This window comes from Mytilus trossulus, chromosome 1, assembly GCF_036588685.1.
Source record: "Mytilus trossulus isolate FHL-02 chromosome 1, PNRI_Mtr1.1.1.hap1, whole genome shotgun sequence".
In the NCBI taxonomy this organism is placed as follows: Eukaryota; Metazoa; Mollusca; class Bivalvia; order Mytilida; family Mytilidae; genus Mytilus; species Mytilus trossulus.
Window position 1 is genome coordinate 14,668,116 of NC_086373.1, and position 215,760 is coordinate 14,883,875.

A 215,760-nucleotide genomic window follows, 5' to 3' on the forward strand; every position below is an offset into this window, starting at 1 on the left:
TCGACTTTTGAAATTTGAATGTCTCGTTGACATTTTCCGCATTTTTTAAGAATTTTGCTTAGACTTGTGTGATAAAATTAAGCAAAGAGAAACGCATCAGAAACATATCGCTGACCTTCGTGATTATTTTTTTAAATTCAAGTTATAACATTAATATTTTCATTGACAATGTATTACAATATTTTTGAATATTTTTGAATATTTATGAATATGAATCTTAAACCAACAATTATATAGATTTTTCTGTTATATGATACTTATCGTGTCTATGGATTTGTATAATGATTTTTCTTGTTCCCACGTTTTTCATCTCTTAACATCATGTTTATAAAAATTCAATCGAAGCAAGATCTTACTGAGAGAAAATTATCTGAATACAATATTTTTCTAATTTGCTGATCTTCGTCAGGTAGGTAACCTATTTAATAATTGACTATATCATGACAAAACAATAGGAAATAGCGAATGTGAAATAAAATTGATTGATTAGCTTTAAATTTATTTATTTCCAAAGTTAGAAATACACAATGAAAAAACAAATGACGATAAATCCTCAATCCGATCGACTGAAAATCTGTTTAGTGTGACAAATTTTGTTGATAAAGAAATGAGGACATTATTTAAAGAATACAGAGTAAAGACAAACAGGAATATAGCATCGAACACATGACTACATTGTATAAACAAAGTAATCGCCCATAAATGATTTTAAAGAATAAGAGGTCGCTTTATTTGTATAAAAACTTCATGCTTGTTTTACAGTTTTTTTTAGTGTGCCCACCATTACTCCTGTTGATAAAATAAGCTGTAAGATTATTTGTATATCAATAAAAACAAGAGTGCATACGCTGAAATGTCTCGCCTTCTTTAATAATCATTGATACTTAGTTAATAGTCCTAAATATAAAGCTTTATTACAACTGTCACATAAACTTAATATCAACCAAGAAAACTAAACATTGACCAATGAACCATGAAAATATACACAAATATAGTTGACATATTGCTTATAGTTTAAGAAAAACAGACCAAAACACAAAAACACAAAAACTTAACACTGATCAATGAACCGTGAAAATGAGGCCAAGGTTAAAAAAAAAACTGCGCGACTTACATATAGATCATAAAATATTTCCATACACCAAATATAGTTGACCTATTGCATATAGTATTGAGCAAAACTCAAAAACTTAACTTTCACCACTGAACCATGAAAATGAGGTCAAGGTCAGATGACACCTGCCTGCTAGACATGTACACCTTACAATCATTACATACACCAAATATAGTAGACCTATTGCATACATTATAAGAATAATAGACCAAAACCCAAAATCTTAACTTCAACCACTGAACCATGAAAATGAGGTCAAGGTCAGAAGAAACTTGCCAGTTGGACATGTACACCTTACAATACTCCCATACACCGAATATACAAGACCTATTGCTTATAGTATCTGAGATATGGACTTGACCACCAAAACTTAACCTTGTTCACTGATCCATGAAATGAGGTCGAGGTCAAGTGAAAATTGTCTGACGGGCATGATGACCTTGCAAGGTACGCACATACCTAATATAGTTATCCTATTACTTATAATAAGAGAGAATTGAACATTACAGAAAATCTTTATTTTTTTACAAGTAGTCACTGAACCATGAAAATGAGGTCAAGGACATTGGACATGTGACTGACGTAAACTTCGTAACATGAGGCATCTATATACAAAGTATGAAGCATCCAGGTTTTCCACTTTTTAAAATATATTTAGTTAACGCCGCCGCCGCCGCCGGATCACTATCCATATGTCGAGCTTTATGCGACAAAAGTCGCCGGCTTGACAAAAACCTCAAAAATATCAGGACTATAATTTTGTTCGCAGACGTGTGTTTCGTCTACTAAAGACTCATTGATGACACTCGAATCATAGAGTTAACATGTCAAAAGAAAAGTACCACATCGAAAAGCATTTATGACCCCAAATTCAGAAAGTTGTTTACCAGTTACGACTTAGGTGATATATTCCGGGAGCAGAATTTTTTCAATTACTTCAAAGTTTTGCAAAATACCAAAATTAACCATTGTTAGCCGTCGCATATCCCGACGCATAAGGATGACCTTCGTATTTATTCTATTCGTATGTAAATTATTCAACTAGGTTGCGTTTACAATTAATTGTCAAATTTTCACATATTTATATTGTTTTCAATAGTTTTGTATGACCTTCAGCTTTTTGGTTTTTGAATACTACAATGTTTTTGATTATATTTTTTAATGCTTTTTCTCGTTTTTATGGATTTTTTTCATAATCTTTCATATTCCCACGTCTTCAGTTTCTTGTTACTATGTCTAATAAGAGTAACATCTCACTGAGAAAAAAATATCGGAATACAATTTTTAGCTGATGATATTACATAACGGATTTACTATTTCTGGCAATCCTGAATATTGTTATATTGATATATGCATAGAAATAGAAAGAGAAATAAAAGAAATAGGAAAAATAAAAACAAATTGTATCACTTGAGCTTTTGATTTTGCCATTTGTTTAGGGACGTTTCGTTACAATTTTCCTCTTGAGTTCAATATTTTTGTTATTATACTGTTTATGTAACTAAAAAAGCTTATCTTGTGACATCTGTGAAAAAAGACACGATAACCTGAAAACAAAACATATTTGAGCACAATTAAATGCAGTCTGTGCGTTTTCCTCATATGTAACTAACACTTGGCTCAATTAGTTGACCTGTCTGCAAATAATCTGTGTGCTGTAACATGAAAAAAAGAAACACCGGCAATCCAATCTGTGACATAAACTACAGTGCAAAACCAGGCAATTTTCAAAAGATTACAACATTATCAACGTCTGCATTTGTAATGCATGGGGTATTATTCGTTTTTCGTACTATAGTATCTATATACACATTAAGGTCAACCAACATTTGCACAAAACGGAGTCATGAATGAATGTGTCCGTAAAATGTTCTTTTTGTAATTTAAAGATTAAGGAAATTTTCGGCTAAATTTACAACACAGTAAAATATGTTAGCAATCGAAAAATCTATCCCGGATACTTCTCAAAAGGAAAAAAACATTAAACAAAACAAAAAATATCTTTCTCAAGGAACATTAAATATCTTACCTAATATTCAATGAAGAGTGCAATCAGAGGCATTTCTAGAAAGATTCGATTAACAGAGAGAAGACACTTTCATTTTCACGAAAACATATTTAAGAACGTAAACCTGACATCCGGGACTTTTTTGTGTCTTATGCATAGACGAAAGCCTGCTGTGAAAATCGAAGTAATTGACCAAATTGAAAAGCTGTATCAATATCACCTCAGTACGAAATTAGTCTTTCGATCTTGATTTCTTTGTGTCAGGGAGGGATAATTGACTGACTTACTACAGAGATTCTTCAAGAAATCGAGTTTCAAGGTGATTAAGGTTTATGTACACTTGTGTTGATTCAATGCTAAACATAAAGAAATTTTATAGAATCCACAGCCTTTATCCTTGTACTCTCATATTTGGCAATTAAATGACTGATAAATATAGAATTAGTGCATGCAGTGCTAGTATTGATTTCTATAAAACAAGTTTATCAATGTAGTTATTGGTTAAAACAAATAAAAATATTGACCAAATCAAGTACATATTTTAGGGTGCGCTCGACTTTATAGTGACTTAGAACGAGGTATTTTGGAATTTACAGGTTGGTTAGAACTTTTTGTAAAAAATAAACACAAGCACATCATATAAAAGCAATTGAGTAATCTATGTTTCAAATTTTCTAACAAAAAATTCTGTATTGAAGGCTGTGGATTTTCTATAAAAATCTTGGTTTATTTGCCACAAAGTACTCTTTTTCTATTAGATGCAATGAAACAGTAAATATTAATGCTTTGCATCAAGTTTCCCCTTGGTATATGTACAAAATGGCCTATCTCTATTTATCATCATATCTGTAGTTTTGATACAATTGAAGTTTGAAAAGTTTGTACAAAAATGGCTACAGAAGGGGTCATAAACCTTAAAGTACATTGCTGAGACCTGGAACTTAAAGTATTTAATTTCAACATGCCTTAATAAGTCGCATAAAAGAAGATATTAGAATAGATTGTAATTTTCAACGCATTGAAAAATGATTGAGGAATAAATAACGAAAATAATTCCTTATTATTATGACCATTTGTGCATTAAAGTACCACATATAGATTATTATCTCCCACACCAAACTTTACCAAGTTTGAAAGATCGTTTTCATAAGGGTACTTCTACAGACGAGATTGTGCTTCGCATTTTTATCTTTCCCTGTCATGATCATTTTGGAATGAAAATAATCTCCTAAGAGAAATAGTTCACCATATTTCAAAACTCTCGAATTTGTTTTGAATATACGATCCAATAAAAAAGGAGGATTTCGCTGCAAGAAGTTCAAAAGGAACTAACCTTACTGCGTCAATATAGAATGCGTCTTCTGGTAGGCCTTCATTTCTCACCATGAGAATGCAGACTCCGTTAAGATGTCGCGATATATGGAATAGGACACAATCGATAGATTCACCGCGACCAGACAACTATTATTCCTAATACTACTTTAAAAAATCTAAGACCATGGTATAAAACATCTCGTAATTTAAGATACTAGGGTGTTTTTGATTTATAATCACACCAATGTTTATGAAGTTCGATTTTTTTTTATTTTTAAATAGGCGCGCGTAGGGTAGCAATTAGAATATAAAACGCTATAATTGAGCGTTGACAATATGAAAAATCATTAAAAAACCCATTTATGAAGTCGTCAATCCTTGTTAATAAGGTGTATCACTTATAAGATAAACCAATTTAATGAAAGAGATTTGAATAATATATTTATTTTCCTTAAATAACATATTTTATCATTCGGATCCGCATATCGCTTCCGGCTTATAAACATCACGTGACTTCAGCCTCACATTTGAACTAGCCGCTCTAGATAAGTGAAAGTTTTTATAAAGACAATCGTCAAAAAATCTTCGACATCCGCAACTAATAGATTTCTAACCAGATATGAAACCACCGAAAAGGCCTCGTAATGTTCCCAAAAAGGTTTCACAGCAATTTAGAAAAGGCAAAGTGCCGTCAACACGAAGAGCACTTTCTTAAATCACAAAACACCACAAGAACCGTACAAGTTTCCAGAACAGCGACCGATTCTAATTCGGCAATTGCTAGTGGTCCAGTTTTAACATTGTATCAGACGAACATCCGAAACCCCCAGTTGTGCCTTTCAGGATTCAAGATGAGATGGATATAGAAAGTCCAAATTGCAACTAGGGAGACGCACTGGACAGACCAAGGGGAGCTTTTTTACCACTGACTCCACAACCTGGCCCCAGCGGGGTGAAAAGTCCAGCAAACAACAAACTTGGTATGTTAACTGTCTCAAATCAATTTGTTTCTCACGGGTCGGGTTCTGGGTCTTTAGATACTCGTTTACAAGTAGAACAATCCCCTTCATACATTTCAAGTGTTTTTGATCCCATTTCATCCCATATTCAGGTCAAAGTTAAGGAAAAAATATGGAACGGTGAGTTCATTGACTTGAACATTCTTCTTAAATCCACCCGAGACCTTGTAAACGAGCAATATTTAGAGGGTGAACTGGTAGTAAAAGGGGGTGTTTTATCCATAGTTAACCAAAAGAAAAGTCCCATAAAAAGTATTCATGTCTGGACTTCTGCATTCATGATTTATGGAAGTGTAATGCTTGAAAAATGGCCCAACAAAGGTCTGGAGTTTTTCAAATACATGCAAACAGTCAGAATGGCAGCCTCAATGGTTTACTCTGGAGGCTGGGTTCATTACGATGAGCAATTTAGATTACGTAAAGTTTGTTCCCCATTTTCTTCATGGGGAGTTGTCGATATGGAACTGTGGTTGCTATGTGTATCTACTCCGAACGTTAGTCCTTCTTTTAATACAGGACTGTCAAATGGCAATAACCATCAATTGCATAGTGGGAATTCATCGACAGGTGGGGCGTCGAGTCAAAATGTAGGACAACGACGCGTGTTTACATGCAGATTATTCAATAACAAGGGTACTTGTACATTTGGCAAGAATTGCAAATTTACTCACAAATGCTCGAAATGTAATGGTAGTCATCCCTATTTAGAATGCAGAAATTAATTCCGCTTTGTTTTTGTTTTCCTTTTTTTGTAAATATTATTTTTCCTAGAAATTATATTTAGATATATTTCAGTACAATTGAACTTGTTTCATAGAAATGAGCGAGTGATCTCTCCTTGTACTAGCACAAATGTATTTACTATATTTTCTCATGTTAATTAATTTATGCTTGTTTTTGTTTTTAATTTGCAGGTTACACGCATTTGTATTCTCTAGGTAATTCGCCAATAAACGTCGATGAAGTAAAGAAAGCTCTCAAAAATTACCCACATCAAGAGGTTGCGCTAGACCTGATCCAAGGTCTCGAAGCTGGGTTTAAACTAAAATACTCCGGTTCGAGACTTCCTATGGATATTAATTCTAAAGAAATGAATGGGGAGAAAGCCACCATAGCTAGGGACAAAATCTTTAAAGAAATCAACCTGGGTAGGGTAGCTGGTTCTTTTTCAGAACCTTCGTTCCCCACCTTTCGGGTTTCTCCGATCTCGGTTATCCCTAAAAAATCTAGTTCAGAGTTCAGGTTAATTCATAATTTGTCCTTTCCTAAAAATCACTCCGTTAATGACTTTATTGACAAGCAGTACTGATCTGTAAAATACTCAAGCATAGACGACGCTGTCGATATGATTCACAGATTGAAAAAAGAATACGCTCTTGGCCAAGTGCGACGTAAAATCGGCTTTTCGTTTGCTAAGACTCTCTCCGGGTGATTTTGATCTGATGGGGTTCAAATTTGAGAATCAATATTTCTTTAATAAATGCCGCCCAATTAGGGCCAGTATTAGCTCGGCGCTATTTGAATCTTTTTACACCGCCTTGCATTGGGTTGTACAGCAACAGTCAAAAAACGACAATATATTACATTATTTGGACGATTTTCTGTTTGGAGGCGAAGCACAAACTTCACAATGCCACGGCACTTTAAAAGTGTTAAACTTTAGGGGTTCCGTTAGCAGAGGAAAAAACGGTCGAGCCAACGGAAGTGTTTATATTCCTTGGTATAGAATTTGACACCATCACCATGGTAATGCGTCTACCCGAAGACAAACTTATTGAGTTAAAAGCCAGAATTTCTTTTTGTTTAGGTATATCCAAAATCACCCTTCGGGATTTACAATCTTTGATTGGTATACTAAATTTTGCATGTCAAGTAATTGTCCCGGGTCGAGCCTTTTGTCGTCGCTTGATTGAAAGCCACTTGCAATTTGCGTAGGCCCAATCACAGAACCAGAATAACTAAGGCTATGAAAGAAGACCTTAATATTTGGTTACTATTTCTATCAAACTACAACGGTACTACCGTAATTCTGGATAAATTCTGGTCATCTAACTCAGATCTCGAATTGTTCACTGACAGTGCAGGTGGGGTCGGAAAAGGCTTTGGTATTAATTTTGAAGGGAAATGGGCCCAGGCGAGTTGGCCCCACAATTGGATAATTTCTGGAATTTTAACCGATATTACCTTTCTAGAATTGTTCCCTGTAGTCGTTGCTTTGAACATTTGAGGAGGCATGTTAAAAACAAGAAAATATTATATCACATAGATAACCAGAGCGTAGTTTCTATAATCAATTAAAGTCTTCAAAGTCGACAAGTGTTATGTCCCTAATCAGAAAACTTGTATTGGCCTGCTTGGAATGCAACATATTGATTAAAGCCGAACATATCCCAGGTCATTTGAATTCTCTTGCTGACTCCCTCTCTCGTTATGATTTTCAGAAGTTCCGGAAACTATGCCCCACAGCAGATGCAAACCCATACACAATTCTGGCCTATCTCTGGAACGTTTAAAAGACGAGGAAGACCTATTACTTAAATGTTCAATGGCTCCGAACTCCTGGAAAACTTATAAAACAGCAGTAGAATGTTTAAAAAAGTTTCGCATTATTTATAACTATCGCGATAATTGGCCGGTACCTATCGACAAAATAGCTCAATTCATAGCATACCTGTCGTACAAAGGTCTGCGTCTACTGTTTCTACCTACATCTCCGGATTGGCCCACACACACAAGATTAACAATGTAACAGAAAACACGAAATCATTCATCATCTGCAAAATGATTGAAGGATTGCATAGGAAAAATCATCAAAAACTAGATGTTCGAACGCCGATATCGTTCGACTTGTTTAAAAAACGTTTAATTCACAGTCTACGCAGCGTCTCACTTTTGATAAGAGTAATGGTCAAACCGAATTACATGTAAAAATATGCAGCTCAAAAACCGATCAAAGGCATACTTCCATAACTCTGATCATTCAGAGCCATGCCGATTTGAATATCTGTCCAATTACGCTATTACAATCTTACTTGCAGGTTCGCTTCTTCGGTGTAAATGGATCAAATAAATTATATACACATTTTAATGGTTTGGCCTTAACAAAATATCAATTTTGTTCCCTGCTTCAAAAATGTTTGGGTTTCTGTGAAGTACCGTTTCACATTCGTTTTCATTTTTTTCGGATAGGAAGAGCTACTGATATGGCAAAAAAATGGTGTTAAAGACGATATTATCAAGCAGTGCGGCCAAAGGTCTTCCGTTGCATATTTACGCTATATTCGTATCTGAGTCTTTAACTTTCATTACAGCTCAAACGAAGTGTTTTTAATGTTATAATACACATTACCTCCTTTTAGGTTCAAAAGCTATTTGGTTCGTCGGATCTTCAATTGTATATTGGGCACAGACAAATGCAAAAACGAAAAACGGGGGCCCAAACATTGGTCTTCAAAGCAGAGGGGTGTACATACGCTGGTTTGGAAAAAGGGGTATGTTGTGGAATGATTTTAATGCCAAAGTATCAAATGCAGTTGACAAATTTTCTCCTCCCACCATGATAGTCATTCAGCTTGGTTCCAATGATCTGGTTAAAGTTAAAACCTTGGAACTTATACAAAATATTGTAAGTATATTCTGCGTCTACATTTACTTCTACCTAACACTCGCATCGTATTAAAGAAGCGAAATGCTAATGCGAAGGTATTGGCACGGTGCTACAGATGGAAAAGCTATCGAAAGATCTCGAAAACGAGTAAACTCGGCTATTAACAATTATGTCTTGAATGATGGGCACTGTGTTATTCACCATCCGAATATCCGAGCTCGAGAGATGAACTTGAAATAGATATGACGGAACTCACTTATCCGATATTGGTTATGATATATTATGGAACGCCACAGCTGTCTAATATCTCTGATATTACTTTATGTTGTTTTATTATTACTTAATGATATTTTGTATTTACTTAATATGATTTTGACATTACGTAATGATGTTTTAATATAACTCAGTATGGAATAGTCATTACTTAATGATATTTCGATATTACACGATATGGTTTCGTATTGACTTGATATAGTTTTGTCATTACTCAATATGTTTTTTTGTCATTATTTGATTCTGTGTCACCATTATTTAATATGGTTGTGTCACTAGTCAATGTGGTTTTAACATTACTTGATGTGTATGTGTATTGTTTCATTAAATGATGTGGTTTTGTTATTTTGTAATGATGATTTTTCTATTTTTTAAATGGTTTTAATATTACGTAATGATGTTTCAAAATTTGACGATTTTACACTACTTGATGTGTTTGTTTCATTATTTGATGTGGTCTTGTCATTCTTTGATGTAGTAAAACCACGTGACCAATTCGGAAAAACCTGTTCAGATAGATTTCCATGTTGTATGTGCCTTGAGTGAGTTCGGCCATCCATCTATTTGGTGTTCAAATTAAAGTTCGGGTTACTGTTTGAGTTAGTTTTCGAATTCAAGTCATGCTTAGAATTAACGTTATAGTTAGCATTGAGTTTCGAGTTGGAGTTCGAGTTTGAGTCACATTTAAAGGCAGCTAATGTTCTAGTTACAACTTTGAATTTGAGTCACTTGAAATTCGAGCTATTTTATATGTCTTTTTGAGTTCGAAATTAAATTTCCCATCGCGAAACAAGGGCTTTTGCTCGGGCTTCCGAAAATATAGTTCCGGGTTATGCGTACTAAATAAACAATGTGACGGTATATAAAACGCAACATAAGAGTTGAAATAAAGTTAGATGCGTTGTGATTGCCAATGAGACAACTATCCACAAGAGTTTAAATGCAGTGGATGTTAGAAATCATATATAGACAACCGTACAGCCTTCAACACTCCGTATAGTCAGCTACAAAAGGCCACCATGCACTATGTGAAAAAAGAATCTAACGAAAATACTAACGGTCTCTTTTACAAAAAAAACACAAATATGACAATTGAACTCCATGCTCCTGACTTGAGGCAAGTACATAAAGAAAGTGCACGTGGCGGAGTTTAAAATGTATGTGAGCGAACATCGGACTATAACAGTAGTGTAACAGCACAACACGAGAAAAAAATGTAAAGAAAACAAAGTGATCCCCCCGCACTCCACTCATTTAACCGCTTATACCCCAAAAAGGACAAAGTTCAATTTTTCTCCAAAAAGAGGAAGACTAATAAAAAGAAAAAACCCTGACCACATGCACACCTTCAATACATGTACAAACAGTTAGCAGAGTGATAAATTCCTAGCATTCAAACTGTTGGAGGAGTTTTCTGGAAACGCCCTTCTTATGCAAGTAAATTTCCCAAAAAATGACAAAGTTCAACGTTCTCCCAAAAGAGCAAATATTAATAAAAATTAAACTCTGATCACATGCAGTACACCTTCAATATATGTACAAACAGACAGTAAAGAGAAACTTCCTAGGATTCAAACTGTTGGAGGAGTTATGTGGAATAACTATATACCCATAATGGGACGGAAAGACGGACAGACGGACAAAGTTTAAACACTATGCCCCCAACTTTCAGTTGCGGTGGCTTAAAAAACAGCTTTAATTGGCTGACTCAATAGATCGGTATGACTTGGTAATTTAAATCCATGGGGGTGATCTCGGGTTCCCCAGAAAGGTAAGGAGATTCTGCTCAACGTGTGGCACCCGTCGAGTTATTCGCGAAATTACAAACCGAGTGATTTTGTTTTATTTGGAAGTTCACATTCGAGTAAAAGATGCCGGTATTATGGTTACGACAATTGGAACATGTTCGTCGTCACATGTGAAACAGATATTCCAAAAAGTTTATTTTTCAATTAGTGCGAGGTAGATCGGAGAATTCAATTGATTAAAAGTAAAAGATTGATATTAGTATATATGTTCAAATGATCATTCACGCTAAAAAAAATAATCGGAGAATTGTATTGTACTGATGCTTTGTCGCTTAGTCCGAGCCCCCTCCCCCGATTTTCCTGTAACTTAAGTGTGAGTTGATTTGAAGTGTCTCATTTGTTAACAAAAACGTATTAGTCTTGATTTGTGTCGAGCCTGTTACATCAATGTAGTGAGACACGACAGCGTTGCCGAAAGAGGCATAATTTCGGGATCTATTTTAGCTTACATATGTTTCGCTCATTTTTGAAAACCATACAGTTTTGTTTTAGTTAAATAAAACCAAATTAAACTGTTTTGACATGATAAATTTATTACCTCCATGAAGTGTTTTAAAACTTGTATAGGAGTTGTTCCTCAATATCAATAAACAGCATCTACAGAAAAACACTTTTTTTATTTTTTTTTACCGATGAATGTACAGCCGATCAACATTACGCTTTTACACTGAAAGCAGCAATATCAAGCGAGACACAGGGTTCCGTGGAATATTTTTCAAATTTATTATAATACTGCCTCTATTTGAGAATTTCGGATAAAATAACAGGACCAACTGGTTTGGGGATATCCCAATTATGTCCGAAATACTGTAAAAAAATTAGGAATTCTTTTTTTTATTATTGTCTGCCGTTCCCCTTTTTCATAACAAATAACTCTGAACAACCACTCGAACTTTAACTTTGACGATACCCATCCAAAGCACATTAAACAAACGACATATTGAAATCTGTTAAAAAATAGAACATAGTTTTTTCCGAATTGGTCACGTGGTTGTACCTCATCAAGTAATGGGTTAACCACATCAAGGAATGACAGGACCACATCAAATAATGAAACAAACACATCATGTAGTGTAAAATCGTCAAATTTTGAATCATCATTACGAAATATCAAAACCACATCATGCAATAAAACAACTACATAATGTTAAGTCTAATTCACATCAAGTAATGTTAAAACCACATTGACCAATGACACAACCACATTAAATAAGGTTGAAAACACATCGAGTAGTGACAAAACTATATTGAGTAATGACAAAACTATATCAAGTCAATACGAAACCATATCGTGTAATATCGAAATATCATTAAGTAATGACTATTCCATATTGAGTTATAACAAAACATCATTACGTAATGTCAAACCCATATTAAGTAAAGACAAAATATCTTTTAGTTATAATAAAACAACATAAAGTAATATCAGAGTTCCACATAAGACAGCTGTGGCGTTCCATAATATATAATTGAACAACATACAAGGGGGTATTGAAACTTTCCTATCATCTCAAAATATTCGCCGTTTCTGGAAGTCTAATTTGGAATAGAATTTCTTATGGTTTTCAAGGGTTTTTTTTTTTTTTTTTAAAAGGGGGGGATTTAATGAGTGTGTATAGACTCACTCACGTGGCAAGATTAAGGGGTCATAATCCGTTCCTGTATTGTACGTCGGATCATATTAGTTTTTTTACTTTCGTGCGTCACCGCAGGAAGTTCTGTTGAGACCATCTCATGTCTACCCTGAGTGGCCGGTTCTGAATTGGTACCAGTTCGAGCTTAACTGTTTTATGATCTAGAAATTGTTAAATTGTTAATCTTTACTCCCCTGAAACCAGCTGTCCTATATCAAGTTTAGATTCATGGTCACACTAACTCGAAACTTTGTACACATGTTTATAATGTCAAAACTGCAATCCCGTCCCTTTTCACAAATATGACCTACCGAATTAGACTTATTACAGTGTGTGTACTCACATGGCAACACGATTGGTGCCACACGTGGAGCAGGATCTGTTAGCCTGTTTTTAGTCATTTGTTTTCTATGTTGGGTTTTGTGGACCACTGTTTGTCTGTTTGTCTGTTTGTCTTTTTATTTTTTAGCAATGGCGTTGTAAGTTTATTTTCGTTTTATGAGTTCGAATATCCCTTCTGCATCTTTCTCATCACTTTTGTGGTGTAAATTATTTAATATGTGTACCAAATAAGGGTTTCCAAAAGTGCATATCAGGATAACGGTTTGGTTTATGGTAGTTATGTGTTCACATCAATATCACGTTGACATGATAATCAGTCCACATAAAGGACATTAAACTGTTAGATGTATATGATAAATTAAGACGACGGTAGATTACGAATGTACAAAACTTGTAGATAAGAAAGACGCTAACCAAGACAACAAACAAAAACCGAGGGAATCCCATGAAGTCCAAAGAGGTCGTGAACGGGTGCATCGTTCTGCTTTGCAAAAATCGTCCGCTAATCAAATTCACCCTCAGTCAAACTGTCACAATTCGAAATAGAACACATTTTATATATTGCAAATCAAACTAAACTCGTATCTGAAGATCTATTACCACCAAAACATGTCACCAGTGAGTTGAAACAATGACGCATCGTATTCGTTGATGAATGCAGGGTGTTAAATGTACAACACCAAATGAGAGTTTTAACGACCTTGACTGGCTTTACAGCCTTTGCACGGTCGGTATATGTTGAATGTAAAACTGTAGTAGTGTCGATTTCAGTCATGTTTTTCTGAGCTATGGTTTTGAAAAATGACCACGGTTGAATTAATAAAGAAATATGAGTGGAAGCGGGGTATAGTTTCACTTTGACATCAAATTTTAACATATCTATGACTGATATATATATTTGAAAATGATACTGACATTGTATGCTGCCTGTTGTATTATCCACAGGGACTCGGTTAGCAGATTAAAATTTTGTAAATCAATGTTTTTAATTTATTTTTTATTATTTCCTGTCTATTTGCATTACTATATTGACGTATTTAAAGTTGCCATCACTATTTCTTTGTTTTCTGGCAATGTGCAGTTTACTATCCATATCTTTATACTGAAAAAACCTAAAGGGATCTAAGTCGCCATCTTGGATTGCCTTCCCTACTTTAGATAAAAAATAATTAAAAATATTAATAAATTACTATATACCTTACAACAGCCCTCATTTTCTTCCGAAATTCTTCTTCTATCACATGCATATTTTGATTTGTGGATTAACAGAACCCTTACGCAGCTTCAGTTGCATTCGTGTCAGAATATTCAAATTTCCCGGCGAAAGCAACGTATCATTCGGACACTTCCGGGTTGATGCGTTTACTACAACGATAAATACTTATAAACAGACGAGTGCTGTCCCCTGATTTATTATTACATATCGAGCGCAAATTATTAACCATGTAATTGTTAACGAATAGAACCTTTCTTCAAACGGGGTAACATATAAAATCATTGACCTCTCGTAGTCACATCAATAAAATGAAGAAGTTACTTAAAATATTGACACGTTCAATGGGATTTATATGGGGACGAAGTCTCCAATAACAGTAGAAAATTCAATAAAATAAAAAATTCGGGAAAATTTCCCGAATTTTTCATTGTACTAATGAACTCAAAATCGTTCAATTTTTTTTATGTCATGTTTTGAAATCCCGGACCTGCGCAGAAATCTACAATGTACTTCCTTTTCCCGGTCTCTTTTGTATGAATCTTTGAGTAAAATATATATAAATAGGAAGGAACGCAATACCAATTTCATTTTTAATAATTTCTTGATATGAAAAAACGTTACCTGATGAAAGCTTTTCTTTGTTTACATTGCATATGACGTCATAACTTAAATAACGTCACAACTAAAATCCCTAACAACAGAACCAACATCGGAAACGTTACGGTACTTCCGTTTCTTTTTTTAACAAATATTTTTCAAAGTTACTAAAAAACAATTCATACAGACTTCGTCCCCATTTACAGGTAATGCCTACCTCATATTAAGGTTTACTAACCGTGAGTACCAGGATATAAAAAAAAAGGGGGAGGGTCGGTTGGTAGATCATCTTGGAGTAATACTTTGAAAAAGTAAATTAACTTATCATACATGCATGTATGAAGTTCAATCAGAAGGCCCCTTTTCCATAAACATACATACTCCTCTGATTATATAAGTGTTGTACTGCATGTTTTGAAAAATATCATGACGATGTCAGAAATACAACCCGATAGTTTGGGACAATCATTTTATATTTTCAATGGGCAGAAGGATAGGAGGATAATCTGACATTGAAGCAATACATGCACTAAGTGTTCAAAGACATTTTTGTTTTATATTCAATTTATATGAAGAATATCTTGGTGTGGCGATGGTATGAAGTTAGGGGAAAGCACTCGTCTGTTTGTAAGGATTTATCGTTGTAGTAAACGCATCAACCCGGAAGTGTCCGAATGATACGTTGCTTTCGCCGGGAAGTTTGAATATTCTGACACGAATTCAACTGAAGCTGCGTAAGGGTTCTGTTAATCCACAAATCAAAATATGCATGTGATAGAAGAAGAATTTCGGAAGAAAATGAGGGCTGTTGTAAGGTATATAGTAATTTATTAATATTTTTAATTATTTTTTATCTAAAGTAGGGAAGGCAATCCAAGATGGCGACTTAGATCCCTTTAGGTTTTTTCAGTATAAGGATATGGATAGTAAACTGCACATTGCCAGAAAACAAAGAAATAGTGATGGCAACTTTAAATACGTCAATATAGTAATGCAAATAGACAGGAAATAATAAAAAATAAATTAAAAACATTGATTTACAAAATTTTAATCTGCTAACCGAGTCCCTGTGGTATTATCAGAATTACAAGTGTTTCGTGATGTATTTTTAAGAAGACCTGTTATGTCCAAATTCTGTTTTAGAAATGACACAAAAGGCGTTCACTGTAATTAAGCTGATCAACCAATTGACGATAACTTATCAATTTATATCCAATATGACATAAATTGAATTGATAAAACCGAAAAACAAATATCAAAACTCTTTATGGACTCTTTTAATTAAATATTGAGCACTTGAGAATTGCAAACTTCTAGATAATCTTGTAATCTATTGATTTTTTTAATGTAAAATCAACATGTTGACGTGTAAACAAATACATTTACCGGTATGTAAAAAATAAAACCCATAATTTTAATTATTCAAATTTTGATAACATTAGTCATTATCTTCTGGTATTCTAATTTTATTGTTGCTTCAATTTGTCCTTTAAAGTTTAATAAACGTCAGAATGATTTATGACCAGCTACATATATTTCTTTGTTTGCTGACATTGTAATCTGCTGTGTAAGGTGTATTTTTATTTTTATTTTCTTTTAGGTGTTTCATTGGTAATAGTCCTTTTAATGAGGTTCATTGCAGGTATAATCATTTGGATGTCAATGTTTATACTTGGAGCAGGCAGTGTTGGAGGTGCTGGTCTATGTTGGTAAGATCTATATGATACATACATCCCGTCATTGTGTTAATGTGTTAGGTTAAATTCTTGTATTCTTGTCTTTCATTTTTACGAATGTGCCTTTTTGTGTTTCTATGTTACATATTTTTTTGTTTCGAAAGTGAATAAGATTATAACACAATGTTGACAGCTGTATCCCAATTTTGACATGTTTACCTATTATGTCTGTTTGTTTTGTTCACACATCGTTGTCAATATAATGGAATTTTATGCGACTATCATACAACTGAGAGATTTAGCTAGCTATAAACCAGGTTGAAAGTCGGGAATATAACAGTTATTACCCATTCATTTGAGATGTGTTTGAGCTTTTAATTTTGCCATTTGATTAGGGACTTTCCATTTTAAATTTTCCTCGGCGTTCGGTATTTTTGTGATTTTACATTTTAATACATTGTGTACATGTGAACTTTAACCAATTATAAACTTAGTACCAGCCTGAATTAAAAGGAGTCAGTAAAACATTAAGAGCAATTGTTTTACCTCGTCAAATATTGTGCGCTTTTCTGTCGCCAGTCACCTCGTTAGTGGTTGTGTTTCTTTTTTGGGCGTTTAGTTATTTTCCTCACGCTATGCGCACTGTTCTCATAGAAAAAAAGGTATTACATTCACCAAAAAATGCTCGCATACAAATCGGTGTTTCGGATCTTATAATTTGAATTCTGAAGTATCCGATAGAGGCATAGTAATTGTTATTGGCTCTTTCCAGTCAATTCTGTGTTTTCCATCAAACACTTTCAGTAGAAAAGTAACAACAGTTGGTTCTGGGTCAATACTAAAGTCCATTGTTGATGCAACGGTTTCAATAAATTCTTTCCCTTTCACGGACAATACAAAGGAACAGGAAGGTGATATCACTGCATGCAAAATCCACGGCTTTAATCTAGGATTTTCATATGTCACTGAAGCTTTGCATTTGAAACAACTAATGCATGTATCAAACCCAGAATACTTAAAACCAGCCTCAGAAAGACAATCAACAATAATTTCTCTGTCCTCTTCTATAACTGCCCACGCAGAATACTTAAAATTTGAAAACGAAGCCTTTCTTTCATCAAAATTCATTAGACGATCCTCGATAGGTGGAGGAATAACAATACTTTCAACTGGGAAAGAATCAGGGGAGCATTTAGTTAGTAAATATGTACAAGTTCGTATTGCACGGGAATGAATTGCCAAAGGATTGGTTGCACTATTCCATGTAGAAGTGCTGAGACCACAGAAAAAACACTGCGCTCTATTGGGCTTTGATTCAAAATAAAATCCTGCTTCAGCCATTTTATCTATTGGCGGATATTTTTCTTCGTCCCATACTTCTTCGAACGATTTAATTCTTTCCTCGATAATTTGATACTGAGGAAAGCAAGGCTCTTCAATGCGTCTTGCCACTTCATTATATATAGCATGCTGTATTTCATTGTGTAAATGAGCAGTAAAAAATCTAAGGTTAGGAATATATTTCCCCCGAATGCTGGTTCCACATAACCAATTCACTTTAAAAGAATGTGCATCCATTATATCTTCACAAAGTTTAACGATGTTTCTTCGTATTGCTGACGTTAACATGTCAGATTCAAAACAAAACTGAGGACCAAAAACTAAGCTTACAATTGTGTCGGGGCTTTGCAATGATTTGCATTGACCACACATTTCTTCTACGTTATATTGTTCATGATAATTTAGATGTTTTAAATAAAGCTGCATATCTAATTTAATTACTTTTTTCTCTGTTCTAACTAAAAGTCCATACACATCATATTCGAAATTATCAAAGCAAAGTCCTCGTAAAAAAAGTGTATTTGAAACTTTTCCAGTATACAATATAGCGCAAAATTCTGGATTAAGAAAGGTTATCTCCATTTTTAATCTCCTCCACCATTCAGAATCGTCTAGGTAAATAATGTTTGTTTGTCGGATGAAATAGATATCTTTTGTTATCGTTCCATCAGTTATCAACGTTATGATATTGTCTTTGATATGAAAGTCAAACAAAACCTCCAACAGGAACGCGTTTATTGTATTCTCCGTGAAAGTTTTTGAAATAACGATTAGAACCTTCCTTGATATCTGTACTAGGCTTTTGAAATTTTCAAACGTCGTTTTTCCTGGAACTCCATGATACTCAGAGCAACAATAACGAATGTTTTCGGCTCCGAGCTTAGGTAACAATGTTTTGATTGTAAAATCGTCGTCGTCTTCATAGTAGACATAAATTTCAAAATATCCTTCATCAGTTATTTCATCACCATATATCTGCATTTCTGATGCTGTGAGTTCAATTAATTCATTTGATGAATCTTTCAGTATTTCTTTCGGAAATGTGAGCGAATCATCTTTTTCAACTAATTCAGGCTCACCTGTTTCATTTGTAAATGTTTCTGTTGAAAGTGCATTTATATTTATTGAGTCATTATTAATATCTTCACTAGAACTTGACATTTTTAGTCTCCAAAAATATTCACTTATCTGACCTACAAAAAAATTGATTACATACCGTAAGTCTTTAGTAGATAATAATAAAAGCACTAGATGTTCTGGGAAGCTTATGTTACTATCCTTTTACAATAAAAGGGTATAAACTCTTCATATGAAATGTTAACATTAGAATACATCCCCTTAAAAAAACTTCACAAACTTAATTTTTTTTTATCCAATTAATCCGTAATTTTTATAAACAAAAAAGCTCTATAGACGCTTCAAATTTATGAATTTGTAAGCTAACAAAATATGATCCAGTATACCAGTCTAGTCAGAAGTTTGATATATATTTTTTACTAACATGCTATTGTGTGGACTACTCGCTATCTTCAAACTTAGATATTAGTAGACATCCTTCTTCCGGACGATTTTGCGATTTTTTTTACATTTTGGTAAACAATTCGATGGACACTTTTACAAATGATATCGGATATGTTTCTTACGTCGTAACTACAATCCCCTTCCCTTTCATGAATGTGACCTACCGAATTAGACAATTTACCGGATTTGTTATCACATAAGCAACACAACGGGTGCCACATGTGGAGCAGGATCTGCTTACCCTTCCGGAGCACCTGAGATCACCCCTAGTTGTTTTGGTGGGGTTCGTGTTGTTTATTCTTTGGTTTTCTATGTTGTGTCATGTGTGCTGTTGTTTGTTTGTCTTTTCCATTTTTAGCCATGGCGTTGTCAGTTTGTTTTAGATTTATGAGTTTGACTGTCCCTTTGGTATCTTTCGTCCCTCTTTTTTAATCATCACGAATTATATTTGTATAAAAGGGAAAATACAATGATCAAATGTTCAGAAACACACCAAAATGATATTAGAAACCTAAAACATCACATGCACTGTGGTACTAGGAACGAAAACATTTTTTTTTTAAAAACAACCCTGATGTTAAAGAAGATCAGTTAAATTTGGGATTTTGATAGGTCATAATTGGACAGTTTTCAAACCATGGTATAATATAATTCATGGATCTCTTACTTCCTTCTTTAATTCACCATCACAACAGGTGTTAACTGAAACCTTACTAAGACAATATCAAGCTTTGTAACTTACGTTTACATAATGTTAATGCACTCCTTAAAACAATAAAAACAATATCCACCTATATATATTGTCCAGGTTTCGTTGCATTCTTCTTATACTGTACCGATTATAAATCGTAAAATATTCTACACACAATTATTAAGATAAAAAACGTTATCTGTTGTCCGATAATATGGTTACTATGAAACTTTAAAATTATTTTTAGGCTTGAGGTAACTTTAGTGTATTTATAGAGTAAAAGTTTGAACATACATAATTATTTGTAGGTCATGTGAGTCACGGCTATATAAATAAATATGACTGAATACTCAAACTATTAAACAAGATTAACTCTATAATGTCCAGAACTCTATGGATTCTTCTTTATATAGGAAGAGTATAACTAAAACACATACTTTCACACACCTTTATTGAGACAAAGAATTTTATATGTCGCTCGATAATAAGGTTGCCATAACCTTTTAAATTATGTTTTGCCTGATGATACGAAAAATACTATTATGCAATTTGCATGTTGCATTTGGAAGAAAATGAATTAACTGGATACCGTCTCATATGAATCGACATCTGTAGTTAGAACAATATTATCAAAAAGATAGTAATTTTTCTTATTCGAAATTAATCTGACTTCCAATGAAAAAAAAAATCCTCAACATCTTAAATTTGCAATATAATATCAACACGTTTTTTTGTTGTTTTTTGTTAGTGATTAAGATTATAACACAATGTTGACTGCTGTATATTTGTCATTTTTACCTACTAGTATTATGTCTGTGTGTTTTGTTCAGGCATCGTTGTCAATATATTTGAATTTGTTGCGACTGTCATACAAGTGAGAGGTTTCACTAGCTGTAAAACCAGGTTCAATCTACGTTTTCTACATAAATATAATGTCTGTAACAAGTCAGGAATATGACAGTTGTTATCCATTCGTTTGGTGTGTTTGAGCTTTTGATTTTGCCATTTGATTAGGGACTTTCCGTTTTGAATATTCCTCTGAGTTCATTTTTTTTAATTTTACTTTTTAATATGACAATGATTACGAATTGAATGTATATCACAAAAGCCTACTACAACTACAACCAATATAATTTCAAAAGCAAATTATCGACAATTGATGTATCATTACGCATTATTACGATGAATGAGAGTGTGTAATTGAACAATCGACGCTAAAATTCAAAGAAAAAATAAAGAAACCACATGAATATTCAAAACTCATTATCGAAGAGAAAAAAGCTACCTTTTAAAATATGGATAATCTACCTAGATTATTTAACTCTTGCTTATCATTCTAAAAACATAACTACGTATTTCTAAAATTATATTCTTATGTAAAAGAGTTTGGTGATGTAAATAGGTTGATGAGATGTCAGAAAATGGTGCTTTTCACTATGGTATGCAGTTAAGAATATAAACAGTTTTTTGGGTTACTGCATAATCATTCACTTATAACGAGACAAAGTATAACGGAATCTATTTGTGGAATGTAGTGTTTATAATAAAATGGGTACTGTAATGAATAGATAAGAATGAACAGCTTGAAGAAAGTTTTTCTTGAAGGCCGTGCGGTGACCTATAGTTGTTAATGTCTGTGTCATTTTGGTCCCTTGTGGACAGTTGTCTCATTGGCAATCATATCACATCTTCTTTTTTTATATTTGAGCAGTCTTACCTTACAGTATTCTTTATGGTTTATAGAATAACACCCCATTATTTTTATTCTTTAAAATCTACCACATTATAAAAGTCAATAGAACTGAATACATTTATTTCATAATTATGGTTTTACTTCGAATTATCCTTATATATATAGCAGTTCTTATATACATTTTTTTCAGGTATTACTAGTATTACTACCGTTTCAGAGAAGACACAACATCAACGAAATGGCTAATTGGCTCGATATGTGGAACAACTATCATGGTAAAAAACACCTACACAAAACAAAACTGCAATACGGGGGCAATATGTTAATTGTACTGATAACTTGCACCTTTGGCAAACAAAAAATTATTATGTTGCAAACCGATATGTTGTTAAGAAAAAATGACTTCACCGTCATTTGTTCTCTGTTGGAGAGCTGTCCCTTTGTCAGTTGGACCACATCTTTCAATTTTTATATACAAGAAGTATTGGATGGTTATCTAAAAATAAAACAAATACTAAGAGGATATATATTTACGTTTATCACAAGACGAGTAATTGAACTCCTTAATATGATTTTGTTTGTCGTTGTTTGTTTTGAATTTTTATCTTTTTTCGTTTATTGCCATAGTATCGTACGTTTGTCTTCGATAAAGCGTTTGAATATCACTTCGTATCGATCATCTGTTTTGACTAGTGCGGATTCGCATTGAAAGTGATGCACTTAAAGCAAAAAACTATCCCAATATGTCTTCATGTCTGGTCTCGAAGCGATCCTTTATGCATTCATGCGATTCCCTAAATTTTTGTGTTATCATAAATTAAACTTCGCTTGACCCCTTGTCGCCTTTAGTTCAAGCATTCTTTATATCTGCAAAGATAAAAGATACTACAAATCTGCTAGTTACTTATTCTATTAAAAAAATGATGTCCATGGCTGTCTTACACAAGTAAAAAGTTTAAAGCAATGAGGAAACTTTAATTTGATTTAAAAAAAGAAATTCTCCCATTTGCATATGAACCACTGAATTGATGTTGAATTTTTTTAAAACATAACTTTTCCAATTTTTTTTCAACGATTTACATTTGCAAGTGATATTTTTTATTTTATTTCAGATAATAATTTTGCAGATATTGCTGATAATGAGAAAAAGAATAGGCTTGGTGAGTATCATTAAATGTTGTCTAGTAATATCACGTAACCCCTGCCTTATTATACAAATATGTTCTGTACATAAAGAGTTTTGTGCAAAAAACAGAGTTAACAGCAAGGCAAAACAGCTCGTTTCCTTTGAGTTTCTACCACAAAGATTGTCTTAGATTTACAATGCTTTAGTTAAAAATGATAAACCTGGAAAAGACAAAGAAGTTCACGAAAGATATATCAGAAAATGGAAGACCGAGTTACACGAATCTCTAAAAAAAGTGAAGATGATCGTAGCTGCTCCGAAAGGGTGAGCAGATTCTCCTTCACACATGGCGCTTGTCATGTTCCTCAAGAAGAGCACAGATTCGGTGATTTCACAATCAAAGAAAACATTTCTTTTTTGTAAATTTACTTATGTTATTGAGATAAACTAATGACCATGAAATGTTGTGAAAACACTTTGTTTATGGTTATAGGTAGTAGAACTATTTAAAGAAGCTGGAAAAGCAATAAAAGATATGCCAATGCTAATTTTCCAACCTTTATGGGTATGTTTTTATTTTATCTTTTTATGATGATGCACAAAGCACGAACATGATAGTATCAAATTACGTTTCGTTTTAATACAAAGTATACATGTAAATGTAATTACGCACTTAAAAAGAACAAGAATTTGCAAGACATGATATAACTCTCTATAACAAAACATAACAAGTGATATCCAAAAATCCTGATTTAGGCCGTATGTTGACCTTTGATCGTTTTTATCTTGGTCTTTTGCAATTGGTCACTGGTAAATACTGTATGGATGTTAAAAGATTTGAAATGTAATACTCGGATACTTGGTCATAATACTCGAGTACTCGCGAGTACTCGGATGAATCTTAATCGTCTATTGAAAAGTTAAGATTTTAGGTGGGATGCAGTGTTTTTGTTATCACCTTTCTTGAACATATTAACGAAAGTCAAACGTACTACAAACATAGATTGCTCCTCGGTTTTTTGTGTGTGTCAATGAATTACCGACCGCCGTTTTTACAATAACCTCTATCAAGATAGCAAGTATTGTGTGTGTACGTGTTCATGAACCAAATACATTCAAAAATATTTGCCTGAAATGTCCGACAAAGTAGACAATATATGTATCATCTGTTCCTAAGGAGTTGGTATTTTTTATAATACGAATTGTCCATTTATTTGTCAACAAAAATAGTGGACTTCAAATTACTTGTACTTTTTCTGTGTTTTTTGTTGTTGTTGTCAGTTTATTTTCGACTTTTGGATTTGAATGCCGCTCTCGTACTTTCGCCTATCTTTAAATTATAAATTAAACAATAATACTAAAGTTTCAAAATACAGAGTAATTAAATTAATTTAGATGTAAATCTCATTCCAATCAAGTTAACATAGAAGTCTTGATTAACAAACAAAGGTAAGTTTTTACGGCTTGTGATGAGTTAATTATTAATCCATAAAAATGTTGATTCGTGTACAAACACCCTGTCTCTAATCAGTTGCGTAGAATTCACAGCAGGTCACTTTGACTTTGATTTTGTTCTAATTTAGAAATATGATATGGTCAACAAATTCAGACGAAGACTGTTTAACATTCTATTTTTTATTATAAGTAGAAACATGAAAACATTCCCTCGGAAACAATTAGAAGTCTCAGGCTAAATATGTGTATGTTGATAATTGATTTCATTTAGTATTACGAAGGGGATTATCCGTTATGTTTTTAATTCACAATGTTCAAACGAACATAATATATTTATGTGCTAACTTGCTCTATTTTTCTTGTACAACTCTGCTCCTAATTTCTAGTCTAAACTGACTCATATTGTATATATGTATATAAATAAGACAAAAATAGTTCTGATACTAACAGGCACGGTGACTATTTCTATTTATTCATCATAATTCACAATCAACTAGTAATCAATTTTCTATAAATGTCTTTTCATTTCATTTCATCAAATAATAATGTCCTAAACATCTCTGCGTAAACACTTCATCATATCAAATCTATAAAATAAACATTACAATCAGTATACTATATACAGTCAGGGGCGTAACTTAAACAAGTTAAAAAAAATTAATAACTTATATAAGTAATTCTTTATTTTAAAAATAATAAAATTACTTAATAGAGTTATTTTAATTTTTAATAGAAACATAGATTTCAGAATCGTCGGTATGAAAGATAAGTGCGTCGGAAAGTTAATTAGTGTTTCTGAAGAATTAGTTTTTATATATTAAGGGAAAAATAACCAGATAACTGTGAAAATTATTTAAAGCTAGTAAAATCTGTATTCTTGGACACCTATAAAAATAATATTCAGACAAATAACTTATATAAGTTATATTTAAATTAGCCTCGTTTTCAACATCGTTTGTATAGGTAATTTTAATTGTTACTTGTTTAAGTAATGCCCCTGACTGATATATACACGTTTAACAATACACAAAAAAAATTGTCTGCAAGTCGAGTGGTCACCGCCCAGCCTTCGATAAACTTAAAAACCCGTTTTCCATCTATTATATACCTTACTAATTTGCATAACTAGTTTATTCTATTGTTAAACAATAGACTAAAATAGATCCGAAAATTCATACGCATACCGCACATAAATTTATATATTTCAACAGAACTAAAATGAGTGGAAGTGTGAAGAGAACTATCTGAAGATGTATAACAGGCAAACGAGTATCTGAGTACTAAAACTGTACTCGATTACTCAGCCTTCCGATCGAGTACCCGAGTACTCGAGTACTCGTTGCCATCCCTAGAATAGTTTACGCACTGCCAATTATATACAGTTTCAACTCTATCAGATATCTGAATATCAAATGTTAGAGTCAAATTCTGATAAATTACTTTGCACAGATGTCCAACAATTCATATTGACGGTACATAATACTGCAGTCTCACTAAGGCCACGATCGCACTACGATCTGTGAAAAATATTTTGACGATCGTAGTGTGATCGTGTAGGTTGCAGTTAGGTCGTATCAAGGTCGTGGTGAGGTCTTCAAGATCGCGATGAGCGTGGCCAACTTTGAACATGTTCAAAACAATCGTAGTGTGGTCGTGCTGAAATCAGGTCGTAGTAGAAGCGTAGTGAGAGCGCAATAAGGTCGTGGTAAGATCGCAAAGGTCGCAAAACCATCGTAGCGAGAGCGTAGCAAAAGCGTGCTTATATGCGCTACGATCTCACAGCGACGTTATTACGTACGACCTTACTAAGACCATCACGTTCTCACTGCGACCAAACTACGCTTCAACGATCACTATACCACGTTTACACCACGCTGTTCAAGTCCATAGTACGATTCCAACACGCGACATGTCCTTATCACGCTCTTCTTACGACCTGGCTACGTTCATACTACGACCATCATGCTCATTGTCATTTTCACATAAAAAAATGATAAAATATGTAAAAGCTTTCAAGGTTAAGTTTGTTTGTTTGTTATTTGGATCTTTTTTTTTTTTATAACGGCGCCACAACCATGCTTGACACATCTGTGTAATCCCTGATATCGTTCACTGACACATCGTCATTTGAGCTTGATGGAGGACCAGCAATAGGGTGTGATTCAGGTTTGATTGGTCGGTCCGACATCTCAGCTGGATCAGGATTCGTTTCTATCAGAGCTCCCTCAGCCTCAATATCTACCCCTACCACCACGCCCAAGTGTTCTGGTAGATTTGGTGGCATTACTGTGCTGTTCCGAGAAATCTACGTATTAATCAGAAATAGAAGGATCGGAACCGCATTGATACGGAACATGATGTTTACGTTATTGCTAAGAACGTAAATGAGATCGTGGTATAAACGTTATATAATCGTGGTAAGAACATGCTATAATCGCAGTAGAAGCGTGGTAAGATCGTGCTGCAATCGGATAACTCGTGGTATAGTAGGATCATGAAAATCGTAGAAAGAGCGTGGTGAAAACGTGAGGACGTAGTATCATCGTGAAAACAACGAAAATTAACATGTTCATGTCGCTTATACCGCGACCTCACCACAATCTGAGTAGATTTAAGAACGGGATGAGCGTGGTGCGATCGTGGTCTAGTGGACTGGGACTTAACCAAGATATGGAAAATTACTTACATCAAGTACATAACGATAACCAAGATCTTCTAATAACCTTAATGCAATACAAGAACAACACATCAAACAAGTATAAACTGATGCACAGTTTACACAAAGATTTATTATATGCTTTTACCAGATATTACAGACAACTTACGGTTTTGAGATATAGAAATATATAATGCAATGATATTTCGTGGAAAATTACTATTTTAGTAACATATTACTTCCTATTATTAGTATTTCACAAGTCCTAGACAACTGTTACCATTATACATGATATATAAAATAAGGAAATGTGGTATGATTGGCATCGAGACAAATATCCACAAGACAACAAAAAGGTTACCGTTAAGCATTCAATAAGAAATACACATATTGCATATCATTCTATAATAGACCCCGATATGACAAAATGTAAAACAATGCGTACGAGAAAACAAAATATCTGATTCATATTCAGAACAACAACCGAAAACAACCCTAAATAAAATAGACTGCCACCAACACCCCTAAATATCACAATCTGAACTATTTTATATTTAGTTTTAGTTAACTTACCATGTTTGGAATTACAAGCTATTGAAATTGAATCTCAGCATCATTTGAATCAAAGGAAAAATAAAATTAAACATTTGCATTCTTTAAAGATATTTATATCTGTAGATACATCTAGAATACAGATGAGAGCATTGGTACAAACATTCTTGGAAGTTTGCTAAACTCGACTCGGTTACGGGGAATACATGATTAAAAGGTTGCTTTATTAATTGTTGCTTGCTTTACGTCATGTGGAATTTTATGTATATTCAGAACGTTGATTTTATGTCTCAAATTCTCCCTCACTCTGCATGTCAGAATTTAAAGTTTTCTACCCTAAATACAACAGGCTATAAACAAGATAAACACTTTCATAGGATTAGGTGCTCCCGGTAACTCATTATTTTCTGTTCCGATACAATATTTTATTTTACTTTATTGAACAGATGTTTTCCGATTCAAACAACATATAAATAGCATATAGAAAATACTGTCACATACACTTATTATATCTTAATCATTAAAACGCACGTCCATTGAATTATCATTTTTAAATATGATAATCTTTTGATGCTTACTAATGAATTGAAACATTAAATATTAAATAACAATACAAACATAAGATCAATTGGAAAATTGATAAAAAAATATATGCAGGGGATGATGCGAATAAGACCCGACGTATTTGGGGATCATGGCCCTCGTTCTCTGTAGGATTTAACCTTGAGAAACTTGAGCATTCATTGCTACCAATGGTTCACAGATTTGTCAGTTAAATCAATCATGTCGGCATTCTGTTATCATGTCAGACCTCGTCATTCAAAGTGAACAGTGGCTTAATTCCAAATAAATTGTTTGTTTGTTATGCTTTGCCTTAAACTTGATTCTTTAATTAATATCAAGAAAATGATTCAGAGGTGAAACAAATATAGAATAAGAATGATTTTTATGTTCACTAGATGTATGATATTCAAGCACTCGCCGAAGTATCAGTTAATGAGCGACAAGACATCATGAATATGATTATATCTGAATGTGAAATTGAATAACCATTTTTTTCTTTTGTTGCATTTTTATAAAATGAATCTCCGATTTCTGTTTTGAAGGGAAAAAAACACTAATTAATTTATATTTCAGTATACCTCATCACATTAAATTGTATTGTCATCTTTAACTGTGGCAATAATAGAATAAAATTGAGAATGGAAATGGGGAATGTGTCAAAGAGACAACAACCCGACCACAGAAAAAACAGTAGCAGAAGGTCACCAATAGGTCTTCAATGCAGCGAGAAATTTGCGCACCTGGAGGCGTCCTTCAGCTTGCCCATAAACAAATATATTTACTAGTTCAGTGATTATGAACGCCATACTAAACTCCAAATTATACACAAGAAACTAAAAATACGGCGGGGTTAAACATATTTATGAGATCTCAACCCCTCCCCTATACATCTAGCTAATGTAGAAAAGTAAACACATAACAATACGCACATTAAGTTCAAGAGAAATCCGAGTCTCATGTCAGAAGATGTAACAAAAGAAAATAAATAAAATGTAAATAATACACAAATAACAACAGACTATTAGCAGTTAACTGACATGCCAGCTCCAGCCTTCAATTAAACTGATTGAAAGAGTATGTCTTCATCATATGAATATCAGGCACGATCCCTTCCGTTAGGGGTTTAGTATCATACCATCATAACATATATGAGAAGAACATAACATGTGTCATACCAACAACTGTTTTTTTTCAATAAATCTGTTTAGTTCCGATGCAAAGACCCTATAAGTGAATCAATATTAAAGCCAAAATATGCAATCTTTAATGACCTGACAACAGTATCGTAACTATATCCTTTCTTAACAAGTCTATCTAAAGGTTTTGTTAGCTTCTGAGGTGAATACTGACATTGCTGTGCTTTATAAAGAATATTACCATAAAAGATAGGATGTGAAATACCTGAACGTATGAGAAGTCTGCATGTTGGGCTTTATTTACGAATGATGTCCCTGTACCGATGATAAAATTTAGTAAATGTTTTGACTAGTTTGTGATATCGAAAACCCTGGTGTAATATTTTTTCCAGTAATACATGAATTTCTCTCGTCAAAATCTAAAACGTTATTACATACGTGAGCGAATCGTACAAGTTGAGATATATACCGTAAGAAGGTGACAAGGGAACGTCACCATCTAAAAAAAATGGACAATTAACGATAGGAAATGACAAATCATCTTTTTTATCATAAATTTTAGTATTAAGCTTTCCATTAATTATATAGATATCAAGATCGAGGAAAGGTCAGTAGTCATTGTTAGTATTAGCTTTATTTAAAGTAAGTTCAACAGGATAAATTTCTTTAGTATACATACTGAAGTCGTCATTATTGAGAGCCAATATATCATCCAAATATCTAAATGTATAATTAAATGATTGTATCAGATGTTGTTTTGATGGGTCTTTGCTGATTTTTTTTCATAAATTGTAACTCAAAGCAATACAAAAACAGGTCTGCAATAAGTGGTGCACAGTTAGTCCCCATTGGAATACCGATAACCTGGTGATATACGGAATCTCCAAAGCGAAAAAAAAATGTAATCTAGGAAATATATAGTATCAAAGCATGTCCAATTGACATAGTTCTTTTGTTTATTGTTACTAAAAAATGACCGAAAAGAGTTTGAACATATATATACACATTCTGACTTTTTCACTGCCCATTTAATTAGGTGTGTGAATTTTTTCTAAATGAGAATGTGAGGCAATGTGGTATATAGGGTGGAAAAATCAAAACTATGAACAGATTCAAAATCACCAATATAACCATGCAATTTATCAAGTACTTCAAACGAGTTTTTGACACTCCAAATGTAATTAACTCTACTATTTTCGAAGGCCTTATTTGAACAATTTATTATCGGGTTTTTGATTGTACCAAGTGTACTGGTAAGAAGGATAGACAATTTAGTAATGAAACAATGGCTTGAAGACGAAATAAATCTATATTTGTAAGGTGTTTTGTGTAACTTCGGAAGCCAATACATAGTAGGGACTTTCATTGTATTTGGTTCTGCTTGTAAAGAGGTAGCTAAAAAATTATGTTTATTACAGATGTCGATTTCTGAAAATGGAGTCAGTTGGAATGTTGGTGAATTGATGATTTCTTTTTTTCAGAAACTCAATGTAAAATTTACGTCAAACAATGATAATATTATTAGCTTTTTCGGCCGGGACAAAAAAGAATTCCTATGCTGGTTCTTTTAGTTTATGTTTGATACGAGAAATAGGTGTATTGAGGTTGTTGTTAAGATTAAAATGGACTTTAAAAAGTTGAATACGTATATCAAATATGTTCATTACTGAATTAAAAAAAGAGTCCAAAGATTTTTTGTCAGCTTTTTCCTGTTTCATCCATTTCAAACAGTAAGTAGAGTACGGAGTGAGTCGTGGATGATATTACGACACTCATTCCAATTAATAATTGACGGGGGACGATATTTTGGTCCTTTACTGAGGAATGATTTTAACTCTCGGTCGAGAACGATGTTAAGATCTCCTGTTATAGCATTGGAAATGGGTCCACAAATGTATTTGGAATTACTGCAATGACATGAAGAAGGTATATTTGCACTGATATTAACATCTTTACACAATTGGTTATAATTTAACACATATTTCCGGGTAGGTTTCTTGTAAATATAACAAATAAGAGGGAGCTCAGTATTATCAAAATATCCAGGAATTTGTTCTTTAACAGAATGGTCGTTAAAAATACCGGCAATATTTACAAAATCAAAACCTTTATTAACATACTTTATTTTAATAAAATGTTTTTTTATGATCCTCAGAGCGATCAATTTTGGGAAACAGTTTAGAATAACAATATGCCATTATATTTTGAACGATTTCATACTTAGGACTGCTATATGAAATTGTGTTGCAATCCTCCAAAATCTTATTTAACTTATTAACCGGTAATGAACAGAGCTTTGTTAACAGATAATGTCTGCCGTTGTTTTTTTAAATTGAAATTAGGTCCGAAATATTGGTATGATTGGTTAGAAATTTTCTTTGATTGCGATTTTTTCTACGACCATGAGCACGAATTTTACGAACAGTTTTAGAAACTATAACCAAAATGTTAACAGAATCGGTTCTTGGTATATTACCAATTCCCATGATATCATCATGATTATCATTAAGACCGAGAGGGTAGACAGTCTGTAATTTTTTTATCCAGTTTAATTCAATTATTTTCCGTGATCGTACAAACTTTGAATGAGATTCACCAGGTTGCTTATTTACTACTTCTAATGTGAATAAATAAATAATACTATTTGTTTTTCAAGTTATATCAGTTTAAAAATTTAAAGAAAATGTGCGGCTATTTAAAAATGTCGACCTTACCGTATTGTTGGTGGAAAGACGGGGACATGTAAGTAATTTTTTGGCATGACACTTATCAATAGAAGGGTAACCACGATTTTTCTGGTTAAAAATGTTAGCGATGGTAGTATTTTTAGATAAGCGATTTTGAAGATTGAGACGTGTAGATACCCTTTGAACGAGTTTAGTATTTACTATTTTTCCATTTATTATTTTTCGAAAGTTAAATATCGAGACGAGCCAGCTATATATTATTCTTTATTTATTTTTTGTATTGAGTATTAAGAAGAAAGATTCTCATCGTCCTTTTTACGTATTCCTGTTATGTAATGTCATTTTAGCGGTAAATTTAACATTGCGTTAAAATTGGGGGCTTGGTTAGCCGAAAAAAAAGGTTCAATCCACCTTTTTTTTCTTAAAATGACCTATACAAGTTAAGAAAATGGTAGTTGTTAACTTATAGTTCGTTTATATGTATGTTGCATTGTCGTTTGTTTTTTGTTGCACTTTAGTTTTTCTGTTGTTTCGTTGTGTTCCTCTTATAGTTGATGTGTTTCCCTCTGTTTTAGTTTGTAACCCGGATTTGTTATCTCTTCATCGATTTATGACCTTTGAACAGAGGTATACTACTGTTGCCTTTATGCATGTGGAAGATGATGAACCGAGTTAAATATCATTGGACGATGTTATCAATAATGACGTCATCAATCATTGTGATCATATTGAACTATGTTGGGGTAAAATGGTCAGGAAACATCACAGATTGTTGGTCACTTGATAATGCAAAATATTTCAAGGTGATCTTTATTATACGCATTATATCAAAATCCAATATTCCTCCTTATGAATTTAAAAAATAGCTGATTATACAAGTAGGGTCATGTTAACTCGATAAGATAAACACTCAACTTGGGAGATGAAAATACGCAAAAAAATATAGTACTAAAAACAAGCAAAAATTAATGTGTTTATAGTGACAGTAAAAATAAGGGTGAACTATGTGACTAAATAGATAAAAAGGGACAAAAAGACAAAAAGACAAAAGACAAGCATCATCGAATATAGAAGATACCACATGAATAACCATTGCGTTTGGTTCCAATTGACCAAGCCGTTTCAGAGAAGAAGAGATTTTTTCCTTTTTTCAAAAAGTGAATAGTATTTTACGTTCATTTAGGCCAGGGTTGCTAATTGAGTATGTTCAAACGGTAAAAACGCGTAAAAACTAAGGTAAAGGCTTTAAATCAATCAATGGACTACGATGATTATGCAAATGCTTAGAATCCATGATATCCATACAAAAATTAAAAGGTAGACAAAACATGTCAACTCAGAAACGGTGACGAAATGCCATTAAATATATCTTGAGTCAAATGGTTCAGGAACGAAACCCCTTGGAAGACATATATAACGATATATTTATGTAGAGAGTATGTAGAAGAATTGTCATACACTTCAGTCTTATCAAGATATATTTTTTAAAGTTACATATTGGTTTTCGTTTTCGTTTTAATTGATAATTATATTCTAAATCTGGTGTACTTCAGTACTGGGGTACATACAATTAGACCCTATCATCTTTTGGAATTTATCATCCGATATATTAAGTAGTTGTTACGCACAACAATCTTACCTTACTGTTCCTAATGTCATAACTACAAACCCGTCTACTTTTAACCTTTTTGCGAATGTGACCTACCGAATCAGACTTTTTACAGGGTTATTACTAAAATAAGGAAATGGTGGTGTCACACATTGAGTAGCATCTGCTTGCCATTCCGCAGAACCTTAAGATTTTGGTGCGGTTCGTGTTGCACTGTTTTAGCTTTCTTAGTGTTATGTGTGCTGTTTCTATTTATCATTTTTAGCCATGGTACTGTCAGTCTACTTTCCACTTGTAATTGTTGTGAGATTGAATGTCCCTCTAGTATCTTTTGCCTCTCTTTTAAGTAGCATTAGCACATCATGGATTATCTGTTGTGGTTTCAATTTGTCATATGTTTAAAGTATGCATGAAACAGAGCTGTGCATAAAAATAAGATGTCATAACTGTTTAATAAAAGTAAATATTATAATTACATTTTAAACTTACTTTAAGAGAACTGTCAGAAAGAATAGGCATAAACTTTCAAGTTGAAATTGAAATTTTCCAAAATTAACGTGCTTCAATTGGGGTCACACATTCACGATTTTTACTACCGTCCTTGACACGACCATTCCCGATTATAATTTATTAAAAGTCTGATCAAGATCCTGTGAATCGATCCGATACAGCAGAGTCTGTCACGACATAGCAACGATTGTAATCCGACTTGACAAAATCGGCTGAGTTGCCCCGAATGTTACGGGACGCACCTTACTGTCGGGGTGCTTTGCCGAACTATTCGGACTCTTCCCGACCCGTAGGAATCTGTTACGAACTAAAACGACTGCGTTTAGACAATGATAGGACATTCCAGATAATTGAGGATACTAATCCGACTTTTTCACTTTTCGTGTCGTATTGCTGTCTGATCTCAAACGGGAGCAATAATCGCAATGTGTAAAATTTGTAAAAAAAAAAAATTAATCACGACAACAATCAGATATTTTTCAGGAAGCGTCGATATTCAACCGTCTCCAAGCGAATTTATCCCGATAATCCCGTTCTAAATCCGGTTCTAATCCGATCTGTATATTTCGCCAGTAAAATTCGATCGAGTCTGTCACGAATGCGTCCCGGTTCTACCGAATGTAATCCGACAGATATCAGATAGTGACAAGATATGAACGGACACTGACGGAAGTTATCCGTTCGAAAACTGTCGGCATACTCGGGATGATCAGGTACTGTCAGAACGTAATCCTATCACGGTCCGCTCTATCGCATTGCAAACGGCTTTGTCTGGTCTCAGTCGTATTGTATTCTGTAATTGTCGGTACTCTGACGTGGGTACCTTGACGAATTTAGAATTAATAACGGGACTGTTTCGGAACGGTTTCGGCAAAAACGGTTTGCAATCGACAAGATCTGGATGCAATCTGGACTCAATCGGCAGAAAAACAGCAATGAAAAATTTCTCCGGATCATTCCCGTTCTTCATGACACCGTCCCGAATACACAGAATATTGTTAGGAATTCGATCCGATACAGCAGAATCTGTCACGAAATAGGCACGATTGTATTCCGACTAGACAAAATAGGCTGAGTTTCCCCGAATGTTACGGGACGCACCTAACTGTCGGGGTGCTTTGCCGAACTATTCGGACCCTTCCCGACCAGTAGGAATCTGTTACGAACTTAGACGACTGCGTTCAGACAATAATAGGACATTCCAGATACTAATCCGACTTTTTCACTTTTCGTGTCGTATCGCTGTCTGATCTCAAACGATAGCAATAATTGGCAATGTGCGAACCCCGCATTATACCGCAGTCCCACTAGGCCACGATCGCACTACGATCTATGAAAAAAATGCAAATTTGATGATCGTAGTACGATCGTGTATATCGCAGTAAGGTCGTATCACGGTCGTGGTAAGGTCTTCAAGATCGTGATGAGCGTGGCCAACTTTGAACATGTTCGAAACAATCGTGGTGCGGTCGTGGCGAAATCAGGTCGTAGTAGAAGCATTGTGAGAGCGCACTAAGGTCGTAGTAACATCGCAAATGTCGCTGTACCATCGTAACGAGAGCGTAGCGAAAGCGTGATTCTGTTCGGAGAGACTGCACTACGATCTCACAGCGACGTTATTACGACCTCACTACGACCATCACGTTTTCACCGCGACCCAACTACGCTTCCACTACGACTATACCACGTTTACACCACGCTGTTCAAGACCATAGTACGATTCTAGCACGCCCTTGCCGCCCTTAACACGCTCTTCTTACGACCTCACAACGTTCATACTACGACCATCATTCTCATTGTCATTTTCACATAAAATATATTATATATAATGTATCTCCAGGTTTTGTTTGTCTGTATGTAGTTCTTGTCCATTTTCTCTAACGGCTCAACTACGCTTCTCGTTTATAATTTTTTATAAGTAATTTTTGGGTCCTTTTATGCCTTGCTGTTCGGTGTGAGCCAAGGCTCCGTGTTGAAGGCCGTACCTTGCCTAAATTGGTTTACCTTTATAAATTGTTACTTGGATGGAGATTTGTATCATTGGCACTCATACCACATCTTCCTATATATATTGACACATCTGTGTCATCTCTGCTATCGTTTACTAAAATATCGTCATTTGAGCTTTATGGACCAGCAAAAGGTTGTAATTTAGGTTGGATTGGTCAGTCCGAAATCTCGCTTGATCAGGATTCGTTACTGTCAGACCTCCGTCTGCCTCTACATCAAGCCATATCACAACACCCACGTGTTCTAGAAGATTTTGGTGGCATGACCGAGAAATCTATGTATTTATCAGAAATAGAAGGAATGGAATTGTATTGATATGGAACACGACGTTAACGTTATTACTGATAATTAGTAAGATCGCGGTATGAACGTATTATAATCGTGGTAAGAACGTACTATAATCGCAGTAAAAGCGTGGTTAGATTGTGTTGCAATCGAATTACTCGTGGTATGGTCGTAGTGAGAACGTGATGAGCGTAGAAAGATCTTGATAAGCGTAGTGATGTCGCAGAATAAACGCGGTGAGAACGTGGTATAATCTTAGCGGGACCGCTGTAGAAGCGTAATGAGGACGTAGAAGCATCATGAAAGCAACGGAAATTTACATTTTCATGCCGCTCATAATGCGACCTCTCCACGATCTGAATTTATTTTAGATCGCGGTAAGCGTAGTGTGATCGTGGTCTAGTGGGACTGGGGCTTTATAATCAAAGATTATGTTTTGTAATGTAGGTAGGATCTTCGTTACATTAAGATATTTCTATTCTTTATAACAAAAGTGCAAGTGACATACGTTGTTCGTGTTTAATTTCGTATTCAAGCTGGGGTCACACATTCACGATTTTTACTACCGTCCTTGACAGGACCATTCCCGATTTAAATTTGTCAAAAGTCTGATCAAGATCCTGTGAATCGTGGATGGAAATTCAAACTTTAATTAGAATTTGTAAAACAAATAATTTAATCACGACAACAATCAGATATTGTTCAGGAAGCGTCGATATTCAACCGTTTCCAAGCGAATTTATCCCGATAATCCCGTTCTCTATTCGCTTCTAATCCAATTTGTATCTTTCGCCAGGTATAATTCGACTGAGTCTGTTAAGACTGCGTCCCGATTCTACCGAATGTAATCCGACAGAGATCAGGCAGTGAACTGACGCTGACGGAAGTTACCCGTTCGAAAACTGTCGGCCTAATCGGGATGAGCAAGTACTGTCAGAACAGGTCCGCTCTATCGCATTGCAACCGGCTTTGTCTGGTCTCAGTCGTATTGTATTCTGTAATTGTCGGGACTCTGACGTGGGTATTATTGACGAATTTCGTATTAATCACGGGACAGCTCCGGTACGGTTTCGGCAAAAACGGTTCGCAATCCTCACAAGATCTGGATGCAATCTGGACTCAATCGGCAGAAAAACAGCAATGAAAAATTTCTCCAGATCATTTCCGTTTCACAGGACACCGTCCGGAATACACAGAACATTGTTAGGATTTTGATCCGATACAGCAGAATCTGTCACGACATAGGCACGATTGTAATCCGACTAGACTAAATCGGCTGATTTTCCCCGAATGTTACAGGACGCACCTAACTGTCGGGGTGCTTCGCCGAACTATTCGGACCCTTCACGACCAGTAGGAATCTGTTACGAACTTAAACGACTGCGTTCAGACAATGATAGGACATTCCAGATAATTGAGGATAGAAATCCGAATTTTTCACTTTTCGTTTCGTATCGCTGTCTGATCTCAAACGGGAGCAATAATCGGCAATGTGTGAACCCCGCATTAAGGAATAAGGTTATAATTGAAAACCAACATAGAACAATTTGTCGAAATAGATAAGAATCGTCTTAAGGTAGTATAGGGTCAAATGCCTCGGTTTTAATCTAATCTTTTCTGTTAAACTTGCGTAATAGAAGGATTCCAATATGCACGTTCCGATCTTCATTTTTGTTTTAACAGTTTCATACAGTTCAGGTAAATATAATTGTTGTTAGTTCTTTCTAAGAAAATATAAAAACTCTTTTACAATAGACAAAAATGTGATAGAAGATATAATTTTCTCTGCAGGATTTTGTTTGATTTGTGTAAAACAAGAACGATTGAAATAAAGGTTAACATCTGTTTCTTGAAAAAATATCTTGATAAATATATAAAACATAAAAATACTACAAATACTGGCAGCAATAACGCGATGAATTAGAAACGTATTATCATGTTCATTTCTATCAGAATAAATCATATTTATATATCAGTCCTTATTAACAATGCCTATTAACTTTTTCTCAAGATACACCTGATATTTGACACATAGTTTACTTTTAATTTTCAGGTTTCATTTTGGACCAACTTCCACAAGTTGGAAGTCAAATCGATCATCAAATCAACAGACACATATGTTATGACGATTTAGGTTGTTTCAGTACTGAGGCGCCATTTAGGAGTGCACAACGACCAATAGTACTTCTTCCTGATACTCCTGATAAAATAAGGACAACGTTTGAACTCCATACAAGGTCATACCTTTTATCATTTCTTGTATGAGGCTAATATTACTTTCTAATTTTAAGTGAATAATATTGCATAAGTCAAAATATTTTTAAAACATTAAAGCCCGTTTCGCAAAATCATCTTTATAAAAACTAAAATTATCATAAGGATACTGAATATTTCATGACCCTCACGATCGATCCTCATCTGATATTTCTTACCTCGCCTTTGACGTCTCCGAAAGCGACTTAACACCAAATAGTAACTTGCCATGACCAACACGTAGGGTTGTCTTCTTATAATTAGCCAAGGCGTTGTCAGGTTGTTTTTTTTTATGAGTTTGACTGTCCATCTGGTATCTTTCATCCCTTTTTTTACATAATCCTTACTTTATTGTCCAATGTGTGCGGACTGTCGCTGCCTTTTCAAAGTATCTCCCTAGATCATGGTGATGTCCGTTGCATTGCCCTATTACATTTTTTTTTAATCTTTGAAATGCTGATTGTTGGACATTTTAAAGAGGAAATCCTGGATAATCATAGGTCTGTTCTTTGTTCCTTTGGAATTTCAACCAAAGATGAAAAACTGGATCTTCCATCATTGTATTGGATACCTAAACTACATAAGTGTCCTTACAAACACCAGTATATTGCTGGGTTTTCCAAGTGCTCCACGAAACCTCTTTCGAAATTATTAGCATCTATTTTATCAGCAATTAAAGACGGGCTTCAAAGTTATTGTGAAACTGCCTTTTCTAGAGGTGGCGTGAATCAGATGTGGATCCTGCAAAATTCCAAAGATCTTTTAGAGTACATACAATCTTACTCACTTTCATCGTGTAACAGCATAAAAACATTTGACTTTTCTACTGTTTACACAATTATTCCACATTCCAAACTAAAAGAAAAATTGAAAGAGTTGGTATTGCTTTGCTTCATAAAAAAGAATGGCCAACGTAGATGCAAGTATCTTGTCTTAGGAAGGAATAAATCCTACTTTCTAAAGGATCACTCTGATTCAAACAAAAAATTCTCTGAAACTGATATAATCAAGATGCTTGATTTTTTGATTGACAACATATTTGTTACGTTCGGTGGATGTGTTTTTCGACAGACTGTCGGCATTCCAATGGGAACAAACTGTGCCCCTCTACTTATTTCTTTAACATTATGAGGCTGAATTCATGAAGGAACTTCTTAGGAAGAAAGATAAGAAGTTAGCAATATCCTTTTAACTCTTCTTTCCGCTATATAGATGATGTTCTTTCACTAAATAATTCAACTTTTGGTGACTATGTGGAACGCATCTATCCCATTGAACTAGAGATAAAGGATACTACAGATACAGTTAAGTCGGCTTCATATCTTGACTTACATCTAGAAATTAACAATGAGGGTCGGTTGAAAACAAAACTTTACGACAAAAGAGATGATTTCAGCTTTCCAATTGTGAACTTTCCATTTCTAAGTAGCAACATTCCAGCAGCACCTACATACGGGTATTTATCTCCCAATTGATACGATATTCCCGTGCTTGCACTTCCTATCATGATTTTCTTGATAGAGGGTTGCTGCTCACAAGGAAGCTATTAAACCAAGAGTTTCAAATGGTGAAGTTGAAATCATCCCTTCGTAAATTTTACGGACGCCATCACGAGTTGGTTGACCATTATGGAATAACTGTTTCACAAATGATATAGGATATGTTCCTTACGTCGTAACTACAATCCCCTTCTCTTTCATGAATGTGACCTACCGAATAAGATTATTTACCGGATTCAATATCACATAAGCAACACGACGGGTGCCACATGTGGAGCAGGATCTGCTTACCCTTCCGAAGCACCTGAGATTACCCCTAGTTTTTGGTGTAGATCGTGTTGTTTATTCTTTGGTTTTCTATGTTGTGTCATGTGTACTATTGTTTTTCTGTTTGTCTTTTTCATTTTTAGCCATGGCGTTGTCAGTTTGTTTTAGATTTATGAGTTTGACTGTCCCTTTGATATCTTTCGTCCCTCTTTAAAAGTATTTAATCATTCAAATATTAATATCAGTTCAATCTTACTCTGGTTTTCATATTTTCAAAATAAGGCACCCTATCAGTAAAATTGAGAATGGAAATGGGGAATGTGTCAAAGAGACAACAACCCGACCAAATAAAAAACAACAGCAGAAGGTCACCAACAGGTCTTCAATGTAGCGAGAAATTCCCGCACCCGGAGGCGTCCTTCAGCTGGCCCCTAAACAAATATATACTAGTTCAGTGATAATGAACGCCATACTAATTTCCAAATTGTACACAAGAAACTAAAATTAAAATAATACAAGACTAACAAAGGCAAGAGGCTCCTGACTTGGGACAGGCGCAAAAATGCGGCGGGGTTAAACATGTTTGTGAGATCTCAACCCTCCCCCTATACCTCTAACCAATGTAGAAAAGTAAACGCATAACAATACGCACATTAAAATTCAGTTCAAGAGAAGTCCGAGTCTGATGTCAGAAGATGTAACCAAAGAAAATAAACAAAATGACAATAATACATAAATAACAACAGACTACTAGCAGTTAACTGACATACCAGCTCCAGACTTCAATTTAACTGACTGAAAGATTATGATTTCATCATATGAACATCAGGTACAATCCTTCCCGTTAGGGGTTTAGTATCATACCATCATAACATATATGAGAAGAACATAACCCGTGTCATGCCAACAACTGTTTTTAGAATAAATGTGTTTAGTTCCGACGCGTGTTTTTTCAGATGTGTGTTTTATGCGGAATAACTCAATATCAAGTAGCCGCTTACGGAAATCCTCCTAATAATACTATGATTTAAATACTAAATTCCACAAAGTTATGAATTAACAATTTATTCGTTTTTTCGGAGACATCTGTGGAAAATGTATTTCTCTCTGACTCCAAGAAAAGAAAATTAAAGGTAACAAAATACCCCAAAATATGATATGTGATTGTATTTCAATTTTCACACGAAATTGTCTTTCATTATTCACCAGAATACAATATGATATTGTATTCCAATATACACCAGAAAACAATATAAGAATGTGTTTCTTTATTCGATTGTTTTTCATTTTTTAGGGTTAAACCATCGACAGCAGATGAGCAAATACTTGATTATAAAAATGTATCCTCTATCAGAGCCTCAAGTTTTGATGGATCAAAGAAAACGAAAATAATTATTCATGGATATACTCATAACGGCCATCGACAATGGCTTCAAAACATGGCCAGGGCATTCTTAAAAAAGGTACCAAATTTATATGAGCATGTCAATAAACCCATTATATGACCAAATAAAAGCAATAATGATTACAAAATAAAAACAACTAGTAAAACGAAAATTAAAAAAAAGGCACTCCAAGGAAAATTCAAAACGGAAAGTCCCTACTCAAATGACAAAATCAAAATATCAAACGAATAGACAACAAACAACATGTAAGAACTGATATACTTGATGTAAAGCACAAGACTGTGTTTACCAGCAATAATCATTAAAGTGTACTGTTTGAAAATACTTGAATAATAAGGGTCTATATGTGACTGGAGGGCGGTTTGATTGCCAAATTCGTAAAATATTTTCTTTGCTCTATCATCGTGGTGAGCGACTTCCATAACGATAGGGATATCTTTTGTTTTGCTATGTTTTTGGATGTATGTTTAAGCGTAGTATTGATACTTTTTATTCAAAGGGTTTTTCTGAACTGAGTTTTACCACTCTTCTTTCTCTCTGCTTTAGTTAATCTATTGATCGCAGATATTATATGTGGGGATTCAATAGACAATCGACAAGGTATAAAAGGTGCCTTTTGAAATCACCATTACACAAAAAAGAGTTTACGCGTTAAAATTAAGTAACTCGCATCGCAAGACAGAAAACGTTGAAACTGGTGAATTGAATTTTTATAAGGCCATCACCTCAGAGCAATTTCTGACAACATGCACCGTTAAACAAGATCATAGAGCCTAATTCCTGCTTTTCTTGCAGGAAGACATGAACGTTATCATTGTTGACTGGGGTCATGGAGCGGTACCACCATACACTGAAGCTGCTGCAAATACAAGGGTTGTAGGAGCACAGGTTGCTAAACTTATAAGTGTAATGGTGTCTGCAGATCAGTCTGGAATTGATAAATTCCATTTGATTGGTCATAGTTTAGGTGCACACGTTGCAGGTTATGCTGGCGAAAGGTTGACACACTTGCCCAGAATCTCAGGTAAAATAACATTTATTATCTCTCTATGACCTACACGTAAAGAGTGATATGTTGGAATATGTGCAGTATTTAAGAAATTATTCGATTGGTTAATGTGCGACTGGAATTTGATATTTAAAAAAAAAACATTGATGCATATAAGTTTTGATTTCCTTCTTTTTTTGAATTGATTGTTTTGTCGATTTAAATAAAATTGGTTTGAACCTTTTTAAATAGCTGGCCAAACCTCCCGTTTAATTTTGTATTCGGCTTTGGGTTTTCATTAAACACTCTTTAAAAAATAGTTCAAACTTGGTTTAACCATGTTTTGTATTTCTACAAGATAAATTGAACAAAATATTTTGAAATTGATGAAAAGATCTGACATTTGTTATGTTTATTTTTCAGGTCTTGACCCAGCGGATCCTTACTTTCAAGGAACAGATATCAAAGTCAGACTGGACCCAACTGACGCCGACTTTGTTGATGTTATTCATACAGATGGTTCCAGCATTTTAAGTCTAGGAATGGGAGCAGCTCAAGCAATGGGACATGTAGATTTTTATCCGAATGGCGGTTCTGATCAGCCTGGTTGTCCTGCTGGGCTTCTATCAAAGATCACACAAACAGTGTGGCATTCCGTCTCACAACTGGATCTTTTGGGTAATTCTTAAAAGTTGATTTAAATTGATTAATACAAATACACGTATACCCGTGTAAGCTTATAAGAGGATATTTGAGAGACATCTATTTAGGGAAGTGATAACCTGTCTTTTTAAAATGCATTTTTATTTTTTAAAAGAATTACTATATCTTTGAAATAGCGTAAAAGTAAATTCACAAAATTACTGAACTCTGAGGAAAATTCAAATCTGAAAGTCCGCAATCAAATGGCAAAATCAAAAGCTCAAACACTTCAAACGAATGGACAACAACCGTCACACCCCTAACTCGGCACAGACATTTTTCCGTGGAGAAATTTGTGGATTGAACCTAGTTATTTTACTTTAAAAAATAAGATAACTTAAGGAGGCTCGAGGGTATAAAAATTTCAGAAAAAAATTAAACATTTGTTTTTCATTACAAATTTTATTTGTTACCTTTTGTAGTTGTTACTTTATCATATGGTACAAAAATAATTCAAAACAATCAATTCGTTTTGGCCCAAGATGACTTTTAAAATGTATACATCATTTAAAAAGTTTCAAATTATCTCCCTTTCGTGGAAAAATGCCATTTTTTGGCTTTAAAATTGAAATATCTTTTTCAACTCATCGGTGACCTATATTTTTTAATATAATTTCCATATAAGTTGTACTTAAACTAAATCATTGTAAAATTTGAGCGATTTCTGTAATAAATTTCTTTTTTTATTTCGATATTAACTTTATTTCTCCTATCACTTCAACAGAAAAAACCCACTTTTACAAAAATGTATGCTTCTTTTGAAGGCAGATTGTGAGCGCAAATGAACGGTGACCCCACTTTTTTATTTTATTTTTCTATTTACTATAAGATAAAGTTCATTTATAGAAAAATATAGAGAAATCCTATATAAATGATTTAGACCCGCAAACCCCCTTAATGAAACATAAAACGAATTTAAATAAACGTCGCGACTACATTTATGTTTTATCTTTTACTTAAATTATTAGGAAAGGAGCAAATTTCGAAAATAAATCACTGCGAAAAATGCAAAAACACAAAAAGAATCTGATGAAAATCAGTTGTTTTACAGTAATCTATGAATTATCTGTTCTCATTATTTAAGATAAATGCGCTACGGGAATACATTGCCTTGGACTACGTGTTGCCACCAACCTTATAAGCGTCTGATTTAAAAGTGTAAAAATTACAAGATAATGTATTTTAATCATATGTAACCTCGATCTTAAAAGAGTTGAAACCAATGTTCCATCATGAATCAATCACTTGTACCTAAAAATGCTTTACAAATACCCATTTTGTCATTATTTTTTAATTTAGTAAATTACTTATGCAATATAATATCTTTCAGCCGGTGAAGGTTCTGTGGCTTGCAGTCATGAAAGGTCGTATATCTATTATACTGAATCAATTCTCGCTACCTGTCCATTCATGGGATATCCGTGTACTAGTAAGGACGAATTTTCAAAGGGTCGTTGTTTATATTGTGATGGAGGATGTTCTTACATGGGATATAATGCTGATAAGTCGACTTCTCGAGGAAGTATGTATCTAAGTACACAAGCTGCAGCACCTTATTGCAGTAAGTATTTTATAAACAATATAAGTATATATGTAAACATCCGCTTTAAAGAGGTTGTGGTATACTGATTTACCTCTGTCTGTCAGTCTGTCCAATGAATATTTTTCGTTGCATCCTTCTGAAGAACATCATTAGGATTTCTGACATTTGGTTTCAGGTCTTATATGTATCAGCTAAACCGTGTGATGCGTTTTCAGATTCATCATTAAAAACTTCATGACTGGAACCTTATACTTTTAGTAGGCTAAGGAATAGTTAGAGAGCAGTAGACCACAGAGTCACATGTTGTGACTGGTTAATACTGAAACTATGATATCAAACAAATGGCCGGCGGTAGACTTTTTTTCAAAAAGGTGATGCACATTTCTATTTTACATCCCTCAATTTTAGTTTAACCCGGATTTGTTTTTTCTCTATCGATGTATGAATTGTTAACAGCGGTATACTACTGTTGCCTTCGTTTACAAAAAAATCAATCATGAAAGGGACTCAAGTCTTAATAAAACAAATAAGGAAGCGTGGAATGAATGTCTATGAGACAACTTTCCACAAGAATTCCAATGAAGTAGATGAAATAATTTAAATCAGAACATCAAAGATTAAATAGATAACTATAGTAAGTAAGTAAGTAAGTAATTTGTTTATTATAGTGACTTGTGAACATAAATATAATACAATTACAAAGTTTATAGTCAAAGTTACACCCGGCCCATTGGACCTATAAGTCACCTTTTTAAAATATCAGTAAGGTTAAACATAATCACGTTATACATGTATATATACACAATTTCTCAAATCATTTGAAATTAAAGTTCAAAAAAGTTAGAATAAATATACTCAAAAATTAAATGTTCATAGATTATATAGCACCTGACGTCGGATATGAAATGCACGAACGATATATTTTGCTAATTTTCTTGTGTGAAGAGACATTAAAATGTTCAGTTTTTGTTCATGATTCAGATCTAAGAAGAGTTCTGTAGTTAAAAGTTCACCAAAAATGTTATTTCGACAATTCAAATAAAGCGGACAATTAAAGATAAAGTGTAGTTCAGTTTCGGCTTCTTGAAGATTACAAAAAATACAAAGTCTTTCTTCAGGTTTTTCACTTGAATATCTGCCTGTTTCAACTCTTAATGGTAAAATTCCACATCTTAACTGTGCCAAGTACGACCGTTCAATTTTACTTAAATTTAATTCAATATAGTGTTCAGTTTCGAAAATAGTTTTGAATGTCTTATAGGTACGTAATTTTGAGACGCTTTCGATAGAATTACTCCAAATGTCTGAATAAAAACGAGAAATGTTAAGTTCCACCAATGACATATCAACCTGTAATTTCAGTTCGTAATAATGTCCTAATTCAAGCTTGTAGAAAATATCCTTTAAATCGCTACACCAATTATTTTCACATCGTTCATAATCAAAGTCGAATGCTATTCTTGTAATGCGGTTTCTGTCAAATCGAATTAGTCTATTCCAATATCTAACCATATTTTTCCAGTGTCTATATTGACTCGGGACCCAACCAATATCTCCGTGTATAGCAAGATTTGGTGCGTACCTATGAACTCCCAAATAGTACCGAATAGCTCGATTCTGAATGTTGTATATTTACGAAAAACACATACGACAAATATCATCCATCGACAACCATTGAATTACATGCTCCTTACTTCGGATATGCACGTTTTGGTATATTACTTTGAATGTTTTTTCATAAGAATTTGGATTTGACTTAACCGTCTTTTAGGAAATACAAAAACCGAAATAGAACGGTAAAATAGACAATAGACAACATCATTTCACCAACAAACGTTGTCGCGATAATATCACCATTAACGGACACCTCATTCTACGTTACATCCTTATAATGAGATGAACGGATTCGACACCGTTGACCTTGGTGTATTTAGAATTGGTTCAATGATAATACAAAAACTATATTCCAAAAGCATACTGGTGTTTAATATTTTCAACCATCTTTTGCAAATTAAAGTCTCAAATTTACATAAGGTTATAATTACTTTTTCCTCAGACTTTCATTACCAACTGAATATAACAGCAAATAACAGTATGGACGGCAAATTAACAGTTGTTTTACAAGGATCAAAAGGAAATACAGATGCTATTTCATTGACACCGTAAGTCAGATCCGTTTTTGATTCTTTTTTCTAGTTTTTATTTTTTTAACGTGTTTGAAATGATTATAATTTGATTTCTATATGCGGAAGAAAATATAAAGGAAAACTTCCAAATGACAATAACTTATAGTCACTGATTAAAAAGCATTGTAACATAGAAAGGAGGAAATGGTAACATCGGTTATAAATCAAGTAAATGACGTCATAGAATAAATATTGTGAAGTTCTTAGAAAGGTATGGTCTTTAATTCAATATTTCTATAGTCTTAAAGGATAAAACTCCGGGAAATGTTGTACGTGATCTCATTATTCCGGCGACAATTCAAATTTAAACGGATGCAAATTTTCAAGTCTGGGTAAACAGTTAATATATCAGCAATTAATAACATATAATACCAGAAAATAGGGAATCGATGAAAAAAATAAACGAACGCGGAAGATAGATTGTATTATTTAACCGATTCTTAAAGAAAATAAAGAAAAAAGAAAAGACTTTAACAATGATGAAATAAAATAACGAAAAATATTTGAAAAATAACATAATAAATATCGTGATTTATCAGTTAAATCTGTACACACGCTCATCTCAACATCCCTCGAGTTATTCTAAGTATTTTTTCAAGGTCAAGTTCCGTAAACTTCGGCACCAAAACCTAAAAAGAGGGGCGAAATATACCAGAGAGACAGTCAAAATATCTAGAAATTTTACCGACAACGCCATAACTAATACAGTAAAAGACAAACAAATAAATAATAGTACACAAGACAAATCATACAAAACTAGGCAACACGGACTCCACCAAAATATGGGGCCGATCTCAGATGCGCTGGAAGGGTAATCAGATCCTGATCCACATGGTATATTACAAATGTAGCAGCCACAAGTTTCCAAATCAATCTCAATAATTATGTTTGCCGATTATACGTTATCAATCTAAAATAAACGTACACAGATGCCGTGTAGTTAAGTAAATGTGCATGCTGTACTTAAAATGTTTCGTAATACAGTTTCCTGGAAGCAATTTCTATCGTTTCAGAAACGAAGAAGTACTTTCGAATGGCAATACAATGACGAAATTTTTTACAACTAACAAAGATATTGGAAATGTCACTGCTGTAGCTTTGAGATATGATAAAACAGCAAACCTCCTTCTTGGATGGGCTTATCCAAATGCATGGTCACTTATGGGATTGTCGTTGCTAGAAGCTGAAAAACATCGCATGTAAGTCAAATAAAGCGACTTTCTATTGGTAGTTTTAAGATATTTTTGTATCTCCAGTTGAACTTGATGAACTCATACATTTCTAATTTATTGAGTTTATGTATTAATCTGTTTCATATACATATATATACCCTGACGAAAACATCTTTCAATGATACCATAAGGGAATATTGATTTTTTTTGTTCAAATATCTGGTTTATAATTACTTACTTTGTTGAAAACTGCATTGACTCCAAAAACAAAAACATAGAAGATGATAAAAAAAATGCTGGACTTTTTTTTATCAGCAACATATATATCTATTGCTTAATGGACTTGACTGAAAGTCTATATCCATGTGGGTTCTAACGGCGCGAACCCTCCTGGTCGACTAGTATTCGTATTTATGATCCCATACTAAATCTTACAAAGTTATGTTGAATTAATTTTCATGTGTGTGCTCCTTACAAAAAAACGGCTCAAACAAAGTTATGTGAAATAACGACTAAAATCGAGACTACGCTAGGTTTACGGTCACCATCTCGAATTGATTGACTTATTCGAATAGTCAATGTCTCAAAATCACTAGCGACACATTTCCGCATTCTTAAGATACTCGAAAAGTCATTAAAGATATAAAAAAATATAACCGATTGTGTCCTTTTGCCGTTTTGACATTTTGATTGAGTGTGGATTTGCACAGTGGATGATGCGTTCATATCAGGAGACGCTTACCTGTCCATACAATCGACCGTTTGGAGTTCATGTGATTTCATGTATGTTTTGGTCACAGATGTTTTTCAATATAATGGAACTTTATGCGATTGTTATATAAGTGAGAGATTTAGCTAGCTACAAAACCAGATTTTATCTACCATTTTCTACTTAAAGAAAATACAGGTACCAAGCCAGGATTATGACAGTTGTTATCTATTTGTTTGGTGTGTTTGAGCTTTTAATTCTGCCATTTGACTTTCTATTCTGAATTTTCGTCGGACTGGGATATTTTTATTACTTTAATTTTCCCTCGGTTCGTGTTTGTCACAATGATTTGTCTTCTTTCCTGATTTATGATATTCGAACATCAATAAAATTTTAGCTGGTCAAACTTATTTGAATGAATGATGTTATTTTAACATAAAGTATATGTGTCCCTTACTTCCGTATTTTCTTTTAATCTAGGGACCAGTTTTGTGCCTATGGTAAAAGCGTTCAAAATCATGGAGCAACGTCGTTTGGAATGATGGGAACATGTTAAAATCACTATAAATATAAAGCATGTCTAGTTATTAATGACAATAAACTTGCTTTATAGGTCCAAAAATCTTATTTTATAATCATTCTTTTTTTTCTCTCAGTTTGATATTGTTGTAACAGAAATGCAAAATTCGCGGTCAAAAGAGTCAAGGATAGTTCATATATAATGATGGTACTAATCAGTGGAGTAGAGTCATCATAATGTTCTACATTTTTAAGCTCAACTATTAGCAGGCATTTTTAATGTTAATTTGTCTACTTCTATACCATATAATCAAGTTATATTTACATGAAGTATCATTATTGAACTCCTACATTTTTTCAAACTATAGAGTGAACGAACATGAATTGTAAATTATAACAAAAGGGGTGTTACCATCGAAACTGATTTAAAACATGCATGATTCACATCGTTTTTGTTCTATGAGTTTTGACCTTCAAACTAAAGATTCAGATTATGTTGGCAATGATCTACCAGTTCATTTATACAATGAATCAACTACTAACAAAGTTCACATCTAACAGCAATGTTCTGAGATATATCTTCAATATATGTACAATTGTCTACAAAATAGAAGGTACTGACTTGTAAATTTAAGTACTAGTTTATCAGAAAAATCTAAATCTTGTCTAGCCAATCAAAAACACATTAAATTAAATATTTTCAGCAAATGCAAGAATATTGTGATATACCAAATATCTTATCGCAGTGCTTGTAAGTACAATCGTCATGTCAGAAAATTTCTCCAACATAAGGACTATATTTCTTACATAAATTTCTTAGAAGCCAACATCAAAGAAATCAGGACTATACAATCGAAACTCTATCAGAATGTTATGCAATTATATCAAGGAAAACAGAAAAATGTCACATGTAGAGCAGATCACCTGAAATCATTCCTTTCACCTGTTTTAGTTGGGCTGGTGTTGCTTAGTCTCAATTTATATTAAGTGTTGTAGTCTGTTTGTCTTGTCATCTTTTTTTCGTATTGTCATAAATTTGTCTATCTAACTAAATCTTTTCTTGGTTTCTTTAACTTATGAGCTTTGGTTTTGCTTTAATTACCTTTCTCATTTTACATATAGCAAATCGCAATATCAGTAAACACACACATAGAATGTCATTGCCTTTTTATTTTGGAATGACAGAATGGTGTACAAGTGATAAATATACGCCCTTTCTAATAGACCTAGTAATCAGTAGCAAAACATGTACTTGGAACATTGATTTGTTACCTATAATGAATTTTATTCAGGACAAACTTTAGAGGAATTTGTAAATTGCGTATTTTAAAAATTACAAATAAAATAGGCTGTATACCTAAGGTAGAACAAGCATTACTCGGTTAAAGATTAAAAGAATGTGACAATTCAAAGCAAAACAAACAAAAAGGTAAGCAAATAACAAATGTGTATTATTTAAAAATTATAACAGTTTCAAAATTTGTCGACACATTACAATTTTTTGAGTTTTCTACACAAACAATCCAAGATTAAGATGTAAGATCATTAAAAGTGATTAAGACCACAATGATAAATTTATCTAAATAACAAAAGTATATATATCATGTATAAAGCAGCATGCATAAAAGAGGCAGATACAGGGTAATACTAGCTGGGAACACCAATATAAGTTCGTATCATTTATCTTAGTAAATTGTATAACAGGCTATTATTTCAACTTGGAATTATTTTTAATTATGGAATTTGCATAATTTCTTGGGCTTGAAATTTGTTTAATGAACTCCATGTTTATTCGGTATTATTATGTTTTAAGCGGTGTATAACACTGCCCACACACTGTATTTTGTATTTATAGTATTGTTGTGGCACAGTACATTCTATTATCATGTGCTATCTTCTTAGTAATAGAAAGTATTGTACACTGCAGAGAACATTGAAATGCAGAATAAAAATGGAATTTATTAAAAACAATTCAAGCATACGAAATTATACAAATACCATAATCTAACAGAATTCCAAGTTGAAATAATAGGCTGTGGATCTAGTTTAGAATATTTTCCTTTACCTTGACCACCCTGACCATTATAAAAATTATGTTTGTTTCCCCAAAAGCATCCCACTAAAATAAAATCCTGTAGTCTTTTTTTATGACTACATATCTTCCTATACCCAAAACACAAGGGCCAAATATTTATGAGGCCATAATTGCTCTCTGGATCTGCATATGATATTCATCACAACATCAATTCTGTTCCTTATTTCATTATCTTCAACAAACATTTAAGAATAATAAACAACCCTTTGTACATTTAATACTTTGAAACATAAACAGCTGATAATTAAAATGACTGAATAAAATATCTGAAAATCACAGGCAGTTGCCTCATATAAAAAATGTTATATTAAGGTATATAAGGGGAACCATTTCTGAGACAAGTGCCTGTGCAGAAAATGAATCCGTCTGATAGAATAGTTTTTTTTATATAATCTTGTTCTAAACATAGCAATATTTGACCTTGGTTTGAAATTTGATCCTGTTTAGGGGGAGGGGGATTGTTGTTATTTTACTTTTCCCCAGTTTGTTTTTGTCACAATGATTTGTCTTCTTTGCTGATTTATGATATTCGAACATCGGTAAAATTTTAGCTGTTCAAATTCATGTTTTGAATGATGTTATTTAAAATACTGTATCTATGTCCCTTACTGGCGTATTTTCTTTTATTTTAGGGACCAGTTCTGTGTCTATGGTAAAAGCGTTCAAAATCATGGAGCAACGTCATTTGGAATGAAGGAAACGTTAAAATCACCATAAATATAAAGCATGTCTAGAAATTAATGATAATAAATTTTCTTTATGTCCAAAAATATATAATCTTTTATAGGCATTCGTTCTTCGTCTCTCCATTTTATCCTTAGTGTTATTGTTGTAACACAAATACGCCGTCATTTTGAGTTAAGGATAGTTCACAAGTAATGATGGTAATAAAGTGGACTAGATTCATCATAATGTTCTACATTTCCAAGCTAATTTGCTAGCAGACATTTTTCATGTTAATTTTTTTAATGCTTTACCATATAATCTTGCGACAACTCTAGCTGTATTATTATATTATATATAATTACATGAAGTATCATTATTGAACTCCTACCCAGTAAACAATCCAACGTTGGCATTACGTCGTGACAACGTAATACTATCGTTGTGACAACGTAGTGAAATTACGTCGGTACAACGTAATTTTGTGAACTCCAAGGCACGTGCTGACAACCATCCACACAACGTTGGCACAACGTAATTTGTGACGTAATTTATGACCTTCATAGGACGTTGTGACAACGTTGCAACTCAACTGTAAATGACCCTTGTCCTCATTTGATTGATAAGAGCAATAACATTTCATTGAAGAAGTAAACAGGGTCTATATTTTCTTCTTTTCACCTGTTTTTTTAGTTGTAAAATTTTCAATGTAGGAAAGATGGACACAATAGATATAGGAAGATGTGGTATGAGTGCCAATAAGACAACTCTCCATCCAAATCACAATTTATAAAAGTAAACCATTAACGGTCAAAGTACGGCCTTCAACACGGAGTCTTGACTCACCCCAAACAAAAAGATATAAAGGGCTCCAAAATAACTTGTGTAAAACCATTCAAACAGGAAAACCAACAGCCTAATCTATATATATATATATATAAAAAACAAGAAACACCTATAAATTACATAAACAAACGACAACAATTTTGATAAATTATACATGTTTTCAAATTATAGAGGGAACAAACCTGAATCGTAATTTAGAACAAAAGGGGTGTTAACATCGAAATAATTTTTAAAACGATAATCATCATGCTTATGATTCATATCGTGTTAGTTATATAAGTATTGACTTCAAGCTAAAGAATCAGACTCTGAATGCTGTAATCTTCCAGTTCATTTTTACAAAGTATCGACAACTGACAATGTTCAAATCTAACAGCAGCCAGTTTTGTGAGAAAATAAGGGAAATCAGTTTCTACGATATAGATATATCTTCAATATATGTACAATTTTGTACAAAAGTTCTGGCTTGTCAATTTTTATTTTTGGCAGGAAAGCTCAATCTCAAAGTAGGTTTACAAATGAAAAACAAATTATCAAAGTAAATATTTTCAGTCAGTGCAAGTATATTTGAATATACCAAATATCTGATAATCTTCGAGCATGTATGAACAATCATCATGTCAGGAAATTTCCCCAATAGAAGGGCTGTATTTCTTACATAAATTTCTATAAGCAAACATTAAATATATTAGGAGGATACAATCGAAACTCTATCAGTATGCACGTATTTATATGAGAAACCGGAAAGGTTTCACATATGGAGCAGAGCACCTGAGATCATACCTTTTACCCATGCTCAGTCTCAAAAGAAGGACAGTCAAACTCACAAATTGAATATAAACTGACAATGCCTGGCTAAAAATGATGAAAGAAGACAAATAGACAAACAATAGAACACATGGCACAACATAGAAAACTAAAGAATAAGCAACACGAACCCCACCAAAAACTAGGGATGATCTCAGATGCTCCAGAAGGGTAAGCAGATCCTGCTCCACATGTGGCACCCGTCCTGTTTCTTCTGTTAAAACAAAATCCAGTAAATAGTCTTATTCGGTAGGTTACATTCATGAAAGGGAAGGGGATTGTAGTTACGACGTAAGGAACATATCCGATATCATTTGTGAAACGGTTATTCCATAACGGTCAACCAACTCGTGATGGCGTCCGTAAAATTTACGAAGGGATGATTTCAACTTCACCATTTGGAACTCTTGGTTTAATAGCTGCCTTCTGAGCAGTAACCCTCTTTCAAGGAAGTCATTATAGGAAATGCATGCACGGGAATTCGCATCAATTTGGAGATATATACCTCGTATGCAGGTGCTACTGGAATGTTGCTACTTAGAAATGGAAAGTTCACAATTGGAAAGCTGAAATCATCAAGTTGTGTAGAATTTTGAAGTATGTTTACCTTGTCATCTTTTTTCATGTTTTTTCATGATTTTGTCTGTCTGAGGTATGATTTTTAGTACCTTTTTCTTTTTACATATCATGCAAAATCTCAATATTAATAGCACATCCAGAGAATGTCAAGGCCATTATATTTTGAAATGACAGAATGGTGGACAAGGGTTAAACCATATATGCATGCTAAATTATGTGATCCAGTAATCAGTAGCAAGAACAGTACTTGCACAAGATTCACTAAAGATAACAGATGGACAGTCAAACTCATAGATTGAAAATAAACTGACTATGCCACGGCTAAAAATAAAAAGACAAACAGAAAAATAAAAGTACAGAAGACACAATATAGTAAACTAAAGATTAAGCAACACGAACCTCACTTTAAGCTTTGGTGATCTCATGTGCTCCGGAAGGGTACGCAGATCCTGCTCCACATGTGGCACCCGCCATGTTGATTATGTTATTACAAAGCCGGTAAATAGTCTAATTCGGTGGACTAAATGCAACATTCATTTATCACCATCTTAATTTTATTTAGGACAAACAGTGGAATCTTCAAATTTTATATTTTAGAAATTACAAAAAATTCAGAATGCATATTAGTCCAAATAATTATGAAGTCTTCCTACATCATAATATTTGAATAGCTGTATACCTCTAGGACAACAAATTTTCGTCAGTCAAGGACTAAGGGAAACTGACAATAACATGGCAAAAACAAACAAAAAGACAAACAAATTACAAATGTGTATTATTTAGAAATTATAACAATTTCAAAATTTGTCAACCAGTAACATTTATTTCATTTTTCAACACAAACAGTCTGAGGTTAAGATATAATATCACTTAATTAATTAAAAGACCAAAACGATCAATCTATCTAAAGTTACAAATATATATATATCTTGTATATAGCAGCATGCATAAAAAGAGGCAGATCCAGGTTTATACTAGGGCACACCACAATATAACTATAATTATTAATCTTAGTAAATTGTATCCAGTTAAGAAAATTTTACCATTAGCTTTACCAACCAGGCCATAACAAATATTTTGCCTGATTGCCCCAAAAGCAACAGACCATTTTTTCCTTTAAAAATGACCTGTACCAAGTCATGAATATGGCCATTGTTATATTATAATTCGTTTCTGTGTATGTGTTACATCTTAACATTGCGCCGTTTGTTTTCTCTTTTTTTTGAGTGTACATTCACATTGAGATAAGACTATCACAGTACTTGTCTATCCTAAATTCATGTATTTGGTTTTCATGTTATATTTGTTATTCTCGTTGGATTTTGTCTGATGCTCGGTCCATTTCTTTGTGTGTTACATTTTATTGTTATGTTGTTGTTCTCCTCTTACATTTAATTCGTTTCCCTCGGTTTTAGTTTGTTACTACGATTTTGTAATTTGTCCATGGATTTATGAGTTTTGAACAACGGTATACTACTGTTGCCTTTATTTGTCCTGAAGTCTTTTTTTTATTTGCCTACATACCTTACCATAACAAAAGACAAGGTCTAGGTTGGGAAAAAGTATTTGTAAAGGGGGCATAACTCCTGCCAGATAATCTCTGAAGCTGCCTCAGATAATCATCACAACATCAATTATATTCTTTATTTCATTATCTTCAACAAACACTTCAAAATAATAAACACCTCTTTGTATTCGTTATACTTTGAACAAAAACAGCTGATACTTTAAATGACTGGATAAATAAAATATCTGAAAATGAATCCCTTTGAGAGAATGCTTTTTTATGAAGTGTTGTTTTTAACATAGCAATATTTTAGCTTGGTATAAATTTTATGATTGTTGTTTTTAATCTGTTTAAGATTTGAAAGTTCTGTTTAAAGAATGACAAAATGTTTATGGATCTTCAAAATTGCTATCATTTTAATATGAATGGGATAATAAAGTTTTGTTCTAAGTTTCCATACTTTGTAAAGTATATTAAGGTGGAAATTTTGTATGTAATAAATATTTTCCAATTGTTAAAAAAATCCTAGACATACTATATAAATCATTGACAAATCAGAAGAAAATAAGACTGCATTAATAGGGGGTCTCATTGGGGGGTTCCAATCCCGGATCCCGCTTACTGTTTTGTCAGATTCCCGTATCCCGCTTACACTATGTACGTAAGCAATTCTCAATTTTTTGTCATTTCCAAGGTCCCAGCAATCCCGCGTCACGCTTAGACCCCAATGAGACCCACTTAATAATAATCAGACCATTAATGTACCAAATAGAATCAGTTAATATAAAGAATGACTAAGTATACAAAGGTACACATATGTATTTTACATCCATGTAAATTAACATCAGTATTTTCTGACATGCATTATCTTTGGTTGAAAAAGACTCACGATACATTTTAAGAACTGTATAATTCTTCAGTATAACAATGAGTAAGGTAAGAATGTGTAAACTTTTGAAATATTGAAATCAATGATGATACTTAATGATAAGTAAAAACATGGGAAATCTCTTCCTGTTTTGAAATCTAAAAAATAATATTAAATTTTATTTACAAATGTTTTCATCAACAGAAAGTATTTGTGTATTGAATTTCTATCTAGTATGAGAGATGTTTGATACACAAAGGCAGATAACTCCATTTAATTTAGAATAAAATAGATTTTTAAAAGAAAAAAGCTTAAATAAAAATACTTCTGTTGAATATTTGTTATATTTCATGACAAAAAAAATACATTAAAATTATCAACCTCCATATTGTTACAGACAGTTAATCAATGACAGTATAAAACATATTTTTTTTCAAATTCACACACATGACAATATTTCATTTCAAAGCAACATTGAAGATAAACAAAAAAAGCTTGGGAGTATTTTTAATATTTTATCAGAAAATTTATAAATTGCTTTTACAATTGAAGTACTAAGCATAAAATATGTTCTCTCCTGTATCATTACAAAGTTTTGTAGTACTTTGAGAAGATAGTAATTCTTTAATAGTCTACATTTCATACTATAAAACTTATTAAAATATCTATTAACTCCTTATTCTAATTTTATAGATTAGATCAAAAACAAACAATATGCGCAATAAAGTTTTAAAACAAAAATTTAGGTTGCCTTGATTTACAAATTGCTTCCATGCTAACCAAATAAAAGCAAACAATTATGTTAGAATGGTTCACAGATGGCCTGCAAAAAACAAAGAATCTTCTTATGGAGACTTGCGTGAGTAAGATTTTTTGGACAAAAAATAAACATTTATTTTTCATTTCAAATTTTATTAATTACCTTTAGAAGTTGTTACTTTATCATATGGTACATGTACAAAAATCATTCCAAAAAATTGCCTAAAATAAAAAAAAATGATTTAGACCCGCGAGCCTCCTTAAATACAGTTGTACTAAAGACTGACAATTAAGCAGGCTGCTCACAGTAACTTTCAATGTAATAGAAGCAGTACAATACATGACATTAATTTCATTAATTTCATTAATTAGTAAATACACATGCAATTGTAAATGAACTAGAGCTGTGTGATTGCATGATCCTGCATGCTGTTTAAAACATGATAAAACAAGTGTTGATACTTTCTGATACTTTCTGATTCAAAAACATGGTAATATAATAGTACTAATCTATGCAAAAAAATTGTAATTAATGATTTCTTGTATTTAATTTATAAGTATTTATTGTATGAATGCATATTATGAGTTTGATTAGATTGCAAGACATCGTTATTAGGAGAATAAGCTTGAGTAGGATTTATGAGATTTGGATTTGTCACATGGCTATCATCTGGTATGCCAAGCTGCATTACATACATTTCATTTGGAAGCTGGATATGTTGTCCGTCGGCCGATTCCATAATGAGGCTGGTAACTGGTGTTAGCTGATGCATGAGAAACTGGTGACGACTATCATCAATCACTCGTATGGGACTTCCAGTATGAGGAGCTTGTTGTGACCCTTTATTTATAACAGAGCTTGTATCACTACACACTTCATCTGTGAATGTTGAACTTTCTGTAAATTGGACAGGATAAAGTTGGCCGATATCAGTGTTTTGATTTGGATTTGATGATGGCATTGCATTATCCATTGTCAGAGATTCATTTCTTTGTGGCAACATAAGATTTACATCATAACCTGGTTTGATAGCAATATCAACATAGCGTTGGTCCTTCCTTCTTCTGGTGTTGTCTTTCTGGTCTTTGGAATTAGAAATGTAATTATGTTCATTGTGTTCAAGTCCTTTATGGGTTTTCATGTGCCGAGCTAATTTACCACTTTCTTTGAAAGATTTACCACAACGAAGACAGGGATAGGGTCTTTCATTCGTGTGAGTTCTCATGTGGACTTTGTACTGTGAAGCTGAGGCAAACTTCTTCTCACAAACCTCACATCTATAAAACTTTCCAAAAGCCATTACTTTAAGGTCGTCTAAACCTGCTTTTAAAGCATGTGATCGCTGGTGGGTTCTCCATGTGTCAGGATATTTGAAATCCTTTCCACACTGTTCACACCTATAATTAGCATTGTTGCTGTGTGACAGCATGTGTTTGGCTAGATTACCTCTTTGTGAAAATGACATTCCACATACATCACACATATGAGGCTTCAAATTCACATGTGTTCTCATATGGACTTTAAGTGCACCTTGTGCCGACAGAAATTTTCCACATACTTTACACTCATATTCAGTTCGATTGTTGTCATGTGTTCTCATGTGAACGTTGAGTGTGTCTTGTTGTTTAAAACTTTTTCCACATAAATCACAAACAAAGTCTCGAGACCCTGAATGAACTATCTTCACATGTTTGTTCAAACTGTTTCTTGTTTTATATGATTTGTTACAGATATTGCATACATGACTAGTACAAATAATAGAATGAAGTTTACGATGTGTTAGAAGTCCTCTACGTTTTGTAAAAACTTTTCGACAAATTCCACAAACATGTTTGCCATCTTCTGTCACCCATGAATTATATGTTCTTGTAAAATTTTCAGGATCGTTCGATTGACAGTTATGTAGTTCATAATTTTCTCTATCTGTAAAAACAGCTTGACATGACTGACATTCTAATCTTTTCTTGTGGGTTTTCTTGTGTTTGGACAGATTGGTTTTTAAATAAAATGCTTTATCACAAATCTGACATTTGTGTTTCGGTGCCTCATGAAATTTCATGTGTGATTTGAAAGTATCCTGACGATGAAATACTTTGCCGCATTTTTCACATTTTAAACTAATAAACGTCTTTTTGGTGAACTGCGTGGCAGGATATTTCATATGCTTAGTTCTCATATGCTTTCTTAATTTTAATTTTGTTTTAAATGTTTTTTTACAGCAAGAACAAATTATCTTTGTTGAAGTGTCTGTTTTGTGTTTGACAAGATGCTGCTTTAACAATGAGCCAGAATCAAACATAAGGAAACAAGTTTTACATTCAAACTTGTTATTCTTGTTTTTAACATTCTTTTTATCTTGCTTCTGACTTTTACCAATACATTTTGACTTGCTCGTCTTTTTATTAACTAATGGGGTTTCTGAATTTCCCTCCGTCAGAATTGTTTTTGATGTTTTGCTATCATTTGTTTCATCAACTTCCTGTGCCTTCATTTTTGTGAGTCGCTTTTTGGGATGAGGGTATTCTTTGATGTTTTGAGGTGTGCTTTTAGTCAGTGTATTTTCCTCTTCAATGCTTTTCAATTCATCTAAGTTTTTATCAACAACTTGAACTGCATTTTGCACAATTTTTTCCATGTCATAGTTTTCTGTTACATCTGATTCAAATCCATTTGTTTCACTGTTATTATCTGAGAATTCAATAGTTGTTTTTCTTATGGCTGAATTTTTTAGCTGATCCTTTCTACCTTGAATCTCTTTTACTTCAGAAGAGTTAATTTCTTCAGCTATGTTTGGATTTGTTTCTTGTCCAGATTTTAATGCACTTAACCTGCAAGCTGCATCTGTAATACAGGATGGAATACTAATTAATCATCATTTCGCTTAACAAAGGTTTCAAGCAATTCACTTGAAAAATTGTTTAAATAAATTTTCTTTGATTAATTTGTTTATACATGTATGTATTGCATTTATTGCTTCTCCACCACTGACTTCAATAAAAGGCTGATTATATTGGGGAAACTTTAAATATTTTGATGATTTATTAATCTAGATAAACCCTTTCATATATTTTTGTGTTTGTAAAAAGTCTAGAGCCATATTTGTTTTTTGTTTTCTTTTTTATAGTCTCATTTATATAACTACTTTCAAATCTTGATCAAGTGAAATGACAACGGGTATAGAGAAGTTTCAAGTCACCTGATTTTTTTTTATATTTTTATATTGTCTTTTATTAACATTACAGATTACAAAAGTACATGTACAAGAATAAAACAAGAATGTGTCCATAGTACACAGATGCCCCACTCGCACTATCATTTTCCATGTCCAGTTTAACCAAAACTTCACACTAATATATTTTATGTTCAGTGGATCATGAAATTGGGGTCAAAACTTTAATTTGGCATTTAAATTAGAATGATCATATCATAGGTAACATGTGTATTTAGTTTCAAGTTTATGTGACTTCAACTTCATCAAAAACTACCTTGAACAAAAACTTTAACCAAAACTTTAACCTAAACTTCACACTAATATTTTTTTATGTTCAGTGGACCATGAAATTGGGGTCAAAACTTTAATTTGGAATTAAAATTAGAAAGATCATATCATGGGGAACATGTGTACTTAGTTTCAAGTTGATTGAACTTCCACTTCATCAAAAACTATCTTGACCAAAAAATTTAACCTGAAATGGGACAAAGGGACGAACAGACAGACGAAAGAATAAACAGACAGACGAACGGACCTACAGACCAGAAAACATAATGCCCCACAACTATCGTAGGTGGGGCATAAAAAAGAGTATAACAGTATAAAAAAAGGAAGAGGTTAATGTAAACTAGTTTTGTTTAGGGTTCATCTGTAGTTTACCTCCGGTGCAGGATTTTCTTGTTTTGTGGCCACTGGTGGCCTTAGTCTTTTTTCCTCTTTGGTCGGGTTGTTGATTCTTTGACACATTCCCCCTTTCAATTCTCTATTTTACATTAGTATATTATGCCACTTTCAGCACTATTAAGCTTACATGTATATTGTTATGGTTAATTTTTATTGGAGAAGGAAGCCAGAGTGCACTTAGAGAACCACCGACCTTCTGAAGGCAACCTGACAATTCCTGTCAATTAAGAAACATTTTGTAAGAGGTGCCTCTATTTGGTACAGAACTAAATGTTTCCAATGTTAATTGGCTATCCTTCATTTGACAGTCATTGTATTGACAAAACCATGGTATTATCTGCAAATGTGCGTACTAGGCAAAGCTTTAATACAGGCTCATATGTTGTATTTTATGTATTCATGTTGATATTGTGTATTGTTTTAAACCTAATAACTGATTTTAAAACCTAACAATACAAAACTTATACTGGATTAAGTTAATCAACTCACTATAACAATGTTTTACAAAATTCTGCATTACACTGGTGTTTTCCTTCATGAATTGTCTCCCCTCAGTAGATCCAATATAATTAGATGTCTGTTTGTAAGGGTTAGCCATAATCATCACAAACTCTTCTCCATAATCATTCAATTTCAAGCACTAAAACAAATAAATATTAGAGATACATGTGTTTGTATTAAAAACAAATAGATAAACTTCATTTACAATTGTCAATCTTTTTGAAATGTTTAACAATTCACTGGAACCCTGTGTCTCAAAGGTGAAAGTTGTCAGTGTTAAAATGAAAATATGTTTACTGCTTAAAAACTTAAAATTCATTTACCAGTTAAGAACAGAAACATGGAAATAATTTGTTCAGACAGTGTGCTACATGCATTTCTAAATGATTCTCAAAGTTGGAGGCTTGACAAATATATATTTGTCTCCCTTTATAGCAAAAAAAAACCAACAAAAATATATCTGTTGTTTCTGGTTCCCTCAGTCCATGGAAATTAATTACTTTTACTGTAGAATAATCTGACCTACCATATTTTCAATAATCTGGAATATTGTGGTCAGTTCAAGTACACTCTTTCCTACATTCTGAGGCTCCCTTAGGGATGACTGTCCGTTATTATCTGTACTGCTAGAATCTTCAACAGATAAGCCACCTATAAAGAGAAAAAAACAAACTATGAAGATATATTTTATAAAGGTAGGACCAGGAAGGCCTAAATTTAATCTAAAAATCATAACACGATATATATCAATATTTAAAACCGATTACTGGTACAACAATCTGAAATATGTATGCTGAAGGACACCCCGGGTGCGGGAATTTCTTGTTGCATTGAAGACATGTTGGTGACCTTCTGCTGTTGTCTTTTCTATGGTTGGGTTGTTATCTCTTTGATACATTCCCCATTTCAATTCTCAATTTTAAAGTATAAAACAATCAACTTTAAATAAACTGTTGCTTGTTACTTTTGAACTGTAACACTTCTTTTTGGCTTTACCTTTCATAGATCATATATTTTGAACATTATCATAAGGTGGTCTGTATCTGTTCTCTGTTCCTCAATGGATAGTTGTCTCTATGGCAATTCTATCACATCATATTTATAATTTCTGTTTGTGTAATTTAAACTGTGTCATCTGTTGATACAGTAAACTCTTCAAAGGTATATAACTGTTCTTATTAAGCCAGATTTAATAAACTAAGAGAAAACCCCATACTGTATCATTATGGTCATCTTTATAAGGCTCTGACATGCATCTAACAACTTACTTTCATCACCAATGATCTGTTGTCCTGCTATTTCTAGAATACTTTTCCTCTGCATATCTGGCAGGTTTTCACTTCTCTGGATGTCATTCCTGTTACACATCACTTTTTCATCCATTTTGTTCTAACCTTAATTAATAAAAAAATATAGGAACAAATTTTAAAAAAGTATAAGTGTAATACAACTGCACAATGTCCTTTGAAATCATTACAATTTCAGAAAAACTTGACCTTTGGATGTTTTTTGTTTTTTTGTGATGATAGCTGCTAAAGTGTCTCAGGTACTTAAACTAATGTTTGCCCAAATTTATTGTCATACAATGTATCATACAACTGATGACATGAAAATTTCAAATGGCAGAAAAAGGCACTATTTATTTTGGCCACTGAAATTTTCCTGTTTGTCTAAAACATATTTTTAAACAATAGTCAATACAGCAGGTTTTTTAGGTACACATAGCTAGGCAGGACTGGAGTGACTGAATGTTAGACAATAGATTTTTCTTAATTTTCTGTGAAAGATCCTTGTTTTATAAGGGAAAAATAGTGTACATGTACTCTACTTAAAATTTTCTAAATTCAGAAGTCATTAAACAATAATTTTATTAAAGTTTAATGAGAGAATTGCTTCTCATAAATACATCCTTAATAATATATAAAAAAAAAAGCCTAATTTTCATGAGAGTTTGAAAATCATTACATGTCACATCAAATTCAATATAATTATAATATAATTATCTGCCCTTGTTTTTAACATGTTTCTGTTAATTATGTATACTGAGACTACTATAACACAGTGTAACACAGTGTGTTATAGTAGTCTCAGGTATATACTAGTGCTATATATATTATTGACCCCTATTTAATTAAAAAAAATCTGCAAAAATGACCAGAATGGATGCTTAAAACAAGACACCCAATCTACTTTAACAACCTTATTTTCCGTTTATGTGTCATTTATGTCATTTGACATGACAACTTTAAATAATCACCGGGGTTTTAAGAATATTTATCTAACCATTGAATTTTACCCCTCCGTAGGCCTCTCCAAGGAAATATACTGAAAGGTCAAGGTCATTCCTGTTATGGCCTGGTGTAAATTATAGGATTAAAAAAATACACCGATATAAGCATGATTTAATCAGATGATTTGTCGTTTAAACGCAAATTTTCTTATTATCTTCTTCAAGTACAAACTGTGTGTATGTTTGATTATGTAAATATCAGTCATGCAAGTGAAATTAACTAGTTTTTACCCATGAACCTGTCTTTGTTTTCATTCGTCAATAGATGGCGCTGTTGTCTAATGGAATGGGGCACATGGAGGGATTCCGTTCAAACGATCTGGCTGCTCCGCATCTTTATAGCATTGTTTGACTAGAGACATATATATATATATATCATATGTCTCTGGCAAAGTATATGATATAATTTCATTGGACTGGCTTTGCTTATGACCTAGTTATATAAATGCTGATCTATTAAAAAAAGATATAAATCAATGCGCATTCTATATTAATAGATTATATATATAGAAGCCTGTTTGTAAGATAATTTTGTTCTTGCTAACCATGAACGTAGATGTGCACAAAAAAACTTGCTCTGCCATTTATTAACGTTCATCTATAAAGACGGACGTACGTTAGGCAAAGCGTTGTCCGGCTGTTTGTCCGCTCGTCGTCAACACTTTGGAAAAAAACGCGCCAATGTTTTTATAATACTGCACATCATTGTATATGTTCCAGACCATATGAGTATTTGGACCGTACCGCTACGCGTACGGTCCGGACCGTATACGTATACTCGTACGGTCCGACCACACGCGTACGGTCGGACCGTATTAGTATACGCGTACGGTCCAGCTGATCATACATGTGCATGGATCATATGGGTTAAATTTAAACAAACATTTATCAAAATCTTTATTTTTTTATTTTTAGATATACAAATTGTTATTATTACAAAAAAGATGGATAAAGTGAATAAGAGAAATTAAATATTTGTTTAATTGTATATCCGTGAATTCTATTTTGTTACTCTGGCCGAAGGTGACACTTGCTTATAATAAGAACGTCGCATTTTTTTTTTTACATTTACATGTTTTGTTAATGCATATGTTCTTTTGTGTATGCATTTCTTTTGTAAAGTTGCTAAATATTCAAAAACAAGTGTCCTCCCGCATTATGTTTACTTACGATAACTTTAATTTCAATGTGCATACTGAGCTGCAATTAAGGAATTACTGCCGCCTGCAAAATACAATTAACAGATTAAATGAGCGTGATCTTTTTAAATAGTTAAAAAAATATTAAGTTTTTATGTCAAATGTCAAAAACATTTTATATTAATTGGAGATATAAGTTATGTTGATCAGTTATATACATTTGTATCTATTGAACTTGACCAACTTCTTAATATCAGTCCGACCGTATGCGTATTTTGAAATACGCGTACGGTCCAAATACTCATACGGTCTGGAACATATATACATACATGTATACACATTTATTCATATAGTGACTTGATTTGTTTAATTCATATAAGTATACATATACTGAAGATTTTTTCATTATATATTTTAGATTAAACGTTTCCAACTTATATGGTTATTTTGATTTTTTTTACTCTTATCGGGATTCGGGAACTGAAGAATGTTTTATTTTTTTCTGCTCGATTTTCCGTTGAGCATTTTTCTTTTCGCGGGGATTTGGGACCCAATTCCGGCCTGTGGGCCATTAATGGCTCTTTTCAAAATATAAAATATATTTACTGAACATACTTTTATAATTTGTGTATGCTGCATGACAATTAAAGGCAGTGGCTATATTTTGCCGGAGTCGGCAAAATAGTGATATATATACCGAGTCTCGATCGGCTATTTTGCTGGTCGTATTGCAGATTTTTCATCAGACTTCTAATATATAAATAAAAAATATGTTTATGCAATTATGTATATACAAATCGGATATAGGGCTAAATGTCAATAATTAAGCTTTTAGTCCGTTTACTTTGCCTTTAGGGGCTGGTTTATTAACTTTTGGTGAACTGCACTCATATGCATGCAATATATGTACATTGTCGGAAAATATAAAATTTATTTGTATGAGCGTTAGAAACAGGACGAGAAGCGAGGCTCTGCAGGATAAATTAAATTACATGTACATACGTAAATTTCTGTTGGATATTAACGTTCGAAGATGGAAGACGAAAAACTTAAATTAAATAATAAGTTCGACGCATATGAAACCCTATAGCAGGTTTTGAAGCAGTTTGAAAAAGATAAATATGTTCAACTGTGGAAGCGAGATTCGAGGACAATAAAATTCATGAAAATCAGAGCACTAAACAAAACCTTTAGTAATAGTCTAGTCTATAGTTTAATTAAGTATTGCTGTGTTCATAATAATAATAATAATATAATAATTCTTTATTTAAAGAGGGTTACACAGTTAGCTATAAAGCTAATCTTCCCTGAGGCCCTCATGAAATACAATGAAATATAACAAACAATTACAAAATATCAAACAGACACACATACATGAATAATGAAATAAAAAATTGTCATGAAGTATACAATTTTCACAACAGGTAAACATTACAAATTCACATATGACATATATTTATAGTAATAACATCAACAATAACAAGTTTGAGTAAGTGTGTGAAAATAATTATGCATATAAAAAACACAGCTTCTTAATGTTCTAACCAGTAATTTTTTAAATCTTTTTTGAATGAGCTTGTACTTGATGTTGATTTTTTGCAGGGATATTGGTAAATTATTCCATAAAATAGATCCTGAATATATAAAAGATTTTTTATAAAGCTCTGTTTTGGCTTTTGGAATTTGTAAATTTTTGCAAGAGGCATTTCTCAAACAATATTGCTTTATTTCTGGCATTTCTTTAAATTTTTCGGTGAGATATACAGGGGCTTCATTTTTAAGGCATTTCTGCATCAAAACTGATTTGTGGTATGAGATTCTGTTCTCTACTGTCATCCATCCAAGCTGTTTAAACAGTGGAGCTGATGACTCGAAGTGGATCAGCATCTAAAATAATTCTTGCAGCCCTTTTCTGCAATTTTATTATTCTGACTAGCTCATTTTTAGCACAACCACTCCAAATAATACAACAATAATCTATCAGTGGGAGAATATACCCATTATAAAATAATTTTCTTAGATCAATATTTAGAAATTTCTTGATTTTAGAGAGTAAAAAAAGTCTAGATGAAATTGATGAACATAAGTAATTAATATGGCCTGTCCAGGACAGATTAGAGTCAATTCTAACACCTAAAAGTTTTTCAATTGACGATTTTTTAAGAATATTATTTTCAATAGTTAGTACTGGTTCTGCTTGATTTAATCGCAGCCTTTGTCTTGTACCTACACTGAAAATCTAAATTAGTCAATTTGACCAATTTAATTAGTCATTTTGACTGTCCTCTAGGTGACAATGCACTTTAATCATTTTGACTATGCTCTTAGTCGGTTGACTAGATGATAAGTCACATTTGACTGGGTAGGGTGGTCATTATGACTATGTTAGGAAGTCAAAATGACCATATGTTATACTCATTATGACGAATTGGATTGTTTAATTGACTATGCACATTTGTCAGTTTGACAATTGAATGCAGTCCATATGACTAATTGAAATAGTCGGAAGTGACCATGTTGGTTAGTCAACATGATTACTGTGAATAGTCACGACTGTTAGATTGTTATTCTAATTTGTGTTGTGTTTTTTGTTCTACCATTTATTTTGTGTGCGTTTCATTCCGTTTCGTTCTTGTATGGTTCAATCATTCCTTCTGTTATTCTTCTTTTTGTTGTTTCTCTTCCATGGGATTGACAAATACATATGGAATATAATATCATTAAAAATACCACAGCAGCAATACTAACAATGACAATAGTATAGGACCAGAAAGTGCTCAATGTTCAAAACCGTCCTATATCTTAAGTGTCCATGTGTAACCATTACTTAGTGATACATATTAAAGTCTAAAAATCAAATAAAGAAAATAAATTTATTATATCAAAACTCATTGTTCATTTGAAGTGTTTATTTCAAATATTTTGTCGGTATCAACTCAGCATATGTCAGTGTGGTATTCTCTATGGTCAAAAATCTCTTAGCTGTGTTCATACAAATAGAAATGTCTTCATTTGCTGAAAAATATAAATATATCATTTTAGAAGCTAAAATATAACAATAAACAAGTATATCAGTCATGTTAAAAGTTTAAAGAAAAAAAAAATATTTTAAAATCTTTGATCTAGTGATTTAATCACTCATCTTATACCATAAATTTGTAATGTAAGCACCGGGATCTTGACAGCCACCCATCTTGTACCACAACATTTCAATGTAAGCACCAGGATCTTGACAGCCACCCATCTTATACCACAACATTGTAATGTAAGCACCGGGATCTTGACAGCCACCCATATTATACCACAACATTGTAATGTAAGCACCGGGATCTTGCCAGCCACCCATCTTATACCACAACATTGTGATATAAGCACCAGGATCTTGACAGCCACCCATCTTACAACACACCATTGTAATATAAGCACCAGGATCTTGACAGCCACCCATCTTACAACACAACATTGTAATATAAGTACCAGGATCTTGACAACCACCCATCTTACAACATACCATTGTAATATAAGCACCAGGATCTTGACAGCCACCCTGAGTTTATAATTTATTGTTGCTGATATCGATTGCAGTGTTTGTTTTTAACAGTATTTGATCAGGTCAAAAAAAGATATCGTTAAATACTCTTTTCAATTGACAACGTGTTGTATGTGTATCAAAATTGATATCCCGTATACATATCCCCCCTTTTTTCAACATGTGCCGATATTACTTTCATTTATACTCTTTTTTTCTTAAATTCAATTTTTGTAAGTTAGAATTAAAACAAATATACATCATACTTACTTAAAACAATTGGTTTATTTGACAAAATAACAGTTTCCGTGACTTCTGGTTTGTTTACATCTACACCATCTATGGAACAAAGGGAACGCGAAAGAGTGCGCGTGAAAACCGATACTCTACACCACGTGGTACTGTGACCACTCACCTAGTCAATTGACCATGCAGGTAGTCATAATGACTTGATGGGTAGTCATATATGCTTTTGACTACCTTTCGGCTGATATTTGACTAACTGAATGGTCATCGTGACTAATTTAGATTTTCAGTGTATAACCATACATTTCGTCTTTTCCGAATTTATGAACATGCTATTTTCATGACACCATTTTTCAACACATTGGAGATCATCTTGTACTTTTAATTGCATATCAGCAATAGTCTTTCCTGATGTATGCATAGTTGTGTCATCAGCATACAGGTCTGTATGGCAGTTTTTGATGTGTAATGGAAGGTCATTTATAAACAAAACAAACAAAATTGGACCAAGTATTGAGCCCTGTGGAACACCAAAATTTATAAACTAGTTTCATGGAGGCAAAGTTTCATATGAAAGTCTTGGTGATGCCCTTTCATTCACAGCTGTCTTTGACAAGTTTCATATCAGAGTCTTAGCCTGTGATTCGCAGCTTTCTTTGACAAGTTTCATATGAGGGTCTTGGTGATGACCTTTGATTCACAGCTGTCATTGACAAGTTTCATATGAGAGTCTTGGTGATGCCCTTTGATTCACAGCTTTCTATGACAAGTTTCATATGAGGGTCTTAGCCTTTGATTCGCAGCTTTCTTTGACAAGTTTCATATGAGAGTCTTGGTGATGACCTTTGATTCACAGCTGTCATTGACAAGTTTCATATGAAAGTCTTGGTGATGCCCTTTGATTCACAGCTGTCTTTGACAAGTTTCATATGAGAGTCTTGGTGATGCCCTTTGATTCACAGCTGTCATTGACAAGTTTCATATGAAAGTCTTGGTGATGACCTTTGATTCACAGCTGTCATTGACAAGTTTCATATGAGAGTCTTGGTGATGCCCTTTGATTCACAGCTTTCTATGACAAGTTTCATATGAGGGTCTTGGTGATGACCTTTGATTCACAGCTGTCATTGACAAGTTTCATATGAAAGTCTTGGTGATGCCCTTTGATTCACAGCTGTCTTTGACAAGTTTCATATGAGAGTCTTGGTGATGCCCTTTGATTCACAGCTTTCTATGACAAGTTTCATATGAGGGTCTTAGCCTTTGATTCGCAACTTTCTTTGACAAGTTTCATATGAGAGTCTTGGTGATGACATTTGATTCACAGCTGTCATTGACAAGTTTCATATGAGTCTTGGTGATGACCTTTGATTCTCAGCTGTCTTTGACAAGTTTCATATGAGAGTCTTGGTACTGCCCTTTGATTCTCAGCTTTCTTTGACAAGTTTCATATGAGAGTCTTGGTGATGACCTTTGATTCACACTTTCTATGACGAATTTCATATGAGGGTCTTAGCCTTTTGATTCGCAGCTTTTTGACAAGTTTCATATGAGAGTCTTGGTGACGCCCTTTTAATTCCAGCTTTTTCAAGTTTCATATGAGGGTCTTGCCCTTTGATTCTCAGCTTTCTTAGACAAGTTTCATATAAGATTCTTGGTGATGCCCTTTGATTTACAGCTTTCTGTGACAAGTTTCATGAGGGTCTTGGTGTTACCCTTTGATTCACAGCTTTCTGTGAAAAGTTTTATATAAGGGTCTTGGTGATGCCCTTTGATTCACAGACTTCTTTGACAAGTTTTATATAAGGGTCTTGGTGATGCCCTTTGATTCATAGCTTTCTGTGACAAGTTTCATATGAAGGTCTTGATGATGCCCTTTAATTCACAGCTTTGAGTGACAAGTTTCATATGAAAGTCTTGGTGTTACCCTTTGATTCACAGCTTTCTGTGAAAAGTTTTATATGAGGGTCTTGGTGATGCCCTTTGATTCACAGACTTCTTTGACAAGTTTTATAGATGGTCTTGGTATTGCCCTTTCAGGGGTTTGATTCACAGCTTTTCTGTGACAAGTTCATATGGGGGTCTTGGTATTGCCCTTTGTTTTACAGCTTTCTGTGACAAGTTTTATATAAAAGTCTAGATGATGCCCTTTAATTCACAGCTTTTCTTTGACAAGTTTCATATGAGGGTCTTGACCTTTGATTCACAGTTTTCTTTGACAAGTTTTATATGAGTGTCTTGGTGTGCCCTTTGATTATTTTAAAATAAATGAATAATGTAATTTGTAGAAAGATTTTACCAGTTTACATGCAATTTATTTTTTATACATTTTTAAGTGAACTTTTAAGTGTTCAGACTTTAGGTCTCCAACTTTAAGGGGTAAACTCATTGTTTATAGTTGTGTATCCAGTCTAAATTAGTACTAACTTTCTATCTAAATTATGATGCAAGTATTTTTTTTTACTATTAATTTCTACCAGTACCCATCTATCATAATTTTTCAATGATGATGGGTAAAACTCTAAAATGAGTCAATAATATCTTAGGTGATGATTTTTCTGAAAGTAGAGAATAAAGAAGATTATCTGGAATAGTTAAAGACACTGAATGACACCAGGTGATGACATAAGCATGTATGGCTTTATGAGAAACAAATCAGTAACATATGATGTTCATTCTTTTAATTAAGTTATTGTTTTAAAGATTCATAAATGTGGACAACTTTGAATGTGTGTATAATGGGGTCTGTTAATGCAAAAATAAGTAGTTAATTTTTTATTCATCATTAATGACAGTAAAACAATTTTTTTCTATCATTGTCACAAAATTGGGAAAAGAGGCTACATTAAAAAGAGAAACTCTCCAGTTTTAACTTTTGTATTGCTATAAAACATCTTCATAATAACACACTAACTTAAAATGATTAACATAATTCATATATTTTTATACAAAATTGGTTCCAGCAATAAATATCTACTACCGTACATTTGTATCTTCCAAAAAAAAAAATCTGTTTACAAAATCAAAGGACCAAATTACCAAGCTTTGCTCAGAAAGATAATTACAGACCTGATCTGATAGCTGCCAATGATCCTAATCTTATTAAAATGAATTTCATGAGAAAACTATCTAAAGTACATTTGTAACTCAAATTCAAGACAATTTTCAAAGTCTTCCAGGGTGTTAAACCTTTTAAATAATTTCATACACAGTAATTTTTAAATATGAGCACCATAAAAGTTGTTTTCCATTTTCAAAGATATATTGTCACAGATTCCACATTCACTCTATTCAAAGCAAATGAAAAGTGAAAACAATAGAGCTTCTTCTTTTTCATATTCAAATTTTGTAACAATACTGATATTTTAGTGTTGATATGAACATGATGGATAGAAAACCTCAAAAGACATATGGTCCTAAATCACTTGAAAAACTTGAAGTGCCAGACAACAAAAACCTATCTTCTCAGTATGCATACTTATTCTATATAGTATAAATTCATACACCATTATATAAATAACACATAGCTGAGAGGGTGATAGAGCAGATTGGTACCCCGAGAAAACATTGTCAACCGCGGCGAAGCCAAGGTTGACAATGCCTTTTCAAGGGGTTCCAATCTGCTCTATCACCCTCTCAGCTATGTGTTATTTAATTTATTATACTGAATGTCCTATAATTTTTGGCTTTTACAGATTAATTTTATTCTAAAAGTATTTTCTATGACGTCACGTTCATAACAACGTTACGGGTATTAGAAAAAAACAACTTCATTTGTTCTTTGAATAATCGATTTCTGATTGGTCTAGACGAGAGGGTAACATTAAAAAAAATTGTCACCCGCTCAGCCATGTGATAGAGTAAATTGACACCCTCGTCTTAGCCAATCAAAATATGGCATTTTAACGTGAAGTATAATAAATATAAATATATATTCAGATGGACTAAAAGTTCTCAATCAAAACAGAAAGGTGCATGCAAAAAAATATAAAGGATCAAAACATGCAATTAAATTTATTATAAAAGAAATTAATTACTAAATTCTAGGGTGAAAAAAATATTTTCTAAAAAAAACCATTTACATGTACATCAATCTATAATTTTGTAACCTGTCAGACAAAAATTCCTGATATCTTTGGCAAGTTAGTGTTATGTAATGGGAATTAATTGTCTTCTCACATAGTAGTTCGAAGGCGTATGCATTTTTTGAGCAGGAAACATTATTGTGTTAAATGATAGGTGTATATATGGTCATTTCTAGCCTTGATTAACTTAATTGAATATAAAAAAAATTCTGAGAGCCAGATGGATCCTGACATCAAGAATAGTGTTAAGCGATGAACAGATTACAAAATGAACTTTTGGTGAACGATGACTACAAGTTTCAAAGAAAGTCTTGTGAAGACCAATTCAAATTCCATCCTTAACTTAGCATAACTTTGAAGGAAGCCAATGCTAGTTTTGGTCCAGGGACCCAAGTGGCAGTTTAGCCAAGCAGAAAATAGCAGAAGGTATACAACTTATATGCTATAGACAGAAGTTAGTTAAAATGGCCAATTCGTCCGAGATGAGAAGGAAAGTGGTACAGAAATACAGCAAATCCCCCTGCAGATGATTCCAAGGACTATCATAAGATTGTGAGTGCACAGAGAAAAACAAAAGCAGAAAAATCTAAGAAGAAAAATACCAACGCCATATAGCAGGCCAACTTTATCTTATCTATTAACCAAACCTACATTTTTAGCTCAATAACTTGTTAAAAAAACTATATGTATACACCACATATAATTTCTCCAAATTTTGGGTTCATTCTCGCACTACATCTTCATTTAAGGCAGGTAATCATAGAATACATATATACAATGTAATATACAGTAAAACCATAGAACATGTAATAACTCATTCCAGAAATAAATATATAGAAAAATGTTCCAATTAGTGACCAAACAACATATTTATTCATAAATGTAAATAGCGCATGACTTAACTTTCATAAAAATATGTAACATGATAATGCCTTCTCTATCATGAATATGAGTAACTTGTATGTAATAGCATACATACATATAAAAATCAAAAACAGCACATTGACAAACATGAACATATGTTTGACAATTTTCTCACACAATTGAATCAATTTCATTCTAGAATATTTTTTTTCTTTGAAAAGTAAGAATGACTGCTGACTTTTATTACATACAAACACAATTATTGAACATATTGATTTATTTTACCAATTGAACTCTTACACCCCTTTTTATTGATAATTGTTAAAACAAACTGGTTGAAGGCTTACCATATTTGTCTCATACATTCTCTCTGAATGCACATTATGTAAATGACGTTTCAGTTTTGACCTTTCTTTAAAGTACTTAGAACAAATATCACAACAATATGGCCTTTCATTAGAATGAGACCTCATGTGCTGTTTATACTGAGTAGCTGTAGCCACTTTTTTCTGGCAAAGCTCACATGTGTAAAACTTGCCAAACTTTGCCAAAATAGTCTCATCATTAAGTCCTTCTTTAACTGCATGAGCTCTCATGTGAGTTTTCCAGAGGGCAAGTGATTTTAACTTTTTCGGACATTTGTCACAGTTATAGTTAGCTTCATCAGTATGGACTAACTTGTGACTTCGTAAGTTACTCTGCTGCCTGAACGACTTGCCGCATACTTCACATATGTAGGGCTCTGCATCTTGATGAATTCTCATGTGTACACTCAAAGCTGTTCTAGAAGAAAGAAGCTTACTACAGAGATTACATTCCACTTTAACTGAATCATCCGTACTGTGAGTTTTCAAATGCTGCTTCAATCCATCTGACCTACTGAAACTTTTCCCACATAGATCACACACATAGTCTCGTGTTTCTGAATGAACAGCTTTGATGTGTTTTTGTAAAATTTGTTTTGATTTATAATTTTTCTTGCATATTTCACAAGCATTATCTCTATACAACACTTCTGAATGAAGTTTACGATGTCTGAGAAGGCCTTTACGCTTGTTGAACACCTTGTTACAAATTCCACAAAAATGTTTTCCATCTTCTGTTTGTGCAGACTCGTAAGTCTTTATAAAGTTAGCTGGATCATCAGAATTACATACATGCATTTCATAATTCTCTCGGTTAGAAAACATTATTTTACATTCTTTACATTCTGAGAACGGACTGGATCCACATTTTCTACTATGCTTGTTCAGTGCACTCTGAGTGTGGTATTGTCTGTTGCATTGGGAACAGGAAAACTTTGGATCTCCATGACAATTCAGATGATTTTTATAGGTGTCTGATCGATTAAAAGTTTTACTACAAAATGGACACTCATACAACTGACATTTTGAATGAGTTCGGTAATGTCGTTTTAAATTTTTAATATCAGAAAATGTTTTGTTACATTCAGGACATTGTTTTTCCTCAGTATTCATGTTATCAAAAATCTTATGTTCATCCAGATGATTTTGTAAAAACAACTCAGAAGTAAATCTAAGGTTACACTTTAAACATTGCCATTCACCTGATAATGAAAGCCTAACCCGTTTCTTTTTAACAGATGTTTTGCTGTCTTCTTGTTCTTTAGTATTTTTCGTAGATGATTCATTACAGTTTTCAGCATGTTTTGTTAGTAATTGCTTTGTATTAAAATGACAATTGCATTTTGCACATGTAAATTTTTGGTCTTTGCTGTCTTCTTGCTTTTCAGTATTTTCTGTAGATGATCCATCACAAGTATAACCATGTTTTGTAAGTGATTGCTTTGTATGATAATGACGATTGCACTTTGTGCATTTAAATTCTGGTTCTTTATGAATTCTGAGATGATTCTTGTATGTGTCAGAACGAGAAAACGATTTACTACAGATCTGACATTCATAAAGCTGACAATTAGAATGAGTTCTGTAATGACGCCTAAGACTTGGTTTGTCACAGAATGTTTTCTGACAAATAGAGCATTCTGTATTTTTATCATCCATCTTATCAAAAACGACATGTTCTTCTAAATGGTTTTGAAGAAATTTTTCTGTTGCAAAGTGATGCCCACATTTATCACATTTAAATGGATGAATTGATTTATCAGAGGTCCTTCCTCTCGTTTTCCTTTTGGAAGCTGTAGGTTCACATTCTTTTGATTCATCAGATTCTACGTAATCTTCATCTCCAATATCATCAACTGTATCTTCAAAATCATCTTCATCAGCCATTTCTTCTAAATCATCATCTTCTAAATCATTTTTGACTGCAATACCTCTAGCCTCAATATTTTTAACATTGTCATTATCAGTACAAGGACCATCTCCTAGGTTCTCTCTCTCAGGAGTTATGTCCCTTTCAGCAATAAATTTTGCAGCAGATGCGTTGTCAGTACATCCATCCAAAGAATCATTCAACTTAACCAATTCTTTTAAAACATTATCTATGGACATATTTTGCTTGGTGACAAGCATTTTTACAATTTTCTCGATTGATTTTTCTACATCAATTTCATCATTCACGTCACAAGGTGTGTCTTCTTCTTCATCATGATCATCATCGTCCAATGATATCTTAGAATTACCTTCTGCTTTAATTTCAGTACTGTTTTCTGGTGTATCTTCCTCTACAGAAACAGCACCTAAAATGAAATAATATGAATGTGTTTTATTATTCATAAAAGAATTCTAATTGATTGATATTTGTCAGCATAATATTTAAGAAGTTTCTGAACAAAGTCATTTCCTTTAGAGTGGGGGGGGGGGGGGGGGGGGTCATATTTGCCGGGGACACAATTTCGCCGTTTTGTGATGTTGGGGTGTAAAAACTTCAAAGGATGGCTGAAATGGCAGAAATTAATCTATAATGAAATTTATTTGATAAATATTATATAAAGCTGCAGTTATTTGGTTTTAAATAGATGTGTAAAAGCGGCGAATATGGGTCCCCCATTGACAAATCATCAGGAAATTTCAAACACCTTTTAATCTAACTTTACAGATGATTATTTTCAAACAAACATGTTTTCAAGCTTAGGAATGTTTTACATTTGAAGCTATCTTCATATAGAAATATCAGTATACTTCAAAAACATAAAGACCTGAACATAAACTGTAGAAAACATGGAAAGATATGGCGAAAATGAGCACCCCACTCTAGACATTTTCTTTCAAAGCCCTGTTAAAAAAATTTTTTGCAATGGATGGCTTTTTAATTTTGCTTTTCACATACATCATGTACATAATGTTCGAAACCATTCTGACAAATAATTAATCAATCTCAATCCTTTCTTTATCAATATGTCAAACATCCTAATTTTCATTCAAGGGGAATAACTCTTATTTGCTGTGTGCATTTTCAAAAATCAAATGAAAATGTTCCTAAAACTGTTTAATGATAAAAATAGTAAAAAGGTGCTTCAATTTCAAGTTCTCAAAACTGTTTATATAGAAATTATTATATATTCCATAATTTAAAAGATATAGACGGGGCTTGAGAAATAAGACATCTGTTTAAAGGCTAAAAATATTAGTATTGTTTTAGATTGTTTACCGGTAGGTACATTACACATTGTTACATGTATCTTTTTCTTCTACCAATTAGTGAATGCTTTCAACAAATTGAAGATTATGTCACAGCAAGACATATATTGATATATATATATACAAATTAAAAATAGAGGAAAAATGAATTATGCAAAGTATAATTAGTTTGATTTAATAGTTGAGTTTTGTTTTTAATATTGATGCTTTGAAATAGATAATTTAAAAGAGTCTACAGATGTGCAATTTATGATGTTTTTGGGATAGGCACAAATGTTGTTTACCTTACTAGTGATAATTATGTTGTGGTGTCAAAGAAAACTTACTGTAACAGTGCAGAACGAAATCCTGAGCCATGGTTTTATATTTATCAATAAAACTAATGGCGTTCTTAGATCCACAAAAATCAAAGGTTTTCTTCCCTGTACTGGTGGTCATCAGAATGTAATGATGGTCTTCAGGTAATAAAGTATTACACTGTAAAATACAACATTATTCAATTAAAACTGATCAGACCAATGTCAAACTACAATTACATACAAAAATTTGCATAAAAATTTAAGGTGGTACCTAACACTACAGGGAGATACCAACTTAAAATGAAAAGTCTTTTTTTTTATAGTTCGAACAACATAGCAGCAGCATAGTATTTTTTTTGGTATCTAGTACCGATACATTTAATAAATACATGAATGCTTATTTCTGGTATGCTGTTATTGTTAAATGATTTATCAGTATGCAATGTATAATGTAATAAGAATAAGGAGATGTGGTATGTTTGCCAATGAGATAACTATTGAGGTGGATGTAAGCAATTACAGGCAACTGTACAGCCTTCAAAAATGAGGAAAAAACATACTTTATATGGCTATAAAAGGCCTAGACATGAAAAATATGAAAGTATTCAATTGAAAAAACAAATTTATAATAAAACAATAGTACCCAACAAGAATGTGTCCACAGTACACGGATGCCCCACTCACACTATCATTTTATATGTTTAGTGGACTGTGAAATTGGAATAAATTCTCTAATTTGGCATTAAAATTAGAATGATCTTATCAAAGGGAACATGTATACTAAGTTTCAAGTTGATTTGACTTCTACTTCATCAAAACTACCTTGACCAAAAACTTTAACCTGAACTTCGCACTATCATTTTCTATGTTCAGTGGACCATGAAGTTGGGGTCAAAACTATAATTTGGCATTAAAATTAGAAAGATCATATCATAGGGTACATGTATACCAAGTTTCAAGTTGATTGGACTTCAACTTCATCAAAAACTACCTTGACCAAAAACTTTAACCAGAAGTGGGACAGACGGACAAACGGACGGACGGACGAAAGGACGGACGAACGAACGAACAGACGAACGAACGAATGGACAGACAGACGGACGGATGCACAGACCAGAAAACATAATGCCTCTCTACTATCGTAGGTGGGGCATAAAAACAAGAATGTGTCCAAAGTACACAGATGCCCCACTCGCGCTATTATTTTACATGTTCAATGGACCGTGAAATTGGGTAAAAAATTTAATTTGGCTGTAAAATTAGAAAGATCATATCATAAGAAACATGTGTACTAAGTTTCAAGTTGATTGGAATTTAGCTTCATCAAAAACTACCTTGACCAAAAACTTTAACCTGAAACTTCACACTGTCATTTTCTATGTTCAGTGGACCGTGAAATTTGGGTCAAAAGTTTCATATGGCTGTAAAATTAGAAAGCTCATATCATAGGGTACATGTATACCAAGTTTCAAGTTGATTGAACTTCAGCTTCATCAAAAACTACCTTGACCAAAAACTTAAACCTGAAGTGGGACAGACGGACGCACAGACCAGAAAACATAATGCCCCTCTACTATCGTAGGTGGGGCATAATTAATAAGACTGACAATAAGAAAGTCATGTGATGACTACCAATACTTCATACTGGTAATCATGGAATTATAATATAATTAAGCAGACAAATAATGTTCAACATTTTACCAGATTTTCAATTTTAGCCAGAATGTCTTTGAGACTTTTTTCTTCATTCTGGATGATGTTGTCTGTGGCTAAAGCATTGGTGTGTGTTAACATTATTTCATTCTTTATGTCACAGCCTATAGGAAACAAACAATATAAGACATTCAAATAAATACACATTTTTTTATGTGGTTTTGCATTATGCAAATATTCAAAATTTCATTAAATATGTTAAACGAAATTTGATACAACACAATGCAAAAAAAAATTAAATACAAAAGGATCTCAGTTGTAGATTAAAGTGCTTAAATTTGCATAGAATGTATGTTTCAGTGCTAAATCAAATACTTCATTACAATACAGTCAAATGAACTAATTTGCAAATTAAACATTAAAATATACCTTAAACAATTCTACCGTCTTTTGTTTAATCAAAATTGAAACATAAGTATAGATGGACTGATAAAAAGTTTACTTCATTAATCTTATTACATAAATCACAATGGAAATTGTACAAAGTAAAGGATAAAATTTGAAAATGTCATTAAGTAGTATAGGTTTAGCTTTAGTTTTGGTGTATTTCACATCTTGATTACACCTCTTTTTAGGGCACTATCTTCTGTATAAGGAGTTGTCTGATGGATTTAATGTACTTGAACAATAAGTAGATCAGCTGAACTTTTTTGCTTGACAGACTTTCTCTATTCATCACATTTATAGCATTTTTCAAGTTATCGAAAAAACTTGCATTTTACTGCTATGTTCTAATGTATGCCATGTTAGTTGTGCAGGTTGGTAAGCAATGCTATTGGACACATTTTTTAAAACTGGATATCCTTATAATGATTGTGGCCAAGATTGGTTTAATTTGGCTCAATTGTTTTTTAGAGGTGCAGATTTTTCTAACACTCAACACACAACAAACAGTGATAATTACAAGGTAAACAATGTATCTAGTCAGATTTTTTTTTTATAAAGTAAATAACTTTTCATGTAGTCAGACTTCTTTCGATTAACATAAAAAGATTAAGTAGTACCAGGAAGGCTGTCTGATTCAGTAGGCTCCATGTCACAGGTTTCCATGACCAATTTCTTCTGTTTAAGTCATTCTGGCAGTTATCGTTATTCTACAAAAGAAATTAAAATAAAATTGAGAAATAATAAAAGATACATCATCAAGCATTTCCTGTATAAATCTAAAAAATAAAAGCGAGGTAGAATTTGGAGTCAACCTGGCACTATATATGTGTGTGTTAAATGTAAATCAAAAGTAATTTCACTTGCAGAATAAAATTGTAAATCTATGTACATCATGTACATGATCATGATGATGTATGATGCATGTTAATAAAAACTAATTTTCTCCAATCGAGAAAATTATTCTTCTTCAGTTATCATGGTTATACAACAAAACTACAGGATACTAAAGATTACTTGTCATTGCGCATGCGTGGTAAAATTTAATATTCTTGTAAATGCCAAGGAGAAAATATATTTGACAAAAACAAGAGTGATAAAAAAATTGTATACAAAAATGTATTGTCTTGATAAAATCAGTTGGCAGAGAGCACCTTGTGTAAGGTGTGCTCTGTAACTGTCAACTTGTTTACTGTACTGAGGCCATAGGAAACATGTTCCATTGTATGATGTTGTGTGGGAAAAATAACCATGTATATGTTTCATTTGTGGTTTGTATGTGTAAGGATGGTTTGTCTTGTTCTACTGTCTGTTGGTATTAAAATTTCAGATAGAATGACAATAAGGCAGTGAATTACTTTATGAATAAACATGTTTTTTGGTTATAAAAAGAACCATGGAAATGAATTTGTACCTTTGAAATGCAATCAAATAGATGACATGTATAAAAGAAACATCAAATACAATCAGGGTGGTACTTTAACAAGTGATTTCAAAATCACTTCTTTGAGTGATCTAGGCTGTGAAATATTTAAAATTTTCATACAGACTTTTCAAAATTACTGACATGACTGAAACAATTAAGTAATTTGAGAAGTTAAAATTTAATCACTTCAATAAGTGTTTAATTACATGTTTATAACATTTTTGGGATATTTTTCCCACAAGCTAGATTTTTTTTATTGGTAAAAAGACTAGAATTCCATTGAAAAAACAACTGTGTAAATGCAGAAATTGTCATTTTCATGATAAGTCTGCCAGTTTTTACAGTTATCTAAATATGCCAATCAGATCACCTAATATTGTTGACCTTTGTCTGATAGTAAGGGTAGTTAACGAATATTTGATTACAGAACAATTCCAAAGGGTACTTTTAAAAGCTTTAACCACTATCTTACTGCCCAACCACACTGGTGAAATTGATATCCAAACAATTATTGGACAATTCTCTGTCTATACAGAAAATTATTTAGTACTAGTTTATTTTAATAGCATTTCCCTTTGCATTCGAATATGCAATATAAAATTTGAAGTGTTATTCGGTCATCACAAGTGTTATTTTCGGATAATAAACGTGTTATTTAGTCATTCGAGGTACCGGGAATTTACAACCAAAATTTTGCATAGGACTGACACAATTTTAGTATTTTTCAATAGAATTAAAAATGAGGACCAGCAGAAAGATCTACTGTGACAGTCGACTTTGGTATATGTTTACCCCCTTAGTGATTTCAAACTCCTGTGTGATTTTATTCAAGAACCACTCAGGGGAAAATAAGATTTCGAGAACTAGAGATGCAAATCACTCCCTTTATCTGTTTGTAGCGAATAGCGTCCCCTGTTTGTCAGTTATAAAATACTTATTGGACAAAGGATTAATGTTTAACTACATCATTTACCTGAGAAGTATTATTTGATAGGTCTTGTTTGTATTTTGTCCTGTTAAAAAAGATTTAGATTTTCATGTTTGTGTTATCTTTGTGCTGTTTAGCAGAGCTTCAGTGAGGTTGTTTTCTAATGAACTCACATAAAATATCACTAAAACCCTATTTAGTTTAATAGTACAACGCACCGCTACCATACCTCTACATGCATACCAATGACAGCGGACGTAAATATTTTTGCATGACAAATAACATTTTGTTTACGTTAGACGCCCAATTAATTTTACCATTATTTGCATCTTTGAACAAAAGTTTATAAACTTCATATACCTTATTTTTCTCAAAATATGCAATGACAAGTGCCCAAGTTCACCATATAAAAAATTGGTGATGACAGTACAATTAAAAGTCACATATACAGTTGAAAAAAAATTTTTTTATAAAATTCATGTATTTCTTATTTTATATTTTAAATTTGATATAATTCCTTTGAAAAATAAAAAAAGTTATTAGCATTTTTTATTTGGTCCTGTTATTCGGTCCTGTCATTGGATGGATATAACAAGATACAAGATATAAAAATCGATTTTATGAAGATTGCGTGTACTTTTAATATGAACGCCTTAATTAAACCTTTTTATTGTATGCTGTTACACTAGTTTAAGCAGTACAACACCTATAACACCATTAAAAATCTTTTTCTCGGGATATATCAGTTTGTTTTGGGGATATTACGTTTTTCTCGTATTTCTCGGGAAATCGTGGTACCCAATAAAGTTAGGTTGTGGATACTACAACTTTAAATTGTTAATAGGGGTTCTTGTCATATTACAAATGATTCAGTAATGGAACAAGTCTGCAATAACTTAATCAGTTTTCTACTTCGGAACAAAAAAATATTATTTTAATGGTAAGAAAAAAGAGGTGCCGAAATGTCAGATGTTGTAGAGAAAACTATTGCCGCTTTACCTAAAATATTTGGTGAAAACTTGTTGGGAGGAATTGGTCAGGGTGTTCAAAGTCCAAAATATTTATCAGGGCTTGGTCGGTGTTTTCAGACATTTGTTCGTTTGTTACATAAATCTAAAACGAAAAATGTAAGTTGGCATAAATAAATTTTGTTGTTGTGATAATGATGACTTTTAGTTTTAATTATTAAAGTTATTTTAATTATGTAGTATTTCTTTTAATTGTGATTTACAAACCATTGTTGTTATTTGTTTGAAAATCATGATTGATTTTATAACTAGCTTTGATGTGAAGTAAACTACATGTAATAAGCTTGGTATGAGTAAAACAATGAAGATTTAAATGAAAAACATGAAAGATAATTGTTTTTAACAGCTTGGCCCCTTTGATCTCCCGTTTACTGGACACATATGATATATAAGATGATTGCTTATGACTGTCATGCAATTGATTACTCCTAAGATATGGTGGTGTACATGTGTATTTCGTGTGACAGAGAGGTCCGACCTCGACAGCATGCAATTTTGTGTGATATTTGTAAAAGAAAACAGCACAGACAATGTGGCACTGGTAAGTACTTATAATTATTCCATAAAAATGTGAAATAATATTATAACCTGCATTAAATTACTATTATTTATCATGTTTATTAACAAGATTATTTCTGAACTTTTTACTGCAATCTTTTATATATATCTTTACTATAACTACAACTATATCATAATTACATTTACATCATTATTATTATTAAAGATTTTTAATATTTAAAATTGTATAATTTATAATATAAATTTTATATTGAGTATAAAAATTGAAGATGTGGTATGACATGTATGATCATGATGATTGCCAATGAGATAACTCTCCACATGAGACCAAATGACGGCCCACATTTTATTATTATTTGATGTTAAATATCTTTATTCATAGTTTACAATATATTGCAAAGCTTACTTGGTATAACAATTTCAGGTATAACACTCCAAGCTTACAATAATGCCAAGCAAGGTAATGGATTGCAGTTTATATGCAGATCTTGTAAAAAATGCAAAAGGCCTGCAGAAGAGGCAGCATCACAACCAGCCAAGCCAGTAGATGATACATTTAAATCTGGTCACCAAGATTCTGCTGACACGTAAGAATAATTAGTTTTTAAACAAGTTCAAATGATTGTTTAAACTAAACTTACAACATTGTACAAATAGTTTGCATCATTTTTTTTTAAATGATAGAGATTATGTAACAAGGATATATAAAGATAAATGAATTATCAATTTTCATCGTCAGCTTAGATACAGTCTCTTATTGTAATGAACTACATGAATTACACAAGTTTGCAGTTAAGTTCCAAATATTTTGCTGAAGTGAAATGCGATTTGATATACATGTACCAATAGAGATACATGTCATCACCAGTTATAGAATCATATGTTCCATTTAATATACATACTCTTTTTTTTTTTATTAATGTAGATCCCTAAATGCAGAACTTGTCCTGCCTGACGAGATATTAGAAGACGACAACATTATCCACTACAAAGTTTTGGAGAAGGGCAGCAAACGTGGTGGTCGTCTGTTGACTGCTAGTAATGGATACACCTTCGGGGTAAAGGTATATATTTGTAGATGTAGATGTAGATGGGACCATAGATTATTAAAAAAAAATATAGTTATTTTGATTATAGTAATTCTAGACATATATATCGTTTGTTATTAGAACAATATTTAAACTTGTTATTATTTGAATTTGAAACTCCATTATTTGTTATTAGACGTTACCCTATTATTATTATACTTACATCTGTTTAACTACACTTAATCTACTTGGTAACAACTTTGTTTATTACAACTTATTATATTTTTTTGCATCTTTTTAATTAAAATGTACATTTTCATTGTTTTTTTACACCTTTGTAATTGGCTTTCACTATAAAATTTAGTTGTAACTGCAAACTAGTTACTACTTGATGTAGTAATTAAAGGATATTTCTTTGCTACAAATACTTGATAAAATAACAAAAAAAATCATTATTGTTTTTGTCTTTGTAATAATTTGTGTATGCATAAACATAACTTTGAACTTATTTTTATAGAAAGACTTAAAGAAGTCAACACTGTGGACCTGTAGTGTTCGCTCAGCTAAGATACGTTGCCATGCTACAGTAAGCCAAGTTGGTGATGTCTTTAGAGCTGGTTATAATAATCACATCCACCCAGCTGACTTGGAACTACCAATTTATAAAGAAGTGGCAGCAAAGGTAAATACATTTAGAATTTACAAATCAATACAATTGACTTTTATTAAAAAGAAGATGTGGTATGAATGCCAATGAGACAATTCTCCACAAGAGACCAAAATAACACAGATATTAACAACTATAGGTTATCATATGGCCTTCAACAATGAACAAAGCCCATACCGCATAGTCAGCTATAAAAGGCCCCAAAATAACAATGTAAAACAATCCAAAAGAGAAAACTAATGGCCTTGTTTTTGTAAAAAAAAATGAACGAAAACAAATATGTAACCACTGAATGACATGTACATTTAAATAATATATTGAAATTTGGAGACTAGTTTTTTATCATTCAAGGGATTTTGTCTACTATATATAAGGTGATCGCCAGTGAGGCAATCCAAACATGTCATTAAACACTGAAATGGCTGTAATCTATCAAATGATATAAATATATATGTATATAGCATATTAATTGTAAGATATATTTTAGGTTAAGCAACAGGTTGCAGATAATCCACTAGTAAAAGCTATGGATGTCGTGACAGCTATAATTACAAGGGATATCCCAGAAGACCTACACTTTCTGGCACCTAAACAGGAACTGATGAAGAGAACAGCCAACAAACACAGATTAGCCAATCCGATCAACAGGAACTGATGAAGAGAACAGCCAACAAACACAGATTAGCCAATCCGATCAACAGGAACTGACAAAGAGAACAGCCAACAAACACAGATTAGCCAATCAGATCAAAAGGAACTGACAAAGAGAACAGCCAACAAACACAGACTAGCCAATCCAACCAGTCAAACCAGCTGAGGATGTTCTGTCGCAGTAGATTTGATATTTAATGACAATTGTGATCGTGATTTGATTTTAAGACATTTGTTCCTAAATCAACCATTTATTGAATATAAGATAGCCTGGCTGTGTGTTTGGTGTATGATGTGTTGTTTTAGTATTTTTTAAATGTCAAAGTGCATATGCAATATTGTAGAATAATTTCCCTTAACATTTTAATGCTCTCAAATTTTATAAAGTACTTGCTACTAACATTTTAGTGCTTTCAAATGAACAATTTCATTAGTTGAATAATTGTGTAAGTTTAAGATTATGAAGTAGTTATGCTAAATATTTTAGTGCTCTTTTCTATTTGGAGTATGACATGATTGTGTGAGCTTAAGTGTATTACCATTGATCATGATGTTTATGATTCTTTAGAATAATTGTTGGAATGTATGATATCATATTGAATAAATGTAAATCGTACAGATAACTTTAGTTCTTTGCCTCTATAATGTACCTACAAGTTTCTTTACATGTTGAAATACATATATTAACTGAAAGATGTGATACAACACAAGTAAAGCATATGCATATTAATATATATTTTGGTACCTTCAATATTCTTTTCACATGGGAACAATTGCTCTGTAGGTTATTATAGCTAAAATGCAACACTGTGATAACATAAAAAAAACATGTGCTTTTTGTCCTGGTTTTAATGTTATTTAAGGAATGACTGTAATATTTTTTCTGTCTATGAAGAAATAACATAACAAATTTGGTGCACACTGAATTACGCGGGTTATTTAACAGTGTGTACCACATTTTTTATGTTATTTCGAATGGACAGAAAAAATATTACAGTCATCCTTATAATTTAATTCTAAATTCCATTTTAAACCGTAGAAAACCATGAAAAAACGTTCATGACGTCACGGTCACATGACTAAATTATGTCTATGGGCTCATAACAAAATAACTTCAGCCAATCAGAAGATGCGTTAAATCCAAAATTAAATTATTCATTGTTATCTCTCCAATGACATTGTGAGACATTTGATTCTCCTCTTCCTTTATTAGTTCTTAGATATATGAACTTTGGCTTGATCATCATGACCATATTCATTATCTATTTTGAAACACAATTAATAAAACACCAAATACACGGTTTTGGTTTTTAGAATGTGACTTTATTTTTAAACGGTTAGAACAATGAAAAAACTATTCAACACAAAACCATTAAAGATGGTACCTGAAAGTTAATTTAGACACAATGTGGTTTGTCTCCAATGAAAACATTTTGAAATTAAAGAAATTGTTTATACCTTCTTGCTTTACATGATATAGATGCTAGGATGCATTAAATGTATATTTTTGCCCAAAATAAACCTTTTCCTTGACATGCATCTAGAATTATCTTCATCAAATGTTTGACAAACATCTGCTGTTTGACAAAGCATGTTTTACATATAAGTTAATGCTGAATTTTGTACACCTGTCAGAATCTTGTTTTTCAGAGGTTGTCATTTGTTGGTGTGGTTAATAGGTGTTTGCCATCATTGTTTTATATATAGACATAGAATGGTTTTACACTAGTAATTTTGGGGCCCTTTATAGCTTGTTGTTCGGTGTGAGCCAAGGCTCCGTGTTGAAGGCCGTACTTTAACCTATAATAGTTTACTTTTTAAATTGTAATTTGGATGGAGAGTTGTCTCATTGGCACTCACACCACATCTTCCTATATCTAATGACTTTTGGTTTTCCTGTTTGAAAGGTTTAACACTAATCATTTTGGCACCTTTTATAGCTATTTTGTGTGAATCAGAGGATTGGTATTGAAGGCGGTATTTTGACCTATAATTGTTACTTTTTGTCGAGCCGTCGACTTCAGTATAAAAAGGCGAGACTAAGTGATCCTACATTGCGGTGGGGTCCACAAATATTCACTCTGTGGTTAAAGTTTTTGAAATTTTAATAACTTTCTTAAACTAAACTGGATTTCTACCAAACTTGGACAGAAGCTTGTTTATGATCATAAGATAGTATCCAGAAGTAAATTTTGTAAAAATAAAATTCCATTTTTTCCATATTTTACTTGTAATTGGACTTAGTTTTTCTGTGGGGAAACATTACATTCACTCTGTGATTAAAGTTTTTAAAATTTTAATAACTTTCTTGAACTATCCTGGGTTTGTACCAAACTTGGACAGAAGCTTGTTTATGATCATAAGATAGTATCCAGAAGTAAATTTTGTAAAAAAATAAATCTATTTTTTTCCATATTTTACATTTGAATGGACTTAGTTTTTCTGCGGGGAAACATGTATTACATTCACTCTGTGGTTAAAGTTTTTAAAATTTTAATTACTTTCTTAAACTATCCTGGATTTGTACCAAACTTGGACAGAAGCTTGTTTATGATCATAAGATAGTATCCAGAAGTAAATTTTGTAAAAAAAATAAATCCATTATTCGATATTTTACTATTGAATGGACTTAGTTTTTCTGCGGGGAAACATTACATTCACTCTGTGGTTAAAGTTTTTAAAATTTTAATAACTTTCTTAAACTATCCTGGGTTTGTACCAAACTTGGACAGAAGATTGTTTATGATCATAAGATAGTATCCAGAAGTAAATTTTGTAAAAAGAAAAATCCATTTTCCGATATTTTACTATTGAATGGACTTAATTTTTCTGCGGGGAAACATTACATTCACTCTGTGGTTAAAGTTTTTAAAATTTTAATAACTTTCTTAAACTATCCTGGGTTTGTACCAAAATTGAACAGAAGCTCATTTATGATCATAAGATAATATCCAGAAGTAAATTTTGTAAAATAATAAATCTATTTTTTCCATATTTTACATTTGAATGGACTTAGTTTTTCTTCCAGTTAACATTACATATGTGTAAAGTCTGCAGTTAAAGTTTTTAAAGCATTTATTAGATTCATAAACTATGCTGGATTTTTACCAAACTTGGACAGAAGATTCTTACAATCAAAAGATTGTATCAAGAGGGATATTTTTATTGATTTTTTTCCTCATTTTTGTTGAGCCTGCCATTTACAGCAAAAGTAGGCGAGACACTGGGTGCGCGGAGCCGTTACAATTTTTGTCGAGCCTGAGACTTTAGTTGCAGAAAGCTCGACATAGGGATAGTGATCCGGCGGCTGTGGCTAAAGTGGGGGCAGCGGCATTGGTGTTAGCTCACTTCTTAAAAGCTTTATATTTTAGTAGGTGGAAGACCTGGATGCTTCATACTTTGTATAAAGGTGCCTCATGTTACGAAGTTTCCGTCAGTCACATGGCCAATGTCCTTGACCTCATTTTCATGGTTCAGTGACTACTTGAAAAAAAAATATTTTTGAAATGTTTAATTCTCTCTTATTAGTAGTAATAGGATAACTATATTTGGTATGTATGTACCTTGCAAGGTCCTCATGCCCGTCAGACAGTTTTTACTTGACCTCCGCCTCATTTCATGGATCAGTGAACAAGGTTAAGTTTTGGTGGTCAAGTCCATAACTCAGATACGACAAGCAATAGGTCTTGTATATTTGGTGTATGGAAGGACTGTAAGGTGTACATGTCCAACTGGCAGGTGTCATCTGACCTTGGCCTCATTTTCATGGTTCAGTGGTAATAGTTAAGTTTTTGTGTTTTGGTCTGTTTTTCTTATACTGTATGCAATAGGTCTACTATATTTAGTGTATGGAATGATTGTAAGGTGTACATGTCTAGCTGGCAGGTGTCATCTGACCTTGACCTAATTTTCATGGTTCAATAGTCAAAGTTAAGTTTTTGAGTTTTGGTCTTTTTTTTCTAATTTTATATGCAATAGGTCAACTATATTTGGTGTATGGAAATATTTTATGATCTTATTGTCAGTTGCACACGTTTTATTTGACCATGACCTCCTTTTCACGGTTCATTGCTCATGTTGCTCAGTGTAAAGTTTTTGTGTTTTGGTCTGTTTTTCTTAATCTATAAGCAATAGGTCAACTTTATTTGTTGTATGGAAAAATTGTTAGCTGTAAATGTCTGCCTGGCATTGTCCATCTGACCTTGACCTTATTTTTATATGGTTCATTGGTCAATGTTTAGTTTTCTTGGATAATGTTAAGTTTGTGTGACAGTTGTAATAAAGCTTTATATTTAGGACTATCTACAAAATATCAATGGTTAGTAAAGAAGGTGAGACATTTCAGCGTGTGCACTCTTGTTTTTATACATTATGACATAAATGGAGAATGGCCCCATTGGCAATCATACCACATCTTATAGTACATGTACTTTACACATGGTTAACATGGAAGAATTTATCAGTTGACCACTTATAGGAGTTTATGCCCTTGAAAGACATGCTAGCTATCACAAGCTAAAAAACAATCTTGTATGTTGATTTATATCTTTTTTTGGCATTTTTGTCATATCTATTAGAAACTTTTAGAAGCACAAAAAGATTACCAAAAATATGATCTACAAGTAAGTGAGAATGGCCTCATTCACAGGCACTATATACCTTTATATAACACCTGTTTTATAAAGGTATATAGTATTTTATTTTCTGTGACGAGTGCCTGTGCTTCATTGCTACACTAGTTTTTATTGCCACTTTTTTATGGAAGGTAACAGTTCATGATAAAAAAAATCATAAACTGAAATCAGTAAAAATTATCATCCACACAATACCTAAAGAAATGCCATTAAATCAGATCTTCAAGTACACAAAGTTAACTCATTTTAATAAATGAAAAAAGAATTACAAAATTGCATTTTTACAAGTTGAGGGATTCAGCCTCTTGGTTATTTTGAATGAATGGATAGGCCTTATTTATTTTAAAGTGATCACACTGGAAAAGCGTAGAATTGAAGAAAAAAAATATTTATATCCGACCAAAAATTTGAATACAAATAGTTTACAGTAGCTTTAAATCATGTCAATACGGCATACTTTTGCCAGGCACAAATCTCCAGTTCTTTCATATGGATAAATTTATGAATGTAAATGTACCATTTCAGGAAGAAGACCACTTTATTAAGACTCAAATCACAGAAATCAAAGAGCAATTTAAATATCCATCAACCAGAAAGGTAATTATACACGGGGTCATTTTCTTCATCTATCAAAATTATTTGGAAAGTTTGATTCTCTTGCTGGGATTGCATTTTGATGGGTAAACATTGTAGTTCTCAAACTTTATCAGGGAAAAGGGAGAAAACCAACCAGCTGTTTTGTATATATCTAATTTATTCACAACAAAACTACAAAGGTCTTTGATTCTGATTCTGATTCTTATTCTGATTTTAAGTATTCTAGTGTTTGCTCTTATTTCTTAATACTGCGTGCTTGGGAGACTGCTTATTTGTGGTATGATTAGTACTTATAACTTTACCATAAAAACTTCTTCAAATTTAAAAGATTCAAATGACTTAAATAACAAAAGATAGAGGGATTTGAAAAAAAATATAATCATAAACATTTTGTATATTTTTAGGACCAAGAGAAAGATCTGTTATTTATATGTGTGTATTGCCAAATGATTGGGTATGATGTTAACTTTGCCAAAGTAAAGGCATTTAATATGCTTGCTGGATCTGATGAGGCAATGGATTCAAAAATAGGTATAATTTATATGTGAGAAGACATTAGTTTAATGCTTTGAATGTTATACTGCATATACAATGAGAAGTTATGTATCTGACACCAAGATTTTTTAAACCGTCTATATAAGCCAAAATGTTGCATATATATATATATATGTACTGCTGTTAATGGTTTGGAATTTTTAAACATAAATCAAACAGAGATATACATGTACTGATAACATCTTATCAAAAACAACACAGAAACTATAGGAAAGGAGAAATTTAATAATGAGTATCATAAACCCAACAAGATAACACTACAATACTTGAGCATGGTCTTTTTTCTGCAAAAATGTTTATTTATAAATCAACTAACTATTAGTTCAAAATGCGCTAAAATGAGTCATAGATTGAAATGAATAAAAATTGAATGGCAGAAATGAAAATAATTAATTGTATATTTTCAGGATGGGTAACTGCTAATCTGCTGCTTCCAAGAAATGATGACACTTCAATACTGGCTACATCTTCAATGGTAAAGGTAAATAAAAATGTACATTTAATTATTGTCCTTTTAAAAATGTAGATACATGATCACAGTCATCAGAAATTCATATGATTGAAAGATGTTGGGTAGTCTGAAATAAGACAGCAACCCTATAACATAAAAAACAAAAAAGATGTCTTAAACAATAGACTGGAGTTTTTTAATATTTTAAGTACTTAATTAATCACTCAATTCTAGAAAATTAGTAAATTTGATATTCTAATAAAATGAACCAATATCTACCACCAATAGATATATTTTATTCATATCTAAAAATCTTTTTCTTTTCTTTTTAGAATTTATCAAGTCCAAATTTATTGGAAGTGTGTAATGTCATGGCAACAGTGGCACATTTTACAATGCCACAGATAATAGATTGTGTACTGCCATATTTACAGAAAACACAGAGTCATCCGAGGTAATCATTTTAACTTTCACACACTGTAGACTCTTCCCTTGTAGTTTGGGCCCTTGGTGGCCAAGTGGTATAAGTAGTCACTACTGTAATCACTAGCCAGTCAACATGGAGGTTGTGAGTTTGAAACCTGCTTGTGCGGGTGCACTCCTCTCCAATCTTAAATGACAAGTATTGTCAGTTTTTCTATTGAATGGCATTGGTTTTCTCCACGGACTCTGGCTTACTCCACCAATGAAAAGTGTCTGCCACTTGCACACAATAGCTTAAAAGTGGTGTTAAAAACGCCAAAAATTAAACAAATCAAATTCCTGTAATGTAAAATGTCCTTTCAACAAGATACTTATCATTTGAAATGGTTATAACCCTATAGAAATAAAAATATTTAGGTAAATAACAAAAGTTGTATGTGACATATTTGCATTGGTGAAACATTTACAGCAGTAAAGATGACTAAATATGTCCTTAAAACAATATTTGACCTTGTAATGCCAATGATATAAACATGATTCAAAAGTATAATTTAAAGATTTCATCAAACATATTTGTGTACATTATGTCATAATGTTATCTTAAACATGCTCTTATAAAAAGTCTTCTATAAAAATGGTTTATGTATTTTTAAGATGCATTTGATATCATTTAAGGTACTACCATTGTAAATAATACTGCATTAACTTGACTATCAAAATATGAATAACAACAATGTTAAGAAGTAAAACATAGAAACTGGTATTTGTAAATATTCTGAACTGTTGAAATTGTGCGCAGCAAAATCATTATTATTTATTTTCAATAATTATTTTGCTCTGAAATGATGTATTGGCCAGCTTCAATTTTTACTGCACCCTTAATTCCTTTTCTTTTGTATTTGCAGGTCTCTTGTGAGAGCTAAGGCTGTCATGTGTATCTATATGTACTACCTTCAAGTTCCAGAATTATTTTTGTATGAGGAAGACAGTTTCTATAAGAGTTTGTGTGATCCAGATCCTAGTGTCATGGCTGCAGCATGTCATATATTTCATGAGCTTGTCAAAGTAAGTAGATAAAATAGTAAAATTTTAATAAGAATGTGAAATTACTTTTTACAGACAAATTGTTCATGGATAAACATGCATTCACATGGTGTTCATAACTTCAGGATTACTGCGGATTCATTTATTTTGAAGGGTTCTAATTTTCGTGGATTGAGAAATACCTTGCATTTTAGTGGATATTTGATTTTGTTGTTTCGCCAAATTCTGTATACATTTATGTTTTGTTGAACAATTCCACATCAATTGGTGGATCCTCTGTAACCATAAAAGGAAAAGGTTCACGAAGGATTTAAATTGGCCCTAAATTTAAATGTTTTTTTAAATTGAGCCAAACAAATACTAATTTCCATGTAGAAAAACTTGTGAAAATACTATTAAGACAAAAATAAACTTTTTTTGCCCCTTTTTTTTTTAGCTCAGGGCCAAGTGAGCTTTTCTCATCACTTGTCGTCAGTGGTCGTTAACTTTTACAAAAATCTTCTCCTCTGAAACTACTGGGCCAAATTAAACTACACTTGGCCACAATCATCATTGAAGTATCTAGTTTAAAAAATGTGTGGCGTGACCTGTCAAACCAACCAAGATGGCCGCCATGGCTAAAAATAGAACATAGGGGTAAAATGCAGTTTTTGGCTTATAACTCAAGAACCAAAGCATTTAGAGCAAATCTGACATGGGGATATAATTGTTTATCAGGCCAAGATCTATCTGCCCTGAAATTTTCAGATGAATCAGACAAGCCGTTGTTGGGTTGCTGCCCCTGAATTGGTAATTTTATGGAAATTTTGTCCGTTTTCACTTATTATCTTGAATATTATTATAGATAGAGATAAACTGGAAACAGCAATAATGTTCAGCAAAGTAAGATTTACAAATAAGTCAAAATGACCAAAATGATCAGTTGACCCCTTTAGGAGTTATTGCCCTTTAAAGTCAATTTTTAACCATTTTTAGCTCACCTGGCCCGAAGGGCCAAGTAAGCTTTTCCCATCACTTGGCGTCCGGCGTCCATCGTCGTCGTCCGTCGTCGTCGTCCGTTGTCGTTAACTTTTACAAAAATCTTCTCCTCTGAAACTACTGGGCCAAATGAAACCAAACTTGGCCAGAATCATCATTGGGGTATTTAGTTTAAAAAATGTGTGGCGTGACCCGCCAAACCAAACAAGATGGCCGCCATGGCTAAAAATAGAACATAGGGGTAAAATGCAGTTTTTGGCTTATAACTCAAAAACCAAAGCATTTAGAGCAAATCTGACGTGGGATAAAAATGTTTATCTGGTCAAGATCTATCTGCCCTGAAATTTTCAGATGAATCGGTCAATCGGTTGTTGGGTTGCTGCCCCTGAATTGGTAATTTTGAGGAAATTTTGCTGTTTTTGGTTATTATCTTGAATATTATTATAGATAGAGATAAACTGTAAACAGCAATAATGTTCAGCAAAGTAAGATCTACAAATAAGTCAAATGACCGAAATGGTCAGTTGATCCGTTTAGGAGTTATTGCCCTTTTTAGTCAATTTTTATCCATTTTTCGTAAATTAAAGTTATCTTTTACAAAAATCTTCTCCTCTGAAACTACGGGGCCAAATTAAATCAAACTTGGCCACAATCATCTTTGGGGTATCTTGTTTAAAAAATGTGTGGCGTGACCTGGTCAACCAACCAAGATGGCTGCCACGGCTTAAAATAGAACATAGGGGTAAAATGCTGTTTTTGGCTTATAACTCAAAAAACCAAAGCATTTTGAGCAAATCTGACATGGGATAAAAATGTTTATCAGGTCAAGATCTATCTGCCCTGAAATTTTCAGATGAATCGGTCAATCGGTTGTTGGGTTGCTGCCCCTGAATTGGTAATTTTGAGGAAATTTTGCTGTTTTTGGTTATTATCTTGAATATTATTATAGATAGAGATAAATTGTAAACAGCAATAATGTTCAGCAAAGTAAGATCTACAAATAAGTCAACATGACCAAAATGGTCAGTTGACCCCTTTAGGAGTTATTGCCCTTTATAGTCAATCTTTAACCATTTTTCATAAATCTAAGTAATCTTTTACAAAATCTCCACTGAAACTACTAGGCCACAATCATCTTTGGGGTATCTAGTTTGAAAAATGTGTCCGATGACCTGGCCATTCAACCAAGATGGCCGCCACGGCTAAAAATAGAACATAGGGGTAAAATGCAGTTTTTGGCTTATAACTATGAAACCAAAGCATCTAGAGCAAATCTGACAAGAAGTTAAATTGTTAATCAAGTCAATATCTATCTGCCCTGAATTTTTCAGATGAATTGGACAACTGGTTGTTGGGTTGCTGCCCTCCAATTGGTAATTTTTAAAGAAGTTTTGCCGTTTTTGGTTATCTTGAATACTATTATAGATAGCGATAAACTGTAAACAGCAATAATGTTCAGCAAAGTAAGATCTACAAATAAGTCAACATGACCTAAATGGTCAATTGACCCCTTAAGGAGTTATTGCCCTTTATAGTCAATTTTTAACAATTTTCATTAATTTGGTAAATTTATGTAAATTTTTACCAAATATAGTCTTCTGTTACTAATGGGCAAAGTTCATTATAGATATAATTGTAAGAAGCAAAATCGTTCAGTAAAGTAAGAACTTCAAACACATCACCATCACCAAAATACAATTTTGTCATGAATCCATTTGTGTCCTTTGTTTAATATGCACATAGACCAAGGTGAGCGACACAGGCTCTTTAGAGCCTCTAGTTTTAAATTGAACGCATGCATGACCCCTTATATCTATATTATTTGTATTTTAGGTCATTTTTGGTCATTTTTTTTCCAAAATTTTAATCCTTTTTGGTGTAATTAACCTTGGCCTCCATCCACGATCCAAAAGTTTTTATATTGATGAACGCTATATCAAAATTGGAAAGTTTTTGTTTCAAAATGTTTTGGATCGTAGGATAGGTCTGAAAACTGTACAAAATCATCATATTTTGACAAAATGTCCAAAATGTGCCTAATTTTGAGAATATTGTGTACTTTCATGAAAAGAACTAATTTATTCAGCTTTCTGGTTTTTGAAATGGACCCACTTTCGAACCAAATTGGGAACTTTTTGGTGGTTTATGAGAAAGTTAATATTTTAGGCCATTTCCTTTATATTCAATAAATAATAATAAATTCGCAGTATATAGAATTCATCATTTATACAATTATTTGTTCATGCCAAACCAACTTATAAATAAATGATATTAAAAGTTTATGGTATTGTCCTAATAATGCAAATATAGTTTAGAATATCGATTATTTTAAAAAGTAAATGCAAACCAAATACTACTTGAAATTTTGCAAAAAGTATAATTATTGCTCTTGGTGTAAACATATTTATTTATAGTGGATTGGGAAACAAGTTTTACAACTTATATTAATCCCTTTTCCCTTTGCGGTTGTGCGTGCTGCCTTGTAGCAGAAATAGCCTACTCTTTTTCAAAATCTACAAGGGTGTCTTTAACGTGCAAGAGATATGGCTCTTTCTTAACACGGGTTAGCCATTTATCTTCCCCTTCCAAAAGACTATCATCGTTGTCTCAAGACCATTCATTGCAAATGGTGTCCAGGGAGAGCCGAAAATTCAGTCCCTAAAATTTCATCCTGGAACGGAAATCAAGCCAGGAACCTTTGTGTTAGTAGTCCAATGGCATTATGCACTTACCACTACACCATGGCTCTATCTTGCTGCAAAACATGTGTTATATTCAAAAATTTACCTGAGAAGATTATTCAATTTCAGACCCTGTATGGTGTTTTTTCTCAATTGTAATAAGACATGATAACCAAAAGAGTGTTATGAAGTTAATTATTTAATAAATGTAGGACATATGTAAAATGTTGGCACTTAGTGGAAGTACTGAAATTATTTTGAGAAAAAAATGAACATTTTAATAAAAAAAATATTCAAATTTTTGTAGAAAGACAGAAAAAAGTATTTGAGCTTAGTTCCTGTTCTAGTCGACATTCTACAGCAGATAATAGAAAGAAAACTGCCCTCTCCTTTTGAATATCACAGTATCCCATCACCATGGTTACAAATCAAGATACTTAAAATCCTGGCATTATTAGGAGCTGATAATCAAAGGTAGGAGTTTTAACAATAAGTATAAAATCTAATGATGAACCAATAAAGATGTGAATAAGTTGTGGAAGTCTTCATATTGGAATTTCCTGGGCTTGTTTTAAGATACACAATTTTTAGCGTATTTATTTAAAAAATGAGTTCCAAATTGCATATGAAGAGTGAAGGACTAACTCATAGTTTTTACACACTTTTAAAGCTGTTCAGTGTCCGTTCTAGCCTAAAATGTATAATGTCAACTTTAACAATTTGATCCATATTTAGAACTCATAATGCCATTTCAACTTCTGTAGGTCTTCAGATCCTCTTATATGATTTATTGTATCTTCATATTGTACCTGGTTCAGTACCAATATTGAATAGATTTTCCTTTGGTTTACATGTATTAAAATTTCACCTTCACTTGATCAGCTATTTTTGCCAAAAAAAAGCTTTTGCAAATACCCCTTGTTTCAACATATGAAATGAAACAAATATTCAAAGGGCATGTATGCTGTTTTGTTTTGATTCAAATTATGTTATTATATCTATTTATATGTGCTGCATCCCTTTGTGTTGCCTATTGTTAATGAAAGTACCATTTGATGAAATCCCGGTAGATTTCAAACACATTATTATTATACATTAAAATAAAATACAGGTCTCATTCAATTGGAGTTTTGGTTTTAGCACTTACATTAAAAGATTTTTTTTGGCATCTGGGATATTTTATCATCATTTGATTATGTCTTGTAAGTTTTTTCATCAGTCTAAAATTTTGTAGTAGTTACTGTGGATTCAATTATTTTTGTGGGCATCTATTTTCTTGGATTGAGGAAAACTTCCATTCTCGTTGATATTTGAACTTGTGGTTTTGTCACTCTTTGCATACAATGTACTAAGTCAATAGAAAGTTTGTAATTTCGTTGAACATTTAAATTTATGGTTCACCTGTACCCAAGAAACCAACAATAATTGGTATCCAACAAATAGTAATGAATCCACAGAAGTTACAAGTAATCTGTGAATATGGTAAGTTTTCAACTAGTTCCAACTGTTAGTCCAAGAAGATTTAAACTGCTTTGATATTTGAGTTATTTCCTTCTTAAATCCTGTATCATGTATAGCATTTGACTTCAAATATTAAAAGAGGCAATATTTTTTGTCTATGTTTAAAGTTTGAAAAGTTACAAACCATGATTAAAGTCTTTGAAGAGTTTTTTTCTTCAAAACAATCTGTAAGTCTTACAATTTCAAGCATAATGTCATATGATACAGTTAAAGGGGAGATAACAATGTTGCAAACTTAAAACTATAAAATTGGGATAAGATGCAATTTTTAGAGGTCTTTTTAAATGACATGTGACTTGATGTGTATGACGATTATTTGTCTTGTTTTTTCTCTGTCTAATATCATGAAAGTTTAATGAATAATCATTATGAGATTAAATATGATAATTATATTTATCACTATTTTGTGCATTTTTCTTTCATCTTTTTTTGTGATAATTTTTCATATCATGCTACTCGCTTGAGATGGAAAATTATAGCTAGAAACTAAGGAGGCACATGGCGTTGATAATGAAAATAACATGAAGTAGACAATGTTGTCATAGGTAAAATAGCGATAAACAGATTATCATTGGTCCTTCACAACTCGATTGCTTTTCTCTCTTTCCCTGTACCAGCTCAAGCGAGAAAATCAATCTTGTTGAGATGATCAAAGATAATCTATAAATATATGTGGCAGACAGCAACCTATGACAATCACTTGAATGTCATGATTGTATCTTGGTCTTAATGTCTGCAACTGTTCTATAGTCCACACTTGAGACTATTATGATACACAGTTACAAAGTGTTTAGGACATTTACATAATCCTACAAGTTATTGATTATTGTTGATATGGGGCTGATCTTTACAAACCATTTTAACTGAGACATATTTCATAAATGTCAGAATTGTTAACCTTCTTTTGACCTTTCAACATATAACATTTAAATATAGAAAAAGCTATATTTTGGATTCCTCATTCATTTGTCACAGTTTTTTTAATGGTTTTCAAACAAATATTTTCTCTGCATGAATGGAAATGAGTGGTTGCAAAAAGCACACTAAATTTGTGTAAGTGTTTCTTAGCTTTACAATTGACCCAAAACATGCTCATAAAAAAGTTTGTTCTAGTGAGAACAGTTAAAAACTCCCTTGTCTATCAGTGAATTAGAGATTTGTATGCTCCATTTATGGGCATCATGTTTTCTGGTCTGTGAATTGGTTGGTGCGTCTGTCCGTCTGTCCAGTTTCAGGTTAAGGTCTTGGTCAAGGTAGTTTTTGATGAAGTTGTAGTCCAATCAATTTGAAACTTAGTACAAATGTTCCCTTTACTTCCCTATGATATTATATTTCTAATTTTAGTGTCAAATTAGAGCTTTCACCCTAATTCAACTGTCTGCTTAACATTGACGCATTCTTGTTTATTTCCATTAGGGTATTCAATGATTTCCTGTCTTATGATGTGAATCGAATTGTATTTTAAGTAATAATATGTGGTGCTATTGCCAATGAGACATCTCTTCTCAAGAGACCAAATAACACAGAAATTAACAACTAAAGTTCACTGTACCACCTTCAACAATGGGCAAAGCCAATACCGCATATAGTCAGCAAAAAGGTCCCGATATAACAAATTTAAAACAAATGTCAAACAAATCATATGAGAAAAAAAAACAAATATGTAACACATGACAAAAACTGAATTACAGGCTCCTGACTTGGGACAGGCACATGTGTGTGGTTAATTATGTTAGCAGGTACCTAACCCTACCCTTTACCTGGGACAGAGACTACAACATAAGAACAAACTGTAAAACTCAGTTGCAAAACGTACCACTTAACTTAAACTCATCAGATGGGTACTAAACAGATATATCATATTAAGGAGGGGTATTTGCAAAAAATACCAGTCGAGAGAATGTTAAATTCGCAGGCCTAAAGGTGAGGGAAATTCATTCTCAAGACTGGTATTTCTCGCAAATAACCCTCAAGAACATGCTATAACTTTTTAATTACACCGAATGTTAATGTTGAAAAACGCATTTATGATCGTGACGTCACAAGCGTCCAGTGGGATAGAGAATATTTTTGGCAATACCACGGCACATAGGGTAAAAAAAGGCAAATCCTTTGGCAAATACCCAGGCGGTGTACAAAAATGAACAATATTCCCTTGATAATAGTAAATTGGTGAAAAATACACTGGCTATCAACCAATCAAAATTCAGGATTCTTAAATGAGGATTAATTGAAATAGAAATACATCTAACAAAAACACAGAGGAGAAATGGCTGGATACTAGTTCAATCCAACAACAAAAAGACACTTAAGTACAGGTAACAGATCTGAGAGTAGTACAGATCTGAGGGTACTGACAGTTACTGACAGCTAGTACATGTAGTACACAGCTATTATAACAAATAATTAAAAAAATCATGCATCTGAGACTGCTGTTTAAGGATGGCTGTTTAATGTTCAGCTGCAAACTGATTGCATATTCAGGCTTGAACAGGTTAATGCATTTCAAATATAAACCCTACTTTGTAACTAGACAGAGATGCTGAGCATGCTAATTCAAAAGGTAATAGTCCAAAGTCATCTTACCAAGACACATTATTTGAACTTCAAGCCATCCAGACTTTGCTTTTACTTCATTATGCTGCTTGTAAAGCATAGAGGCAACAAATACCAATATTTAAGACTTTGGTATGACTTGGCTGTGATTCATACTCACAACCTCTTGTACTCAGGGAGAGCACACTACCACTTGACCGCAAAGGCTGTTCCACATATATGACAGTACTAGTCAAGTTCACATCATCTTCATGTTTATTGCACATTTTAAACATTGAATTTACAAAATACTCAAAATTGATTTGGATTCAAATTCTCAAGTTCATTCTCATCTTGTCTTCTTGTCGGACACAGTGTTTTTCTAATATCAGAGATTATTAAATAAAATGTGGACCGCATATCATGGTTCATAATTAAAAACATTGGCAAATATAATGAGTAACTAACTATCATAGCAAAATGTATACATATAGGGAATGAATTCAGAGGAGTAATAAGTAATGAGTCTTGCACTGTAGAATTGGAGAATATATAAATCGTCAATGGCCATTCTACACATAACGTTAATATTAAAAGTCCTATAGATTGACCCTCTTGTAATGTGTATTTCCAGTTCCTTTGTAAATGTTCTGGATTGTTAATGAGGACTTTCTTTTGTTGAAAATACATCTTCATATTAACATAAACAAGAATTATAGTTAGCATGGACATAAGCACACAGGGAACCAGGTGCACCACAATAGCACAAAACCAGACATAAAATTCTTCATACTTCCTACTATTGAATGCATCTCTGTATTGAAAATCACAAGGGTTTGCTGGTTGGTTGACAAAGTCAAACAATTTGTAACAATGAACAAGAAAAGAGCAAACAAATATGAGAATGGTTAACTTGAAAAATCGGTTGATTTTGGCGTACCATGTTAATGCTTTAAATGGATGTTGTAAACACTGAAATCGCTGTATTCCATAAAATATAATCTGCCATAAACTGGTCGTGTGAAATATGGCTGGGAGAACATATCCCATGATTCTGTAGGTATTGCACCAACCAATGGTGGCTGGTCCTAACAGATCATCTGTGGCAAAGAAGTAAATAAAGACTGGATATTGACACAATACCAGTAACGTGTTAGATATTACAATCCCATTTTTCTGAACAGTTGTTGCTGATCGACGGTCTGTCACATAGTTAGATAACACAATATATACAATGGTAAAACAAAATGTAATTGATATAATCACTGGAGCAGGTACACTATACAGGTATCTAATTAGTTCTAAATCATAGTCCGTTGAAAAGGTTCCATTTATAAAAGGGGGTAATCCAAGTACACTTTCTTTCATTTTGATTTTAACATTATATTGCACTAGCTGTTAGTCTATTTCAAATATCACCTCTGAATGAACCTTGAAATAATTAAATATCCCTTACATTATGTAATTAGAATAGAGTGTTCTGATTGAAGCTCTAATTTATATTAGATATCATCACAGTGACTTCATTAATGCTGGATAAATCCAATACTGTTTACTATGCACTATGGATTGTTTTTCTGTTTGAAATCTCATTATCATAAATGCCTCTAGTTCTAAAAATAGCTAACACAATTAATGTGTATTCAATTGATGCTAGATAAATCGTTCTTACTGATATATTGAAGTTAGATTTAATCAATACTTCAGCATGGTGAATAACAAAGCAATAGTTTCCAATTGTATCATCCACACATAATGTCTCCTTCTGATTTAAAGTACAAATAATACTCAGGAATATATTTCTGTTTTGTTTTGTTTTTATCCTCATTGTGATCATTAAACATGAGATATGTCAATGAAACTCGATCAACTGACTATATTGTACTTGTGGCTTTTTTTCTTCTTTAACAAACAATGAAGTTATTGTAATGCGATAATATGGTAATTTCTCTTTCTGACCGTACAATTCCCCCTGAAAGTTTAGTTGCTTATTGTAGAAGAAGTAGTTATAATTGTTGTAGTAGTTATGTAGTTCTGTACGTTTAGATGAAAGATAAAGTCTCTTTAAATTTGAATTATTTAAGCTTAATTCGAGATTTAATATTTGCTGTATATCAATTGGTTTGTTAGTAATTTTCCTGAACAACTCTTATCAAGCTTTGAAGAGATGTGTAGTTAAAAAAAAATATATCAAATTCTTTGAAGCTGCTATAACTCAAAGATGCATAGGCTTAAATAAAAGAAAAATATTATATACCTAGCTATTTTTATTTTAATAAAAGTTGAGGGTCATCTGGTTTTCTGTTAGCTTTATTTGTCTGTCCATTTATTCCTCTCTCCCATATCAGGTTAGGTATAAATCAGAATTCCAATGATTTTTATATTTCTTTTGAATGAAAAGAAAATTTAGTGTATTCAATTTTGTTTGTTTCAGAGAAAGTGAAATGATTTACCCAGTACTGCAAGCAGTGTTTGAGAGAACTGGTATTAAAGACAAAATGTGTTTTGGTTCGTAGTTTTGTACATACTATGTCTTTTCAATTTTTTTCCCTCTGAAGTCTAATTCTGCACATTGTAATACAATGTAGTAAATTTTGAGCCTAAAACAGAAATGGTTAAGCTTTATCCAAAACTATTTTTTCAACATACTGAAGGTGGCACATCATAATTGATTAAACCTTTAACAAAAGAAAGCAATAAATTATTTAACAAACAATTCTGGAGCTGAATCGGGTGTTTTTTCAGTCATCACTGCATGAGCAGATACGTGTAGTAAAAACACAAGACTATATTTTTTATATTTATAGTATTTCAACATGTAATTGAAAATGAATAAATCTGTTAGGGTCCAAAATTTATCAAAATTTCAGAACAAATTCAAAATGCTTTCATGGGATTAAAAACATTTATATTTTAAGAAAATTTACTTTGGGAATAGCACGATACTTTGGAAAAAGTAAAACATCAGTGTTTTTACTTTCAAAGCAATGGGTTAAAAAAAATGGCATTGCACTATGAGAATCTTATGAAAAATATTAAGCATTGTCAATGTATCTTATCTTTGAATAAATAAATAATAACAAATGTGTGAAAAGCCATGCCATAATTTTTTGCAGAATTAAGAAATCAGGCTATTTTTGATTTACATGTATTATATATTTACAGCAATATGTTATGAGTGTATACAGACAAGTACATCTATATACCCTAACCAAGAATTACTTCAGACAGCCACTCAGGCTGTAGGGAATTTCCTTAGAGCAAAAGACTTAACACTAAAATACATTGGTATGTTTATTTTGAGTGGGGCAATTTTTTTAGTCATTTAGAATTCAATTGGGATATGTTAAAAATATTATATCATCAAATGTTTCAATAATAATCTGATAACTACAACTATCAAGCATTAAATTAATAGAGAGGTTTGAAGTAAAGGATAAAGATTTGGTTTAAAGTAGTTAAAACAGAAAATCAAAATCTGCACAAATGTTTATTTTGATAGATATCTGCTAAATTAGGGCTTTCATCCATATTTCATGGTTCATTGAAAATGGATTATACAACAAGGGGCATTGTATCCTAATGAAACATATTCTTGTTAAAATTATGATTGGAAATACTTATATATGAAGAAGAAAAAAAAAGATGTATTATGATTGTCAAAAAGACATTATCAAACAGATTCCAAATTAAATGGATTTTTAAAGTTGCCATATATGCTATAACACCATCAACTTGGTTATTAATTTGAAAGATGATGATAAACTTTAAATGTTTTTGTATTTATAATCTAATTCCTAGGAATAAAGGCTTTAACTGGTTTGGTCAGAGTCAGTCAGGAGTTTTCATTACAATACCAAGTGATAGTTGTAAAACTTTTAGATGATACAGATGAAACTATCCAAAGAAAAGTAAGATTTTACACTAATTGACATGCAATTGTATGGAAGTGTAGCTAATAAAAAAATGTATTAGTTTTATCAAAGTACAATCTCTCATGATAATTTACACCTAGGCCTTGAATTTTTCAAATTATTTCTTCAAAATGATGCATGGTTTCAAATATAGTTTTGAAAAAATACAGGATTGATGAAGTTATTATGGAGAACTTTTTTTTTCTCTTTTTTTTGAAGTATGAAATTGATAATCAGTGCAAAATTTAACCTTCCTGGAGGGTATAGAATAAATTGTTAGCTAAAAGCACAAGACATTTATTACGTAGGCTAATATAACTTTTACCATAAGATAAGGTAACAAAATGACATCAGACTGAAATATACTTGTAAAATATTAACCAGTGAAATGAAAATGTTCGTTTGAATGGTTTTACACTAGTAATTTTGGGGCCCTTTATAGCTTGTTGTTCGGTGTGAGCCAAGGCTCCGTGTTGAAGGCCGTACTTTAACCTATAATGGTTTAATTTTTAAATTGTTATTTGGATGGAGAGTTGTCTCATTGGCACTCACACCACATCTTCCTAATCTTCCTATATCTATATACAGCATTTATCATTTGCCACATTATGATTTATGTAACTGAACTTGTATATACTTTCAGACACTATCCCTACTATACAACATGACAAACTCAGTGAATGTACAACCAGTATGTGATAAACTCTTACAACACATGGTCAACAGTAATGATCCATTCCATAAGGAAGATTTATTACACAAGATCATAGAACTTACTCAAAAGTATCCTTTGTATAAAATTGAAGAATTGCTTCTTTGTGTATTACCAGTGAACTTGTTTTTTATTAATATACGTCCCCTTCATCTTCCTTACTTAATATTGCTAAGCAAAACAAATTAAAGAAAAAAAATAAAAAAAATAATCTTTGAATGCAGAGAGGTTATTTTTACTTTAATTTTAAGTCTAATCAATTCTATTGTATATAAAGATTGAAACTGCCAATTTTTCATATCCCTAGGCAAAGAACCTAAAATTTAGAAACAAACCCTTCTATTCTATTTTACTTGATTTAAAAGGGCTCAACGGTACAAATCAATTTTTTTTTTTTTAAATAGGATTTCGCTATTTTTTTCTATAAAAAAACTTTATTTGATACTTAATGGAAAAATGAAATAGAAATATGGGGTCACCTTTCATTTAAGCTCACAATGTGCATTTAAAAGAAGCATGCATTTTTGTTAAGTTACTTGTTTCTGTTGAACTAATTAGTAATAGGAGAGAAAAAAAGTAATTTCAAAATAAAAAAAGACTTAAATTACAGAAATTGCTTAAAGTTTACAATACAATAGTTGTAAATATAGTATATGTACAGATTATTTAAAAAAAATAATAAAAAATATAGGTCCCCAATAAGTTAAAAAAGTTGTATTAATTTTAATGCAAAAAAAATGGCATTTTTTTTTTCACAAAAGGGAGATAATTTGGAGGTTTTTTTTAAAGATATAAACATTTTAAAAGTTATCATGGGCCAAAACAAATTGATTTTTTTGTTTGTTGATTTTGTACCATATCATAAAGTAACAGTTAATAGTGTAACAAATGAAATTTATGATGAAAAAAGAATGTTTCAATTTTTGCCGATTTTTTTTGGTACCCTCAAGCCTCCTCAAGAAAGTTCAAATGTTCTTTAAATTTAGTGTATATTTTAAATATAGCTTAGTATTATCTTTTGCTCTGAAAAGATTATATATATACGACCCTTAACAACATAAAGATTTTTTAAACCAGAAGTTTGGTTTGTGGATATTCTGTTTAAAGTTTTACAAATCTGTCCTAGTTCCTCATCATCCATGGTAATGAATAAATGTATTGCCACATTAAGGAAAGGTATGTTTACATATGTACTAAGTATGTCAATTCATCACGAATCATCTGTGCAGTTTATGGGTACAAATTACAGCGTTTAAATTCTATTCTTTTAGTCAGGGGTGTCTTTATCTTTCATTTTGACTGGTACTTTGCTCAAATGTAGGTGGTACTTTTCAATTTATTCCATGAATACTTTATATTAAAATTCATACATTGTTGGGTACTTGTCAAAAGCATAGGAGGGTTAAAGTACTGGGTACCTCCTCGTAATTATAATGATTGGCCTATAATTTAAGCATACAAAAATAACCAAGAGTAAAACATAGTTTGTGAAATCTCAACCCTCCCTCTATACCTCTAGCTAATGTAGAATAAACAAGACACATCAATATGCACAGTAAAACTCCATTTAAAAGATGAATATTTGTTCTTTGACCGATGAAATAACACAAACTTGTAGTGTATGTCTTGTTCAGTGAAATACTAGACTGACTTTTACAAAAGATAACAAATTAGTCTCACTGGTAGACTCAGTTAGAGTGTAAAAACAGACAAAGCTTATTCTACCACTTTGTATAAGCATTAAAAAAATAGAGAGTGCTATTTGATATTGAGGTTAGATTCATCAACATGACAGTATATATATAGAATCATAACTGATTTGTTATTTCTACTTATAGGAATAACAAGGAACACTGAATTTTGTCAACATTTAGTAAAGAAATCTATTGAATGTTTATTCAGGGAAGATTTACTCGAAGATATGGTGAAACTTGCATCCTGGGTAATTCTTATTTGTAATTGTCTGATCTTTTGAATAACTTTTTTGAGTCAAATTTATATTCAGCAAATTTAAGGAACAGGACAGCCATCAAGTCCATAGCAAAGTTAACATAAAAAAAAACTTCCATGTCTGTATTGTTAATTCTTACATCAAAAAAGATAATATGACAGAGTATAAAATACAAAACAAAGTATGTAAAAACTAACATATCTATAGTCATTCTCAATAGCCCTTATTTTGGAGTTGACCTAATTTGCTGTTTTCTGGTAAGTCAAAAAATGCATACTTTCCCATTTAAAATAGCTCATTTTGACCATACACAATTTTAATCCTGTCCTCATTCGCTCCAAAGATTATTATTGAAGTCAAACAGAAATAATCAATCCTTATAGTTTAAATAGAAATCCTGTTTTCAATTTAAGAGGGGAAAAAACAGTCAAATGAGTATCTTTGACCATTAGCATATAGGTTAATACAAATAATATTATGTTGTTATTTGAAAATTTATATGAAATACTGTATCAGAATTATTTATTTCACAGATAATTGGACAGGAAGCGGAATTACTTAAAAATATGCCAAAAGATAAACTTATGGCTTTGTTTACAAAGCAGTTGTCAAGACAACATATTACTGTCATGACCAAATTGTGGCTTACAAATGCCTTGATGAATCTGGTTACTTCAAACGTATTGATGACTGATACAATAGCAGAACCTGTAGAACAACTAGTGAACACAATGGATGATCTTATAATTGTAGAGGTATGCTAAAACTACTTATACCTTTGAAACCCTTACAATAATTTCTCATTAGTATTTGAAATTAAATAGCTTAATTATTTTTGAATATTTTGGTGGGAGTTATAATAGAAAATAGTATAGAAAATCAATATTTCAATCACTTACACACCTACATTTCTTTTTGGCTTCAATTCAAAATTATATCAAACATCAACAATATTCTGTTGAATAGTTATAAAATGGAAAGTTTTTTTTCAACGTGGATCTTTGGCTCACTTCGAACAGCAAGCTATGAAGGGCCCCCAAAATGACTAGTGTAAATCTATTCAAACAGGAAAACCAATAGTGTAAAACTATTCAAACAGGAAAACCAATAGTGTAAAACTATTCAAACAGGAAAACCAACATTCCAATCTATATACAAAACATGAAACATTTATGAACACATCAATAAACAAAAACCACTAAACATCAGAATCCTGACTTAGGATAGGTGCAAATAAATGTTTCAATAGTTACCAACCTTCACCTTTACCTAAAACAATAGTGTAACATCACAACATAGAAAGACTTAACTATTTATTAATTATGATTTCTTATTTTTTTAACAGAAGTTGCAAGAGTTAGTTGGAATGAGTAATTTGAAGCCAGAAATATCAAAACCAAAGATTGAAACGGTTTGTATTCTAAAGAGCAGATGTAAATGTAAAAGTAAATACTTTCTAGCAAATTAGGGCTGTTCTAACATAATCTGTTCCATACCAAGTTTCCTGTTCCTTAGATTTTTCTTTGTTCTATTTGTATAAAAAGTAGATAACCCTGAGAGAAAATACATTAATCATTCATTTGTAGCTAGCACCTGAATCTGGGACAAATGAATCTCATAAAAAGAAAAGAACAGGAACTGAATACACCTTTAACACTATTCCCGACTGACCCTTAGAATATATCCCACTTGAACTATTGATGTCATTCAACAATCACTCTTACATTGTGGTGTTAGGTATTTTGTATTGTGACATCAAACATTTGAAGGGAACCTGTGTGATGTCCAGTAATGGGGGACAAATAGCAATAAGGTGTATTGGGCTTAAATTAGAACAGTTTTTAAAAACTCAGCCAAAAAATACAGTTTGTGAGATTGCAAGGAGGTTGTGTGCTTTGTAGTGCTGCTGTTTAAAATACTCATTTTGTTGAAGTACAACAGTCTATATTATAGACTCTATAATCACCTTTAATTGTTTTAGATGGACTTCACTTTGTCTTTTCTGGATAACTATGTGTCAAAGTCCCTAAAGAATGGAGCCCAACCCTATAGACCTAAAAATATGAGATCTAAACAGACACAACAAGAACAAGGTATTTTCAAATTAAAGTAAAAATTGTATTGTATTTGAATACATTTTCTAATGAATGTTAGATATTCTGGAAATGTAATAGACAAAACATGTGATGGCTGAAGACAAAAAAGAAATCACTAGTATATTTTTATGTCTCAAGTTAGGCTTGTAAAAGAAAGACATGATTAAAATTTGTCCAGAGTATTATTTATTATTTAAATTCTTAAGTTACTTCCCTTTTTATATGAGTCTTCTTGAGCAGCTATAACTTAAGCATTGCAACATGATACTGATAATTATTGGGAACTTAATAAAGAATTGTATGATTCAGATTTTTCATTTTCCAAAGAGAAAAAAAATGAGCTAATTTTCTGGCGATGCAATTTCTTCATTTATGTGACAGTTTTTGAAGCAAAGGTTGAATACATCAAAACAAAGTTATGTTCTTCTTTTTCTATTTTTGTTTGTTATCTAAAATAGACATATTTCCCTTTTTGCAAGTACATATTATGTACTTGCATTTAATTTCTGTCTTGCCTACCATCTCTATTAATTAATTTGCTACATTAGTCTTTCATTGACTCAAAACGTATTCCAGTTGTGTTAGATTCAATGAAGTGTACTCATACTTCTTTCTTGAAATATATACATGTATAAAAGAGGGAAGAAAGATACCAGAGGGACAGTCAAACTCATTAATCGAAAATTAACTGACAACGCCATGGCTTAAAATGAAAAAGATAAACAGAAATACAATAATACACATGACACAATATAGAAAACTAAAGAATAAGCAACATGAACTTCACCAAAAACGGGGGTTCTCAGGTGCTCTGGAAGAATAAGCAGATCCTGCTTTAAATTTGGCACCCATCATGTTGCTCGTGTTATAACAAATCCAGTAAATAGTCTTATTCTGTAGGTCACATTCATGAAAGGGAAGGAGGTTGTAGTTATGACGTAAGGAACTTATCCAATATTATCTGTAAAATAGTTATTCCATAACAGTCAACCAACTCATGATGGCATTAGTAAAATTTACGAAGGGTTAAAGTAGTATACTGCCATAGTTCATATTTATATTATGTTATTGATAAGTTAATTATGTAGTTTTTTTGTTAAAAATGTTTTTGTGTACAAAACATAAGATTAATTTGATTGTATATCTTTATAATTATTTTCTATGTTAGGTGTGACAGAACTATTTAAAGGTATTCAGAATCAAGGAAAAATGGACATTTTGAGTAGACTTGGAGAGGATGTCGCAAGCTCTGGTGGTACATCTCTCACTGCAAGGTTTGTTAATTTAATACATTACTTGTAATAGATAAAATTATTGGGTCTAGTTATAATATAAACATATTTTTCTATGACAGACCAGATTGTAGAAGAACATTACTTACCAACAACTAAACTGAAATAAATTAAATAAGATTTCTACTTTAAACTTCATACTAGATTAAACTTGGAAATTTTTAATATTATGTCTGCAAACTACAAATATTTCTGTCAGTGCTCTTGCAAAATTACCAAATAGGTAGTCAACTCATTTTGGGTATAGTGTCAAAAGATTTGTATTCTAATGAAAACAGCTGTGCCCTCTTACTGCTGGTTGTAATAATTCTAATGAAAAAGATTAAACACCACATCATGTGTATTTTCAATTATGCAGACAATGTTTTTGTTACCTCATTTAACTTTTTTTCAAAATCTAACATAAACATGAGTGTTGTCCTTTTAACCTTTGGTATAAAAATTTCTCAAAGTAATCTGAATGCCATTGTCCAAATTTTTTATGACAAAGTTAGGCAATTTTTCTTTTTCTTGAAGATGCTATAAAGTGTACATTTAAGATATGAGTCCAAGTAAATTAATTCTAATCTTGTTGCATGTTCACAAAATTCTGAATTTAAAGTATTTCTCCCTTTTCAGTGATTCAGTGTCAAAATTACCAGCAGTGAAGAAGGTATGGGGAAAGGAAGGAAGGATTGTAGATACCAAAGAGACAGAAAAAGAGGAAGAAGATCATATAACAGAAGTAGATAGAAATAGGCAACAAATGGTCTCTGCTTTGTTTGGTGGCATAATGCCAGGACAGGTAAACAGCTTTCAGATACACATTAAAAAACTGTCTGCTCTAGACATGGATCTAAGAGGAAACTAAATTGATATGTGAACTGACATAACATGACACTTATTGGCTAACTTTTAGTGTTATATCTCAGATTAGTCCTTCTAAACTAAGTGACTTATAGATTAGCAGTGATCATCTAAACGAGATTGGTTTTTTCGCTTGAGTGAGAAAGGCAATCGAGTTGAGATGAACAATGATGATCTTTTTATCGCTATTCAACCTATGACGACGTTGTCAATTTAATTAGCAACGCCATGTGCATGCATAGTTTTTAGCAATGATTTTCCATCTCAAGCAAGTAGCATGATATGAAAATTATCACAAAAAAAGATCAAAGGAAAAATGCACAAACTAGCAAGAAAATGATATAAATTACTAAGTTTTCTAATTATCCTGCTGTACATTTTAGATTCTCTCACTGCCTTGGATTCCTCATTAAATAAAGGCTAGCCATCATGAAATAGCCAAAAGTGGTGAATTGGGCTTACAGGGAATTTTTTTATTAAAGGGATAAATTAGATATTAGCACTTTTTAGCTCACCTTGCCCGAAGGGCCAAGGGAGCATCATCTTCATCTGGCGTTGTTAAATTTTACAAAAATCTTCTCCTCTGATACTACTGGGCCAAATAAAACCCAACTTAGCTACAATCATCATTGGGGTATCTAGTTTAATTAATGTGTCCGGTGACCCAGCCAACCCAGTGGCGGATCCAGAGGGGGGTTCCGGGGGTGCGCACCCCCCCTTTATTTTTGCCGATCAATGCATTTGTATCGGGACATATGTTTTGCACCCCCCCTTTGCCCTGGGTTAGCACCCCCCCTTTCGAAAATTCCTGCATCCGCCCCTGCAACCAACCAAGAAAGCCGCAATGGCTAAAAATAGAACATAGGGGTAAAATGCAGTTTTTGGCTTTAAACTAAAACAAAAAGCAAATCTGACGAAGTAAAATTGTTTATCAGGTAAAAATCTATCTGCCCTGCAATTTTCAAATGAATCGGAAAATCCTTTGTTGGGTTGCTGCCCCTGAATTGGTAATTTTAAGGAAATTTTGCTGTTTTTGGTTATTAACTTTTTATAGAATGAGACAAATTGTAAACAGCAATAATATTCAGCAAAGTAATATTTACAAATAAGTCAACATGACCGAAATTGTCAATTGACACCCTAAGGAGTTATTGTCCTTTATAGTAATTTTTTAACAATTTTCTTAAAATTTGTAAATTTTTACTAACATTTTCCACTGAAAATACTGGGCCAAGTTCATTTTAGATAGAGATAATTGTAAACAGCAAGAATGTTCAGTAGAGTAAGATGTACAAACACATCACCATCACCAAAACACAATTTTGTCATGAATCCATCTGCTCCCTTTGTTTAATATTCACATAGACCAAGGTGAGTGACACAGGCACATTAGAATCTCTAGTTACCGTTTATTGTGAATTACAAAATAATGTCATTTTAATTTTTTGTTGAAGGTTGAAACGAGAGTAGAACAAGAACCTGATCCTTTTTTCACAGAAGAGGACAATTTTGATATCAAAAGTGCACAGCCATTAACAAATATGGATAATGGAGGATGGAGACAACTTCACCAGTCATCAGTTGAAAATTCACCTAATAAAAATATTTCTAGTGACAATGTTAAACTATTGGATGATTTAAGCCTCAGTAAAACTCAGTATTCAGAAAATTATACTGGAGAATCATTTGTGGCAGTGCAGACCTATTCTAAGCATCACATTGACAATGATTCTTTTGATAAACATTTAAGTGATACAGACTTATTACCATCTGGAAGTGGAGGAAGTCTATATGAGGATTTTATAGACGATGTCAAAATCAAAGTTGAAAAGTCAAGATACTCGGATTCCTTACAAACTTTATATGATGATGATAGTGTATCATAATACTTGAAATAAAAGTTGTTTTATTTATTAAAAAAATGCATTTATTATATTTTTGATAGTTTTTGGTGTTGAGTAAAGTAGTGAGTATGAATTTTAGAAAAAAATCTTTCAGTCACTGTATGGCTTTATGAAATAAGTTAAATCACAAATATACTATGCTCTCAGGAAAAACCAAAAAAGAAAGTCCCTAATCAAATAGCAAAATCAAAAGTTGAAACACATCAAATAATTGGACAACAACTGTCATATTCCTGACTTGGTACATGCATTTTCTTACGTAGAACATGGTGGATTGAAATTCAATGACACACCTAATTAGTATTGTTTATTGGTTTCATATCTTTTAAAAGATGCCTAAAAATGTTAGCAGTGACAGTTTTTGAAATGACACAATGATTATTTCATGGAAAGTATATGTTAGTATGCCAAAATTTATATCATAGTCAGACAACTCATATAGAATATTTTTTAAAGCAATTGCTTTTATGCCATCGTGTATGGCCATCTTTGTGACACAGATAAGAGACTCCGCCCAGATCAAGCCATAGTATTTTGTTAAACAGGATCCTGGTCTGTCATTCTTAAACACCTATGTATTTTTTCTAATGCAATACATAATACATAGCTTGAAACTTTTGAAAACATTAGTGGATTTAAGAAGTTTCAGCATATGTTCTTTTTGTATTTAGGGGGACAACCGTTATCAAAGTTCGAGTGAAAAAAGGGCATTTTTATTGCTCTTCATCCTTTCAATAAGCTTTGCATTTTCAAATATTTTGGCCTCAAGCATCACTGTAGAGACGTTGATTGTCGAAATGTGCATATGTTGCAAACAAATTGGTACGGTTCATGTTATCACAGTAATTTATATACTGAATGTTGTCAAAACTTTAAAACAGCATGTTTCTGTCAAACAACATCTGCTGTTGGCTTAGTAATTTTAGTTTCCCTTCAATGATGATCGAGACCAAAACATTTGAAGATTTAGAAGCTATTACAAACATTGCAGGGACTATGATTTAAAACCTTCATAAAGACCTATGAAATATTGCCAAATCTGAACAAGGAATCAGAGCTTTGCATACCCGAGATATATTTCTTAATTTGAGTTTATATGCACAACAGCAAAATTCAATCAAATAAAGGCAACAGTAGTATACCGCTGTTCAAAACTAATAAATCCATGGACAAAAAACAAAATCGGGGTAACAAACTAAAACCGAGGGAAACGCATTAAATATAAGAGGAGAACAACGACACAACACCGAAACGCTACACACACAGAAACGGACCAAGCAACAGACAAAACACCACAAGAATAACAAATATTAACATCAAAACCAAATACATGAATTTGGGATAGATAAGTACTGTGCCACGTCTTATCTCAATATCTCAAAAATAAGAGAAAACACAAACGACTCAACGTTAAAATGCAACACACACAGAAACGAACAATAATATAACAATGGCCATCTTCCTGACTTGGTACAGGACACTTTTAAAGGGGAATAAAAGTGGTGGGTTGAACCTGGTTTTGTAGCATGCCAAACCCCGCACTTTAATGGCAAAGTTAAATATAACATTGAAATGACAACATAATATTACAGGACTACAATACAAATAAATAGGAGAACATATTAGACAAAGAAAAGCATGATATCAACCGATATCCTTATTTATGCCAGAACAGATATACTGACCTGATGATACCTTAGGGATAAATCAAAGTCACCAAACTGAATTATTCAGTGATAGAATAGCATCTTTATAGATGAAATCGAAGTTAAAGGAAAATTGTAGTTTTCTTGACAATATTTTTAGAACACTTTCACTGAAATACAGGCGTCTAAAATGCAACCTCCATCAGGTGCACTCAAGGACGAAAATTTGAAAGCAGGGATGGATTATGAAACTTAACTTTTTGAAGGACCCCAAAATAATAACCTACTTGTTTCGTGAAGTTTCATCACAATACTAAACAAATAAGTTGGCACACAGAAGGCACAGGTGGCTCCAAAATGCATGGCGGTTATTTGACTTCCAATCTCAAGTAATATGTAAATTTAAAAAGCCAACTTTTTGATGATGTCAGTTTCATATATTTTTTTGCTCGAATCAGATATATTTTCACTGTGTTTGATTGTCTCTTCTTTAACAAGATATTCGTATCTAGGTTGGCCGTTCTGTTTTTATTTCCCATTTATGGGCAACTTGGTTTATAGTCTGTATGTTCGTTCGTTCGTCCGTCTGTCTGTCCCGCTTCACGTAAGTGTTCTTGGTCAAGTTAGTTTTTGATGAAGTTGAAGTCTTATCAACTTGAAACTTAGTAAACATGTTCCTTATGTTATTATCTTACTAATTAGAGTTCTGATCCTAATTTCACGATCCACTGAACATAGAGAATGATAGTGCGATCGGGGCATCCGTGTACTATGGACACATTATTTGTTGTTTGAAGTTTTGCTGTTTGAAGCTTTGCTGATTTTTCTATGTCTTCAAGTTTATTAATGTAATATCCAGTAGAAAGAAGGAATACCTCGTTATGTATCAGGGAGGATACGTTGAATTGCAAATTGAAATGTCAAATTATACCTTACCAAACAGTTAATATAACGTGCTCTAAAAAAAACTCATACATAATTGATTTGGGCTGTTCGAAAGTCATTTATTGATTGAGAGAAAACAAATCCGGATTACAAACTAAAACCGAGGGAAACACATCAACTTTAAGAGGGAAACAACGAAACAACAAAAACACTGAAGTGCAACAAAATAGTGCAACACACATAGAAACGAACTATAAGATAACAACTGTTATTTTCTTGACTTTTACAGGACATTTTAAGATTTCAACGGTGGGTTGAACCTGGTTTTGTGGCTGGCCAAAAGGAGACTATGGAAACTCTACCATTAACACCTCTCTGAATGAACAAAATCATTAGAATATAATTAGTACGACGATATTTCATATTCTAAATGCAGTTTACTTTTTTGAAAAAAAAATAATATTCAGATGAAAACTTAACTGAAAATCGCAAATTAACAACATAAGCAAAAAAAGTTTTAATGTTTGAGTGTACTGAATATCAAACTATTCAGTGTATTTCATTTCTGTGGTTAATATTACTACTCGTACACTATATCGTCTTTATTTCAATTGTCAATGTAAACACAATAATTAAATCAAAATGCGCTTGCTCAAGCAATGTGATATTGTTGGCAATCATGCATAAACAATGTTTTAAACAAATTTTATGTTCTAGTTATTGAATTTCTCTTTTCTAACTGAAATCAACCATGAGCAAGAATAACTCAGTTTAATAATTTATAGAGAGAAAAACATTTCGAAAGGAACACTATTATTTCATATTTTATAGATAGTTATGGCAAGCAAACTTCCTTCTTCACGTTCCAAATCTACTTTGTCAATTACCAGTAAAGTAATCACTTTACAAACATCTGACGAAGCATGTGGACCTTGCAAGAGGGATAGTAGTGAAGACTATGCTTTCTGTTGGTGCATTGATTGTGCTGAAGGACTGTGTTCAGACTGTGAGAAACATCATAAGAAGTCAAAGACAAGTATTACACACAGGCTCATACCGTTACTGAAACTAAAGGATATAAGTGACTTTTTAAGAAACTTTACACAAACATGTTGTGACCATACTGGAGGAAGTTTTACATTTTACTGTAAAAGTCATGACAAATTGTGTTGTCCGGGTTGTGTAACAATTCATCAGAAGGAATGCCATGAAATCATTACCCTTGGAGAGGCCTCTGTTGACGCAAAGAAGAACGGAAAGATCGAGGACTTAGGACTGCGAATGAAAGAGGCACTAACAACGTTAAACGAGTTAGAAAATCACAAGAAAGAAAATATTGGAATGATAAATGCACAGAGAAATGGAATCAGAACAACATTAAGTGAAATGAGGCGAAAAGTTAATGATTATTTAGATTCACTGGAAATGAGAATTGAAGAAAAACTATTACAAGCTCATAAAGAGTGTATAGAAAAACTACAAACCCAAACAAAAGACTTGGAAAAGAGAACAGAAACATTGAAAACCTGGCAAAGCGATATCACCATGGTGAAGGATTTTGGATCAGACATACATTCATTTGTAATGTCCAAAAGTCTGGAGAATCTTATGACAGAATTGGAAACTTTCAATAAAAAATCAACTGAGAACTTTGTAGGACTGAATCTGTCGTTTGTTACTTCAACAACATTCGAAAACTTGCAAAATACTGTTCATGCATTGGGTGAAATTTCAGTTAACAAATCCTCGACTGAGTTGATCATCACACCCAGAAAGTCTGCACGAATAAAAAGTAAACTAGTTGTCAAGTAGACCCAGCATGAAGCATTTAAATACCTATACAAGACAATGTTATTTTAAATTTACATAAATTTATATAAAGTGTTCACTATAACGAAACTTAGCTTATATTTGTCTTTTGGTTAAACTTCACGTTCTATGAAATAGACAACCCGTTTACTTTATATATTTCTGAAATGTTCTATGGTTATTTGTGTAGCAATGTCAATAAAATGGTTGGTTAAGTTTAGTTATACAAAGATTGATTGATTGATTGTTGGTTGCTTTACGCTGCATTAGCACAAAAAAGGCTATATCGCGGCGATTTTTATACAAAGTGTCATACCCATAGTAACACACTAATAAAATATAACAGTGGTTTCTTACGAAACTTGGAATGGTGTTATTAAAGGAAAGAATGGATTTTTTTTTTTTTTTTTTTATCTCTATTCAATTCAACTACTAGTATTGATTTTTTCTGTCCTGATTGTTCTTGCGTGATGTGTACTGTATTCCGGTCACGTAATGTTGCCTTATAGCAATATTTGTCATTGTCATATAAGCGGGAGGTTTTACCAGCCACAAAACAAAGTTCAACCCACCAATTACCATATAATGTCCTGTACTAAGTCAAGAATATGGCAGTTGTTATTAAATAGTAATTTTTTTAGTATGTTAGTTAGTTTGCAGATTTGTTTTTCGCTTAATTTTATGACCATTGAACAGCAGTAAACTACTGTTGACTTTATTTACAACTAACTACATTTACATAATGAAAAGTAATAATCATTTAGATAATATTTTCATTGCAAGCACAAAGCCTTATTAGTTATAAAAGGTACCAGTATTATAATTTAGTACGCCAGACGCGCATTTCGTCTATATTAGATCAGTGACACTCATATCAAAATATTTATAAAGCCAAACAAATAGAACGTTGAAGAGCAATGAGGATCCAAAATTCCAACATGTTGTGCCAAATACGGCTAAGTTAAATTATTCCTGGGATAAGAAAATCCTTGGTGTTTCGAAAAATTCAATTTTCAAACAGGAAATTTATGAAAATTACCACATTATTGATATTCATATCAACCTGATATAATTTTAACGTTTTTAAACAGTAACGAAGTCTCAGATTGGTTAAATTTTTTTTGAATGCCCTAAATCAAAGATTGCCCAAAGTAACTGTTGTCCCCTGTCAGTAATTCTCAACTTTTTAATTCTTTATGACTATTGAACAGGGATATACTAACGCTGCCTTTATTTTCTACAACTCTATCCTTATAAACCCTTGATTCGTCAACTCTTAAAAAAGGAATTCATTATTTGACACAAGACGCCGATACTATATAAACTGATAGATTAATATATAAATAATATGTGAGTGGAATGCTGGATAGATGATACACATATATGGAAAGTTGAGAATGAAAAGAAAGAAAACCATCTATTCTGAATCAACCATCACTGTCAATCTCTTTAAGTGTAAAAGAGGGGCGAAATATACTCATCTCAATAGCAGATAGAGATGTAGTTAAAAGATGAAGCTAAAAATGTGACCTTGTATGCATGATTATAGGCAAACAGGCAATAAAGGTTATCTAACCATGACCATTTATGAACATAATTTATAAGCTATCGATACTTTGAGTCATATTTACAATCATGTAGGTCTTGTAGAGCAGGTCATTGATTATTTTCTTATGTTTACATTTCGTGTCTATCTAAAATATTTTTCGAGTTGATAGTAAATTGAAATATAAACAAAACTGATCACCTAATGATAACACTTACAAGTACATCAACAGAGAACCGGAAAATTACAAAGAGATATTCAAACAAGGTGAAAATAAACTGGCAATGCTTTGGCAAAAGAAAGGAGAAAAAAAACCGACCAGTGATTACACGGATCAACCTTAAGGCATGACTTCATCTAAACAGCTGAATGTGTAGCTTTATTTCATACATTCTCAAAAACTCTTTTATAAAGCCAATCTTTAAGAATAAAGGAATAAGTCGGAAAGAAGAGAGGCACAGTTGGTCTGCATGTGGATGTCAATTGTTAGTCATAAAAACAGGTCCTCCAAACAAAACAAATATACATGTATTTCCATTCGAGAAATCAAGCATCTTGATAATACCATATTTAGATAATTTTTGTCTTGAATCAGAGTTTAAACAAAGTACGACTTATCCCTCCCTAAATAAAGATAAATGTTTCTATGTTGAACTTTTTTATGAAGCAGGACTAATTTGTACACTTTTAAAGTTTGGAATGTGAAATATTTTTGTAAAGGGTAGAGAAGAGTCAAATGTTCAAATATTTAGCTGATGAGTAATAGAGATCTTTTTGTAAATATTATTGTTGATAAGAATGTTTTAATAACAGACTATGGATATCAGCTCATCTGACTGATGTTTAATGATATCAATAGTTAATACTAGCCATCCGAGATAATATTCCAATAGCACATCAAAATAAATATAGTATCAAGGACGAGGGAGAACAAATTAACAATTAGTGCAATATATAGGTTCTGACAAGTGGGTCAACTGGAATGAAGAGGGATATTTAAATGACATTGTGAGTTGAGATTATTTTGAATGAGACAATACATTCTTTTTGCAAGAGTCCACATACAAACCCCTAGAAGAGTTCTTAAACGTGCAAAGAGCATTGCACTCTCTTCACAATACAAACAGATTAAATGTCACATACCCGACCAGATGTAGTTGTAGTTTTAACATCCATACAGCAAATGGAATGATCTAGCCAAGATCTCTACTGCTGGATGAGGGAAAATACCAGTGACAATAATAATGCTGGACCTCAACACCCCTTGGGGTCTGTGGAGAAACAAGTATAGCCTGTTTTGAGAGATAATAAAGAGTGAACAACTGTAATGGGCTTCTTTTTGTAGCATAAATTTATCATCTGGAAATTGTTTTGCCTCTAATTAAATTACTACTAGTATATAAAGGCAATAAATGCAAAACCAACGTAGGCCAATGTATTGCAGTTCACGCTTGATAGTATGATTACTAAATTTATTACACCAAACTAATGTCTCCATCTTGAATCAATAATTATGTTTATAATTTTAACCACGCTTTTTTTCTCTCAATTATCATGTTTATCGTTTTATAACAAAAAATATAGAGTTTTCTTGTATGAATTGTTTAACAATTCTCATGTCCTATAATATCTCACTGCACAATATAATTTTTGTTTATGTCACTGCTGGTGGCAGTTTCGTCTCCGAGGGTGTCACCACCCAAGTAGTCAGTTCTTTTGTGTTGACATGAATATCAATTATTTTGTCATTCTTATAAATCTACAGGTTGAAAAAGTATGAAATATTCGAAATACTAAGGATTTTTAACCACAGGCCTAGATTACCATAGTTGTATTTGGCAAAACGTTTTGGAATTTTGGGTTCTCAATACTCTTCTAATTTATACTTGTTTGGCTTTCTCACTATTTTGATCTAAGTTCCAATAATGATTCTTATGTAGAGAAAACATGTGTCTGCTGTATTAAATTTAAGGCTTTGATAACTATTGAAGCTCATACAGTAACCTATAACTGCTTACATTCTCCTCACTTTATCTCCAGTGAATGGTTGTCTCAATGGTAATGATACTACATGTACATCTTATTTTTTATATGAAATAATATGGAATAGAAGTTGTACAATTGTGAAAATTAAAGTTGACTTTAAATTCTTTGTAGTTTGTAAAGTTTCAAAACTTTAATGGTAATCTCAAAATGACCTTTGGCAATGTCTGAAATTGTTTTGAAATAACTCAGTAAATTTGATTTTTTACAACGGTGGCTGTGATTAAACATGCATTATATGCTAGTTGTCATATTACAAAGTTTTGAAAGAATAGGTCATCCTTGAGAAGACTGAACTAAAATGTACATGTATACACATACAGCTGATAAATCTAATATATTCTTTATCAATATTTTATCCAAAACACAATAAAGAAATTCTTTGAGAGGTATATTTGTATAATTTATTCAATGACATAGTCAGATCATAAAACATTGTAAATTTTCACAAACATTACACATACTAAAACAACAAATCAATAATAAAATGGAATGCAATTGTATGAATTATATGTGTATAGATAAGGTTGACACCAGTTCATTTAACTAAATGCTGTCATTACTCGGATTGAGGACAAAAAGATTTATTTGAAGGACACCACATCTTAATCTGCTAATCAGTATATAATTTTAACATTTAAAATCTGGTTTTATTGTGAGATTTTTTTCACTATTTTTACAATCAAGTATAATCCATGAAATGTTCCCCACTCACATAGTTTTTATTAATATAAAAGTGTACAATTACCTTTTGATGTAAGAGTTAATTTGACCACAGTGCATTATTTTTATAGAATGATCTTGTGAGAAAAACAACATAAGAAAATAATATATATTTTAGTATCAACATAAAGTTCAGGTATATTATATATCTATCACTGTACATATGTTGATTCAATTTCTTTTCTGGTTTTGTTAGCTGGTTTGGCCTTTAAAGGGCCAGTTAAAATATTTCTGTGATAATTTTTTGAAATGGACAATGAAGCATTTTTGTAGAGTAAATTTCACAATAAAAATTGTAGTCACAAAAATTTTCTATTTACAGAATTAAATTTGGAAAGTAATCCTATTGTAAATCACTTCAGTAACATGCAATTTAAAATTCTAATGCAACAACGTTTGTAACGTTCATTTTGATTGGATAAAGTCACTTATTTACATGGCATCAATTAATAATTGATGCTATGGGACTTACGCGCAAGCGCAGACGGCATATGACAGATTTTAAATACATGTTTTAACGTTGTTTTCTGACAGTTTCATTAGAATGGAGATACCAATATTGTATTTTAAGCTCCGACGGCACCAATTGGGGATTTGATGGTCGCAAATACCCGTTTACTGTCTCCGCTAACATGTCGCCAGTAAACTTAATTTGCGACCATCAAATCCCCAATTGATTCTTTAAAACGGAAATAGATCGCTTAGAAATGGTCCAGAGAAGAGCAGCAAGATACGTTTCCAACAAACACCATAATCACTCAAGTGTCAGCAAAATGATTGAGCACCTGGAATGGCCATCTCTGGAAAAAAGGCGAAAAGATGCTAGGCTAACTATGCTCTATAAAATAGAACACGACAAAGTGGCTGTTATTAAGGAAGGTCGTCTTATGCAACCAACACGACTGTCGAGGAACATGCACGACAAAAGTTTCCAAATTCCTGCAAGCAGAAGTGATTACAGAAAATACTCATTTTTCCCAAGAACAATCAGGGATTGGAACGCTCTCCCTCCTGGGGTAGCATCAGCACCGTCAGTCGAGGCCTTTAAAGCCTCACTGACAAAGCTGAACTAAATTATTGAAATTGGGGGGTTGGGGTGGGGGGGGGGGGGGTCTGCATGCGCACCTTAGTCATGACATAATAATCAGCTCGTTGATTGTGGTCATTATCAGGCAGAAGCAGAAGAAGCAGAAGCAGAAGATTCTGTCGGAGCTTAATATACAATACAGTTATCTCCTAAATAACATGCATACTGAGAAACATCTTTGTTGTTTAAAAGGTGCAAAAGTACAAAATAATGAATATTCCATTAAAAATATTTTTCGTTAAAAGCTTGAAACAAATACGGGAACCCAGATATGCAATATTCATTCAGAGATACAGGGTAAAATCCTTAATATGACGAAATGAAGATAAATCAGTTTTGGTAAGAGGTCACCGACAGAAGAAAGACATAAGATGATGACTATACAGATCTTATTACATGTACTATTTGAGCTTGAATTACAAAACAAAACCTCTATTACACCACAAAAATAATTTTTATGAATAACTATCATCAAATATTTATAAAATTATTTAATACAACATGTAACTATGTGTAAAATTGGAACATTAGTTATTGAAATACAGTAGTCACTCAAGCACAGGATTAAAACTCAACATGATAATGCTAATAAAGGAAAAAAGAATGAGTTAATTATAAATCTTTAGATTCAATGCATGGAATTTTACCAGACTAATCAAGGAAATGGCAGAACTATCATTTTAAAAAAGCTACTTCACATTTAAAAAACATATGGACTTTTCTAAAATGAACCCATCATATCACAAATTTACCAAAAATATGAAATTTAGGAATACATTTGTGTTTTTGTATTTTTTTCTGTGATGATTTCCAGAAACCAGTCTGATAAAAATGTCAAGCTGTCCAATGAACACATCAACTGACCAGATGGGCTAAGATAACTATTTTTATAGCCTCATTCACTTTAAAAAAATAAATAAATACATTTATAAAATTACAAGAATGTACATACATAAGTTAATACAAAAGATAATCACTAACAAACATATAAAAGAATGTTAAGTCCTAATTAGTTAAAAGACAGTTAGTAAAAACAATACTACTTCAATAAAAGATGCAGCAAGATACAACTGCAACATAAAATGAAAGTCTAAGAAGTGCAAACTGCAAGTTAGTATATTTTGTAATTCCTTCTTTGTGATTTGCTGAGATTGTAATAATATTGTAATATTAAGATTTTTATGGAATCTAAAGAAATACATAAATAAACGATTTTTTTTTTTAACAAACATTCCTATGCAGCGATAAGATAACAAAGAGATTCATAATACACATGCAGTCTGTGATTGTACTGTAAAACCAAACAAAAATTGCAAAAAATGATTTAAATTCAAATTTATGATTGGATGATTAATTATTCTAACTATCCATAAATAATAAAAGATTTAACATGTGTTTTAAGCTGCCTTATGATATGATTTTTATTAAAAACTAAAAATTAAAATTACCTTTAAAATTACTGTTTAAAATTTCAATAAGATAATTTTACATGTAAAATGCCCTTAAAACAAGTAAAATATATGCGCATGATGTGAAACAACAACCATTCCTTCATTTTTTAACCTAAATTACTAATTTTATTTCAATTCAATATATGTACATGTATTCCAATGTACTTGTAAATTTTCCATCTAATAAATTCCATGTATAAAGAAAAGGCAGTTCATGTTTTGTATGGAAAGCCCTAGTTGTAATCTGATAAAAAAATATCAAATATGAAGAGCATTTACTGCATGACTACTACAACTATATAGTGATTTGGTCTTGAATATCTCTTATCATAGACAAACAGATGGACGGACAGGACTAAATAAAATCTCTTGCCAAAATATGCGAGGGAGACATATTGTCATTTTAATATTCCAGGCAAGTTTTAGAGCATTTTTCATATTGATACATACTTGGATAACATTCTATTATTGGTAAAATATAATGATGGATGTGGACTGGTGTTCAATGTATTAATCATGTCGTTACACCAGTACTTGAATTTAACCCCTTCTGACAATAAGAATCTATAGCACTTGTTTCCCCCTGCTCACAATAAGATTCAATATTACTGGAATCTTGTCCTCTTTCGTCTGTGTCTGAAAAACCCTTGTTTTCTCTATCAGATCTATTAGTACTTGAGTAAAAAGATTTTTTTCCTGAATGTTTGGGTGAATTATTGCTTGAGGGAACACATGAAGAGTTATTAGACGAGGATTCCTCATCTGAAGAATGTATTAACTCAACGTCTGTGTAGTCTACACTGTTCATTTCATTTCCACCGGACATTTCACCTGTGGTGAATGAAGTTTCTCCGAAGGATTGATTAGTATTTTCACTAACTCCCAGAGACTCGATTATAGCATCAGTTTGAATAATACTTCCATTCTGATGTATATGATTATTGTGTTTACTGTTGTACCCTCCCGTGCTGCCATTTTGATTGGAATATTTTTTATCCAAACTATTGTTGTGCGATATACTGTTTCCATTTGTACTTGATCCACCTAATCCACTGTCGTTACCATTACTATTCCGTAGTAAAGGCTGAAGAGATTCATGGGTATCAATTCCACTGCCATTGTTTTCTCTTTTATCAAAACCAGATTTCTAAAAAAGACAGAAAGGTTTATTTATTAATAATTCAATGCAAGTAAATTTATTTTTCAAATAATCATTAAATCAACCTTTTATTTGTACCTCTTGCATGTATTCATTCACAAACATTCTTAATCATTGCTATACCTATTTAAATCCATTTCAATACTGTAAAATCAGAAGTTATTGTGAGGGTTTTATTAATGCAACAGGGTGAGTATCACATTAATAACAACTCACAATATAATATTTGATAGATAAATTTGTTTCAGGTTTTGTCTGAAATCTCAATAATTAATCTCACATTTTTGTTAATTCTTCAAAAATCACACACATACATATCCACGTTTATTTAGATTTAACTGTACTCCATATTAAACCCCATATAATTAAAGAGTTAGTTTAGTTGTGTATTTGCAATTTGTATATTTCATTTGTTCATGCTTGAAGCTCATTATTCACTGTGCAAAAAGGTAAACAAGCCCAAAGTATAAGCCATTTAAAAAAAAAAGTTGGTTATTCATGCCAATGACCATTTCTGTTTGTATTAGTCTAGCTGTACATATACCCCCTTTACTACCCTCTTCAAATATGTATTAGGATCAGCTGCTACTACAATGAACATCTCTACATTTTTAGGCTTTACCTTAAACAGATTTGTTTCTTCATTATTTAAACTTTGTTATTAATCATTTTAACCAACTACTGTGGATTCTTTTATTTTCAATACCAATTTTAGTGGATTGAGGAAAACTTGCATTTTTGTGGATATTTAATTTCGTGATTCTGGCAATGTCTGCATACATTTCTAAAGAAAATTTGTAATTTTTTGAATATCTTAATTTGTGGTTTCCCTGTACCCACGAAATCCACAAAAATTAGTATCCAACGAATAGTATACACGTAAGTGAATCCACAGTAAAAGGATTAAACTAATAAAAAACATATTATCCCAAGATGTTGGTACATATGATATATAACAAATGGATCACAAAGCAAATCTTGTCCTTCACTACCAAAAACTATAAAAATGGTTATTTAAAAAAGTCATTAGAGTGGGGCGCCCATATTCGCCGTGGACACAATTTCGCCGTTTTATGATTTTGAGGTGTAAAAACCTCAAAGGATGGCTGAAATGGAAGACATATACAGGTAAATGATATTATATAACAAATATGATTGTTTTTTAAAACTGAGACAAAATTGCAGCACCTACTGAAAAGGACCGAAAAACAGACAACGATTTTCGGCCAATTTCCTGAAGAAAAACACGAATTCAAAGAAGTATTTCTAAGTAATTCTTTGACTGAATGCTCTAAATTTCAGTTCTTAACACCTTTGAAATGTCTGCTATTCATCTATAATGAAATTGATTTGATCAATGTTGTTTAAAGCTGCGGTTATTTGGTTTTAAATAGATGTGTATAAACAGCAAATATGTGTCCCCCATTGACAAAAAAATCAGGAAATCTAAACACCCTTTAATCCAATTTTTAAGATGATTATATTTTTCGAACAAACATGTCTTCAAGCTTGAGAATATTTTGCATTGGAAGTTATCTTCATATAGAAATATCAGTATACTTCAAAAACATTTAGACCTGAACATAAACTGTAGAAAAGATGTGGCGAAAATGAGCACCCCACTCTACATTAAAAGCTCTGTTTAATACTTTAATAAATAAGATAATTTCTTTTATTTCATGAGAAAAGCCTTGTGTACATACATGTTGTTTTCTTAATTGTATTCTTTTAATGTTTTAGTCTAGTTGAAATCTCGTTCTGGAACTATTTCCAAAGCATGTGATTGAAGTGGAAAATACCAATGAATTTAATAAATATCATAATTAAAAACTCAACACGGTGAAAAAATTGTGTATTTACAAAATTTTTAGTAATTTTTTTTTCAAATTCTATTACCAATCACTTAATCAGTCTTTTTAGCCAAAATGGGTAAAAAGGTGATTTTACTAGAAACATGTACATCCCATATCCCTTTTTCCTTTTCCCTTTTTTTTTTTAGATTTGTATATTTATTCAATCATTTATATATAACACAGAAGTTGAAATAATATGCAGTTTGTTCTTAAAACAGATAAAAATCACAAATTTACAGAATTGATAGCATGGTAAATATGACAAGGAAAAGCATCAAAAGATGATAAAACAATAAAATAAGTATCTTATATTAACACCTAGCTTTATTTTTTTAAAGTTAAATCTGTTCAGATTTGTGCCCTTCATCTTTATTGAAAGTTTGAAAAAGTTTAATTGTGGAAGCACAATTTTTTCCCAATAATAATAACCCAAAATATGGGGAAATCATCAAAGCTATTTTTTAAATGTCATGGCAAGTGCACCACCTAATGATTTTTTCTTCACCTATCATTAATTTACAGTCATATAAACCGGAAAATCAGGTTAAGGATTTTTTTTAATTCTTTTGCTCCTCAGAGGTGTATTATAACCTTAAGCTGATTAAATACTGAATTAGCAATAAGTTTATATCATGCCAATGCTTAAAAACACCACTGAACAACAAACTAACATGGAATGATAATCACATTCAATGGAAGCCAAATCTTGTTAATATTTCACTTCTGCAAATTTATTCAGATAGAGGTAGACCTTAGTGCATTATATATGTTCTACATAAACTAATAAAACCATACATACTGTTTTAATAGTAGGCAGATTGATCTCTTTCACTTCTTCTGCTTGTTTTTTTAAAGAACGCCTGAAAAGTACACAAAATATTTACATAAAATAGGCCTTAAGTTTCCACATTTGAATTGTTTTACATTAATATTGTCATTTCGGGGCATTTTTATAGCTAACAATGCGGTATGGGCTTTGCTCATTGTTGAAGGCCGTATGGTGACCTATAATTGTTGATATCTGTGTTATTTTGGTCTCTTGTGGAGAGTTGTCTCATTGGCATTCATACCACATCTTCTTTTTTAATAAAAGTCAATTGTATTAATTTGTATATTTATATTCTTGTAAGTATTCTAAGAACACAAGATAGTGAACTATTTGAGAACATATTTCTAGCTTCAATGCCGTTAGTTTTCTTGTTTGAATTGTTTTACATTGTCATTTCTGGGCCTTAATTGGCTGACTATGCAGTGTGGGCTTTGCTCATTGTTGAAGGCTGTACAGTCCCATATAGATGTTAATTTCTGTGTTATATTGGTCTCTCTTGGAGAGTTGTCTCATTGGCATTCATACCACATCTTCTTTTTTTATAAAAGTCAACTGTATTAATTTGTATATTTATATTTTTGAATGGATTCTATTCTAATTTTTTTGCGATTTTAGAATTTGATTAATGTAGCTTATAAGGAAAGATCTAAGTTTTACATGCTGTCAAAATCTGTGCAAATACTAGTGAAAAAAAGTTTGCTTACAGTATAATTACTTACCTACAATACACTATACCAACTATTACCAATATAACAAATGCTGCAATACCTCCAATAGCAGCTCCTAGTATCAAATTCTCTGTTTCTGATTCTGTAAACACAATGTATTATAGATTATGAGGTTTCACAGAAATCAGCAAGACAATAATATCAAGCATGGTAGCACTGGAAAAAGCATTTGCAGTATCTTACAAATAATTTAAAAATCTAGATTGTTTCTTTTTAACTGTCTGTATACAAAATTCCAGGCATGGTAAACCAGTCCAGTAAAGCTACATATCTTAATACCACATGGTATTAAACATGACTTATTGGTGATCCGCAAACACAGTAAAGTTTACTAATACAATACTCAAATTAAATTCACAAACATATTTTGATATTTTGAAGAAGCAAGAAGCAAGAGAGACACAATTTATTCTTTTATAATAGCAAAATTTAATTTGTAAAATGTACACTTGTTCAAGTGAAATGAAGCAAAATAAATAGTTGATGGGAATTAAGCCATAATTTGCTCTAAAGGTTTATCTTAATCAAACTTTCAAAGAAATACATATCTTTGCCTTGTTTTTCCTAATTCAAACGTTTTTAAAAGTAAAGACATGATTTTAGTGATAAATCTTGCCTTAAAACATTAAGTAAACTTACCAAAAGTCTTTGGGGACTTAAAAAGGACTTTTTTAGATGTAGTCCAAGGTCCATATTGTCCATCTTCCATTTTGGCACTTATGTTGATTATATAAGTTTGACCTTCAATCAAATTCTGCAATGTGTATGATGATTCTGAGGCAGACACGGTTTCATTCTGTTCTTTGCCTGTATATGATACAATATTTTTAAGATAATTGAAATTACAACAATAGGTACTGGAAGCAAATCTCACAAAACAAAACCTTGCTATACAGCAAGTAGTTCAAGGGAAGTATAAGACACAAAAGCCTAGGAAAGAAGGCTGAATGGTTGGACCAGTCCATCACTACATACTATAATTTTGGAGACAATTTAGATGTAGACTGCTTCATTTAAAATCCAATCATCTGTAAACAAATACCATAAATTTAGGTGTTTGCAATAATAATCTTGTATTTGTGTCATGTTTAAAATTCCAATAATAAAGCATTCAACAATTTCTGAATATACAGTAGAAGATCTAGAGAGATTGGCAATACCACAAAAATCAAATATTTACGAATATGCAAGTTTTCAGTAATCCATGAAAATTGATATCCACGAAAAATAAATGAATCCACAGTAGTTCATTCAACTACAAATTATGGACAATGGGAGACAACTCCATTTTTTAAAAAGATAATTTACAATGACATCATTTATATTTTTAGAACAGATATTAAATTCCTGCAAATTGCACAAGTTAAGTAATTTTTTGCCAGATGTTACATTTTTTAGTAACTTGAATATTTGAGCATATATTACATTGATATATTTCTGGAAATTTAATGGACAGAATGTTATAGAATGTTATGATCAATTCACTATATTTTGGGTATCAAAAAGGTAGTGATAAGCCTTTTGAAGATTTAGATATCAAGTCAGTAACATAGGGTTATGATTGCATTTCATTCAATCTTTACCCAAAAATCAAACTTTTGAGACGGAGGTCTTAATATTATGGCCCACACTTGGAACAGTTATTACCTATGTAAAATGTTAGAAACTACCAATCAAAAATTGAATATGAATTAACACAATAAAGGTAGGAGGATCCCAAGTTATGCCCCTTAATAAAACAGAAAATAATCGTAGGCTTCAAGTTAAAAACTTGAAAAGTCTTCAATCAGTTAAGAAAATCAAAAACCCACATGTTGTTGCTGAAGTATGTCCCTTAATGAGGGGAAACTTATGATAACTTCACTCTTTCTAATGGCTGGCACTTTTAATTTTCATTTACCCAACCCATAAGTGCATGGGGAACCTTTGTGTTGCAGTACACATTTTTCAGTTATCAATAAAAGATGAATAAAATCACTAAATTGAAAACATGTATAAATTACTCAAATAATAGTATAGTACATTGTATTCTGAACTTGAAATTTTAAACTTTTTGACATAATGAGCTCAATTCAAGGAGTGAAAACACTGGAAAAACCAAACAAACCTTCACATTGATCTTCTGCACTGCCAGTCGTACAAAACCGAACTTCATAAAAAGCAACTTTTCCTTGACCCTGGGTACAGGTGTATGGTTTCCATATGATAAAAATACCATCTTCTTGGTCAGTATCTGTGGGTACTTCCAACTCTAATGGTTTCTTTGGAACTGTAAAGATCATATAACATATCATAAAGTAAATACTGATTCATTGGGGTTTTTTCAAAATTATTTTTTGGATAATCTTAGCCCTTGATTTTTCCCAAAAATATTCATTCCGTTAAACAAACTGTTTTTTCCTTATATCACAACAATGTTAAATTCAACAATTCATTCAGAAACAGTTTTAACATGATGAATCATTGCAGCTCCTGCTATCTAAATTAGAAATGAAAAGCTGTTTTCTATCATTGTTAATTACTATTTTCTTATTCAACTTCTTGATCACTTTAAAGTAAGAAACTGCCAAAGAAGTAAAGTCTGTATCATGTCATCAAGGTTTTAACTAGTGTTGTGATTGTGAGTTTGTCTTCATGTCCGTAATGTCGCAAAACAGTGTTAACGTTGTTTCCCGTATTTTTTACGTTGTGTGATAGTGACGTGGGAGAGAGAGATGTGTTGCCGGATGGACAAGATGGCTGAATGTTTGTACTATCGGAGTGTATGCCGTGTATTTTGTATTTTATGAAACGTCTGTATAGTACATGTCATACATGTAATGTGAATAAATCATCAGGACTGATATTTTCTACAAATATGGTGTTTACTTATAAATTATGAACGCTCGGAATTTTACGTTTACAACAACTAGGACCATAGTTTGACATTTGACCTGTGACCTGCAAACTATCCTGATTTATCTAAAATAATAAAATAGGTAAGTTCTGCAAGAAAGACATACTTAGATCCAGGGAGGTTATTTAGATGGCCATCAGAAAATCAGAGATTCTCTATAGAGTGTGGGCAGGACCTTTCCAAGGATGTCAGGATGGTGTGTTTTTAAGCTGGGAATTTTGGGATTGATCCTTTTGGGGGTCAGCCATTTCTTTTTTTGAATTTCAGGATGTCAGGATTTATTTTCTTTAAATTCAGGACCTCCTGATTTTATGTTTGTAAGGCAGGAATTTCTAGATCAGGACCGCTCCCACCTCCTTTCTATACTAACCTCCTCCTTTTAGATATACACAATGTTTGTACCATGTAATACCACTGCTGATGAACCAACCATTATGTACTGTTTCTTCAACAGATATTCCAAACCAATAATCAAAATAATTCTCAGTTATATTAATTGAAACTGTTGTTTTGTTAGTAGCATTGTTGTCTAAAATCAGCTCTGATTTAATAGCCTCCTGAAAATCAATAAAACAATGTAAACGTTAACAAATCAGAACCGTTTTCTGTCTTGATTTTTCTTAAATTTTGAAATGGAATGAGGTAAAGGTCAAGCGAAAACTGTCTGACAAGCATAAGGACCTTGCAAAGTATGATTGAAGTACCCAGGTCTTCCTCCTTCTAAATTAAAAATCTTTTAGGAAGATAGCTAACACTGCCGCCTGATCACTATCCCCATCTCAAGATTTCTGCAACAAAAGTCACAGGCTTAACAATAAGACATTTTCTAAATTAGTCTTCAAATGTATTTTATAATAATAAATAGATTCAGTTCAAATTTCATAATATTCTATAAATTCGAAGATTGACAAAATTATTAATTGTATAAAAACTTTATCTTAATGTTCCTTGCAAAAAATAACAACAGGAAATTATTATGAAGCCAACACCAGCTGAAACATTGTTTGTTTACCCAATGTAGAGTGCTTAATTTATTGGTTCACAAGAACGTTGATGATAAGAGTGTATTTTATTTTTACCTGACAATTTCCTGGTTTTCCTGGCTTTGTACTATTCTTTTTGCACCATGACAAATTATAGTTAGAAAAGTCACCAGTACTGTTATTGATAGTTCTTAAATTCCATGTGAATAAAACTTGAATGTGACTGATAGCTTCTACCAATGTTAAACTAGGTAATGAGGGTCCTGAAAAATAATAACAACTCAAAAGTTACCAATAGATTCAGATTTTGTACGCCAGAGGTGCGTTTTGTCTACATAAGACTCATCAGTGACGCTTAAATCAAATTTTATCAAGCCAAGTACAAAGTTGAAGAGCATTGAAGATCCAAAATTCCAAATAGTTGTGCCAAATACTGCTAAGGTTATCTATGCCTTAGATAAGAAAATCCAAAATTCAAAGTTTTGTAAACGGGAAATTTATAAAAATGACCACATAATTGATATTCATGTCAACACCGAAGTGCTGACTTCTGGGCTGGTGATACCCTCGGGGACTGAAAAATCAATAATCAATAAACTAGGTAATGTGGGCCCTAAAAAACATGAATTGTTTCACATCTATTATGTCAGGACTGTTTATAGCTAACTACACTGTATTGGTTTTTCTCATTGTCAAAGGCCATTGTGTAACTTATAGTTGTTTATATCCACAGCATTTGAATTGTGGTGCTTAGTTATCCCATTGGCAATCACACCACAAAATAACTACATCTCCTTATATTTACAGAGTAGTCAATTGACTAGGTAACATGGAAAAAAATTGCACTTACGAATATATTGTGGGTAAACATAAATATGAGCATCATCTACAGTGGGATAGCCAACACTGGTTCTCTGTGTTAGTTTTATTTCATATTTTTTCATTGGTTCCAATTGAATTTCATATGATATAGCTTCAGGTGGGATATCTTTGTATGTTTTAGTAAAATTTTCTTCCTTTTCAACTTTCTCTCCAAAGAGAACTATTTCCTTCAATATGATTCTGTATGATTGGATAATGCCACATCTCTTTACATCATCAATTGGCTGTAAAGGAAATTCAAACATAACATGTGATCAATATAAAGAGTACAGTGTTCGTCCCAAGGCCTTTTAGCATCATTGTAATGTGATGCTATATTGCTAGAATGTGATGCTATCTGAAATCATTTTCTGATATATAGTGTTATGGATTTGATGTTATAGTTTTAGAAACAAGATGGTATTTCATAAATTCATGTTTACCAGAATGATATAAAAAAAATTCTAAGGAAAATGCTAGTATTTATTGCTCCTATAGCTTAAAAATACTCTATGCATTCTTATCCATTTCATTTCTTTAGGACACCAGATTATAATAATATAGGTATAAATGCTGACTGTTGGTTTGTCTATCTTTTAAAGGTGTTTGTGGTTAAAGAATAGAAGTCTTTTGCACTGTCAAATTTGGTAATCATATTCTTTTTATATGTTTTAAAACAAACAAAAATACCATCAACAAAATTGTCACATTAAATATAACAATACTACTTGTTCAAGACTAGGAACCATAGATTTGAGAGGTGAGACAAGGATGACAGAACTTTGGAATAAGGGTCTGAAAGCAGAAGTCAGGGGGTGTGAACCAGAGGGGAGGGAAATGGAAGAAGAAGGATAAATAAATGGGGAATGTGTCCAATAAGACAAAGATAATGCCCCCTCTTGCATATTACTTTAAGGAGGGGCATAACTCTAGAACAGAAAAGTAACACCACCAAAATTCAAACAAGTAACTTCATCTGTATTTTGTGGTAATAAGCATTGTGTATAGGATTCATAGCATTTGGTTTAGACAGACGGACAAGGGTAATTGGGATCATTGCTTGAAAAGTTTCTTTCAGCTGATTTTTGCTGAAAGTAGGGTTAGGGATGTAGGAGAGATAATAATTGGGACGCCACTGTCCCCCCTTCAGCTAAAATGAATTTATATAATCTATTTTCTGTTTACAGAATATATACATCTTTTTGTATTTTGTAAGCATTCAAGATTATGAAGAGCCAAAATGACAAAATCTTATTATAACTCCTATGAATGATTTTTGTCATTATTGTCCTTATTAGATCTTATCTTAGTGGTCATTTAAGTTTCCTTTTTGATTATTATACTTTTCAAGGTATAAATGGCTAAATTGTTGGAAATTAGGGATAAATAGGATTATGTTAATTTTCTAAATACTTAGGTTCACAAAATGTTTATAGAAATATACAAACAAGAAGTACATACCTCCCAATAGATTTTAATTTTCTCTGGATCATTCGATTGTGAAAAGTAGCCTGGCCATAATGTTGGAACTGCACGAGGCACTGAAAAATAGGTTTTGTATTTGAACAAATGTATTTTATACATGTACAATTAAAAAAACAGTAAACAAGTAAGAAGAATGATGCCATTAATACATCAATCTTATGAATAATTATGAATACTATATAACTACATGTATTGGTACATAGTTTAGCAACAGTAATTATATACCAAACTATTTTTATAAACTTCTTTAACAGGTTATTCATCCACTGAAATTAACAAGAATTTGTCCATAGTACATGGATGCCCCACACACAATCCTTTTCTATTTTCATTGGACCATGAAATTGGCATAAACATTAGAAAAATCATATAATAGGATGATAAAAACATATGAACTTATCTGATATTCCAAGTTGATTAGACTTCAAATTCAGCAAAAAAACTAACTTGACCAAAACTTTTCCTGAAGCAGAACAGTATGGACAAAAGAACAAACATGCAGACCAAAAAAAACATAATACCCCTAAGTGGGACATACAAAAGCATGAGTAAATTTGTTTCAAAATGTATCTGCTTCATATAAATCAAAGCGCTGTAAGCATTGTAGGCAGTTAACCAAAAACCAAGGCAAACATAATTATGAAAACTGTGGCAATATGTTGCTTCAACTTTTTTTTAAAGATTTAAAAGAACAAACATTAAAAACATTCATATATAATTGTGCATTTATGTTCATTTAATGAATTAAACATTAAGGCAAATAATTCATATTTTATCAAGGTTTTCAATAGCAACGCACATGACCACGAATGGTCATGAGTCTTTCATGAGTCAGCAGTGGTACAAATTTGCAATGATTGCAGTTCTTCTAGTTGAGCGTAATTGTTCGTATTAGTTGACTGTTAGTTGTTCAAGTTGACTTTAGTACGAGGTTGTAAAAGTATTAATGAACTTGCTTCCCTAGAAAGAAAAATGAGTTTGTGTTTTACAGTACAAAGTTATGAGACACAAATCAGACAAATGTTTACTACTAGTCTACAGGGATCAATGGTGAGGTCTGACTGACCTGTCCATAGTAAATGTAAATGACTCCCACCTTTACCCCAAGTCCATGATGTCTAAATTTGGAATAAAATGACAGGTGTTAGGGTCTAGCAAAGTGATATGCATATGTGTCGCCTATGAGATTGACCTTGTATGTCATTCAATCTTTTTGAAATGAAAAACAGGAATGAATATGGTTAAGGTGTTGGTATCTTAATCTTTTTTCAAGTTCTCAAAACACACACAAGAGGGTGTGGGGTGACCCTAGGGACTACCCCTATTTTTCATTTAATTTTTTATATTGTCCCATACATGAATATATATGTTTAGTTTAGTTTAGTTTAAACATATTTATTTATAGTGGATTGGGAAACAAGTTTTGCAACTTATATTAATCCCTTTCCACTTTGCGGGTGCGAGTGCTGCCTTGTAGCGGCATTAGCCTACTCTTTTTCGAAATCTACAAGGGTGTCTTTAACGTGCAAGAGATGTGGCTCTCTCTTAACACGGGCCAGCCATTTATCGTCCCCGTCCGACGGACTATCATCGTTTCCTCAAGACCATACTCGCAAATGGTGTCAAGGGAGAGCCGAAAATTGAGTTCCTGAAATTTCATTATGAATATATATGGTTTATGGGAGGGGATCTAGACCATTATCAAGTTTTCAAACAGGAGTAGTGGGGACCCCAGTGACTTCCCCTATATTTCATTTGATTTGTTATATTGTCCAATACATGAATATATATGGTTAAGGGGTGGGGATCTCATCTGTTTCTAAGTTATCAAACAGAAGTGGGTAGGGTGACCCTAAGGACTCTCCCTATATTTCATTTGATTAGTTCTCATACATGAATATATATGGTTTAATTTAAAGGTGGAGATCTCGACTGTTTCCAATTTCTCAATCAGGTGACTGCAGGGACTCCCCCTATATTTTAATCTAGATTTGGGGATTCCAACTGTTTCAAAGTTCTTAAACATGAGGGGAAGGGTGACCACGGGGACTTCCCCTATATTTCATTTGATTTGTTATATAGTCTTAAGGGGTGATGATCTCGATTTTTTCCAAGTTCTCGCTCATGAAGGTGTACAGTGACCATATGGACCCCTTATAATTTATTTGATTTGTAATATTGTCCCATACATAAATATATATTGTTTAAGATTGTGGATCTCGACCGTTATAAATTCTAAGACAGAAAGGGGTAGAGTGGCCCCAGGACTCCACCTATAGTTCATATGATTTGTTATATTATCCCATACATGAATATATATTGTTTAAGGGGCGGGGATCTTGACCGTTACCAAGTTTTGGTCATTTTGGTTTCTTGTGGATAGTTGTCTCATTGCCAATCATACCACATCTTTTTTTTTATATAAGAAATATTTTAACTGACCTATCAAAATTGAGAAGAAAAAAATACCCCTTGAAATTGCAGTAATATGTTTAACTTGAAAAGCATTTAACATGCATTAACAACATTCATCACTGATAAAAAATATTATACTGTTACCAGGAACATATATATTGTTAGATAAACTGTTTCCAGCTGTCACTTGTATTGGATTTTGACATTAAAATTGGTGTACAAAATATTTTCTGCTTTTTCCTTCTTTCAAACAATTTTGGTTTTAAATTCTAGAGTTTATATTTATTAACCATGCGTAGCTGTATTTTGTCACCTGTCTGGATTTTTTTATTTGATAGCCCCAAACCCGGGATTACCCTTATCCGCTTCCGGAATCGGATCCGATATTGTAATCTTGCGGCAGCCATTTTGTTTACAATGTTGTCTGTTTTGACAGAAAGTGAGATACGATTTTACTCGGATTTAAACATTATTTATTGGCGATTTTCTGTATAAAGGTAGCGGTTGAACAAATTGAACATCGCTGTCATGAATAGTAATGATGAAAATAAGTTTGAGATTGTTTTTTTAGGAAACTTTGGTAAAAATGTTTGCAAAGTTATGTTTTTATTTTCTTTCAAGGTCCGTCGGGCGTAGCTAGTAATTAAGTAGAAAGTCTGACGGCAAAAGTGGAAGGTCACAGACCCCGGACCACCGCTAATTAATTTGAACCCCTGCTTCCAAATTAAAAAGATACGAAAATTTCGTCTTCTAATTCAAAATTGCCGCCAACAGCGTGATCAGTTGAACTTATATACATAGTTGACTACGTATTGACGACAAACAATATTCCTACAAGTTTTGCAATTTGGGAAATCTTAACTACTTGTCTTTAGATATTTTCGGCGATTAAATATTTCATACATTTGTTCTTTGACATCTTAGCCAAAAGCTCAGGGGATAATAAACTAAATAAGGATTCCTAAAGTGCTCTACTTCCTATGTGTAACCTCAAAACTTTTGGTCATATTTTTTTTAATCCAGAATGAAAAGTATGAAAAAACTGTCCAATAAGTTATAAATAATATAGTAGACAGCTAGATAATAACAATGGCACGTATTTCAGCATTTATTGGGTAGCACACAAATCCAGGGTGCTCGCATAAGGCAGCTTAACTGCCTAAAAATGTTCCTCTGACATACCTGCCAACTTTCACAATTGAGGCATGAACTGCACAATTTTCTAACCTTGTCCAGATTGCATGAACATGACAGTGGTTGATCTAAAAATTTTGATAAATGGAGGCCCACTGACAGCCTAAGAAAGGGCCTGCTCCTGTCATGCTTCAGTGATTCCCTATATGATAAATCATATTTCCCCCAAAAAAGAGGGACCACAGACACTTTCGTAATCTGGCTCTGCATGATTGAAGTTCTTAAAAAAGTTCATGAAAATATGTGTTGATCTATTCTGATAAAAAAATAAAATAAATAAAAGTCTTACCATCTTCTGCAGTTCTTATAGAGGTTGTAACATTGTCACTCCAGAAACTTACCATCTTCTGCAGTTCTGATAGAGGTTGTAACATTGTGACTCCAGAAACTTACCATCTTCTGCAGTTCTTATAGAGGTTGTAACATTGTGACTCCAGAAACTTACCATCTTCTGCAGTTCATATAGAGGTTGTAACATTGTGACTCCAGAAACTTACCATCTTCTGCAGTTCTTATAGAGGTTGTAACATTGTGACTCCAGAAACTTACCATCTTCTGCAGTTCTTATAGAGGTTGTAACATTGTGACTCCAGAAACTTACCATCTTCTGCAGTTCATATAGAGGTTGTAACATTGTGACTCCAGAAACTTACCATCTTCTGCAGTTCTTATAGAGGTTGTAACATTGTGACTCCAGAAACTTACCATCTTCTGCAGTTCATATAGAGGTTGTAACATTGTGACTCCAGAAACTTACCATCTTCTGCAGTTCTTATAGAGGTTGTAACATTGTCACTCCAGAAACTTACCATCTTCTGCAGTTCTTATAGAGGTTGTAACATTGTCACTCCAGAAACTTACCATCTTCTGCAGTTCTTATAGAGGTTGTAACATTGTCACTCCAGAAACTTACCATCTTCTGCAGTTCTTATAGAGGTTGTAACATTGTGACTCCAGAAACTTACCATCTTCTGCAGTTCATATAGAGGTTGTAACATTGTCACTCCAGAAACTTACCATCTTCTGCAGTTCTTATAGAGGTTGTAACATTGTCACTCCAGAAACTTACCATCTTCTGCAGTTCTTATAGAGGTTGTAACATTGTCACTCCAGAAACTTACCATCTTCTGCAGTTCTTATAGAGGTTGTAACATTGTCACTCCAGAAACTTACCATCTTCTGCAGTTCTTATAGAGGTTGTAACATTGTGACTCCAGAAACTTACCATCTTCTGCAGTTCTTATAGAGGTTGTAACATTGTGACTCCAGAAACTTACCATCTTCTGCAGTTCATATAGAGGTTGTAACATTGTGACTCCAGAAACTTACCATCTTCTGCAGTTCTTATAGAGGTTGTAACATTGTCACTCCAGAAACTTACCATCTTCTGCAGTTCTTATAGAGGTTGTAACATTGTCACTCCAGAAACTTACCATCTTCTGCAGTTCTTATAGAGGTTGTAACATTGTCACTCCAGAAACTTACCATCTTCTGCAGTTCTTATAGAGGTTGTAACATTGTGACTCCAGAAACTTACCATCTTCTGCAGTTCATATAGAGGTTGTAACATTGTCACTCCAGAAACTTACCATCTTCTGCAGTTCTTATAGAGGTTGTAACATTGTCACTCCAGGAACCAGTTTCTGTCCTGTTCTCAAAAATTGGTCTAACTTTAATTGTTATATTGTATAACACATATGGCAATAGCTTAGTTAAAGTCAGAGGGTAAATTTTAGAAGCTGCTATCTGAAAAAACAAAAAACAAAAAAAACATATTTCAAAACTGTTACACTATTTTTTAGAGATCTATCTATATATAGGTTTGAACATAGTTTTCAATTTAGACTCGTTTATATATATATATTCATTCGACTTTTAGGCAGACAATATAAATTTTAGCTTGAGTATAGAATTTTCTATTTTCCTTCACCTTTATATAAATATTTATCATTGCATTAGAAGTACCCATATCCCATTTTTACACAATTCATTGACATTAATGATTATAATTGAATTTTTTAAAATTCTTTAAAAGTAACCTGTTAATTAGCATTGATCTCAAAACATCACCAAAGTCAGTTCCTTTATGAATCATTCTGTATTTCATTACATTAGTTTAATAATTAATCATTTTAAAACATGTTAAGCATTCATGTGTTTTAAAGAATAAAACAAGTTTTAAGATGTATAATTAAAATCTGAAGCTGAACCATATCTTCATGCTTTTTTTACAATAATCAATTATGCTAAATTTAGTATAATTAATTAAAAGATAAAATCTATGCATTGTGTAGGAAAGACTTTGAGAAACCAGTAAAATTGAAGGGTAACTTTTACCACCATTATTTAATTTTCAAAATATTGTTGATAGCAGAGAAGTTTTATAGAAGTTTTTTTTTTTAACTCTCCTCAAGGATTTGTACAGTGACACTATCCTTGCTATCCTACCAGTACATAGTTTGCTAACACTAAAAAAGGGATTTAAAATGTGTTTTGACAATGTGACAATATGTATTGTCAAAACACAACAAAACTAACTTACAAAAGGATACAAATGAAAAATTGATGTTACATGATCTTAAATCATAATTAAAGCTTTATGATGTTATTTAATAGCTTTAGTCTCCTTAGAAAGCTTTTTTAATTTTTCTTCAAAAAGTTGAAATGTTCTAAGCCTACATTGATGGTTAACGCTGGTCTCAACTCTTGTTTTATATATTAAAATAGCAAGCTTTAAAAAAATTACAACAAAAGTACTGAATAACAAGTATGTGTCCATAGAACATTGATACCCAACTTGTATTATCATTTTCTATGATCAACGGACCATGAAGTTTAGGTCAAAACTCTTGTTTGGAATTAAAATTAGAAAGATCATATCATAGGGAACAAGCCTTGTTTTATAAATTTGAAAATTAACTGTCTAGAGTGGATAGTTATCATACTCAAAACATTGGTAGAATCTATATGCATATATTTGCACCCTTCAAAAGCAATAAAAAAAGAGATACTATTAATTTGCATAATTGAAATAAAAACACAAACAGACTGCTGATGTTTATACAACAAATCTTTAAAATAGGGTTGACAAATATTTGTAGAAAAAACACACAATTTTCTTATTTTATCAGAGCCTACACTGGACAGTTAAGTAATAACTAATTTGCTTGACAGGTCACTTATAACATGTAAAGTTTATTTCTAATTGGCTTAAGTGTTTCTTGTACAAAATTAAAGCTTAGTGGTAAATCAATATATTAGCACACACGTTACACAGGCAAATTTTGCTGAAATCAATTAAATTTCTTTTCATGTAAATTCAAATTTCACATAACTTTAAGTATTTCTCAAATTTGTTTAAATCTTGCATCAAAGATTAATGCTGTCTAATCTTTATATAAACTAACATAAAATTGCCTGTATAAAAATTCAATTTATATCATGTTGACGACCACAATTGCAATAAGTCACAATTATTCCCGACACCTCCGTGCATTCAAAAAGCCAACATACACTCTATTAAAAATTCTTTTAATAAATTTAATCTTTGTATAAATCAATCAAATGGCAATTAATGGTTTTAGACTGGATATTACAAACAAAGTAACACAATCATTTTGGTCAATGGTGTTATTTTTTTTAACTAAACTGTTCAAATTCCTAACAATAAATCAGTGCAAACATAATAAAATTTCCATTGCATCAAATTGACTTCAAATCAATTTTATTCTAAAAATTTATACTTAAACAATTTAAAACTTATGTTATGGATTCAAATTATTTTAGAAGACATGTTAGGGCAACCAACAATATATAAATATATGATTTAAGGGTTGGGATATAACCAGTTTGATAAAGGATCAGTGAATCTGGATTTGGTGTTTAGATGGTAGGTGATTCAGGACTATAGGTTTGGCTAAGGATCAGTGATTCATGACTAATCATGATTAAGGATCAATGAATCTGGATTTGGTGTTGAGATGGTAGGTGATTCAGGACTGAAGGTATGGTTAATGATAAGTGATTCAGGACTAATCATGGTTATGGATCAGTGAATCTTGATTTGGTGTTTAAATATCGATGGTAGGTGATTCAGGAATATAGGTTTGGCTAAGGATCAGTGATGCAGGACTAAGCATGATTAAGGATCATTGAATCTGGATTTGGTGTTTAGATGGTAGGTGCTTAAGGACTATGTATGGTTAATGATCAGTGATTCAGGACTAAGCATGATTAAGGATCATTGAAACTGGATTTGGTATTTAGATGGAAGTTGATTCAGGACTATGTATGGTTAATGATCAGTGGTTCAGGACTAAGCATGATTAAGGATCATTGAATCTGGATTTGGTGTTGAGATGGTAGTTGATTCAGGACTAGGTATGGTTAATGGTCAATGATTCAGGACTAAGCACGATTAAGGATCAGTATATATGGATTTGGTATTTAGATGGTAGGTGATTCAGGACTAGGTATGGTTAATGGTCAGTGATTTAGGACTTAGCACCATTAAGGATCAGTGAATCTGGATTTGGTATTTAGATGGTAGGTGATTCAGGACTAGGTATGGTTAATGGTCAGTGATTTAGGACTTAGCACCATTAAGGATCAGTGAATCTGGATTTGGTATTTAAATGGTAGGTGATTCAGGACTAGGTATGGTTAATGGTCAGTGATTCAGGAATAAGCATGATTAAGGATCAGTGAATCTGGATTTGGTATTTAGATGGAAGTTGATTCAGGACTAGGTATGGTTAATGATCAGTAATTCAGAACAAAGCATGATTAAGGATCAGTGAATCTGTATTTAGTATTTAAATGTTAGGTGATTCAGGACTAGGTATGGTTAATGATCAGTAATTCAGGACTAAGCCAGGTTAAGGAGCATTGAATCTGGATTTGGTATTTAGATGATAGGTGATTCAGGGATAATTGAATCTGCATTTGGTATTAAATGGTATGTGATTCAGGGTTCATTGAATCTGGATTTGGACTTTAAATGGTAGGTGATTAATGACTAGGTATGGCTAAGGATCAGTGATTCAGGATTTAGTATGTTCTTAATTGTAAATGATTCATTACTAGGTATGGCTAAGGATAAGTGATTCAGGATTTAGTATGTTCTTAATGGTAAATGATTCATGACTAGGTATGGTTATGGATCAGTGATTCAGGATTTAGTATGTTCTTAATGGTAAATGATTCATGACTAGGTATGGCTAAGGATAAGTGATTCTTGATTTAGCATTTTCTTTATGGTAAATGATTCATGACTAGGTATGGTTATGGATCAGTGATTCAGGATTTAGTATGTTCTTAATGGTAAATGATTCATGACTAGGTATGGCTAAGGATCAGTGATTCAGGATTTAGCATTTTCTTCATGGTCAATGATTCATGACTAGGTATGGTTATGGATCAGTGATTCTGGATTTAGCATGTTCTTAATGGTAAATGATTCATGACTAGGTATGGATTAGGATCAGTGAATCAGGATTTTACATGGTTTAGAATTGTTCAGGATATGTTTTTCAGGATATGAAATCAATTAGAGCAGGTTTATCATGGAATAATGTTTTTTCCATATCTATAGAAGTGATTACTATTTGTAACTGTTATGAAATAAATAGATATAGGAAGATGTGGTGTGAGTGCCAATGAGACAACTCTCCATCCAAATAACAATTTAAAAATTAAACCATTATAGGTTAAAGTACGGCCTTCAACACGGAGCCTTGGCTCACACCGAACAACAAGCTATAAAGGGCCCCAAAATTACTAGTGTAAAACCATTCAAACGGGAAAACCAACGGTCTAATCTATATAAACAAAACGAGAATGAGAAACACGTATATATTACATAAACAAACGACAACTACTGTACATCAGATTCCTGACTTAGGACAGGTGCAAACATTTGCAGCGGGATTAAACGTTTTAATGGGCCCAAACCTTCTCCCTTTTTCTGAAACAATAGCATAACATCACAACATAGAAAAACATACGATAAAATATCAATTGGCAGACTTAACTCAATCAAAAAACGTATGATTAAATGTTCCTTTATAATATAAGTTTCAAATGTAAGAAATATTCTGTAGTATCACTTTTGTTGGAAGACATATTACATTGAAACCTGTTTAAACAGAACCCCTTCCTGACTAAAGATTTTGTTCGCTTTTGGCAAATGTTTGGTTTTATAGCTGAGGTTCACAATGCATACAATATGAAATGAAAGTGCTTTAGAAAATGTTTGTTTATACAGGTTTTCTATTTAAGCAGGATTTTATTTAAACAGGTTTCACTGTACTATAATTGTTCCTGACAAATCAAAGACTAGGGCATGGATAATTATTTCAACAAGAACAGATATCAAAAGAGCATCTGTTAGAAGGAACAAATGCATGTTGCCATTGATATAACACTATATTTGTTTATGAACAATGGTGTTTGGGATATTTGAACAGTTTAAGGCAAAATTAAACAGCTTCGTTCTTACTTTATATAATGTATAGTTATATCTATCAATTGCAGATATTCTGTCTAGTAGTTTCTCTGTCTGCCAATATAATAATTACTAAAATCAATAACCAGCTTATTGCCAATCATGACACAATATATATATAATATATATATATAAATTAAATTTCAAAATGCTCTTTAATTTTCTATACTTTTTCTCCAACCAGTTTCACATCTTTGTGATAATCATGGATGATAATGTATATATATATTTTATATATATGTTACACTCAGAAACGTGTCCTTTCCCCCAAATGTGTCCTTTCCCCCAATTGTGTCCACATCGACGTCAATGAACTGCAAAGCATGTCATTTGTAAAAACACCCAAACTTATCCCTTTTTTTAATAAACACCCAAACGTGCCCAACCCCCAAAACGTGTCCATATCAACCAAAATTATTTTCTTTTACATCATTTGCATCCATATCATAAATAAGTATGTTATTTGATTATTGTTTTTTTTATTATTGTATACTCATTTTACGATCTTCCACTATTTCATTAAAAAATAAAAGATAAATTACCTTAGGTCTTTTTCTCAGTGCATTAAAATTTTTGTAGCATTTCACTCTTTATAATGTGCCATCAGTTGTATTAAGAAAGGTAACATTTTTTACAAAACTTCAAGGGATTGAAGTACTTTCTTACTGAAGTCATAAAAAAATTGGTCTTTACTCACATTTTTTTTGGGATTAAAATCCAAACTAGTGTTAATTACAAATAACTGAAAAAATTAAGGCCCAATCTTAAATTCCCGTTATGATAATAGAACCTATCTATAGTATATATTGTTAACATGATGTTGTTTAAATAATGAATGAAATATTTGGCGCTGGACATTATGTCTCTTTGTCTTCATGTGTCTTTTGTGATGCTTATTACTTAAAATTTTTATTAAAAATACCAATGCTGTTAAAAAATTCGACTGAAACCCGCCGTGCAATATTCTGATTAATATAAAAGGCATTATCGGAGTTAATTAGTATAAAATAGTTTACACAACTTTCAACTGTACTAAAATTGTGTATGTTCACTCTACATGAGCATGAAATACTTGCAACTGGACAATAAGCAATTTCAGTCAAAAGTTTATTCATTTGTGAAAGATTAATTTTCTAGTTAAGATAATCATTCACAACTGGCATTGAACAGATTAATACTAATAAATTACCACTTCATCAACTGTGTCCCCTATCAAAGAACTGCCGTGAACGTTATTGATTTCATTTAGGACATACATGTATTAGCCATAAAAGACACGAGACATTCTTGCATTTAAATGTAAACACATTTGGGCAAATAACAATTATTGTTTGGGCTGTTAAATCAGACACGTTTTGGCAATATTGAATATTATGGACACGTTTTGGGGACAATAGACATGTTTGGGGGATTTGGACACGTTTGGTAGTGTTACATATTTCATGTATATATAGCAAAGCTAAGATTTGAAATACATGTTTTACACAATTTTATGCAGAAATAAAATGACATCATCTAGATAAAGCTAGTTTACTATATTTCTATTGTAAAATTTTATAATGAAATATAAAAAAACAAACAACATAAAAAGTTTGAAAGACTAGACCTTGTTTCAAAATTCATCAACATAACAAGAATGTGGCCATAGTACACAGATGCCCCACTCACAGTATCATTTTACATGTTCAGTAGATCGTAAAATTGGGGTCAATACTTTAATTTGGCATTAAAATTAGAGAGATCATATCATCATGATCATAGAGAATATCATATGTTTCAAGTTGATTGGACTTCAACTTCATGAAAAACTACCTTGACCAAAAACTTTAACCAAAACTTTAACCTGAGCTTTGCACTATCTTTTTCTTTGTTCAGTGGACTGTGAAATTGGCGTCAATACTTTAATTTGGCATTAAAATTAGAAAAATCATATCATAGGGAACATTGTGCACTAAGTTTAAAGTTGATTGGACTTCATCTTTATCAAAAACTACCTTGACCAAAAACTTTAACCAAAACTTTAACCTGAACTTCGCACTATCTTATTCTTTGTTCAGAAGACTGTGAAATTGGGGTCAAAACTTTCATTTGGCATTAAAATTAGAAAGATTATATCATGGGGAACATGTGTACTAAGTTTCAAGTTGATTGGACTTTAACTTCATCAAAAACTACCTTGACCAAAAACTTAAACCTGAAGCAGGATGAACGGATGCACAGACCAACGAATGAACGGACAAACGGAGGCACAGACCAGAAAACATAATGCCCCTCTACTATCGTAGGTTTTAAAGACCAAAAAGATCAGTCGTATAAAAACTTTGCAAAACTTTCTGTATTTACCGTATCATTGTGAGGTAAATATAGGAAAAATGAGTAAACGAAACATAAATAAATATAAAACTGTAAAAAATTGCAGATGATACCTGCAAGCAAAAATTACAGCCTTATTTGGTGCAGACAATCTCAAAAAGCTTAATTTTCATTCAAGAAATAAATAAATACCACAGACAAATATACAATGCATACATAAATATAAACAAGTTATATAACAAAGGAATCACAATTTGGTACTGAAAAATCCCTGATCCAAAACAACATAATATAGGGTGTATGGTAACAAAAATAAAGCAACTCAAGAAAACAACCAGCAACAAAACATAGGAATTACAGTGCAACCCTTGTAAATAATATATCATGCTGCCTACCGATCTCGGATATATTTGAACATATTCCTTCTGCTAAAAATATACAAACACAAACTAAATGATTTTTTTTTTTTTTTTTTTAACTTTTGATTTTTTTATTTCCAACAATTACAACATATACATGATATACATATAATATAATACATATAAGATACATACAATATCATTTTTATATATAAATCTTAATTGGAAATATTTTACATTTTCTATTGAAAAGATAAAGAAATAAAAAAGAATAAAAAAAAAGTAAAATAAAATAGAAAATAAATAAATAAATAAAGAAGGAAAACAAAAAAACAAAAAATAAAAACAAAAACTCAAATGGATTATCCAGTTACATCCCTATCTTTATTTTTAATATCACATAATTATGCTGAAAAAAAAATTGAAAATTTACGAGACATATTTCTTTCGTAACAGCCATCAACACGATCAAGTACATAACATGGCAATAATATTTTCTTTAAAAAAGATTATAATTAAGTTGTCATAAGTAATTGTAACAACTAAATGATTTTTTTGTAATGATTAAAATTTGAAATATCCTATGTTTTCTTAGCCATTTTTTATATATGTTATTAATATTATTCAATTTATATGAAACAATTTTGAATAACGTGAATACATATTGGAACATGAAATGACTGTACGACAAAATACGTAAAAATACGTAAACTGAGACATATCAATACAGAACTATATCAAGACTTTATTCCTTACCATCCAGCTCCCCTTTGTATCATATTCAGAGCTGTATTGAATTTGGAATTTCTTCGACATCTGTGAGTTAGAATGTTCCCATTCAAGTTTGATTGCAGTTGAATTTTTCTCAATATATTTCAAGTTTTCAATTGGAGCTGGTTTTACTGTAAAAAAAATAATCGTTATAGTAGTCAAATGAACAATTACAGATATATTTTTCATTTATTAGCAGCTTTATTCATTCTTTCTGGATCATTGTTTAAAAAGAATACAAATTTGAATGTATCCCTGTATCCTGTAACTTTTTTCTTTTGAGTAATTTTCTTTCCCTTTTTATTTTATCTCTAATTTTGTAAATATAAATAAAGATGTGGTATGATTGCACCTGAGACAACCCTCTACAAGAAACCAAAATGTCACAGAAATTAACCACTATAGGTCATCATACTGCCATACGGCCTTCAACAATGAGCAAAGCACATACCGCATAGGCCTCGAAATGCCAAATGTAAAACAATTACAATGAAAAAAATGGAACACTTCAGATCTTAATGTGGACCAATTTAATAATTGGGCCCAAAATCCAAAATTTAAATACAAAGCAGTATGTTTAGTAAGACACCTTTTTGACCTCCAAAAATAGGAGTTTTACAAAATTGTGAAATTGTAATCTTTTCACTAAATTAGCTATTTATTGGAAAGTAGAATGCTTCTGCTACGTAAATATAGGCTGTTTTTGACAATACAATGTACATATATCGGGTACTAGCATCATTATTAGTCATGCTGAATTACTTAAATTTTCACAATTTTAGCATTTTAGTTAAATTTTAGAAGGTTTCCGTCTTAAATGAAGGTGGCCGCATATGTGTTCATTCATAATATTGAAATGTAAGTTTTATTTGATGATAATACATACCATACATAAAGGTTAAGGCATATTTGATAGATATTTCATATTTAAGCTTGAATCTAAGCATTTTTAAAGACTAAATCAGTTAAAATCTTTCACAAAAAACTAATCAAATCAATCGAAATAGACATGTTAGTGTTTAAAAAGTGTCCAAAATCTTTTGTTAGATCAACCTAAAATTTGAGGTCAATATCGGCCCTTACTGGACCTACTCCTTTAGATATAGTATATCAAAGAACCCTGTAGTATTCAATTTAAGTTGAAATCAAACAAACCGTGCCCGGAAATTTAGATATGATCCATGTAAACTTGTTGCTCCTTTAAATAAACTTAATCTAAAAGTCTAAAAGGTTACCTATTCAACACTGTAATAAGATCATTGAATATTGTTTTTATTGGTATAAATATTGATTCTGTTATCAGTAGATTAAAAGCTAACTTAAAATATTACTAGAATGTTATATACATATACATTTTCATGGATCTACAATCTGTCGATACCTGTAACTTGGCATTGCACAAGGTCATGTTTTTCTCTGGCTGTTTATGACGTCTTTACACTAAATCCATTGTATGTTGGATGTGTACGGATTGATTGTTTAGTCTTAGGGGCATGATTTTTTTATTAGTTGTTAGTGGCTTTGAACTAGCTGTCAGATAACTGCGAGTACTCTCAGATCTGTTCATTGTGTTTTTTTGTGTCGGGATGTATAATTACCCGGCCACGTCCACTTATATTTTTTGTCTATCTGATGAGTTAAACCTTTTTCAACTGATTTTTATAGTTCGTTCTTATGTTGTACTGTTATACCACTGTCCCAGGTTAGGGGGAGGGTTGGGATCCCGCTGACATGTTTAACCCGCAACATTATTTTTGTATGTGCCTGTCCCAAGTCAGGAGCCTGTAAATTCAGTGGTTGTCGTTTGTTTATGTGTTACATATTTGTTTTTTGTTCATTTTTTTACATAAATAAGGCCGTTAGTTTTCTCTTTTGAATTGTTTTACATTGTCTTATTGGGGCCTTTCATAGCTTACTATGTGGTATGGGCTTTTCTCATTGTTGAAGGCTGTACAGTGACCTATAGTTGTTAATGTTTGTGTCATTTTGGTCTTTTGTGGATAGTTGTCTCATTGGCAATCATACCACATCTTCTTTTTTATAAAGTTTTATTTTGGATACATTGGACCTTTATGTGGATACATTCCAAAACCAGGGCCAAAATCAAGAACCCTAAGAAGTTAATGCTAGCTAAAATCAAGCAAATTTCAATGTCTGACCCTTTAAATCTGGCCCATTTAGATAAGCTTGAAAACTTACAAAATATAACTACAATGTACATAATAGATTTAACAAATCAATTATAAAAAACTGAGAAAATAGTTTCCAGACAAAATTATCAATCAAATATATCACAAATACAAGGACACAGTCCTAACAAATACATTTTAATTACATCTCTGATTATGTCCAACAATAAATATAATGATTAATTATCAAATACATGTTAAAAAATAGGGATAGATAATAAAGTTTTTTTCAAGTCTGCATATATACTAAGTCATTAGTGATTTTTTTTTGTGTGAATGTTACTGTAAATTAAATATAGTGCCTTTAAGTTTTTACCTACCAACAGTTCTGGTGTTAAACTCAAATCGGCTGATGTTAGAAACATGACGTGCCACATTTGTAATATTAATATCCATTTCCACTTTGAGGAGATAAAAATCTTTGTCTGGAATGCTGACTTTTAAACAAGTGCCATCTCTTTCTATGAACTGCTTTTCTATTTCAGATAGCATTCCTCTGAAACAAAAATCATGAAAACATGAACTAAACTTTTATGATTCAAAAGTTTAAATACAAAAAATTTGCTGTGATACATGTATATAGTTAAAACAAAACTCTTATGACTCAGATAATGAGAAGAAAACTGATAACTAGTTCAGTGGTCCTTGAAAATCCGTATCTATTAATTCATCTGACCAGCAGCAGTTGAGCCTTGGCAACAGAGTGGTCTACTGTATCATTAGACTGTCAAAACTGAGGAACTCACTTGTTCCAGAGGTGGAATCTATAAACTCATATGAAAATCCTGATCTTTCACATGATCATAGTGGATATTTATGTGTTTGTATATATTTTGTAAGTAAGACTGTATTGTCTTCTATCATTGATCACCAATTTACTGTGGAATATATTATGTGGTGTTGTACATGTTGAGGCCAGTGTTTTGCGAAAGGAAATTACTGCTGAAGTTATAAATACAAATTTTTCACATGGATACAAACATTGTAACAGTTTATGAATTTTCAGTACTTTCCATAGGATTTCTTCTTACTTTTCTGGACATTGTATTTCATAAATTTTGTCTCTTTATGATTAGGTATATCTGTGAAAATTCTGTCAAGAGAGGGTCCAAGAGAGGGTCCAAAAGATGTTTTCACCCATTTTTTCATCTGCGATCAACCCCAGTTTTTAGTGGGGTTCGTGTTGCTAATTCTTTATTTTTCTATGTTGTGTCTTGTTCACTATTATTGTTTATCTTTTTTTTTAGCCCCGGTATTGTCAGTTTATTTTTCAATCTAGGAGTTTGCCTGTCCCTCTGGTATCTTAAGCCCCTCCTTTGATAATTATATTTACTTACAAGATGCCAAATTTGACTGCTACATTAACCTTTGTATAACCTGGGAGGTTCCATCCTCGGTACACAACTCCAAGGTCGAACCAGCATGTCAAGTTCAACCAGTTATACGCTAGGCAGCGTAAACTTTTCACCGGAGTAGGTGGAACTACAAAATGACATGATAAAATGTAAATTTACCCTATGCGTAAATACACTTATTACATATATGCTGAAAACTTCACAATTGCAACATATTAAAGTTATATGTTTTTTGCTTCCTATTGCAAGTTGATTTAATTTAATCATTTACAACTGTCCCTATATTTGCTTTTCTTAAGTTTATTTTCTGTTTTATAAGCTCTCCAATGTTGAAATATGTGTTTTTGATTTTACAAAGATTTTCGCCTTGAGCATCACTTTGGGGACTTTAATTGTCAAATGAGTATTTGGTGCAGTTAAACTGGTTCTGTGAATGTTATATCAGTTCTGGTTATATCTTCAGAAAAGTATATGGTTGCTATAAGGGAGCTACCATTTGTTTTTAATGGGGGGCTAGGATGAAAAATTTTGTCCTGCATTTTTTTTTAGTTGTAATCTCTGTCCTGCCTTTTTATTTTTCACTCTATCCGGTCCTGCTTTTTTTTTTTTTAGTTTATCCTGACTTTTTTTACAATAATTGTCATCCTGACTTTTTTTTTTGCAAGTGTCTCATCCTACCTTTTTTTTTACTCAAAACTCCTGTCCTGCCTATTTTTTTCAAATTTCATCCTAGCCCCCCCATAATAATCAAATGGTAGCTCCCTAAAATATTTGAGAAATTCATAAAAAATTATTAATCCTTATTCAGTGGAAATGAAATATTATACAAAAAGTTATTCTCTCGGGAGTTCAGTGCATCAGGCAGTTACTATAGCAGTGATTTATAGCGTTACTTTAAGCATGCTTTGGCAAAACAAACATTTTTATATATATCCAATTCCCTAAGGTAGTAAGGGACTTTTAAAAGAAATGTATTTTATATATTCATGTGCAATTAAAATAGTTATGCCAAACTTGTTTTTTCAAACATTGCTGTATTTAAAGGCTTATATGTGTGAAAAACAAAACAGATATCTAGAAAGGATAACTTTGACTTAATATTCCCCAAAATTCAGTAAATGACGTCACTGTTTTTTTTAAATCTTAAACTTGAGAGAATAACTTTAAGTTTACTAAAAGTTACATAATGAAGGTCATAATAAAAGAAAAATAAATGATCTAAATCAAGCATGATACAAAAATCAATGTCAACAGTTTTTTGAATGCATTGTTTTAAATAATGTTAAAATTACATATAGTATAAATCAATTCAACAGTGTTTCTTAAGTAAGTTACTGAAAAATATGAAGATATGGTATACAACAGAGTGAGAAGTACAGCATGATATGACTTACACCACCAATACAGTCATTTCATTTTAACATTTCTTTTCAGAGAGGAATTTCATCAAACAGAATATTAATGTAAATTTTATGATATGGCCTTACTAATTCGTCACAATTTGGAAAAAAGTACATGTATAAAACTATATATCCAATGATAAAAAAATTGTTACTTCATATATAAACTAGAGGCTCCAAAGAGCCTGTGTCGCTCACCTTGGTCTATGTGAATTATAAACAAAAATGGAGATGGATTCATGACAAAATTGTGTTTTGGTGATGGTGATGTGTTTGTAAATCTTACTTTACTAGTCTTGCTGCTTACATTTATCTCTATCTATAATGAACTTGGCCCAGTAGTTTCAGTGGAAAATGTTGATAAAAAATTTACAAATTTTATGAAAATTGTTAAAAAATGACTATAAAGGACAATAACTCCTTAGGGGGTCAATTGACCATTTCGGTCATGTGACTTATTTGTAAATCTTACTTTGCTGAACATAATTGCTGTTTACAGTTTATCTCTATCTATAATAAAATTTAAGATAATAACCAAAAACAGCAAAATTTCCTTAAAATTACCGATTCAGGGGCAGCAACCCAACAATGGATTGTCAGATTCATCTGAAAATTTGAGGGCAGATAGATCTTGATCTGTTAATAATTTTACCCCGTGTTGGATTTGCTCTAAATGCTTTGGTTTTTGAGTTATAAGCCAAAAACTGCATTTTACCCCTATGTTCTATTTTTAGCTGTGGCTGCCATCTTGATTTGATAGTCGGGTTACCGAACACATTTTTAAAACTAGATACCCCAAAGATGATTATTGCCAAGTCTGGATTAATTTGGCCCAGTAGTTTCAGAGGAGAAGATTTTTGTAAAAGATAACTAAGATTTACGAAAAATGGTTAAAAATTGACTATAAAGGGCAATAACTCCTAAACGGGTCAACTGACCATTTCGGTCATGTTGACTTATTTGTAAATCCTACTTTGCTAAACATTATTGCTGTTTACAGTTTATCTCTATCTATAATAATATTCAAGATAATAACCAAAAACTGCAAAATTGCCACAAAATTACCTATTCAGGGGCAGCAACCCAACAACCGGTTGACCGATTCATCTGAAAATTTCAGGGCAGATAGATCTTGACCTGATAAACATTTTTACCCCATGTCAGATTTCCTCTAAATGCTTTGGTTTTTGAGTTATAAGCCAAAAACTGCATTTTACCCCTATGTTCTATTTTTAGCCGTGGTGGCCATCTTGGTTGGTTGACCGGGTCAGGCCACACATTTTTTAAACTAGATACCCCAATGATGATTGTGGCCAAGTTTGGTTCATTTTGGCCCAGTAGTTTTAGAGGAGAAGATTTTTGTAAAAGTTAACAACGACGACGGACGCCGGACGACGACGGACGCAAAGTGATGGGAAAAGCTCACTTGGCCCTTCGGGCCAGGTGAGCTAAAAATAAGATGTGTATGATTGCCAATGAGACAACTATCCACAAAAGACCAAAATGACACAAACATTAACAACTATAGGTCACCGTACGGCCTTATGTTCATTTAACCCCTAGACAGAAGTTGATTTATTGAAAATAGATCAGCTCCAGAAATATTTAATAAAGTAATTTAGAAAAAATAACAGAAATAATTCCTGCTAAATTCCAAGAACTTTACCATTGTGTTTTCAGAGAATAATCAAATCTAATTAGAACTAGAGATAACATCTGAACACCATTCTTTTTATTTGATAAAAATGGAATGAATTTATACAATGTGTCTTGATCAAATATCATTCTTATCCAGTCTGGTACAGTGGAACATCTATAATGATAATAAAGTTTTGAACATCTTGATAAACTTCAACAAGGAGCAAAAAACTACACTTATAAGGAATTTAGAGCTATAAATTGGTTTAATCTTATGTTCTATGTAACAGTTTATCTATCTATCAGCTGGATACAAGTTTTTGTAGTCTACATAATGTTATCATCAGTAAATCATTTAAAAGACCTACAACGCACCTATTTTTCAAACTGTAATGGATTTTTATAGAGTGTGGGCGTTTACGATAGAGTTACAATGGACTGTTTTGGGATAATCTGATTGTATTATGTTTTGTGTTTTATTGTCCTGAATTGTATCTCTATTGGAGGGGTTTTAATTTATTATTCACTCCCATATAATTCAATTCAAGCATGTGTCTATGTTACTGAGAAGACATGGATTATAAACAAGTCAAATTTGTAGTTTGTGTTTATAAAATGCATTGTGTTGCAGGTTAATACATTATTTCGTTTCATTATACATTTGTATTTTAATGTTAGCAGTTATTAATGGAGTGCATATCTGTTTGTTGGACGTATTTTTTCTTTTTGAAGATTAAAATCAAAATTTTGATAAAAAAAAAAATTAACAATGGACTAATTCTTATATTAGTCCGGGACTTAATACATACACATCTATATCATGTATATATAGTTCTGAATCCATAAAATAAAAAATTAACTTCATTTGCTTGCACATTCTTGACATTTCGCCTCTTAGAGAATATTAGAATTAATATACATACAATAAGTACTGATAAATTGTATCTTGCTTAAAGTCCAGTGGCAAATATTTCATGCCTGTTCAGGAAGATGGAAAATGTTTTGTATTTGGTGATCATCATTGTGTTTTGATTTAGACCCTCAAATAACTTATAATAACACACCTTATTAAATTTTCAAAGATTTATCATAAAAGGTTGAATAAATTGATATATTTTTGAATAGTTGGGCATTTATTATCCTATTAACATGTAATGATGGAATTTCTAAAATCACAGTATACAAAGAAGTTCACATTATATGGCAATAATCCAGAAAAGGTCATTTGAGTTGACTTCACAAACATTTATATGTTTTTATACCTACAAACAAAAATCAATCAGATTTCGTAGTTAAATAACATTTTTCGAAACTTGTACATGTACTTTGTTATAATTGAATACTTATTTTGGGAATGGACATATTGATTTTAGTTCTTGACTTGCTTGTTTCACAACACATTTTTTATCACAGTTTCAAATGTAGTAAAACTGATAAATTATTCAACGTTTGAAGATTAATCTTATCTCTTAAATCGTAACATTCCAGGACAAGAATAACTTCAAATAAGACAATAGTTGTGACTGATAAAATAGTGGTCTCAATTTAACCATAAGAATATAGAATTACAATTGATGAGATCCATTGAAAAAACAAACCACCATTTATTATTAATCTTTCCACATCAATCCACGCATCAATCTCCTAATAAACCAGGCTGTTTGTCAGGAGCCAAAGCAAGGTTAACAATAAAACAAACATGCAAATTTATCTCTTTTTAAGGTTAACAGACAGCAGACAAAAAATTGTTGTTGTTATAAAGCCACTCATAAAATTATGTTTAAACATGTCTTCAGGGCTCTCAAAAACCTGCAAGCACAGTGTAGTAATATTATCTACTTGACAGAAAAGGGAATATATCACAAAATGGAAACCTAAATTCAAATCCTTTTGAGAACCCTGTTCTTTTGGACATGAATGATTAAAGAATCACAGCAAAAAGGATTAATTTTTTGAAGTATTTAAAATTCCTTACAATCGAAATAAATGACTTTTATCTCTCCCACCTCACAACTGGTTTCGTTGTTCACATCATAATAGCATTTATAATTTAACCAATTTTGATCCTCACAAAGTGGCTCTTCGATCTGATCTCTTATAAAAATTTCTATGATGTCAAAATTTGTAATATTACTTCCTGGAAGTAACTTATGTGTTACACCACATTTTTTCACTTTGATATTTAACTTATCAGCTGAGAAATTATGAATTGTCTGTGTATTGATGGAGCAGGTAAAATTCACAGATTCATTAATATAAGAAAAATTACTATCCTCTGATTCACCAATAAGAGTAAACTCTGGAAAAAAAAGGATAACTCATATTTAATTTTGGGAAAGCAAACAAATAGAAACTTAAATACCATCAAATTTTTGTTTAATCGTATTGCAAACAAAAACCCTTTTTTACTGTAACTCACTTGACTGTGAAGTGTTTTATTCAAATCATTTCAATACAATAAAATTCTGAACCAATTTGTTTCATCAAAGAAAACAGTACAACTGGTCAAGAAGTTGACTTAAAAACTCTTCAAAGGTCATTAAAGTCAGCATGCCGATATAAGTACTGGTACATTCCTCTTCAATGGTAATATTTGATTTGATGACACAAATTGCAGAATTTCCATTAAACTTAAATAGTTGAAATGAAACACTAACAGTTATAATGCCGTGAAGCAAAATGAATTGCAATTCTTATGATTGCAGGTATATGGTGCCCATGCATTTATGGCAGACATGTTAACAAAAAACACAACTGCAACAAAAATGCACATTTTCATACAGATTCAGTATTTCTAGCAGGGCTAGAAATAAACTCTATTGAACTTTCGAAAGGAAAAGACAGAAGATGATTATTAGGGTCAGGTTAACCTACAGATGATTTTAGGGTTCAGAAATTTGTTTTACAGGTGATTTTAGGGGTCAAATGTTTGGTTTAAAGATGACTTTTGTGGTAAAATGTTTGCTTTATAGATGATTTAAGGGGCCAAATGTTTGTTTTGTAGGTGATTTTTGTGGTAAAATGTTTGTTTTAGAGATGATTTTAAAGGTCAAATGTTTGTTTTAGAGGTGACTTTAAAGGTCAAATGTTTGGTTTACAGATGATTTTAGGGATCAAATAATTGGTTTATTCAAATGTTTGTTTTAGAGATGATTTTAAAGGTCAAATGTTTGTTTTAGAGATGATTTTAAAGGTCAAATGTTTGTTTTACAGATGATTTTAGTGGTCAAATGTTTGGTTTACAGATGATTTTAGGGGTCAAATGTTTGGTTTACAGATGTTTTTAGGGGTCAAATATTTGATTTATAGATGATTTTAGGGGCCAAATGTATGTTTTATAGATGATTTTAAAGGTCAAATGTTTTCTTTATGTATATGATGACAGACTTAAACAATGATAAATTATGTTATCATAGATTATGTTATCACAGACCACTGCGGTCAAATAAAACAGAGGTATAAATTGGGTTAATATGTGAGAAAAAATTCTTACAATCAAAATAAATAAGGTCTGTTTCTCCTACGGGACAACTGGTACCATTCTTTGTTTCATAAACACATTTATATTCCAACTTTATCTGATTCTGATCTTCACAATGTAGGTCCCTGATTGGGTCCGTAACATACATTTCCATAAGGTCTGATGTCTCAATCAAAGTTTGGGGAAGTGGGTGATTAGTACCACATCGTTTCACTGATACATAGAAATTAGCAGCTGAGAAATTTTGAATGGACTGTTTTTGGATGGAGCAAGTCATATTTGCTGATTCACCAATAAAAAGGAAATGAATGTTCTCTGTAAGAGTAAGTTCTGGAAAGAAAGAAACAAAATTCACAGTTTTGATTTATAAGAACTCTAAAACTATCTAGCATGCTGCTAATCTTATAACAACCTATATAATAAGCAGCATACAATGTATGTATCGTCATTTCAGCACGTAAGAGTGATCACTAGCCACTAATCATCGGAGTAATAATATCTCAAATTATTACTTTTAGTTGCTGATTATTATTTTTTTTCTATAGATGACATAGAAAATGACAAAAGACATATACCATAATATTGCACATGCACAAAATGTACAGTTTGTGAATGTACAGTTCTACATAAAATTTGCATTAGCAAAAAAAAATATCTTACAATCAAAATAAATAAATGTTCTTCCCACAATGCAACTGTCATTTTTCTTCCCGTCATAAAAGCAAACGTAATCTAAATATGGCTGTAGTCTACAAGGCAAATCTTCAATAACATCCCTAACATAAATTTCCTTTGACCCATTTATTTGGCCAATTTGTCTATGCAGCGGCTTTATTTCTTGACATTTATTTACTCTGATATTTAAATTTTCGACAGAGTAATTTTGAATGGTCTGTTTGTTGATCATGGTGCAAGTCATATTTGCTGATTCACCGATAAATAGGAATTTAATATCATCCATTACAGTAAGGTCTGGAAAGAAAAGAGGAAAAACTTTTAAGCACTTTGTAATGGACACCAAAATAATGTCTTGAAAATATTTTTTCTATACTAATCTACTTTTTAAAATCTTTCTGAATTTCTTATTATTTGGTAGCTGTCTTTTTAACATAGATTAACCTATCCTTTCATTATTACCGTAAATTGTTCATTTGGTTTTAATTAAACAAGTAAATTGAGGCCTTTTGATAGATCTTTCTTTACTTTAACTGCTTAGGATCTATTAAATAAATGTTCCTGTGAAGAAGGGCTTAGTAGACACTTATAAACCCTTTAACCTTTGACCTTCTGATCCTAATTATTAATCTCATAAATAGTCAAAAAATATCATAAGACTCTAAGAGCATCATCCGTACATAGTCATAAAATATCATAAGGACCTAAGAGCATCATCTGTACACAGTCATAAAATATCATAAGGACCTAAGAGCACCATCCCTGCAAAGTCAAACTAGAGGATCTCAAGAGCCTGTGTCGCTCACCTGTTACTGTATTTACTGATGTCAGTCATCTTGGTTGGGAGGTGGGGTCATTAGACACTTTTTTAAATAGATACCATAGTGATGATTGTGGCCACGTTTAGTTTAATATGGCCCATAGTTTTAGAAAAGAAGATTTTTGTACAAGTTACAAAAATGACGAAAATTTGTTCAAAATTGACTATAAAGGGCAATAACTCCTTAAGGGGTACTCTTACAATTTTTATCATGTTAATTTATTTGTAGATCCTACTTTGCTGAACAAAATTGCTGTTTACAGTTTATCTCTATCTATAATAGTATTCAAGATAATAACCAAAAACTGCAAAATTTCCTTAAAATTACCAATTTTTGGGCAGCAACCCAATAACGAGTTGTCAGATTCATCTGAAAATTTGCGAGGAGATAGATCTTATTCTGATGGACATTTAAATCTTGAAAGATTTGCCCTAAATATCTTAGTTTTAAAGATATAAATCAAAAACTGCATTTTAGGTCACCTGACACATTTTTTAAACTAGATACCCCAAGGATGATTGTGGCCAAGTTTGGTAAAATTTGGCCCAGTAGTTTCAGAGGAGAAGATTTTTGTAAAAGTTTACGGACGACTGACGCAGGACGACGGACGCCAAGTGATGAGAAAAGCTTACTTGACCTTTCAGGTCAGGTGAGCTAAAAATGTCATAAGGGCCTAAGAGCTACAGTGCAGCAGTTAAACAGGTGCTTGAATAAGGATCCAATCTCATTCAAGAGAACAGATTGTTTTTTTTATTTTATTGAAGAAAAAATCATATCCAGGTATAAACATAAAAATGGATTCAGATAAACAAAATATATATTCTTTTTGGGGTATTAAAGTAAATAGATTAAGTGAACCACAAAATCCAAGAACTAAGTATTGACCTTTTTCTTAGAATCTTGGTTAAAAATATGAAAATGTGGTTAAGTAAATTACCACTGAGATAACCTTAAATATTCAACCACAAGGATATGAAATTACATGACAACATAATTATTCTCCTGCATTACGGTCTCATTTTACTAGTGTGTATAGTATAATTGCTTAATTCAAGTCCTTCACTTTTTTTAAACAAATGTTCATAAATATGTGTACCAATTATATAGACCAGAAAAAAATAGTGTCTTAAGAAAACTATACAAAAGCAAATGTGAAGAAATTAGAAAACTTCTATGAGTGAAAGAGATGCCCCATGAAGGAACTGATTGTAGTGCATGATTAGATATACCATGTATATAACTAACTATTGAAAAGATATTGAATATCAATCGTGCCCACATCAGTCTTAATTGTATAAATGAATTAATGTGAATATGAGAAACAATTAATTATTCAAACCTGGTAAATCTTGTCTAATGAATCAGTTAATCCATTCAAAATGCTTCAATTTCTAAATCTCGTAAATTGCATTCTATGAAATTTGAGAATCTAATTTTCATATGATGTTAACATAATGAGAACAAAATAGAGATAATTAGTCCCTTTTGAATTTCTAACACACTAAGTTATAAAAGATAAGGGTACAACCATAAATTATTCTGAGGCCAGCTAGGAAGATTTATTCCATATTGATTATATATTCTAAACTGTAACAGTTACCAAGGACTTGTATAGTAGTGCTGTTACTGTTATACTGAGACTACTATAATTTATAGTAGTCTCAGTGTTATATAAGCACATTAAGAGTTTTCCAAGGCTTTCTTGCACATTTTTCCCCAATTTTGTACACATTTGTTTACTCAACTGCCCTGCATTTAATGTTGCAAAATATTCATTATGATTCCTTTTTTGTACAAAGTCATTGATTTTATGTTCTAATCCTCGTAAGTCCCTCTTTCAAAAATAATATGATTGTCCCTAAATTGTTAATTTTGCAATATAATATTATCCAAAAATAAAATAACATTTAGCACTGCAAAATGTATTAATAAACTTTAAAAATTCATTATGTGTATTTCTTCTTTTTTTTAAAATGCTTTAAAATTGAAACTTAAAAACTGACTTGTGCAAACATTTGTTCTCCTTAAAGTGAAGCCAGGTTTATCTTTTATCCACACCATAAAGATCTTATTGATGAATAAATTATAGATTTAACATTTGACCTACATGATATTCTTCACACCGTCTTATGTTAACATACAATATTATACAATTATTTATCAATGTTAACATTTTCATTAGAAAAATACTTTTAAGTAGGATTATAATGGTGAGAGAGAAAGAACTTTAAAAAAATAAATATTTATAAGACATATAATAACAATATTAAAACGGTGCATGAGAGAGACAGAAAACAATAAAATAATCAGAAAATTTTAAATTTTAAATCTTTCTCATAGAATGGTAAACAGAAAGGATATAAATAAGTTCCTTATTAAAAAAGGGAGTTTTCATATATAAATCAGAAGATTGGCTATCTCTGAGTTTTATAAGAACCTTGACCGCTCAACAATCCAGGTTTTACCAATTTTTCATACCTGTTATAGTTTTGTGCGATTACTTAACTTTAAGACCTTAACCCTATTTTAGATTTGATATTTTCTTTAGGATAGTATAATAGATATTCTGTAAGGTTTCTTGTTCATTAATAAAGCATTTGTATTTTATTCTCTTCCTTACTATTGTAAAGTTCATATTTTAGTCTCCTTGCTTATAATTTTGTGTGAAGTATGACCTCAACCAACATTAGAAACATTTATTGAAAGGCCAAGGTGCTTGATGTCAACCTAATTAGGGAACACAAAGACAGAAATGCCTTTACCATTATTTCTGTTTTCTGCACATTGTATACCATTAAATGAAGGTTAAATTCAGAGAAAAGTCACAGTAATAATGGTAATGCAATACTATTTAAACCTTTGTTTTCAGTCTTCAATAGATGTCATATAATAAGACGGGAAATAATATTTACTGGTTTTTTTTCTAGTGCAAACAAATTTTTGACAGTGATCTTGCCATGATTGCAGTTCATTCATATCTAATATGATAATTGTTTAGTGTGCCCAAATTTTGCTCTACACACATAAATGACTTGACCATTTGACTATTGTTCTTCTTATGTAGTTTGTTAAAACCGTTAAACCAAATTACAATTTGGTCAAAATTTGGAATAAGTTGCAGTATAGGTGGAGAGTTAAACCCTTTTACTCAAGTCACAGTAAAGTGCAATTTAAAAATAAATGTTGACAGCATGATAAAACTATATTATGCTCAACAGAGAATAATTTGTATTGTATATTAATAGCATGAGTGGACAGTTTGTTTTTGTGTTGTTTTGTAACATCACTTATGTTAGTGGAGGGTTTGATTGCTACACAAGTGCTTTGTAACCTGGCCACATTCTAAGAGTATCTGTTCCAAGTCAGAAGCCAGGTTCGTTGCTGTCTATCATATTGCTTTTTTGATTATTGTTTTGTAAATCAGGCTATTGGTTTTCTTTACCAGAGTGTACCAATTTTTACTCCCCCTTCATCACTCTGACCCCTACTTTGTGATCCCTCATTCCAATGTCCCTTACTCCTATCCGCCACATCATCAAATGAAACTGACACCATCACACCAGAAATCATTTTGCAGTTGAGCTAGAAAGAAGTCATTTTACAAGCTGGAAGTATTCAAGATCTCTTTTCCAAATTCCTATTTTAAGCCTTTTTATATGTAAAACATTCAAATACACAAAAACCTTTGAAAGTACATGTACTAATGTTTGCATTCTTTCTCCTTGTGGTCATACATTTTATATACATGACCAATAAAACAATAATTCTACAGTGAAATTTTAACTTTTTGAAGGTTATGATTTACATAAGTATTAAATAAAAGCATATCATAAACTTACAAATATTCTGGAAATTTGATAAGTGAATGGCATGTTTTATAGTATTTACAGGTACCTATGGTGTTTTTTTTTGCATCTTTGATAATATATATGATACCTAAATCATACCTTGAGGAAATATTTATGTAAATGATATGGATAAGTTGGCTCAGTCTTTTTTTTCTAAATATGACAACATTCTGATAAAGTACCATATGGAGAATAAATCAAATATGAAAGCAATTTCAATCATATAATATCATCTCAGTGGAATCTTGATATATGTTTTGGCATATCAGGCCTCTATATTTATATATCTATATTGTAACAACCAAAACCAAAATGTAAAAAAGAAGATGTGGTATGATTGCATATTTTGGTTTGGTGTGAGTCAATGATCTGTGTTGAAAACCATACTTCATTTGGTTTACTTATACAACTTGTGGCTTGGGTGGAGAGATGTCTCATTGGCACTCATACCATATCTTCTTATATATCTATAAAGCCAAAAATGCTACAGTCAAACTTTGGTAAATTAATCTGAGGTAAATTCACTTGAAAAAAAACTATTTCACCTCATTAATAATGATACCTTTAGTAACTTTTAAATAACCAAAACTGCATAAAGAGGAAAGCGGTGAACAGCTCTTCAAGTTTCAATGTAAAGGTTTTTACTAATCAAAACTCATTCAACATTGTCATGATTGTTTACCTTTATCATTACATACAATAACTTATATATATATATATATGCAGTATATGTTTCAAACAGGAGATTAAAGTGATAATTGTGAAATTGATATTAGTAAATGACCATCATATATTAGTATATGTTAATATTGCTTGCAGTGTATGTGAGAAAGGCAAACAGTATCCATTTCTTGAATCAATATAAAATATAATAATAGCTAGATTTATTTAATATTCACCAACATTATATGTATTCATGGCAAAAATGTGTGGTCTTGTTTTATAGAAATAATATCATTAAACATTTATGTTATAATATTGTTTCTTGATATCATACAGTATACTAACAAGAGTACTTGCTGATATGTTCTGCCCGCTAAATATTCAAAATACAATTTAAGCCAATTTATTTTCTTGAGTTAAGGTCAAACTACAGGTATTACATAAACTTTTCATTATCAATAATCTATAAAAATTAGTTCAAGGTCAGATGAAACCTGCTGCCATGAAATTTACACTTTATAATCATTTAACATACACCAAATATAGTTGACCTATATATTGCTCTCCAGCTAAATTGACCCTACTACAAAAACTCACTTTGACCAATGAACCCTGATAAATAAGGTCAAGGAAAGATGAACCCTGCCAGACAGATATGTACACTTTACAATGAATCATTCCATATTCCAAATATTATTGACAAACTATTCATAGTATCTGACTGTTTGATTGTTGTTAGTGCTTGCACATTTTGTCCTTATTTTATGGCAGCCAGTTTTTGTTTATATTGGTTGAAGACACCAAAGTACTGTAGAGAATTCCACAAATCTTTGAGAATTCATGAACCTCAAAAATGAGGTCTCTTCATCATGCTTATCATCAATATGTGTTACATACTGCATCGTTTGTCATAGGCAAGAAAAATATTTAAAAATATGTTAGCATGGTACATTTTCTTATGGTTTAATAACATCAAGAGTATATATATACATGTATGAATGCAAAATTTTTAAGATAAGTTTCCTTCTCTAATTTTTTTCTATTTCTATTTGTTATTTCTATACATGTACCAATGTTAGTATTTGGATGAAGTTTTCAAAATTTGTAAGATATTCTATTTCAGACACACTGGCATTCATACAACATTTTCTTATATCTATATATATACATTGTGAAGACTTTTTATTCAGCATGTTAAGTAAAATAATATCAATATGGTTAGCAGTACTTTGGTTTGTAGGAATATCAGAGTTGTTATATTTATTTGCCATTCGAATGCAAAAGTAAAATAGTTTTAATAAACTTACTTCCACTGATGTTGGCACAGTCATCTGACTTTACGAATGTGATTCCCACCAGGCTGTGACACAGAATTAACAGGACAGTCACTGTTCCAATCAAAGTATACATAGCTTACTCCTTCTTGTCAAACTATATCTAAAACAAAGTAGAATGGTTACATTATGTTTAACAAAAGTTTTATTTACAGAAACTTCATCCTCTTTAACTTTAACTTTAACATGTGAACAATTGAAACTTAACAAACCTTAAAAGCATATTATTTCGATTGACAATTTCATTATTTAAGTCAGTAATATAATGAATATTGAATTTCTACAAAATATTTTATCAATATCTGTTAAGGTTATATCTTAACATTTAACTAAGTATCTTGCAATTTTTATTACAGTCCATTAAATTTCATCTTTGTGAAAAACTATCAACAAAAGTAACACTCCTAAAACTATATCTTTTTTAAAAAGTGTACTTTAATATATTCATTACTAGTATATGGATTTTACCATATATTTTTTTAGTTGAATAATAAAATATGTGTTACAATTTATGTACCATCCATGTTGATAATCTCATTGACATATATATATACATGTACCCTCCAAAATTGTTAAGTTGATGTTTAGACGAGTTGTATATACATAATGTTCATAGTCATGTATCACCATCATTGATGGTGATCCGATGGATAAATCTGTTGTAGAGTTGTCACTGACTCATACGTACATTTGTACTTTTAAATATAATTATTTTCTGTGACTGTATCTTACATTAATTTGTAGGATCCTTTACTAGAGATAATTGAGCTGATCTGTAACAATAACATCTCCATACCTTATATATCATATACTGTTGTACGATGCTAGATTAAAATTGATGAGGAAAGGTAACACACGGCCACTGAAAGCTTTATTTTTGTGAAGCCCAGGTGGTCGTGTGGTCTAGCGGGACGGCTGCAGTGCAGACAATTTAGTGTCATGATATCTCAGTAGCATTGATTCAATCCCGGTGAGGGAAGACTAAAAAATTTGCGAAAGCAAATTTACAGATTTAACATTGTTAGGTTGATGTTTAGACGAGTTGTATATATACCCTAAGATATATATACTTTATCATTATACTGAAAACAAGCATTCTACATACCCTCTATGTTTTTACTAATAACAGGGTATAAAGGACTAAATCACAGAATATGAATTATCTAATAATATGTGTGTTAGTATACAGTAGCCTTATTCAAACTTTAAAAGCTACAGGTGGAACACACAAAACCTGGAAAACTACAGCTGAGCTCAAATTCATATCCCTTCCCCCTTTTTGTATAGACATGGTATAGTCCATGCTTTGCTACTGGGATTACCTCCAAAATAATTTGGTTAATAATTTACTAGTGATCACAGATATCCCTTAAAGAACATGGTTGTCATAACAATCCCTTAATTTCAATTAATATCAAAAAGGAATCTATATCCCACAGCCACAAAATGTTTAAAAGTGGTTCTCTATTTATCTCATGGAAACCACAAAAAAACATTTCCAACACATTGATTAAAATGTCAATGCTAGCATGTTTCTATTGAGAGCCTAAAATTAAGCATTTGCATAAAAAATAGGTGCACATGAAAGGCCATTAAATGTTTAAATCTATCAGATTTTTTTGTTTTGAATATCTGAGTATATGTACATGACTAACTTGTTATTGTGTAAAATAATTACCAGATTCACACTGAGATAAACTTCCACTTATTCAACAAAAACAGGTCTTTAATAATTGTAATTTGTGTTTTTCCCCCTGTTTATTATTATTAAAGAATCCATGGGAAAGGTCATAAAATGTTTCCAAATATTACTGCTAGATTTATGTTACAGCCGAAGGCCACCAATGGGTCTTCAATGTAGCGAGAAACTCTTGTGTCATTCAGCTGGCCCCTTAAAAATATGTATAATAGTACAGTGATAATGGACCTCATACTAAACTCCAAAATTATACACAAGAAACTAAAATTAAAAATAAAATAAATGGTTTAAAAAATAATTACCTTAACCCATTAATTTCTATTTTTTCATTTGGTATTCCAATCTTCTTTCTTCCAACTCTCTATTCTAATCCAGTCTTATATCAAGGTTTACATTATCTTCCATGCACCTGCATTGATAATTTGTCAAGTTATACAAACATATTTTTTTAACATAAGTATAAATCTATAAAATAGTAAAGGTCACGTCAAATACAAAAAAAAATCAAAAAATCTTTTGAATAGCAGTGAAAAATGAGGTATTCAAACAATGTCTTTTTTCTTATTTTTACCTGAATATCTCATAGTATGGAAGATTGGCCTAAAATTATATTTATCAAAGATATATTAGAAAATTCAATAGCTATTTCAAACAAGACGTCAGTTGGTTATATTTCAAAAGGTAAACCTTTCATTAAATTTGTTAAATTTGAAAGTAGGCAGATCTTCAGCTGTTTAAGATTCAAATACATTTCAAAATTGATAATAATTGAAGAAAAAACATGTCAAAATTGTATATTTCGCAGATGTTAGGACTATTTCTAGCCTCTTATTATACTTTGGTTGTTATATCTTCCCAAATATATTTGTATATTATATTAATAATTTCTTTTTCCGTATAATTTCTTTTCTGTAATCATGGTAATTCTATTTTACATATAATATTTGTCTATTTTAGTGCAACCTGAATATATACATACTTTATACAATTTACAATACAATATTAGTTAGCCTCCCTAGACTTATGAAGCACTGTGTTCCAAAAATGATCAAAAATATTATTTAAAAGATCAATTATTCTAAAAAAATCCTTTCATTAACCATGTTAACTTTGTGAAATTCTAAAGCAGGCAGAATCTTCAGCTGTTTGAGTACATTTCAATTAGTGAAGAAATACGAATATACTAGATATGTTTTATTTGAATTGTAATTCATAGATCAAATGTATTCATTCAGTGTATGTTCACTTGTTTGTGTTTATATGTCTTAATTTTGATTGAAAATTTATAGTGTGTCTTTCTATGTTGTGATGTCACACTATTGTTTGAGGTAAGGGTAAAGGTTGGTAACTATTAAAACTTTTAAACACCCTGCATTTGTTTGCACCTGTCTTTAGTCAGGAACCTGATGTTCAGTGGTTGTCGTTTCTTTTTTTTTATATAGATTAGACTGTTGGTTTACCTGTTTTAATGGTTTACACAAATCATTTTTGAAGCCCTTTATAGCTTGCTGTTAAGTGAAAGCCAAGGCTACGTGTTGAAGACTGTACTTTGACCTGTATAATGGTTTACTTTCACAAAATGTGACTTGGATGGAGAGTTGTTTCATTGGCACTCACACCACATCTTCTATTATCTATTTATAATTGTCTTGAAAAGAAAGAGTATCAAAGACCCAATGGCTGTCTATAATAAATATCAAACTCAAATTGTTTTCCATTACCCTTTTGATGCTACCAACTCACTTTAAAGCTTTGCATATATTAGATATAATTTTGGAATCATTTTCCTTTAAATCATTGATAGCTGAGGATTAGTCTTTGGTTGAAATTAATCATATGTCAGTTAAAAAAGTGTAGAATTTAAAAGTTCCTATAAAAAATGTGGATATACCTTTTAAAGCCTTTTCTTCAATTCTCAGTATTCTAATTTCAAGGAAAAATCTTCTTGTATTATATTACTACTATTTAAACATACCTATAAAAAATAAATAAAATATTATACAAGTAGGTTTTACAAGTCAGTTTTCAAGAAAGAAGTACCAGACAATATTTATTATTTTTAGTCTATCATGCCAAGGAGGCGCAAATCAAACACCAATCAATCACAAAAAAATAATAAAACTATAATCCTAATTATTAGACTGATTACACATTTTCGACAAGTAATTGGTTAAAATGCATCTTTAACCAATAGTCTAATAAACTAAGTTTGAACATCAGACTTATTGCAACAGAAAATGTTTAAGTTCTAATCTATAGCATTTTAAAAAGTCACAAATATACACAGAAAAAAAGTCCCATAAAATCTAACTTGAGGAAAACTCAAGTTTTACTTGTATACATAATTTTAAATATTTACCATATATATATTTATTATGTTTATAATTATAAATGAAAATATTTAAAATTGGTAAATCTAATAAGTCAACTTGTTTACATTGAGCATTATATTTATTATCAATTTAGGAAAAGTATTTTTTATAAACTTTAAACAGATACTTACTTATATACATAAAAAAATACAAAATTACAATACAATTTTCAAAACTCAGCTGTAATGAATAAAAGGCTAAAAGAGTTTATTAATGCCAATCTGGTGAAAAGCCTTCAAGCAAACAGATACCAATATACCCATAATACTGACATGGTTTTCCCTCATATTTCAGATATACATGGTGACATAAAAGGGGACTTTAACTGATGCAAATAAGCAAGACACATAAATAAATGTGGTAGAGTAATAGAAACCTAAAAAATGCAACAATATTCCAATCATAGGGGGTGGGGTCACGTGGTGGGGTATTGTTGTTAGTGTGCTGCCTTAATATTGATACATGCATGTACTTTAACCCTACATTTTTTATTTTATATTTGGAAACCCCTTTTGGAAGATCTGGTAGATGGGCTGGAAGTTTTTGAAAGTGAGCTAGGTCATTAATTTTGCAATGCAAAAGGTTACCTACAGCTAGATTCCATTCAGAGGGCAGAGTTGTTTCTTGGGTTCATGACCTTAATGCCCTTGCAGCTTGGCACTCTCTTATTTTGGTCAATGATACTTAATAATGTCTAATCCAACATTAGCATATTAGACAGTATCATTTTTTTTAATATCTTATAAAAATAAAAACACAGCAAACAAGATGTCGAATAAGAAATCGCTCCCCGGTGAGACAGTGGTATGAAAGAAAATATTTGTGTCCTGATGGTCTGTACATTTGCTAATATTACAATAAATTGTATTAAAATATCCAAGATAATGGGAAAGACTTCATAAGAATGATTTACTTGTGTCTAATTCATTATGATTTAATTCAGCAAATAAAATATGTTTAAACTAAACCCAAGAGAAGCATTAGACCTTACTGTTATTTTGGGATCTGCAACACTTGACCTGAGATTTTGTGACGCTTGAACTACTGATAACAATCTCTTCCTTTGTGGCATCAAATATTTTCTTTTGTGATTTCAAAATTTTACAGGAACTTCTGTTACATGTATGTCCAGTAATGGTGGACAAATAGCAATGAGGTGTATAGCTACTATTGTCTCTAATTTAAATTCTCTGCACATCATGAAATAGAATTGACCTTGTGTATTTATACATGATAAATATCCATTTAATATGTGAGGAAAATCAATGCTTTGGAAGACTAAGTCCTTCTTTATTAATGTATAAAAATGTCAAAATATCTTAAAATTCTTAAACATTTAACAAGAGTAATTCCATCAAGAATTTTAAGGTTAATATTTAGACTATAAACAAAGAAACAAGTTTTAACTGTTACAATAATCTTGAAATGGTTTACAAGTGCACTGACTGCATGACTAAGACTAAAATAATAAATCAATTGGAATGTTGTTAAATTGGCTTTATGATCCCGTTTTATGGACCAACAAAATTCTTGTACATCAATATAAACAAACCCATCAAATAGTACAAACATAACCTGATTTCAATAAACAAATTTTAAATGTATACCTAACTTACCTAACATGGTGACGATTACAAACAAAGTTATGATATTCCAAACACATTTACCTGAGAAAAATTATCCAGAATCAATATTTAAAACATTGTGTGCTAATGTTACAAGCTGCATAATAGTCCACTTATAAGCATGTCCAGTTCAAGGAATGAAATAATTGTTACGAAATTCTGATTTTAAGATTAGGACTAAACACAGAGGACTATAATTATGTAATGAATCAGAAATCCTATTTTAATCAAATAATTGCCATCTATCATGCAAAACTTCTTTGAGCTTATTCATTTAAGTTGTGCTCCAATGAACTTCTTTTTTTATTATACGTGGTTAGGTTATTAAAATATTGTATCTTGATCATTTAAATATCTTCATGTAAATAGAAAACATTTATTCCGTGGGTGTTTACCTTGTGTTTACCTTTTCATAAGTATAACCTTTTTTGTTAAGACTTTCAATTTAGAGAATGGTCTTGATAATTTTCCCATAGTAATTTTATCAAAGCATTAAAATTCGGAAATAATTACATAGTTTTAACCAGTAAACATGGTAAATATGTCCGCTATATTTATTTACCGAAATTCATTGTGGTATTGTAAAAATGTTTGTTACTTGGAAGAAAGAAGATTTAATAGATACATATGATACAAATTGGGTCACTGTAATAACCCAATAGGATAGCTAATACACCAGTCCTGATATTTCAAATGCTTTATTTCTTTAGAAAGGCCTGAATTGATCCCTGAGTACCTGTTTGTATGATTGACATTTGACAATTGAATTCTGACCTTGAATATTTTTAGTTTGATTTATATTTCAAAGAAATTAAATCAAGAACTGAACTGAACTGAACTGAACTGACATGACTGAGCTGAGCTGAGCCAGACTTTGCAATCCCCAAAAGTTAAGCCTCTAAAGTGATGATAAGATGTACATTTTTAAGTGTACTAAATTCATAAAATTTGATAATTGAATTGATTGCCTGTTGATTCAATCAATAATCAAGAGAAGTGATTTAACTAATATGATCCAAGCTTCACTTGCCATTTTTGACTTAATAATGTGTTTCCCCCCCCACCATTCTTTTGTCATAGTATGCATATAAGAAAGGTTTCATACATTGCATATACATATTTTTGCCTATGAGCTTTTTAAAAGATCAATATCAAATGAATATTGAAAGGTTATCAAGATTTGTTGAAGTGTGATCTAATCTTTAGTTTGTATATAATAAGATCATCGAAGTGGGATCAAAATAGAATTTCACTCAAGATTATCAAATTTAAACACTGTTGAATACTATCTTTTAATTTTAGATAAGATTTTTGGGACACAACTTACAGTGATGGCAAACAGAACTGTCTTATTCATAAACTTTGTCATTATTTACAGCCATTTTGAGAATTCAATACAGATGTAACCTGAATAATTCAGTCCCTCCCTGTAATTAATCTCTCCTACTTACGAGTTACTGAAGTTATTGTAGATCAGCCGAACATAACAATTGAATTATTTAGGCTATACAAAATAAAGCAAACAAGGGGAGATAATTCTAACTTATTTCAAATTTAGAAACACTGTTCTTTGATTATAAAGTTGTGCTTAAACATGTATATATATGCCATGTATGCATCCTACAGTATGACATGTATAAACTTTAGGATCATGATTTTTTTTTTCATTACATCATTTTTTCTAAAATTTGGTTCTCCATGTAACTGTGTCTTACTCTAGAATATTGTTATAGGTCATGGGTTCTTGGTAATTAGGGGAGACAATTTATGTTTTCCACAATATACCTATGGGAACAAATTTTCAGACCTACTTTGTTGACTTCCAAGTCCTCTTTGAAGCCAAAAAGCACCAAATGATACAGTGTCTAGAAAGAAAACTTGTTATTTTGAATTGCTGTAAAAATGTCCAAACTAAGCTTTCATATAGTTTTTCTTTCGAAAAGTCTTTTATATTCATAAGAATCAAACATTATGTGAATTATAACATTTCATATTCAGTAAGATATGTGTAAAATTGCAATATGTTTGTAGGACGTTTCCATGGGGAGATAATATTTTTCTCTTTCAAAAAGTCTTTATTTAAAAGAATAATATTTTAGGTTATCTCCCCATGGAAACTTATCAATAGCATATTGTTATTTCACACATATTTTCCTGAATATATGATGTTTTATTTAAAACTGATATCTGTTTCTTATGAATATAGAATACTTTTAGAAAGAAAAATTATACATGTTATATGAAAGCTTAGTTTGGACATTTTTATAGCAATTCAAAATAACAATTTCACCCTAAGCATGGTAATGACTATAATATACCTATAGAAACTGATAAACTAATTTTGTCACAGCATCATTAACGTGGAGTTAAAGTCTTATATGATTGTAAGTATGTTTTATTTTATCACCTTGCACTTTCACTTTTTGAGTGAACAATTTGTTCAATATTCTGACCAGTTGAACAATTTGTTTTAATAAAACAAATTGCAATTTGGTAAAATTTTTGAATGAGTTGCAATTGGTGGATAGCAACACTAACAGTCAAGTCACTGTAAGAAATATACTAAGGGACTATAAAAATGCATCACTAAAGTTTTTTTTTGTATATTTGCAATTACATTGTATTGTAAAATAAATGTATTAACCATTGTTAACATATTCGTTGTCCTAACAAAGTTTGCAATTTGAAAGTTGAATTATGCCATTTTAATAAATTAATCATGTGGTCCAGATAATACTATTTTAAACATTATTGGTGCTACATGTGTAGCAGGATCTTCTTACCCTTCCAAGGCACCTGCACTCACTCTGTTTTTGGGGGATTTGTGTTGCTTAGTTTTCTATTGTGTTTACTGTGTACTGTTGTTTCCTTGTAATAGTCTGTTTTAGTCATGGAGTTGTTGTTTTAATTTCGAGTTATGAGTTTGAATGTCCCTTCAATGTTTTAGCCTCTCCTTAAAGTATTGGTATGGTATAAAAAAAAAAATCATTTATGGTTTTCAATTTGCTTTAAAAACCATGCCACATCGATATTCTAGTGTGTCCAATAACCTCTACTCTAGTAAGTCCGTTTTCTAATTTTTCTTTAAATAACGTATGGCATGAATAGCAGTTACAAGAGGGTCAATCATGATTCAGTAAAAGTAAATCTTCAAAATATGTGTTGTGATTTTTAAGTCTGTCAGTATAAAAGCGATTTTCTGAAAATTTTATGATCAAATTTCATTTCTGTTTTGAGAGTGACACCATTAGTGATTTATTTTCATTTCATAGTATCTAAGTACATGTTACGATGTAATGATTAATTTTCTCTGTGTTTTACAATATATGTAATTCAAAGAATCGTTTATTTGATTTATAACTCCTTATTTAAATTCATGTAGATTATTTCAGTGATATATATTTGAATATATATCACAACAGAGTTGTATTTTGTATAAAAGACCTAATTGTACAATTTAAAGGTTCAAGTTATAGAATTCGAAGGTGAGAGTTAGAAAAGGTTATGAAGGGGCGAGTTCGTCAACATGGGGCGAGTTGTCCTACACCCGATGTCGAGTGTATGTGTGTATGTGGGCCGAATTTGCTATCGAGCGAGATGCTATCCTACATTACGTTCTAAAATGTAACAAATAAACGTAAACTTGTTAGAGGTTAAAGAAAGAAAATGTCGTCCATGGAGTTAGAGTTAGTCACATGTAAAAGACCGTGAAAGAGCTGTCTTGACATGGAACATGTGGAAATGGCATGATGTGACAAGTGTCAGGAATTATAAGAAACTAAGAAACATCTTTACATTGTCTCCATATTTATCCGTTAAGCGAGCTCCCCTATATAATAATATAATATCTACATATTAACGTACCTATCGGTCGTCTGTTTTTGCGTTAGAGTATGTTAGTTTCGAATGAGTCGTTCGTCATGTCCATTGGTCTTTCAGCAGGTAATTCCCACTTGACCTCAATACCTAAAAATAAATAACAGGAAGTCCACAATTTGTTAAAAATAGAACAAGAAGAGATTTTCCGAAAGAAGGGAACATTATTTTTTTTAAGAATTATCTATATCTATAAATCCGTAATCTTGAGTTCGTTTGACTCATCACAAGATTGTGTTGAAATTAATTTGTTTTCCAAACTGTGTTTATTTATATAATATGTTAAGGTAGACTTTGGGATGGGGAGGGGGAGGTCAAAATTAAAAAATCTATAGACAATCATTTTAATAACTTGATAAATTTCAAAATGTAGATTACATTATGATTTTCAAAAATATAAGCAAATTATGGGTCTTAAGGCTTTTTTTCACGCTCAGCAGTTATAAGTTTTGTTTATCTATATTTTAAAAGGTATATTTGAACTCGTAGGGAATATTTTAGGAATTGGTCATATATTAATGTTTATTTTTTTTTTAAATATGAAAAAGTATGTGTCATATTATAAGGCGTATTTACGATTCGATTGTACGAACACCGACACTTCATCATTTACAATGGACTAGATAATCTATAAGGCGAAAACGTAAAATATTTTTTCTTACCGATTTTCGCGATTTCGGTATTTCGCATTTTCGGGTTAGGAATGCTGATATCATCATGTATATTATCGAGTACATGTATTGTTAATATTTATTTCAGACTTTTTTTGTTAATTAAAGAATAAGTTTTAGTATGTTGTAAATCAAAAATGGGAATTTGTGTCAAATTGGCCGAACATGGATGCTGATAATGCCTCTTTAAAACATAGGTACTAATCTCGGGGAAAAATTTAAATCATATGTAAATGCGTAATGTCGTTGAGTGCCTGTGATCATGGTGCCGAGTGAACCCTCATGGAAATTCAATGTTGGTGAACACCTATCCATTAGACTAAGTGATCATAGTGACCTCAGATACACGTTTCCAACTTTCGGCAGAATTGTGAAGTTGAATCTTCTTTTGGTGACGAAGGACAGTCACCAAATATGACTTAGTAGAATATTTGAATGTAACATGAGTCCGATGATGATTGTCTCATTATGTTTAATGTTTTTAAAATTATTATAAAGTCATCATAGATACCAGGACTATATATAGTATATACACCAGACGCGCGTTTCGTCTACAAAAGACTCATCAATGACGCTCAAATCCAAAAAAGACAAAAATACCAAATAAAGTACGAAGTTGATAATGTGACTACTTAAAATGAAATATTATATAGTGGATTAACTTCAGATCAAACACTACGCGAACATTTGGAATAAAAATTGAGAATGGAAATGAGGAATATATTGTAGCGGGTCGAGGGTTGGTAGCGTTTCTTTACTGCCTGTTGCCTGGTTTATCGGATACTGTGACTGCTATGCGGAGGTCAATATATACTGCTAGACTTCTGGTAGATAGTTGTCTCACTTATCAATCAATATTCAGCTCAACTGCCGCCGTAGTCTTGTTTGTATAGGTTACGATAGCAAAAAGGGGGTGGGGTAGGTAGCCTAACTAGCTGTATAAATGGCGGTTTGGCGTTTCAATAAATACAAAGTCGTATCTCGAACTTAATATGTGTAATTTAATAAGTTAGACTGACGAGTTATTCAGCATTACATATTTATACGATTTATATAACAATAGTTTAACAAATAACTGTTATAACAATACTATGTTTTATCTTCAACTTTATACAAGAACGAAATATATAGTCAGTAACAACTGGTTACTTCTCTGGTACCTGTGATAGTTAAAAAGGGGGAGGGGCTGGGGTAGCTCTGGTTCAATACGGGCAAGTGAACTGGACTGGTAATAACTAACAGTACTTAATAAATAATCAAAGCATATACTCCTTACAGATCCTTACACGAATTCAGCATAAATGGAAGATTTAAGTTAATATATTTAAAGAAAATATGTATAGAAGAAATTAACAGTTTATAGTTAAAACTACGGTTTCTGCGGTGTTCCGCAATCGGCGGTACCGTATAAATATTTACAATGAACTTTCCTATTTAGCTAGCGTGATTCTAATAAGCTTTTGTAATAAAAAGATCTAGAATAAATATTAATAATAATCCTCAAAATCCTAAAATATTAGAACCTAACCTTATTAAAATAACTGGATATCTAAATTCTATATTTCTGCTAGTTTGTTTATAAATTAACAATATGGCTGCCCAGGAGGAACAAGACTAAATAAGAGAGAATGTCGCGCATGAATTTATAGTACACGACACACTTTGGACACGATTTTGGACACACTTTTGACGTTTCTAACGTCAAATGACGTAACGACACAAACTGCACTTTAAACATACGGGGACTTTTATAAGAAACTGTAAATAAACAATGGCGGCCCCCAGGGTTGAAGTGACCCGTTAATAAAAAGGGATAAAAGCTACATGTCTGGGAGACTTGTGATCGTTGATACCGGTATAACTACAACAAGGAACCAGAGAATCACGTTAGTTTTACTTGACTGTAAGTTAAATGTACAACTCGTACATTTAAATAGTAAATTCTACACTTGTCACATACATATCATACAATTATAAAAAAAAATATAGTCTTTAGCTTTGTCCCCATGTCCCATATCAATTGCCTTCACATCTTGAACAGTATTTACATTTCATCACAAAATATAAAGAACGTGATCCACAAAAGAAATGATCAAAAATGGATGATTAAGAATCACAAAACCGTAACATTATGTCAAAGAGACAACAACCCGATCAAAGAACATACAACAACCGAAAGCCACTAATGGGTTTCAACTCAGTGAGAAAATCCCGCCCGGAGGTGGTCCTCAGCTGGCCCCTAAATTGTGTACCAGTGCAGTGAAAATGGACGTCACACTAAACTCAAAAGCATATAAATGAACTAAAATTAAAAAACATACAAGAATAACAAAGACCAGAAGGTCATGACTTTGGACAGGCACAAAACATGCGACGGGGTTCAACATGTGTGAGATCTCAGCGCTCCCCTATACCTCTAGCCAATGTAGGAAAACGAAACACATATCAATACGCACAGTAATCTCAGTTTAAAAGAAGTCCGAGACCGTTGTCAGAGTACAGCCATTGCACAGGCGCTTGGATCTATGATACAGATTTTTTTTTTTTTTTTTTTTTTTTTTTTATTAAAATATTCAATTTTCTATATTTATAATACATATCTATCACTTCTATGCATGTCTCACTAAGTTTCCAGTGATTTAAATGACCCAGAGAAAATACCCAATTTTACTATCCATACTAAGAAACTTTGTTTCTTAGTATGGATAGTAAAATTGGGTATTTTCTCTGGGTCGTTTAAATCACTGGAAACTTAGTGAGACATGCATATAAGTGATAGATATGTATTATAAATATAGAAAATTTAATATTTTAATAAAAAAAAAAAAAAAAAAAAAAACATCTGTATCATAGACCCAAGCGCCTGTGAGCCATTGTAGGTAACAAAAGAGACTAAGCAAAATTAATAGACAATGCTACATACATTAACAAAGGATTACTAGCAGTAAATACCATGACAGCTCCAAATCTCAATTACGATTCGATTGTACGAACACCGACACTTCATCATTTACAATGGACTAGATAATCTATAAGGCGAAAACGTAAAATATTTTTTCTTACCGATTTTCGCGATTTCGGTATTTCGCATTTTCGGGTTAGGAATGCTGATATCATCAATTGATTGAAAAATTATGTCTTGATCATATGAAAATAAAGTAAAATCCCTCCCGTTAGTGATTTAGTATCGTACCATCATGATATATATCGGCGTTTTACGTTTCCGCAAATTAGCATTACTTTTCCGCGAAAAAAAGATGACGTTTCCGGAAAAAAAAGTTTACATTTCCGCAAATAATTATCTTACTTTTCCGGAAACAAAGTAACTATTCCGGAAAAAACAAATTATTACTTTTCCGCAAATAATTAAGGAATACCTATTGATCGAAAGCAAAGCTATAATAAAAAATAAATATGCGTTAAGTTAAAGGTCATCATAACATGTAAGTAAAAAACATCATTAAATGTATGAAAACGTATGTTCAAACATATCTTGATATGAGTTCATAAGTCAGTTCTGGCAGAATATTTGTAGCCAACACGTCGTGCAAAGACCATAGGAGCACATTCACCGTTTACAAGTTCTGTATTTTGTTTAGGAAGGAAGTCCATCTTCTCCTTTTCATACTTCCGAACGGGTGCTTTTACAGTTAAGAGTTCTCATCTTTATGTAAGATGTTGTCTTCAGTTTCATTAACACATCGACAAAAACAAATATGGTAGGATGGTTAGCTTAAAACTGCTCGCACAGGTAGGCACTAAAAGACTCGACACCATTCGTTGTTCTCTTTTCCTCGGGGTCAGGGGTGATGTCCAAATGCTTTGTGGAAATCTCAATTGCCAACCATATGAAATTCCAACATATAATCGGTAGACCTCATGCATTTATCGTCAGATGGAGCATCGGCAATTAATTCAACAACGCATTCTTTAATCATGTCAGTTGGCAAGTAGGCCAAACCAAAGATTTCTCAATGAAGTTTAACTCATCCTTACCCGAGTCAACTAGTTATATCAAGTATATAATAGCTATACTGAGATCAGAACTTTTGTTTTATTAAAAATAAAAAAATAAAATAATTTATCACATATGTTCATTCAAATCTTTATAATTTACTAGGTAAATTTGCGGAAAAGTAATAAATGCAAATTGCGGAAACGTATACTTTAAATTTGCGGAAACGTAGTATTGGGACTTTGAATAATTAGCGGAAATGCAATACGCCCATATATATATATGAGAAGAACATAACCGCTATCATGCCAAAACTGTTTTTTGAATAAATGTATTTATTTCCGATTTCGCAGATGTGAACTAAAAAGGCACTAGCAACGAGATATATATGAAAAATCTACAGTATATTTTTTTTCCATTATCATTAACGAGAGTGAAAAGTAAAATAATAGTTCGCTTCTAGCATCCAGTATGGAACAATTAAGTTTGTTAAATTAAAGACAAATCCTTCTATTCAGATCTACCAATAATATCTTCTTTATATTTTATATTTACTTTAGGTTAGGTAAAAGCTTTAAAATTAGCAAATAAAAAAATGGGGTCACCGACCTCGTTATCGATTTAAAACGCCGTCTTTTTCATGAAATTTGGAAATCGGGACTTCTAGTCAATAGCAGTGTAATATTTTTTTTTAAAGTTGGTTTCCCATAAAACTTGTTTTTTCTGTTAACCAAGTTGTTAATACAAACTATTTTAATAATATAACCAATTTCTGAGTGGAAAATAATAGCGATAAGTTGCTATAATAATTTTCCCGCCTTTTTTTATTGTGAAATAACTATAAAAGAATGATGTTTAATAAAAATTGACCAATAATTTCTCGATGAGTTTTCAACAGAATATGCGTTGTTTATATCTTAAAAAAATCATGAAATAATAAGATGGGGTCACCGGAATGGAAAAAGAGATATTTCTACAAAAGGTTTTAATAATTTGAAATGGCGGGAATACATTGCGCCAATTCTAAAACAACGTCGAAAGCCGTTCCGCAGGTTTTGGGCGATAGTCCTATACAAATTACGGACAAGTCAATTCTCGTTATTTGCTGTTATGTTGTTTGTTTGTTTTCAACTACAATAAATGCATATTAATGTCTCGATTAATATACACGTGATAGTACTTAGTTTTCAGTTAGTTTCACAGACACGTAATACAAATGCGGTGGTTGGAAATAATGCGTTGAACCAATGCACACGCGAATGGATCATGCTTCTATGAACAACATTTCTATTCAGGTTATTTATAGTGCTTATGTGTTGAACAGAAATTCTTCTTAGAATATTGAAAACGTTTGTTAAATCTTTTCATAGTTCAGTCAAATTATAAATGGTATTTTCGATCATATGAACGAGTAGCTAGGCTAGCTGCAATTAATATCTATGTAGCAGCTAGGCTAGCTACATGTTCAATAGTCAAACATCTACGTAGCCCTATGTAGCCGCTACCATATTGAACGAAACCCGAATCTTTGTTTAAGTTTAAACACTTAAGATAAATCATGATCGACTTTTCAATCGATCGACCGATCTAAATTAAAGTGTTTTATGTAGATATGAAAATAAATCTGCGCATGGTCAGTTTAAAATATTCATATTAGTAACTGATTTCAGAGTTTCATCAGTATACTCAAATGAGATAAAAAATGAAAGCAAATAACACAACTTTCCACAAGAGACCAATTGACACAGGAACTATTTATAATAGGTCCCCGTACGGCCTTCAACAATGAGCAAATCTCATAATGCATATAAAGCTATAAAAGACGCAGACATGCCAAATGGAAAATAATTCAAACGAAAAAATAACGGCTTAATTCATGAACAAAAAATAAAAAAATGAAAAACAAGTATGTAGCACTTAAACAAACGACAACTACTTAATCACAAGCTACTGACCTTGGACAGGACCCGTTTCAGTGCTCGACTGATACCGTTAATAAAATTATTCTGATATTTCTTTGTTTTTAAAAGACGTATCAGATCATTAATAAATGCAGAAGCACATCTTATGAACCCAACATTTTCTTATTCTATTTATTACGAGTTTTTTTTTTACCAAATTACCGATTATTTTAGGATTGCAATGTATACTAAATTTTACCGCACAATTCTAAAAAAAACGTAAATGCGACTGAGATGCTCCTAAAAGATCGATTCAATTTCGTTGAAGTGTTAACGGGGTCTATTTAACATACTTTCTGTTTGATCATGCATCCATAGGCATCTATGCATATCGAAATATTCCGTCATGTTGCTAGAAACTCAGTCTAAGTTTACTCATACACTGTCAGTTGTCATACCGTGATTATGAATGGAACCTAGTCCGACCTCTTTTTCTCAAATCAACTATTGATTTTTTTCATATGCATTCCTCTTTAATTCTTCATTCCGACAACTTTTAAACACAGGCAGGATTATGGTGGTTTTTTTTCATATAAAAATTGCGCACCTAGTACATAAATATAAAATTTGGCAAATCGGATCACACTTGGAGTGGTCACATACAAAGACCTACATATGTCAGAAGCGTATATGTTAACTTCTCTAGATGGGACTTTATTTTACACGTATTGTTTCTGTTTTGTTGGTGTTTATCAGAAATCTAAATATCATATTCGTATAAAAATGTTATCGCCTTACACATTCAAAATACGTAAGTGCAATTTGCCATATCCATATAGGAACGTAAGGTTTCTAATTCTATAGATACATTGAATTTTGATGACATGATTAATGATTTTCGTATTTTCTTAATGATTTGTGGAAATATAAATATAATTTAAAACCTACCAAAGAGATTGACTCTTTTAAAACAGATAAGTCCATACACGTAGCAAATTATGGAAATTAGTTTTATATTATAATATGATTGGCTCATCTTGAGGAGGGATAGGAGGGATCCTGATCCCGAAATCCCGGACTTAAAAAAACGAAATCCCGAGGTCCCTTATTTAAAAAAAGTAAAGTGAAAAAAGGATTCCCAGATCTCGAAAGGATCAATCCCGAAATCCCGAGCTTAAAAACACCCGTTCCTGGAGTCCCGATAAAGGTCCTATCCCCTCGCCGTCTTGTTGTCGAGTATCCAGATTTTGTTTCTTGACAGTTGTTAGATTGCTGTATAGGTGACCCTCTTTTTATTCATATATTTTATCATTTGCTGTTTTGTTGTCTGTTTCAGATACACTTAATTCACATAATTAATGTGTATATCCAATTCTGGAACATGTTTATTATGTAAAAACAATTTTCTTTCTCTTCTCGGCAAATCTACCTATCAACACGTTTGTCACTGTCTCCATCGGCTCAAAGAGGAATAACTCTCATTAACGTTTCGAGTTCGCGGAAACCACGACGTCATAAAACACTGACGGCATAGTACTATTGCGCTTGTATATGCGCATAAACAATAGAGTGTAAGTGAATAATTCAGTAGACATTGATTTAAACTCCAATTTAACCCATTTTACCTAGAGATGCAGGATAACGCATGCAGTGTGTGTGTTCATTTATTTAAAAAAAAATAGAGTGTCAACATTGATAGTGAAACAAAGGTAAATCGTTTGATTGACTGGTTCGATCCACAAAAAACGTTCTTGTACAGGTAAAAACGACGATTAACATATAATTGTAATCTTTAATATGAAATCAAACAAACTATGAAAAATCCAGTTGCACTAGTTCGCTTTATATTTATATCTGTATTTATGTTTATATCACTTATTTTACCATTGCAGGTATTTGGAGGTCAACTCGATAGTAAATGATATGGAGTCAAGATTAAAATACACACTAAACGAAGCTACATATTATCGAGCCCATGCCCTGTAAATAGTTTATTTTATACTTTTTATAATTTGAATATGTTTTACAAATTATTTGTTTTTCAAATATGAGAATTTCAGTCAAATCGGGGAACATGCATTTCACAGCTAGCACCCCTTTAGCGGATGGATGCAATTTTGGTACTCCTCATTACAAAATCATGGATCGTTTGAAGTTCAGTTCAAGCACAAAATCGAATTTGGCTTAAACTTCAAATTATAATCCGAACTTCTCAACTAACAACAAATCAAATAAATCTCAATTTATAAGATATATAAGTACCACAAACTCTCCAAAATACCGCCAAAAAGACTGATGCTATAATAATAGAACAGAAATTAAAACGGAGATTCGTTGGATCCCTGTTAGTAAAACATGATACTAAGAGATGTTTACCTATCATTATAGATATTAGAAGATGTAGTATGAGACTGAGTATCAATAAGACAACTCTCCATCCAAGACCAAAATTGTTAAAGTAAACCATTATAGGTCTAAGTACGGTCTTCAACACGGAGCTTTGGCTCACACCGAACAGCAAGCTATAAATAGCCACAAAATGACCAGTATAGAACAATTACAACGGGTAAACCAACCGTCTATTATGTCTGTCTGTTTTGATCACACATCGTTGCCAATATAATGGAATTTTATGTGACTGTCATGCAAGTGAGAGGTTCAGCTAGCTACAAAACCAGGTTTAATCCACCATTTTCTAATTAAGAAAAATGACTGTACCGGTCAGTAATATGACTATTGTTGTCCATTCGTTTAATGTGTTTGAGCTTTTGATTTGGCCATTTGCTAAAGGACTTTCCGTTTTGGATTTTTCTCGGAGTACAGTATTTTTTGTTATTTTACTTTTTAGAATATAGTATGTTATTCAAATAAACTTATCATAGATACTAGTATCAGGAATGCACTTGTGTATAGGTGTCATACGCGCGTTTCTTCTACAAAAGACTCATCAGTGGTGCGAGAATAAAACTAGAGACTCTAAAGAGCCTGTGTCGCTCACCTTGGTATATGTGAATTAAACAAAGGAAGCAGACAGTTCATGACAAAATTGTGTTTAGGTGATAGTGATGTGTTTGTACATCTTACTTTACTGAACATTCTTGCTGCTTACAATTATCTCTATCTATAACGAACTTGTCCGTGTAGTTTCAGTGGGAAATGTTAGTAAAAATTTACAAATTTTATGAAAATTGTTAAAAATTGATTATATAGGACAATAACTTCGTAGGGGGTCAATTGACCATTTCGGTCATTTTGACTTATTTTTTAGTCTTAAATTGCTGTACATTATTGCTGTTTACAGTTTATCTCGATCTATAATAATATTCAAGATAATAACCCAAAACAGCAAAATATCCTTAAAATTACCAATTTAGGGGCAGCAACCTAACAACAAGTTGTCCGATTCATCTAAAAATTTCAGGGCAGATAGATCTTGACCAGATGAAAAATTTTACCCCCTTTTCAGATTTGCTCTTAATGCTTTGGTTTTTGAGTTATAAGCCAAAAACTGCATTTTACCCCTATGTTCTATTTTTAGCCGTAGCGGCCATCTTGGTTGGTTTGCCAGGTCACAAAGCACCATTTTTAAACTAGATAGCCTAATAATGATTCTGGCTATATTTGGTAATATTTGGCCAAGTAGTTTCAGAGGAGAAGATTTTTGTAAAAGTTAACTAAGATTTACGAAAAATGGTTAAAAATCGACTATAAATGTCAAAAACTCCTAAAGGGGTCAACTGAACATTTTGGTCATGTTGACTTATTTGTAAATCTTACTTTGCTGAACATTATTGCTGTTTATAGTTTATCTCCATCTATAATAATATTCAAGATAATAACAAAAAACAGTATAATTTCCTTAAAATTACCAATTTAGGGGCAGCAACCCAATGATGGGTTGTCTGATTCATCTGAAAATTTCAGGGCAGATATATCTTGATAACCTGATAACCAATTTTACCCCCTGTCAGATTTTCTCTAAATGCTTTGGTTTTTGAGTTATAAGCCAAAAACTGCATTTTACCCCTATGTTCTATTTTAAGCCATGGTGGCCATCTTGGTTGGTTGGCCGGGTAAAAAAACACAAACTTTAAACTAGATACATCAATGATGATTGTGGCCAAGTTTGGTTTAATTTGGCCCAGTAGTTTCAGAGGAGAAGATTTTTGTAAAAGTTAACGCCGGTCGACGGACGACGGACGACAAGTGATGAGAAAAACTCACTTGGCCCTTCGGGCCCGGTGAGCTAAAAATGTTAAAAGGGAAAATAAAGTACGAAGTTGAAGAACATGGGACGATCCAAAATTCCTTAAAGTTTTGCCAAATACAGTTAAGTTTATCTATTCCTGAGGTGGAAAAGCTTTAGAATTTAAAAAACTCCGAAAGTTTTGTTGACAGTTATTACGAACACATCAATGATAATTCATATCAACACAGAAATGTTAAACACAAAACAAGATAAAGAAAAAAAAGACTGAGTCCATTTCCTCCAAGATACTGTTTGCCACCACCAGCCACAGAGCACCAGCGAAGGAGCAAATCTTAGTTCGGAGAAATACAGAAAAATTTCATGGCCAAAAAGAAAACGACAAGAAGATAACAACAGTCTACAAAAAACTTCACAGAAAACTAAATACTGCATAACATGAACCTTACTAAAAAAAACGGGGAGGATCTCAGGTCTTCCAGAATGTTTAAGCACATCCTGCCCCACGAGTGTCATCCGACATATTGCGAATGGAAGGTAAACGTTCGGTGATATGAGACATAATCAACTCAAAAAGTTTGTTTTTTTAAATAGAATTCACCAATAATGGATAAAATGCTATCAATATTAGAATATTTTCCACCGGAACGTGTACAATAAACTTACCTTGTTACTTCAAAGTTAAAGCTACATCTGTAATTTTACATACTTAGGGGACGACCATTTGATATTCTGGGGGGGGGCCAGGAGGATTTGTTTTTGATCGGTTATTTATTTTTGTAAACTAAGAGGACACATTATTCATTTTCTGCACTATTGAAGCAAGATTTTTCATTTTCATTAAAGCAAGGGACTGATTATTCATTTTCACAACTATATTTATGATATTCGAAAACATACAATTTTAAAAATATTTGTTAATTATGAATAATACATGTACAGTCAAGTTATTGTGTATCATTTAATCAAAATTAATCATTAAATCCCCTGCAAAAATTTTAAGATTCAAGATTTTATTCATAACCTCAGACACATACTTGTGTACATTAGAGGACAATATATACAAACATATTAAGATAATACATAGCGAGACAGGACAAACGAAACACAAATACATAGTATATTATAAAAGACAATTGGTATAATTAGATTAAGTATTTTATACTTTTCTCCACGAAAAGAATCATTTATATACCCAAGGAATTGTATAATATACAATTCCTTGATATACCCGACCAATATACATGTATTGAATATATACAATGTACATAGTATTAAAGTTTGGTTTAGGTAGCCTTTTCAAAAGTATTGTCAAACATATTTCGCCGAGCGTAGCGAGGCAAAAATTTTTTTGAAGGGTTTTGGGACCGATGAAGGCCCAAGAAGCTAAAGACCTGCTGAGTTATTTATTTTCAATACATTCCAAGTCAGGTAATTTATTTTCAAACTACCAAAGAACAAACCATTTATTTTTGTAATTATCAAGGCTAAGTTATTTATTTTCAAAATCCTCCTGCCCCCCCCCCCCCCCCCCAGAATATCAAATGGTCGTCCCCTTAAAGCAAGATTATTGCATACAAGATTTTCAACCATTAGAGGGTGTTAGAGGCCGTTTATCCGAAAGAAGTGAAATCCAAACCTCCGGATTGCTCATATGCATCGTCCAAATACAATTATAGTCCATCATAGTATTACTGGTGAACAACTGAGAGAGTATTTAGCCAAGGAACCAGCATATAGAATTTCCAAGCTCATCCACTGGAAAAAAAGAGCTTTAGGAATGATGGATGCAGTTGAGAAATATGCTAGAAAATTGGGAAACTGCAAACTACACGAACCAGAACTGGACACTTCGTCTAAATAGGTCAAAGCTTTTCGATCATGAATTCAGAAGCGTATTCAGAAAGTATGATTTTCTAACTAATTGAAAGTGCTTCGAATAAACAGCACAACTGGTAATCTTACATATTTGTAATCATTAATCACAAAGAATACAATTTTACAAATTACAAATCTGTCCTTGTTTCATTTGGTTTTTATCATCAAAGAAAACGAAAAAATTATATCGTCATTATACGGGATATAGAAACCTCACAAAACTCCGTATAAAGATCGATACATAGCTGGATGATTAAGATGTTGGACTAAACATTTTTCTAAAGTGTTGACGACTATTCTTTCTACAGTAAACTATGGCCTTAAAAAATATTGTGATGAGTGTATTCAACCAGATGCGTTTCTCAAAAATTCTTAAGATCTACTGCAAAATCTTGGATCACAATCTCTGTAATTTTACAGAAGTATTAAGACCTATAATTTTTCTTCGCTTAACACTACTATTTCCAATATTAAATTGAAAGATCAACTTCACAATCTCATTAAACAGAGCTTTTTCTATAAAAAATTGATTCGTAAACATAAATTTCTTGTTTTGAATTATGATAATTCTTATCGATTATTTGATGAGTTTCACGGAATGATTTATATTTCAAAAGACAGTCGGTATTCCAACGACTTGTGCACCGCTTCTGGCCGACTTGATTTTGCACTCGTATGAAACATAATTCACACAGATAGACCGTTCTAAAAAGAAAAAGCAACTTGCAAAATTCTTTGAATCAACTTAAAGAAATATTGAGGATGTTCTAATACCGAATAATCATATTCCTGTCAGTACTTTCATCTCACGTTTTCATCTCGTATATCCCAGTGAACCTGAAATTAAGGATTCTACTGATACAAGAAGGACTGCTTCATACTTCGATGTTTAACTCAATATTGACACAGATGGACGATTTTACACTAAAATTCTCCGCAGTAACAACTCTGCTCCGTAAATTTTATAAACACCATCACGAATTGGTTGATTTATACGATGTGTCTGTGTTCTTACTAACTAATGACATTTTTACCACGTCTTTAGTTGTGGTTTAACATCCATGTCGTCTGTTTGATAAGTTCCGAACGTGATATATTGGAGCTGTCTAGAAGTAATCCCTTCAATCATTCCGGGTCAATATAATTGTTTCCGTTCCGTATGCAATTTAGGTTTTATATAGAACACAACAAAATTGTAATCGTCATCTTATCTTTAAATAACTTGTCTAAAAATAAATATGGGAAAAACATGGAATATATTTAAGATGAACGATCGTAATTATCGTCAACTGGTTGTTTTTTTTACATTGAAAACACTGATCTTTTGTTGTATAAAAAATAAAAAAATAAAATTATTGCAAAAAACATGAAACCCTGACGAGTTAAAAATGCAATCATAGTACATTGTTTACACATGTGACAAGAAACATAAATGAAAAAAAGGGGGGATGCACACCTTTTTAAGGATCCTGTACATCTTGCAAAGACAATGATTGTTTGATGAACGCAAAGAATAGTTTCCATTAAGTCCATTTACATTTTGGTTAATATTAAATACTTGGCATAGGAATAAAGTGCAATACTAATTACGCACTTATGCATAAATACTCCTTTAAATTGTAATATGTGATTCGAGTTGTTTGAAAAGTTAACCATTTCTCGTTGTTTGAATAATGTTTTGGTGGTGTGTCATATGATTTCTTAATAGATATAGGAAGATATTGTATGAGTGCCAACGATACAACTCAGGCATCCAAATAATAATTGGAATTAAAAATTATCGTGGCTTCCCTTTTTTTGTAATTTGAACATTTTTTTCCATATTTAGATCACATGTTTTAGTCCATACTGTACAACAATAATCAAAAAGAGGAAATGCGTATTTATTATTAAATAAACATAAACCTTTTTGTGGAATATAATGCTTCAATTGATTTCGTAAACCTAGTCTAGTACTAATCACGGTACATACTTTTTTTATTTGTTGATTCCATGAAAGACAATCATCGATTATGATACCAAGTAATTTTTCATTGTTTACATTCATTCCTTTTATTGTGTACTGTATTCCAGCATGACTGAATCTCGGATTTTTCTTTTTACTGTGGATTTGTGTAAAAGATATCTTGCAAAAATGTGTGAAAATATTTTATGATGGATGTTTTGATTATTCTTGTAGTTGTTTGCGACCAAAACTTATATGCATGAAATATTTGCCACTAGAATAAATATATATATATACATATATAGAATAAAAACTATAACACGAGTTCCCATACGTATGGAAATTCGTGTTATAGTTTTTATTATACAATCATTCAGACTTTGTATATAGACACAATGAACAGATCTGAGAATACTCGCAGTTATCCGACAGCTAGTTCAAAGCCACTAACAACTAATAAAAAATTATGCCTCTACGACTGAACAATCAATCCGTACACATCCAACATACAATGGATTTAGTGTAAAGAAATCTAGTTCATAATTTACTCCTTTGGTTTCTTTCACATGTTTTTTTTTTGTATTATCCTACTTTTTGTTTACCAGTATGTGTGTTTCATTGTCAAACGCTGTACAGTTACTTTAATATTTGAACTCTGGCACACTGTTGCCTCATTTTGAATCATACCACATCTCTTTTTTTATACAGTTCCATTAGTTAGAAATATGTAATACGAAGTAATTGCATCTACCTTTGACTGATAAATTTGGGTAGACTGATATTTATCATATATCATCTATTCAGTCACTAACACTAATTCACTGTTATTCGGTCATTCATATAATATAAGTAAGTCATCCAAACAGCAGGTTTCTGTTTTAATGATCACAAAGTAGTTTTAACAGATATAACTTCTATAAATGTCCACTTGCAAATATTTCGTTAATTTAAACCGTTGACACTGGAAAACAAGGTATGAATGTTATCACTTGAAGTCATAAAACTTACATTAGAACATTTTATTAAAATTGATTATTGAAATCAACTAAATTCATCTGTGTAAAAAAAAGCTCTGTAATATATAGCATGCATAAGAAAAATGACCACAAAAATCAACATGAGACAGAAAGTATGACCACAAAGCACCAACAGATAACAAAAGGACAAACAGCAGGAAAACCAGTACACAAAACAACTAAAGACTGAGAAATTTGAATCCCTCCAAAATGAAGCCTGATCTTATATGCTCTGGAAGGATAATCAGATCAGATCCTGCTGTACATGAAACACTGCTTAGCTCATCGTGTGTTAAGAGATATTAAAGAAGTGAAAATAAGACACACTTTTCTGCTGCCATTCAAAACTTCCCTATTTATTCAGTCAAGCTCAGTCACAAAATTTGGTGCCTAACACATGTAACACTGTCACTCATGTATGTAAATAAAGTCATTCTATATATAACTGGATTTAAATTGTGAACCACAAACCAGCATTTGTTCTACTAAAACCCTAACATTGACCCTCAAACAAAAAAGTTTAAAAGGTCAAATAAAGTACGAAATTAGAAAATTGAAATTGTATTTTGTTTTAGGTTTAGTCAACTTTAAAACTATTGTCACTTGATAATCATTCGTTTTGATTTTAAACCCCAGATTTTTACCTTTGCAAGCTTAAAAACCCTGAAAGTCTCTCACTCTATGCCAGGGTTTCTGATTTTTGGCCGGAACATAAGAATTCATTATACAGTTCAAGTACTCATATATAGAGCATCTTGACTTTATTTACAGGTTTCAAATTATTGTAAGACGTTAATATATTTTGATCTTTACACCAGTTTCTGTTAACTCATGCATTTGCAGTCATTTTCAATATATCAAGAAACGCATAAAACAATTATATAAATATGGATAACATAATCAGGAATTTATTAGTATTCACATACCTGCCAACTGTCACTATTTGTGGGGGATTTCCACCATGGAGGCTCCCAAATTGAAATTTTGAAAGAGCAATTTTGTCCACAATTTAAACAAAACAACTAATTTTACAATGACTTAAGGCTTATAAAAGTATGAGGAATCCAAAAAACAACATTAAAATGTATTTGTTGGACCCCTTGAAGGTTTTTTAGGACTATGACAGCCATCTTGCACGCAAACCCCCATGGGCATTTTAAAAAGTTGGCAGGTATGTATTCAGTCCCTAAAATAATTATTTCATACTTGTACAAGTCATTCAAATATACTGACAGACCCACCCATAGTGTGTCTATAGTTTATATTCATACATGAAATCATGGAATAACAAATGTCAACTTCAAAAAACAATTTAAATAGGCAAATTTAAATCCATCCAAACACTACTATTATCTAGCAATGTATACACTTGAAACTCTCATTCATAAATATCTTGCATTCATTTATATGTAAAATAGTCCTTCAAACATGTAATCTAGTCATTCACACATGTTATCTTGTCATTCATAAATATCTTGCATTCATTTATATGTAAAATAGTCCTTCAAACATGTAATCTAGTCATTCACACATGTTATCTTGTCATTCATATATGTAATCCAGTCATTCATATATGTAATCCAGTCATTCATAAATGTAATCCAGTCATTCATAAATGTGATCTAGTCGTTCAAACATGTAATCCTGTCATTCCTAGAATAAATCCAGTCGTTTATACATGTAATCCAGTCATTCATATATGTTATCCAGTCTTTCATACATGTAACCCAGTCATTCATATATATAATCCAGTCATTCATATATGTAATCTAGTCATTCATATATGCATTTATATAATCCAGTCATTCATATATGTTATCCAGTCATTCATATATGTTATCCAGTCATTCATATATGTAATCCAGTCATTCATACATGTAATCCAGTCATTCATATATGTTATCCAGTCATTCATATATGTTATCCAGTCATTCATATATGTAATCCAGTCATTCATATATGTTATCCAGTCATTCATATATGTAATCCAGTCATTCATATATGTAATCCAGTCATTCATATATGTAATCCAGTCATTCATACATGTAATCCAGTCATTCGTACATGTAATCCAGTCATTCATATATGTTATCCAGTCATTCATATATGTAATCCAGTCATTCATATATGTAATCCAGTCATTCATATATGTAATCCAGTCATTCATATATGTAATCCAGTCATTCATATATGTAATCCAGTCATTTGTACATGTAATCCAGTCATTCATATATGTAATCCAGTCATACATATATGTAATCCAGTCATTCATACATGTAATCAAGTCATTCGTACATGTAATCCAGTCATTCATATAAGTAATCCAGTCATTCATATATGTAATCCAGTCATTCATACATGTAATCCAGTCATTCATACATGAAATCCAATCATTCGTACATGTAATCCAGTCATTCACATATGTAATCCAGTCATTCATATATGTAATCCAGTCATTCGTACATGTAATCCAGTCATTTGTACATGTAATCCAGTCATTCATTCATGTAATCCAGTCATTCATATATGTCAGACAAATGTTTAACAGCATAATACGGTCACTCTTTTAATAATTCTAATGTTTAAATCAAGTATTTCTATTTTTATGAAGTTCATGAAGGCAATCCCACTTAATTAATGTTTATTTGTTTCATATATATATATGTTCTCCATAGGTTTCAGACTGTGGAAAAAGAAGTGAAAAAGATGCGGCCAGTTTGTCCATAAAGCAAAAAATAAGAACAGGCCAGATTATTAGAAAGGAACACACCTTCTTTGTCAGTATACCTGATGACAGTGAGCATGAAAACCACTTTATGGGAGAGGTAACTAGTTTCGTATCATGATACTCATTGTGCCATTTAGACCAGTATGGCAGTTTAAGAAATTGTGCTTTTATTAACTAATCATAGGGTAAACAACTTATACAAAAATGTCATATTCTTAGAAATTGCGAAAGCCAGAGTCTGAACCAGATGTAATGTGTGTGTTCTTTTTCAATAGGAGGAAAGATACTTTTTTTATTTTCCAACTAATATTAAGTGGCCAATTTAATACTATTAGTTTTCAACTCACTTGTCCTGAAAGGTTATAATTATATATACATATGTACGAGTCTAAATTGAAAACTACAACCAAACCTATGATAGCGTTGGATAAAAAGCACAATTTTTATAAGTGTGCATGTAAAACAAACGTCGTTGTAGAAGGGTAAAAAAACAGCACAAACAACATTTTGCAAAAGATTGAAAAAGTGAAAAAGTATATTTAAACAAAACACATTTGACTAACAGGTCGAACAACTGATGTTCTTAAACCCTGTTGACTGCCATTGGCAATTGTCAAATAAAATTGATCACAAGATGTAACAAAATGGATCTTAATTTAAATTTAATACTAAACAGAATTATATATAAACATTAACCCAACAATGTTAGACCTGTAAATTTGCTTTCGCAAATTTTTTGTTCTTCCCTCGCCGCAATTCGTACCCATGCTACTGCGATATCGTGACACCAAATCGCCTGCACTGTAGCCGTCCCGCTAGACCACACGACCACCTGGGCTTCATGAAAATGAAGCTCTCGTTGGCCATGTGTTACCTTTCCACATCAGTTTTAATCTAGCGGCGTATATATATATATAAATCTATTTGTGTAAGAAAGACCATGTTTTGGACTACCTGACCACTGTGGTCAACATATTGGAGATTTATAATATGTGTTGCCAACTTCTATCCTAATGCATTATTTAAAATTGTTATTTTTTTAAGGATGCTTCACTGATTCAACCAATAGACGAAGACCTCAAAAAGTATATTGGTTTAATGGTAGTCCAGCATCAAGTTGGAAACACTTTTCAAATGAAACTGTTGTTAGAGGTTTATGTAAAACAGACCTTGTTTGATGGCCAGAATATTCCATCAAGATTGAATAAAAGATTCTGGCCATCAATCAAAGACATCAAGAACCATATGGCGTTAGCTCTATTAAGACTACGCAATACAAATGTAGATCAGGTATTGAATCAATTTATACTATAGATTATATGTGTTTATCATATGTTTAGTAGTAAATACAGTAGTATGTATTATTCTCTATATATTTGTGTATTTGGCATCTGTGGTGGTGTATGAAACTATAAAACCAGATTAACCCACCATATTTTTATGGAAACACATGTACTAAGTCAGAAATATGACAGCCCATTGTAAAAAGAAGTTTGAAAAATGTAAATGTAGTTAAAAAGAATAAAAATATCTTTTGATATATATTTACCTTTTCATCCGCATTTGTATAACATTACATTTGAATTTCATTCTTTTTGTTTCTGAGTCAGTATTTTAGTAAACATTTCATTACAATGGCAATGACCTCCTACATGAATGATACTAAATTTTATTATCAACAGGCTGTAGTTTCCGAACTAGTAACTAAATGGGAATTAGAAAATCCAAAGGATAATTTCTACATTAGAGTAAAGAAAGACAATGATGATGAATTTAATCAAGGTATGTTTTTCTTTAACGATTTAATTTTAAATATTATTTACATTTTAAGAGCATTTATGTAGTATTTGAACAATATAATATACAACAGTAAAAGTCAAATGAAATTTTCAACATTAGTTGATAAATACTATGAAAGAAATGTGCTAAAAAGGGGAGATAATCTGACAATTGTGTATTTTAACGCTTTTGCATAAAAAATGTAAAAAAAAGCTCAATAATGAAAAAAGATCTTTATATTCTACATTTTTCAAAAGAATATTTAGGATTCATAGTAACCAGATATCAATACATTTTTACAAATATGAAATACATTTTTTAATACCCAAATACTGTATTAGGTTAATATTCTAGTTCTCATCTCTACATATTTGAATGATATATCATTACTTATTAATCAGTTTAATAGGTCAGTAAAAAGAAATTTTAGAGAAAAATATGAACTTCCAATTTTTTTTAATTTTATTTTAGACATTCCATTATGCCCAGAGAATGATGATGCTGGTGATGATAACGGAGAAGATCTCATGTTGGATGATGAAACATTGAGATCTGTATCTGTTACAGAGGAAAAGTTTTTATTCATCCATCAATCAGATTTTCAGAAACAGTTGCTGCTCAAATATGGACAGGAAATATGTCTTATGGATGCAACATACAGGACAACTCAATATGCTGTACCGTTGTATTTCATTTGTGTTCCAACAAATGTGAACTATATGACTGTTGCAACTTTCATCACAGAAACTGAAGACAGCGATTCCATCAAGAGAGTGTTATTACAGTTAAGACAGTGGAATCCAGAATGGAACCCAAGTTTCTTTATGTGTGATTATGCAACAGAAGAAATCAATGCAATTGAATCAGTTTTTCCAGGTATTAAAATTTAGAGAATTATTCGGCTGTTGTCTGCTCTATGGTCAGGTTGTTAAAAATTGTCCCTATGACACTTTTTTGACACCCATCTCAATTTTATTGTAGAAAGTAGAATTTAACCATTAAAAATATTGATAGATAAGTAATCAAAGAATTCAAATCAAATATTTGTTGATCCTTAGTTACACCTGGTCAACTGTGGATTTGAAGGTAACTTTTAGCCAATAAAAAAAATGTTACATAAAAATTGCATAACAATAACTGATTTTATATAGATATAGGAAGATGTGGTGTGGGTGCCAATGAGACAACTCTCTATCCAAATAACAATTTTTAAAGTAAACCGTTATAGGTCAACACAGAGCCTTGCATGGCTCAAACAGAACAATAAGCTATAAAGGGCCCAAAAATTACTAGTGTAAAATCATTCAAACTTGAAAACCAACGATCTGTATGTCACATATATATGTGTGTGGGCATTTTTAATATAAAAACTAGAGATAGACTTGCTATTTCTATTTTAATTAACTTAACATCACAACAAGATTACAATGTTGTCTTTATTTTTAGATAGTTTTGTGTACCTGTGCGATTTTCACAGAGAACAGGCATGGGATCGTTGGTTGAATGCAAGCCACAATGGTGTTCAGCTGTACAAATCTCAGATTCTTTCCTTGCTAAGAAATATTGCTACAGCATCAACAGAAATGGAATTTGAAGAGGCAAAAGACAATCTGAAGGTAGAAGTTCATATGAAATTGGATTTGTATATGTATTATTAATTCCAGTCTTTATTTCTTGAATTTAGAATGATAAAATAATTAATTCATAAAAGCACTAAAAGAGATAGAACTATTGAAAGCATTTGTGTGGTAAAAATATGTGCCAGCATATCAAATATCAACATATATAAAGAGCATACAATTATTTTTTTATTTCAATCTGAAGGATTGCAAAAAAAGCAAAGGTTTTCCGAAGTTTTTATACATCAAATAAAGCCAGGCATGAAATTATGGTCCTGTATTTTTTCTCTGAGATCGGGAGGCTTTTCTTCAACAACGAACCACTGTCTATATCAATATCACTTTCCTATTACCTTAGTTTTAGTGGTGAATAAATTTGCCAGAGCGAATCCAATAATTGCAATGAAAACATTTTTCAATAGGGACATACAGTTTGGTATAATTAATTAATATGATTACTTCAATATTTTTGGTTTATTATTATGCAGGAAAGTGCACTTTGGAGAGGTAATAAAAAGTTCAGAGATTGGTTTGAGAGGTATTGGCTTTCAAAGTCTGATGTAAGTATAATTTTCTTTTATTACATTTCCTGGCAAGTTTTTATTGTGGGTGGAAGGTGTAGTGCCTGGAGAAAACAACCATTTTCTATAGGAAAATTGTCAATTAATATTGGAAGTGAGTGCAGCTGCACGTGCGTGTTCCAAACTCACCTTGTCAGTGAATGCAATATTAAAACTACTTAGACTGCTTGTCCTATGATGCCTAAATAAAGTCTTGTTTGGATAATCAAATTGAAAGCACAGATTAAAAATAGGTTTATAATAAGAATTTGGAAGTGAAATTTACATCCATAATGTTTAACTTGTTCCTGTTCAATTTGATTAATTTGTTTTTCATGACAAAAGAGATTCCAGGAGTGTATTTGAAGATTCTTAATTTATTATCTTATCAATTATAGGAAAACATGATTTGCACAACACTTGTATGATATATTGCTGATCTTTCTGATTTTGTTTTCAGCGTTGGGTACAAGCATATAGACAAAATAGATTTAATGTCTCAATCAACACTAACAATGGTATAGAGAGACAGAACCTTGCCCTAAAATATGAGTACCTCCAATCAAAAAAGGCTTCATCACTGAGTCACCTACTCACCATCATAGTAGAATCATTCAACTTTTGGACTTACAGAAAGTAAGTGTAGTGTTATAAAACTCAGTGGTTGAATAAAGAAGAAAACATAATTCAGATTGAATGTTTATTTGAGTGATTTTTATTTGGTTATTGGTGTGGAGATTGTTGTCTTCAACAGATAATATGTAGTAAAATAGTAGTTTTTATTAACATTTGATACTAAGATATTACAAATTTCAAAGGCAATAAAATTTTGTTAGTGCCCTCTTATTTTTATATATATGAGGGCTATAAAAATGAAATAGTATTACATTGATTTTTGTATCATGGTTGTTCAATCAAATTCAAGTGACAAATGAACCATTTGACCTACCACACAGTTTTATACCTTTTATTAATATGTTGATTACTGACAGTTACTAAATCAGCAAATGCTTATTTCGTCAAAGAATAACTGATAATAAGAGAAAAAGTAATAAACCAACTACCCCCTCCCCCAATGAAAAACAGACCCTTGTCGATGTCAAAATGTTATAAATGCACCTATGATTTTGGCAAAAATGCAAAATGTAGTTATGGAAAAACCCAGTGCAAACATTGGTTTGATAAAACAAGTAACAACTGTGATTTATTATTAACAGATATCGAAAGATGAACATACAAGCATCTGACCAGGCAAGAAAATATGCATCTGATATACCAGAATTTCTTACTAACAGACCTCCACATGTTGTGAAGCATTGTTTTGTCAGATGGCAAGAAGCTATTAACATCCCATCTGAAGATATTGACGTTGTGGATGACATCAACGGCACATTCCTTGTTAAGAGCCAGACAAGTGACAACACTCTATTGCATTATTTGATAAAGTTCCAGCAGGATGACATAGGCCTCCCATCATGTGACTGCTAAGACTGGAAGAAGTCACACCTACCATGCAAACACTTTTTTGCCATCTTCCAGAACTTTGATATTTGGAGTTGGGAGAGTTTACCAATATTATATCGAAAGAGTCCATTTCTAAATCTAGACATCCAATTGGAGAATGTTGACAACAGACAGTTTGTTGAAGAAACTGTTGATGCAGAACTTGCAGACTCAGAGGCTTACTTGTCAACAGCAGACTTTATTGAGCTTCCAATTTCATCAGCTGCAAGTATCAAAAGAAAAAAGCAGAAAATACAGAGCATTTGCAATCTCATTAAAGATCTCTGTTATAAGGTGGAAGATTCTGAAGTCCTAAATTCCACAATAGATCAACTGAATTCAGTTAGGCTTCAGATGAACTCCTCAGTTCCACAGACAGCAGAATTTTTGCTGGATAAAGAGGAGATGCTGCACATAGGAACTTCAAAAAAGACAATAAAATGCCGAAATCTGAAGAAGACAAAGGCAAAGAAGAAGGGGGTTGGTAGAGTAGGAAGAAAGGCCACTAGACAGAAAGAAGGACACACAAAGCTTGGTGTGAATGATCTTATAAAGAAAAATGAAGGTAAATATTTTGGTTTTATTCATTTGAGAACAGTATAAATGATGTCACATCTGCTCTTAAATTTGAACTTTAAAATATTCATATCCCAGGCCCAATAGAGCGAGTGGAGATATTAAACTTGTTTAAGTTAATCAATGTTACTGTTATTCCACATTTTGGAGCTAAATTGAATTGCCAGTGGGTATCAATATTCACATGATGATGTTTTAATGTTTTTGCATTCTACACAAGAGTCCCTTTTTGTACCTTTGCCTCTCTTTAACAGTTGTCAAATCTTTATTACAGAGCTATTTGAAAGAAACACAAGTGAGTCTACAGCACATGTCATAGAATCAGTTGTCAATGAAGACTTTGTGATATATGAAGCAACTGCCATCAGTGAGGAAAGTGAAGAAAGGACTCCTGATGAAGGTAATAATAAAACTCATCTCAAAGATATATCAGTTCATTTAATTGAAACTATAAATGGTATATATTTTACATAGTAAACATAAACATTTCACTGTCTAGTTTTATTATAGGATTAAACACCTTTTTAAAGGAATTTATTGGTGTATAAACTCAACCAATTGACTAATATGCAAATCAAATAAGAATAATAATATATTATTAATTTATTTTTGTTTTATAACATAGGGTTGCATGAATATTGGGAAATATTGTCCTGAGTAGAATCTTATAGTGCACTAGCTTGTGGGTGCAATATATGTTCTACGAGGGACAATACTCCCCAATATGTATGGAATAACCATTTTATTGTATCTTAGCAATATAATATTTAACAGTAAAAATTGGTTTAAACTAGATTTTGACATTGATGAAGTCATGAATTTTTAAAGATTTATAGCACTAGTGCAATATTGGAATTTATCGCATGCTACCTTTTGGTTACTTTCTGTGGGAAATATTATATTGCAATACAATAAACCTCATTATTGAAGACAATTTATTTTATGGAAGTAATTACACATATATTGATAGTTTATAAATAATTAACAGGTGTAAGTACAGGACAGAATTTGGACACAGTTGAAAATACAATTCCAGAAGGGCACAATCTCAACATCTTACAAAAATTTAAAGGTATGATATAGATATAAGAAGATGTGGTATGAGTGGCAATGAGACAACTCTCCATCCAAGACATAATGTGTAAAAGTAAACCATTATAAGTCAATGAACAGTCTGTTTTCTTTTTCACAAATCTATTCATAGGAAATATTCATTAAGTATAAAGCATGTGTGTAGGCTTACATACAAAGCTATGTGTATTTACTTAAAATGAAGAATTAATAAAAGGACAGTAATTATTTGTACCATAGCAATTTAAAGGTTTTTACCTGGATAAGTTTTAATCAATTACCTCCATTTTAATCAGTGAAAATGACTTGAACAGTATATAAACACAATTTGGGTAAAAATGTAGTTAAAATATGTGATATTATTTGTATTTAATACCATATTCAATCATTTATTAACTTTTTCATAAGATTTCATAAGGCATTATTACATACAATTGATTTTTTTTTAATAAGCATATGTATTTTTTTCCTTTATTAATTAAATTGTTACTTCAACTTACTTGTATGTATTTGGATCTGTTTACATTTTAGATGCGGTATTGTGGTAGGTACACATGGTGAACGGGTTCTAGCTTTATCATTACATATATATTAAAACATATATACATTGAGCACCTCACTTGTTTCTCATTATGTTATACTTCATTTGAATATTGTATTTTCTAGTAAGTAAGAAAAACAATAACTAGAACTGCTTCTTTATATAATCAACACTTACCTTAATTTTTGTGATCACATAACTATTTTATTTAAATAGTGTATTAAATTCTAATATGACGTGCTTCTTCAGCTTTGTAAATCGCACTGTGATAAAATTCTCGATAAAATGTACTTAGTGCAGACTCGGAGATATACCTAATAATGGCTGTTACAATATACTTCCCATGTAAATCTACTTGTATTGGAACCTATTTGCAGACCCTTTCATCCCTTTGCATATTTTATTGTTTAATTGAAATAAAAATAAAAAAGACAAAATAACTTTTATTCTTATTTGTATGCATAATATAAAGAACTTATGCACAAGAGCTTGGAGAAATGAACAAAATAAAAATTATATAAAATTCCACAAAATTCTATTAATCTTTTTGGCGCATTTAAGTCATTTCAAAACATGGGATCATACAAGTGAAACCGCTAAAGTTAAAAGTTTTCTGTTACGTGAATTATCGGAATTTGTATGATATTGTATAAAAAACTGATTTTTGAGTAGGTTTTGTTTTATTTTCTATTCTATCACATTATTCGCATATTTACTAATTTCAGCAAGTCTCCTTAGTTACAAAATGTCAACTTTAGATTTGACGGAAGCTTACGAGAAAAACATGGAAATTAAAAATGGCATAAGTTGGGTTTGATAATTTAAAGAATTCAAAAGTTTTTTCTAGCCTTTATTCACGAAATAACCTACACATTTATAAGGATATTTGAGCTTTATCTAACAGGGAGCAAAAAAGTACAGCCACACACACAGCATACCCACCCTTGCTTCAGTTTTTTAATGACCGTATTTGTCCTATGAGAATCAAAATAATTCTTTTTGAAATGCTGGTCAGTAGTTATTTGTGGACTGTTCCATGCCTAGGTTTAATAGGGTTTCGGAATCACTGGAGCCTGTGCTTCTCATTTACTGTATGAGATCATACTTATTAAGCAATGAGATTCATTCTACTTTTGAATTAACTAATCAGCGCTTAACTAGCAGAGCCTTTGTTTACTGCACACAGGGTAAACTATTCCTGAAGCATAACTTGCTTGCAGCAACCATTTTAATTTTTCTGAGGAAATATTTAGTACAATTTTATACATGTATTACATTTTGTAGGAATGAAGCATACATTAAAATATGTAAAAACAAGTGTTCACTTTAATGGAGCTTGTTTTTATGTTATTTTTCAGCTTTTATGTCTAGTATCGACACAACACATTGGTTCAATCTAATAGACATTGCACAGAATACCTACAATCACACACTGGACATGACTAGTCAGATCGGATTTTCAGTGCTGTTTGATGTTTGCAATGATTCAACTGATTTAGTAGCAGAAATGATGATCCAGATGACTTATCTTATGCCAACAACATTACCCAAGGAGATAAAGGACAGGATGATTAACATTATTTTGGAACAGATGGGTAAACATTTATAGATTAGAAGTATAAGTACCATGAGAAACATGAGGATATCCATACCCCAATGAAACAAAGTTCCGTAAGGTTTAATATTTTATCCCAACCATCTGGCAGTCCTGTTCTTGTCAATGCAACTTCTAAAAAGTAAAATCACAAAAAAATCACCAAAAAAAATATATATAAAATTTATAAAGTCTATCTTATGAACTGAAGAAATAAACAGGGCTTTTAAAATTGTGAAATATGTAAACAAAATAGGATTTTAAGTATTAAAAATTTTGCTTTTTTTTTTTTAAGTGCATGCTTTTTTAGATAATTTGACTAATAAGTTCTACTTATACATTGATTTTTTTCAGTGACTAAAGAGATTATCACGTTGACTGTTGAGGATGATCCTCGTGTTAAAGCCATGGAACGAACAAAAGCTATGGAGGAACTTATTAATGATCCTGTTTTTAAATCACTCAAAGCCACAAAAGGTAAGTTGGCTGGAGTGTCTTAATTAAAATCCATAGAATGTTTAGCTAATTATTGAAAATGAACTTTTAATCACATTTTTTTCAAGAATAAAATGAAAAGTATGGCTCTCTTTTCAATCTACATGTGGGGCAAAATTGTCACATTTTGTATAGATTATTCAATGATGTGTCATAAAAAGAAAATTACCTGGTAGAATGTTTTGATAAAATGTGAGAAGATAAGTCTTATAAAATAATATGCTTAAAAAAAATGGGATCATCTCAGTTGGTTCCTTGCTACAAATTAGAATTAATAATTTCACCACACTTTCAATCATAAAACTTACATTATCTCCCCAACTGTCTCAGATATCTCCTTTTATTTGGCATAGTTGAAAAAAACTGAATCAAACACTATATTTTGAAATTCGTGAATATCATTATAATTTAACAAAAATATTAAGCAGTAGTCTTATATCAATTAAATTGACATTGTGTTGTATTTTCCAAGGTATTGCCTCGTCTGTAGATGTATCAAAGGGAAGACCAATACTGAAAGCTTCAGGTTTGTTTTATTTTGAGTTGTTTGATTAAACACATTACCTTCTGCTATCTATGTATATTTGTGTAGTTTATATGTTGTATGCCTATAGTTGTTATGACTTTGGTAAATATATAGATTTGAGTGATAATGGTATTTTAAATGTAGTAAGTGTTTTGTTTTAAAATGAATTGTTAGAGGCTCTGCAGAATTATTTTTTCTTGAATTTGATGACTCTTTTGAAGACAGCCTTAAAAAAAAAAAATTTTTTGTCAACCATTATTAAAAATTATAATTTTATTTTAGATACAGAATATCAACATATTAACAGGAAAAGAAAGCTACAATTTGCTACAGGCACTAAATCTGCCAAAGAAATTAAAATATCATGTGAGTAAACATACTTGTTTTCAATCTAAAATCTTAACATTCACCAATGTATTAACAAAATGAAAGAGATGTTTTGCAGGCTATTAAAGACTATTATTTTCCAAATGATGACATATTGAAAGCCTTGCAGTTTAGAAATTAAATATTGTGCAAAAAGTGGGTGAATGTTATAAAAAAAAGTCATAGGAAGTAAAGACTGCTTTTCATTTTGTAGGTGTTTACCCAAGTGGAGGACTTCTCAATAGTAAAGGTGCGAACATATGTTTTGCAAATGCACTTCTGCAGTGTGTTCGACTCACAGATATGCACAGAATTCTACAACTGCATGACAACTGCTCAGGTATAGAATATGTCAGATACACTATTTTCAGTCACAATAAAAAACCTAGAATATTTGTATTGTAATTTTTACAATTAATCTTGTTGATCCTCTTCACTTGTAATTTTAAATACGGTAAAAAAAACAATTATTTTTACAGAGAAATACTTTTTTTTTTAAGCACAGCTAATTGATTTTGATCTGCTTAAGATTTTAAATGTTTTAAAGAATGATTGTGAAACATTTCATTTCAGATGACAGGTGTTTTACCTGTAATTGTAAAGAATTCATTGAAGAAGGTCCGGCCACAGCAGCTCCTTTGATAAGACAGTTGAACAGTAACTATAAATTAAAACAAAACAACTTTCATTTATACAAAATCCTGTTCAATCATACAATTCTTTTTAATTTGAAATAAAAATGAAACAAAGTCTAATCTTATTTTCAAGTGTTGAAGGAATTAACATATATATCAGCTTGTCAACATATATAGATTTATCCAAATGGGGTGGGAGGATGTTTCAATGCTCAAAATATGTTTTCTTAAGATGATATTGAAACAGTAGATCTATTATTTGAAGATACTTTGAAATACCAACCTGCTTTATTCATACTTTTCTAAAATTGTTTCAGCTGTTTGGCACGAGTACAGATTTGGGAAGCAACAAGATGCTCATGAATTTTTTGTTAAACTTATGCAAGAGGTTTGGAGTACATGTATAGAGTAAGTATTGTTTAAATACTTTATAATCATATAAATGAAATATGTTTGGAAAAAAGATAATCATTTCTAAATTATTCTGAAAAGCTCTTGCCAAATGAGAAGATGATTTCATTTTTTTTTACAATTTGGTGTAAGTCTGTCTGAATGATCTGCAATTTCTTTTTCAGTACTAATCAGGATTGTGGTGTGCGGAACATTTTTTATGGTATACAAAAGAGTACAGGTAAAATTTCTTCATATGATATGAATCTGTTTACAGTGTATTGTGTAATAATTTTAATTTCTTTTATCTCATTTCTAAGAAAAAGTATTAAATAAGAGATCAAATTTGAGACATATAAATTGCTATATTATAGAACTTGGTTATTTTGATTTCTTTTTGTATTGTTTCATTTTCATTGGTGCAGCTACCCAGAAATAAGGCATTATTTAACGGAGAAAAGAATATCTCAAATAGAATATCTTTACATTTCAAGCTAGCTATGACAAGATTTTGATTTTCCTTATTTTACCTCAGATCAGCTGGGATCAGTTCATTCATGAAATGGAATATCCTGTATTGATTTTCACAATTTAAAAAACTTGTTTTTACATTTGTTATTTAGTTATTATTATAATTGGAAACTTTTACATAGCATTTCTAGCTTAACTTTGATTAAGATTTTATTTAACCTTTAGTTGTTTGTGATACCTGTGGTTCAGTAAGCAGCAAGGAAGATGTGTATTCTGACATCAGTATTTCTATTGAGGAGGTACAGATTATAATTCATATACATATTATAGATTAGATAAATTCAAAGAATCCAAAGAATCCACTTTCCTTATGTCCTTGTTTTAACTGGAACAATATTATTTAAACACCATTTATATCTTAATTGTTTTAATTTTCAAATACAGAAAGGAGAATACTGTTTGATGATAAACTTGGTTCATGTTAAATTAAGATAGCATGCATAATTCTGATACTTATTGTGAAGTTGTGTTTTAAAAGCTTATAATTATTCAACTTGTATTTAAAGGTGTTTGATTATGATTAGCCTTTTCAAATAATTATCTTAAGTATACATTTGTACTAAACTATGATACTGCATCTTTTAAGTTTATAATAATATTTTTTTTAATTTTGCATATTAGGTTCAAACAGTTTCCCAAGCTGTGGAGGAATATTTTGCTGCTGTACCTGTGGAATACAATTGTTTAGTGTATGTTTTATATTATTATGTTGTTAATTTCATGATAGAGAAGAATTAAGTACATGAGCAATCAGAATGCTGCAAAACTGTATTCATGTTTTACATTATAGTAATTTCTAAATAACACATTATATTGTCTTAGTCATTAATTTTTTTTGTAATCTCTTCTAACATAGGACTCGGACATCTCTTGAACTGAATTTTACTGTGTGTATTGTTATGTGTTTACCTTTCTACATTGGCTAGAGGTATAGGGGGAGGTTTGAGAGTTAAGTATTACATTCATTATCTTTGTACTAGTATTGATATTTGTTTAGAGGCCAGCTGAAGAAAGCCTCCTGGTGCAGGAGTTTCTCTTTGTATTAAAGACCTATTGGTGACCTTTTGTTGTGGTCTGTTATATGGTCGGGTTGTTGTCTCTTTGACACATTCCCCATTTCCATTGTTAATTTTGATTTTATTAGTGTTTAAAAATTGTTTTATTGAAATATGCTTCATATTGAATAAATTTAGAAGACCAAATATTAGCCTTTTAATAGAAAACTTTTGTATATTCTTCTTAGATGTAAAAGTAAAAATGGATCAGCAAAGAAAATGACAACTTTGGATAGCATCCCAAAGAATATTGTTATCCATTTGAAAAGGTAATTAGAATTGAAGTGTTTTTCAGAAACCAATTAGTATTTTGCTATGTAGACAACTTAAGATACTGAGTTTAAAACAACATGAAATTTATTTACAATGAGTTAATGATAATAACAGAAAAATAACAAAAATCAAATAGATTTTTTTTCTTATTTTAGGTGAATCATTAATATATTGCAAATCTGTTGCTTTTCAACATCACTTGGTTGCTGAAAGACATCTCTACTACTTTTAAAAAAACTGTTGTTCTGCATTAACAATGATACTTTAGTGTTAATTAATGCTCTCAAGGGGTATCTAATACATAGGTTTACTAATTTTGGACAATATGATTGATGTGAAAAGATTGTTAAATAATGTTCAATTTTTGATTTACAGATTTAATGGAACTTTAAGAAAAGTCAATAAAAAGGTTGATGTGTCGTTTGATCTTCATTTACGCAATCATGTGTCAAATGGAAAGGTATGATACACCATTATCCCATAAATAAAATTGAGAATGGAAATGGGGAATGTGTAAAAGAGACAACAACCGATCAAATAAAAAAACAACAGCAGAAGGTCACCAACAGGTCTTCAATGTAGCGAGAAATTCCCACACCTGGAGGCGTCCTTCAGCTGGCCCCTAAACAAATACATATAGTTCAGTGATAATGAACACCATACTAATTTCCAAATTGTACACAAGAAAGTATTTAATTTTCATCAATTATCCGGTTTTATATATTGTATTTGAGTAAATTTAGTATATTTCATTTATAGTTTTATTCCATAATCTGATTCCTTTCTTAAAGTCTTTGTTATAATTGGGCAATTTAAAGAAATAACATAACATTGCAGAAAAAACAATCTGACCTAACAATTCTATTTTGAAGTTTTTCTTGTAATGTTTTAAACATTACCTGGTTCTTTGTTAGATTAACTCTGAAGAACATTTATGGTAATAAAAAATGTTCACTTTCATTTAGGAACTGGAGGACAAGGCACAGCTATTTGGGGTGATTTTTCATGCTGGTAGAAGTGCTTCAAATGGTCACTACTATTCATTTGTGAAATTTGGGCAGCATTGGTTCAAAATTGATGACATGAAGGTGAAAAGAAATCTTATATTTATTGTATAGTGCAAAGATATTCATAATTCTCTCATTTTATTTTCATAATTCAGTCATAAACAGTTATTGCACACCTCATGAGGTGAGAGAGAGCAACAACAATTGCAATGCATTCAGTTTTACATCAACTTTTCCGAAATCTTCAAACTCAAAAATACAATTAAATGAAAATACACCAAGTATATAAAAAATGCATCAGACATTGAATAATATTTGTTTCTATAAGTTATAAATGTTTTTATTTTCAGATAACAAGCATAACTGAACTGTCATTCCAGAACTGCAAGGACCAGGAATATATTTTGTTTTATAGAACTCTTCCAAGACCATACATTTCCTAGCAATTCTGACTGTGTAAAAAAAATATAGGTGGAAAGAAGCATTACTTTTGTTTGTCCCTTCACATGTTTTCAGATACATTGATTTTTTTTTGGTATTTAAAAATTAGTTTTAAGGCAGATATACAATTTTTGAAATGCAATGACAAATAAATGTCCAGATATTTTATCCTCATGTTGGCTTTTTTTAAAAGACATCCTTATTAATGCAATTTAAAAAATGAACTGTCAATGATGACAATACATGTAGAAATAATTATAAGTAATTTTAAACTGCATGTGATGTTTTATTCATTCAATCGATAACTCTTTTACAATTTGTTTGATATAAACACTGATTTAAAAATTAATGAAAGTTTCAACATTTTACCTAGTAAAATTTTCTTTTAACAAATAAAAATTTGAAATAATAAGTGTAAATAAAGGTCTTCATAAATGTATTTTTTGCAACAACAATAACAATAACTGAACAACCACAAAAAAGATGAAAATTCTTTATGCATGCAGTAATTTAAAAAAAATCAGAAATAAACTTTTTATAATTAAATCAGTGCTTATATTGAACAGATTGAAAATATATGATTTATTTTGAATAAAAACTGTATCAAACAAATACAGTTTATGTTAGTTTATACATGTATTTCAATCAACAAACAAGATATTTTTTTGGTCAGGCAGATTAATCACTGGATTACATGTTTTAATGACTAGATCACATTTATGAATGACTGGATTACATATATGAATGACTGGATAAGCTGAAATGAATGACTGGATTAAATGTATGAATGACTGGATTACATTATGAATGACTGGATTAAATGTATGAATGACTGGATTGGATTACATGTACGAATGACTGGATTACATGTATGAATGACTGGATTACTTATATGAATGACTGGATTACATATATAGATGACTTGATTGATTCTATGAATGACTGGATTACATATATGAATGACTGGATAACATGTATGAATGACTGGATTACATATATGAATGACTGGATAACTTATATGAATGACTGGATTACATATAGGAATGACTGGATAACATGTATGAATGACTGGATTACATATATGAATGACTGGATAACTTATATGAATGACTAGATCACATATATGAATGACTGGATTACATATATGAATGACTGGATAACATGTATGAATGACTGGATTACATTTACAAATGACTGGATTACATATATGAATGACTGGATTACATATAGGAATGACTGGATAGCATGTATGAATGACTGGATTACATGTATGAATGACTGGATAACTGATATGAATGACTGGAGAACTTATATGAATGACTGGATTACATGTATGAATGACTGGATTACATATATGGATGACTGGATTACATTTATGAATGACTGGATAACATGTATGAATGACTGCATTACATATATAGATGACTTGATTGATTCTATGAATGACTGGATTACATGTTTGAATGACTAGATCACATATATGAATGACTGGATTACATATATGAATGACTGGATTACATGTATGAATGACTGCATTACATATATGAATGACTAGATAAGCTGAAATGAATGACTGGATTAAATGTATGAATGACTGGATTACATGTATGAATGACTGCATTACATATATGAATGACTAGATAGGGATAGGTAGAATCAAAGATGGCGGTATATACCATGAATAACCCTTACAATCCATCATTCAGTCACGTCTCAGTCATTACAGCTGAACGAGGACTTAGGACTGCGAATGAAAGAGGCACTAACAACGTTAAACGAGTTAGAAAATCACAAGAAAGAAAATATTGGAATGATAAATGCACAGAGAAATGGAATCAGAACAACATTAAGTGAAATGAGGCGAAAAGTTAATGATTATTTAGATTCACTGGAAATGAGAATTGAAGAAAAACTATTACAAGCTCATAAAGAGTGTATAGAAAAACTACAAACCCAAACAAAAGACTTGGAAAAGAGAACAGAAACATTGAAAACCTGGCAAAGTGATATCACCATGGTGAAGGATTTTGGATCAGACATACATTCATTTGTAATGTCCAAAAGTCTGGAGAATCTTATGACAGAATTGGAAACTTTCAATAAAAAATCAACTGAGAACTTTGTAGGACTGAATCTGTCGTTTGTTACTTCAACAACATTCGAAAACTTGCAAAATACTGTTCATGCATTGGGTGAAATTTCAGTTAACAAATCCTCGACTGAGTTGATCATCACACCTAGAAAGTCTGCACGAATAAAAAGTAAACTAGTTGTCAAGTAGACCCAGCATGAAGCATTTAAATACCTATGCAAGACAATGTTATTATAAATTTACATAAATTTATATAAAGTTTTCACTATAACGAAACTTAGCTTATATTTGTCTTTTGGTTAAACTTCACGTTCTATGAAATAGACAACCCGTTTACTTTATATATTTCTGAAATGTTCTATGCTTATTTGTGTAGCAATGTCAATAAAATTGTGGGTTAAATTTAGTTATACAAAGATTGATTGATTGATTGTTGGTTGCTTTACGCTGCATTAGCACAAAAAAAGGCTATATCGCGGCGATTTTTATACAAAGTGTCATACCCATAGTAACACACTAATAAAATATAACAGTGGTTTCTTACGAAACTTGGGATGTTGTTATTAAATGAAAGAATGGAATTTTTATCTCTATTCAATTCAACTACTAGTATTGATTTTTTCTGTCCTGATTGTTCTTGCGTGATGTGTACTGTATTCCGGTCACATAATGTTGCCTTATAGCAATATTTGTCATTGTCATATAAGCGGGAGGTTTTACCAGCCCCAAGTTCAACCCACCAATTACCATATAATGTCCTGTACTAAGTCAAGAATATGGCAGTTGTTATTAAATAGTATTATTTTTAGTATGTAAGTTAGTTTGCAGATTTGTTTTTCGCTTAATTTTATGACCATTGAACAGCAGTAAACTACTATTGACTTTATTTACAACTAACCACATTTACATAATGAAAAGTAATAATCATTTAGATTATATTTGCATTGCAAGCACAAAGCCTAATTAGTTTTAAAAGGTACCAGTATTATAATTTAGTACGCCAGACGCGCGTTTCGTCTATATAAGATTAGTAACGCTCATATCAAAATATTTATAAAGCCAAACAAATAGAACGTTGAAGAGCAATGAGGATCCAAAATTCCAACATGTTGTGCCAAATACGGCTAAGTTAATTTATTCCTGGGATAAGAAAATCCTTAGTGTTTCGAAAAATTCAATTTTCAAACAGGAAATTTATGAAAAGTACCACATTATTGATATTCATATCAACGTGATATAATTTTAACGTTTTTAAACAGTAACGAAGTCTCAGATTGGTTAAATTTTATTGAATGCCCTAAATCAAAGATGGCTCAAAGTAACTGTTGTCCCCTGTCAGTAATTCTCAACTTTTAAATTCTTTATGACTATTGAACAGCGATAAACAAACGCTGCCTTTATTTTCTACAACTCTATCCTTATAAACCTTTGATTCGTCAACTCTTAAAAAAGGAATTCATTATTTGACACAAGACGCCGATACTATATAAACTGATAGATTAATATATAAAAAATATGTGAGTGGAATGCTTGATAGATGATACACATATATGGAAAGTTGAGAATGAAAAAAAAGAAAACCATCTATTCTGAATCAACCATCACTGTCAATCTCTTTAAGTGTAAAAGAGGGGCGAAATATACTCATCTCAATAGCAGATAAAGGTGTAGTTAAAAGATGAAGCTAAAAATGTGACCTTGTATGCATGATTATAGGCAAACAGGCAATAAAGGTTATCTTACCATGACCATTTATGAACTTAATTCATAAGCTATCGATACTTTGAGTCATATTTACAATCCTGTAGGTCTTGTAGAGCAGGTCATTGATTATTTTCTTATGTTTACATTTCGTGTCTATCTATAATATTTTTCGAGTTGATAGTAAATTGAAATATAAACAAAACTGATCACCTAATGATAACACTTACAAGTACATCAACAGAGAACCGGAAAATTACAAAGAGATATTCAAACAAGGTGAAAATAAACTGGCAATGCTCTGGCAAAAGAAAGGAGAAAAAAAACCGACCAGTGATTACACGATCAACCTTAAGGCATGACTTCATCTAAACAGCTGAATGTGTAGCTTTATTTCATTCATTCTCAAAAACTCTTTTATAAAGCCAAATTCATCAGAATAAAGGAATATGTCGGAAAGAAGAGAGGCACAGTTGGTCTGCATGTGGATGTCAATTGTTAGTCATAAAAACAGGTCCTCCAAACAAAACAAATATACATGTATTGCATTTTTGTCTTGAATCAGAGTTTAAACAAAGTACGACTTATCCCTCCCTAAATAAAGATAAATGTTTCTATGTTGAACTTTTTTTATGAAGCAGGACTAATTTGTACACTTTTAAAGTTTGGAATGTGAAATATTTTTGTAAAGGGTAGAGAAGAGTCAAATGTTCAAATTTTTAACTGATGAGTAATAGAGATCTTTTTGTAAATATTATTGTTGATAAGAATGTTTTAATAACAGACTATGGATATCAGCTCATCTGAATGATGTTTAATGATATCAATAGTTAATACTAGCCATCCGAGATAATATTCCAATAGCACATCAAAATAACCATAGTATCAAGGACGAGGGAGAACAAATTAACAATTAGTGCAATATATAGGTTCTGACAAGCGGATCAACTGGAATGAAGAGGGATATTTAAATGACATTGTGAGTTGAGATTATTGAATGCGACAATACATTCTTTTTGCAAGAGTCCACATACAAACCCCTAGAAGAGTTCTTAAACGTCCAAAGAGCATTGCACTCTCTTCACAATGCAAACAGATTAAATGTCACATACCCGACCAGATGTAGTTGTAGTTTTAAAATCCATACAGCAAATGGAATGATCCAGCCAAGGTCTCTACTGCTGGATGAAGGAAAATGCCAGTGACAATTATAATGCTGGACCTCAAACACCCCTTGGGGTCTGTGGAGAAACAAGTATAGCCTGTTTTGAGAGATAATAAAGAGTGAACTGTAATGGGCTTCTTTTTGTAGCATAAATTTATCATCTGGAAATTGTTTTGCCTCTAATTAAATTACTACTAGTATATAAAGGCAATAAATGCAAAACCAACGTAAGCCAATGTATTGCAGTTCATGCTTGATAGTATGATTACTAAATTTATTACACCAAACTAATGTCTCCATCTTGAATCAATGATTATGTT

At 31.9% G+C, this 215,760-nt stretch overlaps 9 protein-coding genes and 1 pseudogene across 12 annotated transcripts in view; 4 read left to right on the plus strand and 6 right to left on the minus strand.

The window, feature by feature from the left end:
- The window catches only part of LOC134722079 (secreted protein C-like), a 23,695-nt gene extending 18,164 nt beyond the window's left edge, over positions 1 to 5,531 (minus strand). Inside the window, exon 1 of the mRNA XM_063585941.1 lies at positions 5,452 to 5,531. Within this exon, the coding sequence (XP_063442011.1) occupies positions 5,452 to 5,531 (80 nt within the window). The remainder of the gene's footprint in view (positions 1 to 5,451) is intronic.
- An 11,766-nt stretch (positions 5,532 to 17,297) lies between these two features.
- Positions 17,298 to 19,110, minus strand: LOC134722990 (uncharacterized). The gene has a single exon (XM_063586934.1). It carries the CDS (start codon positions 19,108 to 19,110, stop codon positions 17,320 to 17,322), a length of 1,791 nt encoding a protein of 596 aa, XP_063443004.1. The 3' UTR covers positions 17,298 to 17,319.
- Positions 19,111 to 38,014: 18,904 nt separating this feature from the next.
- On the plus strand, positions 38,015 to 49,767 carry LOC134716081 (inactive pancreatic lipase-related protein 1-like). Its single transcript, XM_063578832.1, has 9 exons — positions 38,015 to 38,142; positions 38,498 to 38,681; positions 41,758 to 41,926; positions 42,665 to 42,893; positions 43,281 to 43,535; positions 44,890 to 45,120; positions 47,159 to 47,264; positions 48,302 to 48,487; positions 49,650 to 49,767. The coding sequence occupies exons 1-9, from the start codon at positions 38,094 to 38,096 to the stop codon at positions 49,723 to 49,725; spliced, it is 1,485 nt and encodes a 494-aa protein (XP_063434902.1). The 5' UTR covers positions 38,015 to 38,093; the 3' UTR covers positions 49,726 to 49,767.
- A 7,249-nt stretch (positions 49,768 to 57,016) lies between these two features.
- On the minus strand, positions 57,017 to 64,783 carry LOC134716088 (zinc finger protein 567-like). Its single transcript, XM_063578846.1, has 5 exons — positions 64,731 to 64,783; positions 63,478 to 63,603; positions 62,736 to 62,860; positions 62,198 to 62,348; positions 57,017 to 60,654 (listed from the first exon to the last, which is right to left on the minus strand). Exons 2-5 carry the CDS (start codon positions 63,590 to 63,592, stop codon positions 58,364 to 58,366), a joined length of 2,682 nt encoding a protein of 893 aa, XP_063434916.1. The 5' UTR covers positions 63,593 to 63,603; positions 64,731 to 64,783; the 3' UTR covers positions 57,017 to 58,363.
- Positions 64,784 to 73,338: 8,555 nt separating this feature from the next.
- On the minus strand, positions 73,339 to 82,835 carry LOC134716092 (zinc finger protein 345-like). 2 transcript variants are annotated; one of them, XM_063578860.1, is made up of 5 exons: positions 82,721 to 82,835; positions 80,942 to 81,031; positions 79,926 to 80,041; positions 78,252 to 78,402; positions 73,339 to 77,024 (listed from the first exon to the last, which is right to left on the minus strand). In XM_063578860.1, exons 2-5 carry the CDS (start codon positions 80,985 to 80,987, stop codon positions 74,671 to 74,673), a joined length of 2,667 nt encoding a protein of 888 aa, XP_063434930.1. In that variant the 5' UTR covers positions 80,988 to 81,031; positions 82,721 to 82,835; the 3' UTR covers positions 73,339 to 74,670. The 2 variants fall into 2 exon arrangements, with proteins under 2 accessions (XP_063434930.1, XP_063434938.1); XM_063578868.1 differs by lacking the exon at positions 79,926 to 80,041 and having other exon boundaries at positions 82,721 to 82,776.
- Positions 82,836 to 83,597: 762 nt separating this feature from the next.
- On the plus strand, positions 83,598 to 114,721 carry LOC134716105 (AP-4 complex subunit epsilon-1-like). The gene is made up of 19 exons (XM_063578881.1): positions 83,598 to 83,802; positions 91,728 to 91,799; positions 92,204 to 92,330; positions 92,762 to 92,835; positions 93,138 to 93,259; positions 94,134 to 94,293; positions 98,239 to 98,405; positions 104,422 to 104,495; positions 105,153 to 105,275; positions 105,789 to 105,898; positions 106,545 to 106,684; positions 107,677 to 107,789; positions 108,452 to 108,555; positions 109,098 to 109,319; positions 109,910 to 109,975; positions 110,546 to 110,657; positions 111,829 to 111,934; positions 112,571 to 112,736; positions 114,253 to 114,721. Exons 1-19 carry the CDS (start codon positions 83,638 to 83,640, stop codon positions 114,682 to 114,684), a joined length of 2,655 nt encoding a protein of 884 aa, XP_063434951.1. The 5' UTR covers positions 83,598 to 83,637; the 3' UTR covers positions 114,685 to 114,721.
- On the minus strand, positions 102,257 to 103,996 carry LOC134706761 (uncharacterized). Its single transcript, XM_063566023.1, has one exon. It carries the CDS (start codon positions 103,353 to 103,355, stop codon positions 102,300 to 102,302), a length of 1,056 nt encoding a protein of 351 aa, XP_063422093.1. The 5' UTR covers positions 103,356 to 103,996; the 3' UTR covers positions 102,257 to 102,299.
- Positions 114,722 to 118,070: 3,349 nt separating the features above from the next.
- LOC134724101 (probable E3 ubiquitin-protein ligase MID2) lies at positions 118,071 to 119,045 on the plus strand. The gene has a single exon (XM_063587601.1). The coding sequence runs from the start codon at positions 118,071 to 118,073 to the stop codon at positions 119,043 to 119,045; it is 975 nt and encodes a 324-aa protein (XP_063443671.1).
- Positions 119,046 to 123,021: 3,976 nt separating this feature from the next.
- LOC134716122 (uncharacterized) lies at positions 123,022 to 179,678 on the minus strand. Of its 3 annotated transcripts, XM_063578914.1 has the most exons (20): positions 179,419 to 179,678; positions 177,208 to 177,309; positions 171,238 to 171,321; positions 169,649 to 169,755; positions 167,621 to 167,750; positions 160,319 to 160,636; positions 153,770 to 153,914; positions 152,753 to 152,928; positions 150,229 to 150,374; positions 149,509 to 149,541; positions 141,885 to 142,041; positions 136,663 to 136,742; positions 135,191 to 135,446; positions 134,437 to 134,603; positions 133,728 to 133,914; positions 132,569 to 132,730; positions 131,101 to 131,268; positions 130,453 to 130,543; positions 129,704 to 129,764; positions 123,022 to 127,039 (listed from the first exon to the last, which is right to left on the minus strand). In XM_063578914.1, the coding sequence occupies exons 5-20, from the start codon at positions 167,721 to 167,723 to the stop codon at positions 126,407 to 126,409; spliced, it is 2,883 nt and encodes a 960-aa protein (XP_063434984.1). In that variant the 5' UTR covers positions 167,724 to 167,750; positions 169,649 to 169,755; positions 171,238 to 171,321; positions 177,208 to 177,309; positions 179,419 to 179,678; the 3' UTR covers positions 123,022 to 126,406. The 3 variants fall into 3 exon arrangements, with proteins under 3 accessions (XP_063434984.1, XP_063434990.1, XP_063434974.1); XM_063578920.1 differs by lacking the exons at positions 177,208 to 177,309; positions 179,419 to 179,678 and adding an exon at positions 177,039 to 177,074; XM_063578904.1 differs by lacking the exons at positions 177,208 to 177,309; positions 179,419 to 179,678 and adding an exon at positions 173,335 to 173,628.
- On the plus strand, positions 179,641 to 210,802 carry LOC134716113 (uncharacterized; annotated as a pseudogene).
- The last annotated feature ends 4,958 nt before the right edge of the window (positions 210,803 to 215,760 follow it).

Bases quoted from the DNA above. Each gene is read 5' to 3' on its own strand.
- LOC134722990 (XM_063586934.1), bottom strand. From the start codon at position 19,110: ATGTCAAGTTCTAGTGAAGATATTAATAATGACTCAATAAATATAAAT.
- LOC134716081 (XM_063578832.1), top strand. From the start codon at position 38,094: ATGCACGTTCCGATCTTCATTTTTGTTTTAACAGTTTCATACAGTTCA. The intron at 42,894-43,280 runs GTAAAATAACAT...TTTATTTTTCAG, and splicing joins ACACTTGCCCAGAATCTCAG to GTCTTGACCCAGCGGATCCT. The intron at 45,121-47,158 runs GTAAGTATTTTA...CTTTTTCCTCAG, and splicing joins AGCTGCAGCACCTTATTGCA to ACTTTCATTACCAACTGAAT.
- LOC134716088 (XM_063578846.1), bottom strand. From the start codon at position 63,592: ATGGATGAAAAAGTGATGTGTAACAGGAATGACATCCAGAGAAGTGAA. The intron at 62,861-63,477 runs GTAAGTTGTTAG...TTCTCTTTATAG, and splicing joins ACAGATCATTGGTGATGAAA to GTGGCTTATCTGTTGAAGAT. The intron at 60,655-62,197 runs GTGAGTTGATTA...CCTGTATTACAG, and splicing joins TTTTGTAAAACATTGTTATA to ATGCAGCTTGCAGGTTAAGT.
- LOC134716092 (XM_063578860.1), bottom strand. From the start codon at position 80,987: ATGGAAACCTGTGACATGGAGCCTACTGAATCAGACAGCCTTCCTG. The intron at 80,042-80,941 runs GTACTACTTAAT...TGTTTCCTATAG, and splicing joins TGAATCAGACAGCCTTCCTG to GCTGTGACATAAAGAATGAA. The intron at 77,025-78,251 runs GTAAGTTTTCTT...ATTTCATTTTAG, and splicing joins TTTCGTTCTGCACTGTTACA to GTGCTGTTTCTGTAGAGGAA.
- LOC134716105 (XM_063578881.1), top strand. From the start codon at position 83,638: ATGTCAGATGTTGTAGAGAAAACTATTGCCGCTTTACCTAAAATATTT. The intron at 91,800-92,203 runs GTAATTATACAC...GTATATTTTTAG, and splicing joins AATATCCATCAACCAGAAAG to GACCAAGAGAAAGATCTGTT. The intron at 108,556-109,097 runs GTAATTCTTATT...TTTATTTCACAG, and splicing joins TGGTGAAACTTGCATCCTGG to ATAATTGGACAGGAAGCGGA.
- LOC134706761 (XM_063566023.1), bottom strand. From the start codon at position 103,355: ATGAAAGAAAGTGTACTTGGATTACCCCCTTTTATAAATGGAACCTTT.
- LOC134724101 (XM_063587601.1), top strand. From the start codon at position 118,071: ATGGCAAGCAAACTTCCTTCTTCACGTTCCAAATCTACTTTGTCAATT.
- LOC134716122 (XM_063578914.1), bottom strand. From the start codon at position 167,723: ATGTATACTTTGATTGGAACAGTGACTGTCCTGTTAATTCTGTGTCAC. The intron at 153,915-160,318 runs GTAAGAATTTTT...GTCATTTTGTAG, and splicing joins AGACCTTATTTATTTTGATT to TTCCACCTACTCCGGTGAAA. The intron at 136,743-141,884 runs GTAAGTTTCTGG...CCTATTTTTCAG, and splicing joins TATAAGAACTGCAGAAGATG to TGCCTCGTGCAGTTCCAACA.